The sequence below is a fragment of the Mustela putorius genome, unplaced genomic scaffold (assembly GCF_011764305.1).
Source record: "Mustela putorius furo isolate JIRA1106 unplaced genomic scaffold, ASM1176430v1.1 tig00003834_pilon_pilon_pilon, whole genome shotgun sequence".
Classification (NCBI taxonomy): domain Eukaryota; kingdom Metazoa; phylum Chordata; class Mammalia; order Carnivora; family Mustelidae; genus Mustela; species Mustela putorius.
The window spans coordinates 85221438-85500970 of record NW_025421987.1 but is presented as its reverse complement, the minus strand read 5'-3'; the positions used below and the strand labels follow the sequence as shown (position 1 = coordinate 85500970).

Genomic DNA, 279533 nt, shown 5'->3' with positions numbered 1-279533 from the left:
CAAGCAGTTAGCATCCAGTGATAAATGTCTTGTCAATAATGAGGTCATTTGTATGCAGTGCATAATTCAGAGAGGAAGCAGACTCTTGTAGGCTTAATTTAGCAAACTTTTAAAAATAAAAAAGAATTAACCCGAAGGAACCCATCCATAATGCAGGGGGATTAAAAACTTGAAGGTGTTCAGCCGTGCATTATTTAGAGACCCAATCAATAGAGAATCTCAATCTTTCACAATATGAAAACGGCTCAGTAAAGGAGGCTCATCCAAACATTTGAAATACGATGCAACCTTCGAATGGGTGCCGTACAAACTTGTGGTGCTGGCCACCTGCGCTGGTATTAGGCTGCCTGAGTTCGAATCCAGTCTCTACCACCTATGAGCTGTATGACTTGGACAACTTCATTTCTTCGTCCTTGTCTTTCTTCACTGGTAAAATGGGGATTAAACTAGTATGTTTCTCAGAGAGTCATTGAAGATTAAATGTAAAGCTCTTAGAACAGTTGCTGATGAAGAGTAAATATTTAACAAGTGTGAGTTAATATGTGATGTTAATAACGCAGGGTGTCAGAGACTGCTAACTTAGTATCCAAGCCTTTTCCTCCTCTTCTGGGGCTCCTGGCTAGACGACAGCTACCGGCCTCCCTTTCAGGTAAGTGTAGCCATGTGGCTAAATCCCAGCCAGCGGAATGAGGGCCCATGTGATGTGGGCCCCTGCCAGGCCTGGCCCGTAGAAAGCTCCCACGCAAGATCTCTTAGCTTTAACTCTGCTGCTGGCTTGGTGGAGACCAATGCAATAGCTTTGGAAACCATATTATGGGAATGGTGGAGGCCAAGATTCTGAAATCACCACTTGGAGGAGAACAGCCTACAGATCATGAGAATTCATTTTGGACTTCCCATGAATGAGAAACCTTTCTATATTAAGACAGTGGGATTTGGAGGTTCATCAGGTAAGGCAACAAACCTGTAACTACTTCACAAAGGAGGGTTTCTTGCATTAAGTGAAAAAATACAAGAGATGGATGATATGCCAGACCCTGAGATATCCCCCAATATTTGTTCTTGGTTTCTTTTTCTTTCTTTCTTTTTTTTAAGTTGAGGAACACTTAAATACAGTGAAATGCAAAGATCTCAAATTGTAACACAACAGGTTTTGATGATTTTTACTCCCATGTAACCAGTACACTAATCAAAATTGTAGACTCTGTCCACCACCCTAGAGAATATGCTTGTCTGCAACCCCGCAAGAAACCACTATTCTCATTTCTACCACCATAAATTAGTTTCACCCGTCCTTGAAGACCATATGAATGGAATCATAAATTAGGTACTCATCTCTGTCTGGTTTCTTTCACTCAACAAATATGTTTTTGAGATTTATGCATGTTGCTCAATATATCAGTAGTTCATTGTTTTTAAATTGTTAAACCATGTTCTGTTGTATGAACATGCCATACCTTGTTTATTCATTTTCCTGTTGATGGACACTTGGATGATTTCTAGGTTTTTACTATTGTGAAAAAAGCTGTTCCAAACATCCACATATAAGTATTCTGGTAGAATTCTAATCCTTTCTCTTGGGTAAATATCTAGAAGAGGGATTGCTGGGTGTGTTTTTCTATTGCCGCTGTAACAAATTATCACAAACGTTGTGGCTTAACGCAACACAGATTCATTATTTTATAATTCTAGCGGTCAGAAGTTGGACACGAGTCTCACTGGGCTAAATCAAGGCATCCCTTTCCAAGGGCTCTAGGATTGCCTCAGTTAGATCTGGCAGCCAACACAAAATACCAGAGTTGGGGTAGTCTCAAGGACAGAAATTTATTTCCTCAGTTTGGGAGACTGGAAGTCTGAGATCAGAGTGTCAGCACAGTCCAGTTCTGATGAAGATTTTTTTTCCCCTGGCTTGCAGAGGGCTTGTGTGCTCTCACTGGCTGGGAGGAGACAGACAGACAGATAGATAGAGACAAAGAGTCCTCTGGTGCCTCTTCTTTCAGAGGCTCTTTAAAGAGCACTAGCCCCACGGGTGCCTCACTCTTGTGACTTCATGTGATCCTAATCGCCAACCAAAAACTCCATTTCCAAATACTATCACCTCAGAAGTTAGGGCTCCAACATCTGAATTATAGGAGGACACAGTTCAACCCGTAGCAAAGGTATTCTGGTTTTGTACCTTTTTCAGCTTCTAGAAGCTATCTGCATTCCTCTGCAGGCAGAGGAACACCCCCCACCCACTGTCCCCAAAGCCTACAAAATCCAGTTGTTCCACATCCCTGTCAGCATTTAGAATTTTCAGTCTTCTTGGGGTGCCTGGGTGGCTCAGCTGGTTAAGCACCCGTCTTCGGCTCAGGTCTTGATCACAGGTTCGTGGATCGAGTCCCGTGGCGGGCTCCCAGGCAGCAAGGAGTCGGCTTCTCCCTCTTCCTCTGCCACTCCCCCCAGCTCATGCTCTCTCTCTCTCTCTCTCTCTGTCAAATAAATAAAATCTTAAATAAATAAATAAATCATTCTCTGCATTTAAAAAAAAGGATTTTCAGTCTTCTAATTTTCCTCTCCTAATGGGTATGAAGCAATATTTTGTTGTGGTTTTAACTTGCATTTCTCTGATGACTGAAAATGTTGAATATCTTCGTCTGTGCTTATTGGCCAGAGAATCTTGTTTTGTAGTTTCTCTTCAAGTCTTTTATCTATTTTTAATTGGGTTGTTTGCCTTATTATTATTAACTTACAAAAGTTCTTTATATATTCTGGATATAAGTTCTTTCTCATATACATGGAATATAAATATTTTCTCCTAGTCTAAGTAGGATTTTTTTTCTTTTTCTTTTTTCCTTTTTCTCCCCCCACCACTGTCCCCACTCCTCTTTCCTCCCAGAAGAGTCTAGATGAGTTTATCATAATTGGAATACTTGAACAAACAGCAGGTTCCTACCGGCCGCTCTGTTGCATCAGGAGCTCGCCGCTCCCCATAAGACCCCGGCGCCCCCTTGCGGACGCAGCTGTGGGAGCACTTGGTGCTGCGCCGGGGAGGGGGGGGGCAACAGGAGTCGCAGCTCTGGCAGGAGGCGAATTTGCGCTCGGCACTTGTAGAAGCTGGTGCAGAGGCGGCTAAGTCCACGCAGCACAGAAGAGCCTCTCCGGATGGCTGGAAGCGTGGTGGTCTTGACTTCATTTTCTTTTTAAAGTTTATTTATGTGTTTGAGAGAGAGAGAGAGACCGCGTGTGCACATGCAAGCAAGCGAACTAGCTGGGGGGGAGGGGCAGAGAGAGAGAATTTTAAGCAGACTTCCTGCTGAGTACCAGTGGCGGGTAGGGGAGACCAGGCTCCATCCGAGGACCCTGAGATCATGACCTGAGCCGAAACCAAGAGTCGGCCACTTATCCAGCTGAGCCACCCAGGTGCCCCGATTTCATTTTCTTTTCTTTTTTTTTTTTTTTTTTCCCGATTTCATTTTCTTAATAATGCTTTCTGAGGAGTAGATTTTTAAATTTTTGTTAAGTCCAAATTATTATTTTTCCTTTTGGTTTGTACTTTTTGTGTCCTAAGAAATCTTTGCTTATCAGTATCACTGTGGCAGATTATAATTTCCAAATATAACTGCAAAAATAATTCCTCTCCATGTGCTCCTTCATATCATCTTGCCATTATTTCCACTTTCCTTAATTATTTTTTAAGATTTTATTTATTTATTTGAGAGAGAGAGAGTGAGACAGAAGACAAGAGGGGGTAGGGTCAGAAGGAGAAGCAGACTTCCCATTAAACAGGGAGCCCAATGCGGGATTCGATCCCTAGACTCCAGGATCATGACCTGAGTCTAAGCCAGTTGTTTAACTAACTGAGCCCCCAGGAGCCCAATTTTCCTTAAATGTTTGATAGAATTCTCTCTACCTGGGCCTGGAGTTTCCTTTCTGGGAAATTAAAAAAAAAATTATTATTAGAATTCACTGTATTTAAAAAAAAAAGAATTCACTGTATTTAATGGGTACAGGAATATTCAAATTTTCCTTTTCTTCTTGAGTCAGTTTAGGTAAGCTTACAAAGATTCTGTTCACTTCGTTTAAGTTGTTAAATTGGTTGGCATAAGATAGTTCATAATTGTCCTTTTTAAGTTTTCTTTCAAGGTCTGAGAATTCCAATTGACTTCTATCTTTTTGGCCTGGTACTGGTAATTTCTCTGTTCTCTCTCTTTTTCTTGACCAATTTTATAAAAAGTTTATCACTTTTATCAATCTTTTCACAGAACGAATTTTGGCTTTGTTAATTTTCTTCTGGTTTGACTATTGTCTGTTTTACTGATCTTTGCCCTTTATTATTTCCTTCCTTCTACTCCGAATTTAATGTACTCATACATTTCTTATTTTTAAGCTGGATCCTTTTTTTTTTTTTTTTAAGATTTTATTTATTTGACAGAGAGAATGGCAGCGAGAGAGGGAACACAAGCAGGGCGAGTGGGAGAGGGAGAAGCAGGCTTCCCGATGAGCTGGGAGCTGGATGCAGCGCTTGATCCCAGGGTTCCATCCCAGGGTTCTGGGATTGTGACCTGAGCCAAAGGCAGAGCCACCCAAGCACCTGTTAAGAGGGATCCTTAAATCATTACTTTGAAACCCGCGTTGCTTTTCTGATATAAGCATTTAAACCCATACACTTCCCTCTAAGGGCTGCTTTGGTGTACCTCAAGAATTTTGCTGCTTTATATTTTCATTATCCTCTAACTTTAAATATTTTCTAATTTCTCTTGTGATTTCTTCTTTTGTTGATAATCTATTTAGAATCACCTTGTTTGAAAACACATGAATAACAAACACAAGCAAAATCAGACTATAAATAAAGAGAATAAACTGATGGTTACAAGAGCGGGGGGGGGGGGTAAGGGGACAGGCATAATGAGTGACAGGGAGTGGGAGATAACAGGCTTCAGTTATGGCATGAATAAGTCGCAGGAATGAAGGGCACAGCACAAGGAATGGAGTCGGTGATACTGTAATACTCTTGTATGGTGACAGACGGGAGCTACCCTCGTGGTGAGCATAGCATAGCACATAGAGATGGTGAATCACTATGATTTACACCTGAAACTAATGTAATATTGCATGTCCACTACACTCTGAAAAAAAATGTTTAAGAATATGTAGCTGTTATTAAATAATGTGAATGTCAAAAATAAAAATAAATTTAATTTAAAAGAATTACCTTGTTTAATTTCCAACAATTTGGGGATTTTCTAGCTATCTTATGGTTACTGATTTCTAACTTAATATTCTTGTGTCAGAACATACTCTGTTGATTTCTAACTTAATATTCTTGTGTCAGAACATACTCTGTAAGCTCTCAGTCGTCTCATATGTATGAAGAGCGATATTATGCCCCAGCATAGGGTCTGTCCTATTGAACATTCTGTGTGCACTTTAAAGAATGTGCAGTTGTTGTCTGTAGCAACCTATAATTGGGTTTCTATCTAGTTTACCTTTTCTCATACCTCACTTTCATTGGCAATTAATTCTCTCAGCTATCATTTATTTTTAATAAATATTTTATTAAATATTTTAATACATATTTTTATTTTAAATAGTTATTCTTTTATTAATTATTATATAACTCTTAATAAGAACTGATATAATAAAATTATCTTAATAATATAAATATTGTTTATTTTAATATTTAATATTTAAAAAGATATTAAAATTAGGGATTGTCAGGGTTTTTATTCAGCCATTTAAAGAGGATATTCCACTGTCTTCTGGCCTCCCTCATTTTTCATGAGAAGTCAGCCAACAGGGGTGCCTGGGTGGCTCAGTGGGTTAAAGCCTCTGCCTTTGGCTCAGGTCATGGTCTCAGGGTCCTGGGTTGGAGCCCTGCATCAGGATCTCTGCACCCTTATCCCCCATGCTCAGCAGGGAGCGTGCTTCTCACCCGACCTGCTTCTTTGCCTACTTGTGATCTCTGTCTGTCAAATAAATAAACAAAATCTTTGAAAAATAAAAAATAAATTAAAAAATTAAAAGAAGTCAGCCAACATTCACACATTGCTCTCCTATATATAATGTATGTTTTATCTGGCTATTTTTAAGATTTTCCCTTTATATTTGGTTTTTAGCAGTTTGACCATGATGGGCCTGGGTATGGTTTTCTTTTTATTCATCCTGCTTGGAGTTCACTGAATGATAGGTGATGTTTTCACTAAATCTTGGGGAAAATTTGGCTGTTATTTCTTCACATACTTTTCCCCTGCCCCCTTCTTCTCTTTTCTTTCTGATGTCTCTGCTTTGAGTATGTTAATTATGAAGAGCAGATTTTGCTGGACAGCTAGTAATCACAGCCATAACATTCCAGCCAACAGGAAAAGAAAACAAAGAGAAGTTGGGCTCCTGGGTGGCTCAGTTGGCTGAACGTCTGCCTTTGGCTCGGGTCCTTATCTCAGGGTCCTGGGATCAAGCCCTGCATCAGGCTCCCTGCTCAGTGGGGAGTCTGCTTCTTCCTCCACCGGCTCTCCCCATTCGTGCGCTCTCTCTCTGTCTCAAATAAACAAAACCTTTAAAAAAAAAAAGAAAAGAAAGAGTAGAGGCACACTCCTTTGCTTCTGCTCATATATCATTGGCTAGCTCCCTGGACAGCTGTATATCCAAATAAAATTGTCTATCTAGGGAAGGAAAGAATTTTGATTATATCTCCAATGGAGTAACTAATATCATGTTCCCACCACCACCACCGCCATAAACAATCGTGAAGTTAGACAAAATAGATGAAGCAACTGGCAGTTAGACAGTGTATTGGACAACAGGCAGGACCAGACTGTGATCCTTTAGAGAAAAGACACACATGAAGTGAATCCCACATTGGCCCTGGCTTTCTTCCTGGGGATCTTCTGTGGCTCACAGGGCATGGGGACAGCACCCCCAGGGCAGAGCATAGCGCACAGCACTCTTGTTGAGCTGAAGAAGCAGGAATTCAGGGAGGCTATGTTGGCTAGAATTTTCAGGGCAGGGTAACAAAGATCGTGGGAGCTGCATGGGGGATAAGGGTGCTAGAAACAACACTGGGGTTCACCATTAGCCCTTGGCTAAGAGCGTGGCTGAGCGGGTGCAGGTAGGACACCGTAAGGCCTAGAAGAAAGTGGTTGCTATAGGGCTGAGAGCCAAATGAGAGCACCAAAGGTTGCCAGGTATTGGGATATGGGAGAGTAAGGACCATGCTTTCAATAGGAACCACTCCTTTGGACCAAAACCGACCAAGCCTGAGAGTCAATAAAATCCACTAGTAGTTTAACTGCCTTCTAGAACAAAAAAGGACAGAGTCTGAAGTGACTAAATTGAAGAACAGAATTTTGCTGTGTAAAAATTATGCCTATAATAAAAATTATCCCTTTTTTGACTATAGATACCTCCACACGCACCAACAGAGAATAAATGGACGAGATGCCTACTAACTACTGGAGGGCGTTTTCTTGCAAACAAAACCAAACCTGGTAAGTGTGACCTGAAAAATCCTGTGATTGCATTGACTCCTACAGTAACTCCCGGGCCCTCCCAAAAGACACCAGAAGAAAAAGGCTGTGAGATCCACAAGTCCCCCTAAAGGGCACATTCTCCAGTGCCCACTTGGGACGAGACCATGCAGGAAGACACACAGGAATTATCTTGTCAAAAACCAGCCTATCCTCTCTGAGGTCAATGGACAAGGGACTACCAGATCCACAAGCCAAGGCCCACTTCCCACTTTCGGGGAAGGCAGTGTTTGTGACTGCTGTGTGGTAGGAGGGGACCCTTGCTATGAACTGGTCACTACTGGGTGTTCTCTATTCTTCCATTTTCTGAATGGACGTTCTGATTACTCATCCTATTTCTTTTCCATGGGTGCTATTCGGTATGTGAGTAAGTGAAAGTAGGGGAGACAACTTTTCTCTTGTTTATAGGTCGCCAGACAGATAGTTGCATCTAGGCCTGGAGGAAAGGACCCTGCAGCCCCCAGAGACCCTGAACTTCAGGCTGGACAAGGGTGAGTGTGTTCTGTGGGTAAGATATGGCCATCTGGCTGCCCGGCTGAAAAGGTTCACAGCCTTCCTTGCATGTAGGGGTAGTAACACGACCTAGTTCTGGACAACAGCATGTGTGCATGCGTGATGTGTGTGACTTCCAGGTCATGCCCTTGAAGGAAATGGGGGTAGGGCGTGCCTTCCATATATCGTTGTCCCTCTTCCCACTACCTGGAATGCATCGGCACTTGCAGGAACTAGAATGAAAGACCAGGAGACAGAAGTCACATGTTGAGAACAGCAGAGCAACGAGACAGAAGGGCGGCAGGGTTGATCGCCGCCCCACCCCCAACTCTGGGCAGCCAGAGCACACATGCATGGCCCACCTGGATTCCCATCTGAAAGAGAATCCAGCTTTTACTGTGTAAGCCACTGTATTTAGTAACCTTTAGTTACAGTTACCCTACCCACTGCTTTAACCCTTATATTCCCCCTCCTGTTAATTCTCTGGAATGGCATTTGGGTACAGGGGAGACGGGGCTTCTAATGTGGTAAAGGTGAAGGAGGGGGGCCTGAGTTCCCGAGCACAGGTCCTTGGACCACTCAGCAGCTCCTCTGAGTTCTGTAACAATGCTTCTTGTTGACCTGGTCACAGGGCAAGCGTCTTGCTGACATGCTGACATTTGTTGCCTACATCTGTACCTAAGAAAGTCAAGATTTCTCCTGACTCCCTTGGAGTCCAGTGGTCCTTTCAATGGACTCTTCTCCACTTGGGATCTACAGGTGCTCTGAACTACCTTGAGGCCTATCTGCAACTCCCATGGGCTCCCAGCCTGGGTGACAACCTGGTCCTCACATATAGGGTTCAATTTTCCTTCTCAAGGGTATTCAGGAAATTCTGGACATCTTGCATACCGATGAATGCCAAGAAAGACTCTGGCCAGCCTAATGCTGCCCTTCTCTCTGCCTAAAGAGGCAGAAGCTTTGCTCCGGGGCAGGTACCTGGTGAGGTTCCCCTTTCCAGAATCTCAAACTGAAACAGGGTCAGAAGCCTCTCTTCTGCTTTCGATGCTTTGGATATTTCCCTCAATTGACCTGTTTGCAACTTTGGGACAGGTGGGACACACATCTCTCACCAACTGCTTCTCTTATTCTCACCTTTCTCTTCCTTCTACAGTCCTTAGCCAAGGAAGTGGGGGGAGGGGGGCTCAGCTATTTTTCCCCACTTCCTCCTGGTAGTAGTTCTCCCTGTGTAGATGTTTATGATCAAGTTCACCAGGTGGGCCCTTGATTTATTAAAGGCAGTATTCAGGATAAAACTATTTCTTTTATTTCCTCCACAAAGACTAGCATCGGAGACTGGTCTTGCTAAGGGGATGAGAGAAATCAGGGTGGAGACTCACAGTTTTTCAGTTTTTTGGGCCTCTCTGTCCCAAATGTTTCCTGCTCCTCTTTCTCTGGGAGACAAGCTTCATGGCTCAGCCCTGGAGGAGAGAAGCTGAAATAGTGTGATATATGGGAAAATAAAGATACATGGCTTTAATATTGTTGCTGTTGCATATTTTATCTCAGTTTGCCACTTGTATTTTCACTTTGTTTATGGTTTCTTTCAAGGGCAAGCCTTTTTTAATATTGATGGTGTCAAATCTGTCAGCTTTTTCTTAATGGTTTCTGGGTTTGGTGCCCTGCAGAGGAAATTTTTCTATGCTCTAAGACTGAACAGAACTTTTAATAGTTGCAAAATATGCCATTGTGCAAACATGCAAATGTGCCCTAATTTATTTACAGATGAATATTTAGTGCATTTCTACGGTTTGAACTACCATAGCTAATGCAATGAACATCCTTGGGAAATACATTTTCCCTTCTGCAATTTAAACCATTTCTTTGGGATAGATTCTTACAGGGTTCATGGGTCTTTCTATTTTAAAAGCCTTAACAACAATTAAACATTTACCTGTTATAAAGCCACACATGCCAACTAAAATGCCAAAATTACTTTCTTTTGCTAGAACCGCAGCAGCTTAGGGAGATTATATTTATATTTCATATTTGTTAGAATCTGTGATAGTTCCAAATGATTTTAATTAACAAAAATTAAGAAAATCAATTATTAGTTGACAAATGCAATTTGTCTGATAGACTAAATCTTTTCAAAAACTGGAAAACATAACAAAATTTTATTTTATTTTTTTTTTTTTAAAGATTCTATTTATTTATTTGAGAGAGGGAAAGTGTTTGTACACAAGTGGGGGAGGGGAGGGAGGGGCAGAGGGAGAGGGACAAGCAGACTCCCCAATAAGCAGGGAAAGGAGCCCATCCTGGGGGCTCCATTCCAGGACCCCCCGGAATCATGACCTGAGCCAAAGTCAGACACTTGACTGACTGAGCCACCCAGGTGCCCCTGTTTCTTATTTGATAGGGAAGTTCAGAGAAGAAAAAAGATCCTCTCAAGGATATCCAGTTCATTCCCAGCGATCAGTTTCTAGATTTCATGTATCCAGATTCTTGTGAACAATAAACTCATCATGGCCACCTCCCTCCCTATCATATCGCCCCTTGTGCTCTTCCAGCTTCTGTGGAAGCCCAGACCACTCTCAGCACTGCCATCTGAGCTGTGCTCAAGAGGTGTCGCTAGCCCAAGCTCACACAAGAGAATGCAGAGTTCCAGACGTGCTTGCACATGAACGGGAAGGCGAGGTTTCTGAGCCTGGGTCTGCTATCCCATGAGATACAGTCCACTTCAGTAATCAAGAAACCAGGTTCTACAATCAGGCATTCTGGATTAAAAAGCCCAGGGCTCTACCTCTTCCTAGATGTTGACCCTGAGTAAGTTGATTTAACTCTCTGAGGTGTACTTTCTTCCGCTATAAAAGGGAAATAATGAGAGCATTTACCTCAGAGGATCAAATAAGGTGATGGCAAGAAAGTACAAATAATAAGATGACATGTAAATGGAAAGAGCTATCTATCCATAGCACCAACGTCTCTACTCTCGAGCAATATAAGTAATGGCCAATAAGAAAATTTCCCTTTAACACTGCCATTTAAATGTACTCCTAGACTTTGCCATAACCAAATGTCCCTCAGTGGGACCTTGTCCCCTAAGCTCACTCAAGTGAGCAAACATTTACTGACAGGATAGGGTGAACCCCCCTCCTGCCAAGCCCCAGGGGCTACCAGCCCCCTCTCTGGGCAGCATGTAAATAGATACTCTGAGCTGAAGAGGAGGAGAAACGAAGCCAGCCTCCCAGAGAGGGAGATCTGTGAACTTCTGCCTGAGTCCTCTTTTTAAAATAAATAACTTCCGTGATTTGGAGAGACTCTTTTTCCTTACGACAGGAGAATGTGTTTATCGAAAAAATTTAGAAAATAGATACAAGCAAAAAGTAGGAAATTCATACCACTTGTTATCCCATCTCCCAGAAAAAGATGTAGGTGATATGTTTTTGCACCTCTGTGTGTGTGTGTAGGTGTACACATTAGGGTGTTTGTGTAAGACACACTTTAAAAAGAAAATGGGCTTCATCTCACATAGACTATCTTTTCACTTTATCATATAACCTAGATATTTCTCCATGTTGATACAGAACTCCTTTTTAAAAATGATTTTATTTATTTCTTTAAGTAGGCTGCCTGCCCAACGTGGGGCTTGAACTCACAGCCCTGAGATTAAGAGTCCCAAGCCCAACTGAGCAAGCCTGCCAGGTGCCCCGAACAGACAATTCCTTATGCTCTTGCTGCTCAGTTCAGTGGTCCTGAAGCAGCAGGACAGGAATTGCCTGGGAGCTTGTGAGTCATACAGAGTCTCAGGTGCCGCCTCAGATCTGCCAACTTGGAATCTGCATTTTTAAAAATTTTTATTTATTTATTTGAGAGAGATCACAAGTAGGCAGAGAGACAGGCAGAGAGAGAGGAAAGGAAGCAGGCTCCCTGCTGAGCAGAGAGCCCGATGTGGGGCTCAATCCGAGGACCCTGAGACCATGACCTGAGCCGAAGGCAGAGGCTTAACCCACTGAGCCACCCAGGCGCCCCAGAATCTGCATTTTAATACACTCGCCCAGAGGATTTACCTATTGGCCCCCTTTGAGGAGCATGGCCTTATAGCGCCATTTTTATAGTTTCCCACAATATGGTGAAACCATGATCTCTTTGATCTCTCACTGGTGGGCATTTTTTCCTGTGACAAGAAGCTGGTCCCAGGAGGATCTTGGGCTTCCCAAAGCAGTCCTGCTGCTTCTTCAGCTCCTCCCTCCACCAGGGTGCGCTTCCTTCACTGGGGGTCCCCCCTCCCTTCTCCCCACTTCCCAGGTGACCCCTTGGCCACTTTAGAGTCAGTCCCCAGGAAACTCCTGACAGCTGGGGAGGCATTGTCCTTGCTGCTTGTCCACTGCTAGGTGCACCCTCCCCACCCCTGTCATGGCCTTCTTCCACCTGGCTTGGAGCTGTAGACTTCTGCTGCCCCATGGAGACTCCAAGCTGAGCCCTTTGGCAAATGCCTGCCCAGGTCCAGCAGGGGGTAGCCACGCCGCCCCTCACCCCCCACCCCCCTCAGCTCCTCACCCCCCCCCACCTCCCACCTCCCCCCACCCCCGTCTCCGCAGGCTAATGCCTCCTCCCTCCTGAAATTCCTTTCATCCCGCTATTCCACATTCCCTTCCCACTCCTGTAACCCCCAGGTCGATCTGAATGAATGTGCCCCCCAATCTCTGGGTCCCCTCTCTGAGTCCTGCCCCACCTCCCTATCCCTCCCCTATCTCTCCCTTCCTCCGGTTTCTGCATAGGTTCCTACCTCTTTAGTCCGGAAACCTGCCCCCAGCCCCTCCCCCTCACCCCCCCCCCCCCCCCCCTCTCCCACTCCCCACCCCCGTCCCTAGAAACAGCCTCCCACTTCGCACCCAGCCCTTCACTCCTCCCTTTCCAACTTCCGCAATTCCCACCTCCCCCCCAAATTCCAGCCCTGCCCATGGGAAAGGACAAGCTCCTCTGGTCCCACCCTGCCTGTGTGTGGCCCGAGGTGGGGCGCCCACCCCGCTCACCGGCCGGGGAAGGGTGAATGGAGCCCTGTGTGCCCGCGCTCCGTGGGCGGGACGGCATTGGCCAGCACATCACTGAGCCCAAGAGGCCCGAGGATGGTTGTGAGACGGCCCAGTAAAGGAGCCCCGCCCTAGCCGCCCAGGCGCGAACCCAAGGCTACTCGTAGGCGGGAAAGAAGACTAACGAAAAGTAAACTATGCCCCTGACGACCTCGCTGCGCTTTCGTGGGGGCCGGGCTCCCGAGATCCGAGCCACCGACCCCACCGCGCAGAGCGTGGGAGGAAAGGCTGCGTGGGCGAGGAGGGAGCCTCGGAGCTGCACCTGCCCCGGCACCCCGCGGGGGAAACACTGTGGGTCCCCGGGCGCCCTCGACAGTAAAGCTCTTCTCCCTTTATAAACCAATGCTAAGCAGTTGGGGTCAGTGTTTCTCAGAGTAATACAAATAAGCTTCTTTTTTCACGGACGGAAATAGTAAGGGTTTGGGGGCAGGTTTTTTTGTTTGTTTGCGAGAAGATTTAGTGCGGAGAAAGCTGCAGAGAAAACGCGGCACCAATGCCCTGCTGGGGGGTGCAGAGTGAACTGGTCCAGCTCTTGGCAAAAGGTACTCATGAGGAGTATGAAGAGGGTTTGAGTGCTCATACGTAAAATTTGATACTTTAACTCCACCTGTGACAATATTTCAGAAGGAGTAAGTCTAAATATTCCCCCAAGTGCAGCTCTTCTTGGTACCGATAAATGAAAAAGCACTTAAGTGACAGAATATATGTGAGATAATCACAAGTGTATATATTTAAAAAAAAAAAAAAAAAGGAAGGAAGGAAGGAAGAAAAGAAAAAAGAAACGAACATAGAAGAGGGCGCCTGGATGGCTCAGTTAGTTAAGCGACTTCCCTTGGCTCAGGTCATGATACCGGAGTCAGAGTTGCAGGATGGAGTCCCCGCATTTGGGCTCCCCGCTCCATGGGGAGTCTGCTTCTCCCTCTGACCTTCTCCCCTCTCATGCTCTCTCTCTCTCTCTCTCACTTTCTCAAATAAATAAATAAAATCTTTAAAAAAAAAATAGAATGAGACTGGAAGAAAATCAATCAAGTGGAAGTGGGTATAGTGGATGACTTTTCACTTTAATTTTACTGTTTAATGAACTATCTCAGAGATACACTGAGCTATGAGAACGGCTATCACTGATCATTAGAAACGCAGCATATTTCCTGAAGAAGCCCTTCAGAGACCCTCCTTATTCCCCACCCTCACCCTTACCCCTGCAGTAACCTCTCTATACACTTTTATTATATATGAACAAATTCTCAAACATCACATAATGTTTTAAATGTTTCAAACTTTATATACATGACAAAATACTCTACAAATACTTCTGTAACTTGCTTTTCTCAGTCAACATGGTGCTTTTGGGATTTATACATATTGACTCATGTTAGTAAATCTAGTTCAGGTTCATTCAGTAAATGAGTTAATATTTATAAAGAATTTAGAATAGAGCCTGGCCTGTGGTGCTACCTAAGTTTTCAGGTCTCTTTGATAAATAAAAATTCATTTTCATGGAAGTATAGTCTACTATTGGATTAATGTTATATTGAATTTATTTATCCATTCTCCTACTGATAAAAATTTGACAGTTTGCATTTTTGTCCTGATTCCAAACAGTCCTGTTATGGACAGTCTAGTTTGTGTCTCCTGCACCTGTGTGTGAGAGTTTCTATGGGGTACACACCTAGGACTGGAGCAGAAGGGTTGCAAAGGGTCCCCAACTTCTACATTACTAGTTACTGCCCACTTGCTCTCCAAAGCGATTTTAACAGCAATGGATGAATTACTGTGTTCCTAATCTTCATCAACACTTGCTATTATCGAATTTTCTCCCAAATTTAATGGGTTTGTGGTATTATTTCCTTACGGTTTTAATTTGCATTTCCCAGATTACTATGAGGTTAGAGGCTAGGTATCTATTCATATGCTTACTGGTCATTTGTATATTTTATTCTGTAAACTTAGGTCCATCACCTTTTCCCTTTTTTCTATTGTTTGTTGTCATTTTCTTGTTCATTTTAAAGAATTCTTTATATATTTTGAATATTGTTCTCTTTTCAGGTGGATGTATTGCAAATATTATCACTCACCCCATGCCCTGACAACTTTTTTTTTTGGTGTCTTTTAAGGTACAGAAAATGTAAATGCTAATGTAGCCTTATTTAGCTATTTCTTTATAGTTTGTGCTTTGGGGGACTTGGTTGAAAGGTCGTAAGCTTCCCTGTATTTTCTTCTATAAGTTTTAAAATTTTGTTGGTTTGTATTTGGTCTTACATCCCCTAGATTTGATTCTTTGTGAAAGGAGTTCCAGAGAGATCTTCTTTCTCACATGGATAATGATTGTGCTACACTCATTTATCATTTCAGTCATCTGAAATGCCAGCTTTGTCATAAATCAAATTTCCCAAAATGTGTCGGTGTGTTTCTGGGCTTTCTATTTTATTCTTTTGGTCTATTTGTCTATCCTTGAGAAATACCACACTCTTTTAATTACTGTAACTTAATAATAAGTCTTGATTTCGGGATAAGCGTGTATTCTCACATTTTTTCAAGACCACCTTGACTATTTGGGGTCCTTCAGTTTTCCTGTAAGTTTTAGAGTTAGCTTCTGTTACAAATCTTTGTTGGGGTTTTGATTTAAACAATGACTTCACAGATTAATTTGGGGATGTTGACATCTTTATGATATTGGGTCTTTCTAAAAATATATGTAAGCATGGCAAATATCTCTATCTATTTAGGTCTTCTTTAAAATCCTACCATCAAGTTTTACATATTTTCCATATACATCTAACACACTTTATTAAGTTGATTACTATATACTTTGGGGTTCATTTTCATAACTGACAAAACCTCAATTATTGTTTAAACTGTTTTAATTATTGTTTTGCCTTATTATTTTTTTAGTATTGAAGAATTTAAATCAACTTGCATATTGGGCTGATGGTAAGATAATCTATAACTGGTTTTCTCGGGTTTCATAAAAAGTGTTAGAACATTTGGAGAAAGGAAAAAGGAAAATAATTTTTTTAATGGTCTTGAGAATTGAAAAAAAAAAACTGTGTGATGGTAGAGGGAGGGAGATGTAGAGAGAGAGATTTATAAAAAATTCAAAAGTACAAAGTGTAAAATTGTGCGGTGAAATTCAATGGTCCAGGATCTTGGGTCCCCAAAAAAAAAAGCACTAGCTTTTTCCAAAACATCTGCTGCTTACAGGTCCTTGTAATATGTTAGTGTCTTACAGTTACGTATATGGGTGATACTTTCTCCAAAGCTATGCCATTCATTTTTGACACAAATGGAAGTATAAAATACACAACAGTTCAGCAACTTGCTTTTTTCCTTGAACAACTTATATGTAATTTCTCTAGCTCATTATGAAAACAGCTACACAGTAGTTCATTTTCAATTCCCTATTGATGAACATTAAGTTATTTCCAGGCTTCCTCAATAACAACACTGTAATCAATAGCCTTAAAAGTACCTATGACTGTGCACATATAGGAATATAACAGACAGTAATGCATATGTAATTTTGATAGACTTCACCAAATGCTTTGTAAAAAGACTGCAAAAATTTACAGTTCCAACAAATGCAAGAGAATGTTTGTTTTCATTGTTGTCATTCACGCTCATACTTTATATTATCAAATTTTTAAATGACAGGTGACTGGTGGCTCAGTGGGTTAAGTCTCTGCCTTTGGCTCAGGTCATGATCTCAAGGTCTTGGGATCGAGCCCCACATCGGGCTCTCTGCTCAACAAGGAGCCTGCTTACCTCCCTCTCTCTGCCTGCCTCTCTGCCTACTTGTGATCTCTGTCAAATGAATAAATAAAATCTTAAAAAAAATTTTTTTTAATGAGGGGTGCCTGGGTGGCTCAATGGGTTAAGCTTTTGCCTTCAGCTCAGGTCATGATCTCAGGGTCCTGGGATCAAGCCCCACATCGGGGTCTCTGCTCAGTGGGGAGCCTGCTTCCCTCCCTCTCTCTCTGTCTGCCTCTCTGCCTACTTGTGATCTTGCTCTCTGTCAAATAAATAAATAAAATCTTTAAAAAAAATTTTTTTAATGAAAAACATCTTATTTTTATTTTCAGTTTGCATTTCCTTGTTTATTGGTGAAATGGAGTGTCTTTTTTCTTTCAACCATTTGTATCTTTTTCTACCCTGTGTCTATTTTTCTATTTTTTTCCCTTTACTGATTTGTAAGCATTCACAATATATTAGGGAAATTAGCCATTTATCTGATATGTGAGTTGCAATTATTTTATTATTTTTGTAATCTTCTATTTATTTTTTATTTGGTATTTGTGTTTATTTGTCCATGCAGAATTTTGTTTTATTTTATTTATTTGTTTATTTATTTTTATCTTAATTGATTAATTTTGGGGAGTTGACATCTTTGGTATTGTATTTTCCTCCAATAAACATGGTATATATCTCCACACAGAAAACTGAGATTTTATAATCCACATACACACAGCAACCTGAAATATGTATATTATATTGCATAAAAATATATATATGCAATACTGTCAATGCCCTAACACCCTGGAAGCCTTCACCCTGTCCTACTGTACTCTATACAAATTATAGCTTTCTCCCTCCCCAGTAGAGGGAGGAATTTCTAATTCCTATAATACCTGATTTCTGAAATAAATTGTATGTATCACTAAACAATATAGTTAATTTTGCCTTTTGTAAACACTATTTAAATGGAATGATATGATACTGTGTGGGATTTTTTTACTGTGTTTCTTTCACTCTTCATTATGTTTGTTAGATTATTTCCTGTTGTTGCCTATAGCAATGAAATGAGCAAAGAGAGAACTTATTTTGTGTATTGACCTTGCTTCCAGCATCCTTGTTAAATCTACTTATCAAATAAATACATTGTCCGTAGATTATTTTAGATTTTCTACATACACAATCACATTGTCTAATTGTATAGCGCACTAAAAGACAATAAAGATTTTAACATTTTCTTTGTATGCTTTTTTTACACTAATTTTATTGTTATACATAGTGTGCAATTCTAAAGTCTTTCACATTTTCTACTCTTCTTTTTTATAATGAAGTATTTCATACCTACAAAAATACACAAGCATGTATATGGAAGGTATAAAGAATAATTAATATCTGTATATCCATCAGCCTACTTAAGAAATAGAACATTAAGTCATTTTTAGAAGTCTCCTATGTGCCTTCTTTTTCTCAAGGAATTATTATTCTGAATGTTGGGTTTGTGATTCTCCTGCTTGCTGCTATAGTTTTACAACATGTGTAGGTAACCTTAAATGAAATGTTACATTTTGTACATTTTCCAGTTTTATATAAATGATATAAAAATATATAAATATATAGAATATAAATTAATGATAATTTTATTTCCTTTTTAATTGTATAATCTTTTTCTTTGTTTTGCCTTATTATACTGGCTAGGAATCCAATAGTATCTTAAACAGAAATGGTGAAATTGTATTTTCCTCCAATTTCCCTATCTCAAGGTAGAGAATGAGGTAAAGACTTCTAATATTTTATCATTAATTATGATGTTTGTTCTAAGTGATATTAAGGAAGTTCCCTTCTATTACTAGTGAGTTAAGATATGTTATTTTTAAATCACAAGCCTAGAAGCTAAGGGGCAGAATAACAACTATAGACATTGAGAGAAAGGAGAATCACCTAAGAATCATATACCCAGGCAAGAAAGCACTCACCTGTCCTGTAAAAGAAAGATGCCAAGAACATACTCAAATCAAATAAGAAAACAATCCAAATAGACTTCAGCATAGAGTAAGATGAGACAAGAAAGAAGACAGTTTTTTTTTTTAAAGATTTTATTTATTTATTTGAAAGAGAGAGATCACAAGTAGATGCAGAGGCAGGCAGAGAGGGAGGGGGGATCAGGCTCCCTGCTGAGCAGAGAGCCCGATGCGGGACTCGATCCCAGGACCCTGAGATCATGACCTGAGCTGAAGGCAGCGGCTTAACCCACTGAGCCACCCAGGCGCCCCAGGAAGACAGTTATTAAGTAATGAACTTTGCATTTTATATAGTTAATATCAAATGAATGGTAACAGTGTGATTGATAATTTGTAGTATAAGTGCTAAATAAGATCTCTCTCTCTCTCTTTTTTTTTTTTTTTAGATTGATTTATTGACTTTAGAGAGAGAGAGTGTGGGTGGGCGGGGCGGGAAGAGGGAGAGAGAGAATCTCAAGGGATTCTCTGCTGAGTTCAGAGTCTCTGACCCTGAGATCATGACCTGAGCCAAAATCAAGAGCTGCTCGACGACTGAGCCACCCAGGCACTTCGTAAGAATTCTTTTATCAAACAGGAAAAACTTAATGTTAGCTGTAAACCAAGAAAACCAAATTGTCTTAGGAAAACCAGAGTTTGGAAAGGTGGGAGGAGTGATGAGGCAAAAATGTTTTAAAGGTTTTATCTTGTGGGAAGGAGACACACCAAAAGTGAGCACCAAGGTGGTATGAGAGGAGTGTTGTTAGCGTGTTTTGATATAATTATAAAGAAATATACTTTTGAGGGACGCCTGGGTGGCTCGGTTGGGCGACTGCCTTCGGCTCAGGTCATGATCCCAGCGTCCTGGGATCGAGTCCTACATCGGGCCCCTTGCTCGGCAGGGAGCCTGCTTCTCCCTCTGCCTCTGCCTGCCATTCTGTCTGCCTGTGCTCGCTCTCTCTCCCTCTCTCTCTCTGACAAATAAATAAAATCTTTAAAAAAAAAAAAGAAGAAATATACTTTTGATTAAAAAGCCCAGTAGTATTTCCAAATTAACAAAGAGGAAGGAAAAAATTACTGATAATGAGAATAAGCCAAGAAAAAGAAAAAGATTAAAATTAAAATAAAATAAGATGGAAAGAATAAAATCAAGTATCAACTATTACACTAAATGTGAATGAGTTGAAGTTTCACGGAAAATATAGAAACTGTCAGATCTAACTGAAAAACCAAATCCAAATGTATGTTTATGGGAGGCTCACCTAAAATAAAGTGATACAGAAAAGCTAATGAGTTGGGGAACCTGGGTGGTTCAGTTGGCTAATCATGTGACTCTTGATCTCAGCTCAGGTCTTGATTTCATCTCAAGGTCGTGAGTTCAAGCCTCTCATTGGGCTCCATTTTGGGCATGGATCCAACTTTTTTAAAAAAGCTAATGAATAAAGAAATATCAGATGAATACAAATGAGGGAAAGCAGAAATGACAACATAGATTATGTGAAATTTCAAATAAAAAGTATTAAAGAAGACGGATATTATGGGGCGCCTGGGTGGCTCAGTGGGTTAAGCCTCTGCCTTCAGCTCAGGTCATGATCTCAGGGTCCTGGGATAGAGCCCCATGTCAGGCTCTCTGTTCAGTGGGGAGCCTGCTTCCCCCCTTCTCTCTGTCTGCCTCTCTGCCTACTTGTGATCTCTCTGTCTCTGTCAAATAAATAAAATCTTTAAAAAAAGGAAGACAGATATTATGTAATAATAAAAAGTACATTTTAAGAGGAAAGTATTAGTCATAAACTTCTAAACACTAAACATCATAGCAGCTAAATATATAAGGCAAATCTACTGGAAACACAAGGAGAACTTAATCTTAAAACATGCATGCACAATTATAGTGGAAGATTCTAATATACATCTTTCAAAATCTAATAGATTTAGAAGGTAAAAGTTTTAGCCAGGACATAAAAGATCTGTGTATTACTGTCAACCAGCTCATTTTAATAACCTATATAGACCTTTGCAACCTACAAACACAGAGAACGTTTTTTTGTTTGCCAATAAAACATGTTCGTATTTCTGTAATATATATGGTATTTATATATAAATGTATCATGTACTTGGCCACAAATAAAACTTGACAAATTAAAAAAAAGTGAAAATTTTATAGTGTATATTTTCTAATCAATATTTTACAATACAAATGAATAATAAATAAAGACTCACCCAAACTATTAACTATTAGAATAAAAGTAATCTCTAGATCAATATGTAAATCAAAATTCAAATTAAGGGACGCCTGGGTTGCTCAGTGGGTTAAGCAGCTGCCTTCGGCTCAGGTCATGATCCCAGCGTCCTGGGATCGAGTCCCACATCGGGCTCCTTGCTCCGCAGGGAGCCTGCTTCTCCCTCTGACTCTGCCTTCCACTCTGTCTGCCTGTGCTCACTCTCACTCGCTCTCTCTCTGACAAATAAATAAATAAAATCTTTAAAAAACAAAAAACAAAATTCAAATTAAAAATAATCTAGGGGGGCACCTGGTGGCTCAGTGGGTTAAGCCTCTGCCTTCAGCCCAGGTCATGATCTCAGGGTCCTGGGATCGAGTCCCGCATCGGGCTCTCTGCTCAGCAGGGAGCCTGCTTCTCCCTCTCTCTCTCTGCCTGCCTCTCTGCCTGCTTAGGAGCTTAGGATCTCTCTCTCTCTCTCTGTGTCAAATAAATAAATAAAATCTTAAAACAAAAAACAATCTAGGAAGTAATGAAACCTATGTTTTAGTATGTTAAATCCATATTGAAAGATAAGCACAGTCTTAAGTGCCTTCATTATTTTTTTTTAAAGATTTTATTTATTTACTTGACAGACAAAGAGCACAAGTAGAGGGAGCAGCAGGGAGAGGGAGAGGAAGAAGCAGGCTCCTCACTGAGGAGGGAAACCCAATGTAGGGCTGGATCCCAGGACCCTGGGACCATGACTTGAGCCAAAGACAGATTCTTAACCGACTGAGCCACCCAGGTGCCCCAAGTGCCTTCATTATAAAAGAAGATTGAAAGTAAAGAAATTAAGAATGCATTTTAAGAAATTAAAAATGAACCATAAATAATCCAGCCAAAGTAATTAATAAAAATAAAAGCCAAACTCAACACCAAAAACCTAAATAATTTGATTAGAAAAAGGGCAGAAGACCTGAGTAGACATTTTTTCCAAAGAAGACATACAGATGCCCAACAGACACACAAAAAGATGCTTAACATCACTCATCATCAGGGAAATGCAAATCAAAACCGCAATGAGATATCATATTACACCTGTCAGAATGGCTAAAATAAAAAAGACAAGAAATAACAAGTGTTGGCAAGGATATGGAGAATAGGGAAACTATGCACTGTTGATAGGAATGCAAGTTTGTGCAGCCACTGTGAAAATCAGTGTGAAGATTCCTCAAAAAGTTAAAAATAGAAATACCATATGATTCAGTATTTCCACTACTGGGTATTTATCCAAAGAAAATGAAAACACCAATTCAAAAAGATTTTTGCACCCCTATGTTTATTGCAGCATTATTTACAATAACCAAAATATGGTAGCAAACTAAGTGTCCACTGATAGATGAATGGATAAAGATGATGTGTACACACACACACAGGGGAATATTACTCAGCCATAAAAGAGTGAGATCTTGCCATTTGCAACAAGATAGTGGACTTATTATGCTAAGTGAAATAAGTCAGACTAAGAAAGATGAATACCATATGATTTCACTTTTATGTGGAATCTAAAAAAAAAAAAAAACACAAGACAAATGAATAAACACACAAAAGGCAGAAATAGACCATAAATACACAGAACAAACTGATGGTTGCCAGGGTAGAGGTGGGCAGGAGGATGGACAGAATGGGTAAAGGGGAGTGGAAGATACAGGCTTCCAATTATGGAATGAGTAAGTCACAGGGATGAAAGATACAGCATAGGGAATACAGTCAATGGTATTACAATAGTGGTGCTGTATGGTGACAGACGGTATACATCACCACGACACTTGTGGTGATGTATAGACCAGTGTCATGTATAGACTTGTTGAATCACTATGTTGTACACCTGAAACTAGTGTAACATTGTGTGCCAACCACAATTTTTTAGAACAAATTTTTTTAAAGATTCATGTATTTATTTGAGAGAAAGGAAAAGCAGGAGAGGGGGCAGAGGGAGAGAGAGAAAACCAGATTCCCTGCAGAGTGCAGAGCTCGATCTCACAATCTCATGACCCTGACTGAGATCATGACCTGCGCTGAAACCAAGAGTCAGATGTTTAGCCAATTGAGCCACCCGGGTACCACTAGAAAAAAAAAAAATTAAGTAGAAGCAAATATTGGTGACATAGGCAAAGATATAATGGAAAGAATAAATCCTAAACCTAATTTTTGTATTGTGACAACATATACATAATATAGTTGTCATTTTAACCATTTATAAGTGCACAGTTCAGTGGCATTAAATACATTCACAATGTCGCATAACCATCACGACTAAATATACCCCAAACTTTTTCATTGTCCCTAGCAAAAATTCTGTATCCATTAAACAACAGCAATCCCTTACCCTCTCCCCGAGCTCCTGGTAAACTTTATTCCACTTTCTGTCTCTGTGAATTTGCCTAATCTAGGTACCTCATATAAGTGGAATCATACAATATTTGTCCTTTTGTGTCTGGCTTATTTCACTAGACATAATGTTTTTAAGGTACATCCATATTGTAGCAAATATCAAAATTTCATTTCCTTTTATGGACAAATAATATCACATTGCATGTCTATTCTACATGTTGCTTATTCACATTTTGCTTCTCTGTTGCTGGACACTTGGGTTGCTTCTCCTTTTGGCTATTATGAATAATTCTGCTAGAAGCAAGTGTACAAGTAACTGTTTGGGTCCCTGCTTTCATTTTTTGAATGTATATATAGGCATGCAATTGCTGGACCATTAAAGAACAAGGGGAAAAATCAAATATGAACCATATTACAAATGGGAAAGATCATACAACACCAGGTATAAAAGAAAGAAAAATAATTATAAAACAATTTACATACAACTCTATGACAACCAACTTGAAAATCTGGAGAAAATTCTTGAATTCCCCGAAAAACATAAATTGACACCAAAAGAAATAGAAAATTTAAATCAGTTACCACAGAAAAGATTGGAAAAGTAAAATTAATATAGGAATAGGAGAATGCTTCTTAAATATGATACAGAGTATTTACCAAAAATTAATAGCAGATATCTTCCTAAAAAATAAACAGGAAAACCCTCAAGCTATTTTCATTAGAATTAAGCACAAGGAAGAAATGCTCACTACAATCATATTATTCAAAATTATTTGAAAGACCCTATTGCATTATTAAAACAAAATGAAATTATAAAAACAAATTCTAGGGGCACTTGGGTGGCTCAGTGGGTTAAAGCTTCTGCCTTCGGCTCAGGTCATGATCCCAGGGTCCTGGGATGGAGCCCCGCATCGGGCTCTCTGCTCAGCTTGGAGCCTGCTTCCCTTCCTCTCTGTCTGCCTGCCTCTCTGCCTACTTGTGATCTCTGTCAAATAAATACATAAAATCTTCCCAAAAACCCCCACAAATTCTAACAGAAAAATAATCTACACCTACAAATGATATGATTGTATACTGAATGACCCAAAACACTAGTTAAAAAAAAAAAAAAGCTCTATTGGAGAAGAAATAAGATATTTATAGATTGTAACAAGTACTCTGCAGGAAATAAACAGAGTAATGATAAAGGGTAGCAGGCAAAGAAAGGGCTCTATTCTAGACAGGCTGGCCAGAGGAAACTTTTTTCTGTGGGTGAGCTCCTGAAGCTAGACCCAAGCAATGAGAGTGAAGAGCTAAGGGAGGGCATCCAACCAGAGGGAACAGTGGGTGTACAGTGAGTCTGAGGAACATCAAGAAGGCAGCAGGCAGGAGGGAGAGGAGGCATGAGATAGGTTCATGTGGTGGTTGGGGGGCTTGTGGGCCAGAGTGAGGGAGTTGAATTTTACTCTAAATACTGTAAGAAAACATTGAAGGGCTTTGGGCAGAGGAAAATTGTAGTTTTTAAAATACTAAATACTACGGCTGATATTTCTTTCTTTTTTTTTTTTTAAGATTTTATTTATTTATTTGACAGACAGAGATCACAAGTAGGCAGAGAGGCAGGTAGAGAGAGAAGGGAAGAATCAGGCTCCCTGCCAAGCAGAGAGCCCTATGCAGGGCTCGATCCCAGAACCCTGAGATCATGACCTGAGCTGAAGGCAGAGGCTTTAACACACTGAGCCACCCAGGTGCCCCTACGGCTGATATTTCTAAAAGAACATTTTGTCTGTTGTGTAGGGAGGAAGTTAAGAAGAGCACCGGGACAGACTGGAAAACTATTGATGTGGTCCAGGTGGGAAAATCACCAGGGTTTGACTTAAAGAGTGGCCATGGGGTGAAGGGAAACCGGTAGGTGTGAGAAGTGTTTTGGAGCTAGAACACAGAAATGGAATAGCTGTGGGGGTTTTTAACTTTTTCCCTGGTACATCTTAACTCACCTCTTTGTTTTCAAACTCTGTCATTTTGTTTTAACATATTATAAACAGAAAGTAGGTAGGTTATCGTAGGCTTTTTACTAGGGGAATCTTCTTTAGAGGAATTTAGTCCATCTGCAATAATTATTGCAGTGATTACTGCAATGATATATGTTTTCTACTTTTCCTTTTGTATTTTTTAGTCTATGATTTCCCTTCCCCTTAGTCTATTGTTCCTGATTCTTGAAGGGCTGCTGAAGTCTTGTTGATTTCTTCCCTTTTAAAGCTCTCATGATCCGGAAGTTTAACACTCCGTTTCTAGTCTTCTGGTCTAGTCCCTGTTCAGGGTCTCAAGAGTCATTTTAAGCATTAACCTCATCCCTCTGTGAATCTCTACCCTCCCCCACCCCCATCCTTTTCCCTTTAACTTCCTCAGAAATCTTTGTCATCACTTCAAATCTTTTTAAGAAATAGTGAATTTCCACATGACTAAGTGAAGCTGCCCAATACATATATATTCATTTCTCCCTTTTCCCTCGAGGACAAGACCTGAAAGGAGCCGGGGAAGGGACAGGGGACAGCAGGAGGAGGCTTCTGGCCTTCCTGGGTCAGGGCTGACTCAGACCTGGCTCGTTCGAGGACTGTAGCATCCCTTCTCTCCCAGCTCAGCGCCGGTCCGCACACCCCCAAGGCGACACCGCTCCCAGCTCTCTGCAAGCCTTGTCCGGAACACAGGGGTTCTAGCACCAGAGATTTCCTTTGTACCTTCGCCCCAGAGCCGCGGGACCCTCAGGAGGTTCCGAGATCAGCCACTAGGGGGCAGCGGCGCGCTTCCCAGAGGGGAGAGTCCCGGGAGCGTCAGGTTGTCACTCAGCGCGGCACAGTCGCACGACCGCTTCGACGGGTTCTGAGCCAGATGCAGGAGAACCTCACTCCGCACGAGGATGAGAGTGGAGTGCAGGCACGCCCCCCGATATCCACACCCCCAGCTGCAGTCCCGAGGGTCTGGGGGAGGCGGGCAGGCGCCGGGCGGGGCCCGAGCCCCGGAAGCTGTGCTGTTAGAGACGCGAGCCAGAGCGTGCTGCGTGATGGGCCCCGGGGATTTCCGGTTCGGTTCGAGACCCAGAACACCCCCACCCCAGCCTGGAGCAGTTATCTCAACGCTGCCCCCGTGCCTGAATCTCTAGCGTTAGAATCACTCCGTTTATTAAGGAAGACATGTCAAGGGCACATGTGTTAACCACATGTTACCCAGGGACAGCTCATTAACCCTTCGGGACGCAGTGACGCGTAAGCACGGAGTAATTTTGCACCAAGGTAGGATTGGGCTGGAGAGACCTTTGGTCGTAGGTCTTGGGGGTGTTGCTATTAATTACCTCAAGGACTAAAATAATAATCATTGTTTATTTGTCCCATCATCTCTTTTGATAAAGAAGCATTTTGAGATCACTTGGTTAAGGTGAGGTCTGCTGCTTTTGTTCAGTGTGAGGTTACTATTTTTCTCCTTTGTAATTAATAAATATCCGGTGAAGATCCTTTGAGACCGTGACATATTGTTTCCCTTCATGTGTGCCCCCTGCTTCTCAGTGTTCTAGGTCGGCCTCTGGAATCACTCCTTGCTGTCGTTGACGTGTTGGGCACTTGGTTCATAGCTGCCCTGTCACCCCAAATCCTGCCATCTGCCAGAGTAAGTCAAGGTTTTAGCTTCCCCTTGCCCCTCAACTCCTCTTCTCTGGTTACTGCTTCTCACTCTGTACCTGGCTTGACACTCCCCTGACTCAGCCCCCTCCGTTTGCATTTGATTCCTGTCCTTTCCCTACCTACCCCCCAGAGGGCTCTTCTTGGCAGTTACTTCGCTGCTGACTTCCCACACCCTTCAAACTCTGCAAATAATATCCCTTATCCCTTCCCTGGGAACAACCAAGCCTTAAAGTGAACTGCTTCAACTCCCTGATCCTTTCTCCATATTCTCCAAACATCTCCACCTCTACAGTCATCCTCCTTCTAGCCAATCTCAGACCAAGGAAAGGCCTTTTTTGAGGCCAGCTGGAGCTCTTCAAGCAGCCTGGTGGAGTAGAAAGGACAAGGACTTTTGGGTAAGTCAAGATCTGGTGTGGATCTTGGTGCCCCAATTTACTAGCCGCACTTTACAACCAAGTTGTTTTGTTTTTCCTTTGAATTTCCTGAGCATCAATTAACATGTCAGTGATGTCTGAATAGAAATACTAATTATTAAGGATTTTAAGAATTAATATTAATGTGTGACAACTCCCTGAATCAGATTCTGTCATGTAATGCTCAATAAATGGTAGGTATTGTAGATAATATAATTATTCACAGAATGGGTCTGTTCCTCTGAAAACTGCAGGCATTACCTCTCCTCTCCTCTCCTGTGTTTTCAGCCTGTCACTCTCAACTAGTTTCTTCTCTCAGCTTATAAACAAGGTCAAATCTCTACCATCTTCAAAAACAAACAACAAGAACACCTCTGTAAAGAAATTCAGGTCACTCAAGTACTCTCACACTTTGTCGTGGAAGGAGAACCTCCCAAGCGGGAATTCTTGGCTTAACCAATGCCTTTGAGATTTCTGTTTCCTGGGCGAATCTCTCCTTTGGCTTTTTGAATCAGAGATTAGCTTATTTCATCAATTCCAGAAAATTCTCAACTTTTATCTTCTCAAATATTGCCTCTCCAATCTCTCTCCCCTCCTTCCAGAACTCCAGAGAAACATGTATCAGGTTCTGTACCTTCTCTTATTTATTATCTCTTCTGTGTTTTTGATCTTTATGGCTCAATGCGCTTCATTCTGGATGATTTCTTCTGACTTCTCTTTCTCTCCGTTGACTATCTATTATTAAACCTCTTATTGGGCTTTAATTGGATTATTGCACTTTTTAGTTCCACAGCGTCTAATTGCTTTTTAAAGGATTTTATCTATTATTTATTTATTTGTGTGAGAGAGAGAATGAAAGCAGGAGCAGGGAGCAGAGGGAGAAGGACAAGCATACTCTTCACTGAGAGTGCAGCCACACATGGGGCTCGATCCCATCACCCTGAGATCGTGATCTGAGCTGAAATCAAGAGTCAGTTGCTTAACGAACAGAGCCACCCAGGTGTCCCTGCAATTTTTTTTTAAACCTTTTTTTTTTTTTTTAAGATTTTATTTATTTATTTGTCATAGAGAGAGAAGCGAGAGCAAGCACAGGCAGACAGAGTGGCAGGCAGAGAGTCAGAGGGAGAAGCAGGCTCCCTGCCAAGCAAGGAGCCCGATGTGGGACTCGATCCCAGGACATTGGGATCATGACCTGAGCCGAAGGCAGCCACTTCACCATCTGAGCCACCCAGGCGTCCCCAATTTTTTTTTTAATCTACATTGTTGCTTTCAAAATTTCCATGTCTTTATATGGAACTTTAAATTCTGTTTTTATCTCCTTGACACAGTATGCATTGCTTTATTAAAGGTTGTACTCAGGAACTCTAACATCAGAGATCCTGGCGGGTCTGTTTCTGTGGTTTATGGCTTCTGTTGATTCTGCGATATGTTGTTTTGTCTCATGTATCTTGTGTGCCTGTGTTCCTTCTGGACATGTTTATGAAATGACTATTTTGAAAATTAAGTTAAGACCGAGGATCCTCTTCCAGAGAGGATCCACCCTGATCTGTCAGCACCTGATGGCACTCAGTCCAGGAACAGAGCTTGAGAGTATTCTAGAGGATGGGCTTATACTAAGTTTCCGCCTTTGTAGACATTGACCAGAGACCGTTGACCACCAACTGTGTCCCTCCAGCTCTACATTCTAGATTCTGAGGAATCTGCATGTCTTTAGGACACTGTGGAATGAATATCGCCACTCCCAGAATCTTGGCCTATTAGCTGCCTCCTCCCAGACAAGACAAGGAGCAAAGTCTCACCCATTTAGGCTCTTACCCCTTCAAGTTCCCATCTATTAATTCCCTTTTTTTTTTTAAGATTTTATTTATTTATTTGACAGAGATCACAGTAGGCAGAGAGGCAGCAGAGAGAGGAGGGGAGGCAGGCTCCCTGCTGAGCAGAGAGCCCGATGTGGGGCTCGATCCCAGGATCCTGGGATCATGAACTGAGCCGAAGGCAGAGGCTTTGGCCCACTGATCCACCCAGGTGCCCCCCCCCCTTTTTTTTGGTTAGGCCTTCAGTGTTACAAAGAAGATGGTTTGAGGTCTCCTCTAACTTCTGTCGTTTCTTTAGAGGGAGAATGGCTTGTCAGGGAAGCCGACCTTAGTCAGGGAAAGCAGTCACCAGGAAATTGCTAATACCCTTCATACCACTTTCTTGGCTGAAATTAGGTCCTTCCTTTTATTCATCCACAGTTGAACTTTATATGGGAAGGCATTATAATATGGACAGCAATTTATTACTAGCCACTGGAGATGGCCTAGCACATGCCCTTAGGTCCTCTAGAGGGCTCTGTGTCCTGCCAGGAGGCCATCTTCCTATCTCCCTGACTAGCCATCACGATATATGAGCATCACTGGACTGAGTACTGGGCTTCTGGTGTGCTAGTCTGATATAGATTTGATCCCAAGTTCCATATAAATTAGTGGACAGGCTCCTCTATGTGAGCAGACCTCTTTGAAAGGAGCCACCTGGGAAAGAGGCCTGTTCTTAAGTAGGTAACATATACTCAGACATGATGCCTTCTCCATGAAGACTGCTCTGACTCCCCTAACATGGACAGAGTCTCTCCCTGTCTTGTCTCAAATGGCCCATTCTCAGTGCCTGCTATGGAGCCCACATCATCCTCTACCTTGTGTAATCAAGATTTTATGTATACATCTTGCTTTCTCTTACGTGGTGGTGGTTGTTTTTGTCTGTTTCATTTTGTCTGCCTCATTTGAAGAGGTTTGAATTACTCCTATTGTTCAGTCCATGCCATATACCCAAATTGATTTTGGGTATTTTATTTTATTGATTAATGTGTCTTCTTTTGCTCCTCTTCCCTACTCTCGATTTCCCTCTCTCTACAGGTCATCTTTTTTTTTTTTCTTTTAGAAGGAAAGATTTATTTTTTTTAAAGATTTTTATTTATTTATTTGACACACAGAGATCACAAGTAGGCAGAGAGGCAGGCAGAGAGAGAGGGGGAAGCAGGCTCCCCGCTGAGCAGAGAGCCTGATATGGGGCTCGATCCCAGGACCCTGGGATTATGACCTGAGCCCAAGGCAGAGGATTAACCCACTGAGCCACCCAGGCGCCCCTCTACAGGTCATTCTTTTACTGTATTTTTAAAAACATTTTATGTATGTATGTATGTGTGTATTTATATGAGAGACAGAGAGAGAGAGAATGAGCAGGGAGGGGGAAGAGGGAGAGGGACAAGCAGACTCCCTACTGAGGAGGGAGCCCTATGCAGGGTTTGATCCCAGGACTCCAGGATCATGACCTGAACTGAAGACAGATGACCAACCGACTGAGCCACCCAGGTGCCCCTCTTCTTTTACTAAATTAATGTTCATCTTTGTTTTTCTGGACTTTTTTTTTTCTTTTGAGAGAGAGAAAGAGAAATAGAAAAAGTGAGCAGGGAAGAGCAGAGGGAGAAAGGGAATCCTAAGCAGGCTCCAAACCTAGCATAGAGCCCGACATGGGGCTTGTCTCATGAGCCTGAGATCATGATCTGAACTGAAATCAAGAGTCAGACGCTTAACCAGTTGAGCCACCGAAGTGCCCCAATAGTCATCTTTATTTGAATGTGTTCTTGTAAAACATGCTATTATACAGTATATCTTCTTATGTCTCCTCCTGTCAATGCTTGTACCATTCAGCCCTATTCCCATGTGACACCTAACTCAAGGCATCTAACCTCTCTGTAACTCCCCATTGTGTGCCCTGTCTCCACTCTCCCAGCAGTGGACACTCAGTTTACCTCTAACCACTCTAGGTAACCTCTAGCTACTATAGAAACATGCTATAAGGAATTTCTTTATAAGTGTTCCCTTATGTGTTTGTATGATGATTTCCCTGGGTTGTATATCCAGAAGCAGGATTGCTAGGGCATAGGGTGTGCCAATGTAGGACTTAACTTAACCAAGCAGAACCAGACTCCTTGGTCTGGTTGGCCATACCCATACTTCCATCAGTGATACATGATTGATTTCTTTGTCACCAAATCTCCACCTCAGCATTACCCAGCTTTTGAATTGTTACCAGCCAAACAGATGCCAAACGATAACTCACAAACCTTTGAATTTGTGTTTCTCTGATTATCAGGGATTTTGAGCATCTGGTTGTATCCTTAGTCGCTTCTTGTGTTTCTCTTTTGTTTGCCTGTCCATATCCTTTGTCCATCTTTCTATTGAAGTTGCTGGGATTTTTTTCCTTACTGATGGGCAGATAAGGAGGGGAAAGGAAAGGAGGAAGAGAGACAACCAAACACATCTTTATCTGACCGCAGTGGAGCTGGGGTCAGGTAAAGAAGAACCCTTCACCTTAGACAGAGTTCTTAGCCTGAAATCATAGAAATGATCTCTGGTGGATTTCAGCAAAAAGGAGGGTTATTAAAGCAATGATTTAGAGGACTAAGGACCAGGGCAAAATCTAGGGCAGGTGGTTAGGGTCTGTGCCTTCTTCAAGTGAGGCCACTAAGGACCAACCTGGCATTTCCAGCTCCTTATGGGGGGAATCTGATACCCTAGGGGTCCCTGACATGAGCCATTGTAGGAAGGAATAATATGACACCACAGATAATGCTTGCCACAAAGGAGGATGTCATCTCTTATGCAAAACCCACTCATCTCCAAACTTTGGGAGCCCAAGGGATTTAGTGGTTTTGGAATAACAGGGAGGCTGGTCCTCAACCTTACCTGAACCCAGACTACTAAAGCCACAGGTATGTACTTTGAGAAGAGAGGGTGGTGGAGGACCTAAGGGAGGGGCCTCACAGAATGTTAGAGACCTGCAGAGCTCAAAGAATCTTCGTGTGAGGCCCCTCTCGCTGGTAGAAAAATAGCTGTTCCTGTCTCACTTCACCGTGGAGAACTGGCAGAGATCTAGACCAGGCAAGACCAGAGCCCTCCCAGCTGTCAAGGCCCTTCTCTGTGGAGCCCCAGCCTCAGAGATCCAGCACGGCTGGTAGCAAGAGTGGACCCCCACAGTGCTGGCGACTCCACAGGCCAGCACAGGCCACAGCAACAGCACAGGCCAGAGGGCAGGAAGGCGGTGGCCCAGGGGCTGCAGCTTTTCAGGGGGCTACCTAAGACAGCAGCTGGAGAGTCAGGGCCCAGCAAGCAGCGTGGACAGTTGGTCTGCATGTGGCCAGCAACATGCCGGCAGACTAAGCGGAATTGACTCCTGGGGCAGGGAGACTCCATAACCATCCTTAATGCAGAAGCTGAAGGGAAATTCTGCAAGATTCTAAGACCCTCTGAGAAAAAGTGGAGACTAAAAGCCATTAAAACGCAGATGCTCATGTTAATCGGACTGGACTTAGAGCCCCAGGCTGGTGAGACCTGGTGTATTGGTACCTCAGCCATAATAGCGAACGTAATGGTCATGCCGTGTACCTTTCTCATGTATTATTAGCTCAATGCCTGGGCAGAACAGTGAAAGCAAACGGAGCAAAGGGGCTCGACACGCCTTCTTCTGTCTCCTGTGAGCACATGCCTGAGAGGTGAGCCCACCTGATCAGCCATTGTTGGGCCGTCCCCGAGCTCCTGGCAGCCTGGGAGGTGCAGGCATTCTCTGTGAATGTCTGGTCACTGCTGGGACCATGTCCTACCAAGAGACATGAAGACAGAGGTGGTGGCAGCAGGTACCTGTGGAGGAGGTGGAGGAAGCTGCTGCCTTCTTAATAACCTCCTTACTAAATTCTTCTGTCCTCCAAGGATAAGCTGATGGTGACGGTGGGAAGAGCCTGAGGAACTTGTCCCCCTCCACATGCTGGGGCAAGCAGATCACTGGGTTTAGCCTTCTTCCTGCTGTAATGAAACAAGCATGGCTAGCACAGCAGCACAGTAAAGCCGGGCTGGGCAGCCAAGACCATAGCCTTTAACATAGCCTGTTGATCCACACCTTGGTCACTGCAGCCATGTGTAATGAAGTGTCTTCCAGCCACTGGAGCCCCTGGGCATCTCCCCACCTTCTCCTGACCCCTGACCTTAAAGGAAAGGCGTCCATGCTGGCACTGTCTACAGCCTCTTGCACCATGGTTCTCCTCCTAGCAAAGGACAAGTACTGAGTACCACCATGTCCCCTGGGTCCCAGTGGAGAGGTCGAGAAGCTCAAGGCAGAGGTCATGCTGCATGGTTGCGTGCCCGGGTGCAAAGCTGTCCTTTGAGGATGCTCACTGGTGGGCAGACTGACGTGTCTCGAGGGCCAGTTTCACTTCCTATCTGTGCCATGAGCCATGTTCTCATTTACCTGGGGCTTTTAGCTTCTGGATGGCTTCAGGATCTTTCAGTCTATCTGTCTCATTGCACAAAGGGGGTTTCTGGGCCTCTCTGGAAGGGTGGAAGCAAACACAATGTGTCTCTCCTGACAGGTAGAGGGTTCTAGAGAATGGGCTGATATGGAAGGGAGGACGAAATAAGGGAAAGCCCATGGAGAGTGAGCACCTGGACAAGTCTTTCCAGTTCTCGCTGGCGTGATTTCTCTGAGGAGGGTTAGGAAGACGAGGGTGAGAGCCGCCATATTCGCCCAAGCTCATCACTGACAATAGGCCCCTGTGTCTATGTGCTTTTTGGTCCTCTTTGAAAACAATGTTAACAGATCAAAAATCCAGAATTGCCCTCTGGGGTGGAGAGAATAGATAGGTGAGAGAAGTCTCTATACGGGTCTGAAGATAGTCTAGGTGGAGAGAGTCAAGCAACATGCTTGGGCATGAAGTTGTTGGTGGGTTTCTTCACTCTTCTTTATTTTTTTTTTAAAGATTTTATTTATTTATTTGACAGACAGAGATCACAAGTAGGCAGAGAGGCAGGCAGAGAGAGACAGAGGAGGAAGCAGGCTCCCTGCTGAGCAGAGAGCCCTATGTGGGGCTCAATCCCAGGACCCTGGGATCATGACCTGAGCTGAAGGCAGAGGCTTTAACCCACTGAGCCACCCAGGCGCCCCACTCTTCTTTATTTTTAATGTGAAATTTTTTTATTGAAACATAATATAAATATAGGACGGTACCCAAATCACAAGTATACAGCTCTGTAGCTTTTCCCCAAGTCACCTTTGTAAACTGCACCTAATCTATAAAGAATTTCCCTAGAATTCCCGAAGCGCCCTCAGGAGTCCTCCTGGTTCCTTCCCGTCATGCTCACCACCATCATGACTTCTAACACCGTGGGTTAGTTTTACCAGTTTGGGAAATTTATATGAATAGAATCATATATCAGTGAAGGACTTTTAAGAACAAAAATATCTAATAGCCAATATCAAGGATTTTTGCTCTGGGTTGCTGTAATACCCAGTCACCATCCTCACACAGACAATAAAGCCTGCTGTGCAAATAAATGCGTTGTGTAAGCATTTTTGTTTTGTTTTGTTTTGTTTTGTTTTCCAAAGGGTAGAGGTGGAAATCAATGAAAAGGGGCTGAGTCTCCCCTCTGGGTCAGAGCAAAGGGCACTGCTGCAGAGCATGTCTACAAGTGTGAACGCAGCCAGAGCCGAAGGCAGACTCCCAGAGTCTGACAGGAGCAAAACCCCAGCCCTGGAGCATTGGAGAACCTTGGACAGATCATTGGACTTCCCTCCTGCCCAGAGTGCTGGACGGGGCTTGAGTAAATTCACCTACATTTCAAAAGACGGAGTGGCTTGGCTAACATCTGGCTAACAAAGTAGATACGCATTTCATCAGATAATATACGAAGAATTCACTTGTCATCCCCATGGACACATGGTCATCCCTATTTGATGTTTACTGGCTGGTTAGTCCTATGTGACATATACCTGCATGAGTCAGATGACGGCGCTGAGTCAAACCTAGCATGCCTAAGTCTGGAAGACAGGACAGGGAAACTCAGGCACAGACATGAGAAGGGACCAAAGAATAACCCCCTGCTGATAGAGGTTGCCATTCAGCAACCTACACAGAAATGTTGCTGCTCGGTACAGAAGGCAGGGAGAGGGTTTCCAGGACCCGTCTTGGGCAGGAGACAGACCAAATCTTAAAGGAAAAGTAAAAAGGGAAACTTCACTGCCCCTAGTAGCAGCAACAGTTGAACCATGATCAGCTGGGTTGGGGAGGCAGGGAGCCCACTCAGCTGAGAGGGCAGGACCCACCTGCCAACAGTAACCCCAGACAGCACAAGGTGGTCCTCAACCTGACTGCAAATTGCAATCACAGGAAAGGAGTTTGTTTTTCACCTTTTTTTTTTACTGTACATAATATAACATAAAATTTATCATTTTAACCATTTCTAGGGTGGCGTTAAGTACATTCACATTGTTGGGCGGTCATCACCACCATCCATCCCCCTCTAGAACTTTTTATCTTCCCAGAAAGAGGCTCTATATCAGTTAAACAGTAACCCCCCTCCCCCCTCCCCACCCCTAGCTCCTGGCAACCAAGTTTCTATTTTCTGTCTCTACGAATTTGACCGTTCTAGATACCTCATATGAGTGGAGTCATACAGTATTTGTCCTTTTGTGTCTGCAGGGGAGATTTTAAATCCTGAACCCCAGACTAATTAAATCAGGACTTCCAGGGTAGGGCCCAAACATATAAAAAGCTCCCTGGTGATTCCAATGGGCAGCCTTGAAAACCACTGCGTTAGAAGGTCTAAATCAAATTTACTTTCAGGAACCGCTTCGAATAACAAACACCTGCTGGTTGATGCCAAAAATTCCTTTAGTCGTGAGCAAAGTTAAGGATTTTTTTCTTCAGGTGGAGATGAGGGGCTTGAAATGACTGACTGAGATATCACATCCACTAAAGATGAATGTATCTTTAGTGTAAGTATTATCAGACACCGCCTCCTTTTGAAAGCCAGGATGACTCTGAGGGTAGCAGATGATAAATAACTGTCCACTTGGAAGATGGGGAGAGACAGACACACCAGGGACTCATGGTCACTTTGTGTGTGTGTTGGAAGGGGGTGATAAAAGTTAGTCCTGCTTGGGCATCTGGGGTTAGTGAGATCGGGATCGGGTCCCGCGTCAGCGCGGAGGCTGCTTCTCCCTCTTACACTCTCCCCTCTCGTGCTCTCTCTCACTCTCTCTCAAATAAATAAATTAAGTCTTACAAAAGAAAAAAGTTGGGGCACCTGGGTGGTTCAGTGGGTTAAGCTTCTGCCTTTGGCTCAGGTCATGATCTCAGGGTCCTGGGATGGAGCCCGACATCAGGGTCTCTGCTCAGCAGGGAGCCTGCTCCCCCCACCCCCGCCCTTGACTGCCTCTCTGCCTAGTTGTGATCTCTCTCTCTTTCAAATAAATCAATAAATTTAAAAAAAAAGGTTAGCTTTGCTTACCTTCAGTTACCTTAGCATCAACACTTCAATACTTGCCCAGTTTACTGGAACGGCGCCACTGTGACATATGGTTCCCATCAGCTGTATTTTTGCACGATTTTTGAGTCCCTCCTCCCTTTTTAATTTAACCACACTGACTTCATTACAAAGGAACTCTACTTCCATGGATTCTAACTGAGGCGTGAGCAGTGTCTTGTTCAGGGAAGACCTCCTTCTATTGCTTGTTTTCTCAGAATTAGAAATACATAGAAAATGATCAGGTAGATCAAAGAGACAAAGAGACAAGACACAGAAAGATGCAAACATATATAAAATGCCAGAATGACAGGGAAGATCCACACCAAAAAGATATGGTTTTTCCATTCTGAAGGGAGGGAGGCATGGGATTGAGACAGGAAAGATCTGAATATTTATTTCTCTAAACCCTGGAAGCAAACATGACAAAATGTTAACACTTGTTCATTCTGCATTGGCATTTATTATATTACTTTTTAAACCTGTCTGTGCATTTTTCTGTCTTTAAAATATGTTAGTATACATATTATATCTTTATAAATAATTGTACATGCGAATATACATGTATAAAGAAATGGTTTTAGTGACAGGAGAGCTTTTACAAAATTTTTCAAGTTGGAAATTTTGTCATGAAATTAAATTACTAAAGCCTCATAGAACAATCGAAAGATACAAAAAAAATAAAGACACAAATGAATATTCCCCATAAAACTACCATGTAGAAATTGCCACATTTCGATGTCTTCATATTGAAGATTTTTCTCCATGCATTAAACAATCGCATCATTGATTTCAAATTTTCGGTTAGTTTCTGATGACAAAAACACTCACTCATTGTAATATGCAGCAAAAGATAGTTCAGGAAAGACAAATTACTTAAGTTCTTACTACCTGGCATGCCCCTAACCAGGCTCTCAATGGCAAAAACCAAGATGTGATGATGCCAGTTAGGAAGAGAAAGACACAGTTGGAAAGATTGGAAACAGCATACAGTGTCAATAAGGAGTGTTATTACCAGGGTCTTCACCTTCCTTCATCTCCTCCTCTAGGTCTTCATATGATAAAGCTATCCAATCATTCACTCAGATATTGCAGGGCTGGACCCTAATGCTAATTTGATCTTGGCTTAAATGTTATTTCTTTTATGATTTGATCTGAAGGATTCACTCACTATTGCAATTGCCTCAATTTTTTTTTTTTTTTGAGGGAAGAAGGCTTACTATTTAACACCCTCTACCATTTTTTCGTTGTTGTTTACTTGTATATTTATTTGTTTCTTGTCTCTCTTCATTATTGGCTCCTCAGGGCCTAGAAGTATCTGACATTAGTAGTACTATTCTTGAATGGAAAAAGTGAATCAAAGAGCCTTTGGCGGTCCTGCCTACATAGGATCGTGAAAGTATCTTCCTTTAATGACCATTAGATACGTAGCCTAAGAAGGCAACTTGGTGAGGCACCTGTCCTGCATCCACACCTCTTCCTCCCAACCTCCTTATATGGCTGCAATTCTATGTCCCTGTTTTAATCAGAACCACTTGCCTCAGTCAATACCAATATCCTTCTTTTTTGCCTGTTTGCCTCATGACTGAGGAGCCTGAAATATACATGTGATTGCCTCGGCTTCTGGTTCAATGAAATCATCAATGTGTCCTTTGGTGGGCATATCTTCCCTTGGATATTAAAATTTTGAATTCTCAAGATTCAGTGTTCTTAGAATAAGAAAAAAATATTTTAAGGGATGCCTGGGTGGCTCAGTTGGTTAAAGGTCTGCTTTCAGCTTGGGTCAGGATCTCAGGGTCCTTGGATCAGGCCCCATGTGGGACTCTCTGCTCAGAGAGAGTTTCCTTCTCCCTCTGCCTGCCATTCTGCCTGCCATTCTTTCTCTCTCTCTTAAATAAATAAATACATGAATAAAATCTTTTTTAAAAAAAGCAAGACAATTTTTTTAAAAATTTGGATAACCATTTACTATTATAGTAGCCTTAACATTTTTAGCTTATCACTTATCACTTTTTAAAAAGATGTTACTCATTTATTTGAGAGTGACAGAGTGAGTGAGTAGTGGGGGAGGGAGAGGGATAAGTAGACTCCACACTGAGGGCGGAGCCCAATATGGGGTTCGGGGCTTGATCTCACAACCCGGAGGTCATGACCTGAGCTGAAACCAAGTGTCGGAAGCTTAACCAATGAGCCACCCGGATGCCCTCATTTCTCATTCTTCACCACTTTTCCCACTTGGCATGGAGGAGTGAAAGAACTACCTTATCTTCCATGAAGAGAAGTCTGTGTTGTTAAGGCTACAGATAGGCTCCCACTTTTGTAGATTTATTGGCTCCTTACAGTTTTCTTTGAATGACTAGCCACTTTATGCCCTCTGCTCATTTTTCTACTGAGGCATTCATTTTTAACTTTTTTGATTTGTATTGTTAGGAGACCTATACTTTGTCAAATATGGAGTAAAATTTTATAATTTATGTTTCCCTTGAAATTAATTTTTTTAAAGATTCATGAACACGTATTTTTATTTTTTAAGATTTTATTTATTTATTTGAGAGGGAGAAAGCACATGAGCAGGGGCAGAGGGAGAGGAAGAGGGAGAAGCAGATTCCCATCTGAGCAGGGAGCCCAACATGGGGCTTGATCCCAGGACCCCAGGATCACAACCTGAGCTGAAGGCAGGCGCTTAATTGACTGAGCCACCCACGTGCCCCTATTTTATTTTTATTTTTATTTTTTATTTTTTTAAAGATTTTATTTATTTATTTGACAGAGAGAGATCACAAGCAGGCAGAGAGGCAGGCAGAGAGAGAGAGAGGAGGAAGCCGGCTCCCTGCTGAGTAGAGAGCCCGATGCGGGGCTCGATCCCAGGACCCTGAGATCATGACCTGAGCCGAAGGCAGCGGCTTAACCCACTGAGCCACCCAGGCGCCCCGCCCCTATTTTATTTTTAAAGATTATATTTATTTATTGGGAGGGGAAGAGAGATAGCACATGTAGAGGGGGGCCAGGGGTAGAGAGAAAGCAGACTTCCTGCTGAACAGGGAGCCTGACATGGGGCTCAATCCCAGGACTCTGAGATCATGACCTGAGCCAAAAGCAACTGTTTAACCAACTGAGCCACCCAGATGCTCCTTGAAATTAATTTTAATTATAATTTTAATATATGATAAATTATTCATTGTAATGCTTAATTTCTGTTAGTAAAAAAGTTTTACATTTTTAAATATAATTAGGTTCCTCCCTTTTTTTAAAAATGGTTTCTGCTTTGGTAATATTCATAGGAATACTTGAACAACTTTAACATCATAGGAATTCTGCAAGGAACATTAGTAATAACATAGAAAAATTACTAATAATCACTACATCATTTTTAATGTATCAGACACTCACATACCTTATTCTATTTAGTACAGGAAACCTCTGAAGTAATTATTATCCCCATTCTACTGGTCAGGAGACTGAGGCTCAAGAAGACACAGTAACTTGCCCGTCGTCATGTGACTTACAAGTGTTGGAACTGAAAGTCATTTAGTCACGTACAAACTCTGGACTTTATCAGCAAATGAGTAGATCTGGGTCGCCATCCTGGCTCTGCTGTGCTCCCGGCTAGATGTGACACCTGTTCGTGTGGTTTCACCGCTCAGAGCCTTAATGTCACCTATACCTTTTGTTCCACTCTCTCATAGAGTTGTTGAGGGATTAACTGAGGGGAAAAAAGATGTAATACGACTGGCACAAAGAGACAGTCAACAGTAAGAAAGTCAGCCACCACCCCTTAATCACCTCTTTCCGTCCCCTCTCTTTGTGGGGGGTGGGGCAAAGGGGATGGAGGAGAAACGGTCAACTACGTGAGGTGCAGAGGTTGGCATCCCAAGTTTGGCTGACCTAAGGAAGGAACGGAGTGAGGCAAAGTGCCACATGGCTGAAAGATCCCACCCAGGGAGTGGCTCGGATGCTTCCAGCACAGACGTGTGTCCTTTCATGTGTGGGAGGTAGGGGTGGAGCTGGAGCAGGAAGATATCACCACAGCTTAGAAGCCGCCACTCTTGCTTGTGAGGAGAGCCCTGTGAGGTTGCCGCTCACCTGCCGGCTCTCGCTCTGCTGGCTCCAGCACACACAGCGAGACCATGGGTACCTTCCAAGGACACCTGCTGGCAGGAGTATTCTTCCTCGTCTTCTCTCTGTACTATGCAGTGATGACGTCCTTGGCCCTGCTGCGGGGACAGAGGTTACTCAGACCCCCTTTGCCCCCAAGGGAGAAGCGAGGACACAGGTGGTGGCAGCGGGTACCTGTGCAAGGGGTGATGAAGGTGGTCATTGCCCTGGGCGGCATCATTCCTGAGTTCTTCTACCCCCCAGGAGTAAACCGGATGAAGATAATAGACTGGGAGAACCCTCAGCGACCGTTCATATTTTACAACAACTGGGGTCATGTCACCATGTATGGGTTCTTCATGCTCAGTGGCGTGGTGGACATCGTGAGCCAGGCATGTCAGGCATGGCAGAACGTCAAGCTGGAGCGAGCAGCTGAGGCCCTGGCCTTCTGTGTGCTGGTGCTGCTGATGGCCGCCCACCTGGAGAACAAGGGCACCCTGGAGATCCGCGTGCATGTGCTGTTTGTGGTGCCCACCTTCCTGGTGAGCCTGGTGCTCATCATCGAGGTCTGGGTCCCTGACCAGCCCACGCTGTGGGTGCTCAAGAGCTGGCTGGGACTGGTGCTGAGCTGCTGGATGTTACAGCTCTCTGTGCTGATGTACGTTCCCCTCTCGGGGCAGCCCTGGAAGGCAGAGAACCCGGGAGACCTCACCTTCCTCACCATCTTCTTTTGTTGGTACCTGGCCTTGGGTGCCGCCCTACTGGCTGCCATCTACGGTCTCTGCAGCCTCTGGCACCATCGCTTCTCCTCCTGGAGGGAGACCCCAGGGGCCAAGTACCAGCCGTGTCCCAGAGGCTACAGCAATGAGGAGCTGGAGAAGCTGGGGACAGAGGCCATGCTACAGGATGGGGGCGTCTAGGTACAGAATCTGTCTCTGCGCGGTGCCTGTTGTCCCTAGAGTCTGAAGGGTGCCCACGGTGCGCGCAGCCCGGAAAGGTCCTGGGATCTACCATGTGGCTCCCTGTCCCAGGAGTCATCTTCCTTGTTCCTAAATAAACCTTTCAGCTCCTCGGGTTACTTCAATCTGTCCCTCTGTTTTCTCCAGGTCAGCCTCTTTCCTGCCTCACTACCTCACTGCCCCATAGGGCTCCCGACCGTGGACTTCCGTGACGTGAGAACAAGGAGTAGGGCTTTTCTCTGACAGCTTTTGGGATCCAAGAGGAGACAATGAAATGAGGAAATAGAGGAAACCAGAGAGTCACTGGGACTCTGTGGGAGAGTTCTATCAGCTTGAGGCAGAACTGGCTGAGTATGTGCGGCTCCAATGTTTAAAGGTGTGAAAGAGAGGGTGTCCGTTTTTGCGTCGTGGTGAGGACTTCTGTTTTCTTCACTTCTCTCTCTGTCTTATTTACGCTGAGTGTAGCAGGATGAAGAACCGGTTCTAGAACTGTTGCTACAGTTGCTTTTAGTCTAAACTGAATGAGACTACTTCTGCCCTCTGCAGGAGCCAGGGATGAGGGGAAGAGGGTAACAGTCAATGGAGCAGGGGCTCAAGTCTGAGAGAACGGGAGCAAAAGGGAAGGGCGTCCTGGAGGCGGATGTAGGAAACACGGATGCTGAAATGTTATTTTCAGTTGCTCGGGTTTTGCCGCCATACAAAACTCCGTTGTCCCAACTCTTTCAGTAAAGTCTATGTTATAAGTCTGTGTGTGTCTAGGTGTGAGTGATTCTGGGCCCAGATTTCAGTTGGTGGAGGCAGACAGGGAAGAACTGCTCTGAAACTTGGGGTGAACATGAGCCCAGGAGTTCTGAAGAGGCAGGAACTCGGAGCTGAGAGAAAACAGAAAACGCCAGCCGTTGGGATTTGCAGAACTGTTCAGCCAGTCATTGAGCTTCTCCCAGAATGAGGACAGAAGGTGCCAGTAAATTCCTATACTCCATGAAATACTGAAAGCCAATTCTATAAAAATACTTATCCCTGGGTAGAGCCAGAAAGCCACTGCTTCTGATAGCATGAGTCTGCATATGTGAGACAGATAAATCCAGCCCTTGGAGATGGGAAGAAGCAGGAAGAAGGGTCATCAGGGGGCTGGCCACGGATGTAGAGAAAGGACCACAGAGCAAGGCTCCTTCTCGCGAGGCAACCAAAGTGCTGCTGCTTCTCATGCAGTTAGAAATGCTGTCCTCAGAGACCAAAGAGCTGTAGGAAGCACAGAGAGGTGTTTGCATTTGCAAGGTAGGAGACAGGCTGCATGCTGTCATCTGAAATGTCATCAAAACCAGCCCCCACCCCCATACACAAACACAGGGTACAGGTGCATGGCCAATGGGCTCTGGAAACTCCAGGATGAGAGCTGAAGGCAGAGAAGGGAGCAGGGAAAGGGATGGAGTGGGGCAGGGGTCTGGCAGCTCACACCAGCAGGGCTTGGAGGCGGGGAACAGTGTGGATCTAGAGGAAGAGAAATGTATCTTCCTGCAGCAGCTGGTAACGAGGCCAGCCCAGCTTCCTTCCCAGCAGAACAGGAACCAACCTAAGGAGAGGCCAACACCTTTCTTTCTTGTCCCCATCCTAAAAAGCCCAGAAACAGAGCCAGATTTACCCTGAAGCTAATAAAGCTTAAGCTTCAGGGCTCCTCACTTTCCCTCTCCAAATGTAAAGCCCCAGGAGGGCTCATATGATCATATGATTCATACGATCACTTACACTGATAAACTGCCAAAGTAAGATATTTGTGTATTCTTTTTTCTAAAGAGGGACCTCCTACTTTAGGTATAACTTTAGGCTCCACAAAACCTGGCTTTGCCTCCACCCTGAAGGAGTAACACCGGTTTACTTTCAGGATGCCTTGTGATCAATGCATCTCTTAGAACATTCCTTATTTGAGGATAATGATAAGACACTTTCTCCTTCAACTTGGAAATAAGCAGCTTAAAATTCTAATGACAGCACCAACCTGACTGAAAAACACCTGCTAGAGTATAATCCATCAGTTAACAATTCCCTCAGTGACCTGTTGTTTTCAGATACTGGGCCTGATTCAATAAAGAGGAATCTGACAGGTTGAGGACTGGTGGCTAGGGGGAAAGGTGGGGAGTGATTTATGGAGGTGGGTCCTGTTTATCTTCCTCTATGCTATGTCGGGGAGTTTCTGTCCTGTATATCTGGCCTTTGCCCAGTGTATTAGTCAGGGCTCTCCAGAGAAACAGAACCAATAGGATAGAAATTTTTTAAAGGAATTGGTTTATAAGACTGAGACAGCTAACAAGTCCAAAATAGGCAGGGCAGGCCAGCAGCCCAGAGACCCAGGAAAGAGTTAATGTTGCCATCTTGAGTCTTGAAGGTAGCCTAAAGGCAGAATTCCTTCCCGTTTAGAACACCTCAGTCTGGCCTTTTAGTGCCTTCAACTGATTAGATGAGGCCCACCGATATTGTGGAGGGTAATTTGTTTACTCAAAATCTAGGGATTAAATGTTAATCACATCTAAAAAAGACTGGCACGGGGTGCCTGGGTGGCTCAGTGGGTTAAAGCCTCTGCCTTCGGCTCAGGTCATGATCCCAGGGTCCTGGGATTGAGCCCCAGCTCTGCAGGGAGCCTGCTTCCTCCTCTCTCTCTCTCTCTCTACCTCCCTCTCTGCCTACTTGTGATCTCTGTCTGTCAAATAAATAAATAAAATCTTAAAAATAAATAAATAAATAAAAATAAAAAACACTGGCACGAGGCAACATCTAAACCAGTGTTTGGCCAAACAGCTGAGTTCCATGGTCTAGCCAAACTGACACATGAAATTAACCATTATACTCAGCATATGGGATCATGGTCACTCAAACATAATTTGTCCACTGTGTTTGTCGTGACTTTTGAGACTTTCCCAAATAAACTTCATTTTAAAAGAACTTCTTCAGGGGGGCACCTGGGTGGCTCAGTCGTTGAGTGCCTGCCTTCAGCTTAGATCATGATCCTGGGGGTCCTGGGATTGAGCCCCGCATTGGGCTCCTGCTCAGTGGGAAGACTGCTTCTCCCTCTCCCATTCCCCCTGCTTGTGCTCCCTCTCTTGCTGTCTCTTTCTCTGTCAAATAAATAAGTAAAATATTTTTTTAAATAAATTTTTAAAAAATAAAAGAACTTCTTCGGGGTGCCTGGGTAGCTCAGTCAGCTGAGCATCTGACTCTTGATTTCAGCTCAGGTCATGATCTCAGGGTTGTAAGATCAGAGCCTCATGTCAGGCTCCACACTGGGCATGGAGCCTGCTTAAGATTCTCTATCTCACCCTCTACCTCTCCCCACTTGCTGTTTCTAAATAAATAAATAAATAAATAAATAGGGGATGGGAGGTGGGATAACTGGGTGATGGGTGTTAAGGAGAGCATGGGATGTAATGAGCACTGGGTGTTATATGCAACTGATGAATCACTGAACTCTGCCTCCGAAACTAATAATACACTATATATTAATTGAATTTAAATAAAATAGATAAATAAAAAACAAGTAAATAAATAAGAGAACTTAATCGTTATAAGTTCTGATTGCAGTGTGATCATGACCATATAGGGCTATCTGGCCTTCCTCCCTTCCCTGTTCCCTCAAAGAAAGAAAGTGGTGGGTATACAAGTCAGTGAGTGACATTTATTTTTAAAGATTAAAATCATGTTTAGAGAGTTTTTTTTAATTATTCATAGTATATATTTTAGACGTATTACAATATAGCAAAAAATATTTTTAAGTGTTTTGAAATCTACCATTCTTCCCCCACCCAGAATTAATGACTGTCTGGGAGGGCTAAAAGAGGAGGAAGTTATTTCGATCAGAGTGGGTGATAGGGTTTCTATATCAGAGATGAGCCCTTTCTTGGTGATGACGAGGGATGTGCCTGATGACTAACGTGTGGATGAGTAAAGAGGCTTGGAGGTCAAGGTCACTAGAAGATGAAGAAATCCACAGCTGGGAATCTAGAATTGTGGGAAGGAATGGAGGAAGGATCATGACAGGGCTGGGAAGATAGCAGCATTGGGATGGAGGGCCCCAGAGCCTAGTCTCCAGTGAATCTGGGGTGTGTGCATGGGGGGAGACCTAAGGCATCAAAGAGGGCAGAAGACAGAAAGTGTGGCTACCATGAGCTTCAAGAAGGAAGTGATTGGGGTTAAGCAAAAATGGTAACACCTACCCCACAAAGGTATTGCGAGAAATAAATGAGGTTGCATGTGTAACACTTAAATCAGAGCTTGAGGTATGGTAGATGTTCAATCGATATTAGTTCGAGAGACTCAGTATACAAATGGGCAATTGCCAGACTATATATATGAAAATAAAAATCTGACCTACAATCTGCAGCATCCAGTCCAGGTAACCAACCCCCTATCCACAGTAATCTGGCCAGGAAGCCAGCCTGCTACCTGTAAGTCAGACCATAGAAAGTCAACTAGCTATCACTAGTAGTAGGTCAGGAAGCCCAACAATAATCCCTATAACAACTAACCCCAATGGGCAGGACCAGATGAATAACCAACAGTTTCCCTCATTTTTGCCCTATTTCCAACTTAGGACCAACCAGAGAAAGCCAAAGATGCACACCTAACCAATCATGTGGGTTTCCCACTTCTAGTTAGCCTGCCTGCGGCTACCCCCTACCAACAGCCTCCAATCGGGACACAGCTGAAGCCTCCCTTTTCTCCCACTGTAAAGCTTTCCAACTCTCTGCCTGGCAGAAAGCAACTGACAGAGGCTGATTCCCTTGCTATAGCAAACGGAATAGATAGCCTCTGTTTGGTCTTCATTTCTTTCCACATGTTCAATTCTTTCATTTATTCATGCAAGCAGTTACTCAATATTTAATGAGCATCTACTATTTACCGACCTCCGTGCTAGGTCCTGAGAATAATGAAAAGACCCAGATGCCAGGGTCCCTGATTCTAAGCTGATTATGGCTCAGTGGGAAGAAAGGGGGGGAAAAAAAAAGACAAAGCAAGTGCAGTCTGAAAGAGGCTGTCCCTGAAAGGCAGGTAAGGCAGACTTGGCAAACAGGGAATGCTTCCAAGAAAAGTGACGTCTCCACAGAAACCTGAAGGATGAGTATGGTCAGGGGAAGGGGTTTGAAGCATAAACACTGAAGGAAGTGAGCGCAAGTGGGATGCTTGGACCTCAGTGTCTGAGCCTGCAGTGGCAAGCCATGAAGGTGGAAATGTAGACAGGGGTCAGATTCCTTCTGGACCCCATGAAGGAATTAGGTGTGTATCCTGAAGCCAGTGGTCGTGATCAAATTTCCATTTTGAAAAACGGTCGCTCAGGCTTGACGCAGAGTGAGGCGTGGTGGGGAGCTACGGTTGGGGAGCAGACCCGGAAGCAGGGAGACCAGCCAGGAGACTGACAGGCCCTGATGCTGGAGGAGAAAAGAGCTCATTTAGATGGTTCCTGACCTGCAGGGCCTGCAGATTGGGAAGGTGAGGGAGAGGGAAACCCGAAGCTTGGACCACTGAGGAGGAAGGTAAACTCAATCACTGAGAAAATGAATATCAGGACCTGGAAATATTCAGAGAGGAATTCTGATCGAAGATATGCAGTTTGAAGTGTTGTTCTAGAAGTAGATGTATGAGTCTGGATCTCAAGAAAGGGGACAGGTGGAGAGATTTGGGAGTCATAAATGGTCGTTAAAGCCATTTCTGATCACCCAGGGATGGAGCTGCTCTTCGGGGAGAAGGTAAAGGGAAGAGGGCTTGGAACACAGCTCTGGGAGGCCCCGTGTGTCACTGGGAAAAAGAAGAGAGATACTTGTAAAGCAGATGGAGAAAGAGCAGAAGGAAAGAGCAGGGAGGCAGGAGGCAAACAATGGGCTTGTTGGAACACAGAAACTAAATACTGATATTGTTCCAAAAAAGGGAGTAGCCAACAAAACCTTGTTTCTTACTCCCAGTTCCTCCTTCCTTTCCTCCCCCTCCCAGAGAAGGATGGCCCGCAGGACACTGGGAGGGAACTCACTCTTCTAAGACTAGTGGAACTGGTCCTGCGTTGCCCCACAGTGTTGCCCAAGCCGCATCCACAAAATGCAGGTGTCGGTAGCCGTCATATAGGAAACCGATGATGAAAGAATAAGCAGTGAACGTGCTCAGGACAGAGATTTGCCCCTAAGTTATGCCAGCGAAGGACTGTGCCAGGCTCTTGGTAAGGCAGGCCTGGAAGTTCATTCTAGGACCACGGTGAGCACTGTTCTCTTCTGCTGAGCGTGCATTACCTAGTCAACTCTTTGGTTCATTAGCCCTGGTTATTGAGTGCCTACCATACAGCAGGTGGGAACAGAAATCGAATTTCCTCTCTTCTCAGAAGTGTATGCTTGCAAATGGGATCACCAAAAGGATAATCCAGATTTCAAGGCCCTCCAACCCTTGAAGTCTCACCCACATATCCCTACAGACCTCTTTCTATCCTTTCCTCTGTGTCCCTCTCAATATCTCTTTTCCTCTCCCTTTCTGACCCTGACCCTCTCCCTTTCTCCCCACTACCCACCTTGTCTCTCTCCCTCTCTCACCCTCCCCACTACCTACACCTCCCAGCAGTCTTCTGACTGCTGGGCTGAACCAGAGATTACCCCTCCGCCTGTCTCACTGCCCAAGGTGTCCTTGATGACCAGGAGACTTACTCCTCTACTTCACAATTCTTTGAACACACAGTACAGAGCCCACACTGAACCTGGAGAACATCTTCTCTCTGCTCTGTGCACCCACTCCCATGGCCCTCCGAAAACAGTTCCTTAATGTCTCTTGGCAGCCTCCCTCTCCCAGCATGCAATTCCCAAGAAATTGTCTCCAAGAGACACAGAGACACAGAGTGCGATCTCCATGTGACAGCATCATCCTGGTCTTGCAAATCAGCTAGACCTGGTGTCCTAGGACAGAATCTAGGATTTTTTCTTTCTTTCTTTCTTTTTTTTTTTGTAGTTCTGATTGTGTTACCATGTGCAAAAGAAAAAATATGAGTGATGCGCTTGATTTTTTTTATCCTTTTACTATTTTTAAAAAGATTTTATTTATTCATTTCAGAGAGAGAGAGAGAGAGAGAAAGACCATGAGCTGGGGCAGTCGCAGAGGGAGCGGAAAAGCAGACCCCGCAGAGCAGGGAACCCACGCAGGGCTCAGCCCCAGGACCCCGGGATCATGAGCTTAGAAAAACGCAAACGCTTAAGCGAAGAAGCCACTCCCGCGCCCCAACGCTTGATTTTTTAAATGATATAGAAATTTTTAAAGTTTGCCAAGGGCACAGTACTAGCTGGTAAACTGCAAAGAGCCAGTTTGGCCAGGTGGTCCACCCCCACCCCCCCGACACGCTGCATCGCCACCCTCTCGTTAAACTGCTTCTGGCCTGAGATTAGCCGGGGCGCCTGGGCCACCGAGCCCAGCGCGCGTTGCCCGCCCCCGCCCCCCGCCGCTCCTTAGGGGGCTGAGCCCGACCCCCAGCTCCGCCCAGGCCAAGGGCTGCGGGAGTCCGAACCTGGGGAGCGGATTTCCCAACACGCCCTCCCCAGGGAGGAGCGCGCCGCCCCCGCTCTGTGGCCGCGGCCGCACCTTCTGTTCCGGCCCCAGGCCTGGGAGAGGGCGGGGAGGATGTGATGGAGCCGCCCCTCCCAGGTCATCCGCGGCACCAGACTGGGGACGACGCATAGGCTGTGCCGGGAAGGTGTCCCGCGGTCCGCGTAGGTACGCAGGGTGAGGCCCCAGCGCTCCGCAGTCTCCTTCTCCCACGACCCCCGAAGGCGAGGGCCGACTGGCCCCTGGTCCTCACAGCATCCCCCACCCCCGGAAATGAGGGAGATGGATGAATCATCGATTGACTGATTGATTGATTGATTGATTGATTCACCCAGCCTCCCGCGCACGCCAAAAGGGTTTCTCTAGCGCCTTCTATGCACTTGGAAGGAATCAGTGAACAGAACAAAGATTTCTGGGCTGCAAACCCTGGACGAGAAGTGGTTGTTTAGAAAATAAGCAATGACCTTGTAAGAGCGTGTACTGAGATTTAGTCCTAAGTCACCGAAACCACGTCCTCCTACACACTATCAAAAGGAAAATCCCCATGACAAATTTCTGGTGGAAGGTAACAGCCAGTTCCTTGCAGAGTGGCTGAGATGCCGGATGTGGTGACAGTCAGTCAGAAGGAAAAGCTCAGCTCTAAATGGCAAATAATAGGGATCCACGAAGGTCCCAAATGGGAACAATAAGGCTTGCTGCCCCCAACAATACCACCCAGTATGTCCAATTAACAGGGAAGCCTCAGACAATGACAGTAGTTTGCCCTGTATTTAGTGAGAGAACAAAAAAAATTTTTTTTTTTTTTTTTTTAGTAATTTGACACTGGGAACACATTTAAGCAGCATTCCACACAAGCCTACATTTACACATGGGATCTATATGCAGGCAAAACTGCACACCATTTCCTGCAGGCAGTCAAGTTCAGAAATTTCTATCAGTGGTCTTACCAAACTCAGTGCTCTCTTTGTATAATGTACTTTGTAAAGCCCCTTTACGATCTTGAAATCCATAGACAATACAATCTACCTACAGACATAACTGCAAAAGCTATGTATAAATATATAGATATAGATCACTGATGTCTGGTGGTGTTTCCCAGCCAAAGACCCTCAGTAACACAGCTGTAGTTGAACATTGCAAGGAGGGAGAATTTGCACCACCTTTCACGTGGTGGAAAGGACCGGTAGGGTTAGGGTTTGTGTCCCATGTATTCACTTAGGTTTGTGTTCACTTGTATTAGCCAATACCAGGAGATGTTTAGTCACTTCTATGGCTTGGACCCTGTTCACATTCTGTCTGTGTTCAGACACCATTACAGAGTGCTCTTGTTTTTATCTAGGTCCATGAAGGTCACAGAGTGGCCTTGTCAAATACTGGTTTCTGTGAAATTGCTTATATGCCACTGGAGAATATAGTGAGGGTTCTTCATGAGTGCTAGGCTAGACTGCTTTTCTCCTTCCCATATCCTAACTGAAATAAAAAGGAGGGAGAAAAGTGATCCATAATAAAACAATATACATCTCCATATAGAAACACTGTAGCATAACTATACTAGATACATAATTTTAATTTTCTTAAAGTAAGAATATTAGAAGGTTTCCTTACAGTAAGTACAGGAGAATGAAAGAGATGTTCCAATTAAAATCAGAATTAAAGTTAGAATTAAGATAAATAAGGGGCACCTGGGTGGCTCAGTCAGTTAGTAACCGACTCCTGAGGTCATGATCTCAGGATCGTGAGATTGAGCCCCATGTGGGTCTCTTTGTTGACCGTGAAGCCTGCTTAAAATTCTCTCTCCCTCTCCCTCTGCCCCCAAACCCCACTTGTGTGCACACAGTCTCTCAAAATGAATAAAATCTTTTTTTAAAAAAAGAAGATAAAGAATAACATGCCACATTCATGTATATGTGATAACAGAAAGAAGGGATTAAACTTAATGGAAACAGGAATAACGTGTTAAGTAAATTATAGGCTTACAAAAATGATAATAGAAGCAAGAACAGTAGTGTCATAATAGTGTTGACTTTATTTATATGAGCAGCAATGAAAAAATTCTTTGTACGTGATGTGGAACAAAGTAGTGATGAACTATCTCAGAGATCATATCTCCTGTCTTTAAATTTTAATATTCATTCAAGGCATGCCTTCTAGTCCTTAAAGAGACCTTGATGAGCATATTCAATTAGCCCTAAGATGATGCCTATTTTAATATAATGGGATTCTTGCTCCAGGCCCCTGACCAGTACTGGTTCCCAAACCTCCATGGCAAACTGAGGCAAACTAAAAAGATAATGACACTTCCCCTACAGGCTGGGTGTTAAGATTAGAGATAATGTTTGAGACGTGCATGGGTCGCAGTGCTCTAAAAGATAGCATCATCATCTTTTCAGTCTATGCATGTAAGTGTGCGGGCACACACATACACACTGAGAAACCAGATGGAGAGAGAGGATGTGTACTGGTTTGGGTCTCTGTGACTGCAAGGACTGCCCTTCTGTGTGGTCATGTTTGCAGTGCGAGCCAGTACTGGGGGGGATGGGGAGCTGGAGAGGACAGGTTGAACACAACTGAACTGGGTCTCACTACGGAGGGATATAGAGAGAGCTGTGCACAACACACTTTCATATATTTACCTCTGTGCCTTTTTTGGAGATAGTACAGACCTCCTGGAAAATAGTTTCTTTGTTAACATCGCAAAGATGCAACCCTACATTTTACATGAGTGAGTTTTGTACCCCATTTATTTCTTGTGTCCTGGAGTTATTTTGTGTATCAAGTGGTGGGGAATAGAAGCTGGGTTGGAAAAGAATACAAAACGCCCTCAAACGTGGACCACTTGGGACCATACCAGAGGAACAGTGAAGATTCTGCAAAACAGCGAGGAATCCCAAGTCAATAAAAAAATACACAATTTTCACAAAATATTTTCCTTTGCATTGCGCTACGCATCTGGTGCTAATTTTTATTTTTAAAAGCCTACAAACCACTGCCAACAAATTGTAGCCAAGGCTCGGTCTGTGGCACATACAATGACAGTGGGAAAGGGAATTGTTTTTCTACAGAATTATTTTTAAGGGTTTCGAACATTGTCAACGCCTTTGTAAGCCATTGTCAGTAACTTCGAAAATAAGCTTCCACTGTGGTCGTTTTCATTCCTTAAGCTTCTCCATGTGAGCAGAGAGCTTCCCTATTCTACTGGGGCTCTCATCCACCAATAACAAAAATGAACTTGCCTGATTTTGTTCCCAGATGATAGTCAACAGCTTTCACCATCCCATTGGTTTTTCTTAGAACAGGATCATCGGAATTAGTGGAATAAAAAAATCATGTCAACTGGGGTTTTTCCTGTTATTATTCTAAGAACCTATCATTTGCTGATAGCTTGAGTTTTTTCTACTATGGGCTGCCTGTTCCACTTCGCAAACATTTTTATTATTTTGCAAGAAAACGGCAACAACTTTACCTTCTACTCAAAGATGTTTTTTAACATTCGGTGAAAATTCTAGTTTTCAAAATTTTTCTTTAAATCTCAGGTGAATGATATCCCACCAGCATAATAAATGTATTTCTTTGTAACACCTTCACTGTATCTTGAAAAGTCACTATTGACTTCAAAAGACCTGCAGAGCTGGCACATTGGCGACCGCTTGCATGCAGGTGGATATAAAACCCAGATTTTCAGTATTCGATGGAATATTGTTGACTGCTTTCCCTTAGAGTTGACATTTTGTCACACAGGCTAAGTCAACATATTACTATGTAAGTGCGGAATCACCATGAAGAGGACAGCTAACACACAGGTTTGGGGGTTCCAGTAATAAAGGAAGATTGTTGTCAACAACTTTTCAAAATGGTGAGCTCAGTATAGTTTTAAATACAACATAGTACAACAGTCTTTCCTGGACATATTCAGTTCTTGCTTCCTATAGGAAACTTGGTACTTACTAAACCTTGCTTTAAAAAAAAAAAAAAGCAAAAACAAAAACAAAAGACAACAACAAACACTTTGTATTCATTTGTAAAAATGGAATTCATTCTGGGCTCAAATAATTATAAGCAAATGTTTCATTTACATAATTCCAGGTTCTATTAGATTCTAGGATTGGATCATTGCAAACCGGTTTTTCACTTACATTTGCAAGTCCTGAGAGAGGCAGGAGAAATCTTTGTCAGGCTAATCTGGCCCCACTAAATGCCAGCGGTAACCCCTATTCATTAAGACCAAAAACAAATAAAATTTTTTCAAAGTACACCTGGGAGCAGTATTGTCCTGTGGAGAACCCTAATTTTTATTAAGATAAAATCACACGTCTGTGGTTTACAATTTAAGTTACACATGATTTATATAAACATATAATCACATAAACATGATCAGGGCTGTTTTAAGAGCTTTAAGAGGCTCAGGCCCTTAGTTTGGAGGGCCCTAGTTTCCTTATATTAAGCCTTCTAAAATGCACACTCATCCAACGATTAATACCAATAGCCAGACCTGCTATGTGCCAGGCATCATTCTAAATATTTACCAACAACCCGCTAAAGTCGGTGTTATTTCCGTTTTACAGATGAGTAACAGAGAGGTTCAGTGACTTGCCCAAAACCGCACAACATATTGTGGCCTATATAGCTCTTAGGGCTTACATTTAAGAATTCTCACACTGGGGGTGCCTGGGGGGCTCAAGTCACTTAGGCGGTTAGAGTTAGGTGGCTGCCTACGGGCTTAGGTCCCAATCCTGAGTCCCGGGATGGAGGACTACCCCCACCCCTACCTCCGCTCAGTGGGGAGTGGGCTGCTCCCTCTGCACCTCCTCCTGCCCATGCTCTCTCTCAAATAAATAAAAATCTAAAAAAGAATTAGAAGAACAACAACAACAGAAGGAGGAAGAGGAAAACGAGTTATCACTTAGGAAGTTAGTTTAGTGCAGATGATTTCACCTTTGTCAGTTTCAATTGTGGAGTGTTTGTTCTGGATCTTGAGCCAGTCGGTGAATATGAAATCTCAAACACTATCATAAGGCCCTTGAAAGGCCCAGAGGCCCAGTACCAAGTCTGCACTGTCTAAGCATGAAACCTGGAAACCCTCATGGGCACTCACCTTCTCTCCCTTGTTTTTAGTGTGTGTGTGTGTGTGTGTGTGTACACGTGCACGCACACACACTAAAAACAATGACAATGGCTAGCTTGTACAGCATCGTGACTAAGTCTAGCACCCATCCTGTAGGGTAAGGGTTATCTCGATTTATAGATGAGAAAGTGGGCGTCCAAATGACTGACTCGCTGAATGTTCCATGGAGCCCGAGAAATGACAGAGCTGAGAGCTGGATCCTGCTTCTATGGCTCCAAAGCCCCTCCCCTGTCCCTGGCCAACTGTTTGGGTCCCTTGACGCTTTCCTGTCTCTTGGCCTGACACCCCGTCCCCAATAGTGGAGCCTCAGGAGGTCCGGGTTGTCCTGCCACCCCGTTGCCATCTATAAGAGATCGCGGCCACCAGTTCTCTCCCCACAGCCACTGTCATCCTGTTCCAGTGCCCCATTAAGTCCTCAGACTCCTGTTGGGGTGCAGCCACCTGCAGAGATTTTTCTGGATGGAGGACCCCAGAGAATGATATTCTGAGCACCAGATCTTACCTGCTCTTTTTTTCCTGGACACTAAAATCACCTATCCCTTCTCCTGACCATGCTCTCTTCTCAGAGACCCCAAACCCCACTACCCCAAAGTCCATGACTGTTCCAAGTGACCCCCAATCCTGGCTGCCTGGACACTCAAAGATCCAAAGCTTGGAGTAGGGAGGGGCAGATGTTACTGAGTGGTTCCCTTCTCTTGAGAAGGACAGTCTCCATGGGCCCATTACCTGGAGGTCTCAGAGAATGAGGCCAAAAGAGCCACATCTTTCTGGGCCTGTGGTAGAGAAAGCTCAAAGAAGGGAGTGCAAAAGCCAGCACAGATAAACCAACAGGAGAGAACTTGCAGAGCCAGAGAGAGGGAGCAGGTGGCGAGAGAAATTTGGTCCCCACCATTCCAGTCCCCAAACCTTCCTGAGCTTTCCTACCTATCTTCAGACTTCATGAGAGCTGCCCATATCCTTCCAGCAAATGCCTTTCATGCAACCAAAGTTGCCGGCATCACTTACCTGAGTCCCACAGCAGCCCTATGGTGCTAACCCCCCAGGAGGAGCACAGAGGACCCGCTCCTTGGTCCAGGTGCCACCCCCACCCCGCCTCCTTCTGGTAGGTTGTGCCCCTAAAGTCACTTTTCTGAGAGTCTACCACCTATTGACCTCTGAGTCACAAGCATTTACCCCCAGGGCCTTACCTAGAGTGCTAGGCTCTGCCTCATAGCCCCCACCCCCACCCCCACCTTGGGATGCCCCAAGTTTAGCCCACTGTGGACCCACTTCACTTTCCTCTAAGGAAGTTCTGGCCATTAAATGGTTAGACGTGCTCCCTGAGCCCCTTCTTCGCATGCTGACTTCGCCAGTTCCGGACTCTGAAGACTCAGGGGCGACACCAATGACTCAAGGCCTGCCTGGCCCACCCACTGGCTGGTCCATCTCAGTAAGTTCTTTACCGGAGCTTGCTGGGCCCACACGATGGAGCATCACACAGCTGGTTAGTGATGGTTGCCTGATGATCTGGAAATAATTCACAGATCTACATCACAGAGAGAAGTTATGTAGATAACTGCTGTAGATATGCTTATAGCCACGTATGTCTTCACAGGAAACAGCCTAGTAAGTATCATGACTGATTGGTCGGTCTTTCTTTCCTTCTTTCTTTCTTTCTTTTTTTCCTTTCTTTCTTTTTTAAAGAGGAGAGTTTCTAGAAGCAGAAGGAGAGGAAGAGAGAATCTTAAGCAGGCCCCACGGTCAGCACAGAGGCCCATGAGGCGCTCAGTCTCACGACCCTAAGATCCTGACCTGAGCCAGAATCAAGAGTCAGACACAACTGACTAGGCCACCCAAGTGTCCCTGATTTTTGTTTGTTTGTTTCTTTCTTTCTTTTCTTTTTTTTTTGTTTTAACATTGTTTTGCTTTCACTATTCACCACAACATGGGCGGATCTCCTAGACAATGGTAAAAGGAAGCAGACACCACCAGAGAGCAGATACTATATATAACTCTATGCATATGAAGTTCAAAATCGCAGAACCAATCTATAAGGACAGGAGTCAGAATAGTGGAAATTTCTGTGTTGATCTGTTGGGGGCGGGGAGGGGATCCTCTGGGGTACCAGTCACGTTCTCTTGATCCGCGGCATGGCCACATGGGTCTACTATACAGATGTAAAAAATCTGTCAAGCAGTACCCTTGTAGTACACTCAGTTGCATGTAAATCATACCTCAATTAAAATACAAAAACATTTATCACGGGTTCCTCTCTTCCCCAAGAGTATTCCCTGGTTGGGTATCCTCCTCATCCTGCTGATCTGTATTCCTGGATTCTCAGGTTCCTTTTCTTTCTTTCAGTGCCTGGCAATTTCCCTTTCCAGAAGTGTGGTTTGGAGCTGAGAGCTACCAAATGGAATTAAGATACTCTGAATTGAGGGACCCCAGGTTCTATGTTCCATGCACCAGTTATCAAGTTATTCCTTCTCAGCTTCAAGTCGATTGCTCTGTGATAATGGAGCTGGACCCTAAAATATTCTCTGCCAGCTGCCAGGTGCTAAGCTCTCACAGTAGTAGGCACTGGAAGGAGGCTGGAGGTGGAAGGGGCCAGCCTTCCAGGTTCCAGCGTTCTCCCCTGGGCAGCCTCTCGCACACCTGCACGCATGGCCACGGCAGCAGCCAGCAGCCAGCACCTCTGCATGGTGAGCTCCACGCCTCCCTAGCCCCACACCCCAGGGAACCATTTCCCAGTGAGTCCTGCTAGCCCAGCACCTCAGCGGACCTGACCTCCAGCGAATCCTGGCTGCGCCCATCCTTCTGAGGTCTGGGTCTCAGTCCTGCAGAGGAAGGTCCTCTTGCTGATCTGCTCTGCCCCAGCTCGGGGATTGAGGCTGCTCAAGAGAAAACTGGTAGTTTTCTCCACCAGTTAAGAGCCAGTCTTCCTTTATCCCAATCCCATTATAGCCAATCATTCTTCATAGTGAGCTTCCCCCATTCAAGTCACGGTGCAGTTACCATCTTCTGCTTGGACCCTGACTGAGTCATTTCCCTTGTGGGGCTTGGAGTTGGCAAACAGAAGTTGCAATTGTCTGAGTAGCAACGCATGGAGGTAAAGTGTTCTGCTGTCAAGTTGCTGTGTGATTTCGGTGTCTCAATCTATTTGGCTGCTGCAACAAAATACCTTAGACCAGGTAGCTTGAGCAGCAAACAACTATTTCTCGCAGTCCCCGGGGGGGGGGGGCTGCAAGTTTGTGATTGGGGTACCAGCAGGGTCAGGTTCTTGGTGAACACCTTCTTCCTGGTTTGCAGATGGCCTCCCGCATTGTGTCCTCACATGGCAGAGAAAGAGATTGTCTACAAGGACACTAATCCCATTCATGAGGTCCATCCTCTTCACTCATCACCTCCCAAAGGCTCTATCTCCAAATACCTTCATCCTGGGAGTTAGAATTTCCACACATGAATCTTAGAGGGGGACATATTTAGTCCATAACACCGAGAAGTCATTTTTTCCTCTCTGACCTCAGTTTCTCCTTGGGTAAAATGGGGAATGCGTCCACTAACCTCTCCTAACTTTGCAGAGATCTTATGAGAAAAAAAGTGAAAGTGCTGGGATGTCCTCAGTGGAAAGGTGCTGCTCAAAGTCCTGGAGCTGTTTGTGGTCACCATAAGCATAAAAACAGCTTTATTTTAAACACCCACCAGCCTGGTATCACTACCTACTGAAGTGGCTTTTAAAACCAACTGTCCCATCAACCAAGGTCTCTGCATTCATGCCACCTGTCCCACTAGGGAGGGAGGAAATGGGTGGAGGAATGCAAGAGGCCTAGAGGCTTGGGGAGGCAGCAGGACCTCTGGGAGATTCAAGGCAAGGACAGATTTTAAGACCCACTCTCCAGGGGTGCCTGGGTGGCTCAGGTGGTTAAGCATCTGCCTTCGGCTCAGGTCATGATCTCTGGGTCCTGGGATCGAGCCCCATGTTGGGCTCCCAGTTCAGTGGGGAGTCTATTGCTCCCCCTGCTTGTGCTCTCTCTCTCTCTCTCTCTCTCTCTCTCTCAAATGAATAAATAAAATCTTAAAAAAAAAAAAAAAGACCCACACTCTATCAACATCCTCAGACTCAGCTGATCGTAGGGGTTCACTTGGCATCAGATTTGTGACCCTGTTCCCCAGTGCTGAAATATGGTGCTTGTAGGAGGTGTGCTCTGTACAACTGCAGGTGGCATCATGCAGCTCATAGTCCCTGGTGTTGTGCAGTGTGCAGCCTGTGCAGCCAGATACAGTAGCCCTGTTCAGCTGAGTGAACCTGAGGCCCAAGACGTAAGTCCCTGGTGAGCCATCTTCTCCAAAGTGCTGAAGGGAAGGCCTTTCACACTAATTTATGACAACTTGTGAGAATTCAGGCCCAGACTCTAGGGGCCACTTAACAGTCATACTGACTTCTACTTGACTCTCCACGGCCACCTAAAGAGCAGCATACCTTCCCTGTTTCTTTTTCCTACATGTAATTCTTCCACTAGGCCCACCATCTTCATGCTCACAAAATTCCTTATCTGTTAGTGCAATATATCACACACCCTGACTGCAGAACAGGAACCCAACTTATGCCAAAGGAAGCATGAAATGGACATACGGTCAGAGGGTCTACTGATCAAGCAGCCCCAGAGGACATGGGAATGGCCTGTGAAACCTTGCTTCTGGCACCAGCTTAAAGACAACACCCTGTAGGGTTGAGGTGAAGCCTCCGAGGTGATGGAGAGGCCCTGTCCAATCGGTGTTAGCTAGTGTTGTTCCATTAGCTGTTCGACATGGGTCCGGGAACCGGGAGGTAGAAGGAAGATTGGCCCTTCCACTGCCTGTCCCAGACTTTGTGTTTCCTGCACCTACAGCCTTATGTCTGTTGTGTTAGAAGCCTGGCTCCTATGTGGGGAAGGGGGAGAAAACTCCTGATGGGTCTCCCGAACTTGAAGCCACACCTACTTCCTGGACCATCTGAAATCCTATGCCCGTGGACCAGTAAGCAGGGGTGGCACGGGTGACCATTGACTCTGACTGCCACAAAGAGATAGCATTGCTATCTGATGGGAGCAGGAAGGACTGCGACTGAAACTCAGAGCTTCTATGTCCCGTGATGGTAAGCAGGCAAGGATTGCAAGGGCAGCCCAACAAGGGCAAGGTTGCTAAGGCTCAGATCCCCTGGGGTGAAGGACTAAGTCTCCCCCACCAGGCAGTCAACCCACACCTACCAAAGTGCTAGCTAATGAACAGGGGATTCTGTGATGGTGACGGGAGAAGGAAACAATAAATGAATGGTACATTGGTGGGGACCATAGCTTGTTCTACTGACATTCTTGTGGTACGTTCTTGGCAGAGTGCAGCTGACCTTCTTCTTCCTGGGGACACTGCACTGGACTGGACTTCATGGAAGGCGAAAGCAGATCTGAGTGATACAAGGAGCTCTCCTGTGCACCACTTCAAATCCTCTTGGTCATGCTCTCACTCCAGCCACAGCTGTGCAACCAGTTTTGCACAGACTTCAACCAGTTCTTTGTGCAAACTGACAGTGCCTTGCCTTGGGCCCAGTGCCACATACAAGTTCTGTGCTCAATGCTATTGGCACTATATATGTGCAGCCCAAAATGCAGAAGAATTTAAGGCTTATGGGTCTATTCTTAGAGCCTAGGACTTAGATCAATGGAGGATGGAAGACAAGGATAAATTTTTCCCCTTTCAACCCCCAAGCAGACAGCCCTGCGTTGCATTTATGAGGCTTATCAGAAAGTGTTCTAGTTTGAGCACCAGTCACGCATAGCAACCGGCAACTCACAAACACATCCTTCCTTCCTGCTTCACTTCCTTACTCTTCCCTCTTGCTCCCTGAGATCTCTGAGATCGCACTCCAGGTAAACTGCCCACGTGAAAGCCTTTATCTCAATCTTGGCTGTGCGGGGGAAACCAAGATAAGATGCATGGCCACACCCGATAACTGCAAAGGAGGTTGCACCAATGGCGCAGCCTCACGGGGCAGCCGTGTGTTCATCTCTGTCACCCTGGAAGGAGGGAGCAGGGTTTGGTGACCAGCTAGCAGACTCGGCAGGGAAGCATGGACACATCTGACAGGTACTCCCTCCGAAGAAATAAAAATAGTAAGAGTACTGACACTTAAAGGAATAGGTAGTCAAACCTCCCTCATCCTAAGACAAGAGGACATTCCCTTGGCCAGCACAGTGAAGAGAGAAGAGGGGAATTCCAAGAGTCAGATGGCTGGAATGTGACCACACCTTGTGGACAGGAAGGAAAGGAGGAGCCATTAAAGAGGGAAAACAGGAGAAGCTTGGATAAGGGTGAGGGAGGGTGAGCAAACCCGGGGTGGGGGAGGGGCTAAGGCCGCTACTCACAAAGCATTCGTGGCCACAGGTAAACTATACATTTGGTCATAAACACCATCAATATGAGAGTCCTAACTTGTTTCACCATCTTTGCTTTCTTTTTTGTCTCTGAAGGAGCTGATTCTTCTTGCTTACGTTCCCCGCCCCCCACCCCCAGCCCACACTCCGTAGCCTCCCCTTCTCCCCAGGGGTCTCAGACTCTCACTTTTTCGGAACCTGCTTCAAATATCCCTGCCCTTCTTCCTCTCTTCATTTTCAGACGTCCTTCCTCCTTGTCAGGATTTCCCTCATTCCCCTTCTTTTTCCCTTTCCCCCAAACTGCCAGACAACAGTCCGTTAGCCTTGTCTCCACATTCCCAGCATTCATCTTTGGCTCCTTCCAGCCCAGCTCCAGTCCCTGTCCCTCAATGGAGACTGTTCCAAGGTCAGCAATGACTCCCAGTCTGTCTTAATTCTACTGGGCTGTCTGCACTACGTGTCAATCTTGACCATTCCTGTACTCTGAAAACTTCTCTCTTCCTGACCCTTCTCCTACTTTTCTGCCTTCTCCTTCTCATTAACCCTCTGGTTCCTCCTGCCTTGTAAATATGGGTTCTCTCAAAGTCCAACCTTCTTGCTGTATATACTCTCTCAAGACAATCTTGTCTACTCACATTACTTCAACTTTTCTTTTTTATTAAGATATTCCCCCAGGGGCGTCTTGGTGGCTCAATTGGTTAAGCATCTGCCTTTGGCATGGTCACAATCACAGGGTCCTAGGATCAAGCCCCATATCAGGCTCCTTGCTCCATGAGGAGCCTTCTTCTCCCTCTCCCTTTGCTCACCACTCCCCTGCTTGTGCTAACTCATTCTCTCTCTCTCTCTCTTTCTTTGTCAAATAAATAAATAAAATCTTTTAAAATGGAAAAAAGAAGCATTGAAAAAGATTCACCAGATATCCCTCTCTACTACCGTATTTCAGACCCACATTCTCAACAGCTGTTGGGGCACTTGCACCCAGAAAACCAACCAATATTTCAAACTCAAGGAGTTCTTGCAAAAGAATGACTTTTTTTTTAATGCTATATGAGATTTGTAAATTATACATATTTATTTTATATTTTTACTATAGTGATAAGAAAAGGAAGGTTCAACACACACATGCAAGCGCACACACATTGGCATCCTGAACAAGAGTTTTCAAGCAACACTCTGGATTCCCAGGACCTGGCTTTGTTCCCCACCCTTCTTCCACCACATATTTCTTGACCTTTCTATAGATTTGCACTCACCAATAACTCAAGCCACAAGGCCAGTCATGCATCCCACTTTCTGCCTTCATCTTCTATCTTTCTAGCTCACTCCCTCATTACCCAAACTGCCGCAGTGCCTTGCCCCACAAAGACCTCAGATCCATTGATCCTATCCCATTTTCCAGTCCCTTGACTCCCAGATGTCCCCCTTCCCTCCTTGCCAAATTTCAATTCCTCATCCAATTATTCATTGTTCCACTTATCATTATCTTAGTTCCTTTGCCCCTCGTTCACTTCACTTTCTTGGAAAAACTACAAACCAGGTTAAATCTAGCCCTCAACCTATGCCACATGTGCCCTCATACATCTCTGAATATGGCTGGAGAAAAAGACACAAAACTTCCTTCTGTTTTCACTCTAAACCCCAATCACATGTCTACCGTAACCAGGCAATCATTCTGTATATCCTAACTCTTTCTTTCACCCTCCTGTAGTCCTAAATGCTGATTTGCCACCTATTTTCCCCTCAGATCCTCAACACCTTGCCTTCACGCTCACCTGTGGTCTTGCTTCCTACTTCCCTGAGGGAATTAAATCTGTCAGGAGAGACACGCCATCCCATTACTCCATCTGTGCCAGCATATCCTGTATTACCACTTTTGATAATGAATAAACCATCTGTGGACCTATCGAAAGCCAACCTCTTCCCAAATCAAGGACCTCTCTCCAGTCATCTGCCCTCTCTCTCTCACATGATCAGATTTTCTCTCTCTGCTGAGTCCTTCCCCTAAGCATGTAACCATATATTATTTCTCCCATCTTCAAAGGAAAACTCTTTCTTGACCCTCCAACTACCATCTCACTGCTCTGCTCCCCTTCACAGAAAAGCTATTTGAAGCATCACTTGTGCTTATGGTCTCCAACCTTCTCCAGTCCTCTGTTGAATCCACGGCCATCAGGCACACTGCCAGCACACGACTAAAATGTCTCTGAACAAGGTCACCAGAGACTTCCATGTTACAAAATCCAATGATCAGTCCTCAGTCCTCATTTTACTTGACGTATCAATAGCATCTGGCACAGGTGATCACCCTTCCTCCCAAAAATACTCTCTACTGAGACACCACACTCAGGAGTTTCCCCTTCCTCATTACTGTCCCTTCTCAGCCTCCTTTCTAGTTCTTCAACTTCCTCTTCATGTTGTGGCATTCCAGGGGACTTCTCTATTTCTTTGTCTATACTAACTCCTTTAGCAGTTTCATCCAGTGTCAAGATCGTGTTATGATTTTAAATATGCTAAAATTTCCCAAAATCACTTCTAGTCTTAAACTCTTCCTTGAATTCCAAATATGTATATTCAACTGTCCAAAAGAGGATTCCTGATTTTACCCCTCCCCCAAATCTGTGCAACCTGCAGTCTTCACGTTACAGTAATTCTATTTTTCCATTGCTTATGCCCAAAACCTTGGCCCTTGAAGCTTCTTTTTCTTTTACATCCAAATCCAATCCATGCTTTTGCTCTACAGTCAGAATATGTTTAGAATCTTATCACCAAAACTAGTACCACCCTGATACAAACCACTATCATTTCTCACCTAGATTAATACATCAACCTCCTAACTGGTCTTTCTGCTTTCAGGAAGCAGTCCCTTGTCCCTCCACCCCCATCAACCAAAACACAAGTCAAATAAAATTACTCCTCTGCTCCAAATCTTCTAGTGGTTCCTCAAATCACTCAGAGTAAAAACCAAAGTCAGGTGTTGAGGAGAATAGCAACCGTGGCTCCCATGGTGAAACCTCATATGTGGGGTCTTTTAGCCAGGTGTCTGTGACTTTGTATCATTGGAGCATTTGTTTTATCCCAAGTTTGCTTCAAGTTTGCTGTCACTGAACCAAGAAAGAAGGCAGACATACATTTCTACAGAAATTATAATTCATTGAAAGGTTTTGAGGAGATGAGAAAGGCTGATATCTTTCAGAGCATGAAGGGATTAGAAATATAAAGACTTTCTTTGGATTGAGTTCTATGGATATTTGTCACTGACCTATGTTCCTGAATTGCATCACATGAATATGGAGGCTAAGGAATAGTTGATCTTGACAAACACACAATAAACAACAATAATAACAACAACAAAAACCAAAGTTCTGTTGGTGGCTTACCAGGCTTTCCATCCTCCAGCCTATCTCCTGCTACTCCTCACTCCTGCTCACTTTGTTTTAGCCACTTGACCTCTTTCCTGTTTCTCAAACACTCCAGACTTGCTCATGACCTCATGGCTTTTGCATAGCAGTATCTTCTCCAGATGACCTCATGGATCACCCTCTCGGGCCCTTCTAGCCTTGGGTCTAAAGCCACCATCCCAGTGAGGCCTCTCCTGCTCACTGGGATGACCACCCTCATTAAAGTGGCAAACCCTCTCCTAACGATCCCAGTCTTCATACTTATCAGCTTCTAAAGTACTGTGTGATTTACTTATTATGTTCATAGTCTGTCACTCTCACTAGACTATAATCTCCCTGAGAGTATGGATTTTGTTTTCTTTGTTGATGCATTATTCATCCCTAAAACAAGGGCCTGAAACACAGTAGACCCAAGTTAATATTTACCCAATGGAGGAATAAAGTGGATGGGTCTTGAAGATTTATCTGTCTCAGATGTTTCAGTCATTTGGGTGTGACCATTGGGTGTTACCTCAGAAAACAGAACCACCCAGAAACCCACCAGCGAGTACGTATTTTTTGGTAACAACCAATGCCGATGAAGGACCACTCATAAAATATCACCTATGTTGATTTTATCCTCCTAACCTTGTGAAGCATGTATTATGCTTATCATAATATTTTATAGATGGGAAACTAAGGTGCAGAAATGTCAAGTAACTTCTGAAAGGTGACATAGCTAATAAATGGAAGAATTGGGATTCAAACCTGGGTTTTGTTGTTTTTTTTAATTGCATATCATTTCCTTACACTGACCAAATTTTAGCAATGGGGGAAATGATTTTCCATTATTTGGATGAAGGGGAAGGAAGGCTGAAGTCAACAAAAATGGAGAAGGCCCAGGAATATGCTATATGCCCAGGAACCCACATGGACCCTTGGGAGATGAGAACCAGGTACTCTATGGTAAGACAAGCAGGCAAGAATTTTGGCTTCGTATAAAGAAGATGCGTCCTTGCAGTCAGCTAAAGAGCATGCTTCAGATGTGCCCCCCAAAAGCCAAACAGAGATAGGCCAGGGGCAAGTAGGCCAGAGCCAAGGAGACCACTAGCATGACTGAACACAAGTCCATCTGCCCCGCGTACAGCAAGCCAGTCCCTGAAACATCAAGTTTGCTGCCAGGAAAGGGTTTATTCGAGAGGCAGCCAAATGAGGAGACAGGAAGATGAGTCTCAAATCCACCTCCCCAAAGGGGGAGAGAACAAGTTTTTTATAATCATAGGGGTTGATATTACATACATATTGATGAAAAAGGCAGGGAAACTTATGACTATTCATCAGGAAAAATGGAGCACGTGTACTGAGCAGACATATATGTAACATACACTCTGTATTCACTTTGGGGCAGAGACTTAACACCAGAACAAGGCAAGATTCAGCCCCTGATGACAGGAGGTCATTTTAGGTCAAGGGAAAGGGACTATGAGCATGCTCTGAGAGCCAGGATAAACTGAATGGGGTTCTGGGCTTACCTTGGGTGGGAAATGTAGGGCCTTGCTTGTTCCTGGGCTCGAAACACATCAGTTAACCTTGAGTCCAGGCATCTGCAGAAACAGCCAGTGTGTTTGTTAGTGAGGGTCTAAAAAGACACAATAGTGGATTAGGGGGAAACAGTTCTTTGAAGACCAAGCTTTAAACATTCTGCTAGTTTCAACCTCATTAGCCCTATGGAGCACAGTCTCACTAGCTCAGTGGGGAAAGGGATGTTCAAGTCTTATGATGTACCAAGAACCTCGTGTTTATTATTGCATTGAAGTCCCACAGCCAGTGAGGCACAGTAGGACTCTGTTACCCCATCTGGGTTCAGAGAGAGAGAAGATGACCTGCCAAGGTCACACAGTGGGCTCCGCCAGTCGTGTACCATCTGTGAGATTAGTGCACATTGGCCTAGCACCCAAAGGAAGGATTTGTGGGACCATGTCAAGTATGTTTTCCTCAGTCAAAAGTCCAGATTCCAGGGTGACTCCAGACCAGCGTGTATCATCTGTGCCGAGCAGGGTCACCGGAGAGCTTTGACCTTGGTTTTTGAGGAAGGCCCACGACACAGATTCTTTCAGCTCAAAAGAGGGATCCAGGAGGTCTCACTTCCCTGGCCTAACATCCAAGCCAAACCCTGTGAAGAAAGGGATCGATCGGCTCAGCCAAGACTATAACTGCGGGTAGAGGGAGCTCTGTTCTGGGATCCCAGCCATGCCTCTGCCTCGGTGTTTTCTCAGTTTGCTTGGGCCTCCTTTTCTCAATAATTCTGCAAGCTCATGAGCAAAGCATGCTGGAACTTAAGCAGGTAGTCCCCAAGGAAAGGGAAGAAGCTAGAACCACCCACATGGGGCGGGGGTGGGGGGGCGGGTACGTGCTTCTGAGGAAGATAAGGGTGCAGAGAGCTCAGGCTTGGTTTGCTATCAGAGCAAGTCCAGTCTCGAGGGCAGCTCCAATGGAAGGGACTGGTTAAGTGAAGTAGTTTTCAGGATGGGGTAGACGTAACTTTAAACACCAGATAGCACACAATTATCTAATGACAGGGGAAAGATACTTGATATAACACATAAGTACATTTTTTGTTAAGTTAAAGCCATTTTTCAGCCAATCCAAGGGCAAGGGCAAGGGCTTTGGCACCAGCCACCACCATGGGTTCTGCTGTGAGCCATGGACTCTTTCTGTTCTCAGGCACAACCACACGGAGTGCCTTCTGTCCTGGGAGCAGTGGTCAGGACCACATCCGGCTTCTGGAGGCTCACAGAACCACAGAACCACCATCTTCTTCACCTTTCTAATGGGCCCACTTTTCTTTTAAACTCTCAAAACTCTAATGGAAGGTGGCAGATTAAATATCTCTGTTTATTTCCTTTCCCTCCCACATCCTCAATAAAACTAAACGTGAAGGTTTAAAAAGCTAATAAACCCAGAGCCAGCCACAAGAGAATGAGACAGCCCGTCAACAGATGGGAGATTTTGACAAAATTCTGGAAGATGGGAAGCAGAAGTAGTTGACAATTCAAGCAGCTGGGTGAAGGAAGCTACAGTCTAGAATGCTGGCACAGCGGAAAAATACCGAAAAGAGCTAGTTAGCCCTGTAGAATGTCAGAGAAGCACGGCTGCCTCAGAAATCAGGTACGGGGCACCGGGGAGGACATGGATGATATGGGGCTAAGTGAACGTCTGTGTAGAATATAAACGATCCCCCACTCCATTCTCCCCTTCCTCCAGTTCCCTTGTGATCAAAATCAGACACCCGCCCTTCAGGGAAGAGAAGAGGAGAAGAGAAGTTCCTTCCCGAGAGGTGAGTAGGTTCTCAGGAAATGACCGCACATTGTACATTAGAGGACCCCATCCCCAGCAGCCTGGCCGGCTCCCACACAATCACAATACACACAGGGCCCTCAGAAGCTTTACTGGACCACCCTCTGAAGCACGAGCAGTTAATCAAGCATCACTAGAAATCTGAGGAACTCTTCCAAAATGAATAAAACAAGTATTTTTTTTAAGTGACTGTGAGTTCCCATGGGATAATGACAGTTTCCTACATCCAAATCTCTTCACACCCTCCAAAATCCCTACAAATTAACAGGAGAGCAACACAAATCACATAGAAGACATACCTATGCCATAACTACAAGGCAGAGATATCACAGACTTTTAATTTACATGGAAGAGAAAACAAAACCCCTGAGGGCCACAAAGCTGGCTCCAGAGCCCACTCCAGAGTGGCAAGCCAGGAGAAGGTTGTATGGCAGGAGGAATTGGGCAGGGGGGCCCTGGACATGGACAGACATGAAGAAAAGCCACTGCTTCCAAAAGGAGAGGGTCTCATCTTGAGTGGAGAAATACTGAGGACAGGTCTGCATGGTGGCTGCTCAGAGCACAGGCTACTGAGGAATCTTACAGAGGCTCAGAGATGCACAGGACTGGAAGTAGGAGTCTTGGAAAAGCCCTACTTCCACGGAGAGGAAGGCAGCTTGGGAGGGGGCTTTGGGGCACCTGGATGGCTCTGTTGGTGAAGCATCCAGCTCTTGGTTTTTGTGTGTTTTTTAATTTTTTTAATTTTTTTATAAACATATAATGAATTATTAGCCCCAGGGGTACAGGTCTGTGAATCGCCAGGTTTACACACTTCACAGCACTCACCATAGCACAGACCCTCCCCAATATCCATAACCCAACCACCCTCTCCCTACCCCCCCCCCTGGTAACCCTCGGTTTGTCTTGTGAGATTAAGAGTCTCTTATGGTTTGTCTCCCTCCCGATCCCATCTTGTCTCATTTACTCTTTTCCTACCCCTCAAACCCCCCACGTCACATCTCCACTTCCTCATATCAGGGAGATCATATGATAATTGTCTTTCTCCGATTGACTTATTTCGCTAAGCATAATACCCTCTAGTTCCATCCATGTCATCGCAAATGGCAAGATTTCATTTCTTTTGATGGCTGCATAGTATTCCATTGTGTATATATACCACATCTTCTTGATCCATTCATCTGTTGATGGACATCTAGGTTCTTTCCATAGTTTGGCTATTGTGGACATTGCTGCTATAAACATTCGGGTGTACATGCCCCTTCGGATCACTACGTTTGTATCTTTAGGGTAAATACCCAGTAGTGCAATTGCTGGGTCGTAGGGTCCAGCTCTTGGTTTTGGTTCAGGTGGTAATCTCAGGGTCCTGAGATCCAGCCTGTATCCATTGGGCTCGCACTTGTCAGGGAGTCTGTTTCTTGTTTCTTTCTCCCTCTGCCCCTTCCCCTCACCCCACCAACCCCCCTCATGCATTCTCTCTCTCTCATAAATAAATAAATCTCATTTTAAAAAAATGAAGGGGAGGGACGCCTGGGTGGCTCAATTGGTTGGACGACTGCCTTCGGCTCAGGTCATGATCCCGGAGTCCCGGGATCGAGTCCCGCATCGGGCTCCCAGCTCCATGGGGAGTCTGCTTCGCTCTCTGACCTCCTCGCTCATGCTCTCTCTCACTGTCTCTCTCTCAAATAAATAAATAAAATCTTAAAAAAAAAAAAAAAAAAAAAAAAAAAAAAAAAATTAAAAAAAATGAAGGGGAAACATTACTTGGACAGTGGGAGGTGAAGAAAGGAAAGGAGGAACATGGTGGAAAGTAAGAGTCCTGCAGAATTGGAATCAGGAGACACACCAGCCCCTCCCTCACAAATCACCATCTGTTAAGGAAATCGCACTTCACTTATCAATACAAGAGGGGACTCTGGAACTAAGAATCTCAGGAAGCCACCCTTCACCTGTTTTTGACAGGCCAAACAAACTGACACACTTTAAAATAGACAAATGAGGGGTTCCTGGGTGGCTCAGTGGGTTAAGCCTCTGCCTTCAACTCAGATCATGATCTCAGGGTCCTGGGATCAAGCCCTGCATCTGGCTCTCTGCTCAGCAGGGAGCCTGCTTCCCCCTCTCTCTCTGTCTGCCTCTCTTCTTGTGATCTCTGTCAAATAAATAAATAAAATCTTTTAAAAGAAAGTGTTAGTGGGGCACCTGGGTGGCTCAGTGGGTTAAAAAAAAAGTGTTAGTTTCATTGCATGGTTTTGTTTTGCTTTTCTCAGCAATTCCAATTATATGTTATATGGATCTTTTTTTGCCTATTTTCTACAGCTATCACCCCCTGTACAGTCATTTTTACCACTTTGTTTTTGTTCTCTTGGCTGTATCCCTTATCATATGTCCCACTGACATTGAACTCATTCTCTGTTGGGCATTCTGCGATTTAATCTTTACTTCTGAAATGATTCTTTTTTAAAGATTTAAAAAAAATTGGGGTGCCTGCGTGACTCAGTGGGTTAAAGCCTCTGCCTTCGGCTCAGGTTATAATCCCAGGGTCCTGGGATCGAGCCCCACATGAGGCTCACTGCTCGTCGGGGAGCCTGCTTCCTCCTCTCTCTCTGCCTACTTGTGATCTCTGTCTGTCAAATAAATAAATAAAATCTTTAAAAAAAAAGATTAAAATAAATTATCTTAGAGAGACAGCATGAGCAGGGCAAGGGGCAGAGGGAGAGGGAGAGGGAGAAAGAATCTCAAGCAGACTCCAGGCTGAGCGCAGAGCTGGAGGCCAGGCTGGATCCCACAACCATGAGATCATGATCTGAGCCCAAATCGAGAGTTGGATGCTTAACCTACTGTGCCACCCAGGCACTCTTGTTTCTGAAATGATTTAATTAAAAATTTTTAAAAATTTGTTGAGGCACTGCCTTCAGCTCGAGCCCCACATTGGACTCTCTGCTCCGCGGGGAGCCTGCTTCCTCCTCTCTCTATGACTGCTTCTCTGCCTACTTGTGATCTCTGTGTGTCAAATAAATAAATAAAATCTTTAAAAAATATTAAAAAAATTTGTTGAGGCATAATTGACATATTAGTTCCAGGTGTAGAATAACTTAAGATATAATAGTTAATAAATTATAGTAACTTAAGAATAATAGTTATAGAAAAACTATAATCTAATAATGTTTGTAGAAATTATTATTATAGGGTGCCTGGGTAGCTCAGAGGGTTAAAGCCTCTGTCTTCGGCTCAGGTCATGATCCTAGGGTTCTGGGATCAAGCCCTGCATCAGGCTCTCTGCCCAGTGGGGAGCCTGCTTCCTCCTCTCTGTCTCTCTGCCTGCCTCTCTGCCTACTTGTGATCTCTGTCTGTCAAATAAATAAATAAAAACTTTAAAAAAAAAGATTGGTGAGCTTTATTCTATGACCACCATAAAGTCGATTTAAAAATCAAACAAATATAAAGTGTTTAATCCAAAAATTATGATCTCAGCAAATTTTCTGAAAATAAATATGGTCTAAATGTATATGCTGAATGCACCTATATACCCTGGAAAATTGACCAGAATGGTCAACTCAGACATGTGAGAGTGAAACCATTGTAAAGGTAAAGAAGAAAAAATCCTCTAAGCAAAATTTTCAAATCACATACGTTATAAAGAAAATCAAGCTGTCATCATATAGAATAATCAATCTCTAAGGCAAAACTTAAAAAAAAATAAAAGAACATATAACTATGAATTTAATAAAAGGAAAAGGAATTATAGAAAATATTTTATTAGGGGTACCTGGGTGGCTCAGTGGGTTAAAGCCTCTGCCTTCAGCTCAGGTCATGATCCCAGGGTACTGGGATCAAGCCCCGCATCGGGCTCTCTGCTCGGGGTGGGGGTGGGGGGTTCCTCCTCTCTCTCTGCCTGCCTCTCCACCTATGTGATCTCTCTCTCTCAAATAAATAAATAAAATATTTTTTTAAAAAATCTTTAACAAAAAAAAGAAAATATTTTATTAATCTAAAAGAACTAAGAAAGGAAGAAAAAAGCGTAGATAAACAGGTGGGTCAAATAAAATAAAAATAGAAGGTAGTTATAAACCCAGTTCATTTGTAATAGCATTAAATTTAAATGGATTAAATAGTAAAAGATTGTCAAACTGTTTAAAAAAATGCTGCTTATATTGGGGTGCCTGGGTGGCTCAGCAGGTTAAAGCCTCTGCCTTTGGCTCAGGTCATGGTCCCAGGGTTCTAGGATCAAGCCCTGCATCGGGCTCTCTGCTCGGCAGGGAGCCTGCTTCCCCTTCTCTCTCTGCCTGCCTGTCTGCCTACTTGTGATCTCTGTCTGTCAAATAAATAAGTAAGATCTTTTTAAAAATACTTCTTATAAGAGGGACACCTAGGTGGCTCAGTCGGTTAAGCATCTGCCTTGTTATCAGGTCATGATCTCAGGGTCCTGGGATCCAGGACCCAGCATCCAGCTTCTTGTTCAGCAGGGAAGCCTGCTTCTCCCTCTGCCTGCTGTGCCTCCTGCTTGTGCTCTCTCTTTATCTCTCTCTCTGACAAATAAATAAAATATTTTTCTTAAAGATTTTATTTATTTATTTATTTATTTGACAGACAGAGATCACAAGTAGGCAAAGAGGCAGGCAGAGAGAGAGGGGGAAGCAGGCTCCCTGCTGAGCAGAGAGCCCAATGCGCGGGGCTTGATCCCAGGACCCTGAGATCATAACCTGAGCCAAAGGCAGAGGCTTTAACCCACTGAGCCACCCAGGCACCCCTAAATAAAATCTTTTTTTTTTTTTTAATGCACAGGTACTTATTTTTTTAAAAGACATAGAAAAAAAATTTTAAGACATTTATTTAAAAAAAAGAAAAGACACTTCCATCCATCATCATGGAACTACAAGATGCTGGGGATGCAGAGATTGCTAAAAGATTCCAGAGTAATAAACAAACTAACATGTCACCTACGAGAGACCAAGGGTCAAGTCAGGTTGTGCACCTTTTTCCCCAGGCAGCTTGCTGTTGGGCACCCCTGGGGAACACACCTCCCAGCTGGGAGGCCTCCGCAGACAGAGGCTGGGCTTCCCCAGGAAAAGCCTTTCTACTTGGCCCCATACCATAGTTACTGGCCACGTCTCTCTTTTTCACAAGAAAGTGAGTTAGAGAGCAGGAATACCAACTTATCTACCTTTATAGCCCATCTCGGCTTTATTTCTCAAGCCCAGCAGAGAGCAAAGTTCTGTTGAATAAGCCGCAGTCTCCAGCTCGTGATTTCCATCCCCCCCATTTTCTGTCCCCTTCTTTCTCTGCTCGCTTGTGCATGCCGGGAAGGGTGTGTGAGGTCAGGGCTTATCAGATGAACAAAACCCAGTCCTGGGCTCCAGGAGCTCACAGCTGTGAGGAGAGAGACTACCAGCAGGGCCAAGACGCTCCTGGGAGCCTGACCGTTTTCCTCTCCAAATCATAGCACAGAATCCAGATGTACCTACACAATTATTTGATGCTCTCTATTCTTAAAATTGAGTTAAACGTGAATTTAATTTTCTAGTTTAAACATTTAGCTCGTTTTTACTACTGGAATGTTCTAAAGAATCAGTGGCTCCTGAAGGAAGACAAATGTCCTCAGTATAATCCAGGTGAAATCTACAGGTTCCCTCCAACTGCTGTATCCCCACCCCTGTGGGTGATTCCTTGAAAGCCAGGATGCAGGCAAGGCCTCATCCGCGGAACTGAGCGGGAGGATAACAGAAGGGAGTGGTCCAGGGACAGTGGGTGCCACGGAGGGAGCCTGGGAGCACGGGGCTCGTCACAGTTGCCGGAGGAGCAGCTCCCCCTTGTGGCCATAAGTGGAAACCGCAGGGCTCGCTGCCAAGGAAATGCCGACAAGGGAGTGTAAGGTTTTCCACATAAGCACACCCTCCGCCCCCGCACACCCTGGACACTCCTCAGAGCCTGGCCTCTGGAAGAGGCACAGGCCACCTGGAGCCTGTGTGTTTACAATCTCCCTGGGTCTCGGGTGGAACTTGCCAGCGTGCTGGACTCTGGTTTGCTGTGCCAGGTCGGAGCACCCTGCTGAGCCTGCTCTGTGAAGGCAGCTGCTTCCTGCCCAGCCCCTGGGGCATCAGAACCCGGATAATGAAGCTTAAGCTTCAGCACCCGTCCCTTGCACAAGTCCCTTCTGAGGCCAGGGCAGAGGCCTTAGCAAATGCTCGTATGGACTAAGCTGTTTTTACAAAATCTGTAAAAGGGTTCCCACCCTAAAAAGGGCCATAAGCTGTATCAACTTTAGACCATACAAACTCTATATCTGACCTTGATGATCACATAGGGGCCACTCGGTCCAGAGCTCTCTGAAGTCCTTTAACTCAAATGTCCAGTCCCCTGGACTGGTGTGGGGGTGGGGGCAAGACATTAGTGTAGAAGTCAGTTAGGGGTGCCTGGGTGGCTCAGTCAGCTAATCGCCTGCCTTTGGCTCAGGTCATGATCTCAGGGTCCTAGAATCGAGCCCCACATCAGGCTCTCTGCTCAGTGGGGCGTCTGCTTTCCCTCTACTCTCCCTCTGTGCCCTCTCTTTCTCAAATAAATAAAATATTTAAAATTTTAAAAAAGAACATGGGTTTGTAGGTCAGACTGACTTAAGTCTGTCCCTAGACATGATACTTGACTTTGGCTCTCTTTCTTCATCTGAAAAAGAGAGAGAATAATTTTACTTACCCTTTGGGACACCGTAAGAATAGAATCAGAGAAAGCATGGTAGGACTTCTGTTCGAGGATTGGTCTGTAGGGGGCGCTCGGGGAATACTGGCTGTGGGAAGGTCCCTAAATAGCTACCCTTGCCTGGGAATACATATACCCCTAACCTAAACTCAGCTCTCTATATTAAGTCGATCTAAATAAAATTACCAGTATTTCACTGTTTCCTGACCTACAAAAATGGCAGTTTCACATGATTCCCTCTAACAGAACAAATGACAATAATTATAAAGAGCAGCTGGGGACAGTTATCCACAGGGCCCCTCATGGGGCCCCCTCTCCCATTGCATATGTGCCTTGCCTAGAGAGGCAGAGGGAGGTCGTTTAATTCCTTGATCTCTCCTCCCTCTGGAGTCCTGCTGTGTGACCCTAAAGACCTCTGATACAAAATAAATAAGTCCGGAGATGTAATCCAAAGCAGGGCGCCTATAGTTAATAATAGTGAATTTGCACACTTGGAAGTGGCTAAGAGAGTAGATCCTAAAGATTCCCCACACAAGCTAAAAAACCTGTAACTATGTGTGGTGACAGAGGTTAACTAGACTTACTGTGGTGATCGTTTCACACTATATATAAATACTGAATCACTGTTGTGCACCTGAAACTAATACCTTGTATGTCAATTTTTTTTTTTAAGTCCTCTGATAAAATGACCCCTCCCTGCCCTGATGCTTTTAGATTTAATGGCCGAGTCAGTGCACAGAGATGGTTTCAGCAACTGGCTGTTCTTAACAGCCAGACCACAGAGGGTCCCTCTGCCCCGACACTCTGAAATGCTGTCCCCTGCTTCCTGTCTCTCAACGGCACCAGCTGCTCTCTGGAAGGCAGCTGCTGTCCGGGAGGTGCTGGGGATCTTGTGGCCTCGTCCCACGCCAGTCCTTGGCACCTAATCCGAAAGTCTCTCCTTCATCCAGCCCTCAGGGAGGCAAGGGAGGGTCTGCCAGGAAAGGAGCCAGGCCTGGATGGAGTCCACATGACAGAGGCCCCACCTGGCAGCCCAAGTCCTCCATCCTGAAGCTGTCCTTGAGAACCGCAAATTCATCAACATAACCCCGGCTGCTGCTGCCTGAGCTTCTCCTGTTGAACTCCTCCCATCTCCTCCCTCCCAGCTGAGCATCTCGCGGATGCTGATCTGTCAGTGAGATTGCAATCGAGTACAAAGCCCCTGCTGGAAAAAACCGTGCTCTTAGAGATCAGAGGGGACATACCCAGCCGACTGCACCAGTGGAGGTCTCTGAGAGTTGGGAGAGCACAAGGTTCATCTGCAAATAATGTCATGAAAGAAAGGAGATGAAAATGGTTTGGGGGTCCACAGCCAGCACAATGCTGACATGACAACATTTCTGCCACCCTAGGGGACCACTGGAAAAAAAAATGTTCACAGTTTCCTATTAGAAGAGTCCCTCACTGGGTGGAAACAACCAGGTTCTATCCTATCATTAAGTTCAGTCATTGGCCGAGCCCCTGCCCCCTCCCCTGCAAGAGCATGACCTCAGTTCAAAAGCCGAAGCTGACCTTGACAGGGAGCCCAGTGCTGAGGCTGTCTGCTCACTTGGCTGCTCTCGGTTTGTTGAAGGAGAAGCAAGCAGTGTGGCTCCGAGTCTGTCTCAGAGCCCAGCTCCTGCACAGACCCACCTCTCCACACGCAAGAGGGGAGCAGCTCCCCTGGGGCCCTGCAGGCCCTCTTCTTTAGGAAAACCTACAAGAGGGAAGTCAGGCGGATGCCACAGAGACCCCATTCACCACAGTGGATCTTGGGGCCACAGCGGGTACCCATTGTCTCCCTCCCCTGCTATTCGTTCTAAAGCCCCTCACCCTCAGCCGCCGTCTGTGCTGTCCCAGTGGTTCCCCTTGGTGAGACCCACGTCCTGGGTGTTGAGGAGTCTGAGCCCCCTGGTCACCAGGAAGATGCACTGTTCAGATCCTCCTTCAAGAAAAAACGTGCTGCTAAGTGCAAGGAGGCAGGTGATCTGACAGCCCCCAGCTGTCTGCAGCATGGGGGCTCTGTAGCACCCCAAGCGCTATTTTCTGCTGCAGACGGCCTGGCCTTGCTCCAGAATCCTAGAGCCCCAACTTGCTATATTCTCCCACTGGGGCTGGCAAAAACTTCCTTTGGCAGCTCTTCCCACCACCCATACCTCCGACACCATTGGATCTGCCCGGTCATGTGGCCTAAGCGGCAGGGCACACGCACCGCAGCCCGCACCTACTGCAGACTTGTTGACCACTCTGGGGTCCATTCGAAACGGGCATCCTTTCGTGTTGCCCGGTATATGGGCTAGAATAGTATATGCCAGGAATGGAGTCTGTTGCCTCCAGAACCCAAAGAAACCCACCCACTAGGTGCTGTGCTTTTTTCTCCATGGTATGCGGGACAAGATATAATCATTTGTCTTTACTTCGGAGGAACTCTCTCGGCGCACCACTGATCACTGGCCCTCTAGCATTTTTAGTGATGAGGCAGGTTCTTAAATCTCTGGGGAGTTTATTCTCCCCCACCCAGTGGGTTACATGAATCTCACCAAGAGCCCTAGTCATCTCCTGCTCATCTGGCTTGATCAGTATAATATCATGCACACCGGGGATCAATGTGATGTTTTGTTAAATATCTAGACAGTCCAGATCTCTTCAGACTACGTGAAGACAAAAGGTGAAGGGATGAACAGACGGACCAACTGTAAATGAACATTATTGCCCATTCTGTACGCATGCACATTACTGCTGACCTTTTCCGACAGCGATAGCTAAAAATCTATTTGCTAAATTGGTGGCTGCATCCGTTGTACCCGAGACCTTGGGAATCTGCTCCAGCAAATACACCACCTCTGACAGGAGAGCTGTGACTGGGGTTACCATTTGCCCGAGTTTGCAGTAGGCTGTATACCTTCTCCAGAATCCATCTCATTTCCATAGAGACCAGACTGCTGATTTAAGGAGAACTAAGACAAGGACCACCTTATCTGCCTCCTTCCGATTTTAAAGCATGGCACTAATTTCTGCCTTTTCCTTCAGGATGTGATAGACATTGCTTTCGACTTACTATTCTGGCTGAAGGATAGGGGGCAGTTTCAGAGACTTGCATTTGACCTTCACCATTCTGGTAGCTCTTATGCCACAGGGCAGGGCTCCAGTGCCAAGCTTACTCCAGCTGCCAAGAATGCCAATCTCAATTACATAGATCACCAGATGGGTCTGTGGACACAATAAAGCCACTGTAAGTTGGGTCTTTGGCAAGGATTCCATGTGCCCTTATGCTAACATGGGACCATGATAACATTTCAGGTCTCTGAATCAGCATTAATTCAGACCCTATATCCAACAGTCCTTGAATTGTCTGAATATTATCCTTTCCCCAGGGGGTAATTACCATAATAAATGTAGATTCCTTTGGGGAAGGACCAGGAATGGTTAAAGTTCACACTTGCCATGATACTGTGGGACTCTCCCAGGTGTTCCAGCCACCTCTTTGGTCAAGAGGTTCTTGGTCTGAAAACTGGCTTAGGTCCAGTAACCCAGCAAGACATCATGACTTTTTATTGGGGTAACCACTGTTAGTCTCCCACTCATTCATTTTTAGTTTCCTTTGATGACACATGCACATATATGTACAAAACACTTGTGGGGGCCCATCTATTTTCTACTAAGGACACAGTGTTCTTTTGACCCTCGTATAACTCTCCAAAGATCAGACCTCCATGACTGTCACACTGAACTTTCCATCGTTACAGCCATAACTTCAGTGATCCAGGTTCTCTGCCTGCCTCTTTTGGCATCAGTCCTGGCCTGCAGGGGAGGGACCGAGTGAGTAACTTAGTCATGGCCTTGGTGAATGGTGTGCTCTTCAGTCTCCCTTGAGAATACAATCCTCTCGCCTAACATACTACATCCATTCCTGAGTGCCTGCTCATTTCCCTGAGCCTTCCGGCCCCTTCCTCTACTATCTTTCCTGGCAATTCAAACATTTCAACCTCCCTCAGCCTGAGCTACGGCCTTTACCTAACTTCGAGAAGTCATCCTAGCAATGAACTTACACCTCTCCTGGTGTAAGTGCCAGGGAGTGCAGTCCTGTGTCTTGTAGCTCCCTCACCCAGTCCAGCAACTCTCCACAAATTCAGGCCCACAAGCACTCCCAGCCCCGCCGGTATATGTGAACCACATCTCCCGACTCCTTTGGGCTCTAGTCCCCTTCCTCCTCCATCAGGCCAGCATGTCCCCAAATTATGCCATGACTTAATGCCAGCTGGCAGTCAGGAAAGGAGTTAGAGGTGGAAAAAAATTGGGGATCCCTGTTGCCTTATGTGAGGGGGAAGACCTTGGTATTGTCTACCCACATAGGGCTGGGGACTCACAGTTCTGATGTAACCGGTGAGCCACCTCTCTAGGCTCTGAGGGCTAGAGAATTTCAGGGATTCAGAATCTTCCAGAATATCCACCTGGAAGTCCCCATCCCATATGTCAGGGTCCTACAGATCTTCATTGGCTGAGCATTCAAGCATCTCTGGTGCTCAGCCACTCTGCCTTTTAACTCCTGGGCTTCGTTTTCAGCTTTTTCCTTTACCAACCATGTGAGATGAAGGATTCTTTGTAAGATGTCAAAGACACCTTCTGGCTCTTCCACTTGGTTTTCAATTGTTAACTGTTCTCAGATTTTCATTATGTACCTGTAGGTCACCAATGCAACTATCTCTTTCCACTTATCCACATGTGTGTATATACTTATAAATATTTTACCTATAACATCTATCTATCAGTTACATATATATGATTTTCCTCTGCATACCCTCCAAGTGCCTGAATCATCCCAATAAGGGGATCATTCTTCCCCATCCACGCATCTCACCTGTGAAATGTTAAACACGGACCACCAGCTCATGCTGGCCTGTCCATACTTACCTAACACCTGGGATGTGGCCCTCATTGCCAGCTGGGTGTTGGGGTGATTGGTCCCCAAACTCTATCTTATTTACTCATCTCTCAGACCCTCCCTGGAAACAGATGCTGAGTTGGAACTAGGAGTGCCAGCGTCTCACTGGGGCAGAGGACTTATGAGAAGAAGGCAGCAGATGCCAGAGAGGGTGGGGAGAACTCCCAGCTACAGCGCAGACCTGCTCGGGTCTCAGCCTGCCTGGCAGGAAGCTCTGGAGCCCAGGCTTGCCCATTCGAGAAGGCTAGCCTTAGCGCCAAAAACGGCCGACCTTATAACACCACCTGAAAAGAATGTGGTCTCAGCTGAAGCCCGAGCTTGATTCTGAAGGAGGCTACAGCTGAAGCTGTCAGCACACCACCAGCTCATCACCAGCTCTTGGCAGCGGGGCAGTGAGTGTTTTCTCGAAGAGCTGACAGGAACATCTCCAGGCAGCCACACAGACGGTGGTGAGACCATCTGAGAGCTGTTTCTGTGCAAGCCTGTGCAGGGTGCCATCAAAGCATGGAGCCATCTCTCCTGTTCATAAAGTGGTGTTGGGTAGGAGTTTACCAAGATGGTAAGGTGGGAGAGGATTTTGCGGATGGAGGGAACCAAGTGTTCACAGACCGGTACAATGCAAAGCGTGGGAATGTTCTCAAAAACTAGAGAGAATTCAGTGGAGCTGAAGCTGCACTACCTTGTTGGCAAGAGGTAGAAATGACTGGAAGAATGACTGACAGATTGGGGGATGAAAGAAGGGAGTAGCTTAGGACGATGCCCTGCTTTCCAGGATGGTCATCTCTTTTAGCTGCTCACCTTCTCCCAAAAGATACTGGCCCATGTGCTTTGTCTTGCTCCACCAATTCCCTCTTCCCCACAACCTAAGGTCTCTTCTCCCGCTCCGGCCCAGGTCCCTCACACCATTAGACATCCCTCATCCTCCTCTGACCACCTAATGCATAAATTCAAGAGACAACACGGGAAATAGGCCCTCGCAGAGACTGCTGGGCATTGCCTGGGGTGGGGTGAGGGGGCCAGCTCAGTTGTTTAGCCTCTGTCCAGACCTTCACTTAGCCCTGGGCTGTGGGGCTCTTGGCCCTATAGAAATGGGTAGTCCAACAGGTAAGGCCTCCTCAGGCTGCCCAGACATGCCTGTCTAGCCTCTCCCTCTGCCTACTGTTCTCCTTTCTTCAGCCTTACTGAGCCCACACTCCTGTGATTTCCCACCCCAGGGCCCTCCCTCTGTTTGCCACGTCTAAACTTCAAGACCCAATTCAAATGGTGCCTCTCCATTGATTTTCCCCACTTCGAGTATTTCTGTCCCCAATCTGTACTGGCTTCCCACATTGTCCTCTCCACTCCCAGCTCTAGGGTTGTGGGTATGCCCTTACTGGTATCCTTTGCCAGATGTCCAGAACCCAAAGACAGTGTCCATTCCAGTTAGGGCCTTGCTCAGAGTTGGGGAAAGGGAGGGTACAGCCAGGGGCCCATGCAGAAGGACAGGTCCTGGCCTTTCAGGGCAAAAGAAACCAAGCATCAGTGGCTCCACCACCACTAGTGCTGACCCAGAGACATGCCCAGCCTCTCACCAGCCCCATGGTTCTTAATATCTACAGGGATCCGGGCTCTCCTTTCATGATTAATCACTGCAACCAAGAGCCCAACATGCAAACAGGTCACACCCTTCCCATTTGGGAATCCTCCTGGCTGCCTTCCCAGTGGCCCCCAACTGTGCCCTCTTCCAGACGGAGGGTCCCCAAGGATGTGCCTCTGTGTCATCCCAAGGAGCTCACTCACCAAGGTTTGGTTCCCAGCCTCGGGGAGTGACAAGGCCTCAGGACATCCTTGCACCAGAGGACACCAAGTGACAAAGTGTTATATGGGGTCACTCCTAAAGTGGGCTCAGGAGTTTCTCAGAAGGAAAACTTGACAGAGAAAGACAGATTGTGACTGAAAAACAAGTACCAGTTTATGTAGCATATTTGCAGCTATGTTCTTTCTTTTTCTGTTCTTGCAGAGGGGAAAAGATGCAGAAGTAAACAGATGCTAGGTATGGGAAGCCCTCCCTTAGAATTAGCAGACAGTAGCCAAGGTGAAGTCCATATTAACCAGTAACCTGGGGTGAGTTACTACTCTGGGCTTTGCTTCCTCACCCATGAAATGGGCATCAGATGGGTTGTTGTAAAGATTAAGTGAGTTGATATATATGCCAAGTGCTTAGAACAGTGCCTTGGCATGTAATAATTGCCATTATTATTTGTATTACTTTTCCTAGGATGATTAGAATTGAGGCAACATGTGTGTGTGTTGACATATTTAATTAAAGGCCCAGAAAGGTATTGAGAGCATTTGCTTTCTGATGGAAGGGATGATTTAATCCACTCTAGCTTTGTGCAAACCATGAACAATTAAGCAGTAATTGAGAAGGTTAGCAAGAAAGATAATTGAACACTGGATGTCTGTGTTCCTTATAGTCCTGTGTGTAATGACAGGTTTTTATATTTAGAGTGGAAAGTTATATGCTTTCTAATTTTGATGAAAAGTAATTTGTAATTTAAATGAAAATCATATTTGGTGAGGTCATGAGTTGTGAGAAATAAATTAAATGAGTTCAGAAAGAAAAAAAAGATGAAAAAAATTGAATGGATAGCATGATCCCAACTCCCTAATGTTAAAGCCCCTACATTTACGTCTGGAAAGTACAGCACAGTTGCTGACTGGTCCAGAGCTAGAACGCATACATAGATCAAGAGTCATCTGACATTTCTCCTACAAAAAGATCTATTTAACATGAAGGATGAGAGGCTTGTAATGGTTAATTTTTATGTGTCCACCTGACTGGGCTACCAGCACTCAGAAATGTGGTTAAACATTAGTCTGGGTATGTCCAGGAGGGTGAGATTAGCATTTCAGCCAGCAGGCTGCGTAAAGCTGATTGCCCTCCCCAATGTGGCTGGGCCTCATCCCATCCGCGAAGGGCCTAAATAGAACAAAAGGAAGGAAGAATTCACACTCAGTCTGTTGAGCTGGGGCATCTGCCTTCTCCTGTCCGAGACTGGGACTTACACCATTGATGCTCCTGGTTCTCAAGCCTTCAGACATGGACTGAAACTACACCACCTGCTGTCTCTCCAATTTGCATGGGATTTCTCAGCATCCATAATCAAAGGAGCCAATTTTTTATAATAAATCTCTCTCTATATATATATACACACACACACACACACACACATATACACATATATAGTATGTATAGTATACATATGCCATAATACAGTATAGAATAGTATATAGTGTACATGTATGGTACACAGTATGCTGTATATGGGGAGGGTGTGTATGTACCGTACGTGTATATGTAACACCACTGGTTCTATTTTTCTGGAGAATCCTGACTCACACATCTGTGTATCTGTGTGTGCATGTGTGTATGTGTATATGTACAGACATATATGTAAAAGCACATACAAAAATATGTGTTTTTATATTATCATTGTTTACTAAGGTGGAGGCTTAAACATCTGCGGACAATTTCAGACAGGGCACATCCGCTGACAAACGCTAAAATGTGCCGAGGAAATAGGCCGCCTCAGAGAGAATTTCCCATGATGGTGAAAAAGACTGGAAGAGCAAACCAGGCTGGAAATGACCCCCAAAGGTTGGTAGTGGCTCAGGGTGCAATATTCATGACCCCAGATACTTGAATACACCCCAGCTCAGTCCTCCTGGCCTCAGGAAGCTACATCAAGACAAAAAAAAAAAAAAAAAGTCGTCTTTTTGGACAGTGGACTGCTTGGACAGTGGACAATGCACAATCTACAAAACTTCGTTTGGAGCCCCAGCAAGCACTCACCCACAGCAAGACAGCATACGCGGGAAAGGCTCTTCCCATCAGCGGTCAGAGTAATGCACGGCGCGGGGCAGACGCGGGTGCCCAGCGGGCTGCCCTGGGGGGCAGGGGCAGCTGTGGCCTGAAGCCGGCCCTTGGACTGCAGCAGAGGCGTGTGCTGCGGGCATGGGCGTGGGCAGCCTGGCCAGAGGCGTAAGGGCCCACCCAGCCACAGAATGAAGGCTAAGAAGGAAGCAGCACCCCTGCGGAGCACACCGTGGCCAGACACTTAGCCACACCCCTGCCCTTGGGGACACCGAAGGACCTGAGGAAAGGCAGCTGCCCAAGGGCTCCGGCAGAGTCGGGACCTTGGCTGTGAAAGGTGGTGAGTCTGGGTTTGGGTCTGTGCAACCTGGCGCTCCAGTTGGAGCAGTGAGAAGTGATAGTTGAGTCCCGTCCATGGAGTCCTGCCAAGTCCACCCCCGGCATCCTTCCGCTGCCGAGGCTGGAGGAAAGCTCGGGGCTGAGGAAGGGGCAATGTCGGGGTGTGAAAGTATCGCCCTATCCTGGGGCCCCGCCTGCCGAGTCAGAGAAGTGACGGGCGGGTCCTCAAGCCCCTGGGAGCAGGCCTGGTGCTCCAGAGAGGACCTGCACCCTCCTGCTGCTGCGTGGGCTGCAGAGCTGGGGTCAGGGGCCCATGCTGACAGCTGACGGGGGCACGTGCCTCAGAGGCAGAATACTCACGTTGCCAGCCTCCCCCCAAGCCAACGGGTGGCTGAGGCATGGACAGTCTCATGGGACACCTGACTCCCAGACTGATCATCCATTACCCTGGGCTCTACTGTGCTGGGAAAGTGTCCCAGGACCCGGAAGCTCCTCCTCCTCCTCCCAATACCACTAAAGGAGCAGGGCCAGAGGTGGTAGCAGCAGGTGTGCCTGGAGGGAACCGCTTAGGTGCAAGCTGGCTCTCTGGGAGGAAGAAGGCACACTGTGCTCTACAGCTCACCCCTCAGACCTGCTGGGGTGATTTCAGCTGCTGGTGCCAAGGCTCAACCCATACTGCCTCAAACAGGAGACAGGATTTAGTGACTTGAATTGCCGAAAGCTCTAGGGCAGACAGAAGGTCCATAGGACTTTGATCCCCAGACCCCTACTCTGTTTTCCAGCATTTCTTTCCACCACCAGTGGCAATCCTTGCCACTCACATTTTGAATAGGATAACTGAAAGGGAAAACCCCTCCCTGTCTTCCAGCATTGCACGTATCCATCCAACAGCATTAGCTAGAGCTGGATCCAGGCATCTCTCCTTACTTTCTCATCTCCTGACTTTCTCTCTGGTGCACAAAAGAAGCCAAAACCCTTGGGCGCCTGGGTGGCTCAGTGGGTTAAAACCTTTGGCTCAGGTCATGATCTCAGGATCCTGGGATCCAGGCCAGCATGGGGCTCTCTCTGCTCAGCAGGGAGCCTGCTTCCTCCTCTCTCTCTGCCTGCCTCTCTGCCTACCTGTGATCTCTGTCTGTCAAATAAATAAATAAAATCTTTAATAAAAAACAAAAAAGAAAGAAAGAAAAAGAAGAAGCCAAGACCCAAATGAGGTTATGAGCTATTGCCTAAAGTAAAAAAAAAAAAAAAAAAGTTAGTTTGTGATAATTGTCCTTAATCCTAAACATTGAGCAAAATGCTCAAATTCTATTTGTAATGATAAAAACCTGGGTGTGGCAGAAGTTTCCTTCTGACTCCTTCGGAGGCTGGAGAAATTCTCAGAGCACAGAAAAGCAGAGCAGAGCTCCTGGAGCAGAGGGAAGACAGAGTTTCACGTGACCAAGTAGATTTATTCCTCTTAGGCCTCAGCTAGCTTCCTACGGGAGCCAGTGCTTAAAGAGGAAAGATTCAGAATAGTTATTAGAGCTCATTCATTATTTATGCTTCTTAAGCATTTCTGTTTATTCTTAGAGCAACTGGGCAGAATAATTCTCAACTTAGCTTTCTTGTTATGTTTGTGAAACCCTAAATTGAAAGAACTCCACCTGAAACGCAAATTAAAATGACAATGTGATACCCCAATAGAAAGATAGATAGATCTATCTGAATATCTAAAATTAGAAGGCCGCCTTCTACCAAACGCTGTACCAAGTGTCTGAATTCTCCCCAACCCTGCTCAGGACTGCCTTGGATCCCCGCCTGCCCATGCTCCTTGTCCCACGTCCCCTGCCTCCTCCGGGCTGCCCTCCCTCCCTTCTCCACCAAGTGTCCCAGTGCAAGAGGCTGGCCTGATCTGTGACCCACCGTGATGCAGTAGTAAAACTAGATGATGGGCATTTAAACAACTCCTTGGGCTCTCCAGTAAGAGATTGCGGTATTTCCCACGACTGTTAGTTCCATTTTGTGGGCACATTAAAGGGGCATGAGACCAGCCAAGAGGGTGTTGGTGGTGGGCATTGTAGACCTCAAGCCAGAGAGCTTTGCCATCAGACTGACCTCTGGTGACTCGGAAGACCCTCCTGCCAATGTGGCAATTGGACGCAAAGCTGTGTTCAAAATACAAAAATTCTTGTGTATCTGAGGAACTGTCAGCCATCCCTTACTTTCCATTCATCCCGGACCAGTCATTCAGGGTGGAAATTCTTTGTGAGCACTTATATTTCAGAGTGTCTGTAAATGGACACCAACTTTTTTATTTTTACCACAGCCTTTAAGAGTCATCAGCAGTTGATACCATGAAGATAAGCAGGGACCTCCAGATCACTAAGCTTGGCTGATATCATTTTAACCATGTCTGTTTCAAATTGGATCAGCTGCTACGGCTCCCCGTTAGTCTGGAGAAAGTGGCTTTGCAAGATCTGGAGACTCGAAAATAAAAACAAAAAGCAAGTTTCACTGTCTCTTCTTTCAGGGCAGTTTAAACCCAAAATGACAATATCAGACTGTGGTTTGCCTTTAGGAAGCTGTCAGAACAAAAACACTGAGCCATTATTAACAGAACAAAGTAATAAATTTATGCTGGATTTTATTCAGACTAAACTAAAAAGAAAAAAAAACCTTATCAAATTGTACACTTTAAATATGAAGTTTATTGATTATCTGTTACACCTCAATAAAGCTGTTTGTTTAAAAAAAGAACCCCAAGGGCGCCTGGGTGGCTCAGTGGGTTAAGCCACTGCCTTCGGCTCAGGTCATGATCTCAGGGTCCTGGGATCGAGTCCCGCATCGGGCTCTCTGCTCAGCAGGGAGCTTGCTTCCTCCTCTCTCTCTCTGCCTGCCTCTCTGCCTACTTGTAATCTCTCTCTGTCAAATAAATAAATAAATCTTAATTTAAAAAAAAGAACCCCAAGAGTGGGAAAAAGAGGTGAGGAGTTAAAAAGTACAAACTTCCAACTATAAAATAAATGAATCATGGGGATGACATGTACAGCGTGGTGACAATAGGGAATAACATTGTCTTGAATACTTTTAAGTTGCTAAGAGTAGTTCTTGAAAGTTCCCATCACATACACGAACACACACAATTGTGTGTGTAGTTATGGATGTTAACTAGACTGGTTGTGGTGATCATTTCACAGTATATACAAATATTGAATCATGTTGTACATTTGAAACTAATATAATGTTACATGTCAACTATATCTGAATTTTTCAAAAGTTAAAAAAGAACCCCTAATGTCCACTCACTATACCTGCCCCACTTTCCCTCTTGGAACCTTGTGTTTAGGATCTTGTTTTATTCTCTTTTTAAAGATTTTATTTATTTATTTGACAGACAGAGATCACAAGTAGGCAGAGAGGCAGGTAGAGAGAGGGAGAAGCAGGCTTCCTGCTGAGCAGAGAGCCCATTGTGGGGCTGGATCTCAGGACCCTGGGATCATGATCTGAGCCGAAGCCAGAAGCTTTAAACCACGAGTCACCCAGGTGCCCCTAGGATCTTGTTTTAAATTTCCCCTTTTCTGCCCCATTGTTCCTTCAGTTTCAATAATCTGCCCAAATCAGACAGGACTCTCCTCTCTGGGCTGGGCAGTAATGTCCTTCCGTAGCAATGAGGAGACAGTTTCAAGACTCAGTGTCCAGTCACAGGATTCATACACCCTATATGTCCTCTCACGGTACCAGGCAGTACCCAGATACTAACCCCACCAATCTGGCCCTGTGCCAAATCAGTTGTACATCTCAGAGTTTGGATGGTTCTTCTGGTGACAGTAAACAGAAAGGAGTCTTTTCTGGAGAGCATGATCAAGCTCTGAACAGCAGCCATATACCTGCTCCAAGAAAAAGTATTACTACACCTGATACTACTTTCCCCAGGGCAAAAATTGTGACACCTGATGGTGTATTTCTTGCATCATTCAAAGTCAAATGGAAACATGTCCCCTATTCATGAAAACTAAAAAAGTAAAGACTCCTCCTAAACAAAGATGGATTTATAATGGGGAAGTACAATATTTCCAGTATACTTCTTCCTATACACATTACAAATAGAAACAATTATCCACTCTGCTAATTCCATCCGCTTCCTATAAAAAGGACAGATTCCGAACATGTGGGTATCAGGAGCCCTCAGGTCAATGGAGGACGTTTCCCAAGGTCCACCAGAGCCCCCTCCGGGCTGGTTTTCACCTTGGCAAGTCCCCCTCCACTCAACCCATCGCCCTCCACCGCGGGGACCTGAGCTTAGCCCTCACCCAGCCCCGCCCCGCCCCGCCCCGGCTCCTGCTAGCTTTGGCCCCGCGCCTCTGGGAAGGCAGTTTACGGAGGCCGCCGGCAACCCCAGGGCTGCTCTCGGACCTTTTCTCAGTGCGGATCCTGCGACCCTCCTGCAGTCTTCATCCTTCACCCACCTCTGCCCTTCTCCCAGTCTCCTTCCCCTCGATTCCTTATTTTATCCTAACTTGGTAAGTAGGGATAAATAACTTCCTAAATTCTCTCCCTGGCTGGCTTTTCCTCTCTGGGTGCACAGGTTCTGAGTACCTTTTTCCCTCCTCTGCTTCAAGCTTTCTGTTATTCAAATGACTCCCAAATCTACAAAGCTAACCCTAAGCTCTCTTTCTCAGCTTGAGAGTCACAGATGGTGGACCATAAATAAGATACATTCCTAAGAAATTAAAGACAATATATTCTTTTTAATCTGCAACTCACAGCCATGAAAGGGTCCCTTGAGGGATCAGAAGCTGGAGAATGCCTGATGGGGTCATTTGGAAGAAGGAAAACACAGAACAAAACGTGGAAAGGAGAGCACCATGCCAGAGAAAGGGAACCAGGTCAACTCAAAAGGGGAACTTCGGAGAAGAGCAGTGTTTGGTCTCTATAAACCAACCCCTGCCCACATAAATACAATCACAGCCAGTCAGACACTCACGCATCTCCCTCCAGGCAACTTGATGTATCCGGGCTTGGGTCAGAGAGACTAGGCATTGTGCCACACCTGCCAGAAACCAGAGTGCCCACACCCACCAGACCAGCCTCTGCCACACCCTGTTCCCAGGTCCCACCCTCCCCTTCGCCTTCCTGCCCCTCCAGCACTCCCGCCCCAGGCAGGGAGCCCCACACAGAGCCCAATATGGCCTCTCAACCCCAAAGGCCACCAGCTACCTAGGGCAACAGTCAGCAAACATTTGAGTAAGGCCAGCACGGTGAAAGAAGAAAAGACGATAAAAAAGAACTTACAGGAGCAAAGTGTCATCTTAGCAAGACTTACATATAATTCAGATCCTCGGAAGAATAAGTGAGGGTCTGGCATCCAAGAAATAAGAGTAGACAAGCTGTGACGGAAAGGAACCAATGAGAATTCTTAATAAGAAAAAAAGGCAGCAAAAGAAATAAAAAATTAAGCCAGTGAGCTGATAACAAAATAATTACCGTTTACAAGAACTACTGTACTGGAAAATTTGGGCTGAGGGATTCTTCTGGAAGAAGAGAAGAAGAAAAATGCAAATTAATCTATTTCAGAGATGGGGACAATAGAATTTGAAACTCTAGTATCCCTCTCATAGATGTTCCAAAGGAAGAAAACAGAAGAGAGGGGAGTTTATTTATTTTTATTTTTTATTTTTTTAAATTGTATCTATTTATTTGACAGAGAGGACATGGAGAGAAAGCGAACACAAGCAGGGGGAGTGGGAGTGGGAGAAGCAGGCTCCCCGCCGAGCAGGGCTCCATCTCAGGACCTGAGCGGAAGGTAGACACTTAAGGACTGAGCCACCCAGGCACCCCAAGAGGGAAATTTTTAAAGAAATGTTAAAACTGCAAAATGGAGCAGAAAATACTGTGATACTGTGTTCCCATCAGTCAATATTGACAACTCCCACTTTTTTTTTTTTACCAAATGTGCTTCAAGTAATTCCTTCAAATAAATAAAACCAAAGGTAAAGCTGATGGTCCTTCTGACACCAATTCCCCGCCCCCTCTTTGCTCCAGAGGGCAGCCATCACCATCATGAATTTGTCTGTTTCTTTCCAGCCCATTATATATATACAAAATATATGAGGTTCTTGTCCATGGCTTTAATTTTACTTAAATGATAGTATATGTACCCGAGTTTCTGCAGTACGCTGTTTTTCACTCAACAGTATGTTTTAGCCCTCTCCAGTTAATTCTCTTGGATGGCTATAGAATATTTCCTTGTATTACTGACTATACCACATTTTTAAAAAGAGTACTTTATTTATAAATGGACTTATGGGGTAGCTCAAATTTTTACTATCATGCAACAATGAAACAATGCAATGATACGTGCTTTACACATGGGTGAGAATTTTCCAAGCCTACATCTAGAAGTAGAATTGTAGGGTCATAGGATATACACAAGCCCAATTCTACTAGATTCTGTCAAATAGCTCCTCAATTTATACTCCAACAAGCAGCATATGGCCGTCCCCATTTTCTGTCAATCTCACCAAGACTTAATATTTTCAGGCTTTAATTTTACTGGTCTGATGGATGAGAAATCACACCTCATCAAAGTTTGTATTTGCATGGCCCTGATTTCTAGTAAGTTTGACCATCCTTTCATAGCCTATTGGCCATTCGGGATTCCTCTTCCATTATTTGTCTCTTTGAATCTTTTCTTTTTTTTTTTTTTTTTGAGCCATTACTGTCATATAACATTATATTAGATTCAGGGATACAATTAGTGATTTGATATTTATATATTATAAACTGATCACCACCCTAGGTCTAGTTAATATCTGTCATCTTGTGTTGGGAACTTCCAAGATCTACTCTCTTAGCAGCTTTCAAATAGGCAGTTCAGTATTAATTATAGTGGCTCTGCAGTACATGACATCCCAGTGACTTATTTATAGCTGGAAGTCAGTACGTTTTGACCACCTTCACCCATCCTCTCCACCCTGAATCATTTTTCTATTCTATTTATAGTGGGGGGATTTTGATACAAAAGTTTCTAATTTTAATCTAGTCAGATTTTTTCAATCTGATGCGAGATACTTTAAAAAAAAATGGAGGAGTATTCGTCAGACCTGAAAAGCTCAAGTCCTCCGACCTGAGAGGCTACCCAGAGCCCTAAGCAGGGTGATAACAATAAATGTCCATGTAGTTGGACACAAGGCAGTGAATCTTCTAAATATGATCATAGGAGGGTGTTGTGTTTGGGGTGGGAAGGGCAATGTGGTCTGTACCAGTGTTTGTGCTGAGACCAAGGAGCAAGAGGGAGCTCTCTGGGTACCAGGAGATCTTGCGCAGTGGCTAGTTTCTAGCTGTCTGTGGGCCGGCTGGCCTTTGAGCCAGTCCTGCAAACAGAATTCTAGAGATTCATTAGGGAACATGCATGGAAGGCTTCTGTTTTGTTTAATACAATAACTAACAATTTAGAGTTCACAAAATATTGTTTACATATTAGGGCGAACCATCTGAAATTGCCATTTTTGGACAGTAAGAAATGATCAAATGTTAGGTATTTCCTAGGATTCCATCAAATGCACGATTTCCTTTCATACTCTCAACTCTGTGAGATGCACACTATTATTAACTTGTTTTACACATGAGCAACCAGTGGGGCAGGGACCTTAAGTCTGCCTGTGAGGACCTTGTAAGACCTAATGGCCCAGGTTAGTTAGTCGGCGTGGCTGCATGCCAGTCCTGCATGCAGGACTCTGAGCAGCACTGCCCCCATCTGGGCAATAGGAAAAACACTTCATGTGCTCACCCCCAGGAAGATGGCCATCTTTCTTCTAGGGAGGTAGGCTCAAGATAATGGGTGGCAAGAACTGGCTTTCGCCAGGAGAAGTTGGCCCTGACATTCTGACAGCCTGCTTCAGGCATAACATACGAGCTGGAGAGGTGTGTCCAGGCCAGAGAGCCCGGTGCACCAGAGACCATCCCATGAGTGAGTGGGGAAGAGGGGGGATGGCTGTGTGTGTCCCACGGCCAACCACTGTGCTCAGAGCCCTAAGTGACTGGTGTACTGTTTCCTTGCACCAAGAGCCTTCCGGGAGGCACCCTTCCGCCTGGATGACAACTCCAGCAGGCCCGATGTTTTCCTTCTTAGGAGAGGGTCCGTGGTCACTTTGGGTTGCAAACACAGACTCATTTCAGAAACGAGAATGCTAATGCCAGGTATTCATCAAAACCCTGGACTTATTTTTACCTTCTGTGCTCTCCTCCCCCAGCCGGGGCCTGCCCAGCTGGGAGCCTAACGTGGGGACAACATAGAGAACTTGGCTTCTTCTCTCTTTTTCCAGCGGCCTCCCTAGCCAGTTGCCATGGCTACGACTGCTGGCGGGCTCTGGGAGCAGTCAGGGAAGGGGCAGCAACAGCTGTATATTGACTTCAGGCTTTTTTGCCAGACAGATGTTAAGCTCTGCCTCTCTCTCACCGCGTGCTTGAATGCCCTCCCCTGAGCCTCCCCACTTGACTCTTTCTCCAGGAGCTCTCTCAAACCTGGGGATGTGTCTGAAGTTCAGTCTCATTTCCGGGGGTCATCTGAGACCCTTTCCTCAGCCCCCAGGCATGCAGCTCCAGCCTTTAGCTAGTTCCTGTACCCCATGCTTGTTGCATCCCCCAGAACTCTGGGTAGTAGGCTGGTCCCCACGTGATAACAGCCGCCCTACCAAAGCAGCTAGTGAGAGCACCTTCCAGATCTCCCATATGGGACCAGAGCCGGGGCAACCCCACCTCAGCTGCAGGGGTCACACATTCGGCTCTTGGAATAGCACCGCTGTCGACACTCACCCTCCCTAGATCTGAGGTGTGGGACCAGGAACTCGCGGTGTCCAAGATGGCAGCCCGACCAGCTTTCTTCAAGGAAATGCTCCTGCCTCCTCTATCTCTACCTTCTCAGAGTCTCAATGTGAACAGGGGGTTTCAAAAGTCTTGGGACAGAGTCTTGCTATTTCCTTAGAAAAATCTCTCCATGGGGTGACTTGGCATCCCACTTTGGATTTTCACCACCATAATACATATTAGTGCCTTATGAAAATTTTAGTTTTAAGGCCCTGTTACATTTCTATACATTGATTCTTTATGTTCATAAGTACAGATAGCATTTTCCATTTTAAAGATGAGGAAAACTCATCTCTCGGGCTTAAAGATGGAATGCCAAGGTCACCCCAGTGGTCAGTGATGGACAACCAGGTCTGACCGGTGTCATCTGGGAGGTGTGTGCTCACTGGCCCCAAGCCCAAGCCCAGATGAAGGATTTGGAGACACGGAGGGGAGTGTTTCCTTCATTTAGGCCCCAGGACCCAAGTCACCACAAGAGGCTCCTATCTACTATAGAGCTGGTGGAGGTCAGCTCCTGTGGCCTGGCCGTGCGCCCATCCCCACAGGACACATTCTGGGACCTAGTTTCAGAGAGAGGGCTGGGAGGACTTGGGTTGTGGGAGAGACCGGTAATTGTACTGATCTGGCAACTACCCCATCTCAATGTGACTTTGACTCGAAGTAGGGAGCCGGGAGAGCTGACTCACCTAGTCTAGCATCCAAGCCAAACACTGTGAGGAAAGGGCCCAGCTCAGCCAAGACTGTAACTGCGGGAGGACGGGGCTCTGTGCTGGGATCCCAGCCATGCCTCTGCCTCAGTGTTTTCTCAGTTTGCTTGGGCCTCCTTTTCTCAGTGATTCTCTGAGACTCAGAGCCAGGCATGCTGGGACTTCAACAGGTGGTCCGGAACCACACAGAAGGTGTTGAGAGGTGAGCGTTGGCGGGACTGACTTAGCTGGTCCTTATAGGAGCAGGAGGAGGCAGCCCGGGCCACCTCCCAGGATGGGCTTCATTTGGTCTCCAAGGAGGTTCAGTCTGTTGGGAGTTTCCAGGGCAGGGGGTTATTTCCTAAGCCACTGTCCACCCGCAATGAAGTGGTGACTGAACACCATGACATAGAGCACTGAATAATATGGAAAGATATTTACAGTATATTATTCAGTGAGGACTATGTAGAGCAGGATACTACCTATATCAAAGCAGACTTCTTGGGCACCTGGGAGGCTCAGCCAGTTAAGGGTCCACCTTTGGCTCAGGTCATGATCCCAGGGTCCTGGGCTCGAGCCCCGCATCAGGCTCCCTGCTCAGCGGAGAGCCTGCTTCTCTCTCTGCCCCTCCTCCCATTCATTCTTTCATTGTCTCTCTCTCAAATAAATAAATAAAATCTTATCAGAAAGAAAGAGAGAGAGAAAAGAAAGAAAGATGGATGGATGGATGGATGGATGGACATAAAAGTGGCCTTCTTGCTTGAACAAGGACTTCTGAAGGACCAGCGGGAAATGTGCAGTTTGGGTGCTGGGCTCCATTGATCACTCTCCTTACTTATCCTCAGGCTGACCCAAAGTGTAGGGTTGAGACATGGTCCAGCCCCTTCCACTTCCTAGATTCAGAGCCACTCACCTTCATTGCCCCTCGGTCCTCTGCCAGGGGGCAGAGGTCTTCTACACCCTCCAGATACAAAGGGGATTGTCATATCCGGCGCCACTGCCCCAGACAACTGGGCCACTCACTGGACATCCATCAGTTGGATGCTCCCTTTGGTGATTCCAGGAAGCCCCATTCAATCTCACCCTCACATCTGCTGGGGACTACATCCCTGAAGCCAGAATCTGTTTTGATACTTCCTCAATGAAGTAAAGTCACACACACACACACACACTCACACACACATGCGCGCGCGCTTGCGCTTAAACTAGGGCAATCCACCTTGAAACAAAACAAAACAAAACCACGCGTATAAATATTGTTTTGTCTTTGTTTCTACATGCAATTGGCTCGTAATAGGTATGTTACTCTGCCACTAAGATTAAGCTTAATTCATACTTAGGTCTGAAACATTTCTCCAAGGAAACGATCCACAGATCTGCATTTCTGCTGCCTTCCTGCAGAAGTGACCTTCCAATACTCAGTGCAAGTCAGCCTGGCTTCTTCTAGCCACAACCTGGGCATGCCAGAAGAGGGGCGAGGTGGGGCTCACATCACTAAAAACCTGTAGGGAGATTTCCCAGGCGAGGGGAGAGAGGTCAAACCGCTATCTACTCTTTACAGAACTGTTCTGATTGTAACTCCAAAATTACAGGGTTTAGATTCTGTTGGGTGTGTTTATTTTGACTCTTATTCTCCTCATCAGAAGGAAGGACTGACTTCCCCCAGATATGTATTTAAGCCTGTATACGTATGCTTAGAAAACATTTTGGAAGGAAACACAACGAAATGCCTAAAGTAGTTACAGCAAGGCCTTAGGATTCTTATTTTATTGTTACCTGTGTTTTCCACAACGAATGTGTTCCTCCTCTACTTTGCCAAAGAAATCGAGCCCATTGGCCTGAACTGCCTTGAACTCCTGTTGACTTCTCTCCTCGATATCCACAACCATCCCTGTGTCCACATCCCCCTCCCCCCACTTCTCCCCAAAATCAGAGACCAAGGGGAACTCTCCTGCTGTGTCCTTACTGTCTCTGTGTTCTTACTAAACCTACTATGTAGAACTGACCTATTAATATATTACAGAACTGTGGTCAACAGCAATACTCCTGATAAATAAAAATAGCTCAAGAAATGGTAATGAAATGGTTTGGCCTTCTAGTGCCTCAGTTCCCTCATCTGTGAAATGGGGTCATGATCGTACCTCCCTCACAGAATTGCGGTAAGCATTAAATGAGTTAGAGTTATGTTAAGCACTTAGAAGAGCATCTTGCATGTATTAGGTACTCTATAAATGTTTACTAGTATCAGTATTCCTAGTACCAATTAGTATTATTGGTTTTAGTATTAGTACATTCCTACATTTCTTTTTTTTTTTTTAAGATTTTATTTATTTATTTGACAGAGATCACAAGTAGGCAGAGAGGCGGGCAGAGAGAGAGGGGGAAGCAGGCTCCCCGCTGAGCAGAGAGCCGATATGGGGCTTGATCCCAGGACCCTGAGATCATGACCTGAGCCGAAGGCAGAGGCCTTAACCCACTAAGCTACCCAGGCACCCCTCATTCCTACATTTCTACAGAATCCTTGATTCATTAATTATGACCCCCTCTCTCCTACACGTTAAACCTCTCTCTCTTCAGATTCCCTCCCTGAGTTTATTCAGAGACAACTCTGTCCAAACCCCAACCCAGCCTGTGATTTCGGTGACCTGTCTCTCCCCACCCTTCAAGTCCAGGCACCTGGGAAAAGCGGGCTTTGAGATTGTCTCCGTATTTGCTCACTACCAGCTCACCGTGGCTAGGATACAGTGCAATCTGTGTCCCCCTCCCCCACCTCCCCAATGACCACAATTATCCTTCTTTGACCAAATTCAAAGGACCCTATTCAGTTTATATCTTCCCAGACCCTTCTTCCTTATCTGACCCACTCTCTTTCCTAAACTTACTGCCTCACCTCTCCTGTTCACTCCCTTCTCTGGACTCGTCTCAGCCTCCCTGCCTGGATTCTTTCTCTCTACTCAGTCCTTCCATGTTTGGTCTTCCCAAAGGTCTGTCTGCAGCCACCAGACCTCCCCATTCTTCAGGTCTTCCCCAGGGAAGCCTATACACTGTCACACTATGCACTGTCTTTCTCCTACACAACTAAATCCACTCTGTGGCCCTCTTGGCCTCACTTCTAAGCCATAGACCCAGATATCCTAGTACAAACTGGATAATTATGCCTGGAGGTCTCACAACACTGTCTAACATTAAACGCAACACCTTCTCAAGTCGATGTGTCCTTCAGGGAGCCCTTTCTAGACACATCAAATGTCAGGTGGTGACTCACCAGCCCCATCCCCCAGGGGGAGCGACTTGGGAAACATCCTTGGCTTTTCCCTCCAGGCATGCCTCAAGTCCGGCTGGGTTCCTTCCTATTCCTGGCTTTTCTGAAGTCAGCTACTTCTCTCCACAGGAGACCACATCAGATGCAAGCAGTCAAAGCATTTGTCTTGGTCTCTCCATCCATCCTCCTCCCAACCTTCCTCCTTTCGCACTCCCCTCTTTCTCCTTTTACACATTCAGTCCATCAGTCAGTCAGTCAGTCAACAAACAGTTGAACATCGACTCTATGCTAGGCCTGAGGAATATAAAAAAGGAAAAAGACAATACCCCTGAGGGAGCTCAGGATTTAGGGGGGAGCCCCAGCATCATGTAATATGCACACACAAGGAACTCTGAGTCATCCTATCTGAACCGACAGTCACGTAGATCTGTATTATTGTGATTTTTTACTGTAACAGTTCCAACAAAGAAGTAAAGACACTAACATATCTTACTTTCAAGATCCCAACCCCCAGTTCTATGGAATTCTGATATTTATCTTTCCCTTGTATGTTTATACTCTATAACATATATGTGTAACTATATATAATATCCATGTTTTCAATCTCATGTAAAATTTATCACACTCTGTATGTCATTTGACAAAGTGGGATTTTTTTCCTCAGCGTTACATTTTTGAGATTTTTCCATGTTGATACATGTAGCATTTTCGCTACTCTGTAGTATCCCCTTTAATTTATTCGTTCTCCCGTTGATGGATACACAGACGATTTCCATTTTTTCCCTAATATGAGCAATGTTGTAATGAATTCTCACCCATGTATTATACATTCCTCCCTGTGCGCACATGAGGATTTCTCTAGAAATTGAACAGCTGAGGGACAAGCCCATCTGAAGTTTCTTAGACATTGCCAAATTGTTCTTCAAAGTGATCACACCCGTTTACTCTCCCTCCAGCAGCCTGTGAGAATTTCTGTTTATGTCCTCTACATCCTTGTAAATGCATGTAGTATCCCTTTTTTATTGTTGTCAATCTACTGGGTGTGTAATGGCATCTCAGGTAGTTTAAATTTGTATTTCCTCACTTATTAGTGAAGCTGTCCATTCAGACCTCCTCTTCTCTTCATTGCCTCTTCATATTCTAGGCATATTTTTCTGTTGTATTGTTGATCTCTTTCCTATATGATTTATAGGCTGTCTTTAGAAATTCTAGATACTAATTTTTTGTCAGTTCTTTGTGTGGCAAATACCTTCCCCGCCCACCCCACCCACCTCCCACATCCCCCACCTCAGGCTTATCTTTGAGTTTATTTAAGATGTCTTTTTTGAAAAGACAATGTTTGTTTGTTTGTTTGTTTGTTTTAGCGAGAGGGAGAAAGGGGGAGGGGCAGAGGGAGAGGGAGAAATAGAATCTCAAGCAGGCTCCACTCCCAGCACGGAGCCTGAGATGGGGCTGGATCCCACAATCCTGAGCTCTTGAACTGAGCCGAAATCAGTCGGACACTTAAGTCTCCGAGCCACCCAGGGGCCCCCAAAAGACGTTTATTTAAAACAGGTAAAATGTGATTCATTCCTTTTATGATTTATGTTTGTCTCCTATTTAAGAAATCATTACCTGCCCAACAGTCGTAAAGAACTCTCCATATTTCTTCTAAAAGTTTTAAAGATGCGCTTTCTGGTTATTTATTTTGACTAGGAATCTAGTTTGATGTTTTTCTGTATGGATAATCAATTTTCCAAGCATTACTTATTTTTAAAAGTAATTTCTTTCTCCTGTGGATTTGAAATGCCAGCTAGTATTTCCATATGTGCGTGGGTCTCTTCCTGGGCTCTCTGTTCTGATCACCACCCCACTCTCTAATTACTATTCCCTTGTAACTCCAAGTCTAGGTTAAGCCTTCCTTCCACCCCACCTCCTTGTGTTCTTTTCCAAAATTATCTACTTCTTGTTCTTCATATGAATTTTAAGATGGGTTTGTCAAGTAGTACATAAAAAAAAAAAAAAACTTCATTGGGATTTTAATGGAAATTTGGTTGAATTTATAGATTATTTGGGAGGCATTGGAATATTTAGGCCACTGAGTCTTCAGATCCATGAACATAAGTCTCTTTGTTTATTTTCAGGTCTTCTTTTGTATTCTTCCCACAATGCTTTATAATTTCCTCCATAAAATTCTCCTGTCTTCCGTTGGATTAATCACTGGGTACTTCATACTTTATCTCCATTATGAATGAGATCTTTTTCCCATTACATTTTCTAACTGGTCATGATTGATGAACAGGAAGACCACTGATTTTTCTCTGTTGACCCCGTGTTCAACAATATTGCTGAATTCATTTAATACTTCTAATAGTTTACCTGTAAATTATTTTTGAATTATCTATGTAGACAACTGCAGTCTGTAAAAGAGAATACTTGGCATTTCTTCTTACACCTCTTCTTTTTTTTCTTTGACTGCTGCATAAGCTAGGTTCTCCCATGTGGAGAAGGAGTGAGGAGAGCAAGCACCTTTGTTTTATTCCTGAGTTGACAAGAAATGCTTCTGAAATTTTGCCATGTGAGTATACTTGCTGTGGATTATTGGTGGATAACTTTTATCATGTTCAAATAGCATCCTTCTATTCCCAATTTGGTAAGTTTGATCATGAATGGGTATAAAATTTTATCAAATTTATCAAATTTTCTCTGCCTCTGTTAAGACAGTTGTATATTATCTCCTTTAAATGTTTAATACAGCAAATCACATTAATAAACTCTCCTAGGTTAAACATTCTTACGTTCTGGGATAAACTCTAACTATACTTAATTCATCTTCCTAGTATTTTATTTATGACTTTTGCATCCAGGTTCTTAAGTGATGATATCAGTTCTGTGTCATTGCATAGCCGTTATTTCAAATTAACTTATTAAACTATAAGCACTTATTATCTCTCAGTTTCTGTGGCTCAGGAATATGGGAACAACTTAGCCAGTGGTTCTGTCTTGGGGGTCTCTCATGAGGTTGCAGTTAAGATGGTTGGCCAGTGCTGCCGTCATCTGAAGCTTTGACTATGGCTGGAGGATCCACTTCTAAGATGACCCACGCACATGAACAGGAAATTGGTGCTGGCTGTTGGCAAAAGTCCCAGTTCCTCACTGTGTGGCTCTCTCTATAGGGATATTTGAATATGTTCATGACACGAACTTTCGCAAGGCAGAGAGACTGGAATGTTTTTGTTTTTGTTTTTGTTTTCATGAATTAGCCTCCAAAGTTACACACTATCACTTCCATCATGTCCTGTGGACACACAGACAAGCCATGATTCAGGGTAGTGGAGTACTACAGAAGGATATGATGACCGGGAGTGAAGGTCATTGGGAACCATCTTGGAGGTTGGCTACCAGTGAGATTGGTTTATCATTTTCTTTTCTTGACCGGACCTTGTTCGGTTAGTATCAAGAATATAATCAACTCAAAAATTAAAATCCCTGGTTTAATTCTCTGAAGCAGTTCTTTGCAGCTTCAGGGAAGGAAACCTTCCTGTATAATTCATGTCTTTTGAAAGGGGAGATGTTTGATTAATATATAATTATTATTGGTTATTTCAAACTTTCTATTTCTTCTTGGGTAAAGTTTGATATTCACCTTTTTTTATTATGTTCAGTTAACCAGCATGTAATACATCATATGTTTTTGATGTGGTGTTGAAGATTATTCACATTTTTTTCAAAAAGTATCCATTTCCTCCATGTTTTCACTTCCATTGACATAAAGTTGTTCCACCCTTCTCCCACTACTTTTTAAAATTTCTATTTTTGATTAGGCCAATTTTTGTTTCTCATATTGTCTATTTGTGACTGTTTCCTCTTCTTCCTTGACAAGTCTTGCTGAAAGTTTATCTTTTTGTTATTTTTTTTCTTTTCTAATGACCCACAATTTGGGTTTTGTTTCTTTGTTTTCTATTTCATTAACTTCCGTTATTTTTTACTATTCTCCCCACTCTCCGTAGGTTAACTCTGTTATACTCTTCTAGCTCATTATACCAATTGCTTAATTAATTCTAAATCTGTCATTTGTATAAATGCCTTAAAATTTAGAAATACTTCTGTTTTATCCTACAAGGTTTGACATGTAGTACTTTTGTTATCATTTACTTCTGAATATTTGGTTATTTCCATTGTGGTATCTTAACTCATTTATTTAGGAGTGACTTTTTACAGTTCTAAACATGTGGGAGATCTCATACTATTTTTTATCATTAATCTCTGATTTACTTTAATTTACAAGGAACACAATTTGCATGATGTTGACTGACATCCTCTCTCGTGTGGGTATGCAGTTATTAGTTCATAATTTTTCCATGAGTACCTTAAGAAAGAGGAAAAAATAACAAAAAATTATATTATATTTAGAAAAAGACGGGGCGCCTGGGTGGCTCAGTGGGTTAAGCCTCTGCCTTCAGCTCAGGTCATGATGCCAGGGTCCTGGGATCAAGCCCTGCATCGGGCTCTCTGATCAGCAGGGAGCCTGCTTCTTCCTCTGTCTTGCCTGTCTCTCTGCCTACTTGTGATCTCTGTGTGTCAAATAAATAAATAAAATCTTTTTTAAAAAAATTTAGAAAAAGAAAAGCAAAAACAAAACCAAAATAAAATAAAATAAGATACCTGTTATGAAATGTGTTCATTTCTCTTCATAATTCCATCAATCTTTGCTGTACTGTTAAGAGCATAAGGGTTCATGATTGTCATTTCTGCCTGGTTAATTGTTTCTTTCCTTATTGTATAATAGGGAAAAAATAATGTCCTTTTATTCCTTCACTATTTGTGCTCTTTGCCTTTATTTTGTCTGATATTAGCATGGCTACACCATGCTAATAATATTTAGAATAATATTTGCACAGTACATGTTTGTTCATCATATTATTTTTAACCTTTCTATTTGGTTCTGTTTTGACAGGTGTCTTATAGAATATTCTTTTTTTTTTTTAAGATTTATTTATTTATTTATTTGACAGAGAGAGAGAGAGAGATCACAAGTAGGCAGAGAGAGAGAGAGAGAGGGAAGCAGGCTCCCTGCTGAGCAGAGAGCCCGATGCGGGACTCGATCCCAGGACCCTGAGATCATGACCTGAGCCGAAGGCAACGGCTTAACCCACTGAGCCACCCAGGTGCCCTTGACATGAGTCTTATAAACAGCATATGTTTGTTTCATCAGCTTTTACCCATTCTGATCATCTCTGAATTTAATTGGTCAAATTAATCTGTTTATATAAAAAGTGGTTACTTAAGTATTTTAATGTATTAATATATTTTATTTTGTTTCTGTTTAATAACTTTTTCTCTTTTTCCACTTCAAAAATTTTTGTTGTTTTCTGCTAGACTGATGAAGTTTTTTATATTCTCTTATTTTTCTTCTTTTGTTTGGAAGATATATATTGTATTTTAATTCTTTCAAGTCATCTTTAATTCTTAATTTTTATATCTAATCATAATTTATTCTAACAAATATAAAGTTGTTCCATTTTCTTCTTCCTGTACATCAAGAACATTTTCACACTTTACCTGATTATTACACATATCCTTAATATTTTGTCATCTAGAACAGAGTTTTCGTATAGAAATAAAAAACAATCCATATATGTAATTTTATATTTTATAGAAGCCACATTTTATTTTATTTTAAAGATTTTATTTATTTATTTGACAGAAAGCAAGAGAGCACAAGCAGAGGAAGCAGCAGAGGGAAGAGGGAGAAGCAGGCTCCCCACTGAGCAGGGAGCCCAATGTGGGCTCAATCCCAGGACCCTGGAATCGTGACTTCAGCCAAAGACAGATGCTTAACCAACTGAGCCACTCTGGTGCCCATAGAAGCCACATTTTAAATAGTTTAAAAAAAAAAAAAGTTACTGGGGCGCCTGGGTGGCTCAGTGGGTTAAGCCACTGCCTTCGGCTCAGGTCATGATCCCAGGGTCCTGGGATCAAGTCCCACGTTGGGCTCTCTGCTCAGCAGGGAGCCTGCTTCCTCCTCTCTCTCTGCCTGCCTCTCTGCCTACTTGTGATCTCTCTCTGTCAAATAAATAAATAAATTCTTTAAAAAAAAGTTACTAATATATTTTATTTAACTCAATATATCTGAAATACTTTAATTTCAATATGCAATCGATATTATAACATACTGATGATATATTTTATAATCTTTTATTCATACTAAGTCTCAGAAATCCAATGCTTATTGCACTGTAAGTGTAATACATCTCATTTTTGACTAGCTACATTTCAGTTGCCCAGTAACCATATGTGGCTAGTAGCTACCATACTGAATAGTGAAGGCTTAGGTTTTAGTTTACCTATTATTTATAGAAAAAAGTTGCAGATTTCCAGTTACCCCAGCTCCTTTCCAAATCTCTATTTTAAAACCTTCTAAAATTATTTTTTTAAGGGCATAGAATCACAAAAGTATGGAGACAAAAGGACATCAATATTTTGGAATCTGTTGGGGTGCCTGGGTGGCTCAGTGGGTTAAGCCTCTGCCTTCAGCTCAGGTCATGATCTCAGGGCCCTGGGATGGAGCCCCTCATGGGGCTCTCTGCTCAGCAGGGAGCCTACTTCCTCCTGTCTCTCTGCCTGCCTCTCTGCCTACTTGTGATCTCGCTCTCTGTGTCAAATAAATAAATAAAATCTTTAAAAAAAAAAATTGGAATCTGAAAATCTGAGTAGCAAACCCAATACCCTAGAAGAAGCTGACACCAAAGCCAACCATATAGGAAATGCGGGAGCAAACTGAAACAGTGTGCATGATCCTGAAAAGTCCTAGGAACTGTGGACAGTAGGTGTCCCTGAGAGTAGGGATGTGGGTGCAACTAAATATAGGATGACTAGTTTAAAAATTTGTATGAGAGGGATTATCCCAGTGGGCTCCCAGAACACGGCAAGCAGGCTGACATCTAGAAGACTTCCTCTCTGGGGAATCTGCCCAACCACAGAGAAAAGATTTGCATATTGACATTTGGGGGCCCATAGGAAAATGGCCCATGCAGACATTCTAGAATGAGACCCGCCCAGATAAGCCCCATCCATGTATACATTGCCTCCATTCAGCTGTTCAGTGCTTTATCCTAGATATTGACAAGCAAGGATTACCAGACATTTGAGCTTCCTCTGTGAAGACATATACATACATACATACATAAATGGAATTTGGGGAAATAAGGGCAATTGGGAACGGGGGGGGGGACTGGTTTAAAAATCCATAATTCGGGGCGCTAGGGTGGCTCAGTGGGTTAAAGCCTCTGCCTTCAGCTCAGGTCATGATCCCAGAGTCCTGGGATCAAGCCCCGCATAGGGCTCTCTGCTCAGTGGAAAGCCTTAACAGTAACACCAGAAGCTAAAAGATAAAGGAGCAGTGTCTTCAAATTCTGAGAAAATTATTTCTGACCCAGAATTACATTTACAGCTGAACTGTCACTCAAGTGTGACCATGGACTAGACATTTTAGAGATGAAAGCTCTCAAAAAAACGTGCTTAGGTCTTATGCACCCTTGGTCAGAAGGCCACCGGAGAATATGCTCCATCAAAATGAGGGACTAAACCCAACAAACAGGAAGACACAAGACACAGGATGTAGGCTAAGGGATTCCCCAAGGTGATAGGGAACGGATGTTCCAGTAAGACAGCTGTACAGCAGACCTAGAGTGTAGCCAACCCGGACAGAAGCAGAACATACTGTTCTAGGAGATGTCCCCAAGAAAAAGAGGAAGTTCATACATTACCTGACATGTTCAGGCATATTGAGAGGAAATGAGTCACTCGTGAAATCTAAACAAATGAAAAGATAGACCATTATTATCACCAGAGAAAACAAAAAGTTATACAAGAAAAGAATTGCTACCGTAACAGAATACAAGGTTTACAGATAGTATTGATATGGTTATACCAGTATGAGCACTGAAAAACTAAAAAGTATGAAGGAATTACCTTGCAAAGCAAAGTGTAGGGGACTTGGGAGGGAGAAAAATAACGTCATCTTCCATAATAGGAAATCAATATATAGTATCTAAAATGGAAAAATAGGATGCCTGGGTGGCTCAGTCAGTTAAGCATCTGCCTTCAGCTCAGGTTCAGAGTCCTAGGATCAAGCGCTGCTTTGGGCTTCCCGCTCAGCAAGGAGTCTGCTTCTCCCTCTCCCTCAGCTTCTGCCCACCTCCATTCTGCTCATGCTCTTTCTCTCCTATCTCAAATAAATAATATCTTTTAAAAATACAATACAGTAGAATACAATACAATGAAAAATGGCTCAGTCCATTGAGTTTTGGCTCTTGGTTTCAGCTTGAGTGGTGAACTTGGGGCCCTGGGATCGAACCCCATGTCAGGCTCTATGCTCAGCACTGAGCCTGCTTGAGATTCTCTCTCCCTCTCCCTCAGACCCTCCCCAACTCTCTCTCTCTCAATAAATACATAAATAAATTCTTCTTAAAATTTCATTAAAAACCAAAATGAAAAATAAGAAAAATATAAATAAGATACATAGAAATAAATAGAGGCAAATAACAACAAAATAATAGTTAAAGAGTTAAAACTGTTTGCCTTTAGGGTTTGGGAACTGGGGTAGGGTAAGATGGGATGGGGGCTGCAGTTTTTCACTCTAAGCTGTTTTAATCATCTATTGTTGTACAACAAAACCCCCAAAGCTAATCAGCTTAAAATAACAACAAACATTTGTTATCTCACTCAGTTTTTGTGAGTCAGAAATTCAAGAGCTCAGCTAGGTGGTTCTGGCTCAGAATGTCTCCTAGGATGGCCAAGGCTGTAATCATCTGAAAGCCTGACAGAGGCTGAAGAGCCCCTTTCGGAAATGATCCACTAACATACCTGGCAATTAGTGCTGATTGTTAGCATAAGGCCTCAGGCCCTTGCCATACAGACCTCTCCTTGGAGTTTCCTGGAGGCCCTTACCACATGGCAGCTGCCTTCCATCAGAGAAACTGAGACTAGAGGAAACCAGGTGGACGCAGCAATGCCTTTCATCATTTAACCTCAGATGTCACACACCTGTGATATCCAATAAGCAATATGTTCTGGGATAGCCTATGGATCACACAGGTCAGCCTCACTCCGTGTGAGAGGTACAACACAAGGGCATGACTACCAGGAGAAAAGGATCACTGGGGGCCATTCTTAGAGAGTGAAGCAACTTTTTAAAATGTGTTTATCTTTAATAAAAATGAGAATGTTTTTTGTTTACAATCTATGCTCATTTAGATTTATCAACATATTTTTATCAAGTTCTGTACTTAACATTGTTCTTGTATTCTTTCTTTTCTCTCTGGGTTTATTTTTCTTCTTGAAGAACATCCTATAATAATTCCTTCAATGAAGGTCTGTACTTTTATGAATGGAATGTCTCTTTCTGCTTTTCATTTTAGCTATAAATTAGCTGGGTATAAAAGTCTGGTTGGCACTTCGAAGTTAACGACTCCAACAGCTCTGGCCTTGGATTTGGCTGAGGCCAGGAGTTCCTCTGTAAGTTATCTCTCTTTTCTCTCAGTCTATCACAAGGTCTTTTTCTCTTTGCCTTTGATTTTCTGGAATTTTCCAAAGAAAATTTCTCTTCTACTTCTTCCTCATATACTGCTTCACTGAGATTCCTTTCATTTTCTTCTTCTGAAACTCCTGTTGGACATACGCTGTCTTGCCTACAAGCTATTCTTCATGTTTCATAACTGCTCTTAAATATTTTTAAGCCTTATTTCTGTGTACAGCATTAGTGTAAGCTCTTAAAGTCTTCTAAGCCACTATATCTCTCTTTGTGTTTAGTCTGCAGTTTATTCTGTCTGTGTTGTTTATTTTATTAATTAATTTTTTTTTGGTGATCAAAGTTTTGATTTCCAAGATTCTAATCAATTCTTTTATATCTGCTTATTCTCATTTCATTTCTATCTGCTTCCTTCATATCCTGGTAATTTCCAAAAGATGCTGAGCCTTAATTTGCTTTTTTAAGCATCCTAAACATTATTTTCAATTCTTTATAAGACTTCCACAAAAATCATTTAATGTAGAATGTTGATTCTGTTGACTGTTTTTCTCACCAAAAGTATTTTTTCATGCATTTTGGTTTACAACCTCAGTGAACTGGAGAATTTTGTTAATTTTGTTTTTACTTCAAATTTTTGCTCTGTTTCTGTCCTGAGCTGAGACCCCAGGCCCATTTGAAAACCAGGTCCTATAATAGCATTTCAGGATCCCACTCTGTTGTGGTATGAGATCACAGATCCAGGCATATAGCCAAAGGGTGGCTTGGCTCAGCTCCTAGTCAAAAGTCTGTCTTAGTCTTCCCACATTTCAAGCCCCAGGCTATACATGGACAGCTGGCTTTTTTTTTTTTTTTTTAACTTGCTTCTTTTCACAAGCAGAGGGAGCTTTACCCCACCCCTGGCTTCAAGGAACCTGGCTGTTCTCCTTCTAGCATGGAGCATTTGAGCTCATTACCGGGAGCTACGCCTCTGGCAGCTATGGCTGCTTCTAGACCCCAGGTCCACCAGGCCCTCAAACCCCACTCACCACTTTGCATTTCTGATCTACTTCTGATATACAGAGATATCCAACTTAGTTTAGACTCAAGTATATCCTTTTGTTTATCTTTTTTTTTCTATTTTGTTTATTATTGCTATGTATTTAGAACAGAGGGAGTAGTCCAGAACATGAACTCACCATGCCATCATGGCTAGAAACTGAGAACTGAGCTACGTTGTCGCCCTACCTACAGAGAAGTCCCATGTCTCCCTCTTTTAAATGAAAGAAAAGAGATCATCTCATAAAAATGCAGTAGGCTTTTACACATGAACTTTGCTAGGGATACTGAAAACTAGTGGTCCTGAAGGAACACATTTCTTCCTCAGGATGAAGGAGGTTCCATCCTCAGAGCAGACCGGGCCTGGAGATAACAATAGGGAGTGGCCCTAGGACCAGTGGGCCACTGAAGGGGAACCTTTTCCTGGTGGCCACATGAGGAAGCTGCAGTGTCTGCAGCTAGGGAAATACCCACAGGAGTTAAGGTTTTCCACCCACATCCCATCCAAGCTGGCCTGGGACCTGTGGAGACTGCAGAGACAGCCCGAGTATCTCAGGTAGGCCCCAGAGTGGAATTCTCTCTGCTGTCTCCCGTGCTGTGCCAGAACAGAGCCCATCCTATTCAGGGCTGTTCTGTGAAGGTGGATACTTCCTGCCTGACCTTTTGGAGTATCAGAACTTTGACTCTAGGGGATACTGGGTCTAGAGAGCTCTTTGAATGGGTTCCTTCACTCAAATGTCCAGAACTCCCACATCAAGGCCACACAGAGGACTCTGGGAATACAGTCTGTGCAGTGGTCCAAAACATGAGTTTGGGAATTGGATGGACCTGACTCTGAATACCCCCTCTGTCACTTACTAGCTGTGTGTCTCCAGGCAACTTATTTAACCTCTCTGTGTCTCTATGTCTACATCTATAAAATAAGGGTAAGGGGTGCCTGTGTGGCTCAGTGGGTTAAAGCCTCTGCCTTCGGCTCAGGTCATGATCCCTGTACATGGATCCCTGGCTTTTTTTTTTTTTTTTTTTTAAACTGGGTCCTGGGATCTAGCCCTGCATCAGGCTCTCTGCTCAGCGGGGAGCCTGCTTCCTTTCCTCTCTCTCTGCCTGCCTGCCTCTGTGTCTACTTGTGATCTCTGTCTGTCAAATAAATAAATAAAATCTTTTTTTAACCAAAGGGGGGGTAATACTGTATGCACTTTAACGGGTTGCCGTGAGAATAGAACCAGATAATCGGACAACTCTCTGTCTCCCCTTTTGAGGCCCCTGTTTTGGAGGTGCCAGGCTCTTATGGCTCTTTCCTATCCCATTCCCGAGACCTGCTGGCTTGGATCAGGTTCCTCTGGGTCTTGGGTAGCAGGAAAGGGGGGGATTTTTGAGCAGGAGCCAGGCCCAGATGGAGTCCACGCTGCAGAGGCCTCACACAAGGGCCAAAGTCCTCCAGCCTAAAGCTGTCCCTGAGAACCGCAAACTCACAAACATATGCCTGGCTGCTGGTGCCTAGGTGGCTCCTGGTTAACTATTTCCCACTCAGGGGACGGCAGACATACTCTCAGAGAACACACATGGAATGCTGGAGCCTCGGCCAGATGCGCAACTCCGGCACAGCCAAGATGGACGAACAGCAGGTCAATCTGTAAATTATTAGGCACCTGCCCTGTGCTGGGCACCAAGGCTCTAACGGGAAGGAGATGACTCCTGCCTTCAGAACATTCACAGCTGGGTGGGAACAAGGACCTGCCCACTCTCCCTGTACGACTCTTTGAGAACCGCTTTAAAGAGACTCACGGAGTACAGCAAGAGCAGAGATCGGGGCCAGCCTGGGACAGTCAGGGATGGCTTCCCCGAAGAGGGACTTCCCACTAGGCACTTGACTAGGGAATAAGAACTTGCCAAAAACAAACTTCAGCCATTCACGCAACGTGTTTTTATTCCACACCTGCCGTCCTCTCCTCCGGTTTCCGTTCCATGTGCTGGAATTCGGGGATGATGAAGAGAAAAGCAGCTCCTGGATCTTGGCCTGGCTCTCACAGCCAGGCTGTGGTGTTCTCCTGTTGAATATAAACAATTTCACAGAACATCAACATCAGACAAGGCCACTCTGTGACCGTGATGAATCTAGACAAAATCAAGCCCAAGCCCTATGGGCCCTTTCTGACATCCCAATCCTAAGCAACCCACATGCCCCGTGGTCTGTGTTCTCCTTCACTGCCACCAGCCATAAATCCAGTGTGCTCCACTGCAGATGGGTTCCTGGTGGTCTTTGGGTGGAGGACATAGACAGTGATGACCCAGAGGTAGGATCTGAGGGAAGACAATGGAAGGAGGGGAAGGCCAGGTGGAGACATGGGGGAGGAACATTCCAGGCAGATAGAAAAGCGAATGCAAAGGCTCTGAGGTGAGAATATGACCAGCGTGTTTGGAAAAGAGCAAGAAGGCCAAGCCAACCAGAGTAGAAAAGTCAGGGTAAGCATTCCAGACACAGGTAATAAACTGGGCCAAACTTCATGTTCAGGAGGCCATTTCCTGGCAAGTATAGGCCCTTCCATGTGGTTGAACTAGAAAGCCAATGTATTTGGCTTTGGGAAAGAGGGACAAGTCCAAAGGAAACACAGAATGAAGAGCTTTCATTGTCTTTTTGGAGAGTCTTAGTAAGATAACCATGGGTCCTAATGCTCTGCTGGACCCAGTCATGATGGCACTTTTTCTTAAGTATGGTAATAAGACAACAGAGCCATACATTGTCTTTCTGAACACAGGCTACCAAAGGGAATGTCCCTTGTTCATCGTGACCTACTCCTGTCATCACTAAGGGAGAGAAGAAAACAGATGCCAGTTTCCGGGCCTTTTGTAGGATACCGCCAGGTCATCCCCATGTATGTCCCCGATCCACCTGTCCCTCTGGCATAGGTCTACCAGGATTACCCAGGCCAAGCATTTGTGTGGTCCAATGTGATTTAGTAGTGAGACATTGAACAAATTTTATCACCAGCTGCAATTTATGCTCCAGAAAGAATACAGAAAAAAAGAGTCTGCCTTCTTGTTGCTGGCAACGTAAACTGGAAATTCTCTACATCAGCTCAGGGCTGCAGTCTGCAGATGTGAACACACACACACACACACACACACACACCATCCCTGAGCCCCAACCCTAGTCAGCCCAGGGCTCAGGACCACTCAACAATGAGAGTTTCCCAGAGAAAGGGGGCTGAATGTGATGAGGTTGTAGCCAGTAATGTTCTAGTATTGACATTGAACGGAGAACAAGACTATTGACCACATGCCTTCCTCACCAATCTCATCCTCCTGACTTGTGACCTTTACATCCTTCACTCCAGGTCTCTTATGCCATCATGCATCTCTTCCCCCCAGTCCACCCGGTGCATGGGGCCAGGCAGGCACACAGACACGGCACAGGCCTTGGATCCCGGGGGCGGGCAATGACCGTTCAAGGCCAAGATGAATGCAGTGGCCCACGGGGGTGAGAGGTAGGGCCTGCGGTCTCTCAGGTACTCCCCAAGGCAGGACCACCCCTACAGTATGCAGATCCTAGGCAGATAATTTTTAAGGATCCCCTGTTGATGTAAGCAGTTTGATTGTATAATGAATTACCAAAGTTCATGGGCCCACGTGAGCTATACTGATTATTGTCGGGTCAGAGTACATGAAGATTCCCCATAATATCCATGCACCAGTTCCTCCCGTCCAGCCCAGGAACCTTCTCTTGATGTTGTTCATGGTCGAAGTTGTCATTCATGGCTAACTTCACGAATCTTACAGGGAGGAAAAGATAGCAAAGCTGGTATTGCCCTCAACGCCTTGGCTCTTCAGAAGCCATTTATATAAACAGTATAAACAGTATAAACCTTCCTGCCTCTGCCATTCCCTAATCCCACGTATTTAATCCCCCCCTCCGTCACCACTCGTGACGCTGCATCACCCACAGCATGGCCCCGAGAGCTGGCTTCCAGTGACTCTCTCAAAGGCTGGAATGGTGCTTCCTGGAACGTGGTCACAAATACGAGTGTCACCCAGGGCACCCAGGGTATGCAAAGAAAAAATAGGAGCAACTATGAATTTTTAGATTATGTTACATTTACCAGTGGGGACTTTATAGCATAACCAAGAAAAGCACATCTTGCGACCATAACTTCTCTAGAATTCTTTAGGCCATATTCACTGAATTCCCAGAATCCTGTCTCTTCTCCGATTGCCCACACCCCTGCCTTCTGCAGACCATGGGAAGGCAAGGTGAGGGGCCGCATGGCCAGAGTGAAAAGAAGAGTCTCATTCACACTCACGGTAACTGTCACAGCAGGTGAAGACTTGCATGGGAAAGACCCCTTGTGGTGACCTGGTACCGGAAGTCCCTGGAGGAGAGGAGTAACACCCAGAAGACTGCGTGACATGGGATGTAGAGGCCACGGAGGGAGGGCTGGGGTGATGCCCTGATGCCATTGGAAGAGAGCCCAGGGGACATTTGCTGTGACACCCACCACATGTGGGTGCTGCAGTCCTGAGGAGGGCCTGTGACTGGGGAGCCGCTGGACAGGTGAGCCCGAGGGCAGGCAGTTCACCATCGGTCGCCCAGAGCCTTGAATTTGTCCCGTTTCCCAATGACTCAAACTCATGTAATCTCACAAAAAGATACTGTGCCGGCTAGCAGGGGCCATCCGCGCAGCAGGCTGCCCTCCTAGAAGAGGGGCCGTAGGACAACACCATTGGTATGAGTTCTGGAGCTCTTCAGGGCCTCTGGTTCCCCCACACCTGGAGCAGAGGGTCAGAAACACCACAAAGGAGAGCAATAGGGTCCAGGGATCCTTTGCGTCCTGGTCCTGGCATGGAGTCTACCAGGATGGAAGCTCTGGCTACTCATGGTCTTCAGAGGGCAACAGGCTTCTGGACACCATGACCTACACAAGTCTAGTCCCAGCTCGGGCACCACTTCCATCCCAGATACCCAAGGAGGGGTTAAACATTCTGAGGAAGGTATTCAAAATCACTGGGCCCTCTGAGGCCCCACTAGGGGCAGGGACCCGCTTCCCCACACCTAAGGGCAGTACTGGCCAAGAAGACAGTTTACCTCCAAGCCAGGCAGCTGTGGCCTGTCTGTCCAACCTCATATGCCCAACTCATAGCCCTTCTCCAACCCCACTCTCCCCCCTTGTAGCTTTCCATGCCAGGGTGCTGGGTTCCTCCCTTCACTTGCAGTGTCTACAACTTAGAGATTCCCCCAGGCTCTGCTCAAATGCTACCTCCTCCCAGGTGTTCCCTGTTGCCCCAGCTGGGAGCCTTTCTCCAGACCTCCACTGACTTCACATGCTGTCCTCATGGCTCCCTGCTCCGGGTAATAGGGACTTTAGGCACACCTCTAGTCTCTCCTGCTAGATGATAAGAACCCAGAAGGCAGGGTCTCTACTGGGCAGAACGGTGGGTGGGGAAGAGCCCAGGAAAGGGACAGAAGGGCCCAGAGGAGGGGGACAGGAGGAAGGGGCCACAGTGAAAGACAGGCCCAGGCATCTGCAGGACAAGAGAAACCAAGGCATCAGCGATACTGCTGCCCACACAAAAATGTGCCCATCACATAAGGACACTTTGTCCCCCACCAAATACCTCTAGTGTTCCTGCCTGGCTCACAATGACCCTCTTTGCCTGCAAATTCCTCTGCCCACCTACTTCTCCACACCCCACAGAGGTGGCTCCCCAACAGCACAGCTTCCCTGTGTGACTGCATTCTCAAGCCGAACTCCCCCGGAGTGAGTTGGGGCTCCCACACAGCCAGGGAGTCTCTGAGCATGGCTGGGACTGAGTATTTATAACCGCCCCCTACCCTCCCCACCCCTCCCACAATGGTACACCACCCCGTGCTTGGAAAGGCAGCAAAGACCACTATCCAAAAGAGGGAACTGAAGCAGATGCACCCAGATTAGGGACCTTGGTCAAGTCTCATGCAGAAACAAGTGACAGAAACCCAGTTCAAACCAACTGGAGGAAAAGGGACACTCTGGCTTATCTGCTGGGAAGCCAAAGAAGGCTTTGCTTCAGGTGAGGCTGTGTCCATGTGACAGGGCTTTGTCTCTCTCTTCACCTTCTGACTCTGTTTGGCTCTAGTTCTTCCCCATCGGAGGTGCAAAGGCCCTGGGAAGGGCCAGGGAAAGGAGAATTCCTCCCCTCATGGCCCCAGACCCACCCACAGGAGACCGGCTGACGTAGCTGGGACTTCACACCTGCTGGGCAAAGAGGTGTGGGCCAAAGAAGGCTGGTGGACGCCCTACCCCACATGTCAAGCAACTGGGGAATGAGCAGGCTGACAGAGGTGCCCCCATGGTCACGAGAAGGGGTCAGGTCTGGGCAAGCAAGGTGAGCTGAGCCTAGCCCTGTCCAGAGCTATATGTGTGGCCCCTCACAGCCTCAGGAGGCCCAGCAATCCCCTTCCCCCAAGCACATCTATTCCTTTGGGTCCTTCTTACTGAGAATGGTCTCTGCTCCTTGTGACCAGAAAAGCAAGACCACCCCACTTATATAGGCCTACAGCACGTAAGAAAGAGTCCAGACGGTTATACCAAAATCTCAACGGTAGTTATGGATGGATTCTGAGATTACAAGTAAATATTTTAGCTTCCTTCTTTATATGCCTTTAAATTTTTTCCCAGATCACATTTATTTATTTGGTATAGCAAAAAGTGTAAAGAAAAACAACAGATGTTTCTCAGCAAGAATCCCAACACTCAGAGATCACGATTATTTTGGCTTCTTACCTTACACACACACTCACACACACACATACATGCATGCTGTGGCCTGTGGAGTTAAGGGACAGCACCCAGTAGGTACCCTCGTGCCAACTAAATTGCCACAAAATTGCTAGGAGATATTGAAAGAGGTGTTTGACACCCCATGGGAAATAACTTGATCTCTAATCGCATTTAGGGTGTACATGGGGGGGTAACACACAGGTGGGTGGGTGGTAAAGAGATCCCATAGCAACAGAGGCACGTAAGTGGAACCCCAGGAAAGAAGTCACCAGGAGGGTGGAAGTGGGCCAGACCCCCCAGCATAGTGAGAAGGTCAGGGGCAATAGTGAGATCAAGGTGCCTGGGAGACTGCTCCTGAACATTCTGTTTTCCCCTCCTCCTGCTGGCTGGCAAGGATCTGAGAAAACCACAGAGGGCAGGTATATCAGGAGGAACTACTCAGCTGTGTTACTTCAGAAAGTCACTTCTATGTACCCGGTTTTCCTCATCTGCCCAAAGGGGATGGGATGATTAATACTAACGACCTCATGGGGTTGTTTAGAGGACCTCATGTGCCTTAAGCTCTTAAAGTGCCCCTCCGTCCATGGTAAACATTCAGGAAATGGTCATGATGGTGAGTTTGAAAGAGGAGAAGGCATGCCTCATCCCAGCGACTGCAAAGTAAAACCAGGGCCAGGGGTCAGGGAGAAGAAGCCGCCAGTAGGAATTCAACCATGGGACACATACATATACTTCCCCTTCCAGATGCTAAGCTGAAGTAGGAGGATTGGGAACCCCAGAGACCTGGGGATAGGTGACAAGGCGCTCTTAGGTCTGGATGGGAGAGCAAGCATTGCCCTGTGACCCAAAGACAGAGGGTGAGGGTGTCTCTTCTGCACATGGGCACCCAGCACCAAAGGCCAGGTGCAGCGAGCCAGAGACCAGAGGTCAGAGGTGACTGGCAGCCAGCAGGGAAAGGAGCCATGGCGGGGAGGTGGGAAGAGCAGAGAGGCTGGGGAAGCAGCAACCGAGGAGCAGGAGCCTGAGGGGCAGGGGGCTGCTTGAGCCTAACTGGGACAGACGCACTGCCCTCCTGGACTCTAGGACACCTAGAGAAACATGATAAGGAGAAGGCTCTGGCCCTACCTTCGGCAGGGGATAGCAACTGACCCAGCACACAGAGCGAACGACCCAGCAGCCTTGCCCAGAAGCCCCAGGGTGTGTAGGAGACTTCTGTGGGAGCTCCCTGAGTCCTCCAGTACCACGCTAGGACGGTCTTCTCAAGGGCAAGGCAACAGACTGGGACTGTTGCTTATGACCACAGCATACCCGGGTTACTGCACACATCCCCAATGGGCTGCTGGAGGACGGCTCTGCACTGAGGAAGAGCCAGCACAGCTCCTGGCCAAGCCGCCAAGTCCTGCTGTTCTCCCGGTCCTTGGCCTGCAGCACGGGCCCCTGGGGAGCTTTTGAAAACCGTTGCTGCCGGGACCCTCTCCCCCTACCCAGAGACTCTGATCTTGGGGCCAGGCATAGGTGTTTCAGAAAAGCTCCCAGGTCCGAACTCCTCCTCCACATGATCCGTACCTTGCAGACATCTTGAAGACCTACAGTGAAACAGATACAACGTGCTAGAGAATGCCAGGAACCGGATGAGACCCCGTGAAGCCCTCCTCGGGGGAGGCCTGGACCCTGGGCACTGAAATCCCTTAAAACTGAACTGATCCTTGAACCCACGTTCCACAGAATTTTCGCTCAACCACTCAAGAACAGTGTATCTTTGTATGCCTTATCTAATCTCTCTACGCCTCAGTTTTCTCTTCTGTAAGGTGGGAATGACAGTACCCACCCCAGGGCATTGTGGGTGGAATGCAGAAAGCATGGCACCAGGCAGGCACCTAATAAATGACAGCCGTTGTTATCTTTACAGCATGCCAGGAAGGACAGAATGAGCATGTAACAAAGCTCCAAGCCTACCAGCAGCTCAAGAAACACAATGGCTGGGGAGTCCAATACCACTGCCTGCAATGTAGCAGTATCTGGGCCACACTGCCCCTTGGGGGCTCCCCTTTGCAGTGGTGAGCAGGGAGGCCATGCCCTGGGCCAGGAGCCGCAGCAGCTCAGACTCCAGATCCTTCACCACGCCCTGGGCCTGCGAGAGACAGGAGAGGGGGCGGGAACAAGGCGCTCTGGAGCTATGCCTCCCCTTCTCAGTTCACAGATGAGAAACTGAGACAAGGGGAGGTGAAATAAGGTCTTCCGGGAAGTGCAGCCCATTAGCGGTGGTGTGGAGCTCAGAAGCCAGGTCTCTGACTAGGTCCCCCTCAATGGGGGTGGGCTGCAGGGTCTCTGACTCCAAGTCCCCGCAGCCCACTCCCATTCGGGGAGGACCCGCTCCCCTGGAGGTTCAGGAGATCCTGCCCAGAGAGGGACGTAGGAAGGAGAATGGATACTAAAAGCCTGAGTCAAACTCATAGCCAGGGCTTTCTGACTTCCCAGCCCAGGTCAGCACTGACGGGCTTGCCCTGGGTTCCTTACTCGACTCTGCCACCTCCACTAACCTTTCTCTTCTTGTTTCTCTCTCCCATCCTTACCTCTACTTTCTTCCTTCTCCTCATTTCTACCTGCTCTTGCCCGCTTTGTATCATCAAGTTTCTTGAGTTGTGTATAAACACAACAAACTAACTCTTGTCATTGTAAGCAAAACAGGAATTTCTAGGATAAGGAGGAAGAAGAAGGGACGCTCTGGAGAGCAGTAAGAAGAGTGTCAAGGTCTTGGCACCAACATCCGTCCACATGCCACTGCTGTTGACGCAATGAAATTCACCTGCCACTAGCCTCAAACCTTTGGTCACATATTCTCATGAGTCAAAACCCCAGGAGAGGGGATCCAGCTGATTGAGCCCAACTCTCCTGCCCAGTCACAGCTGTTCCAAAGAGAGGGACAAGTGGTCCCTTCAGATGGCACAGCGGAGGACTGAGCAGAGAACTCAGAGATAGTGGGTGATCTCTGAGCTGAATGATCACCCAGGCGATCTTCCCAGGAGTGAAGAGTGCTGGGGGATTTGATTGTTAAATCAATCTCTACACCACCAATTTTTTCCTCCCATTCGTATTAGAGAATGATTTACCTAAACTATAGGTAAATAAAGTTCATCCTTCCTAGTCTTCAACTCTGAGAGGTTTTGACAAATGTATACATTCAAGTCGACATTCCCACAATCAAGATATAGAATTGTTCTATCACCCCCCAAAGAATTCTGCTGCATTTCTGTGTGGTCAACCTCTCCCCTAGCCCTAGGCCCTGAGAACCACTGATCTCTTTTCTGTCTGTATAATTTGTCTCTTCTAGAATGTCATACATGTAGAAGCATATAGTATGTAGCCTTTTGAGTCTGGTTCCTTTCACAAAGCATAATGAATTTGCCGTGTACAAAGCCCAGAGGTGAGTGTGCCCACCCCCTCCCCACTCTCCCCTTCTCTGGGGTGCAGAGCCCTGGGCCAGGCCAGGTCCTGAGGATGCTTGGGTGGAAGAGGATACACTCTCCCCAGGGACCCTGAAGGAGGACCACTGCAGCCACTGACAGTGACTTGCTGGCCATACTCCTTTCCCATGAAGTGCAGCTTCAAAAACTCAAAATCCTAACAAGCCCAGATACCTGGTAGGTTCATGCTCAGAGATTTATGTTTAAAAAAATACAACTTACGCCTCTGGATATGACCCAAAAGGGAAATAAAGAGCTCCCCTATGAAATAGTCCTGTGGAAAACCTGAACCATAATCCAGTCAAGGCTCTGTACTTAGCTTTTAGTTTACGAGAAATATAGGGGATGGAGGAACAAACTAAAAGGCACTACGAGGAGGCAATAAAGAAATCTACATTGCGGATCATTCTGTAGAGACAAATAACCTGGTGTCTCAGACAAATCAGTGGCATGAGATAAAGAAAGGGAGGGACTGAATAAAATGAAAGGATTTGAGAAACAGAATAAAGACAAAAGATACTCAACCAGAGGCCCTTAAAGAGGAATTCCAAAGTTAAACAGAAATTATCATATGACCCAGCAATTCCACTGCTAGCTAGCTATCCAAAGAATCGAAAGCAGGGACTCAGACTGATACCTGTATGTCAAAAGCTCACAGCAGCATTATTCATAATAGCCAAAAGGTGGAAACAACCCAAATATCCATCAACAGGGGAACAGATAAACAAAATGTGGAATACACCTGCAGTGGAAATCTTTCAAATTTTACGCTAAGTGAGATAAGCCCCACCCAGAAGGCAGATATTGTACAATTCCGCTTCTACGAGGTGCCCAGAATAGGCAAAGCCAGAGACAGAAGTATAATTAAGGTCATCAGGGACTAGGGGGTTAAATGGGGAGTTATTTTTTAACAGGTACAAAACTTCTATTTGGGATGATGAAAAAGTTCTGGAAGTGAATAGTGGTGACGGTTGTACAACACTGTGAGTGTACTTAATACCACTGAATTGTACACTTAAAAGTGGCTAAAATGATCAATTTTATGTTAAATATTTTCTACCACAAAAGAGGAATTCCGTTTCTTATTCACACCTTGAAAACTATGAAAGGCCACCCGTAAGCACAGCTGACGGTGACGTGTCAGAGTCTCTGCTCTGCTGTACTCACACACTTCTCAACCCTTCCCACCTCCAGCCCTGCAGCCTTCACCCCGGCACCCCGCTTCTCCACCATGTGATCAGGCAGATGGGCTTAGCCTCACTCCCAGCGAGAAGGAATGCCGCCTCTCTGGGCTGGGAGGGGGAATGAGGAATAGGCCGGCTGTGAAGGACTCTCTTTGACAGAGGAAAGGCTGTGATCACACCCACAGTAGTAAGTTTTGTCCCTTCACTTAATGGACACCTGAGCACTCAGTTTCCTCCACCCCAGAATAAGCTCACCCTTTCTCGGGCACACGGAACCCTTGACACCTCCCTGATGATTCTCATACCCATCAGATCCAGCCACAGTGTTGTCACTCAGCGTCAATTCTGTGCCAAACCCATTACATACCTTTCCACAGTCCTTTTAACGATCAGGGAGCTAGCCATTATTATCACCATTTTGCAGGACTGAGGCTCAGTCCAATGTCAAATGACTTGCCCAAGGTTCACACAGCCAGAAAATGGCAGGCCCCAGATTCAAGCCACTATACCTAGCTGCTGCTAGTTCAAGACTCACCGTGTATTCCTGATAAGTTTTCACAAACAAGTACGCTGAGGTGAATGAGATCAAGTGACCAAAAGGGTCATCAACAGAGCGGACTTTCCTTACACTGCAGGTCCCTCCTCCCTGTGCCATCTCCCCACAAGTGCCTCCCTTCTCCTCACGAAATGTCATCTACTGAGCCCAAATCCACTCAGCTGAGTCTTCTTGGCAACCAAAATGAATACACATGTTGCAAACTATTAAGGTAACCACAGCTATGTGGAGAGAGCTGGTCTGGCTTTGGAGCAGCTTCTGACTGACCTCAGGGGGAGCGGCCCCTCCTCCCCCGGCTTCACATCCTGACTCCCTCTCACTGCCGCTCTCCAGCTCCTCACAGCTCCCAGCCTCCTGTCCCCCACTGCGGTTCATTGTAGGTGTCCCAACTCATTCCTTCTTCAAGTAGCTGCCCATCCTTACCCTGAAAGGCAAAAGAGAGCCAACTTGGTCCCACCAAGATGTCACTCAGGCCTCAGCCACCAGCTCCGGCTTCACACAGATGGGGAAAAACCAGCATTGTCTCAAAAGCCTGACAATCCGAGTCAAAGCTCATGAGATGTGTGATAACAGGGCCAAGCGAAGAAAAGAGGGATATAAAAATATAAACACAGGGCAAACTCAACAAAACAGATACAAGGAAGAAAAGACCAAAAAACTCTGTAGGCTCTACAAAGGATTTTTCCCAGGCTTTTCTTTAACCGAATTTTCTACTTCAAGCAACCTTATTTTTATAATTAAAAAAGATGGTTCACTAGAAATACCATCTGCGGCACTCAAATAAATCATGGTTTACTAAGTTCAGAAAAAAAAAATTAAGGAAAAAAAATCAAAGGTAAATGAGGATTATTTCTGAGTTGGCATTTTAATTTTATTAAGCAACTGACATTAAATTTCCTTCATTTTATGCTGTTCAGTTTGCCAAAACCTTTCCAGGGAAGAATCATTACATTTATAACCAGACAAAAATAAAACACTACTTTTGTTTGTTTGTTTGTTTTATCCTGTCAAGAATTCCCCTCATTCATCTATCTCTGGAGGAAGGAGGGAAAATAAAAAAAACCACTTCTGAAGGTCTCCGATGGTGCCACTTTCATTGGTACCTCAGTTGGAATCTATGAGAAAAAAGTTCCTTCGTAATGACCTCAGCCTTGCTTAAAAAAAAAAAAAAAAAAAAAAAGCCTCTAAAACTCATGAAAAACATAGTTGATGTGAATCATATGTCTGAGTGGCGAAGTTCCCGCTAAGCGGGGAGAGTGCACAGATGTGCAAGACAGAAATCCCCCCCCCCCCGCCCCGCGCGTCAGCAACAGTTCCTCTGCAGAGCACCTAAAGGTAAATAGCCCTCACCCTTGTCACTGTCCCCACCCCACCCAGGGCTGCCTATCAAGTCCCTGTTGCCCTCCCTCCCCACCCTCCAGTCATCCATCCTCTACCTTTTTTCTAACCCTCTCCTTGCTAAAAAGGAACAGGATCTGACCACAATCATTTGTATTTGTTGACTGGTAGATTAGACTCTAGCGGATGACCTAATACCTTAACCAGTCGTTTGCATTTTAAAATTCCCATCTTCCAGTCGTGGAAAGAAAAACATCGACTAAAGGATTTCAAGCATCAGCCGGCAGGTGCAGTAATGTTTGTGTCAAGGGGAGAGGAGGACGATAAGTCCTGAGAGTAGCTCTGGGTTAGACCTCCCGGGACCTGGTGGGGGTGGTCGGAAGGAAAGGTGCTAGCCCTCTCCCCAGGTGGGCTCCTCATTCCCCTAGGAGGACAAGCTGGCTCTGGTCTCATTCCAGCTGCGGGAGCTGCTGGGGGAGAAGGAGGCATTTTTTTGTCCTCCAGCATCTGGAGTCTGCCCTGCTAAGAGGAATCTACCTGGTACCTCCCTCACCCTCCCCCAACCCCACCATCTTTCTTTTGCTCTCTTCTTTCACATTAGCCCCTTTCCTCGGGGTTTCCGGGAGCCCATTTCTTTTTTCTGGCATGGAACTTCTTTAGGTGGCATTCAGTGAGACTTTCGAACTCCAGCCTGCCTTGTCTGCCAACCTGGAAACCTCTCTATGTTTCATGTGACATGTTGGCCTCTAACATTTCCAACCACAAAATATGTGCTTAAATCACAACCTCTGGCTTGGTAGAGATTTTACTGTGAGGTTCCTTTCTTGAGTAGAACCTCCTCCCTTCTTCCTTCTTTTCCAGATTCACCACTGCCTGGGTGGGTGGTATCTTGTCAGCAAACTCATGCAGGCATAATTGACCCACGAATGTATGTGACCTAATGGTACCTGTTGATAGCTATTTCTTTAACTCTTACTCAACTCATATCTCGCCTTTACATAGTATATAATTCAAGCCTTAGAAGAGATTGGATACAATTGTATAAAGAACCTATCTTCTATTCTTGTAGCAGTCCAGTTCTCTCCGTAATATTCCAAGGGACTTTTTTTTTCCCCAGCATCCCCCTTCGCTTGGAGTTTAAAGATCAACAGACACATAGATTTCACATGTATTGCACAATTATGGCTGGTCTCTTCCCTTCTCTCCTGATAAGGAACTTAGCTCCATTCATAATTTTATAAAAATCTTTACATAGCCTCATGGTTCATTCCTTCCCTTCTTTCAAGTCTTTATTCAAATGTCAACCTCACCAGAGCATTCTGCCACCGTCCTTATCCAAATAACCCTCAGAGCTTCCTCCCACACTTCCCCTTCACCTACTCTATTTTTTTCCCATAGCACAAATTTCCCATCTCCTTCTGGAGCACTGTATATTTGACCCATTTATTGCACTTATTGACTGCCTTCCCCAACTGGATTATAAACTCCACCCGGGCAGGGCTTTTTGTCAGTGTAATTCCCTGCTGAGTCCCCAGTGCCTAGAACAGTGACCGGCACAAGAAAGATGCTGAGTGAATAAAGTGCTCTGAGACAGTGGCAGCAGGGCAGACTGCTGAAAATGCGGCATGATGGACCCGTTTACATCCAAGTCTACATCCTTGCGACTTACAGAGTGCTCTGGACCAACAGCAGAAACAGAAGTGCGGCCTGGGAGCTTGTCAGCAATGCTGAATCCCAGGCCCCACTGCAGACCTCCAGAATCAGAACCTGCATTTAAACAAGGTCCCCAGGCGATCCATATGCACATTAAAGTTTGAAAAGTACTGGTCGGTATCACAACAATGCAAACAACTGAAACTTGGATCTTACGCAGCTGTGTTCTTAGAAGACTTTCTCATATGCAAGAAATAGGCAACAGTAGGGCTCTGGGGAGGGGACCAGTTGGTTGCCTGGGGAATGAGGATGGTAGGAAGAAACTATCCCCTAGGAATCAGTTTGTGCCTTTTGCATGCAATTAGTAGCTACTTAAGAGTGAGTAAATTGATTATTTGTAAGATAGAATACATAATTAACGACCTTCTGCTACTTCTCCATGGGATGCTTCTCCCTGGCCTCCTTTCTCTGTGGACTCTTGTGTTGCTTCTCACCGTCCCCCGACTCCCTGTCCAGATCGTTACAAAGAAGAGACCTCTACTGCTACCAGTTAGCAGGCAGAAGGGACTAAGAAGGTCTGGGTTTTAAAGAATGAGCTCCTCGCTTTTTTAGATCCATGGAAGGCAGAATGGAAGAGAAACAAAAGGCAACTGAAGATTCAGTGTTCAAACAAACACAGACAGAAATGACAAATGCAGCATGGATGCTTCACTCTCCCTCATAACACGCTTCAGTCATGTGTGTGTGTGTGTGTGTGTGTGCGTGCATGTGTGTGTGCACCCACACACGTACATACACATCCCTCCACTTCCCAAAAGTACCCAAAAAGATCCAGCTCGCCCCTGCTTCCCTCATCACCCCTTATCATAGAGGCTGGTCAGGAGGTCCTGAAAACGGACCAGGACCTTCATGGTCAGCACCCAGGCCACCAAGAGCTACCAGGAAGAACAACAGCGGCAGCAGGCAGTGAACATGGCTCCCCAGGGTGCCCTCGCCATGAGTATAGAAAGTCACAGCCATGGCCACCGGTGCCGGTCTCTAGTGCTGCTTCACCGGCCATGCCAGGCTCAGCTGGTCCACTAGCTACAGAGCTGGAAGAACCTGACTGTGGCAGAGCCATCTTCCTAGCACCCAAGCTGAACACAGATGCAGATCCGCCCCCATCCTCCCCCTCCGTGGAGAGTGACTCAGTGGGGTGCTCATTGGCAGCTCCCCTTCCACTATTACCTGTTACCTTCCCCCTTCCCCTACCGCCCCAGTCGCACCACACAAATGAAGAGTGAGGAGTCTCTGTCCCTGCAGGAGGACCAAGGAGTCAGCCAGGCACAGGGCACTCCAAAAGAGGAGGAGGCTATGTCTCAGCCAAGAAGCCAGCCCAGCCACGGCAAGAGAACAAGAAAACATGGGGAATGACTCCTCCCCAGGGACAGCTCGGGCCCTGGCCAGCCAGGAGACAGGTCCACTGGCCAAACTCTGTTGCCCACATGAGGGTGGGATAGCCTTCAGACCCACTCAATACCCATCTGCTGACGAGCTGGGACCCCACTGGTGGGCTCTAATCAATTTGCTGAAGATCAAATCACCCAATGCCAATTTGCCAAGTTCTCTGAGTTGGTGAGGATTTCTTTCAGAATTTCTGGGGTTTTTTTGCCTCCCCTGGCATTTTAAATGCAAAGGGTCATATTTCCCTTGAATACAATTTCCTGCTTTCCCTATTTGTGCAAATTTAGTTGTGCTCCAGCTCCAGAGGTCATCATACAAATACCCTCCACTGGGTTAAGGACAGTCATCAGTCACTTCACAAATGGGGACAGACGTGCTGCAGGGATGGGACCCAGGGAGGGCACAGGGCAAACTAAAACTTAAAAAACACCCGGGAGGATTTTTAAAAAGAAGTTACCCAGGGGTTGAAATTCTAACAGGCGACTTTTTCTTTCTTCCTTGCATATATGTGTTACCATGATTGTTCCCCATGATTTACTTCTGTGATGAATAAGAGTAATTCTGGCAGCTCCTTTTGTTCATGGAAACACATATCAAAGACCAACAGGGTCATAAGGGCGCGGTTCCAACCTCAGAGCATAATCATTACACAGTCCCTTCAGAATTCCTGCCCCGTGTGCTGTTTTCTTTTTAATTGAATTATAACTGGTACATGACGTTCTATCCGCTTCAGGTGTACGATCCTTTCGACATCTTTAACAATCCATTTCTGATAGTCCATGTGTACTCCTGTGCTTTTTTCCTGCGCACACTGCCTCTGACTACCTAGAATATGATGAGCTAAACTGGGTCCCTTGTGACCCACCCGCTGAGCTCCCTCCTCATCCCAAGACTTTATGACTTATGAACCCTCCCCCTCTGCCACTTTCAGTGTGTCAGAAGAGTCACATTTTTCCTGTTTCCCATTATCTTTATAAAAAGAGGTGGAACGCATTAAAACGGTTGTTCTGAAACTTTTTTGAAGGCAACCAGTTCTTCTCTGGAATGAGGGCTTTCACAGAAATGGTGCCCAAATGGAAGGAGAGTAGGTCCCAGACGCCCCATGCCCAGGAGGCGCTGCTCCGCCTCCGGGGAACCAAGACACCTTCAAGCGTCCACTGGCAGGGCTTGGAAACTGGGTTCCTAAGTCATCACCATTAATTATTCAAATACCTGCATAGACACTCCTCAGAGACTTGGCCCCAAAGAGGAGCGGCAGCTGCCGGCAGTGCCACCATGCGCTAGTTCCAAGGGACTTTCCTCACCTGACCCCAAAATCTGGATGTGACACAAAAAGATGCCAGATGGTGTCACCACAGCTGGCACAAGCCACCATTCAAGTCCAGTTGAAAGTGGAAGTCAGAAGTGGAAAAGTGGAGGGCTGTCCATTTTCTCCTCACAAAACAGATGTATCCAAACCACGTCCATCCCTCCCCTGGCCACGCAGAGCACCCCCCACCCCACAACCATGTACGACCTTCATCTCTTGTTAGCCCCGGGGCCCTATCAAACCCTCCGCAAAGCAGAAGGCCTGACTGACCCATGGTGAGAGATCAAACTGTAAATCCTACCAGCAGCTGTTCTGAAACACAGACACAGGCTAACCAGAAAAATGGGCCTCTCCCCAGGTGTTATAGTTTGAAAGACAAAGGGCTCTGAGTTTGTGCGGTTGCCTAAAGGGGAATGGCTGGGGTGCCCTCTTGAGGTCTCTGCAGGTCAGGGCTTCCCGTCTGCCTGCGGCGTTCCTCAGACACAGGGCTGGCCTTCCGTGGTCACCACACCACCTTCCTGGGTCAGGAAGGCCTGGGAACTAGCCAGGCTTGGGGAGAACACAGGCTATGATAGAAGGGGTGCCTCAGAAACTGCTCCCTGAGGAGAACACTGCTCGGCCTGGGCCCCCGGCTGCCAACCCGTGACACGGCTCTGAAGCCCTGATGGGTCCTGCGGATCAGGGTCCCTGGGGCAAGCCCATGGAGCCACCCTATGGATGTTCACTGCCTCTGCCCTCCCTCGGGTCTTGTGAGCATCCGTAGCAAACTCATGTCAAACCAAAGGATCAAAATTTCCTTTCAACCTTTCTTTCCTCAAGACTCCCTTTCCACGGAGAACAATACCGTCAGCACACCTGTTTCCGGGCCAAATGCCTCCGTCCCACCACACCTGGCCCCGTGCTTTGCTCCCTGTGTTCAGCCCCATGCCAACCCTGCTGCTTTGTCTTCCCGATCTGACCCTCACAATCCCCCTGTGAGGGGGATCTGGGACAGCCTGGGACAGCCAGGGCTCTTGCCTGAGACCAGTTTTCCCCCATCCTTATCGTCCCTTCGTCTCCCACCAGCCTCCCCCACCCCCTGGGCATTCAGCAGAATATCTCATAATTGAAACCCTTAACCACACTCTTCCCCAGATTTCTCCCTGCCTTCCAGGCCAGCTCCAGGAACCCTACCTCAGACACAGTGCCTTTCCTGCTAATGTTCGCCGGGCACAGAGCTGCGGGAGTCACAGGCTCTGATCGAATCCTGCGAGGGAGAGAGCACTTTTACAGAAAGGAAACAAGGACTCCTGAAGGTTCGGTAACTCAGCTGGTTAACAGAACTGGAGCTTCCCTGGGTGAAGACAATAATTGCTTAAGCACATAGGGTATGCCTCACCCTGGACAAGAAGGCTATGATCGCCCTTTCCCAATACCCAACTAGGTCATAAAATGCCATACTCACTTTATCCCGCATCGTTTATAAAGAAGAGAGATCTGCAGATACCTGCATTGCTTGCTCTCTATCCTGACACCCTTCGTTCCCTCCCCCCAGCTCTGCAGGCACGTCTGGTTGGCAACGGCAGGAAGGGGAGGTGGCGAGGAGGGGTCCTATCCTACTCTACAGCACTTGGTCCCAAGATAAGCTCAGCCAAGAACAAGGCCAGGCTAACTCCAGTCCATTCTGATGAAGATTTGCCCCCGAACTGGTCTAGAACACCATTCATTTCCAGAAAAGAATAACAGGGTCTTGGCTGCCTCCCTTGAGACAAAGAAGATAGAGGCTGGTGGTACTTTTGTTTCTCTCTTTGGAGCCACTTTAAACACGGGGTCAGCAAAATGCCATCTACGGGTAGGCCGGGGAAACCACATTTGTGTCTGCCTGAGTTCCTGAGGCTCTGGTCCGTCTCAGCAACAGTCCCAAGCCCCACTGGGGCATCTGGGCCAGCCAGCGACTGCGCCCCCCCCCGATCTCTTCATGCTCCCCAAGACTCAGAGGGAAGCCCCTGGAGCCAGGGCTCCCACTCTCAGACCTTCTCCACTCAGGTCCCTGGTCACAAAGAAACGACTTTTACCCTGAGACTGAAAAAAAAAAAAATAATAATAAGTTTTAATAAATACAAAAATCTCCAATAATGACTCTGCTCAGCTCAGGGGCAGCAGGAGTGAAGTGGGGGGACCCTTGGTGCTGAGTGAGGATAAATTAAAAAATCCCAACAAGCCAGTGACATTCTGTACAGAAAGAAAGGAGTTGGGTTTCCAAGGCAGAGGCTGGAGGGTGACAGGGCGGGAGTCCGAGTGGCTGTGGCCTTGGTCTGCCCTGGCTGCCCCTTCCCCTTGTGGAGGTGTGGTTACCAGAGGTAGTGGGGGGGAGGGAGAAGAGGCAGAAAAGAGGGGCCAAAGGCACTGGGTTTCCCATGGGAGAATGCAGGGTCCTTGGCGCCAGTCCTTCCCCTAGCCCAGGCCCCGTCCTCTTGGTCAGGCGGCCTTCCGGCTGCTCCCTAGGAGCCTTCGGCTTCTTTCGCCAGCTCTGGAACTGTCCTGGTCTCTGGGGCTGCCGGAGACAGAAGGGAGTAAATTTTGGAGCTCTGTGACCTTAGTCTACCTGTCTAATTCCTCTGGGCTTCAGAAATCTCGTTTGTAAAGAAAGAGTAGTCAAGACCAAGTCCACAAGGCTGCCGTGTGGCGGGATGGAAGGGCACTGGTGAAGCAGATGGCATGGCTCCTGGCAGGGGGCAGGTGCCACCTTCCCTCCCTGGCAGGGGGCGGGTGCTGCCTTCCCTCCCCAGGCCCACCAACAGCCCCCTCACTCACGCCGCCGGGGTGCACAGTGGGAGCAGCAGCGACTCTCCTTCCCTGGACCGCAGGACAGTGGCAATGAACAGTCATCCCGCTCACAGTGGGGCACCCCTGCCTGGTGCACAACAGAGCAGATTTTGAGGGTACCCAGGGGCACAGGGACACAGCAGCCTTCAGGCTCTTCAGGGAAGCCCACTCCCAGGAGCCTGCCCTCCCCGGAAAGGTCTCCCCACTCTAGGCCAGGCCCTCCCTGCCCACCTCACACAAGGCACGCTCTCCACTCACCCCACATCTGCAGGTGATACAGCTCATCTCCCCAAAGGGGGGCACTGAGGGGTGCCAGCTCTGGCTCTCTGGGAACCACTGCCCTGCAAAACGGCAGCCCCGGGGCCCATCGGCCTGCATGGGGTCCCCCAATTGGGGGTGGACCCCTGACCCCACTGTTGAAAGGGAGAGAGAGAGAGAGGGAGGGAAGGAGGAAGAGCTCAGCAGATGTGAGTTCTGCAAGGACCACCCAGGTTTTATTTGTCTTTGAATCTCCAACACCTAGCAGTTTCTGGTACTTAGTAGGTGACAAATGTAGATGAGAAGATGGATGTATGGGGGGAAGGATGAATAGATGACTGGATAGTTGGATTGAAGCGGGGAAGGGAGGGAGGGAGGATGGATGGATGGGGCAGTAACCAGAACCCATCACACCCCACTAATAAACCCATGCACATTCTTTCCAAACGCATTTAGAGCCCTGGCCCCAGGCTAGGCACAACGCAGGGTTCAGTAACTGCTGAATTAACTGAGGAGTCCCTTCCATCCACCTTCACCACACACGCCCTCACCCAGGACAAGGCAGTGAAGCACCTCACCTGCCCAGGAAAGCCCCAGTGCCCACCCCCCTCACCTGGACACTGTTTGCAACAGTCAGTGGGGTTGGCCCGGACCGGCTGGGCACAGGCCAGCCGAGGACACTGCACCTTCTCACAGTGGACGTCTCCAGTGCCCCCCTGCAGGGATCCATTGAGGGAGGGTGTCAGAAAGGAAGGGGAGCCTCCTGCTTCCTCCCTCTCCTTCTCCATCCCTCCGATGTCGTATTTCCATGGCCCTTCGCTCAGAAGCCTGGACTGGTGCTTTCTACACCTGAACGCAAATGCTCATGGCAGCCCCTCAAGGCAGCCACTCCCCTATCTGCTTATAGGAATGGAAAGGGGAGTTCAGGGAGTTACAGAAAAGGCCAGGGCTCTATGGAGCGAGTCAGCTGGAAGGGCCAGAATTCACCCCCACATCAGCCCTTCCCTTTTCCTGCAGGAAGTTGACTCTCCAAGCTCAAAGGACTTTTCTTAGTGTTTTCATCCTTGAGCCTTCCTCACCAAGGCTCGGCCTTCCTCTTTCAGCAGCCCCCTCCCCATCTCCGCAGCCCCTACTGGGTTATGGCACCAGATAGGATTGGGCGGCCATACCTTACAGGTGCAGACAGCACACTTAATTAAGCCAAATGGGGGCACGACGGGGTGCCACCGGGTACCCGCTGCCCGCCAGCTCCGGTCGCCATCAAAATAGCAGCCTGGGGGATGTGTGGGGGGGAACAGTGCCCAGCTGCCATGAGTACTGAGCTCATTGGCTGGGCCCACAATCAAGGCTGGAGTCTCAGGCCAACCCCACACTAATCTGACCCCAGGGCCCACTTGCAAACCAACTATTCTAATGAAGCCTTCCAGATGTCCTTTGGAATCTGCGCCCCTCAGCCTCCCTCTACTCACTCCCATTCATGTTCTCACTCTTTAGCACCCCTCCTGGTCCCACCCATCAGCTCCACTGGATTTCCCCATCCCTGCACCAGACTCCCAGCTCACCCTCTCCGGGGTCTCTGGTCCGGGAGAGCCCAGGAAGGTCTCTGACATCTTGTTTCTCTGTGGGGCCAAAGAAATAGTGAAGGCCAAGAATGGCCAACTCCTTCCCTCCCCAGAGGCCTCATCCCTCACGGTGAACCTTCCGCTACCCCTTCCACTCAGGTGGGACACTCACCCGGGCACACAGGGCAGCACTGGTCCAGTGCCTGCACCGGGCTGGGACAGCTGGGCGGCGGGCACACCACGGGGTCACAGATCACTGTGCGTCTCTGCAAAGAGAGGGTTGGGTGGGGGGACTGACCGGGACTTGGCTTGCCCCAGAACCCAGACCTCTCAGTGTGCCCTTGGCTGCATCCTACCTGGCAGGTGCATAGCGAGCAGAGCGGGTCATAGTTAGGCGCCCAGCGAGCCCCATGGGGGCGCTGCTGCCCCTCAAAGTAGCAGGTGTTGGGGTCTCGCGGGCGCCCGGGGCCTCCTGGTTTGGCTGGCACGGGAGTGTCGGGGCCAAGCACAGCGGGCAGTGGGGGCAGTGCCGGGGCTGCTGCATCGGGAGCCCCGGCTGCCCACGCTCCTTCAGTCCCCTCAGCTGCCAGGCGCAGGCCGCCTACCTCGCACTGGTTGGCGATGTGCACCTGGGAAGAGAGGTGAGTTGAGGAAGCGCCTGGGCTCCCCCTCGCATCTCCACCGGCGGCCAGCCCACCTGCCCAAGCCACCTCGACCTCTGAGTACTCCTGGGAAGATGCTGTTAGCACCAGAAATCTCCCCCCAGCGACCAGGGACAGGGTAAGCTGCTGCCAGCCTTGTCGTTGACACTTGTCAGGCTTCATCCTCCCAACCAGCCAGGGAATGTGACACCACCACCCCCCAGGACTCAGAGAGAGTGAGTGACTCAGGCAAGAATACACAGTGCCCGCCCAACTCTGACCCACCCCAGCGGCCCCCACGCTGCCTGCCCACCTGCCCCCGGAGCTCCCCTTGGGGACTCCCCTTGGTGGTGATCAGCAGGGAGGCCTTGCCCTGGGCCAGGAGCCGCAGCAGCTCAGGCTCCAGATCCTTCACCACGCCCTGGGCCTGCGAGAGACAGGAGAGGGGGCGGGAACAAGGCGCTCTGGAGCTATGCCTCCCCTTCTCAGTTCACAGATGAGAAACTGAGACAAGGGGAGGTGAAATAAGGTCTTCCGGGAAGTGCAGCCCATTAGCGGTGGTGTGGAGCTCAGAAGTCAGGTCTCTGACTAGGTCCCCCTCAATGGGGGTGGGCTGCAGGGTCTCTGACTCCAAGTCCCCGCAGCCCACTCCCATTCGGGGAGGACCCGCTCCCCTGGAGGTTCAAGAGATCCTGCCAGAGAGGGACGTAGGAAGGAGAATGGATACTAAAAGGCTGAGTCAAACTCATAGCCAGGGCTTTCTGACTTCCCAGCCCAGGTCGGCTCTGCCATACCAGGCTACACGCTCTCCACCCCCCACACCAGCCACAGGCCTGCACAACCCTCCATGCTTAAAAAAAAAACAAAAACAAAAAACAAAAAAAAAACGCAGATCTTTTCGATCCCCCACCAGGTCCTCACCTCTGGGCCATAGAATCCCTTCAGCAGCCGCCGGGGCCCTGGCATCCCAGGAGGCCCGAGAAGGTGGGCAGTGACAGTGCCCTGTTCAGAGCCACCAAGCCCAGCCAGCAGCACTTCATAGTGCAGGTGACAATGGGTGTCCAGGGAGAGCCAGGCATGTCCTGCTGCCTGGCTCTGCACAGGAGGTAACACCAGGGCTCCTGCCAGGGGCACGGGCAGTGCTGGATCCAGACAGAGGAGAGGTGAGTGATGAGGAAGTAGCCTAGAGCAGCCACTCCCTTTGTCCCCATCTTCCCCTGAAGCTCATTCCACACGTTGGCAGACACTGTCCATAGGCTCAGGGCTGGGGGGCAGCAAGTTTTAGACCCCTGCGCCCTGGCCATGGAGAGGGTCTCCCTGCAGGGACACCATCTATACCCCCACCTTCTCCAGATGCCAGCCAGGGGCTCAGGCACAGACAAAGACACACCAGGCTCTGGCCCCCTAGCACCCAAGTCCCAGATTTGAGCATACCAGAGGGCAGGCGAAGCCCTGGGGCACTCACTCTCATGGCGGGCGCTGTGTCCACTATAAGGCAGGGCAGACACATGACCCCGCAGTTCTCCATCTGGGAAGTCCTTGGTGCCCACGTTCAGGAACAGCTCATTCTGCAGCAGCATATGAGCCCCTCGGGCACCGAGTCCAGGGCAGACACCCACAGCCTGCGAGGGGCAGGGGTAGGGAAGGATGAGAGCCCTAGCTACAGCCTGCCAGGTTCCAAATGAAGCCCTCCTCAGCTTTCACACAAGCCCGAGATTCTGAATGCCTTTCCATGTTTTGTGTCCCATGTTACACCCAACATACATGCGTAACTGGATAAGCACCTCGTGAGCCCGGGTTCGAGTCCCTCCTCTGCCACTTCCTACCTATGTAAAAGTCTTAAAGAGTTATTTAACCTCTCTGATCCTTCACTTCATCATCTGTAAAATGGGAACTGTGAGAATCAAAAATCATACAAGGAAGGCAATCAGTGCTGTATATGGCACAGAGAAAGCCTCGGTAAGTGGCACTCATTATCACATCTCTAATGATATGATCTCCCTAGCCAACTCTGCCTCCCATCTGATGTGACATGGCTGAGGACAGGGGCACATCTGATTTTCTTTGTATCCCAGTCCCTAGCCTGAGGCTCCCTAAAAATGCACCCAGGGAATGAATACTTCCATGAAAGAAACGTGTTAGTGAGTGACTGACTCTCAACCTCCCTGCTCATCCAACCTGGCTTTGCATACCCCTGCGCTGTTAGCTCCTGGGCACGGCCCGCGGCCTGGCTCTGCAGACAGCACTCACTGTGTGTCCTCCCAGCTGGAGTCCGGCCATGTGGCACAGGACAGTGCGCTGGTTTCTCCGCTGAGGCTTGGTCTCCAAGGTCAAGGCCACCACCTCACTGCCTGTACCTACCACCTGCACCTGGGGGGGCACAGTAGGGGAGGGCACACTGGAGTGGCAGAGAAGGCTGGAGGTCTGAACCGTGCAGGCCGAAGCCCCACCCTGCCCTGCTGCCCTCCATCTTGAGCAGCTGCTGACTCTTACCTGGTAGATCAGGGAGCCATTTCCCAGCAGTGTAAGCCTGGCTGAGCCGGCTGCCCCTGTCTGAACTGGGATCAGGGCGTCAGCCCCACAAAGGACGCTTTGCAGGACTGCAGGGGGGACCAGAAAGGTGGAGGCTGGCTTGCCCCACGGCCGTTCATCCCTCCCCAGCCCCCAGGATTCCTCCCATACCCACCCTGGCCATGTGTCTGTGCCTGTCAGTGGCGTGTGCCCGGGGTGCCATGGCCCACCCCGCCTCACCATCGCAGCTCTGCCTGGCAGCGATGTGTCCACTGATGCGCAGCCCTGGCACGCCCACCCTCTCCAGGGCCATCTGGAGCTCCCCCAGCACCAGCCAGTCCATTTCCTGGGCAGTCAGGTTGGGCAGTACCTCAGCAAAGCCTGGCTCCTGAGGACAGAGCAAGGTGTGGCTGGCTGGTGCGGCAAGAGGCCAGAGCAGGTGGCAGCAAGAGCCAGACCCTCACTCACCTGGACTGAGGCATTGGCCTGGAGCTCTCGCAGTAGCTGCCCCTGGTGTAGAATCTGGAGCCGCAAGGGCACCTGAGCCGGTCCTGCAAGGGCCACACATGTGAGGAGGCCTCTGAGAGATTGGTGCTCTCCCTCCACTCCTCACATGGCCTGCCCCATCCCACTCACCCCCGCTCCTGGATTCCAGCAGTCCACGGAAAAGCAGCAAGAAATGCAAGGAGTCCTCCGTGTCGCTGAGAGTGAGGAGGGCGATGCCCCCTATGCCAGGCTGTGGGGGGCCTTCTAGGGTCAGGATGGCACTGAAGGTCTCTGGGAGAGAAGGAAGGACCATGAGAGACCATCAGGAAGTCCCCTCCTCAGCCCACTCTATTCCTGGGGATACAGAAGACACAGAACTTCATGTCCAGGGGCTCTGTGCTCCCCTCACCTGCAGCCAGGGCCCGGTGCCGGATGAGAGGCCCCCAGACCTCCCCCGAGGGGTGAGTGGGTGTCACAAGCGCCACATGCAGCTGTTCTGCCCTAAGGAGCCGCAGAGACAACCGAGGCACTGCCCGCCACACCCCACAGACCTGGAGCAGAGAGACAAAAGGCCCCACTCAGACCTTATGCAACACAGGCCAGCTGAGAGACCCAGCTCTGGTGAAGAAGGAATATGCGAAGGAGCCCGGTGCCCTCCTAGGAAGCTTAAGAAGGGGCCTTGGAACCAGATGCTGGGGTCCAAATCCTGGCTCAGCGACTTACTAGCTTGTGACCTTGAGCAAAGCATATTCTGCTACTGAGCCTCAGTTTCCCTCATCTGTAAAATGGGCATCATAATGTCAGTGCCTTCCTCTTACGGGGCTGCAGTGAGAACCCAAAGAGACAATGCAGAGCATGTTCTCAGTACAGCGCCCAGACTGGATAAGCACTAGTAAATGGCATCATCTCACCAGGCCATCTTGAGTGGGGGCAGCAGGGTGTTCAAACAGGACGCTGCCGGCAGAGTCTGAGAAGCGGATTCGAGTAGGGCGGTCCAGCCTGGGAATGAGGGTCCGGTGAGCATGGGCTCTGAGCCTGGGCCAGGAACTGCTCCACCGGCCTTTCCCAACTCTCCTTCCCCAGTCTCCAGCTCACCCCTCCTCCCACCTTCCCCTTTCTCACTGTCTGTAGGAGATGGAGAAACGCAAACCGGAGCGCAGCAGAGACACCCGGGCCCTTGCCACAGCCTGCGACCTAGGTCCTGTCAGCAGCGCCACGAAGTCTGCGAGGAAAAGATGTCCGGAGTTTTGTCACCCGCTGCGGCCACGGGGCGGGGGCAACTATAGTTCCAGTTCCTGCCTGGCCCACACCTACCCGTGTGTCCATCTCCTCTCCCCCGATCCTCAGAGCCCGGCTCCCCGCGGTCACTGTAGCTGCGGTGCTCTGGGTCCCGGGGATACTCAAAGGCCAGACCCGTTGGCGGCTTCTCAGGACTGCTGCGCTCTAAGCCCGGAGTGGGAAACCAGGGCTTCAGCTGGGCACGAGGAGGCCAGTTGGCCGTTCATCTGCTCTGTCCGCCCCAGCCACTGGCTCAGGACCAAGTATCACTGCCCGGCCACCCTCCCCTCACCAGGGAGCGGGCCTTACCCTGGGGGCAGGTCTGGCAGCAGTGTCCTGGCAGCAGCCGAGGCTGCACGCAGGCCAAGGCTGGGCACTCGGGTTTGATGTTCTTGCAGCTGACTCTGCCCGGGCCCCTTGCTCGGCGACCCCACTGAGGCTGCTTGTGGGGAAGACGGGGAAAACCGAGTGAGTGCCAGAATGGGGAGGGTCACACGATGAGAGCAAGGTCATCCCATGGAGTCAGACCGCTCTGCTTCCGCATGACCCTAGACAAACTGCCAACCGCTCTGGGCCTTAGGATCCCTATCTGGAAAATGGGGGAAGTCATAGTGTGTTTCTAGCGGGATTATTCTAGGAGTTCAGTGAGAGAGAAACCGTTGGCAAAAGAGCCTGACATATAGTGGGCGGTCAATAGCAGTCAGCACCTGAGAATTGAAGGGGGGCTTCCTCCCAACTTTCTCTGCCAGGAAAAAAAATACATATGGATATATAGATATATATCTCCATAGAGCTACATATCCCTAATACCTGCAGGCTCGCTGTTGTCTCACAGCAGCTCGGACTCCTGTGATCAGGGCGACATCCCGGGACCCCAGGGCTCCCCCACCCGCAAAGGCCCCGGCCAGGGCACTCGGGCTCACTCACCGCCTCGCAGGCGCACAGCACGCAGCGCATCACCCCGAAGGGCTCCCCTAGGTCCGGGTGCCACGTCTCGTCCAAGGCATAGACCTTCCCGCCGAAGGAGCAGCCTGCGGGGACGGGCTTGGCTGGCGGCCGCTGTCCCGCTCCTGCGGTGTGCCAGCCCTGGGCGCTGCCGGCCGGGCCTTGGGTCCCCCCCACCAAACCCCCCCACGACGCGCCTCGCGACCCCCGCCCAACCCTCCTGGCCGCCCGCCGTGCTGAGCCACCTGCTCCCGGCGCCCCCTCCGGGCGGGCGCAGACTTGCCCGGAGCCGGACTCTGTGCCCGCGCGTCCCCCGGGGCGCCCACCTACCTGCCGCTCCCCGAATGGGCAGCGGCTCCTTCTCGGGCCGGATGGGCAGCGCGGGGGACTCGGGGCCGGTGCCGTGGGCCGGTCGGCAGCCGAGCAGCAGCAGCCCCAGGAGCAGCAGCGGGGCCGGCGGGGCCGGGAGGCTCGGCATGACGCGAACGGGACAGCTGGGGAGGCGGGAGGGAGGAGGGAGCAGGAGAGGGAGGAGGGAGGTGGGAGGAGGCCGGGCCGGGGGCGGTACGGCGGGAGGGGGCCGGGGCCAGGGCCCGGGCAGTGCGGCGAGGGGCTCGTCGGGTGGCGGGAGTCGGCGCCGGGCCGGGCGGGGGGCGGGAGGAGCGGCCGGGAGGAGCGCGGGCGGGCGGGCGCTGACCCGGGCCGTACGCGGCTCTAGTGCCCTGGGCGCCAGCTCTGGCCCGTTTTATGCCCCGCGCCCGGCGCCCCGGCCGGGGGCCTCCTCCTCAGCAAACGGGGCGGCGGCGGCAGCTCGGCGAGGGGCCGGGCTGAGCCCGGGGGGTCCGGCCCAGCAGCAGCGGCCCGGATCGCGAGTGGGGGAGGGGAGGGAGGGGCTGGGACGGGGCAGGGGAGGAGGGAGGGGCTGGAGGGGAAGGGGGAGTGGAGGGGGGAGGGGGAGGGGAGGGACCAGGGGGCGCGAAGAGGGGAGAAGAGGCGGGTCTGGAGCCCCCCGCTGCTGGCGGCCACAGGGCGGCTGCACCAGGAGGTGCGTGTCCCGTCCAAGACGGGAGCCCCAGGCCAGGGAGGGGCCGAGGCCGGGCCTGAGGCCTGGGCCGGCCACTGGGCTAGTACTCCGTTCCTGCCGGAAAGATGAAGACTTGTCTTTTAAGGATGACAACGTGGAGAAAACGCCCATCAACTGATCTCCCCTACCGTGGGCCCACAGCACCTCTCAAACCCCACATTACCCACACTCACTGCCTGGCCTGTGGCCCTACCTCTTCTCTGAGGTCTTCCCTCACTCTGCTGTTCCCCAGGACAGGGACTTAGCCAGAAACAGAGTCCCCTTGCTGTCTGTGACAGTGTTTCCCTCCCGACGGTAACCTGTGGGTAACCTATCTGCAGGCCCATCCAACCATCATTGTCCCCACCCTGACATTCTTCCTCACCCTCTTCCCTTCACCCTGGGGACCCTCTGCCTCTCCATCCCACCCCCAACCTCCTTTGTCTTGGTTTCCTGGTCATGACTGCCTCCCTGTCCCCTCCCACACCCATTAGCCCACCATCCTCCCAACCACCCCAGCACCCTCCTTCCTAATCTTGGGAGGCATCTCGTCTGGCTGAACTGGAGAATTCCGGGATCTAGGCCATACTCCTTAGCTGACAGCCCCATCCTTGGTAGGAGGAGCAGGAGGGGAAGAACTAGGGTGGGGGGTGATGGGAACAAGGTCAGGCCAGGAGGCCCCTGAGGACAGAGACTGTAAGGAGACTGGGATTGAGGGGAAAGCAAAGGAACTAGAGCCAGGGCCAAAGGAAGAGGGGGGCCAGCAGGAGGTATTTGCGGGGGAGGTTCAGCAGCTGTCTTTCCTAAGACAGGGACACATGGGCCTGGTTATTCCTCTTGTCACATATGGAATGGTAGGAGATGGAAGAGGGAGAAAGGGCAAGCTCAGGAGAGCTCAGGCACAGAGGTAAATGGTGTTAGCTGTCTGAGCCACTGCTCCCCCCCACACACAGAGGGGCACCTGAGCCCAGCCTAACCACCCCCTACAGGCCCCCCTCACCTTGCAATCCTCTCAAATGGTCCAAACCCTTTTCCTATAACCCTGACCAATGACAGGGTCATTCCCCAACATAGGCAATACCCACATTCCCACTGGGAAAGGGGGACGAAGACTCAACCCCCACAGGGTTATAGGAGAGAAAGGCAGGAAAGCAAGAGCCCTAGGGGGTCTCAGGAGCAGGTGTGTTGTCCAGGGAAAAGAAATTTGGCCGGTCAGGAACTGTAAAACACACCAATCTAAAACCAGAACCAGATCTCCGTGCCTCTTCCACGGGAACAAAAACCGTCCTGCCAGATTTTTCCTGGGAAAAAAAGACCTCCCAGCCAGGTCCCAGGTTTCCCATCTCCTAGGAAAAGATGGATCTCCCTGTTGAAATCCTTCCTGTGGTGTGTGTGGGTGGAGGAGCTGGGCTCTGCTAGTGGACCATGGTCCAGGCAGGGGTTCCACGTTCAGTGCAGGTGGGAGGAGAAGGCGTCACTTCCGGGGGCCTTCGGCCTTCGCCGGTATCTGGTGGCTCCCTGCTCTCTGATTGGACAGAAGTGTCCGGGGCAGGCTTGTGACCCTACTGCTGTGGAGGGGCTGTGCCCCAACACTACGTGTCTTCCTACCCATCGGCTCCCCAGAGTGCTGCCTGCTGTGCACCTGGGTCCTGGAGCCCTTCTCCACCCGGTGAGTGGCAAGCAGAGTTTGGAATTAATAGAGAGTAGGAAGGACAGGAAAGAGGAATTGGGCTCTCAGCTGGGGGAGGGGCAGGCAAACTGGAACCTACAGGCACTGACCTTTGTCGAGAAGAGTGTAGCCTTCCCAGAATGGGAGGAGCAGGACTGAGCAGGACTGAGCAGGGGTAGGGGGTGGGGTGCTGGGTTCTGAGGGACTGATCACAGACTTGGAGGAATATAGCACTGTTCTGGCTGGCCCTAAGGAAAGGGGACATGTGCCCAGGGAGAAGATAAGAAAGGTGGTGCGTTTAGGGCTTACGGCCTGTAGCATCAAACTGGACACGGGCCCAATCTCCATTCTTACCCAGTCGTTCCTGGTTAGTTTAAGGCTCTGAATCTTGGGGCTGGGGAAGCTGGGCCTAAGGAGAGGGTAGTGGGAGGAGGGCTCATGCATGTTGACAGACCTACAGGAAATCCCAATATTGAATCAGGTGCAGGCCTCTTTGCACAACTTGTCAAAGAAGGAGGAGCCCATGTGGGGGGTCCTGTGAAGGAACTAGAAGGGGTCTGCAAAGGGGGCAGGGAGGAAGATGTGGGCTAGGGGATGGTTATGGTAACACCCGTGTCCAAGGCGAGGTCAGCCATGAGAGGTGGGTGTCTCACTCAGCAGGTACCCATTGCTGGGCAACTTTACCTCGGGTGGGAAGTGCCAGGACTGTTAGCCCCTTTCTCTGCCTCAGATAACCCAGTATTTTAGAACTGGGAGTGCAAAGAAAAACTTCAAGAGGCTTATGGGGGGAAGTAAATGGAGAGAGAACGAGCAGTTAATTGCTCCCATACCACCTTCTCATAATCTTGCAATCACCAACCCCTAGTAGTCCTTTTTGTTTTCCCCCAAGTCCCCTCCTCAGCCCCACTCCCCCAGCTACCCCTCAATGCTGTGCATGTCTGCTAGCTCCTCATCCTGACCCTATTTCCACTTTCCAACCTCTCCTCCCAGGCTTATGCCACAATACTCCTGGCTCCCTCTCCCCATCCCAGATTTTCTCCAACCAAACAACTACGGTTGCTCAGAATTTGAGGCCAGTTACAACGTGTGTGTGTCTGTGTGTGTGTGTGTGTGTGTGTCCATATTCTGTCCTGCTCCTCTCAGCAGGGGCAGCAGCCCTACCTCAGGTCCACTGAGGAACCCTGACAAAGAGGAGACACCATACCCTGTAGTCGCAAGGACCTGGGAGCAGGCAGAGCGTTAACAGTTTGAGGCTGGTCCGCATCTCATGCCCTCCCAGCAGCTGTTCCCCCAGCCAGGCAGTCTTTTCCTTGACACCTGATTAAATGTTCATTATTCCTGGCACTTGCAGGATAGATTCCAGACCCTCTTCCTCAGCCCACCTGTGCCCCCACCGTGCAAGAAGTGCCAGAGCCCAAGCCGCCTCCATGGCCCCAGGAAGGATTCAGGGGAGAGGCCCCATCCAGGGAGCCGCTCCTACCAGACAGCCTGGCCAGAATGGAGCTGACTGGTAAGAAAACTCCTGCGGGATCTCAGGCCAAATCAAAGCAGGGTTTTCGAGAGAAGAGAAGGGAGATGTGTTGCCAGGGTGGAGGGCTGCGGGAACCCAATCCACCAGGATTAAGGCTTCTGAAAGGTAAATTCCCTGGATTTCAGGTCTGGGTCCTAATTAGGAATTTCTGGACTACCACCTAACAGTGATTTCTTCCTTATCCACCCTTTCAACCTCACTTCTCCTCATCTCAGAACTGCTCCTCGTGGTCATGCTTCTCCTAAATGCAAGACTGGATCTGTGCCTCCCGGCTCCTCCTGCCTGTGACCCCCGTCTCCTAAATAAACTGCTTCGTGACTCCCATGCCCTTCACAGCAGACTGGTGAGAATCTCCCAGCACTCTCCCCTCTATCCATTACCTGGGTAGACACCCTCACTCCCATCACTCCCTCCCACTCCCTGATCTGATCACTGTTCTTCCCATATTGTCCTTGGTAAGACCACCACCTCCCCATCACCACTCCTTGACAAGGATGACGATTTGCAATCTAGTCTACTTTTAAAAGCTCTGGTCTGGATATCTATTACTCATGGAAGTCTATCCTAGTCACTGGGTCACCATACGCCCCCTCCTTTATTTGAACTTTTCCACCCTACCCCACCACCAATCTTTTTCAATAGAGCCAGTGTCCAGACGTTAACCCTTTGTCCACACCTGTCCTGCTGCCTGCTGTGGACTTTAGCTTGGGAGAATGGAAAACCCAGAAGGTAAGAAAGCCATCCTTCCTTTGGTTTCCCTAACTCCTGTTTTCATCGGTTTTCTACTGCTTCCCACGATTTCTTCAAAATCCCTGAGCTCCCTAAAAATCTCCTACCTTTGGCTTGGCCACCCTAAACTAATCTACATTCGACTGTGATGATATCCTCTGGATGACAGCTTGTGGTCCCAGTATGTGAAAATAGATTCAAAGCTGAGCACCCAGAAAAGCTGGATAGAAGTCTCTCATGGTGGGGCACCCGGGCGGCTCAGTGGGTTAAGACTCTGCCTTCAGCTCAGGTCACAATCTCAGGGTCCTGAGATCGAGCCCCGCATTGGGCTCTCTGCTCAGCTGGGAACCTGCTTCCCCCTTTCTCTCTGCCTGCCTCTCTGCCTACCTGTGATCTCTTTCTCTCTGTCAAATGATAAGTAAATCTTAAAAAAAAAAAAAAAAATCTTTAAAGATTTTTTTAAAATCTTAAGATCTTTTAAAAAGACCTTTTAAAAAAAAGAAGAAGAGGAAGTCTCTCATGGCCATGCTTTTGACCTGTTCCTTTGCAAACTTAAGCTGCCATGAAGAAGTAAGACTGGTCTGTCATACTCAGATGACACAAAACTGGGAAGCAGAGGTAAAATAACAAGAGACAGAATCAAGTTTCACATTGCTGAAAGGCTAGATCAAAAACAAGGTAAAACTTAGCAGAGATATACAAAAAATTCCACATTTACTCAAAGTAATCAAGGAAGGTCCTATTCCAGCTTCCAGGCCACAATGCCCCCACTTCCCCTTATATAAACTTCTGGCCCTAGAACTTACTATGAACAAGATCTGGGAGGACTGAGCTAAGCTCAGACTTAGCAGGTAACACTATTAAAGCAGCTGTTTGAAAAGCTAGTGATTCTTGGTGGCTTTAGGTGTTTAGCACCACCCTGTGGAAATATTCCTAAAAACCTTTAAGTGGCCTGGACTTAACAGTAAGGAGTTGAGTACTGGATATCCTCCTCTAAACACATGCTAATTTATTCAGGGGGACCATATGAAACTAGCATGTGTCCAGAAGGAAGAAGCAACCTGAACAGAGAGGTTAGAAAACATGTTATGTGAGGAATGGCTAAAAAAAAAAAAGCCTATCTGATGAGTTTGGAGAAAAGTGGTAAGTCTTGTGCTATAACTGGACCTGCTTTAGTCTAGGGCTCAGGAAACCTCCTGGGAGGGAGCACTCCTTGCAAGGTGAGCTCTTCTACCCTCAAGATCCCTAGAATCCCCTTTCTTCCTTCTCAGGTCTTCTGGGGGTGGGGGCGGTCCTGGGCCAGGGACAAAGGGCAGTTCTTAGGGATCCCTGGCAGTTCCAGCTCTGCCATTGATCAGTAAACCCCTTTCCTTCGTCTTTATGATCTTTGGGATGGTCTCATCTCTATGTTCAGTTTTTACAAAATCATATGATGCTAGGATTTTGTAGCAGAAAGAGTAGATTGGCAACACTAGAACCGAGAGGCTAAAAACTGTAATAGCACAAATTCCAACATAGTGTACGGGGCGGGGGGGGGTGCTTTTCTGACTGAAATTAAATGTAGGGCCAGGCTGGGTTACCGGACACTGGAGTTATTCAAGCAGGGGCTGATGACCAATTGTCGGGAGACTGTGAAGGAATTCCTGTGCTGGGTGGGACCTTGGTCCTGTCCAATTCTCAGCTCCTATGATTCATTCCGCTGGCTACTCCTACGGGCTCCCCACCCGCTATTAGCATGCCCTTTGAAGCAGGCCGCGTCTCCCTTCCGTCTCTTTTGCAGGAGCAGACCAAGGCACAGGACGTTCTGGGAGCCGCAGCCCTTCTGCTGGAGGGAGTAATGGCAGCACGGACCCAACTGGGACCCACCTGCCTCTCATCCCTCCTGGGACAGCTTTCTGGACAGGTCCGCCTCCTCCTTGGGGCACTGCAGGGCCTCCTTGGAACCCAGGTAAGTAAGTCCTGAGTCAAGGGGACTATAGAAACTTGTCCTTTGCTGACTCCGTCCCTTTAGGAGACCTGAGGGCAGAAAGGTGAATTCTGGGAATCATGAGGGTAGCACAGCTGGCCAACTAAGGAGTGCTTGCTTCCAGCCATAAAGTCTGGGTGCTGGCACCTTATCTTTCCCTGGAGACAAGGGAGGCATGATACCTGGCCCAGGTCTCTGGCCTCAGGCCCATCCTCTGCCCTCAGTTTCCTCCACAGGGCAGGACCACAATTCACAAGGATCCCAGTGCCATATTCCTGACCTTCCAACAACTGCTCCGAGGAAAGGTGCGCTTCCTGTTGCTTGTAGTAGGGCCCACCCTCTGTGCCAAGCAGGCCCTACCCACGACAGCTGTCCCAAGCAATACCTCTCTATTCCTCACACTGCACAAGCTCCCAAACAGGACTTCTGGACTGTTGGAGACAAACTCCAGTGTCTCCGCCAGAACTACTGGCTCTGGACTTCTGAAGAGGCTGCAGAGATTCAGAGCCAAGATTCCTGGTCTGCTGAACCAGACCTCCAGGTCCCTAGACCAAATGCCTGGACACCTAAACAGGACACATGGACCCTTGATTGGAACTCATGGACTCTTTCCTGGACCCTTACCTGCAGCCCTAGGAGCCCCAGATATCCCTCCAACAACTTCAGGCATGGACTCCCTGCCCCCTGACCTCTGGCCTGGATATTCTCCTTCCCCAGCCCATCCTCTTACTGGGCAAAACACACTCTTTTCTCCTTCACCCACCTCACCCACCCCTCCGGGGCCGGCTCCAACCTCCACCTCCTAACCCTTCTGCCAGACCCAACTGGACCAGTCCTCTTCTAATTGCAGCCCACCCTCCCTTCCAGAATCTGTCTCAGGAGGAGAAAGGTGCTCTGGCCCTGCCAGCATCAGCACTGTCTCCATGTAAAGTTCCCTTTCTGGGAGCCAGGCCCTGCGAGTCATGTTATATCAGATTACCTGCTTTCACCTGAAACCCAAAGTCCTGCTAAAGGGGGCTACACGGGACAGAAAAGGGGATCATTTTTCACTGGATATTGTAAAACTTCAGAAGCTATTTTTTTAAACTATCAATAATATTCACCAGAGTAGCTAGTTATCTTTGGTCTATTTTCTGCACTAATTTACAGCTTACTAATTCTCTATGAGCTCTTTTTCATACAATTCTGCAAAGGATTCTGCATACAATTCTGAATGGAGATAGACACTAAGCTAATGTCAAAAAACAGGGGAAAAAGAACTTCAGTTTTCTACTCAGAACTAAGGTCAGTCTCTTTATCCCCTTTATTGTCATTCTCAGTGAGACTCTGATCTCCTTTTCTTAGGAGATCCTGACTCTTGAAAAATGAATGTGAGGTTGTCTCTCAGAAAGGCTGTCTCTACGCAATCAACAAAATTGAGCCTAAGTAAATAAAGAAGAAATAAGAACACCCAAAAGCTAACTGAAAAGCAAGGGAAAGAGGTTCTTCAGGGAGCAATAGATCTCCCCCTTCCCTCCCCTCCAAAAATGTTAACAGGAAGCCTCCGAGAGCCTCACACCCCAGGTAAGGCTGTGCAGACAGTTCAGTCAAGACAAAAAACCTGGATGTGACAGCTGAGCAAACAGGGAGAGCTTCAGCAGCTCAGCGGGAAGCTTCAGCAGGCACGGGTTCCTGCCTCCCTCCTGTGGAGGTCAGGGGGAAGTGCAGGAAGTGGCAAGAGTCACTCTCCCAGGGCTCACACAGCGGGAGGGACAAGTACAAGTTGAAGGCTCATTTCCCAATTCCCAGAAGTCCACAGTATCCAAAAAGCAGCCCTATGTGACCACTATGAACTCTGCTAAGGATTCTCTAGAGAAGAAGCCAGGCTTATGGGGCCTTGCAAATAAATGCCACCCTGATGCTTACGAAAAGGTTTATATGGCCCCAAGCAAAAACTCCACGGCAAAGTTCAACCCTACCTCCAGAGGCTCCTGCAGGAAAACTCACAGAATCCTTTTCCTCTTCCTTTTCCCCAACCCCCCAGAGAGGAAAAACTACCCGGTAGGTAAAAGAGCCAAGATCCCAGAGTTCCAGACACTGCCACAAATATCCCAGGACCACTAAAGGTATTCCAAAATAGAAGAATGAAAGCCAGTGTACCAGGAGCCTTATGTAGGTTACCTTTTATAGTGCTCACACACCTCTGTCAGGTTGGGATGCTATCAGGCTCAGAGAAGCCAGGCATGTTCAATGCTCACACAGCCTGTGAGCAAGAAAAGAAAAAACAGCCTGGGCTGACTAGAGCCCATACAGTCCCAAGTGTGGTGCACTGTCCAACAGATCATTCAGTGATTCTGTTTATTAGAAAAGATATCCAAGTTCTGAGGGAGGAAATACACCAACAATTAAAAAGTTCTGAGGAGAAAACCAAAGCTCCTGGATGGGGTGACCAATTTAGACGTCTCCTCTCCCATCACTGACAGAACAGTCGCCATGGAGAAGGAATCGACAAATGTACAAAGCTCAAAAGTGTTCACATCTCAGAGGGTGTCAGTTTTTGCATGGGAGAGAATAGCTCTTCCACACTACCAACTCTAGCATGCCATCAAGGGGGAATGTAAGTGGAAATTGCAATTTACTGAAATACCAACCTAGGCTAAATGTAATGATCAAATGAAGAACTTTGTGGCCCATGAAAGAGTCAGCAACCGGGACAAAACGAGCCAAAGGGACCAAAGGCAAAGGCTTCAGGGTTCTCACCACAGTCAGATGAGAGACAAGGACAGCAAAACTGCAGGATGTATACAGCCAGCTAAGTACCTCCAGGATTGGCATTTGACCTACTTTAGGGCAAATGCAAATAACTCATGGACTTCTTCAGTGTGAACTAAGCTGTTCCCAACCCTTCCCAAAATGTCTTCAGGCTGATTCTATCCCTTCTTCCCTGTCCACAAAATGCAAAAAACCTGTTAGAACCAGAACACCCTTCTCTCTATTCGACTGCACGCTAGTTCTCTCTTCTGCCCCTAGGGCAGCCGGGATAGTGCTCTATGCTACCCCCACAAACTATTACTATAATTAGGTTCAGACTCTGAGCAAAATCCATCCTTCTCCGACACCCCCGAAAATCTAACTCCAGGTAAAAGTTCTAGGATTCCACAAAAATTCATCCCAACCCCCAGTGTATCTTCCACCCCCCCCATAGTAAACTGAAGAAATACCTTTTCCTCCTCCCCTGCAGAGATCATTCATTTTCAACCCATTTCCCTAAATACAATTTCTAACACCTCATGTAAAGACCTGAAAATGATGGGGAAGGAAATAACCCTGGGCATCCCAGCAGGGGGACCAGCTCCAGGCAAAGGCAGGAGATCAAAAGAGAGAACTGCTTAATACACACTTGCCATCTTTCTGGATTGTTATCCTGAATTTCTCAGGGGAAATGAGAGTCCAGTATACTTTCTCAGAGACCACAAAGGCCAGGCTGAAGAGCCAGCCTCATATGCTAGAGTCCTAGTAAGCATCACCACTTCCTCAGTTTTGTTCTTGCCCTTAAGTTAGTGACTGTAGTCAGGCTGCTCCATTGTCCTGGGTACTGGCGCCGGACTGCCAACTTCATTGGTATTGCTGCCCTGTCCACTTCACTGGTCTGTGCAGCAGCTGCCTGTTCAGTGTCACTGGTGAGAAACGCCCTCCCCCCCACAGCCCCGCTCCACTTACCCTCCCCTCCAGGTCGCCAATGGAATGTAGAGCAGACACCTAGCTACTCCACTGTTCCTACAACCACCAAATCTGCTCTTCCTACTCTCTTCATAGTTGGGTCCCAATCCAGTATCTAAAAGCCTCCACCCAAAGCTTCCGCAAAAATGAACATTTCCAGGCTATGCAAGTGACTCATTCAAATCAACGTGATCTGACTTCCTAAGAGACTGAAAGTGTTGGAAGGACACAAGCAGGGCTCCTTGCCAATTCAAAATTCTATGCCAAATGGGTGGTATCTTCCGGGCCTGGGGTGCCCTCAAGAGCCAAAAGCACAATACTCTCTCTCCCAGATAGAAAATCACATTAGAGAATAAATGAGGATAGGCAACCAGGAGGCTGAGATAACCCTAAACCCAGATACCAAAAGGCCAGAATAGATCCTACATTGACATGTGATCATCTGGCTGTGGGCCAGAAATATACCACAGACAAATTGGGAAAAAAAAAAAGATTTTAGGGTAATAGAAAAGATTTTTTTTTAAAGAGTCTGAAAAAGTAAAGTTTAATTAAAAAATCATATACACAAAACAACTTCTGATTTGTTTTAAGCTCTCCCATTGGGTCTTTCACAGGCAAGTTGAGTCCACTGAGTCCAGACCACCTAAAGATGCACCCCCAGTGGCCATGCACTCAGCCAGCCCTTTCCTGAACAGGTGGTCAGTAGTAACTGCTCCTCAGGCTTGAATGGATGTCCAACTCCTGAGTGACTAAGCAGCAAGGTTGGCTTCCTGTGTGCTTCAGAAGGCCAGTTTCTTCATCAGCAGATAAACTCTGGAATCCACTTCAAATCCATGCAGGTTGTTGGCATCACCCTGCAGCCTCATGAGCAGGCCGCCATAGGACACATAGGCAGAGCTGAAATGGAAGGCCCCAGTCTCATGAGTTTAAGCTCTGGAGCGGCAGTGACCCAGTGGCTCTCCATCCCTTTTTTAAGAAAAGGAGGCACTCTTCTAGTGTTTGTCATTAGGAACCAAAATTCAGAGAAGGATGAAGGCAAAGATTTGTGCAAAGAGGTGTTCTTTTCTATCAACAAAAAGTGGAAATTGCTACACACCCAGGATGACAGAAATGGTTAAATGAATTAAGATATATCCATTTACTGGAATGTTATGCAGCTATTAAAATGTTTAGGAAAAGCTTTAAACAGACAAGGGGAAATGTTTTACATAACTTAAAGCTAAAAGAGCAGAATAAAACATTGTAATAAACAAGGTAATCTTAAAGAAAAAAGTACACAGGAAAAAACTAGAATATTCAAAAATGTTTATGTAAAAGATTCCCTCTGGGTATGGAATTATAGATGACTTTTTTTGCTTCTTCACATTACTTCTCTGCTTTTCAAATTTCTTACAAAGGGTACATATTGTTTTAATAAGATTTTACAGAAAAGGAAAAACAGTTGGGCAGGGAAACCAAAGAAGTAGGGACTGGATTGTAGAATAGCAAAACACACACAAATAAACAAAAACAAGAAAGCCTAGCAGTTTAATCCCTTACTGCTGCATCTAGTTCTTAGGGAAGCAACCTTCCTTTGCCCTTCACATAGCAAGATCACCAGTTTCTCATTTGGACCCTTGGGCCCTGAGGTCCTGACAAAGGGTCAAGTGAGCAGCCTACATTTCTGACTGGAAACTATTCCCACAACAGTTTCTTTCTGGGTCCCACCTAGATCTGAGGTGCCTTGGGGACAGAGACCAAACCCAGGAAACATGAAGCATGGTGCAAATTTCCATAGCAGAGCTCAGATTATCAGAAGAGGGCTGGGGTGCAAGGGTTCTCACAAGACCATGGCACTTACAGACGAGTTGCTGCTTCAGTAGAAGTTTCGTCGCCCTCAATCCTGTATACTTTCCCATACATTACATACTCAAACTGGTCAGCCCTGTGGAACAGCAGTGGCAAGGTTATTCTTCAAAGTAGTTAACAATAATAAGAAGTCCTTTAAAAACGGTAACTAAGTGTCAACATTCTAACAGATGTTTTCCAAACACAATGCCATTTAGTCCTCCCAGCCACCCTATGAGCAAGGTGTGACCATCTGTACTTTACTGACAGGGAAACTGAGGCTACAAGAGGTTAAGGCTATTCAACAAGTAAGTGGTAAGCCTGAGATGTGAACTCAGTGGAACTCCAAAGCCTTTCCATTACACCAAACTCTCTCCCAAGATGCAAGGTTCACACAGCCTGGATCACTGAGTGGTCATCTCTTCAGCCATCAGTAAGTTAAAACCTACAGCATGTAATCACTGCCCTGGATAAACACCTGGCTGTCTGAAATCTTGAGTGCTGCAATTTCCTTATGGTTGCTCAGATTCTACTGATAATCACTTATTCCACAAATTAAATAAGGGTCCTTCTATACCACTCATCTACTTAGTCCTCAGGCATATTTCAAGTACTCCCTTCTTCATTTCCTCACCTGGAAGGTCTATCATCTGTGGGGTTGTATTCACCGTCATCCAGGGTACCATCTTCATATAAGGTACTGGCTATGACCAACCGGAACTTGTCACCTGAAAATCATGGCACTTTCTGAGGCTGAAGAACAGCTGAAATGAAAAAAAGCTTCCTGCTATTGTCTGTGTTCAATACTTACCCAAGTCTACAGGATAAATCTGAATGTTTACATCTAAGATCAGGTCCATCTTGAAAGATTCACTCTCACAATGTAGTCGAGACACTGGAGGGAAGCAGAGAAAGAGCCACATAGGTAATTGCCAAGCCCAGGGCAGACCTGGCAGACCCCACTTTGAAGGATTATATGTAACTGAACACTCATTCTAACCCAGTCTGCATCCACTAGCCTCTCATCTGCTCCCAAAGAATTGCAGACATATGCCAGGAGGACAGGGGAGAAAAGTATGGCAAGTGGACAGAATCCCAGAAAAGAATCAAAGGTCCTCTAGCAATCAATAATATCCTGGTTCTGGGCCTGCCTAGATGATTAAGAAATAAACTGACTTTGGGCAAGTTATTCATTCATCCAAAGGTTTTGTCTTTCTGTGCCAGATGCTGTGCTGAGTGGATTACCAGGACTCTAAGAACTGGTGTTTGTGTTGAAGAACATCTCAGTCTCCAGGCAAAGGAAGAGACACCAAAGAGGAATGATTAGTGATCGAGGACAGAATAGAAAGCTGTATAGCAAGCAGTCAATTCTAAGCTAAGGTTCTTAGGACAGGGGAGCCTGGGTGGCTCAGTGGGTTAAAGCCTCTGCCTTCAGCTCGGGTCATGGTCCCAGGGTCCTGGGATGGAGCCCCACATCGGGCTCTCTGCTCCGCAGGGAGCCTGCTTCCTCCTCTCTCTCTGCCTCCCTCTCTGCCTACTGGTGATCTTAGTCTGTCAAATAAATAAATAAAATCTTTAAAAAAAAAAAAAGGTTCTTAGGACAATACAAGAATATAGCCTCTGAAGTCGGACTATTTCACTGTGCAGCCTTGGGTAGGTTACTTAACTTCTCGGAACAAAATGGGTAAGACACCAACTACCTCATGTTGCCTCCTGAAAGAAATAGTTAGGACAAAGTGTGTGTAAGGTGCACGGTACAGCGACTACCACAGAGTGGGAAGCGATTAGAAAGATGCACGGTCTACCAGCACCCGAGAAAAGGCCATCCAGGCACACGGCACAGCCTGTGTGAAGCCAGGCCGCGTTCGGGGTCTCCGTGTTCTCATCTATACATGGTCTCCTGAGGGAGATTCCTGGATCAGGAACTGCCGGTAGGGGGAGGCCACGTGGGTGGGTGGGTGGACAAGGGGCCCAGGGGCGTGTCCCCGAGGAGGTTACCCCCTTCCTCTAAACCGCCCCTATGTCTCCGTACACCTTACCTCGGTCAAACTTCTTGCCCTCCGGGTCAATGTCTTTCACATCAAAAATATCCTCAAACAGGATGCCCGCCATGCTAGGGTGACCACGAGAGCAGCAGAGGGATTGGGAGCACAACCACGCCTAGGGGTACACCCTCCCCCTCACTCGCAGTAAAAGACTGGAGACGCGAAAGACAGCACCTAAAGAGCGGCAGCGAGGGACTAGGTCAACGCATGCGCACGGAAATTCAGCAACGCCACTACTTCCGCCGCCTGCCTTTCGGGGCTTCCTAACTTCCGCCCCGAATGAGTCCTTCCTAGAGATCTCAGGGTTTAGGGCGGGTCTCAGGGCCGGATAACTCCGCCCCTGGGGCGGGGACACGATTAGTTCCACCTCCGGCCGAGGTGGCGCCGTTTCTAGCTGTACGCCGAAGCTCTACTGCGCCCTCTTGAGAGTCCGGGTCGGGAAGACTGGAATGCACGGGGGCCTTGATCCTTGGCCCAGAGAAGCCCGGCCCAAGCCTTAACCTGCTGGTCTGCGTGCCCGGCGAGGGCACAGTCCGCGCCGGGGGCGGGCAGAAGAGAACTCCGCCCCCAGCGCGCTGACCCTGCAGGGCGCAGAGCCCAGTACCCCCCAGCTGGCACTGAGGCCTCGCCCGGCCAGGACCTGACCGGCTTGGCCCTGCTGGATGTCACCCGAGCCGGGTCCGTCCAGTTTGGGAATTTGCCATGATGTCACTATGGGGAAGAGGAAAGCCTACACTTGTCCCCTCCCCTGGTACTGTACCCTCCCTACCTGCCCTCTTCCCCTGGGCCCTACTGTCTTCCACTCCGCCCCTTCAGCCCGGCATTAACCCCATCGCTCTGCTCTCCTCCTGAGCACTGCCCCTTCAGCTTGGTACTACCTGTTCCCGCACCACTGCCTTCTCCCTCTGGACGCTGGTCAATGGGCTCCTTCATGCAGGCACTGTCCTCTCCCACAGACACTGGCTCTTCCTTTCTACTGCCCCTTCCTCTTGGGTGCTGGCTCCTCTCACACTGTCCCCTTTCTGGCACTGCCTCTGCCTCCCACATGCCCCTTCATGCTGGTCCTGCGTCGTCCAGCACACTCCCTGTTTCCTGTGCACTGATCTCTCCCCCAGCACTAGCTCCTACATTGCCCATCCACCCTGTGCTCACCCCACCCTCTGCTCTATCCTCCTCCGGACCCTGAGAGAGAACGCAGAGCCCCAGCAGGCTGTTCGCCTCTGTTCCCCCACGGTGGCGAGACGTCAGGAGCTACTCGAGTTTCTCCTTGGGCCCTGCCAGGAAAAAGCGACCTCTGTACCCCCACGCCCGCCTTCCAGGAGGCCTCGCCAGCACCTAGACATCTCTTCCCTCGGGCCTCACCCCTTCACTTTCCCTCCCCACCTCCACCCGGGTACACCCCGCGGGCCGGGCTGTTCCAGGTGCGACTTCCTAGGGAGCCGCGGAAAAGAGGAGGAGGAGGGAGGAGAATGAGAGAGACCGAGCGTCTCCGTTCCGAGCATCACCTCCTCGGCCCCGGCTTCTAGGCCTAGCGAACCCGTCTTGGGTCCCCCCCACCTTTGCTTCTCACCCTCGACAGAGCAGAGGGGCCTTGCCAGGCCCGTCTGAGCCGCTGGCCCCTCCGGAGAAGCCAGAGTGGGCTCCAGTCTGAGAGACAGAGCCCAGAGCCTGATTTAGACGGCCCTGCAGCACCGGCCCCAGGCCCTACCGCCCCGGCGTCTCCAGCCCCATCAGCCCCTCCAGCCGGGACTCCCGGCACCGCGGGCCGGGCTCGGCCCCTCCACGTGCCAGCGGCCCCGCCCCCACTCTAGCCCCCCGCGCCCCTCTCAGTCCCAGGCCTCGGCGCAGAGGGGGAACCAGGTAGAACGTTCCAAGCTCCCCCTTCCGCCTCCCGGCAGTTCGGGAGGCGGCCCCAACGCAGACCCCCGCCCGGCTGGGCCAGCCCCCGTGGATGGGCGGGCGGGCGGAGTGGCGCGGAGGGCACCGCCCTCGGCCCGCCCGCCGAGGAGGGGACGCGAGCGGGAGGCTGAGCCAGCAGCGCCCGCCCGGGGCCCGCCGCACTCTGCACTCGGCCGCCGGGGCGGCAGGGACGGGACGGCTGCCGGCGGGGGCTCTGCGGGCTGGGATCGGAGTCGGGGCCCGAGCCCGAGCCACAGCGGGAGGCCAGAGGGCTGTAGGCAGAGATGGCGGCCGCGGGGGCCGCGGCGGCGGCGGAAGGGATGGAGCCGCGGGCGCTGCAGTACGAGCAGACCCTGGTAAGCGGAGACGAGCCCTGGGGAGCACACTCGGGGACCGCTGCTCCGGGTTACCCTTGGAAGCGCGAGGCTCGGGGGCCTACCCTAACCCCGCCCTAGCCTTCTGAGCTGGGGAAACTGAGGCTCGAGGGCCTGAGAGGCTGGAAGGCTAAAGGGTGGAAAGCTGCATGCAACCGAGGTGGGGGGCGGGGGGCGGGGGCCACTGCAGAGGACAAGGACATCAGGTGCTTATCCCAGGTATCCTTCCATTTACCACCCCAACATACGCGTTTTCTTTGCTCCTCCCTCTCACCACCTGGGCTGAGGTCTCAGCACCCCACTACCCTCTTCCCAGCACCACTCACCCTTGAACTTTTTCTCTTTTCCCTCCCGTTTCCACCATCCGAGACACTCCCTCTGTCCCCACTAAGTGCTTGGCACTATGCTGAAAGTAGAAACAAGAGTGTGTAGAAAGATGTTCAGACCCAAACCCAGCCCCAGCCCTTACCCCTGTGGGGGCTGGCAACCCAGCATTGGCAGGAACCCCTCCGGATTCTCCGGGGGAAGAGGTGACCTGCATCCCGGGGTACAGGAACTTTAGGGAGGATGTGTCAAGCAGGAATGGGTGTGGGAATGGGGACCTTTGTCCATGCTGACTCAGAAGCAGGGGTCCTGGGGCTGTGAGCTGATTATGGTCACCCTTGTAACTTAGTGTTTCCAAAGCCTTTTGCCCCTTCTTGTGTCACAGGGCAGAGGACCCAGTCTCGAGGGAAGAGAATGGGCCCTGTGGCTCCTTTTTACCAGCTTGGGTTGGAATTTGCCCAGGAAGGAGGCAGGGAGGGAATGTCTCCAGGAGGAGAGGTCCTGGGCTGTAGCTGGGGCTGGGAGGTGCCCGTTATGAGAAAGACTGGATGAAACAGGATGACAGGGAGAGGTGGCAAGGGCAGGGGTGGAGCAAGGGGAGAGGGGCCAGCCTTGGCTAGTGGGGGAGGTGTCTTTCAGTCTGCACTGGCTGAGAATGGGGCTTTGGGCAAGGAAGCCAGGCCCCTGACCTCTGAAATGGTGTCTGTCTGTTGCACCAGCCCCATCTCTACCTCCTCCGCCTGGTCTCTATCTCTGGAACGAAACCTCAGGGTCAGGCTCTCTCCCAACACTCTGCTCCAGCCTCTCCCCCTTCTCCTTCTAATCCCTTTGTCTTTCTCTCATACCCTATCACCTCCCCATCATGCACTGTGTCCTGCCTCTTTGTACTCTTTCTCTCTTTTCCTCCTTCCTTCTTCCCCTCTCCTCTCCTCTTTTCTCTTTTCTGCCTCTTCCTCTGGGCTCTCTTTTCCCTTTCTCCTCTCTCTGCTTCCCTCTCCTCCCTCTCTATCACTCTCTCTCTCTGTGTCTCTATCTTTCCCTCCCTCGCCCCCCCCCCACCAACCCCAGCCCCAACAGGAGCCCTTTGTGTCCCGAAGCTCTGCGGGTGGCAGCCGGAATCTACTCCTCCCCGCCCCCCAACACACGCCCAGCTTGGCAGGTCTAGCTGAGGCTCAGCGACTCTCCCTCCCAGCATCCCAGCATCCCCAGTCACAGCCCAGCCATCTGCTTCTGCCACCCCCCAGCCCACCAGTGGAGCTCCAGAGTGGGGGCTAAGACCACCCAACACTCTCCACCCACCCAGAGACTTTCCACTCCCAGCTGGGCTGGGAGGCCGGTGGGGGTAGGGGTGGAGAATGGGGACAAGAGGATTAGGGTGGGTGGGAAGGGTGCAGCGGTGTTGGTCACAGGCTAGAAGCCCAGCAGGAACGTGATAAGGATTGAGGCCCCGCCTGCTCCTAGGCCCAACTCAGCTGCCCCCAGCTCCCTGAGGCCCTCATTGTTGTTACCCTTCCGTCCTTGACCATCCCTTATTCTCTGACCTTCCCTCCTCCCACTTTTGGACTGCCTTAGGTTTTTCCATCTTTTCCTCCTCTGGGGACTTCCCTCCCACTCCTCCTCCGTGCTCCCAGGCAGGCCTGGGAGAAGAGGACCAATTATTCTGCCACCCCCAGCACTGTGCCCTGTACCTTGGCTGTCCCCATCAGTCTGGCCAGCACAGCCCCCACAGTCCACAGTGTGCATTGTTTCCACACCTCAAGTCAAGGGGGCATATAGTGTGGTGGCTGGGAGAAGGGGAATTGATGCAGTGGTCCCCATTCAGCCCACATCTGCTGATGCCCCCATCTTCCCCATTGCTCAGATGTATGGCCGGTATACTCAGGACCTTGGGGCCTTTGCCAAAGAGGAAGCTGCTCGGATTCGCCTGGGAGGGCCCGAGACCTGGAGGGGTCCACCTTCCTCTCGGGCTCCTCCAGAGCTTCTGGAATATGGACAGAGCCGTTGCGCCCGATGCCGCAGTGAGACCTGGGTTGGGGCAGGAGACCTCGCTGCTGTGCCTAGGGGGGTGGGTTCCATAGAGCTACCCACTAGGAGGTGGCAGGTTGGGAGTGGGGCAGAGGTAGGAGCACTTTGGTGCTAGCCTGCCCACTCTTCTCTGCCCTGCTCGCAGTCTGTTCCGTACGCTGCCATAAGTTCCTGGTGTCCAGGGTTGGTGAAGACTGGATCTTCCTGGTCCTGCTGGGGCTCCTCATGGCTCTGGTCAGCTGGGCCATGGACTATGCCATCGCTGCCTGTCTACAGGGTAAGGACAAGGGCTGGCAGGCAGCAGATGGGAAGAAGCAACCTGCTTCCTCCATGCCACACTTGTCCAAGTAGTTTGGCTCCTTGGTGCCTGACCACTTTCCCCAGCCAGCCTGATTGCCCCTTGTTCAGGCACCATCCCTGCCCCTCCCATAGGCCATAATTTCCCTCCCCTCCCCAGCTGACCAGCTTACCTATTGTGATCTTTGTCTCCATGAATGCCCTCTAGGGCCCCCTCTCTACCCCTTGTGCCTAGGCTCTCTGTGATCGGCGTTCCCTGGGATAGCTTGCCATATCAGTATGTCGCAGCAGCTAGGTGGGGACTGGGTGTGTACCCCTGAGGTCCAGTAGCTCATCTTCCCCCCGCAGCTCAACAGTGGATGTCCCGGGGTTTGAACACCAGCCTCTTTCTCCAGTACCTGGCCTGGGTCACCTACCCCATCGTCCTCATCACTTTCTCAGCTGGATTCACACAGATCCTGGCTCCTCAGGCTGTTGGTACAGTGGGAGAGAAGGGGAGGGCAGGGAGGAGAAGTCCTGGAACGGCCACATCAAATGACTCTCCCGGGACATCACCTGTGCAGGCTCCGGCATCCCTGAGATGAAGACCATCTTGCGGGGTGTGGTGCTGAAGGAATACCTCACCCTGAAGACTTTTGTTGCCAAGGTCATTGGGCTAACCTGTGCCCTGGGCAGTGGAATGCCCCTTGGCAAAGAGGTAACCCCAGGTTGGGCCTGAAGGAGTCCCTCCCAGGGGGAGAAGGAAACAGGCCAGGGTCAGGGTGTGTCCCTTACCAACTCAGCACTTGTTCCTACCCCCCAGGGCCCTTTTGTGCATATCGCCAGCATGTGTGCTGCCCTGCTCAGCAAGTTCCTCTCCCTCTTCGGGGGCATCTATGAGGTGAGGGAGACCCTGGGAGAAGGTAGAGGGGCAGCGTGGGCTGTGGGGGTCATGCTGACACCCATCCCCACCACCGCGGCTCTTGGCAGAACGAATCCCGGAACACAGAGATGCTGGCCGCTGCCTGTGCCGTGGGCGTAGGCTGCTGCTTTGCGGCACCTATTGGAGGTAGGCAGTGAGGCGAACCCCCCCAGCCTTGCCCTTGGCCTTCCCTCCTTGGGCCCAGGCCTCAGGCGGCACTGTGCCTTGTCCCCCCACCCATGCAGGCGTCCTGTTCAGCATCGAGGTCACGTCCACCTTCTTCGCAGTGCGGAACTACTGGCGAGGCTTCTTCGCTGCCACCTTCAGTGCCTTCATCTTCCGGGTCTTGGCAGTCTGGAACCGTGATGAAGGTGGGGGGGGGTCACTGGGGGTTGAGGGGAGCCCCTGAGGTGGCTCCAGAGGGGCCCACACACTAAACCTGCCTCCCTCCGCGTCTCTGCTTTCCTTTCAGAGACCATTACAGCTCTCTTCAAAACCCGGTTCCGGCTTGACTTCCCCTTCGACCTCCAGGAGCTGCCAGCCTTTGCGGTCATTGGGTGAGGAGCTCAGGGAACCAGGGTGCATCGGGGACGAGGAGCTGAAAGAAGGAAGACCTCCCCCCCTTTACTCTGGTGCTTCTCCCCTCTCCAGTATTGCCAGTGGCTTTGGGGGAGCGCTCTTCGTCTACCTGAACAGGAAGATTGTGCAGGTGATGCGGAAGCAGAAAACCATCAACCGCTTCCTCATGAAGAAGTAAGTTGGATCTGGGCTTTAGGCCTCTCTGGGTTGGGGGTGGGGGGTTGGCCAGAGATCCGTGAGATGGCAGATAGCAGTTAAAGGTGCCGGTGAGATAGCACTTGGTTGAGAACAGCAGCCAATAGTATTTTCCAGGATGATTGAACATTCTGGCTTTTTATAGGTTACTTCAAAATTGGCACTTCTGGATTTTTCGTCGAGGCATTTTAGATTAAAGAGTAGGACTTCCATGGGGTGCTGGGCTGGCTCAATCAGTAGAACATACCACTCTTGATCTCAGGGTTTAAGTTTGAGCCTTACATTGGGTGTAGAGAGTACTTAAAAATAAAAATTTTTAAAAGTATATATTAAGAAAAAAAAAAAAAAAAAGACTAAGCCTTCCTTAGGCCCTTGGCTTTGGCCTGGCCAGATGGCAGTGCTCCTGGAGAGAGTTTGAGTCTTAATTCCTGCTGTGGAAGCATGGAGGTAGGTGAGTTTTTTTTTCAGAGTGCAGTTCTCTCATTTGTGACCTTGAGGATCAGGAGTGGGGAGGCCTGAGACGTGACTTCTCTTGGGTCTGATGTCCTTCAGAGAAAGGGCAGCCCACTGAACTTGCTCCCTCTGGTACCTTTGGTCAACTTCATGAGTGACCCCAGCTCTCTCCAACACTCACCTTCACTCTAAGTCACCACAGAAAGAGAGACAGAGGCAGAAACTTCTCCACACTCACACGATGCACCCTGCACCCTTCAGCTGGGGCTCCCGAGAACAGGGGAGGAGTCACAGCTCAGAGGTGTCCCAGAGAGGGCTGGGGCGGGGATTGGCCTTTCTGCTGCCTACCTGAGGAGTTACAAGCTGACAGAGAGACATTTGGGTTGATAAGAACCCAGACGGCCCTCTCCCTTGGGGCCATCACACCAGGAACAGTAAAGGGGACCGTCTCTCACAACTGTGTGCTTGCTTCAGTGTGAGGGCCAACACTCCACTGTGACGTGATCCCTGAGGTGTGTGAGGGCACCACTGTCACTAGTCTGTAGTAGGTACACCGCCCGAGTTTGATGCTATGAAACCCACGTCTCTAGACGCCTGCTCTTCCCGGCTCTGGTGACCCTGCTCATCTCCACTCTGACCTTCCCCCCTGGCTTTGGACAGTTCATGGCTGGACAGGTAAATCCAGGCAGAACAGAGACTTGGGCTTTGCCTTGGGGTATATCCCTTCTAAACCCAACAGCCTTTGCTCTCCTGTGGGTCAGAGACCATTCATGCTGTCTATCCGCCGGCCTGAGGCACGCCTATTCCCCTGTAGCTCTCTCAGAAAGAAACTCTGGTCACCCTGTTTGACAACCGGACATGGGTCCGCCGGGGCTTGGTGGAGGACCTCGAGCCACCAGGAACCTCACAGGCCTGGAGCCCGCCACGTGCCAATGTCTTCCTCACCTTGGTCGTCTTCATTCTCATGAAGGTAGGACTCCTTACGTATGTCGCTAATGCTGACCTGGGCTTGCCAGGTGACAGACACTGTTCTAAGTATTTCCCGTATGGTAATCCCTTTTAAACCTCACAACAGTACTGTGAGAAAGGAACTGTCAGTAGCCCTGTCCTAAAGATGGGAAGTCCAGGCACAAAGAGGTTATGTAATTGGCCCAGAGCGAGATGGCAGAGTGAGATTTGAACCTAAGCCATCTGGTTCTGGAGTCCTCCTCCTTCTTTCGCCTCTGGGGGATTCTGGGAGAGCTGGAAATTTGTGTCTGATGGATAATAAGCAAGGTAGGCTCCTCAGGGTGGAGCTGGGGGCTGTCAGGGGCCTGGCGGGGACTCCTGCCTGTTTGAACAGCCAACTGCCCACAGTTCTGGATGTCTGCGCTGGCCACTACCATCCCAGTGCCCTGCGGGGCCTTCATGCCAGTCTTTGTCATTGGTGAGTCCTCAGCTGCCTGTTGTCCTTGCCCGCACCCTTCCCACCCGCCAACCGTCCCCTCTCTGCCTGGGAGTGGGTTTTGGTCCAGCCCCAGCCCCCACCCCCCTGACTGTCCCCTGTACTGAGTGACCCACTGGCCCCTTCCCCACCTTCTGACCCTCTTTCTTCCTAGTGCCCCCCACCCTCCCCCTCCACTACCTGTTTCTCTTCCCACCCCCCTCCCTGAAGGAGCAGCATTCGGACGTCTGGTGGGCGAAAGCATGGCTGCCTGGTTCCCAGACGGGATTCACACTGATGGCAGCACCTACCGGATCGTTCCTGGGGGCTATGCAGTGGTGGGTGAGTGCTCTGGAGCCCCACCTGTCTTGAAGACCCCTGGCCTGGCCACTGTGTCTGAGGTTCTGGTGCCCCCTGCTGGCAGAAACCAGGTTTCCCTCAGATGCAGAAGCCAGTTTCCAGGTCTGTAACTGGGTGGCTCTGAAGGCTCCCAGAGGACCATCTCTGGGCAGGGAGGGTCCTCTGGGAGCCTGGGCACCCTGAGGAGACTCTGGGTGCCTCTCTCCAGGGGCAGCCGCTCTGGCAGGAGCAGTGACACACACAGTGTCCACGGCTGTGATCGTGTTCGAGCTCACAGGCCAGATCGCCCACATCCTACCCGTCATGATCGCCGTCATCCTGGCCAACGCTGTTGCCCAGAGCCTACAGCCCTCACTCTATGACAGCATCATCCGGATCAAGAAACTGCCCTATCTGCCTGAGCTGGGCTGGGGCCGCCACCAGTATGGAGGGCTGAGCGACAAGGGGGGTGCGGGTGAGGGTTGGGAGGACCCCTCAGACCCATCTCCAGCCAGGTCCTCAGCCAGCGAAGCTGGAAGACCAGCTGCCCTGCTCCCTCCTGGCCAGAGCTGCCCCGTCCACAATGTGGGGGAGGCCATGGCTGGCCCCACTTGATCATACTCCTTGCCTTTTAGCTCTTGTCCCTGCAGGCTTTAGGGTCTTCTTTAAGGCCCTTGGATGTAGTGCTCTGGGCCACCCTACCCATCATGAGCACATACCCAGTGCCTCCCGTCTGCCCTCAGACAATACCGGATGCGAGTGGAGGACATCATGGTACGGGACGTTCCCTATGTGGCCCTCAGCTGCACCTTCCGAGACCTTCGGCTGGCTCTGCACAGGACCAAGGGCCGCATGTTGGCCCTCGTAGAGTCCCCTGGTGAGAGCAGGAGGGGACCCCAGTGCTAGTGGCATCTCCCAGGGTTGCCACTCAGGAAGAGGGAGAGCTCAGGAAGCTCAGAACCAGTGTCCTTGGTTCCAAAGGGATCAGGCCAGCATTGGCCATCCAGAAGTTCCCTCTGGTATGTGGCCTGTGTCCAGGGCCACACTCGGGGTGTGAAAGAAGGCCAGGGGGTTGGGTAGGAGGACCTCCCGCCCAGCTACTGAGTCCTCGCTCGTCCTCGCTCCTGCTCTGTCCAGAGTCCATGATCCTCCTGGGCTCCATTGAGCGCTCACAGGTGGTGGCTTTGCTGGCGGCCCAGCTGAGCCCAGCTCGCCGGCGGCAGTATGCGCAAGAGCGTCGGGCTGCCCAGACCTCTCCACCTCCTGATCAGGAAAGTCCCCCCAGCCCTGAGGCCTCTGTCCGCTTCCAGGTGAGGAGGAAAAGAGCCACAGGCGCACAAACTTCCTAAATGCCATGTAGACTGATTGGGAGGGCGACATAGAGGCAATCTAGGGCCATAGCCTTCACCAGCCCCTTCCTTGCCCTTGTAGGTGAACACAGAGGATTCAGGTTTCCCTGCAGCCCGGGGAGACACTCACAAGCCCCTGAAACCTGCTCTCAAGAGGGGGCCCAGCAACACCGTGAACCTTGGGGAGAGTCCCACAGGTGAGCCTGCCTCCCACCAGCAGAGCCAGAACCCACCCCTGAGATTTTACTTGATCACAGCCCAGGTGAGAGGCTGTCCAGACAGGCCTGGGGTAGAACCTGGACACCCTCCTCTTGCCCTCCTCACCTCCTGCTGGTCCTCTCCCTCAGAGATGACATTGCCACCCCCACCCCCAACCCCCACCCCCCCACCTTGTGTTTGGGAACACAGGGAACATGGAGCAGGCAGGCATCACTCTCAGGAGCCTCTTCTGTGGCAGTCCACCCCCCGAGGCTGCTTCAGAGGTGAGTGGTTGGAGTCTCTCTGTCTCTTTCTTTCCAGCTCTCTCTGACACTGAGACTACCTCTCCATTTACCCTGCAAAGCCTGCCTCCATTCTCCCTGCCCTTCTGCCCTCCCAGACGTCAGCTCTGTCCCTGCTGCGTGCCCTTCCTCTCAGCTCTGCCGCTTACCCTCACCTCCCTCCCTGTAACATCAACTCCTCTTCTCTCTGGCTCTAACAAAGTTGGAGAAGTCGGAATCAGGTGACAAGCGCAAGCTGAAGCGGGTCCGAATCTCCCTGGCGGTAAGCACTCTCTTCCTTCCTGCAGCTCAGGAGCACTAGCCAGGGAGGGCTGGGGTCTAGGGCATCAGCCTCTCCAAGCTGGGGTGGGGGGTTACACCTTCCTCCACCTCCCCCCAGCTACTAGCTGCCAACCTCCCTCCCTCTCTCCTAGAGTGACTCAGACCTGGAAGGAGAGATGAGCCCTGAGGAGGTAAGGTGTGACTGGACTCTGGACCCTCATTCTGCCTGGGAGTATGTAGTCATCATCATTGCCGCTGTCCCCATGGGAGGGACCATGGGATGGGAAAAGGGGCAGGCCTGCTTTCAGGGAGCTGAGAGCAGATATTGGCACCTTTGCCCTAATCCTCTTGGTCTCATACTCTCAGATTCTGGAATGGGAGGAACAGCAGCTGGATGAACCTGTCAACTTCAGTGACTGCAAAATTGACCCTGCCCCATTCCAGCTGGTAGAACGGACCTCTTTGCACAAGGTAGGGGCCAGGGCCCGGGGGCTGGCCTGGGCTCTCAGGAGCATGGGTTGGAGGGGATCTAGTTCCTCCCGCAGCTTTGGACACAGGCCAGTGGGGGAAAACAGGACAGCAGAGGGTAGGCTCTTTGCTGAGATGTTTTTCAGACACACTGCCTCAAAAGATGGGAGGCTGGGAGCCAGGGCCCCTTAGCCTCTTCCTGCCTACTGGGGAGCCAGGCATCATTTTTCCTCTGGTCAGCCTTGCCCCCAGGGAACTCTGGACCAAACCGGCAACAAAGACAGGGTTTGAGCTGGGTGGAAGCCAGAAGGCCAGGCTAGGGTCAGAGCCAGGCGGGAGACTGCCAGCACCCAATAAGGCTGATACACCCACGCTGAAAAAAATGGGTGAGAAACAAGCAGGACAAGAAAATCCAATAAACAAGCTAACAAACATCCAAGTAGGGGTGGAGACACTGCAGAGAAGAGATAAACAAAGATGAGAAACGCCTAGTGGGGGGCTTGGAATGTCAGACCCCAGAAAGTCTGACTTAATGTAGGCCAAAGGAAAACTGGTAGAGAACCAGGAAGCTAGCTCAGGAGAAGGGCAAGACAGCCTGCAGAAGTGGGGAGAAAACTTGAGTGCAGACAGGTTGGTGGAGGGAGAGGCGGATACTGGAGGGTAGGGGCTCCCCAGCACGGAGCCACTGCATCAGCAGGCACCTGCAGGCTTCTAAGGGAATGCGGGCAAACCCAGGAGGGTGCTGGGGTAAAAACCCAAGTATTTTAGCTCCATTGTTGACAGATTTAAACAGTGCACGCCTCCAAGACATGGGGGTTGCCGACAGGCAGCGGAGGAAGGCTCCCAAGATCTGCAGCCCCGGCAGCTAGCCGAGGTGCAAACTGTGCCTAAGAGCCAGCCTATCTCAGACAAGCAGGGGCTGGACCAGAAAGCACAGGGCACAAAGAAACAGAAAAGCAAAAGGTATTTAAAAAAAAAAAAAAGCAAAAGGCAATAAAGGAATGTATAAGCTTTTGGGTAAAGATCTCAGAGTAACTGGGAAACTACAGTACAACTGCAAGAAAATCCATAGGCCTGAGAATACACTGAGTTTTTATTTAAAGCCTTTCTTCCTAAAACCTCTAAAGTTTTTCTGTCATCCTGCTGAGTCCTCAAATATCCCATGATGATGATGGTGATAATAATGTTGCCATTTTTTTTGTGTCTGCTATGTGTCAGGCACTTGCTAAGTTTTTCATGTTTAATTTAATCCTCATAACAAGACTGAGAAATAGATATTGTGATATTCCAGTTTTTATAGATGAGGACATTGAGATGCAGAGAAGTTGAGCAAGTTGCCCAATGTCACACAGCTAGTAAGCAGCACAATCGGACTGGAACCCAAGGTGGCCTGACCCAAAAGCCTGGGGACTTAACCACTTTAATTAATACCCGGGGAGACTAAGGCAGTGAGGAGGTCCCTTGCCTGAGTCAGTACAGCAGAATGAGTCCCAGAGCCCAGATTTCCTGGCCTCAGTCCCAGGATTCTTTCAGAAGGCTACGTTGTTGTCCCTCCCCCTGTCAGTTCACTGTTCCCAAGCGCGAGATGTGCAGGCCCTCCAATGGGCTTCCTGGTGTCTAATTAAATTTAAGTGAAAAAGAACAAAGTAGGTGTTTGTTACAAACTTAAAAATCAGAGGAAGAGAAGAAGCCTTTGAGGAACCGACTAACAAAAGTACAAAGAACTGGACGCGATAAGAACATAAAAGATTAGAATTCAAAATGTCCTTGCAGGCCTGAGGAATCAATCAGTAGTAGCCTAATCAAGTTCAGGAGAAGAACATTCAGGAGGAGAGAGAATTCATTGGAAACTAGGAAGCAGGGAGACTAGAGTAGACCAACCCTACCGGCACGATGCCACTTTCATTCTGAGGCCACCTGCAGGCAGGCAAGCAGTGGGGGAGGCAAGGTTGCCAAAGCTACTGCCAGGCTTTTACCCAAATCCTCAGTTGACCATGTGTAAGCTGGCTGTGTAGCCTCGGTGAATTTCTTAGCCTCTCTGGGCTTCACTTTCCTTGTCAGTCAAAGGTTTTTCTTTGGAGGAAGGACTTGATACAGGATATTTAGAACAGTGCTGGCCATAGTAGGAGCTAATTCAAGTTTGAGAAAGCTCAGAGGATGGCAGAGCCAAGTTAGAGGGAAGGGAGACCAAAAACAGAACTCACGAGGATGTTGTGGTAAGGATGGTGAGGGCATCAGAGAGAATGGCCAAGATGTTCTGAAAGCAAATCAGCAGTGCTTGGTGACTGCCCGGGACCAGTGGTTTGCAAACCTAAAAGACAGACAGCCTCCCAGAAGCTCATTCTCACTAGGACCGTGGAAAAAAAGAAAAATCCAGGGGAATGATCTAATAGGACACTTGAGAGAAGATAGAGGGATAATTAAACCATAAGAAGACAAAGTTAGGGATTATTAAGACAAGAAATCTCATAATGGTATATTTCCCTTTGAAGTCAGAGGAGGAAATTAAAGGAAACATGCAGCACGTAGAATTCAAGTTAGATATGAGGAAGAATTTGCTAATAACCACAGGACAGTTATGATAAAGGTATTAAAAGAGCACAGAGAAGCTGTTCTAACACTGAACTTCTAACTTCTGTTGTAGGTACTGTCATGCCTTAGCTGGAGAGTTAAGTTCTGGAAGTCCGTTACTAAAAAAAAAATTTAGTAACTGTTTTAAGAAAATATTTTTAAAGCTTTCAGACAGTTATAATGAGTTCTGAGTAACTGGTACTCGAAAGCTGGGTTATTAATGCCCATTTGGATTCAGACACTAAGCCAAGAAGCTTACAAGTACACTCAAAACACAGTAATAAGTGATAGGCCCCAAATTCCAGGAAGTGCTGTATCAGGAGAGTGGTGTTCAAGACATCTGGCCCAAGAAAATCTACTTAGGACACAAGGGGAACTGGTTGATAATTTCTGAGCCGTTGGGGATTACATGTGAAAGTTGGGAGGAGAGCCCAAACCAAGAAAAACATGGGAGGCTGTGGATGGCTGTCGCTTCCCCGGACTTCAGGCTCCGTCTGAACAGTACCTGGGATGCTACTCAGCCCTGGGAGAGCCAAACTATAGGTGAGACATGGAGTGCTTCCGCCCACGACAGTCGGTCAGAGCCAGGGAGAGGGGCCACTTCCAACAGCCAGCCAGCTGGAGGCAAATAGGAAGCATGCATCAGCCACTAAAGTCGGGGTGAGAGGCACAGAGCTTAGGGCTGATGGCCTTAAAGGGCAGGGACACTCTGTGACTGGACACCTGCGCAGAACTGATGTCACACTTCCTCCTTTGGCAGCATGAGGGAAAGCTCCTTCTGGAGCTGTGAAGTCACTTCAGCACTGAGCTCGTGCTGCCTCTCCCACAGGATGGGTAGCATCCTTACATCTCAGAACAGGACTGAAATTAGTTGCTGATTTCAGAAAGACCTAGCGCAGTGCCTGGCCAATCATTAGGTGTCATATTTGAACAGTTCTCTCCTCCATCATCCTCCTTTATTCTAACCTGGGACGAAGAATCCTTCCTCTGTTTCTTCATCAACATAAGGAACGTAAAGATAACCATTATCATGTTTCTGAGGCTTGGCTGTGGAAACATTCTCATTCTTTTCCCTCTGGTGGTTCTCCCTTCCCCCGACCATCTAGGGTGCCCCTCCTTCCCCCAGCCCCATCTTGTCCTGGGCTGCTCTGGCCAGTGATTTAAAACCGTACCCTTGCGTGTGATGTCCAGTGTGTTTTCTCCCGACCCCACAGACTCACACCATCTTCTCACTACTGGGAGTGGACCACGCTTATGTCACCAGTATCGGCAGACTCATTGGGATTGTCACTTTAAAGGAGGTGAGATGATCAGTGGCCACTAAACCATTTCTGCTTCGGAAAAGGCATGCACGCTTGCGTCCAGCCCACCAAGGGGTGGAGTCTGAGCACAGAGCTTGGAGTTTGCACATCTGACCCTCTCCCCCTTCCAGCTCCGGAAGGCAATTGAGGGCTCCGTCACAGCACAGGGCGTCAAAGTGCGGCCGCCCCTTGCCAGCTTCCGTGACAGCGCCACCAGCAGCAGTGACACAGAGACCACAGAGGTGCATGCACTCTGGGGGCCCCACTCCCATCATGGCCTCCCCCGGGAGGGGAGCCCTTCTGACAGTGATGATAAGTGCCAGTGAACCCTTAGATGGGCAGCCTGAGATGGCAGTGGCCGTGCTGATCCTGAAGCTCTCCTGTTCCTTCTGCCGTGGGAAAGGAGGTGGTTACACTAAGGGCTGGAGCCCTAGCCCCCCTTCCAGGCCTGGGGGGTCCCAAGCTCCTCCCAGTTGGTCCTCCCCGGACTCTGAGTGCCCACCTGCAGCAAATGTTCCATGGGCAGGAAGACCAGCATCCACCCGACAGGGTAGGGGTGGAGGCACTGGACCCCTGCTCCCCCTTGGAGGGGGAAAAGGGTAGAACTAAGATGGGTTTATACTGGAACCTCCTCCAATGACCAGATGTATATAGAGATTTACAAAGATTTTTATATTAATTTAATAAAACAAATTCTTAAATAGAACAAAATAAACACCTAATGAGCCACTTATGTATAGAATGCCTGTGCCCATCAGCTCTTGTTCTTACCTTGGGCCGTCTCACCTGCCAAAGCCTACAAGGCTCCGAATTCTTCAGCCACCCACAGCCCCCACAGCCACCCAGCTCCAGAGCTCAGTGTCTATGGAATACTGACCCACAGAGCTGCCACTGCTCGGTTATCAAACCCTAGCTGGGGCAGAGGCCCTTGGTACTGTAGTTTGGCCTTGGATTCAGCCAAGAAAGGCACTACCCTCCTCCTTCCCCAAGGAGAGACACTCCCATATGACTGTCACTTGTTGGCACAGTTCCTGCCAGGCTCAGGCGTCAGCAGACAGCTGCCCAGCCACCCGCATGGCCCCCTTGTGGTCCTCTCTGGAAGAACATGGCCGTCACTCACGGCTCCCCAGCAACCAGGGCCACCCACTCCTCCTCCCAGCTTGGCTCTAAGGAGAACCTGGGGTATGGGGCAGCCAGACAGGCTGGGAGCCACTGGGACCCTGCCCACACATCCTACAAGGGGCCAGGAAAAGGGTGGAGATTAGATGCTTTCATCAATCCAGTGCCTCCCAGAGAACACCCCGACTGAAAGAACAGACCAAAACCCCTCTTTTTTTAGGAAAAAGAAGAAGATTTAGAGATGATGGAGAGGCGAAGCACAGCACGAGCCCAGCTGGGCAAGGGGCCCTTGGGGGGCGGCTCAAGCCTAGGCTCCAGGAGGGTAAGAGCCAGCCCACCCTGGGGTAGGGGGATTCTATCGAGCACTGCACATGGACTTAAGAGGTGGAGAGAAGCAGAGAAGAGAGAGGCGTGGGGAAGGGGGCGGGGGCGCCGGGCTCCCTCCTGTTCCACCCCACAAGGCCCAGTCACAGCCACCCCCTTAGGGGTTCACATCATCCAAGGAGGAAATGTGTATGTGGCGTTTTTGATTTAAGAACATGAACATCACTGTCTGCCACAGCTGTAGCCATGCCCCAGGGGCCCCGGGCAACCCCCGGCAAACCCCAGGAGTGGGGGCAGGACATGCGCCCCCAACCTGCCCCTGCCTCCTCTCCAAACACTTTCATGCAAAACACACAACGGAGGAGTGAGCGCTCCCAGGAGCCCTCTAGGCTTTGGAGCTCTGCCGGAAGCCTCTCGCCCGCACTTGGGCACAGAGGCTCTGCCCCCAGCGGTGGCCGGGAGCCACATGCCACCACCAGGCATGATCTGGGTCACTGTTCCTCCGGCTCGGCCTCATCCTCGTCTAAGGACACCACCCCAGAAGAAGCTACATCAGAGGCTTGCCGCTGCCGTTCCCAGCTGCCCACCGGTGGCGGGCAGAGAGGCTGGCAGTCCTTGCAGGGGGCTGGCTCCTCCTCGGCGGGGGAAAGGCAGGACTCCATGAGGGGCGAGTTGTAGAGTGAGTCCTGGGCCTCCAATGGGCCCAGGCTACGGAAGGCACTTTCCCGGCTGGGGGGCAGTTTGGCGAGGAGCAGCTCGTCGCCCAGCAGCTGGGAGGCCAGGCGGGCTGGGGAGCCCAGCAACCCATCCTCCAGGCTGCACAGACTGGAGCACAGGGTCTCTGGGGACACGGTCTGCGAGCAGTCGCTCTCAGGCTCCACAGAGCCCTGGCGCACAGGCCTGGAGAATCGGTGGCCAGTGAAGAGGTCCTGGAGATGGGGCCCCAGAGGCAGCTGTCCGGCCATCTCTGCAGGGGGGAGAGAAAAGATTAGCCCTACTTGCCCTGTTTCAGTCGGCCCACCTGGAAGTCACATTCTCCCTGCTCCAGCCTCGGCACCACTAGTTTTGGGGGCAAAGGGTAGGAGCTGGGTAGATTTGGGCAAGTCACAGCCTCTCAGTGCCTATGTTTCCTTAATAATAAATTTGGGAATCCAATATAAAAGAACATAGTATACAGTAAGAGGGCGATAAATGCACAGATACCACACAAGGTGGTGCTGCTGGTTTCCCCGCACAAGGGAAACCTGTCCGAGGCAGTGAGTGGCGGACTGGAGTTCAGCCCACACTCTGCTCACCCAGCAACGAGGCCTAACATGGGGCTGTGCCTGCCAGAGAAACAGGTGCTTTTTTCGAATCTGCACAAAGGTTCTATGTGGGGTAGCAGTGGCCTTGGATAAATGTTAAGTTATTATCATTATACCAGGGGTCAAAGCAAGCCTGGAACTCAATCAAACAAGAACATTTGTGGTTCAAGGCTCCGTCTTGGCCTCAGGCACCCAAATCAGTCACCTCTGGACCACAGCAGAGGTCTGATGTATTGCCAATCTGCTCTCCTGGATTGGCCCTGGAGAATCTGTTAATTAGCTGGATGGGTGGGGGCTGGTGGAGGCAGTCTTCAAAGGCAAAGACATACAGGGATGGGGGCGGTGTCGTGAGGCATGAGCCCAGAAGCTACAGAAGAAGTCAGCCATGTGGTCCAGGAACTGGAAGATGAAAGGAGGGCCGTGCACAGCTGCACAGCCCTGCAGGGTCCCCTTTGCAAGCACAGGCCCAGAGAACAGCCCAGAGACAGGTCTCAGATGGAATTCAAGGAGGCTGAGCCTGAGCCAGCAGAGCCCTGTGGGCAGTCCGGGCCCAGCATGCCTTCCTGTTTGCCTGGGGCCGAGGCCCTGGGAGGTGCTACATTGCCGGTCCATCTGTGCTGCCACAGCTGCCAGAGGGCTCCCCCGAAACGAAAAGGGAAGGCACAGCAGAACCCCCCCCGCCCCGCCCCAAGAGATGTAGTCGCCCAGAAGGTGTCAGGGAGGTCTCTGGACCATGAGGCCCAACAGCACAGATGGGCAGAGAAGGTTCAGCATGTGTGCAAAAGGAACTACTTGGTTTGCAGTTGCTGACTGCCCACCCATGAGCATGACTAGCTCTCTTGCCCCTGGAAGGTCAACGACTGCCTGGACAGGGTCTGCCCCACCCTCCCCTTCGGAAGACTGAGCTCTGAATCACAAGGCCTCTCAGGCAGTGCCCCCGTCCCACCAGCTGGGAGTACTGGCCTTGCTTGCCTATCCCTCACCTGAGTCAGTTCCTCCAGCAAAGTCTTCATCATAGGATTCATCGGTGGAGTCCTCGCCGTCCACTGAAGACCATGCCCGGAGCTTGGCTTCTGCAATGGCAAACTGCTCAGCCACGCCTGTCAGGGAGGCCAAAGAATTTATCAGCAGAGAAGGTTCATTAGCAGGATTAATTAGCTGAAGAACTAAGACCAGGGCTCAGGTTGGAGACAGGAGAGAGAAGAGATGGGGCTGTGGGAAGAGCATCCCAATGACAAACATGTGGCTGACCCCTGTCCCCACCTGCCGCAAAGCGAGCCTCTTGTTCGCCCTCGCTGAGGTCTGAATAGGAGGAAAAGGCTGATTCCAGGGCAGCAGGGGAGTCGCTTGGCTTGCTCCAGCCCTTCCACTCAATGAGGTGAGCCACTCGGCCCTGCGCCATGGCGGTGGGCTTGGTCACGTGGTCCTTCACCACCTGAGAAATACCTGCGGGTGGGGCAGGAGGAGGAAGCCTGCTGAGGGCACAGGCCATGGAGGGATATGGAAGGGTGGTGGCAGTTAGGGTCCACATGTGCCTTTGGATCGGCAGAGGGAGCTGAGCGGCATCTGAGAAGGGGAGGAAGAGGGAGATCCCAGCTAGAGCTCACAGGATACAGTGAGCTGTATCCTGAAGGGTATGTGCAAAAGGAAGCAGGAAGGACAGGGGCGCTTGGGTGGCTCAGTCAAAGGTCTGTCTGCCTTTGGCCCAGGTCATGATCCCAGGGTCCTGGGATCAAGCCCCGCTTTGGGCTTCCTGCTCGGCAGGAATCCTGCTTCTCCCTCTCCCATTCCCCCTGCTTGTGTTCCCTCTCTCGCTGTGTCTCTGTCAAATAAATAATAAAAATCTTTTTAAAAAGGGGGGTGGAGGGAAGCAGGAAGGACAAACTGGCCAGAGGTATGGGAGAAGGGTGCGTACCATGCAGGGAGGATCTGGCCAGCGCAGCAATCTCCTGGATGGTTAGGGCTCTCCGGGACTTGGGCAGCATCGCGACTGTGTCTCCAACATTCACCTTGGGTTGACAGCAGCAGAGGGTCAGTGCTCCAGCAACCACAGCATCCCCCTCCATGCCCACAGCCCACCCAAGATGTCATGGGGATACAGGAGCTGGGAAGAGATGCCAGGGCAGCACATATGTGCCAGTGGCTTCTGGGATATGTAAGAGGGACAATAAGAAGCCAGGGCCAGCAAGCCATGTTCTCTCAAGGAGCAGCAGAGATTTGGGCTGACCTGAAGGAGCAGAACTGCAGCTGCCACCCCCAGCCCCATCTTCCCAGCTCCCAGAGGAAGGAGGCAGGTTGGAAAGTCAAGAACCATGGAGTGGGGCCTTTGATAAGAAAAAAAAGGGGGAAGGGAGAAAGCTACACCATCAAGGACTTCCTCGGGTTCTCTCCTTTTTGCCCCTCTCCTCCTCTCAGTCTTCAGACATCTCAGTCTTCTGTTTCTACAGCCGCAGACTCAGCATGACCAAAACCAAACCCAGTACCTTTTCCCACATCTGGTCCTGCTTCCTGACGTTGTATCACCCAACCATTGGCCCCTTCAGCCTGACTCCAAACGTCAGATGTACCAACAACTCTCCCCTAAGCTTGCTCATCCTTTCTACTCTCACTGCCCTCCCTCCCTCCCTCAAGCCCTCAATACCCCATGTCCAGATTAGCACAGCTGTGGCCCCCCAAGCTCCCTCAATTCATGCGATTTTCTCAGCCTAGAATGTTGTGTAAGTGTTCCCCTCCCTCCCCCTGGGGCTGGCTGGCTCTTTCTCATCTTTTGGGTCTCGGCTGAAACATCATAGCCTCAGCAGGGTCTTCCTGGCTACTGTATCAGTTGTCCATCCTCCCTCTGTAACAAGTCACCATCCTCTATGAACATACCCTGTGTGTGTAATCTTGGTCTACTTCGTGTGTTTCCTTATTGGTCACTGGTGCCCCTCACTGGTCTCTAGCTCTTGGAGGAATCTGGTCTCTTTTGGTGACCCCGGTGTTTAGCACAGGGCCTGGTACAGAGTAACCTTCCTAAATACGTAGGCTGAGTGAATGAGGCAAAGTATAAATGTAAACAAATAATCTTCCCCGGAGTGCAACTGGTCACATGTCCTTATTTAAAATCTTTTCTGGGCTCCTCCACTGCCCAGTGAAGTGCTAGCTTCACAGTCAGGCACTGAAGGAGCCCACTCTGAACCTCCTGCCCCCTTCCAGGCCTTGGAATCTGCCACCTAGCTGCTCTGCCCAGGACAAGCCCACTTCCACCTTCCCTGTTAGCAAACAGCCCTCTTGCCTCCCAGGCAAAGGAACCCAATTCTCCCCTGGGCTAAGAACGCCATCCCTGTCTGACAAAATGCTCCCTACCATCTAAGGCCTGACTCAAGTGTCACCTCTTGTTAGGTTTTCAGTCCAGCTTTCTCTGTCTCTTCTTCAGTAGCCCCCACCCCCACCCCAGCACTGCCCTTGCATCTCTCCTGAGGGATCTTGGGATGGCAGGGCCTGACTCTGATTCACCTGGCTTCCTACCTCCACCCCAACCTGGTTCAGTGTTCTTTGGCAAGCCCCGCAAATGTTTCCCTCAAAGAATGAATGAAGTCAGAGGCACATGTGCCCTCCCCGGAATTGCCTAGCTCTCCTGATCAGCTTCCCACCCCTCACAAGAGGGGCTCCACCTGCTCCCTTGACCTCAGCCCCACCCTCTGCTCTCCCCCCAACCCCCACCTCAGTACCTGGCTTACAGGGGCCCCAGGGTGGCGCCGTTAGCTTCCGGCCAGGCCCGGGGGGAGGAGCACCTGCTGGGTGTTTCCTGGCTTGTTCTCCCTCCCTCCCCTCACTGCCCCCAGCCACTGCCATCCGTGCCGCGCAGCTGCGGCCCAGGCCCAGAGAAAAGGTGTGTGTCTCCCTGGCAACCCATCACCATGCAACAGGGTCTCCCAGGATACGGCCTGGGATGCGCTGACGTCAGCGCCCAAGGCGGGAGCAAAGCCCGCCCGCTGGCACCGCGCCGAGCAGAGCAGACCGGCGCGGGGGCGGCCTTGGGGCCCCGCCGGCCGGATAGCGCCTCCGCTCGCAGGAAAAGGGAGCCAGAAGCAGGCTGGCGAGGCGGGGGTGGGGGATACTGATCCCCTTCATGTGAATGCGGCCCCCCTTCCCCCTACCAATACCAGGGGCCCAGCACCTCTGGCAAGTCCTGGCTGTCCACGGAGGAAGGGCGGGAGGACCGGCTCCAGCCTCGGAGGGTCCGAGCAGATCCCAAGGAAGATAGAGAGAGGCCCCGAGGAAGTTCGATCCACTCCACAGCCCAAGCGGGGTCCGAGGCCACTGAGGGGTGGGGGAAAGGCTGTTCACCTGGGCTCCCACTTCTGCCAAAATCCCCATTTTCATCCGGTGCTGCCATATCATTTCTCCTCACCCACCCCCACCTCCCGGAATATCAGCAACCACCTGGTGCTCTCCACAATTCTGAAAACCCCTTCCTGACCTTCAGGCCCTTGGGGCCACTTTGTGGCAGCCAGTGGGCCCCCTTCCTCCTCTGGAGATATTTTGCCATCAGAACCCTAGGGATGAAACCTAAACTTCATAAATTCTCAGTCTTGGGTTTCTCGGCCTATCCATTCCTCTTGGAAAGCACACTGCGTTCTTCCACCACCATCGCCATCCTCCTCCCCACCACCGCCTTGGACCCTTTACAGGCTTGGTGCCTGCCTTCTCTTGGTTCTTTCCTCTCGCCAGCATCAGCTGGTACGCAGTTCTTTTCTCTTCTGAAAAACCCATGATTTTTTCTTTCACCCCAGTCCCCTAAAGCTTTTTTCCTGATGCCCTATCTGGCCCCAGCCTGGTTGTTCCTGTTTCATCCTGGTTCCCAATATCTAAGCCAGAGTAATTTTCCTTTTGCCACCTGAGGACCCTATCCCTCAGCTTCCCCTCACCTCCCAGATCACATCTACAGTCGCTGGTCTCACCTCTGCGACTTGTCTGACAAGTCCATCGTCCTCCAGGCCCTTCACGCTGCCACAGAAACATTTTGCCCAGCACAGAAATCATAGGCATGCTGGCTGTGTTGATGCAGAGAACCAAAAGCCCAGAACCGCTCCAGGCTCAGCTCCCAGTTCTATTCTTATTTTGGCTCCGGATGCTGAGCCAGTCCCCTCCCCACTTGGAACCTGTGCCTAGTCACATAAGGAGAACACTCCTTCCTCTTGGCTTTGAGGAGGTGGGAGTACAAAGGGCCCAGCAGAGCTCTCTGGAGCTCAGGAAGCTGAGGCCCATCCCCTAGACGGTGCCAACAGGCAATGTACATCACAACTGACCTTTAGCTGGAGCAGCCGTCTCTGTCCCTGAGCCTCAGCCAGCTGGTGGTCCCCAGAAACGCTACCAACCAGAAGGAAGATACAAGGTTACAGGCCATCCCTGGCCCCCAGCTGGTACCTAATCAGGGCTCTCAAAGCCATTTCTGAGGTCAGCAAAACTCTCTCCTGACTACAGGAGGGAATGACTTCCTGAACTTCAAGCCTTAGGAGGGCCAGAAGGATCAGAGCAGCCTGCAGCTTCTCAACTTCGAAAGTCATGAGGTTAATTTAGGACTACAAATCCCATAATTCCTCATGGGAACCCAAGGAAAGCACAAATCTCAGCCAGAGACTTAGCTCCAAAGAATCTCAAGTACCAACCACACTAAGGCCTGTATGACCGACCACCTGCCCTGGAAGCCCAGGACCCATTATAAACCCAGCCCTCAACCTCACTACTCCCCACCTGGCCTCAGGCTTGGAGAAATACATGACACTTAAGAAAAGTAGGCTGGTAGACCTCAGCTGCAAAGGACTGAGGCCAGGCCCCAGAGTGCACCACCATCAATGGGAACCAAGACCCAAGCAGCAGGGATCAGCAGTTGTAAGCAGCCCTAATGGCCTCTCTCTCAGCTCCTCTTTCTCACCACAAAGTATGAGGATTTGTTTTTGTTGGGGAGTGGGGGAAGGGAACTAAAACAGTTAAGGTGATCAGGCGCTCACAGGTGCCCCAAATGGGGCCTCAGTCTCCTCCATCAGCCATCTGACTCTAAAGGGAGGAGATAAGTTTTTAGCCAAAACCTCCATAGTGGGGTGCTTGACGGGCTTTGCAGACTGCCCCCTTTAAGGGGGTTGGGACACAACTAGGAGAGGCAGGTTCCCACCAGAGCCACTCCCAGGGCAGAGTAAAGGAGAGGTGTGGGCCTTGGGGGCGACGAGTGTGTGGGTGTGGAAGGCCAGTCGCCATGGACACCTTGCCCCTCCCAAGGCTGTGCGCCTCCTACCCCCCTCAGCGGTGGAAATCCAGGTGGAAAGCCCACGAGTCTAGCCTGCAAAGCCCAGAAGCAGACAGGCCGTGGCAGCGAAGCCGAGTGGATTTGGCCCCCTCTCCGCTCCTGCCCTCTCCTTCCTCTTGTCTGGCCCGCCTCCCGGGTGCAGGCTCCTCCCTCTCCCGACACCGGCCCCCTCCTCAAGGCCCCCACCCATCCGCGGCCCGCGCACCCGGCAGCCGCAGCCCAATTCCCCAACCCGTGCCCGGCCTCCACCTCTTACCCTGACCCGCCGGACTCCGAGAGCCGATACAGCCCATGGCCGGGCACCCAGGCACGCTAGCCCGCGCTCGGGGCCCGGGCCATCGCCTACCACAGGGTCGGGCCGCGGCCGCCACCGGGGAGGGGAGAACCCGTGAGAGGGGAGGGGGTGGGAGCCGCGCGTCCGCCGTCGCTCCCCGGAGAGGGAACCGGGCCGATGACGTCAGCGCGGGGGCGTGGCCATCCGCGTCACCACCCAAGGCAGGCGGGGCGAAATACGTCACAGCCACGCAGGGGCGGCCTAGGGCCGAGTCCGGAAGCACCTCGTCCTCACATCCCAGGCCCGAATGCGGAGCAACCCTGAGGGAAAAGGGTGGGCGGGAACTCACTGGGCCCCGGATGCCAGGCTCGCCGCGTGGGGATGGTCAGACTCCTTGCATCCAGCCCACTCTTTTTTACAGATGAGACCTTGAAGCCATAAAGGACTTCTCTGGCTATAAACAGCTTGAAACACAGGGCTGCCTCTATACACAGGGGCCTGTATCACAGCCTTCTAGGACAGTAAGTCTAGCAATTGCATTCTGGAAGCACCCCACAGCTCTTTCTCTCTCCTCCACTAACCAACAGGGCGCCCCAACCATGTCCGTTTCAAGGGTCCAACCATCCGGGCAGTGACCCTCCGACAGCCCCCCACAATCATGGACAGGGGAAAAGAAAAGAGGGGTGCCAGGTTGCCGGGAACCGTGCTATAGCGCCAGCTCTGGAAAGGAGGCTGCCCACCTATCCATACCCCTTCTCCAGAGGGAGCAGGCCATAAAGCAGGGAGGCAGTGAGCTTAATTGAATTCATGTTTAATAATTACAGGCACCGTGCCCCCCCTTCCCCCTGCCCAGGCAGCAGCAGGGGTGGTGCAGGGGCTGGGGCATATGCCCCCAGCAGCGAGGACGGCAGTCCCATGAGTGATTTTCAGAAAATAAAAAAGGACCCCAGGGGCAGGCGGTGGTGCCCCCCCACCAAGACACACCAAATTTCAAGACTTTATATATAATATATCTCTGTGCCCCAGGGGGAGGAGAGGGACACCTGGCAGCATCCTGGAGGGGGGGCCCCAGGCAGCCCCACGCCATCCTGCCTCTTCAGCCATTTTATTAGCTCAGACACATCGCACTACAGGCACCCATTGCCACCGCCGCTGCTGCTGCCCCCCCTGCAGTCCGGGCGGCTGGCCAGGCCATCCGAGTGTCCATGGGGCTCCAAGTCCCCGGCCCCACCCGCCCTCAGTTGTGGTCAGACTCCTCCTCCTCTGCCTCACGAAGCCACTTGAAGAAGGCTGTGACAGATTTAAGGGCCACGCCCTTGCCCTGTTGCTCAGCAGGGTCCTTGCTACTCTCCCAGCTGTAGAAGGCATCCTCTTTCACCACATCCTCATCATACAGCGTGTCAAAGAACATCCGAAGCAGGTCTGCAAACAGGCAGGACGAGAGCAATTAAAAGGAGTGCTGCCCACAGCCACCCCACTCCACTCCAAAGTTCCGCGGTTAAAACAACGGGCCTGCCCTGCCATCCTGATAATTGTGTCTGACCATCCCAGAGTGACTAGGTGGGTCTGTAACAAGATGTTATTCTCACGTTCTAAGAGAAGGTGCACGGTAATGAGTCACAGCAAAACCTTACAAACCTACCCAAGCTTCACCTCAGCAGCTTCACTCATGATATATTTAATGAGGAAAAACTATACACAGAATTGGTACTCCTCAATTTAGGAATGACATTAAGTCCCAGATATATCACTCACCAAAGTCAAGGCTTTATAACCTGGAATGTTCACTGGCCCCCATTATAGATGCTGGTAAACTCAGATCCCAATTCCCTCTTATATTCCACTCATATCCTGAACATACAAATCCTCTCTGGCCTTGAGATTTTTACATGTGTTGCATCCTTTGCCAGGAACGTCCTCTCTTGTTCCCTTCCTACCGAATTTCTTTAGGCTCAACTCCAGCACCCCTTGCTCTCTGACTCTCTTTCTCCACACATCCTGGCTACTAGTTAAGCCTTCCCAAGCACTTGTTCTAGAAGCACTGAACACAACAATTCCGTAACCCCACACTGCACTGCCAAACTTTCCGAAAGCAGAGGGAGCCCAAGAAGCAAACATGTTTTCTTCTGAATACAAAAAGCCTTGGATCTGGAATCCAGGCCTAGATGAAATGCTTACAGCCATCTATGAGAAGCTACAAGCCAGGATGTTCCTCAGGGTACACACAGCCTCAAATCCACAACACTGCTCCCCAGACCCATCCTACAGCAGCAGAGCACTTATCCCAAACTTGTGTTCTAAATTCCATGCACACCCACCCTGAGGACCTACCCACTTATCCACCCTGTCCTTTATTTCTGAGCCCAAGTTTCTCCCATCTAAACACAAAAGTCCTCCTTTACAACCACTATCTCTTACAATCAAACAAGAGATTTCTGTCTTTAGACGAGATTAACTAATCTCAAAGATTCTGTCTACACTTGCTATTTTCCTTTCTTCTTGTCTCAGTCAGGTATTACTCAGTCGTTTTCAATCCAAACTGCCCCCTCTTCTACCAAATACTGTTTATGCCAGAAGGGCCTCCATGTTTTAACACTCCAAACGCCCTAAATGTTCAGGTCTGTGCCTATGGAACTCTCAAGTAGCACCTAATATTACAGACCACTTCCCTCTCCTAAAATTACTTTGTTCATAGGGCCCTGTCCTCCTCTAATCCCTACCTGGGGGTCCTCCACTTCCTCAACATTCTATCCCAAGCTCTCACCACTCTCCCTCAGGCAATCCCATATCCTCTGGTGACTGGCCACCAACCCTGACCTCTTCCTTTCCAAATGAATTCCCATACCCAGCTGTCTACCTGACATCTCTGATCATCTCCACCCATGGACTGCAAACTCATTATCCAAAGTTCCTAATTCCCCAGGTGAATGGTACCACACCATCCCCTCACCTGCTAAAAAGAGCATCCTGGAAGTCCTGTAACTTCCTCGCTCTTATGACCTCTCCTGCCACGTCAGTGTTATGTTTTAACTGTAACCACACAACTCCCAGTTCCCCTGCTACCAATAAGTTCCAGCCACCAAAACACAACCTGCTCCTAATTCACTGCTCTTGCCATGTTCACATTCACCCTATACCAAACCACTCTTCCTACTTACTAATGGCCAGGATGATCTAAAAACTTAAAATCCCACAAACCTTTTTCCCAGCCTTAGGCTAAAGGCAAAATTTGTCCCATGGCTTAGACAGCCCTGCAGGACCTGGCCCATGTCCATCTCTCCAGCCCCATCTCGCCTCACACACAACTACTGCTATGTCAAGTCCTTTCTGCCTCATGGCCTTCCTTTACACACAATTCCTTCATTTCAAGTCTCCCCCTCCCATTTGTCATTGGGCTGGTTTGTCAGTTCCTACTCATTATCCCTTACACTAGGTGTCCCCGGAGAGCACCCCGCAGGACCCATCTTCTGACACTCCTCACCACTGCTAAGACTCCATGCCTACACAAGAACTGAGCTTGACTTAATTACTGCCTAAGTCCCAGTACCTTGGCACATACCTATTTGCCGAATGCACACTCTCAGGCATGTTAACCTAAATCTCAGTCTCCCAATATGGAAAAGGGGATGATGGTTGTGCGAATTAAATGAGGCAAGGAAAGAAAAGCCTCTCTGCCCCCCACCAGGCCTCAAGAGTACTTGGTCCTTAGAAATCGTAATCATTTCTCACCTACATGCTCCTAGCATCTAAAAGCTGGCTAAGCAAAAAATGGCAGTCCATTAGCCTTCAAAGCGGAGTCTTAACACCTTCCATTTGTAGGCAAGGAAACAAACCCGTGCAGGGGGAAGAAATCAACTACCGGGGCATTTTGCTCTCCAGGGACCACCCCCCTTTCTTGGGTTGAGGCCCTTTCCATGACTCCCCCCACTCTGGCAGCACCCCCATCCCCACGCCCTGCAGCCTGGCTCTTACTGGCAGGCTGTTCTAGGGTCACTACAAGGGCCTGGAGGGCGTAGAGTGCCTGCAGCTCCTTTTGCTCATCACACAGGTATTTCTGGAGCAGTTTCGCTCGCGCTTTCAGCACCGCGACATCCACTCGGAGCGGCGTCTCAACTACAGGGAAGAAGACAAGATTTTAAGTGGACTAATGCACCCTCAGCCTGGTCCACAACTAGGAGGTAAACACAAAAACCTCCCTCCCACCATTTGTCTGCTAGGCCCACCCTTGCCCCACCATCTCCCTGGTTCTTCTTACAGATAATTGCAGAATAGCAGACAGTTGTCATGAGGGCTCGAACTAGTGTGTTGGATGCTACCTGCTGCTCACTCAGGTTGGCCTGTGAAGAGAAACAAATGGTCCATAAATTCTCTACCCACACACCAAGAACTCCTCTCCTTTATTCCTCCCTCCAATTTCTCCCAGGAGAAACCTACCTCTATCCAGTCAAACACCCGCTGGTTACTGCTGCCCTCCTTTAGCAGCTTCTCCAGCTGCCTGCTCAGCTCCTCGGAAGAGAGCATCCTTTGGCCAGGAGCTTCTGACTCCTCCCCCAAGGTATACTCCACCTTCTACAAAAAGACCCACAGTCAGGAGGTAAGTACACCATGTGAGTGTGCTGAGGGAAAAGGAAGAAGAATGGCCAGTCCCAAATGCTAGAATTAGCCGAACTCCAGGCACAAACCTGTTCAGCGACAAATGCACTGACATCCTGGCCTTCAGGTAGAAATTCCTTCCAACTGAGTCCAGCCTCTCGCCACAGCGTCCCCACCTTTTTGGGACCCTGGAAAAATGAAAGACCAATTCAACAACCTTCTCTCCCTCAAACACCTAGCTCCACAAATGTCACCCAACAAATATTTACTGAAAGACCAACAGGTGCCCACTAGGTGCTCAGGATGTTACAGAGGTACCAAACAGGCACAGTCTCGCCATGCCTACAGGTGAGTACTGGACAGAGACATCAGCCAAATAATATGTCCACCCAAAGACATAAATCATCTACCCCAGTGCTAAGAACCCGGTGGGTGGAAGGGGTAGCCTAAGAACCTCTACAGAAGAGGTCAGTCAGCTTTCATAGAATTACCTTTACTGACAAAGGTATAAACAACCAAATCCAAAAACCTCATTTGAGCCTTCCGCACTCCTCTATGCTTCTTTTTCTAAAACAGCTTAGTTTTTCATTATTCCAAGCAAATCAAATGCTCACAGGAGAGGACAACTTCTAACAAATATGCCTTTTTGGTTACCAGGTCCAGAAAATTTGAGAAGCAAATATAACCCCCACAATCCCCACATAAAAAGTCTGAGCCCATTTTGAGAGGGGACAAAAGATTCTTTTTTTTTTTTAAAGATTTTATTTATTTATTTGACAGAGAGAGATCACAAGCAGGCAGAGAGGCAGGCAGAGAGAGAGAGAGAGGAGGAAGCAGGCTCCCCACTGAGCAGAGAGCCCAGTGTGGGACTCGATCCCAGGACCCTGAGATCATGACCTGAGCCGAAGGCAGCGGCTTAACCCACTGAGCCACCCAGGCGCCCCGGGACAAAAGATTCTGAAAGTTATTACTGTTTGTAACAAAACATATTCAGAATGAGGACATCAACCCTTAGTAAGACAATCGTAGTTTGAATTTTAAAGATGCTAAACCTAATGCCACTGAATGGTCTCACAGTTGATACATTACATCTAAACGAACCACCTTAAGTGTTTTAACAGTGTAGCAATAACATGTCCTACAACATGCTGTACCAAGATTCAATGAAATACACATAGTTCAATATGCCTCTCTTTTTTGAAAACACAAACTACCCGAATACAGGTTTCTACCTAAAAGGATAAATAAGATGCTGAAAGAACAATTCCTTTCCATTCAAGTCTCATCTGTCCAGGCCCCAGGGGCAGCTAAACTCTTCAAAGTGCTCTTCCCAGCTCTGGCAACCACGAAGTGCCCTACCCACTTGCCTTTCCTGTCTCTCCATCTCTCCATGACATTTGCTTGTCACCACCAACTTTCACAAAGCAGTTTCCAGGACCCTTCTAGGAAAGCTTTCCGTCATGAACATCACCAAAGAGACATTCCTTTGCAACCTCACAATACTCAAGACACTCCATTCTATTGTCTAGTATGTGGTTGGTAAATGTTTAAAAAAAAAAAAAATGCTAGGGCGCCTGGGTGGCTCAGTGGGTTAAGCCTCTGCCTTCGGCTCAGGTCATGATCTCAGGGTCCTGGGATGGAGTTCCGTATCCGGCTCTCTGCTCAGCAGGGAGCCTGCTTCCCCTCTCTCTCTGCCTGCTTCTCTGCCTACTTGTGATCTGTCAAATAAATAAAAACTTTTTTAAAAAATAAAATAAAAGGGACGCCTGGGTGGCTCAGTTGGTTAAGCAGCTGCCTTCGGCTCAGGTCATGATCCCAGCGTCCTGGGATCGAGTCCCACATCGGGCTCCTTGCTCCGCAGGGAGCCTGCTTCTCCCTCTGACTCTGCCTTCCACTCTGTCTGCCTGTGCTCGCTCTCGCTCTCTCTCTCTGACAAATAAATAAATAAATAAATAATCTTAAAAAAAAAAATAAAATAAAATAAAAAAATTTTTTAAAAATGCTAGTTGAATGAATGACTCAATCAATCAGGTACTTAGGGTCTTAGATTGCCAGTCTCCTCTAGTCTTGCCCAGAACTCATGACAGGAACTGGTCTGAGAGTGCCAGCCTCAACATTTCCTCTTCCCAGTACCCAATACAGCACTACCATCACCATTAATCCTGTCCCACCAAAGGACCATAAGGCATCAGGGTCACAGCAACTGGCCAAAACCACGCAGCAGGAAGAGAAGTTTCAACAGGTCCCCCAAAGGCTCTCACTTACCATGCTTTTACACAGAAGCCCCAGAATCTCCAGCAATAGGGAAGCAGCTTTGCCCAGGGGTCTCAGAGGTTTTGTAATCTCCCTAAAGAGAAAGAAAAATACAGTGAGTGTGGATAGCCTCCAAAGCTCTCTCAGTACACTACCCCATCCCTCCCTAAACCCAGGCATTGAACCTGCCATATATGCCTCCTTCCCCAACTTTCTTGTCTTTACCTCCCCTGAATCCCACTAAAGAGTGCTTACCTGAAGAGCTCCCCCATAGGTATCCCACCTTCCTGCAGAATGGGCGTTACGAGTTCTGCTAGGTAGAGCCATACATGGGGGATGTCAATTTCCATGTCTTCAGCCAATTCTAAGATTTCATACAGCCTGCAAATGGAATTCAAAGTCAGGGCATTCTAGGGGTACCCATTCTAGGGGTCAATTGAGTGTCCAATTCCCTGATTTTAGCTCAGGTCATATCTTGGGGTTCTGGAGCGGAGCACTGTGGCAGGCTCTACACTCAGAGGGGACTCTGCCTGAGGATTCTCTCCCTCTCGCTCTGCCCCTCCTCCCACCTTCCCCCTCTCTTTCTCCTCTCACTCTCAAATAAAAATGGATCTTTAAAAAAAAAAAAAGGCCAGGGCCTTCTAGCAAAGGCAAGCCGGGGCCCAACTCAACTTCTGGGGCAACATGGCATTGTTAAAGGATCAACTGTGGGGCCCCTTGAGAACACTTCCTAAACATAGGGCAATTATCTCAAGCTATAGCACACTCTGTCCTTGCACAGTACACCCTACCCCTGCCGGAAGTAACGCTGACCAGGCTGGCTGAGGAACCACTCTTATCCAAGGCTGCATGGGTCCTACAGAGGCGGGAAGTCTGTGGGTATGTCAAAGTAGAAGGCCCTCAGAAGGCATACCCTTGGTAGTACTGAGCAGTGGAGAGGTGCCCGGCAAAGAGCAGCTGGTGCAGCAGCCGCCCCATATGCTCCCGAGCGATGGTGCTGCGCTCCAGTGTTGACTCAATGCCATGCCGCACAAAGATGAAGAGCAGGGAGGGGGAGGCCAGCTCCTGTACGCACTGCACTGCCTCCTGCGGGGGTGCAGGAAGGAGGGAGAGGGCAGTCACAGTCTGCTCCCGGCCCCATGCTCCATGCCTGCCAGCACATGTCCCACCCGCTCTGCTGTCACTCAGACCCCACCTACTGCCCACCTTCATGTCATTGAGATGGAGGTATTCCTCAATGATGGCCTTGGATTTCTTCTCCAGCTCTTCCTCGGAAAGTGCAGCCTTCGGGGGGCTCACTGGGGGCAGGGTGGCTTCTCGCTTCACTGCAGGGGGAAGAACAGATTGGAGAACCCTTAGTTCTTCTTTTTAAGACTTTATTTATTCGAGAGAGAAAAAGTGAGAAAAAGAGCACAGAACAGAGGGGCAGAACGAGAAAGAGAAGCAGACTCCCTACTGAGCAGGGAGCCTGTCATGGGCTGGATCCCTGGAGCCTGGGATCATGACCTAAGCCCAAGGCAAGACACTTAACCGAATGAGTCACCCAGGTGCCCCATGGAGACTCTTTAGTTCTAATTTTCCTAGCAAAAAAGGCCTGGAGCTCTGAAGATTGGAGACTGGCTAGTCCAAAACCCACACCTTTCCCTTCCTCTCCCAGCCCCTTACCGGCATCGCGCCCGCGGTCCCGATCCTCTGTCAGGCTAGCTGCCTTGCGCAGTCCCTCAGGCTGGGAGGGCCGCTCTCTACTCCGCTCCTCCATTTCCTTGCTAAAGCTCCGCTTGGTGGCAGGTGTCCGAGAGCGATCGAGCCGGTCCCCACGGTCACCTCCCCGTTCACTCCGCTCTAGGCGGTCTCCCCGGTCCCCAGCTTTCTCACCTCTTTCCCGACTCAAGCTACTCCTGGAGAAAAAAACAGGCATGTCACCTCTCACTTGTACTGCCTAGGCTAAGCCCCCTCTCATATAGCTACCATCGGGCCTAGTTCCTAGCAGCAGGAATGTGCCCGAATTTAGCTAGGGGTGCTGAGCATTACAGGTGTGAGAATTCCTATGGCAACCACCGAAGACCAATGACGCTACGCCCCGCATGAAAAAAAAGACACCCAGGAAACCTCACCTCTGTACCACACGTCTGCTATCTGTGCTTTCTGTAGGTACTGCTTGTTGAAGGGCTGAGAAGCGGTTCAAGGTACTAGTAGCTGGACGAGCAGCTTCTGATGCTGGGGAGGCAGAAAGCCCAGATCAAACTCTCTTCCTACTTTCTTCCACTCTATCTCCTACTCGCACTTTAGGACATCTGGTCCTACTCCCCCCACGAACAGTTCTTTCAGTCCCTAGTCCCAAGCACAGACCTCCTGTTATTACCTAACCACACTATACCAAAAGCCTCCCCTACAACCAGGGTTCTGCCCTCAAGAAAGAGGATTTAACAGTCACCCAACTCCCTACAGTGGCCATACCTGCATCGGAGGGCTTGGCTCCTGAGCCCCCACTGCTGCCCTTGCCCCAGCTCAATCGTCCTCCAGGTGCAAAGAGCTGGTTGTTAGAATCAATGGAGCCAGGCTGAGGAAGGAAATGGAATGGAGAAGTCATGAATCTGATCTGGCCAAAGCCCACTGCTACACAGTAGCAAACAGCCTAGACCAAGAGCCTGGCAAACTTTTCCTGTAAAAGGCCAAATAGTAAATACCTTAGGCTCTACAGGCCATATAGTTCCTATTTCAACTATTCCACTCAGCCACTATAGCACAAAGGTGGTCACAGATAATACTTAAGGAGAATGATTATGGTTGTGTTCTAATAAAACAAAGGACACTGAAATTGACATTCTGTGTAACATAATATCATCTACTTTATTCTTTTCAACCGTTAAAAACCCATAAAGGCCACCTATTAGCTGTGGAATATAGAGAAGCAAGAAATGGGCCGGATTTGCACTCTGAGTTTGCTGACCACTGGCTCAAACGTGAATACACCCCCTTGAGCTGGCAGTCCTGTCTCTAGCAAGCTAACAGTCCAAGAGGAAAAATTCAGTGGCCACCTTTCCAACTTCAAAGATTGAGGGCACCAAGATCCAAACCTAGGCTCAGTGCCTGTCTGATCCCTCTTTACCGTCCCACGGCCACCATCACCCTCTCCAATACACCCCCCTACCTTCGTGATCTTGGTGAGTCGTGAGGTGTCTATAGGGCGGCTGCCCTTGCTGATGGGGACTGTGTTCCAGCCACCATCATCCACAAGTGGGAGGCCACGGCCTGGGACAAAGAGAAGAGCATTTGCAATAATGAGTACCTCCTAGCACCCTATCACCTGGGGCCGCCCCCAGCCCCCCTTCCTCAGATCCTCAGTTCCATCATGTGGTCTCAGTGGCCCAGACACGTGGCACTAACAAGAAGTCATCAGTGGAAAGCATAACCCCTCACTCTGCCCCCTCCTTAATCTGAGCCTCAAACTCACTAATGGGTGGGCCTGGAGGGCCACCCCGACGCTTGTCGCTGCCCTTGGCCATCAGCTGTTGCACTTTTACATGTTCCCAGTGCTCCTCCATCTCAGCTTCCTTGTGAATCTGGTCAATAGTCTTGGGACCCTGGTCCCCACGGCGTGGCACCCAATTGCTCTGCAGGAACAGAAGACCAGTCACAAGGTCACCGTATCAGAGGGCCAGCTGAAGCAATGTCGGGAACCGGGGCACCGTGTACAGAAAGCAGACCGGCAGTGGGAAGGAAAGGACACACACCCGTCGCAGATCCAGCACGTCTTGCAGCATAAAGCGGATTCGGGATGAAGTCTTCTTTTCCTTAATGATTTTTTCCATCTGGTTGAAATACTGATCCATTCGGGGCTAGAAGAGACCAAGGGATCAGGTCAGGAACCAGTAATATCTCCCCCTGGCCACAGGCCCGGCCCCTCCTCAGACCCTCAGCTCCATCACTGGGGTTTGGCAGGCTACACAGCAGCCCAGCAAGGAGCTGGTGAGCCAGAAGCAGACCCCAGGCACTTCGGCCATCCCACTCCACATCCCAGGACCCCTACCTTGGCTTTTTCAAAGTCCAAATCTTTGCCAATGGTAGTGAGCAAACGACAAAGGCATTCAAGGGACTCTTCGTCATGGTTCTTAAGTAACTTGACCACACAGTCATGCATTATCGCCTCTGTTAACATCTTCAGCTTAAACAACTCGCCGATAAATTTAATATTCCCTAGCGAGCGCCGCCGGGCTATGTCTCGAGCCTCTTCCAACTCTTCCTTCAGGCGTCCCCGTTCCTCTGCCTGCCAGTTATAGGACAGAAATCCATGAGAGAGGTACCCAGACATTGGATTAAAACCCTTCTCTCCTCCACTATCTGGATTCCCAACCCTAGCAGCAAGCATTCCTGCCTTAAGGCAGAAAAGCCCCCAAAATACCATCGCCCCCAGCCCCCTTTTACCCTCCACCCCAGCACGTAGCAGAGCAGCAAGAGGCGGGCAGAGCACTTGGTGCATTCCTCACCGTGGCAGCTTCATCCATCTCTTTTTGCTTCTTCTCAAAAACTTCATCATCATCTTTGTCTTTTTCAAACTCTTTCTGACATCGATTCAGTAACAGTTTTCGGAAGTTCACAGTCACTGTTGGCTTTTCTGTAGTGGGCACTTTCAGCTGTACGTCAGAGAACATCACATGTAGATGGGTCCCAAGCATGCAGACCCTCCCAGAGTCTTTAGCTACCTAACCCAGGAAGACCCTTGGCCCCCACTCTGCCACCTCCTGCCTGCCATCAACAGCACAGGCTGGAAGAGAACCAAGAAGCTGAACTCAAGAAGTCTTAGGAAAAGGAGGAGGAGACTAGACCACAAGGGTTAGTAACAGTGGAAACTAACCGCCATGAGGCAGCGGCACATGTTGGCATAGGCCACGGAGAAGTTGGGCTCTGAAATGGCCTTCTCGAAGATAAGGTCAATGACCCCTTTGAGGCGTTCCTCAGTGTCAATGGCCAGCTGCGTCACCTGCTTCATCAGCTGCTGGAACATCTGGGGTGTCAGCTTATTCAGGATGGAGCGCACCCTGCGGAACAGGTCCTGGGAGAGGGAACAGAAAAGAGACAGAATCCAGTGAGGTTCTCAGAAGAGGTCGGTGGGAGAGTGGGAGAGATGAGAGAGGGTGGTATGGGACTCAAGTAGCCACCAGTGGTAAGAATGACAGAAACAAAGAGGGCAGAGCTGGCTCAGAGAGCAGAGCTTAAGAGAAGAAACAGCAAAAGCAGCACTGGCCAGTACCTGGGTTTTGCTGCCATCAGCATCCTCTTCCCCTCGATCCTTATCAGCGGCTGTCCGCTTGCTGCTGGGTTTCCAGGCTTTCTCTGCTTTGTTCAACTTTATATCTTCAGTCATTAACACTGTGGCAATGATCTTGCGGGGTTCCTTTCGGGGGCCCTGCTGAGAGCGCCGGGGTCCCAGACCAGCCTGCTAAGCAAGGGGTAAGGACGAGTGAAGACACAGAGCAAGTCAGCAGAACCCGTTACAGTGCTATCACACAGTACCAGGGCAGATGCCCCCTCCCCTCAGCAGGACAAGGGAGCCATCCCCTCACCCCCCTTGACCATCTGTCCCTCTAGCCAATCCCACTCACCGGCCCTCGGGGCAGCTCCCCACCTGGACCACCCCTCGGGGGTCCACGGTTGCTGAGGGCTGGTCGGCCAAGGTTGGCAAAGGAAGGAGTGAAGTCTGGACCACAATTTATGCCTTGAAGTCTAGTAGGGTCCAGTGACCGCAGTGGTGTTTTATTGGCCTGCAAAGGGGACAGGGAAGGCGTGAGAAAGAGGCTATGGCTCCTGACTACTCTTTGAGACCGCAGGCCCCTCCCCCAGCCAGCCAGCCAGCCAGCCAGCCAGCCAGCCAGCCCAAACAGACCCTCCCCCTCAAGCCTACCAACCTTATCCAACACCACATCGCTGATATGGGGCAATCCCTCTGGCTTCTGCATGCTGGCAAAGATGAACTGAAAGCCAAGGAGGAACTCACGGTCGTAGCGCTTTTTCTCCTCAAGATTTAGAGGCTTCCACTGATCTACGAAGAAGACGAGATGAACCAATCATACCTTTGTCTCTCAGGGCCCTGGCAACAGCACCCAACCCTTCTGAACCTTTCTTTCAGGATACCAGACTTTTTTTTTTTTTTAAGGTTTATTTACTTATTTGAGAGTGTGCGCACGTGCACACGTGCAAGTGAGCAGAGAGAGAGAGAGAGAGAGAAAAAGCATGAGTGGGGGGGAGGGGCAGTGGGAGAGGAAGAAGCAGGCTCCCCACTGAGCAGGGAGCCCATATAGGGCTCAATCTCAAACCCTGGGATCATGACCTGAGCCCAAGATAGATGCTTAACCCACTGAGCCACCCAGGCGCCCCAGCATACCTGACTTATACTCATACTTCTGTTCCCCAGGCTGGATGTTCTCTGCATTGTGAATTTTGTCTTCCTTTGAGTCCCAGGTCTCGTCTGCTTCCTCGGGCCTCGGGGGTGCACTACTGCCCTCAGGCTCCGGACCAGAACTGGTGCCCACAGGAGGCTGATTCTCCACTTCTGGTACTCCTGGGCTCACCTGTAAACATAGGATATTCCATTTTGGTTGCAGTATGACTAGTGTTCATACCCAAACTCCGTCCTCTCTCCTCCCTTACTTTCTGGCTCCCTTACCTCCTTGAAGGCATCCAAAATGTCGCCTACAGCCTCCTTCTTATTGAGCTCCTTAATTTTCCGTCTCCTCTTTGGCACAGACACTGCCACTGTTTGGGGGGGGTGGGTAACAAAATACGAATAACTTACGGAATACCCCTAATCCCTGAGGAAATTAAAAAAGAAAAAAGCAACTACTCTACAGTATTTCCTCTTTCCATCACACCCACTTCAGACTTAAAATTCCTTAATCTTGGAATTTTATCTCTTAGGTTCCATCAAGGGCTTCTATGACCCAGACACAGTGGGCACAAATGAGAGGTCATCAATAAAGAAAAAAAAAACCCACGCTTTCCAGCCCGCCCCATCTCCACCATCCAGCCACACCTTACCTTGGGTGGTGGCTGCTGCCTCCAAATTCTGCGACAGGTGGGCTGCAACAGGGGTGCTCTCCGGGGGAAGAAGTTCCTCTCCTCCCTTCTGACCCTCAGCGTCTCCTGCTTCTCCTTCTTCCTCCTCTTCCTCCTCTTCCTCTATTTCCTCCTCCTGAGCTGGAGGAGCCATAGCCGGAATGGCAGAGAGGACGGTGGGGGAAGCCACTGATGCGGGAACCTCCTTGACCTGCTCCTCTGGCTCACTGACTGGGCTTAAGTCCACAGCTGGTGGCGAGGGGGCTCCGTTGAGCAGTTCCTCAGGTTGGGCAGTTGGAGCAATGGGCACGGGGGATTCAGAGGGACAAGCTTGGGGAGGAAGAGGAGCAAGCTCTGGGCTCGACTCCACCTCTGGTTCCAGATCCTCAGATGGGACCATGCCATTTGGTTCAGGAAGAATTTCCTCTTTGTGAGATGCAGAGGGGGTGGAAACCTGGAGAGGACTGGAAGAGAACTCAGACTCTGGAATCGGTTTGCTAAGTGTCACTTCTACTTCCAGTATGGGTTCAGCGAGGGGAGTAGGTTCTGGAGAGAGGCAATATGGCTCCCCAGGTTCACGGGGCAGAGGGGTGGATTCTTCTACAGACATCTGGATCATCCCTGTTGTCACAGTGTCCCCAGGAACAGAGAGGACTGTGATATTAGGCTCAGACCCCGGTTCCAAGATTGGGGGTGGTGATGGGGTCGGACAAGGTGACGAAGGCTGGGATTCTGAAGGGCTGTGTTCTGGGCCAGGCAGGCCCGGCCGGCTCCCAATGATTGCTCCCTGGGACCGATCATCTACACCACAGGAAAGAAGACGAGTCATTAAAGGCAGGCCTTCACTGATGTTGTCCCCCCTCCTCCCAGCCAAGACATTCCCAGCCTAACACCCACCCCTGCAATCTTATCCCACCTTAGCCTTTTCCCCTCTCACCCAACATCTAGGCCATTTGCAAAATCCCACTACCCATTCTTCTCTGGCACCCAGGTCAAGTTACTCCACCTCCTCAACATGTGAAATTGTCACCCTCCTTGTCCCCATAAAAGCTCTGCCCTACCTGCTCACTTACCTGGCCGGACAACAACAGCAACCTGGGGTGTCTCCCCATTAGCTTGAGGCTCCAGACCGCCTCCCGTCTGCAGGACACAAAGGGTTACCAAATTTGCCCTGAAGAGGCCCACAACCCTTCTCTACTAGAGCCATTGCTACTTTAACTCTGCCTAAAAATCCAGGAAAACAGGGAAAGAAATCCCTTAGTTGAAAGAAAAGATCAAAGGACTTGGCAACCCAAGTCAGAACAGCCATCCTAGCCAGGGCCTCACGCAAAGATCAGACAATACCTGGGGAGGGGTGGGTGTGGAGGCGGTGCGGGCCCCAGACATGATCTCCTCTGTGATATCCTTCCCTCCTTGGTTTGGATCTCGAATTCGGATCTGGGGAAAGAAAGCTCCGGGATGAGTGGGAAACAGGAGGAGCCCACCTCTCCACCCTGCCCCACTCCTAAGACTCCAGGCCAACCCCCCACCCCCCACTGGGAAGCAGGTGGGTGGGTGCCAGAAACCCCATGAGTTCTACTGTCAACCCATCCAGCTCATCTTGTACTCCCTACCCTGGCCCCCCACCCCTAAGAGACCCTTGACCTCACAGAGCAGCCCCGTACATCACAATGCCCCTCCCTCCATCAGCCCTGCCCCACCAGCAGTCCCCAAGTCACTGGCTGCACACCATGGGGCCCAGGACCCCCATCTAGCACCCATACAGCTCACTTGTGGCTAGTCTGCCTGATCTCTGGGGGCAGGGCCCAGATCCAGTGGGTGGAGCTAGGGTGACTCAGCGGCTTCCCCAGCCCTGGCACCCTATTCTGGGCACCACGCCCAGGGCTTGAGGATTGAACAGAGGCGGAGGCCTCAAGAGCTTCCAGGACTGGGAGGTGGGGGGTGGGGCCACAGAAAACAAACGATTTCCAGGACAAGCCACCAGAAACGTAAAACCAAACATAGATCTTATGGACCCCCAGAACCTGGGTCTCTCAGGAACCCCCGCAGGAGCCTCTTCAGTCCTCCCATGAGCCACTTCTACATTGAAGTCTTAGTCCTTACAAAGAAACTAAGCACTTCAGAGATCTCCATTCTCTAACCACTCCCAACTGAAGATCTCCTTCCTCAACTTTCTGCTCCCTGACCCACAATGTGCCTGACCTTGATTCTCCCTCTCCCAGATGTCCCAGAGCCCCTTGCTGCTACTCACGGTCTTCCGCTCCCTCTTGGGAGCAATCTGGGGTGGCTGGTTCATCAAAACTGGGGCGGGGGCGACACCAGTGGGAAACTGCTGCACACCCTGGGCTGGGTAGTAGGCGCCAGCTTGGGGGAGGGGGAGAGACACAGAAAGGAAGAATGGCAGCAGCGTCAGGGCCCAGCCATATACAAATGCCTGCTTGAACGCCTCCCATCCCCAGAACCTCTCATCACCCACAGCCGGCCCCTTGCCCTGCCCCACCCACCTCCCCAAGGGAATTAGGTGTCTATCAAAGCTGGGGAACCAGTCTGAACTGCGTTTATAAGAATTCCTGACACTGACATACACACACCTCGTAGACAGGCACTCCTTCCCCATCACATTCCAGCTACTACTACCAGGAGACTTTTATTTCACTTCTACCCTATAAGGTATTATGTATGCCCCCAACCCCCAGCAACACACACACATGTATTCTGAGGGAGCAGCAACAACTTAACCTGAAACAGAATCAGGTCTTTGGCTGGGATTGAGAAAGACAGATTTGCCAACCCTGTTCCACTCAACCTGAGTTCAGTTCCAGTCTCCAGCCCTTTACTAAGGGGCAAGGAAACAAAGAGTAACATTATGAACCAGGCCCAGGATGTGGAAAAATTAATTCCTTAAAGCAATGGTCTCCAAAATGGGATGTGTTCTTTAATCTCATCCATAATCTCCACTTGCTTTTAACAAGCAACATTAAGTGTGTTGTTTAAATGATGCATGTGTATAAACAAACAAAAACATACATGTATTAGAGGTACATACTCAAAATTTTTCCTGATAGATGATCAAAAAATTTTGGAAACCACTGCCATAAAGAACAGACTAATCCTTCCCTAGAACACAAATGAAAAACAGCTACAAAACCTCCCAAATCCACGTTACATGGGCTCCCACCAACCATGGAACAAGTGTCACAGGGAATGCTTACTAAGAGACCCTCAAACTTGTGCCTTGGACACAGGGAGGACTCCAACAGGATAAAATGCTCCCTGCCCCCCCACCCCTCCACCCAACAGCAGTTTCACATTAAGCACCGATCCCTACTACCTACTAACCCTATCGTTTTTAGACTGAGGAATGAGCCTAGGAAGAGTCTAGGAATTCGTGGGTGAGTTTAGATGCTCCCTGGGACTCACTCCCATCGGACTCCCTCCTCTGCTTACCGTAAGTCCCAAACTCTGTAGGGCTCGCACCCGGATAGAAGCTTGGGGCTCCTGGCTGTACAGAATACTGCTGTGTCGGGACAACATATGTGGAACGCCCCTGGTGGGGAAGAGGGAGGAGGAGGGGAGAGGAGTTGAGGGAGCTATGAGTACCGTATCAGACTACAAAGAGAATGCAAGGCATGACAGGATAAGACACTGTGGGCAATGATGAGAAGAAAGTCCCACCACTGCAGAAGAAATGGGACTGGAGGTCAGGGTAGGGGAGAGGAGGATTGGGGTTTAAGGTTCCGAGGCTTCCAGCCCCCAAGCCACCAACCTCACCTGTCCAGGGATGTAGTAGGCCCCTTGGGAGGCTGAGTAGGAGATCTGGGAAGGGATCATCATTACTTGGGATCCAGCAGGGTAGACATGGGCAGCTGGGCCAGGGCGGGCGGGGGCTGCACTCTGCACTCGGGTGGCTGCACTGCTTGGGGGCTGGGCCCGGCTGGGGTAGAAGTGCTGTCAAGAGGGAGGAAGGCAGTTGGTGTTGGGAAGGGAGGAAATGGGACAGCAAAATGGCCACTCCACAATGTCTCTCATCTGGGGAGAAGTACTGGGGGCTCTGGAGCACAAGGCCAATCCTAACTCACCTGACCAACTGATGGTTAAGTGGCCCCTGGTACTCACATGTAACATCCACATTCAGGTATGCGCTTCGCACTCCATGAATATTTACTCCCTCACTGCCGTGCATTCTCATGTCACCTCTACCAGGCTACCCCTCTGCAAAGGCTCCCTAATACCCAGATGCATCATGCCTAAGTAAAGCCCTTTTGGGCAACATACTCCCCAGCATGCATTACTCCACCCTAAGGAAGAGAGGAGCTAACCACTAACATGCAACAGTCTCCCAGTTCCCAGATATGCACTCTGCCAAGATCTAGCCTCTAACATGCATCACTCGGCATCAGACTGAGGACCTTAACAGCAGACGTGTCCCCACCCTGAAGACCCGGTCCCTGTGTCTAGCCCTGGACTAGGGTGGAGATTAAGAGTGAGACCACGAGAGGGTCCAGGATTAGCAAAGGGGTATTACCTGCAGAGACCTGAATCCTCCCTGAGAGCACATGGGGACAGGAAAGAAGAAAATTACCCCCAAGGTGATGAGGGAGAAAAAAATGAAGAAGCTGGACAAGAATGCTCCCACTTAGTGAGGAAGAATTTAGGGAACAGAGAAAGGCAAGAACCAGCTGGAGTGATTATCTAGCCATAGTGCAAAAAGAAAGAAGGGAAGGGTAATGGAGCATTCACAACCCCCTAGGAAAAGGAGGAAAGAGGAAAACAGGAGTTGGCAGCAGGGCCCAAAGCACTGCTCCCAATTCTCAAGGCACCAGGACCCCTAATAATGCCACCCCCACCGATTCCATACTCCCCAAGGGGCTGCCCACCGTAAGTAATCAACAGCACAAAGTGCAGAGCCGCATGAAAGAACACAAAGCAACTCTCAGGAAATTGGGGCAGGTACAGGGCCTCCAGAGTTTCCATCCTAGGCCCAAAACTGGCCTAAACTTTCCATGGCTCCCACCCAGGCCCCCTACTCCCCTCCCCACAGCCCCTCACCTGGCGGGGCTGAGAAGGCGTGTTCATTTGTGTCGCTTGTGGCGTACTGAACACCACCGGTGCTGTCTGCCCCGGGGGAAACGCTGGCTGAAGGGGGGAGACCAGAGTTCAGCAAGAGGGGAAACCCGGGTGGGGCAGAAACCTAAGCTGGTAAAGTAAGGGGAGCAGACCTGTGGCAGGAGCTTCAGCAGTCGACATGCCCCCTCTTCCCCATGACAGCCCCTGAGAACAGCCCAGGGGCCCTGTCTCAATTTGGCAGCAGGAAGCTGCACTTTGCCCTGACACAGATGGGGGTGGGAAAATCCAGAGGTTGGAACCTGTTCCTGACCAGCTGCCGGATCGCCCCCACCCCCATCCCAGTCTCTACTAATTCCTCCCTAATTACCTGTGGGAGTCCAGGGGATGGGGCAGGTGGGGGGCCTGTGGGCTGTGGAGCTTTGTTCATTTCATTTGGTGCCACATCAGGGTCCCCCCAGCACCTGTTAGGAAAGAGTGGAGCTCGGAAAGGGGAAGGGACCCAAGCTTAAAGCAAATGGGAGTGGGGGAGGGGATGAAGCAAGGGCTGGGTCCCACACAGAGTCCCAGAGGCGTGAAGGGGGTGAAGGAGCAGAAAAGATCCATCTTACGTCCCCACCAACACGTTGTCAAACCCGCGTCACCTCCAACCACCCCCCTGGTCTGCTGAAACAGCCCCCTCACTCACCCCCTCGGTTAAGAATAAGTCCACGGTGCGGCCTACAGGTTCTGGGCATCCGAGGGCCTGGGGTTGGGAGGTGAGGGGTATCAACCTGGCTCCGCGGGGCCCAAGACCAACCAGACCGGAAATTCCAGGTCTCGCTGGCACCAGGCTCCCGGATCACAAACGGAGCTAGCAGCTTCGGCCGTGGTGTCCCCACCCCCCACCTGGGGACACCCGGTTCGGGGGCCAGGCCCACGGGCACACAAGGCACGCCTGCTGCGGGTGGCCGCGGGGGCACCCTCACGGGGCCAGACGGAGGCCTGCCGCCGCCCAGAAGTGGAGGCCAGGAAGGGCGGGAGTCGGGCCGTAAAAGGCCAGGCGGGCGGCGGCCGAAGAGGAGCCGGTTCCTAGCAAGTGAGGGTCGGCCCGGAGGGCGGGCGGGGCCGGGGGCTCCTCCCTGCCCGCCGCTGCCGCCTCCCTCCCCTGCGCCCTCCCTGCGCAGCGCCGGCCAGTGCCAAAGAACAACGTGTCACTTCCCGGCGGCCGGGCCGCAAAGGGGGGAGGGGGCGGTGGGCCGGGAGCCGCGGTGCCTGCGCCCGCGGAGCCCCCTCGGGTCAGGCCGAGGTGGCACTTCGCGGCCGGAGAATCCGGCACCCTACCAGCCCACGGGGACCGCATATTCCGGCCCCGCGCTCCCCCACCCCCACCCAGCAGTCAGGCCGGGCCAGGCCGGGCACACGTGGGCCAGGGATCGGGCCCCGGCGGGTCGGGGCCCGAGCTTGGGCCGCGGGGCCAGGGCGCCGGGGCGGCTGCGCAGGGCGGCCGGTCCCGGCCCGGATGGCGGCGGATGCGGGGGGAGGGGGTGGGGGGGCCGGGTCGGGCCCGGACATGGCGGCTTTACCTTCAGTCTCCTTCAGTCCGCGCGGCCGAGCCCCACGCAGCCGCACAGACGTAGTCCACAACCATTTCCGGCTCCCCGCACAGATCCCGCTCGGCGGCCACCGCTTCTCCGCAGGCGCAGCCGGCGCCCCCACGTGACCGGCGCAGAGGGCGGAGCTGCGCTCGGCGCCGGGGAGTACAGACGATTTGCCCCGCCTCGTCATGTGACAGTCATTGCCCGCCCCCTTGTCCCCTCCCGAACTTTGGAACTTCCAGACCGACCCCCCTCTGCGTCTCTGTTCCGCTGTTCTTTTAGTTCATTCATTCTTTGAACAGGCATTTATTGAGTGCATACTAAGTACTAGGCCAGTGGTGGCGGCGGCAGGGCGGGACGGGACGGGGCGGGGCGGGGTGGGGAGCGTGTTGAGAATACCGAAATTAAAAGACTCGGTCCTGCCAAAATAAATCATGATACAAATACGTAAAGAAATAAAAATTATGCAGCCTTTGAAAATAAAGTGAAATACCTATTAAACTGAATGCTAGGGTAAAAGGACTGAAACATTCTAAGGAATTCGTACAAGAAAATTTGCCTTAAAAGATCAGCCACTAACCTGGGAGGGACAAAAGTCAATCATGGAAAGTTCAGAATAATGATGGAAGAAGTAATCCCAAAATTCCTGCCGTGCAGCCAAAAGACTTTTGGCACCAGGAGGAATTGTCCTAGAGCCACAGCCAAATTCACATACTCAAATAGCCTGGGTTTTAATCCAAACTCTGCTACTTCCCCGGCCATGTACTTGCTACCTACCTACTTAATAACTGTTGTAAAATGGGAAGATTTGAAACCAAGCAGTTTGGCACAGTCTGAGCTTTTAACCACCGTACTCTCACAATGATAAATTCCACGCTATTGGATTAAAGATTAAGATTAAAGGGGTTAATTCCTGTGAAAAGGGCTTGAAACAGTGCCTGCGTACCGGGCAAAGACACTCTTGTGCACTGTGGGTGTGGGTGTGTTCATGTGCACACATATAATCTCAAAAGAAAGAAAACATTTTCTCCATACCAACGAAAACGTGGTCACTTAATATATATGCCCGATGTGATCTCAATCTTCACAATTTCCTATAAAACAAACTGCATTCTTCCCATTGTGTATGTGAGGAACTGAAGCTCGAACGGAGAGCAAAATAGATTCATGGAGGAAACATAGCGAGAATGAAAATGCAGATCTAGTGTTCTCTGACTCTTCATTTTGGTTCTGTGACTTTGTCATGTATGACTCCTTTCTCTACTCTTCTCATTTCTTTCTCCTAAGCAAACTAATATATAAAAATCGACTACTAATATATATATATATATATATATATATATATATATATATATAACTTGCCTACATGCCAACTGAGTGAAACTTCTCTCTCAAACTCATTACAAGGTACCACCTAAAAGACATCTCCACCTGATCAACCCACAGGCATTTCAAATTGTGTATGCCCCCCCGCAAAAAAATGTGTATGCCCAGATAGAAACATCATCTCTCCCAGCTCAGGAGTCCTCCACCTCACCCCCATACATGTTGGTGCCCGTGTATTCTTTTCCAATGAATAGTGCCTAACCTGGAAATCTAGGATTCATCCTACATTCCTTCCCACCCATGTACTACCTCTAATCAGTCACCAGGTCCTCTTGGTATTTGGATCGAATTCAAGTCCTATTATACTTAAAAATCTTTCTTCCGCCCTTCCCTACTTCTAATACCCTAGTTAAGGCATTTATTCCCTTTCCCTGGTCTCCCAGCCTCCATGGTGAGCTTCCTAACCCAGATAACTTATGCCACTTTCCCACTCCCACTCAGTGGTCTCCATTGAGAAATAGTCAATTTCTGAGAACAAAGCTCTTCTAAACCTGATCTGAGCCTGTGTCTCTTTTACTATATCTCCTACTACTTTTTCCTGGCCCTGCACACTTAGCCAAAGCAAACTATCCGTGGTTTCTGAAAACAAATAGCTTTTCTACCTTCCTTTAGTACTCCCTTAGTGATATTCTTCCTTTTCCCTCTGGACAAACTCATCTTCCTCCAGGTCTCATCTCCCTCAAAATTTTCCCCTGATCTACCTAGGCACTTAAGCTCTATTTCAATGATTCCAGGGTACCTTCTTCACACTCCAGTACAGTATCAGTAACAATGTATCATAATTGTTTTCTTTTCCATTAGTAAGCTTTTTAAGGATAGGGTTTTGGCTTTTTTGCAAGATCTTCACATCCCCACAAATTAATGTTCAGTGCAGAGTAACGCTCCACTATTACTTATTGCTGAATGAATGACTGAATGTGAAAGGTTGTCATTATGAAAATTTTACTCTAAAGGAAAATCACTGATTTGCGAAAGAGTTATCATTTTAATTAGACTGTTTTACAGTTTATAAATCACTTTCCTTTTTTAAAATTTTTTAAATTTTTAAGTAGGCTCCACACCCAGCATGGGGCTCAAACTCACAACCTAGCAACTCAAGAGTTGCATGCTCCATCAACTGAGCCAGCCAGCAGGTATCCCTACAAATCACTTTCTTTTTTTTTTTTTTTTTTTTAAGATTTTATTTATTTGACAGAGAGAGATCACAGTACACAGAGAGGCAGGCAGAGAGAGAGAGAGGGAAGCAGGCTCCCAGAGAGCCTGATGCAGGACTCGATCGCAGGACCCCGAGATCATGACCTGAGCCGAAGGCAGCGGCTTAACCCACTGAGCCACCCAGGCGCCCCTACAAGTCACTTTCTAATTCGTCTTTTTTCTGTTTTAGGATTTTATTTTGGGGGCACCTCTTGGTTTCAGCTGAGTTGTGATCTCAGGGTCATGAAATCGAGCCCTGTGTTAGGTTTGATGTTCAGTGCTCACTTTGCTTAGGTTTCTCTCTCCCTCTTCCTCTGTCCCTCCCCCCCCATGCACTTTGTCTCTAAAGTAAATAATCTTTAAAAAAAAAAAAAAATTATTTTTAAGTGATCTCAACACCCAACATGAGGCTCAAACCCACAGCCCCAAGATCAAGAGTCACACATTCCACTGACTGAGCCACCCAGGCACCCCATCAAATTATCTTTATATCACCACCATTGGATATCAAGGAAGGCAATTACAATATCCCCATTTTACAGGGAACAGAGGCTCACCAGACACGCTGATTTGCTCAGGAACACAGAAAATCCCATTAAGGGGATTAGACAGGTCTCCTGACTCCCAAGTCTAGTACTTCAACTTTTTATACAGGTTTTATACAGACTGCCAAAGAAGAACAGAGATAAGACAACAGAGACACTAATCCAAAGTTGCCATTCTCCAGCTAGCCAAGACCTTGAACTACAAGGGGGTCTTGAAAGGCTCCATGGCTACAGACACGAATCAATTTTGTAAGGGCATAGGCTTTGGAGTCAAACAAACTTAGACTCTAATCCTGGCTCTACCACTACTATGTGACCTTGAGTAAGTAACTGAACCTCTCTCCAAACTTTATATTCCTTACCAAAATATAGGCATTATACCTACCTCTTAAAGCTATTATGAGATCATTGAATGTTTCAACATTTATAGAAGACCTATTAAGTGCCAGACACTGCTCAGAAGCTAAACCCTCAGAAAGTGTTGGTTAGTTATGATTATCTGGCAGGGCCATATGTTCTTCTGTACTGCATCCATAGGGGTCCAGGCCCCAACTGGCAGCATAGCTATACTCATACCAACCCCACCAGGAAGGAGCACTGAAGACTGAAAGTGATTACATTCCAGGAAGAAGACTACTCCTTTTCCCCATTGCTACACTAAGAGGAAGGTCAGGGTCAACCTTTGTTGCACCCAGCTTCTACAAAGATAGCATAGAATTTAACATGATCAAATCTCTCCAACAGCAGCCTTCCAAGAGAAAGAGGATCACAGGAGACAATGATGTCCCTTTCAGGGGCACTTCAGTGGCTCAGTCAGTTAAGCACCTGCCTTTGGCTCAGGTCATGATCTGGGGGTCCCAGAATCAAGCCCTGCATTGGGCTCGTGCTCTGTGGCGAATCTACTTCTTCCTTTGTCCCTCTCTCCACTCTTGTGCTCTCTCACTCTCTCTCAAATAAATAAATAAATAAAATCTAAAAAAAAAAAAAAAAAAAAAAAAAAAATCTTTCATTCAGTAGCACAGAAGTTAGAAAGTAAGACTGACTTGCTTCTTAAAACAGGGATCCTCAGCCCTGAGTCAGGGAATGATGAATTTGAGGTGGGTGTGCATTGGTGGACTGGGGTGGGAATAGTATCCACAGCTCCTCAGAAAGTTATCTGTAACAGTTTGTATTAAAATTTGTGTATCTGTATCTCCTAGAAAGAAGATCAGAAGATCCATTACACTGATCAGCTTCTCAAGGGTTCATGCCCCTAAAGACGAACCACTATTTTAAGATAATTAGGAAAGAGAGGAAAAGGGCAAGGAGTTTAATTTGTTCCATTCAGGGCAGCCTCCCTGCTAGCCTAGGCTCAGGGCTGCTATAAACAATGGCTTCTCGGGACGCCTGGGTGGCTCAGCGGGTTGAGCCTCTGCCTTCAGCTCAGGTCATGATCCCAGGGTCCTGGGATGGAGCCCCGCGTCAGGCTCTCCACTCAGTGGGGAGCCTGCTATTCCCCACCTCCCGCCTGCCTCTCTGCCTACTTGTGATTGCTCTCTCTCTCTGTCAAATAAATAAATAAAATATTAAAAAAAAAAAAAAAAAACAATGGCTTCTCACATCAACTCCCCACCCTGGTCTGGCCTCCAGCCACAATACCCCAGAAAACACACACGGAGGGACCTTGGGGATAAAGGTCTTTATTCAACACAGTTATCTCACTCGGTAACAAAATAACAGGAGGTTAACAACTCCCCTAAAGGTCTAGAGCAGTGTTCACGGCTGGCGGCAGGAACATGGTCCACTGACATAACAGAGGCAGCTCAGAGTCCCTGGCAGCCACTTAGAGGTCATAGTTAGGGTTCTTCCGAAGTATAACAAAACCTTCCAGAATGGGGGTGACAGGAAGAAACTCCTCAGTGGCCAATTCTGCCCGCTCCCCGTGGGCCAACAGTACTGGGGTTGTGTGTGTCTGGAACCCCGTGATAGTCTTAGGCTTGCCGGCCTGGCCTACCACATCCACTGCCTGTAGGGTGAGAAAATTGCAAGGGCAGGTGTAGCAGATGGGAGTGCAGCAATACCCCACTGCCCATACCAGTTTCAGAGAAGCAGGTATGTGTGCATTCTCCCAAGTTCGAGAGCCCTCCCATCCGTTCAACCCCTCACCTGGCCCACACGGACAGACACTGGTAGCGGCCGCAGCTCCTCATCAAATGTAACCAGCATGCGGGGCTGCATGGCAGCCACCAATCCGTACAATACATAGTGAGATTTGCCCAGGATTACTAAGGGAAGAACAGAGAACAAACATTCATCCAGGCAGGCCTGACCTGAAATCTCGGTCCCCACTCCAGCCCTGACTCTTAATCCTCAGTGGTTCAGCTGAACCCACACCCCTCCCCTCATACATGGTACCACAAACCGAGATACTCCCATCTTATTCTGCCCACAGACTTCAAACTTAATAATTATTTTCCCTCAGTCACTTAGGAACAGACACTGGATTCAGCTCTTCATCCTCAAAAAATAAAAATTTCTGTGGGCCAGAACAAAAATGTGGGAGATGAATTTCATAAGGCCCTTCATAGGCCCAAAGAACATCAGGAACCCAGAGTGGTAGGGACCTAACAATTACAAGCTGGCCCTGGTAAGTAAGGGTGGAGATGGGGCCACATGCCACTATAGGAGTCTTGACAGGAACTCACTGTTACGGACATCCAGGAAAGAGACAAGCACAGTGAGCAGTCCAGCCACAGCCACTTGACTCATAAGCTGCCGATCACTGTGGTAGGGGCAGAGGGTGAGTGTGCCCTTCCCTAAATGTGTCAAGCCCTGGGGGAAGGGGGTGGGGAGAGAAAGAGAAGTAAGGGTCACGTCTGAAGAGGTGTCACCTAACCTGGCCAAATAGAAATCTACAACTCACTCACATCCTCCCTCCCAGCCAAAGTCAAGGTTCCCCTCATGTTACATGTCCCCCACCTTCCATCACCATAGACACGTCCCCCTTGTACTCTCAAAGGAAAAGAGTTCTATTCTTTACCTGTGCCAAGCGCACCATGAAGAGGTTGTTGGGGTCCTTGGCATGATACTGGGCTAACTGGCGCAGCATGGCAGCCAAACGGGCATTATTGGTACCTGGAAATGTTAACCATTACTGAGTTGAAAAAAAAAGGTCTCAAACATTCCTTCAAGCTATTTCTGATCTTGTTCTGACCGATACTCACCACTGCCCACCATCCCCATGGCAAAGATGGAGTTGTAGGAAACTTCTGGGTCAGCATCATGAGAAAATTTGCTTAGGGTATCCAGGATGTTGAGTCGTGGATTTGAAACAGAGATTAGGGCCAGTGCTAAAGGTACAGCCCGTCGGAGTGTAGGCTCCCCGTATCTCAGCTGGTAATAGAAGACAATGCCAAAAGCATCACAGAAAGCAGTACAACAAACTCAGTTATAAGAACAGACTGATGGGTAAAAGGGGGACTTAGATCAAATTCTGGAGAACAGGCATAGCAAAAAGACTATTTCTCCCCAGAGAAAACCCATCAGGAAAGTCTCCTCTGGGGGATCTCCAGGCACCAAAACCAGTATATTCCAATCTTCTCCATGCGATACTCACCAAGTGGCCAAAGGTTCGTAGTGCCATCTCTGCACCGATCTCTTCCCCCATAGCAATAAGGGCAATCCCCAGCACAGCCACTCCCTGCGATTGAAGAACCCAATAAGCTCGGGGAACAAAAAATTCACTCTTGACTCAAGTCCCGTGTGAAGAAGAAAAAGCTGTGCTGTAGGGGCTCATCCTTACGCCTCACATACAAACCCCAGCCTCAATACACAGCACCACCCAGAGGGGCGCTAAAACAAACCCAAACCCAGCTCTCCTGCTCCCCTACACACTTATCTTTGCTCAGAGCCTGACTCAGAGAGCGCCCAGCTGCCCACAGAACCTGATGTGCTCCCATGTCAGCAGGGGCTTCCTTCTTGTCCTTATCCTTCTTTTCCTTCTTGTCCTTGTCTTCCTCTTTCTCCTTGGAGTCAAAGTGTTCACTACAAATATGGAGCAGCTGCTGTACCTTCAGTACATTCCCAGAGCCTGCGCCATGGTGGTAAGGGTGACAAAGGAGAAAAACAAGGCACCAAAAGAAAGCTTATTCCAGGAATTGAACAAGCTAAAGAATCTAAAGCAGATCAGAACAACTGAGAAAGGAGAATTAATCTGAAGGAAGGTCCAAGAGAGAAATAAGCAGTCCCTGGGGAAGCACAGAGACACAGACCTGCATAGGCACACACATCCACTAGCGTGTTGGCAAAACTGCGGAATGGCTCAGACACAACCTCCAGCGCCGCCAGGATTGCCTCAATGGCCTCGCCCTTGCCTGTAGGACAAATTAAGAGTGCTCCCATCTAGTACAGTTTTTGACACATAGGCCCCCCTGCTGTATCCAGTTACTGTCAGCCTTTGCCCAGAGAGACATCCCCTCACCCAGATGGTTGAGGCCCAGTCCAAGAGGAAGCCAACGGGCATAGGTGTCCTTGAGCTCAGTCTCTGACTTCTCCATGATGGTCTGAAGGATAGTGGAAGTGACGTCTCCATTGCAGGATCCCACTGCTATCATTCCACAGGCTAGAGCTGTCACACCTGCCACCTAGAAATAGGAAAATCAGTATCATACATGTTAAGTTATTAAGTAGCTGTTTATCTATCTTGATTCAAGGCAGTCAATTCCTACAGGCTACTGTAGCCACACTAGGTAATAATCCTTTTCTGATGGTAACTCAAAGTAACAAAAGCAACCAATCACTGAATATTTCCTATGTATCAACCGCTATACCAACTGTTTTGCGTACTATTAACATTTAACCCTCTCAACAACCCCATGAAACAGGTCCTGCTGTTTTTAGTTTATTGATGAGAAAAATGAAACCTAAAGAAATTGAGTTACATGTCCAAGATCACACTGCTTGTAAACAGAGGTGGCATGATTTGAACTGAGGTCTTTCTGACTGAAGCTGTACTTTTAGCCACCATACCATATGTATCTATCACTAGAATGACTGCATAATTAAGAAAATTTAAGGTTGGGGTGACTGGGTGGCTCAGTTAGTTAAGCGTCTGAGACTTGGTTTGGCCTCAGGTCATGATCTCATGAGTCATGAGATCAAGCCCTGCGATGGGCTCCATGCTCAGCAGGGAGTCTGCCTGAACTTGAAGAGTCTCTCCCTCTGCCCCTCCCCCACACACGAACCCTCTCTAGAATAAATGTTTCTTTAAAAAAAAAGAAAAGAAAGAAAGCTTTAGGTTAGCCAATAAAAAAACAATGAGTGAGACAGAATCAGCCATCCCAAGCTGGATTAAGTTACTCCCCACTCTAGTCTGACTACTTCCTCACAGACCTCAAGGGCTGGAACTCAATACCAAAATGTTACCTCTAGCCTCAATACCACATGAGCTTTAAAATTCTAGCTCCAAAAGATTTCACTGAAGTGATACACACCCCCCAATAAACACACAGTACACACACACACTTTTTTCACTACTTACCACAGAGAGTGCTAAGTCTCAGAGCACCTTCCATACCTCCCCTAAATGTCCAACATTCTCTCCTCACCTCCATACTAGACTTGGAATCTCCCATCACAGGCAGTAGCAGTGTTAGAACGTCTTCACGATTGGAGCCAGCATAAGCCAAGCCTAGCCTGCAAAAGCCAGGGAGAGGCAGTCCCAGACACACAACAAAGGACAGGACAAGGAAAGAACAAAAAGAGGACTGGTCATTTATTCAATATTTCAATAATCACCAAGAGCCAAATATTCAATAGACAGGGTTGTAGCCCTCGGCAATACAAAGGTGAAAAGGACCCAGTCCCTGTTTTCACAAAGCTTACAAGTCAAGTACTACCACAAGAAGAAGCAAGAAGCTTTACCCAAAGATGGAACCAAGTCTCATGGTGTTGCTGTTGTGAAGAACATAGTCTGAGAGCAGTGCCAGAGCGGGGTCACACTCATTCCGGACCCCAGAGTTCACGATGCCACAGGCTAGAAGGGCTCCTGACTGCAAAATGTAAACAGATTCTTCACTCAGGCTACTCGACCTTCCCCACCACAATGGATACAATGTGGACTTCGTTGCAATTTCCACCTTAACTGGACTTAAAAACCAGGTAGACCTTACCAATGAAAGGGAGGCCCAGAGGGCCCTAGAACATGGTAGGAGAATGTCCCCATTAATGGAGTATGCCCAGACCAACCTTGATATAGTCCTCAGAGGAGTACAAGTACTTGTCAATCTGGGTGAGGCCACCATCAACATCCCACAACAGAATCATGCCAAGGGATGCAGCTGCACTCAACATTCCTATACCAAGAAAAAAAACTATCAGTCTTAAAATGGCCCCACCCTGAGAAAATTATTACAAAGAGCTCTGTAAAAATACAGCCCTGGGGATCCCTGTCACAGTAACACATGAACCTAGAAGGATAACAGAAATGATCAAAGCAGGGCACCTGGTGGCTCAGTGGGTTAAAGCCTCTGCCTTCGTTCGGCTCAGGTCATAATCTCAGGGTCCTGGGATTGAGCCCCACATCAGGCTCCTTGGTCAGCGGGAAGCCTGCTTCCCCCCTCTCTCTGCCTGCCTCTCTGCCTACTTGTGATCTCTGTTAAATAAATAAATAAATAAAAATCTTTTGAAAAAAATAAAAAGAGAAAAAGACATGATCAAAGCAACACAAAGACTGGGATGCCTGGGTGGTTCAGTTGGTTAAGCCACTGCCTTAGGCTCGGGTCATGATCCCAGGGTCCTGGGATTGAGTCCCACATCCGGCTCCTTGGTCAGCGGGGAGCCTGCTTCTCTCTCTGCCTCTGCCTGCTTGTGCTCCCTCTCTCTCTCTCTCTCTGACAAATACATAAATAAATAAAATCTTTAAAAAAAAAAAAAAGCAACACAAAGATAAAGTAGACATAAAGTTATACCATGGTCTTTGTTCTTGTAAAGCCATTTGTTGCCATCATCAGTTAGCAGCTTGTCTTGGCCAAAAGCAGCATTCACAAAGCCATTCACGAAAGAAGAGGCCAGGTTCATGCGGGCAGAGTCCACTTGAGAGCCACTGCCCCCAAACCCTGAATAGGAGGGAGAGGAAAGGAAATGAAAAAGGGTTTAGAGTAGGGCAAGAAAGACAAAGCATGGTGGCTGATCTCTGGCTTTAAACTGGCCACTTGGGATGCTCTATCTTTGCCCCCAACAGTGACCTGGAGAAAAGGTACATGTGAATTCTTAGCTCTATGGGACATATAAATATGTTAGGCCAAGCTATCACTCCAAATACAAGGGGCATAATTAAGAATCCTCCAGTCCTCACACACATGGAGATGGCTACTCACTGTTGTTCTCTAGATGGGTTTTATAGATGTCATCAGGCACTTTGGGCTCCATGATGTCCAGCTGAAGGGAAGTCAGAGAGTCACAACTGCTCCCCCACTATTCCCCCACTACCATCTCTTCTGCTATCCCACTGAATGGCAATTCTAACCAAGGGGAGTCTGGTCAAAGTTATAGTCAGGGACATGAAATGCCAAGTAGAACCACAAACAAACAAACAAAAAGGCCCTGATGTAAAAGGGCAGAGTCTCACCTCCCGAGCTAATGCCAAGAAGTTGCTGTTGAGCTGTACATTGGACATGATCTCTGTCAGGTCCTCATACTCCTCCACATCTTCACTAAGCTCCAGAAACACCCCATGCCGGCCAAGCATGAATGCCATCTGCTTCTGTACTACCCTATGGGAGATAGTCATCACATCTATTCAGTCCCCATCCATTAAGAAAAGCCCCTCATGCCTTAACCAGAAACTACAGGTCCCAGTTCTTCATGCAAATGCCTCATCCATGAGCTCCTCTCTTCCTTTGCCAGATTCCTTCCTACATACACATCCTTGCAGGAGGTGAAGATGTCTTCTACCAGTTCCATGTCATTGAGCATCAACGCCAATCTCAGAGCTTCAGGAAAGCGACTGAACTTTCGGAACACACCCAATGCACAGCGCAGCAGGGCAGAATTCTCAGGCTCAGGCACGTAATTCACACAACTACAGAGAGAGATATAACAAGGCAGTCAGGAAGTTCCAGGCATTCATTTACCACGTTTAATTCACTTATCCAAAATAAATACTGAATGCCTGGGGCGCCTGGGTGGCTCAGTGGGTTAAGCCGCTGCCTTGGGCTCAGGTCATGATCTCAGGGTCCTGGGATCGAGTCCCGCATTGGGCTCTCTGCTCGGCAGGGAGCCTGCTTCCCTCTCTCTCTCTCTCTGCCTGCCTCTCCATCTACTTGTGATTTCTCTCTGTCAAATAAATAAATAAAATCTTTAAAAAAAAAAAAATACTGAATGCCTACTATATACGAGGAATTGTGCTAGATGCTTGACTACTAGGGAGACACAAAGTCTCCTTCCTCAACAAGCTCACACACCTCAACAAATCAACTGCAGTTAATGGCGCTGAGAGAACAAAGGAGGAACAACTGAGAGGGAAATGCTGAGGAGGCTAGGCCTTCCACCCAGCCCCACCATGCTCGCTCACCTGGTAAGATAGAGGCAGACCTTTGCATACGCATTCTCATCTATGTCCTTCTCCAGCATATCCACCTGCTCGATTTCCATGAGCAGGTCACAGGCCTCGTGCTCTGCATTATGGGCCATATTGTAGGGGACAATCTCCTTCACCAGGGTCAGCAGTGGTTCCCGTTGTGTCTTTTCCGCATCATCCAGCTCCTGCCACTCCTTAGCCACTTCCCCTGCGAGATGCCTATGGATAGAACCAAGATCATTTGGGGGAGGAGGGGGCACAGGCACAGCTTCACAGGAAGCACTTCTGTGACCCAAGGAATTCAGTATTTGGGAAATGCAATATTCTGGTACTCCAAGAAAGAACTCAGAATTATGTCTCAGAACCCCTTTGGATTCTCAAGAAGGAAAGGTCTTACCTGACATACTCGTGACCCCATGACGCCAATTCCTCCTGAGAACCCACCAGCCGATACTTGAGGCACTCACGTTCCCCACTCATGGTCATGGCCAAAACAGAGATGATGTCAGCAGCAAAACGCTGTAAAGAAACCGGTGCTTTAGGGGCACCTGGGTGGCTCAATCACCTGCCTTCAGCTCAAGTCATGATCTCAGGGTCCTGGGATCGAGCCCCTACATCAGGCTCTCTGCTCAGCAAGGAGCCCGCTTCCCCCTCTATCTGCCTACTTGTGATTTCTCTCTCCATCAAAAAAATAAATAAAATCTTAAATAAAAAAATAAAAAAAAAGAAACCAGTGTTTTAAAGTCAAATCCAGGTTAAGGGGAGTGGGACATTATGGAGTTAAGATTATGGTCACTATCCCCCAAATTAAGTTGTAATTATCCCCCCAACTTTGTATTAGAAATTTACATATTTTATCTAAGCTAAGCCTCAAGATAACCCTAAGGTTGATGTTGCTATCTCCCTTTTAAACCAATATGGCTGAAGAATGGTAACAAGGAGAGAATGAAGAAAAATGAAGACTCTGAATTTTATTCTAGGTGCAAATATGAACTATTAAAAAGTTTTAAGCAGACAACATTTTCACAGTCTAAAAAGGTCACTGTGACTGCTATATGAAAAACAACCTAAATCAAGAACAAAAAGGCGGCAGCCAATTAGGAGACTTTTGCAGTTGTCTAGGTTGACTGAAGATTTCCTGGATTACTGTTGTACTAATAGAGAAATGACTGAACTAGAAAACAAGTTTTCTAGTTCAAAGTTTTCTAAACTGAAACAGAAAACAAATGAACGTACACAGAATATAAAAGAAACAGAAAAATCAAGGTTAAACATAAATTTAAAATAGATCATGAGTGGTGTCTGGCTGGCTCAGTCAATACAGCACGGGACTCTTGATCTTGGAGTCGTTGAGTTCAAGCCCCACCCTTGGCACAGAGATTACTTTAAAAAAAAAAAAAAAAAAAAACCCCAAGATCCACCATAAATGGCAGAAAACAGTGTATTCTAAGAAGGCAATCCTTCTGTCAGCGCTTATGTCAGTACTTTGACTATGACAGCTCAGTTCAACCAGCATGGATTTCAGGTCTATTAGGCTTCCTCTGACTCTCCATGAGCCCCACAGTCTAGATGAAAAGGAACTCCTAAGCTAGGCCTCCACCAGCTTCTGAAACAGTTTACCTTATTCTCCCCAGGGGCCATGTTCTCATAGATTTCCTTCAGTTTGCCATAGTGTGGACGCAGAAATTTGAGAGGCTTGGGTACAGAAGTCATGGAAGTTGTAGAAGATCGAATTTGCCTCCGCAGCTCCTCCAGGGCTGGTCGGTACAGGGATGTGTCCTTCTCCTGATCAGGAGATGTCAGAGCTGAGAGTCACATCTCTCAAGTCATAACACAGAAGTGTTTAACAAACAACTCCCCTAAGAGAGTAACTGTGTCTTATTCATCTGTGATTCCCCAACTCCCTTCTCATTGCCTGGTACGAAAACAAATGATCCCAGTTAAGAGTAGAATTAGAAAGCTACTTCTGTAGCTTGAAATATCCTTTGAAATATCCTTTGTAATTCTCTTATCCCACAACAGCATCACAATGCAACCCTAACAGTCCATCTTTCCTCATACCTCATATAGGAATTGTTGCCCCAAAATGGAATAAAACAAATAGGCAGGAAAGATCCGAATAGGTACCCATTCCTGTCAACATCATGACTCACCCCCAGTCGTTCCACGAGCATCTCCAGTTCATCCTGAAGTTGTTTGTCCTCCTCAGACTGAGGGTTGGGGGAAGAAGTTCATCAAGAGAAGAAATCCCAAACACATCCTCCTCCCATTCACCCTGGGGCAGGTAGAGAGTGAGCCTGCCTCCTTAGGAGGGACCAGGTGGACATAGAAAGAGAGCAGGAATGGCACCTTGGCTGCTGGACCACACCACTTGAGTGCCATACTAAAAAAGGGCGGTGACAATGACCAGCCCGGGCTCACTTCACGAGTCGGTGGTGAGGGCTGATGGGGTCGGCGGAGGCAACAGCGCGAAATGGAGGATGAGGGACAGAGAGTGCCAGGAGCCCCGAGGATCGCCCCCATCCGCCCTCTCCCGGACGCTGCGAGGCCGTTTAGAGTCGGGCCCAAGGCCTGCGGGGCCGCCGGTGACTCAGCCCCGCGGCCTCCTCCGCCGGATCCCAGGGCCGCGCCTTACCAGCTCCTGTTCTTTGTCCTTGTCGCCAGCATCTCGCCGCTCCTTGCCGCTCGGCTTCTCGTCCGCGACGCCCTGTGCCGTCGCTGGGGGTTGCTGAGGCTGCACCGGAGCCTTGTCCCGGCCACCCTCCTCCATCTCCGACACCACTGCCGGCCAGCTGCGCGCGCACCTCTCGCACCGCCCCGTTTCCCATATGGCTTTGCGCACGTGGCCTACGGCGCCCCGCCTCCTGAACGCGCCTGCGACCGGAAACGCCGCTGGGACCCACCCACTCCCGCTACCTGGGAGACCCCGCCCTTGGGCCCCGCCCACGGAAGCGGTCCCAAAACTACAGTGTCCATCTCCCGGCGAACGCTGGGTGCCGCCCGGGCTTGGACCCCGGACTTTCCTGAACGCTACCCGACGGTGCAGTCTGCAATCTGAGTACGCTAGCTGCGCTGCGGTAGATGTACAAGCTTCGAGCCAAGAGACCGCCCGTAGTGTTTCCCCACAGCGGTGTGAATAGTACCCACAGTGAGAGGCCAGTTGGCTGCGTGGTGGGACAGACGTACGAAATTCTTCAAATCTGGAATCGATTGCCTGCCGTCTGTGTGAAATCTGTAATCTGTATCTACTGCCTCCCACACACCACGGTGGAATATTTAACCTCATCACGTGCCTCCGCAACCCCCTTCCTCCCCCGGCGCTGAAGGACAGTGCCCTGCATATTTGGAGGCTATAGCTGCAATCTTAAATCCAGGCTTGAAATCTATGAATAAAATATAGTCCTATGCTCCAGTGCTAAATTCTGGAACTAAAAACAGATCAAGACAAAGTCTTTGCCTTCAGTCTCCTGTCTTTTGGTCTCCCTCACCCTGTTTTGACTTAGAAGGGGTGTGACGGATACTGTTTCTGTCAGGACTAGTTTTGAATGATACATACATAATGTTCTCACAGTCTTTTTAATTTGGTTAGGCTGTGTCCGTTTCACAGAAGAAATCATGTAGTAAGTAGTAGAATCAGGATTTGAACCTTGATCATTCAGTCTTCTAAGCTCTTGATTGCTTCAAGCAAACCTCCATGTTTCTTCTTCGTTTGGGTTATGTGTAGGCATCCAGAGCGTGGGAAAAGAGGAAATAACTCCTCCCCCTCTCATCTGGTGGGAATACCCACCATTTGGCCTGGAGTCTTTATTGTGGGTTCGCAGGCATTAAAGAATGCAGGAATTGTTTTTCAAAAAACAGCTAGCACAGCATGGTTAGCACTGAATGAATGTTGCCTAAATATATGTATGCACATAAATGTATGGCTCATTTTTAAAACCTGTGCTTTTTTCATTCAGTGCTTGGATTCTGGGAACCACCTTCCATTTCCATCACCAATGACTTCCCTAACCCTGGTCTGCTGACAGAAACTGAGCAGTCTATGACTGTTCTGCCTATTCTATCTCTGGCTTCAAGATGTCAATACAGGGGTGCCTGGGTGGCTCAGTGCGTTAAAGCGTCTGCCTTCGGCTCAGGTCATGATCTCAGGTCCTGGAATGGAGCCCTGCATCGGGCTCTCTGCTCAGCAGGGAGCCTGCTTCTCCCTCTCTGCCTGTCTTCCTCTCTGCCTACTTGTGATCTCTGTCAGATAAATAAACAAACAAAATCTTAAAAAAAAAAAAAAAAGATGTCAATACATTGTCATGCTTTCTTCAGTCATCAGTAGAGTTATTCCTCCTAAATCTCTCCTTTTTCCATGACTTCCTTCTATCAGATCTCAGATTTTGTCTTTTATACCAGTTGTATCTCAATCAGTACCTTAGAGGAGATGGGGTGATGATGTGACACAAAGCACAGTCTGTCAATAGCAGATGCCTCCTGATGAAAATTTTATGTTTGTTGTACTATTTTTCAACTTACTTGTGTGTTTGAAATGTTTCAAAGTAGGGGTGCCACGGTGGCTGTCAGTTAAGTGCCTGCTTGGGTCAAGATCTCAGAGTCCTGGAAACAAGCCCCACATTGGGCTACCCACTCAGTGGGAAGTCTGCTTGTCTCTCTACATCTGCCCTTCCCCCTGCTTGTACTCACTGTTTCTCTCTCTCTCTCTCTCTCTCTCTCCCTAAAATAAATAAATATATAAAATCTTTTTTTTAAGTTTCAAAATTTAAAAAGGGGGGGAGAACATAAGCTTTAGAGAGCAACAAACCTAGTGTGTAAAACCATGGGGAGCCTCTCACTAGCTGTGATACTTGGGCAAGCTTCCTAACCTCTCCCAACCTGGTTTCTGCCTTTATGAAATGTGAGTAATAAAGTATCTTGCTTGTAAGCTATGTGTTGAAAATGAAATAAGACATTGTATATAAAGTGCCTAGCTGGGTTTCTGACAACTGAAAAGGAGCCTGTTGTCATTTTCAATCACCTCAAATCTGCAGGGCTGAGATATTGTTTGGGTGAGGGGCTGAGATATTCTTGTTCTCTGCTCCCTACTTCCACGTACTCAAGCCCCCAGTCCTCTCTAGCCAAACTCACATATCTGACAGGTATTTCCAAGGCCACATGATAACATTGATGTCCTACTTCAAGCTTCATTTCAGTCAAATTGCCCTCCCAGAAGTACTACTTCCTACCGTTTAACCAAACTCCCAGCCTTGTGGCCAAATTGCTCTCTAAACCAGGGACATCCCATCACCTGTCCCTTTCCTAGCACCTTCCTTCAAATTGCATCTAGAAGCCATGCATGCTGTCCCCAAACTCATGGCTTGAGCCATAGAGCTACATGTCTTAGGGATGGTTCCACCAATATGAAAACTTTGCAACCCAAAACATCATTTACATAACATGGGAAGTGCTCCTGGCAGGACACAGCATTGCAGAGTTTCCACTAGGTTCCTACTTTCATTGTGTGATATTTCTCAAATAGATTGCACTGTGACCTTTCTGACTTCTAATCCTCAGTACTGACTCACATGTACTGTTACAGCTTCCCTTCTCCAGACTCTCACCTTACATCATGCCCCTTTCACATGATCATCCTATCATCATTTCTGAACATGCCTTGCCCCTTTAAGATGATTGGCCTTTTCGGGGTGCGTGGGTGGCTCAGTGGGTTGGGCCTCTGCCTTCAGCTCTGTCAGATAAATAAACAAACAGTGGGGATGAGCCCCACATCAGGCTCTCTGCTCAGCGGGGAGCCTTCTTCTTCCTCTCCCTCTGGCTGTCTTTCTGCTTACTTGTGATCTCTCTGTCAAATTTTTTTTAAAAATCTTTAAAAATAAAAAAGATGATTGACCTTTTCACAATGCTAGTCCTTCTGTGTAGAATGCCCTTCACTGTTTTCTGGCTAGCAATTCTCCCATCCTCTGTACTAAAGTTCAGTGTCACCTACCTAGAAAGTTTTTCCTGTTCTACTCTTTAATTTATTCATTTCTTCCCTGTGCTCCCACCATGTGTAATATATCTCTCTTTCTCCCTAGAATCTGAGCTATTAGGGACAGGAACTGTTTTTTATTCACCTTTTGTCCCTAGCACCAACATAATGCCTGGCTTGTGGTGAGCCTTGATAAATATTTATTGAATGAATGAATTCATTTTGCATTCATCTTCAGGTCATCTTTACATATAATAATGGCCCGTTGGGGGCTCTTTAGAGGTCAGGTCTGGATGTCAAGAAACTGTTGGGATTTTCTATTTGTGAGTCATGATAGGCACACTGAAAGTGTGCTTATTTTATGAGACTGTCTTCCAACCTAAAATTTCCAGAGGGCTTCCAAGTATGAAATCATAGTGTCTGACATATGTTGCCTTATTGTGCGTGGGAACTGGTCAGACCTCTCAATGGGACAGTGCAAGGTATGGCCCAACACGTTACCAACAGCTGCTCTCATGTGTCCACCAGGAGCACCACCCTTTATTACCTCTTCTGCCTTAACACACCAGAGCATATCACAGATGCATATTCATCGGTTTGGCAGGGCCATTAGGGTGAAGGTTACACCTGTCAGCCGATGTTCACCGTGCCTTGGCTCTGGAAACAAGCACCTGCGAGTGTTCAACAAACAGGTGCTACTTGGCTTAATTTCAGCTCAACATGTGATTAGGTTTCCTGCAGTTAACTGGATGTCACTTACGCCTGGTCCAGGGATGCTGGGTGGCGTGGAAACCCACCTGCTGATGAGGGTCTGGCTTAGAAGTGCAATGACACTGACCAGAAGACAGATTTCTATGCATAAGTCTAAACTCAGTCATTACCCAGAAGACTAAATGGTGGTGATTAAAAACATCTGAGCTCCACATCTGATTTTAATGCAATCTATCTTATCTGCCACTGGAAGTTATATCATTTTTTTCTCTTAGTTTCTCCACTTGTAAAATAGACAAAATTACAGGACCTATTTATAAGTTGTTGTGGGAACCTAGTGAGATTTTTTCAAGTGCTTAGCACGGGCTTAACAAAATAAGGCCTCAGTAAATGAAAGCTGACCTTTGACCTTTCTGGAAATATGGAGTTTCAGTGCCATAGTGACCCACTGGTCAGCTTCCTAAACTGGCCTCTAAATTCAGATATGAGGGGAAGGCCCGCCAAGACTCTCTCCTCCCTCATTAAGACCTCTGACATACAAATCTCATTCTCTGTGCAACACCCAAAATTCACATGTCATTTCTTAATATTTCTTAATAGTTGCTAAGCCCATGAATTCACTTCTTAAAACACTAAGTGCTGAACTGGTCCTCAGAGATCATCTCATCCAACCTACTGGTCTTACAGAATGCTAAGGACACTGAGATCTGGAGAGGGGATGAGCCTAACATCACCCAGCTAAGAAGTCGCAGAGCTGTAGCCAGAAGCAGGTTTCCAGATGTGATGGCCCTCCTCTTTTCCATACACTTTGCTGTCCCTCCCAGAGTCATGGTCTCAGAGGCTCAGACATCTTTTCCCTCGGTCTTAGGGTTCCTGAGGCCACGGTCTTTCTTTCTGAACAGTCAGCACCTCCAAGGATGACAGGGGCTCACATATAACTCTTGATGGGGGCAGGACACAGGGGCAGGAAACAGACTGTGGGACACATGTACCATCACCCAGGGTCCCAGTAGTAATCACTGCCAAAGCTTCACTTACCCTCCACAGATCCACCCTTACTTGGACTTTGGAAATACTGACTTTTAAAGACAATTGAGATGACTCTTTCCACTGTCACTGTTTTGCTCTGGTTCTCATTTTACAGATAAAGGAACTGAGGCTCATGGAAGTAAGGGAACCAGGTCAGGCTCATAGAGCTATCCAATCTTTGAGTTCAAGACAGGTCTCTTTGACTGCAGTAAAGTGCTCAGGGTTAGATCTGTAAAATGGAAACTAGAGCACTTACAGAATGAGGTAGCTGTGAGGATCGGACAAGCTCATGAAGGTAAACCTGACAATACAAGAACCACCTATGGGAAGGAACCATCTTATTCATCTTTGCATCACCAGTGCCTTGCACACTGTTGGTAACCAATACACTTAAAAAAATTCCATGAGTACATAAGTTAATAAATGAATGAATGAATAAAAAAATGACCCGCCCAACAGAGGCACCTGGAACACAAGAGTTATTGAACAAATTCTCCTGTGCCTCCCTTGTTCTGCAGGGTGGCAGCCAGACCCGTAGGCTCCATGCCTGGCACCTGGCAGGCCTCAATGTGTGGTGGGGCAAGTGACTCTCAGGAGTACTGGGCCTTCAAGGCCATGGGGAAATGCATGTCTTCTTGGCCATAAGCGGAGGGCGTACTCTGAGACGCAGGTAAGGGCTGCCCATCTTCCAAGCTGACCTTGGCCCAGTCGTTAGCCAGACTCCGTGTTAGGCCTGGCTACATGCAGCAGTGGAGGGCAGAGGCAAACCCTTCCAGCTATAGATGAGCCAGTGATGGGGATATGACCACCCAAGGAGGTCACCTGCCCAGCCCAACTCAACTTCCTTCTATTCTTCCATCCTGTCTCTCCTCTGTCTTCCTGGGGCTGCATATGTCAGTCCTCTTTGCTGGTGACTGAGTAAATGGGCATCTAGAAGAGTGCCTCACAGAGTAGGTGCTCAATAAATATCCGCGGGATGAGCGAATGAATGAACAAAAACAGGACTGAAGGAAGAGACAGGCTGACTGATGTGTGTCTATTTATTGGCACAGGTTCCTACAGGGCCAAGACTACCCCCTTCCCTGTAAAAATCAGCTCTGTTCTTCTCTCTCCCTGCTCTATCTGCTTCTCTGCTCAGGCCAGGGAAGGCCAATGCAGTCCCTGTGACTCATTCCCCAACACACAGGAACCAGCTTTCCCCTTACATACACACCACACGTACTTCCTCTCTGAGCCCAGGGAAACTGGGAGGCAGCAGGTGGGCTTGTCTAGGCCTTCAGGCTTCCACTAAGAGCTGAGCACAGCTAGTCTGCCAGTGAGGGTTGGCAGCAGTATTGGGAGAAGCGGCATAAGGAACATGGGTTGGGGGGTAGCCCCTGAGAGTGGAGTTGAAAGGGGCTGGGTCCACTCCCAAGCGGACACTGAGTGGGCCTCAGGGAGAAGTATGGGAGGCACACCACCCAGGCCCTGTGTGGTCCGAGTGCAGCAGGCACAGCAGGCCCCAAGGCCACCAAGTCAATTGATCTTAGGACTGCAAGAGGCAGACTCCTTTCCGTGGGAGCTGATGCCCCCTTCTCCCCCAGTCCTCTTCCAGGCAGGGTGACATGGAAGGATGTCACAGTGAATGGTGGGGGCTCTGCTGGAGGCAGGGGAACCCCTGAAGCAGAGGCACAATGTGGTGTTTGAGGGAGGAGCGGAACTCTTGTCACCTGCGGTGTGGAGGGGCTGGACTCAGTGCAGCTGGCATTCGCCTTCTCTAAACCTGGAGCAAACAGCCTTGCTAGGCAAGCTGCCCCAGGTCCTGGCAACAGCGAGCTATATCTCCCCAGCCCCAGGTCTACCACACCTCACACAGCTGCCCTGGGTTCATGGGGGAGCCAACAGGGCAGCCGAAGTGCCGCAGGAAGTCACGGGAGTTGGAGAGAGTGCCCAGCACACGGAAGCGGGCAGGGCTGTGGGGGTCGGTCACCAGCCCCTCGTGAGAGCTCTCGGGTGTGCGGACTGAGCACCACACCTGCAGGCCAGGACAGACACGGGGACATATGGTGTCTAGTGCAGACTGGGGGGGGGAGGGCACAGACTGGGCTGCAGCAGAGCCATCCTGGGGATGCAGACCACCACTGACCCAGCCCCTCCGCTCAGGAGGCCTCCAGGACACAGCCGGCATCTCCGCCACATGCCCTTGCTATCAGCCTCGAGGGAGGGACCCTGCCTCCCCAATTCCTTGAGGGCCTTCCAAAGCTGCCCTGGACACTGGGTTGCCAAGGATGTACACATCTGAGGGGAAGAATCACGCTCCCCAGAGGCTGAGTGTGGTAGTGCAAAGTGTCTTGAAGAGCTCCCCTTGAGTCCTTGCTCTGACCCTTACTTTGTTCCAGGGTAGCTGTGGATGAACCATACTCTGTCCCCAAGCTTTAGTTGCCTCCTCCAAAGCTATCTTACAGGACTGTGGTGGGGATCAATCCCGTACCCTAACCCCTGCCCCTCAAACAGGGAAGTCCTGGCCTTTGGGATCTGTAAAAGCCTCCCGCAGAGTTCTCCTTCTTCAGGACTCCAGGCACGCTTTCAAGCTCTGGGCACCAGACCTTCCCAGGCCACCTTCCACACCCCACCTACAGCCCCATTTCCCAGTCCCTTTCCTGCATGACCCAGACTTCTAATGACATGCCCAGAGGGAGTGGGAGAGGGGCAGGCCCCAGATCTTCCAGGACAGCAATACCTGGGCAAATCCCACAAAGAAGAGCTGGTGATTGGTGAGCCCCACAGCTGGCAAGCGCTGCTCCTCCCCGTGCTTCCTCAGCCACGCTTTGTAAGCCTGCAGTCAGGCACCAGGGTGGCAAGTCCATCAGGGCTCACCCACCACTGCCACCCACTACCCACCCCCCCACACAGGTGGGCCTCAGCCACTGGAGGCCCACCAGCCACTCACATTATAGGCAGCCTTAAGTCCCCCATTGTCAGCAATGTTCTCCCCTAGCGTCTGGCGGCCGTTGAGCCTCTCCCCGTGGACTTGGTACTGGCTGTACTGCTCCTCCATGCAGGCTGTGTGGTTCCGGAAGGCCGCCAGGGACTCATTCTGCCACCAGGGCCGCAGGTTCCCTTCCTTGTCATATTCGCGCCCTGAGAAGAACTAAATCTTGGCACCTCACCATGACTAGGGCAGGCTTCCACCAGCAGCCAGGCTCCCTGTGGCCAGCTCCCAATATTCCAAGGCCTTGCAAGAACCCCTAGGAATTCTAGGCTGGGGGGTGTGGTTGTGGGCAACTCCAGGGGCCTCTACCTTGGTCATCAAAGGCATGTGTCAGCTCATGGCCCATCACCACACCGATGCCACCAAAGTTCAGGGCCCTGGTGGGTGAGGAATGTTGCATGAGGACATGGTGGGGGAACTTCTAGACCCCACCTCCAGCCCTGGGTCCAGGTTCCCCATGGGCCCAGGCCCCAGCGCCCAGCCCCTCCTGCCACAGACACACTTGGGGTGGTTACGGGTATAGAAGGGGGCCTGCAGGATGCCAGCAGGGAAGACGATTTCGTTCTTGGTTGGAAGGTAGTAGGCATTCACTGTCTGGGGGGTCATGCTCCACCTGGGAGAGCAAGAGGGAGAGGCTGAGGCTCCTGACTCTCCTGACACCCCTCCCAGCCCAGCAGCCCTGACCTACCTCCTGCAAAGACCTTGTGCTTCTGGTTTGAGATGTCTTGCCACCCCCTTCCCCAGCCCCAGAAAGCTCCCCTATCTCTCCTGCTGCCCCAAGTATCTATAGCCCCCCGTTCTCACTGGTCCCGGCTGGGAGGCTTGCGGAGCTGGTCAGCCATCACCTTAGCAGAGAAATTGTACAAATTCAACATGTTCTGGAAGAAGGAATCTTCAGAGACTTCATACTGTGGGAGTGGCGGGAAGCAGAAAGCAAGCAAGACAACATGTGGGAGAATAGTCCCAGTTTGGCTACTAATTAGCAGCTCTCTGAGCCTCAGTTTTCCTCAATGGCAAAATAGGAATGAAATGTTTAGGAAATACAAAGCGCCAATACTTAAAGAGTATTTACGTTGCTGGTGCTTTAGTAGTTTACATCCTGCCTCCTAGTCTCACAACAAACCCCATCCCTGTTTTACAAACGGAGACACTCAGACCCAGAGAGGTTATATAACTTGTCCAAGGTTACACAGGTAGGTAGGATTTGGGAACACTGCATTCTGCTGTTGGCTAGCCTGCAGCCTGGCACAGAGCCAGCATGTGAACAGCTTGCACTTGCCTCTGGAAGGACCCAACAGGGACTTCCTTCCCTCCGAGGGCTTGAGCCCCAATTACTGAGCCAAGAATAGAGCCCCCCCTCACCTCGGAGATGAAGTTAAACACTGGTGAGCCCAGGTACTCACCCCATCATAAATATCATCCAGCTCTTTGGGCTCCAGGATGAAGTCCGGGAAACCAATCATATCATATATAGCGTCGGCCTGAAGAGACCAGGTTAAGGGTTTCCCTTCCCCGGCTCCGCCCCCCAAAACTGCATCCTCCATCCCCACCTGAAGATGGCGCCCCAACCCTGGCCACGGCTCACTTTCTCCTTGGCTGCCTGGCGGGTCTTCTCGTCCATCCAAACCAGCTGCCCCAGGGCCTCCTCGAAGGCTGTCCTGATCTCGCTGATCATCCCTTCAGCCTGGACGGAAGGGGGTGTAAGGTGGCTTCTCACTGCACTGATGCATTCTTCCCCCCTCTCCCCCAATCCACCCCAGTGCCCCATCCCTGTCCTTCCAGGAGAGCGTCCGGGGGTGGGGGGCGGGACTGCAAGTAAGGCTGAGCATCTTGGGAAGATGAGGAGGAAACACCGTTTTGGTGAAGGTACTGAGATGGTGGATGGCTTTTTTCTAACTAATAAAAAATATTAACTGACAATAAGTTAATTGAATTAATAGAATTTAATATAATGTGTTGACTTTTATCTGATTATGGAAGGAAGGCTTAATAGCAGAAAATATGGGAAGCTGAGAAGAGGCGACAGAGGAAACAGACCATTTATAATCCCATCACTCAGAGATGACTCCTTTTAAGATCTTGATTATCTCCTCTGAGAGTCTTTCCCTGCCTGGATATACATATATAACAAGGAATTGTGTTGTGCAACATACACATATCTTGTCAACTAATTTGTTTTTTGACTTGACATTATATCATGAGTTTTAGGTGGCCTCATAATCCACCCTAACCACAACCTTTCTTCCAGTTTCTATGATTAGAGTTCCAGCTGTTTTCATTTCTGCCTATTATAAACCACACTGCAAGAACCATTCTTGCAGATAATACTTGAAGCACACTCATTATCATCTCCTAATAAATAAATATTATTTTCCTAGCCCTATAGGCAACATAAACTCATTGTAGAACATTTGGGAAATACAGAGAACTTTAAAGGACAAAAAGAACCCCTCCTGATCTTCCCACCCAAAACAGTTACTATTCATTTATTGATGAATTTCCGCTCAGTACCCCACCCCCTCATGTACACACATGAATGAACTAAAACAAGGACTAGTGCTGGAAGAACCTCGAAGACTCACGATTTCCTTGCTTTGCCGGTCAAACGTGGCCTTCACAAAGAGGGAGCCCAAAGCGAAGCCAAGTGCGTCGTCCGTGTTGGAGATGCAGGTCTGCCACCTTGGCGTGCAGGACTGTAAGGGACAAAGAGCCAGGCCTCCCAGAGATGGTTCTGCTCTCCAGTCTGAGGGCCCTTCTCTTCTCTGTCTCTGGGGCCAGACCTCTCACCCCTGAGCAATGGTAACCTGGGCTTGGGGGGTTGCTGCCCTCTCTCCCTCAGACTCCAGGGGAAACAAAGGGCCGAACTGAAAAGTGTGCCAACTCCAGCAGCAAAACCACAGGAAGAGCATGTGTACTGCCCACTCTGTGCTTAGTACTCTCCCCCTCTTTAGTTTCTAAGAGCCCCACTAGGGGCCGGAAGTTTCTTTGCTCAGCTCCATATCCCAGGCTTATATCCAGTCAGTCCCCCATGCCAGAAACACACAGGTCGCCAGCTTTCTCCATCTCCCTATCCCCACATACAATCTATCACCAGTGTCTACTACCCCAACTTCTTGGCACTCTTCCCAGTCCATCACTTTGCCACTTCCCTGCCCAAAGATTGCAGTCACCTCCTAACTAGATACTCTGGCTCCAGTCTCGATCCCCTGCCCTGTCCCTGTCCCTGCATCTTCCATTTAGCTGCAAGAAACATCATCCAATACCTAGATCTAACTGGGTGATTCTGCTTAAAATCATCCCATGGTTCCCCATTGCTGATAGAATGCCTGACTTTTTTTTTTTTTACTTGCAATATATGTCACTTTATTTTCATTATCTTCAAAGATAAGAGATGGAACACAACGAAACTGTCCCCAAGCCTCAACCAATTAAGTTCTCTCTCTCTCTCTTAATTTTTAGTTTCAGTTCAATGCCTGACTTTTTAACAGAGCACTCGGGTCCCTTCGTGCACTGCCCCAGGCTCACCTCACCACCCTCAGCCTCTCAGTCAGCCTATTCCCATAACAGAGCATAAGCAAGTCCATGACTTTCTGGCCTCTGGGAATTTGCACATGCTGTTCTTTTACCTAGAATGCCCTTCTCCCTTGCTCTCTTGCTGAACTAATTCTTCGAATGTTGCCTCTTCATAAAGAACTCTCCTGATGCCTCCCCCTCCCCCCGATAGAATGTGCTATCCCTTCCTCTGTTCTATAGCACAAAGGTCTTCCACACGATGCGAGCCTTTATCACCCGAAAATACAAGGTTTGTTTACATGTCCGTGTCCCCCACTTCACGGGGCACCTCGAAACTGAGAAGCATGTTTATTCTTCTCTTTAACCGTCATCATCAAAGCTGAGTGCCTCTGCGTACAAAGCACAGGAGCTTCACTTACACCAGCTCAGTCCTCAGACAACCCTGCCGCCATTCCTATTTCACACACCAGGAAACAGAGAGACCGGGTAACCTGCCCGACCGAGGTCCCGTGGGCCAAAACACAGAGGAGTTGGGATGGCAACCCAAGTCATCTTGGTTCCTACACCTGTGTTCCACACTCTACCATGAGGCAGTGGTGCCTGAAACACAGGCACCCTAGGCTGGATTGGAAGGTGGGGACAGAGTCAGAAATCCCACCTTCTTGGTGCCATAGAGGGTCTCCAGCAGTTTCTCCTGTGCAGACTCAAAGCGATGGTCCAGGCTTGAGGTTGTCTTCTGTACCAGGTTCCAAATCAGGTAATTGTTCAGGATGCTGGCATCCAGACCAGAAGGTAAGGAAAGGGCAGCTGTGGTACCATTTCCACCCCAAATCTGCTCCACGAATGTGCAGGCAACTGAAGTCCTGAGAGGCATATGGAGGAGCTGTCCCAGAATCCCTCTGTCTCACCCTGGGACCACACACCTGCCTGCAGAGGTTAGCTTGGAGCCAGGTGTGGGAATCAAGAGTGTAAATGGACCCCCTGAAGCCCCAGCCTAGGGGAACGGCCTGCAGACATTCTCTTTTGTTGTTTGGAAGGTCCAGGACCTTGTCAAAGGTTGCTCTGTGTCTGGCTGTGCCAGTCCCCATGCCCAGCCCCTGCCTGGACCTGTGTGGAGCTCTGAGCCCCACCTCCCACACTTTGGGCTCTTCCCAACCTTGGTTCTGTGTGGTTGATGAGCTCTGACACCTGCTGCAAATAATCCGTTCCATACACCACCACGGGCTCATAGTCACCCAGCTCCAGTGGTGACAGCAGGAAGGACAGAAACTCCAGCCAGTTCACGGAGGGTGCCAGGCCCTACAGCCAAAAAAAAAAAATCTCAAGCCTCCTTGCCTGCCTGGCTGCCAGCAGACCCCTCCCCCATTGATATGCTGGAGGCTGGGAACCTTTCCCATTGCCATGGCAACATCTAGTAGCTGCTTGGTAGCCCCTTCCCGCAATAAACCTTTTTCCAGGCCTGAATGCTCCTTGATCTGGGAGCCCAGTCATTTACTATACGAGAAAAACCAGCCTATATAATGTTCAGTTGGGGCACAGATATTCAAGTATTTTCACAACAGTTGATAAAACCCAACTTCCCTGACACCATCCAGGGTCCCTACATGGGGGACCTTCAGAACCCCTCCACCCCCTTATCTAACCTCTCCATCATCCAACTAAAGGGTTGGTTCCTGGCCCAGTAAGGGCCCTCCAGGAGATACTTCTAAATTTCTTTTGATTGTTTTGTGGACATCTTGTACAAATCGTTACAGATTTTTAACATAATCCCTCTATGCATCCCCAGACAACATGAAAGGGGACCAAGGGATGGCCTAGTGAGAGGTGACCTAAAATGGATAGTAACAGTGTAGCTGGGAAGCTCAGAAAATCAAGCAAATGAGGAAAGGACCGGCTGCCTCAGGAGGACCACAGGAAGGAGAGCTGGGAGGCCTGCTCTAGGGGCTGCCCCACCCCCAGCGGTCCGCGTTCCCCCGCCTGCCGCACCTGCAGTTCCGCGATGCTCATCTTGTGGTAGATCTTCTCCTCATCCCGCCTCTGGTCCTGGGGCACGGTGATGTTGGCCAGCTGGACCTCCAGCTCCAGCACCTGCCGCATCTGCTCCCGCGTGGAGCCTGGGCGCCCACCCAGCAGCATCCCCAGTTCCTCCATGTAGTCCAGGTAGGCAGTGAGGACCTGTCAAGGCCCTGAGTCACCCTTGGAGCCCAGCAACAGGTCCTGCCCAAGGCTGAGGGGGTCTGTTCTGGCCCCCACCTCTCCTTACCATCTCTTCTGCTGACATTCCTCACAGAAGCTTTCTTGGACAATCCCCTTTTGTTTCTGTCATACTGCTTACCACCATCTGCTAGGATCATGCTGATTTATTTGTGTACTTACTTATCACCTATTTCCCCAAGGACAAGGCAAGTTCAGGAGAGCACCGTTGCAAGTCACAGCAGCTTATTCACCCCGCCACCCCAGGGCCTAGAACGGGGCCCAGCACGGAACACGTGCCCTGCAAATATTTGTCGGGTGGGTGGACCTGCTTCCCACACCGCTCTGCCTTTTTGTTTCCTAAAGCCCTTCTATCCTTTCAGCACCTCAGTGACCACATGCCTTCACCTAACAGCTGAGTGGACCCCACTGGGAATTTGGTCCACAGTAGCTTTGAGGGTCTTCCATCTCCCATCCAGCCAGGCCTCAACCTTGCTGCTTTCTCAGCTCCCTTCTAGAATACAGCAGGGAGAAAGGTGCAGAAAAATACATAGTGACCACAGGGATACACATGTATCAGACTCTGCTGGGGCCCTCCAGGCAATGTATCTTTCTTCCCTCTCCCAGCAACTCCATAGAGTGGATATTAGTCCAATTTTGCAGATGAGGAAACGAGCTTGAAGAGGTTGCATGACTTAACCCCTTGACAAACTAGCAGATGGCAGTGTCCTAATGTGGCTCAGGCCTGGTAGTTCCAGCCACAGCCAAAGGGCTCCGTGGGCGCAGGGCAAACTCATGCTGCTTTAGTTCCTGCTGGTACTCAAGCTCCAGTGAGGCGGGCTGTTTTCTCTGTCCTCCACAGTGGCCGCAAGCTCTAGTACAGCATTTGGCACATAGTAGGTGCTCAGTAAATATTTGTTGAATGAAGAGATGAGCACCCGGCCAACAGACCCTTAGCACTTCTCAGCACCTGCTCCTTGGGGCCCTCCTCTCAGTGCCACTACTCATTCTGCTTTTTAAGCCCCATCTGGTCTCCCTCACTCACTGAAGGCCATTTCCTCTTCTACTCATCGAAAACGACCAGGTCCCTTAACATCCATTCCCTCTACTTCAAAGTCTGTCTCCCGCCTCTCTTCTCCTTGCTGCTGGTGTCAGAGAAAGAGATTTGAGGACCAGTCCCAGTCATCCCAGCTCCTGAGGAGTTGGCCAGCCCGGCCAATCATCCTGACGCTGCCCTGCCGCCACCACCCTCACTTGTCCCCTTCTTTCCCTGCCCTTAGCTGAAGACTTACACTGAGACTTCCCTGAACCCGTTTTATTCCTCAGTTTTTATCCTATGTGAATCTTTTATGCTGCAGCTTCCCTCAGATGCTGTCACAGACTTCCTGCCTGAGACAACCAGCAACAGTGAAGGGCTGAACTGAAGCTTTTTCCCACCAATAGCCAGTTGGCCGAACCATGTGGTTCTCTCCAGGAGTCTCCAAATTCTCTCCTCTCCTGACCCAGGTGATGCTGAACCACACACCTGTTCCTGCTCCTCCTTTTCCATTTCTTTTGGGATAAATGCTAAATCTGATCCACAGTGTCCATGCATAATATGAATCTACATATCTGTCCAGAAGGACCACCCCCACCCCGGCAACATACACACACCCTGTATTCCCCTCTCTGGTCCATCAGCGGGCTATATCACCTCCCACCTTGGAACCTTTGCATAAGCTCTTCCCTTTGCCTAAACCCTCTCCTTTCACAGCAGCCTGCCCTTATCCCTGGACAAGGCTGGTTGCCTGTGACACTCAGTCTGGAAATGCCAGGCTGGCCCTCTGTGACAGTCCCAGCAACTGCACATGGGATACACCGAGCCACTTCATGGCTTCTCCCCCACTGAGAGGGCGAAGGCCCTGTCTTGTTTACCACTAGCCCGGAGGAGGGTTTGGCTGAGGACAAAGGACTCTCCTGGTATAGTACTCCACAGTGGCCTACCTCACCAGATCTCTTTCTCCCACTGCCTTGAAAATGCAGGAATATGCTTCTTTCCCTTCTGTACTCTTGTCCAGCCTCTCATTTCTCCTAAGCCTTTGTTTACATTTTTAAGCAGATGCCCCACAAGCCCTCAGATCCCTCCAGCCTCGTCCTCTTTCTGGAACTTCACCCAGCTTCCACAGCCATCTGAGGACCTCACCGGGTAGACGGTACCCAGGTTGCTCACAATCACGTGTCTAAAATGAGGGATTCCCTCTCCCTGAGTGCCTATATGAGCTTGCAACCCTCCTTTCCCCAAACAGGCACCATAGGAGGTAAATGCTACGATCCCCATTATACAGATAAGGAAACAGCTTCACCTTGCACCACGCCACAGGGCTAGGATAAAAATCAAGGTCTGACCCCAGAGTTTGCCCTTTTCCTGTGATGTCACACTGTCTCCTCTCCCCCAGTGTGCTCTGAGCCAGTTCTTCCTCCAGGCACCCCTAGTTCTTCCACGACTCCTCCATTCTGCCATCACTCAGGCTTACAGCCTCATCTGTCTTTATCTCTTCCTCCTACTCCTCTCTTTGAACACCCAGTCACCTGCAATTCAGGATTTGCCCTTGGTTACGTATTTTGCATCCTCCTCTTATAATATTCCCTCTGCCCCTTCCTACATCTAGGCACTTAGAGACTCAGAGATTAAAGTACTTCTGACTTAGCTCACCTCCAGGCTCCCTCTCTTGCTTCTACTTGTCACACCAAGCACTGCTTACTGGGTTCTCCCTTCCTGCTCTGGGAAGCCTATAAAATAAAACTCAGTGTTTCATGGTACATGATTCCACAACTAGTTCCTACCCACGTGTTCAGCCTGTCATCTGCTTTGAGCACCACATTTTGCCACAGTGGACCCCTTCTCATGGTCCAAACATGCCTTAGCTTTATCCTTCTTCAAGACTTTGTTTACGCTCTTCTCGTTACCCAGCATGCCCTCAGCCACTCTTAGCTACTCTACACAGCCTGGTTCAGATGCAATCTCATCAGGAAACCCCCGGCCACCTGGGTCTCTCCTGAGGCCTAGAGACCCCCTTTGAGGCTGTTCTCAGCTATCTGGGTCCATGAGCCCATCTCCACTGAAAGGTTTGTGTGGCAGTGGCTCTGCAGGGACATCTCAGAGCTGCCCCGTGACACCTGGCACATGGTAGGTGCCTAGAAGAAGGGGAAGGAAGGAAAGAAGGGGAGAGGGAACCGAAAGAAAGGGGGGAGGGAAAGCGAGGAGGGTAAGCAGGAAGGCTGGGAGGGAAGGAGGAAGGAAATGAAGGAAGAGTGACGGGGGAAAGAAGGATGGAAGGGTAGCCGGCTGACTAGGCGACAGGACAGGCTCACCTTCCCCGCTATGACCCTGGACAAAGGGAAAAGTAAACAAGCATCAGCCCAGCTCAACAGAAGGGTGGGTGTTCTGAGGATGCTCCTTACTTTCTCATTGGCGGTCCTGTTTAGGTAGTAATCTCGAGAGGGGAGAAAGAGCCCAGATTGGTCCACCTGCAACAGCAAGTCAAGAGAGTGAGCCTCCCCCCAACACACACCTGGACTTTTGTCCAGGGGATGGAGCCACCCCAGCCTGCCTGTGTCACAAGGGAGGAGAGTCTGGGCTCAGCAAATGGTCTGTGAGTCCCTCCCAACCCATCTCCAGACTGGTACCTGGATCACATTGCTGTTGGAACTCTTAGAGTCAGCACTGACATACACCGTGAAGAAAGGGGTGGCCCTGTAGGTCCCTGCTACTGCCTTCAGCACTTCCATGAAGTTGTCCTGGTCCCAGGGCCCGGTAATGTTCCAACCACCAATCTGAGTAGAGACCACAGTGGAAACTATGGCACAGGGGCCCCCAAAGCTTTCTGGGGCCACATCCTCTCCCAAACCCTATCCTGGCCTCCCTCAGGGGTCCTACCTTGTCAATGAGGTCTTGAAGTGGCTGGGCTCCCAGGTCTTCAATGCGCTCCACCTGCAGGCAGGAGAGGTAGAAACGCTGTGTCTTCCGCTCAGCTTCGCTGCTGGAGTTGAACGTGGTGTTTTCTGCAGGGGAGAACACAGGTCCAGTCAGCAACTATGCCAACCGCTGACAGGAGTCCTGGGCCCTTGCTTGGTCCCTCTCCTCGCCTTGTGACGGGGCAGTCCTCCTAATGTAGAGCCAGGAAAACTGTCTGAAACAGCAAAGCGTGACTTCCTCTCCCCTGCCCATGGAAACCCTCAGAGATCTCCAGGCAATCCCTGGTGCCACCCCACCTCAACTGTGGTCCAAACAGAATTCAGAGGACCTACTCAGAGGTCTGTCCCCACAAATACATTCCCACCTCTCAGGGTCCCCCCGCTGTCCGCATTCCCCACCCCAGCAGAGTTTGCAGTTGTCCACTTACTCGTTCAGTCCCAGACATGTACTGAGTACCTAAATGCAAAGCCCTGTTCCAGGTAGGAGCTTTACTTGGCACAGTGCCTCCCCGACAGCCCCACTCACCCAGCAGGTGCTTCAGGATGGCCTGGTTCTGGTCCCAGAGGCTGTTGAAGGTGTTCCAGCGAGAACGCCCATCAGGCAGAGGATTTCTCTGAATCCAGCCTCCACAGGAAAACTGGTAAAAGTCCTCACACGGACTTACCCCACGGTCCAGGGACTCCAGGATTTTTCCAGCCACTCGAATGCAGGCCTCTGTGAGGCAAGTGCTGTGGGATGGGTCTGTGGCAGGGGACATGGTGGGTGGGGGTGCAGGAGTAGGTAACTGTCAGTGAGCCTAGGAAAGGCAAATGCTTTGGGAAGGGTCATGACAACAAGAGGGTTGAGAGGAGAGAGAAAAGCTGGGGGAAGACTGGCCTGACCACAATAAACCTTAGCGGCCCTTGAATCCCCAGAGCTCCCATAGCTAGGAGGGCTGGTGACAGGTGTGGGCCCACCTACCTCTGTGGTACTGGACCCCCAGGGCCACTAAGCAGCCCAGCAGCAGTGCAGCAAGCAGTAGGGAGACAGATGCTAAGACCAACTCCAACTGGGTGTGGGAACCCAAGAAGTCTCTTGTCCTCTTCCGGAATCCCACCTGGGGAACACAGAGTGACAGTGAAGCTAGCAAGCTGCCAGTGGGGATCCAAGATCACAGAAGGCCTCCCAAAGGGCGAAGACACAGGCAGTTTCCAGAGCCATGGAGCAAAGACGTTACAGGGCTTGACTTTGGGCACAGGGGCAATGAGGCAGTCTGAGCTGAGTCGGGAGCCCGCTTTGTGCAAAGTCATGGCATCCAATCGCCTCACCATAGTTCTAGCGCAGAGGCCAGAGATGAAGCTGAGCGGGGGCAGGTGACCCTCCAGGGCAGCCCAAAGTTCTGGGTCTGCCAGGCGTCACATCAGGGCTGGGGCCTGGTGAGAAAGGGGGAACCCCCTTGCCCACCTCCACAGCGTCCGGGGAGGCCCCGCCCTCTACGGGGGTCTCAGGTGCGTCTTCCTCCCGCAGCGTGGTCCGTTTGTACTCCATAATCTGCCAGACAGTCGGGGGCGCCAACCGAGGTCAGGCAGAGAGGGCCCTTTGCCCACGGCCCTGCCCCCGTGTCCCTGGCCTGGCCTGGCCCACTCCTGTCCGCAGGGAGGATCCCCTCTCTCCTGCTGGACTCTCCGGCCTGGGGCCCCTCAGACCCGTGCCCCCTCCGGCGCGCAGCCCCTTCTCCGCCAGCCCGAGCCCCTGCCGACTCCTCCTGCACCCTCGGCCTCAACTCCCCCTACACCCCGCCCCAGTGCTGTCCCCGGAGCCTGAGGCCCGCACTTACGTTGCCGCCGCCGCCTAGCTCGCGCAGCGCGACATTCATGGTGGAGTAGGGGCCGGCGGCACCTTAGGGCTCCCGGCAGCTGGCCCTCGCCCAGGCCGCGGCCTCGGCCCCCGGCCCGGTCCCCCCACCGCGCGCCATCACGGCCGCTGTCGCAGCCCCTCGCTCCGCAGCCGCCGCCGCCGCCGCCGCCCCCGCCTGCCGAGACCCCTCCCGCCGCGGCGCCGCGCCCGGGGATGGGGGGTAACGTGGGGGGAGGAGCGCGCCCGCCGCTGCCAGCCACCCGCCACCCGCCCTGCGCCCGGGCGTCACACTCCGGTGCCCGAGGCCGCCCTCCGGCGACGCCGGGACCCCGCTCCTCTTCAGAATCAGCCTGACCTCTCCCAGCAACACCCTCTTGCAAGCCACCCATAATTTCCATGCCTTTGCCCCCAGGCCCGCACGCTGGTGATATTTCTTGGCCCCCAGTCCCCACATTGCAGGCCTCCCCATCACCCTTGAACACCTTTAGGAAATGATGCTTTCCAAAGGAGCATCTGCCCCCGGCAGTCCACACAGCCCCTCTTCAGCCGGCACTCACACAGAGCAGGAGTCGGGGGTTGACCCACATACGGGGTCTCCACACGGCATCTACCCAGAGAGCACACGGACCCAAAGGACGCAGGCAGGCACTCAGCCCAACACAGGGTCCACACGCACAGAGTACACGCTGCACACTCACCCTCTATACCTCTACAAGGCCCCCAGAGCCAACACACAGACTACACACACAGCACACACACCTCACCTCACCCACACTCTTGACTCCACTCTTCCCTGTTGCTTTGAGACTGCACTTTCACTCCCCACGATAATCGTTGTCATCAGATTATCTCACAAAGGGAGGGTTACAGATGGTGACAAATTGGCAGGGAAAAAAGCAGCTATGCTCAGATATTTAAAGAAAAGACGTGCTAACACTTCTAACTTGAGGAAAGCAAACCATTTTATTTGGGAGGTTTACAAGAAAAAAAAAAACGAGCAATATTTAACTGAGAGGCAATAGTGTGGTATCTATGCATGTGCCATCTGCCTTCCATATTGTAACTCCTTAATCAGTCCTGGTGCTATTGCCGTCTGCTGCACTGAAGAGTGCCTAGTGGGGTGTGTTTTTTGGTTTTTGGTTTTTTGTGGGGGTTTTTGGCCAGTTTTTTTTTTTTTTAAGTGCCTCCTTCCTCCTTTCCTCCCTCCCTCTTCCCCCAACAGAGTACATGAATTTGACCTGAGAAGGCTCAGGATGTTGGCAAATCCATAATCCATTTCTCAACACTCACCTCCATCCTCAGCTTGCTGCATGAGGTTCTGACATGGGCTGTTCTTGTGGCTGAGAAAGGATGGATGATGAATTGATCAGGCTGAGAATGTTGGATTGCTTTCTTTGGCACTTACACACACAGAGACACACAGACACACACACATACACACACCGCCAACTTGCATGTTCTCAAAAGGAGACAGTACAGTATTATAGGTCGGCTGAAAGATTTTGGATTCCGACTCAATGTCTTCACTTGAAAAATTGAAATAAAAGTAGTCCCCATGTCAAAGCATGGTGTCTGGCACACAGAGGGCACTCACTCAATGTGTAAGCTGCTATTTTTGTGTTATTGTTAAAATCCTATGGAAAGAAAGGACAATCATAAGGCTGTTATATTTCCTCCAGGTAGTAGGTTCATTAGGTGTTCTCTGAGCAAGAGGCTTTCACATTCAGCCATACTGGGGTCTGTAGCAGCAAGGCCTTGGGATCGCCACTTGGGACAGGTTTTTGGAGTTGTTCATGTTCACTCTGATGGCAGTGTGGCATCGCAGCTCTCACCTCTTTCCTTTATCACCCCCAAGGCTAGATGAAGGGGACCACGGCAGTGGGGACAGTCTTGGTGGGTCGGAAATCCCACCATGGCATGGCCAGGGTAGTGTAACCAAAGCTACTACATAAGAACTTCCTAGCAACAGGCTCATTAGAAATAGTCCCATGGCTTCCCTGCCATGATGGAAATGACACATAGCCCTTAAGCACATGCGAGCGACTGTTCATCTACCGTCATGGCAATTATGAAGCCATTTTATGGATGAGGAAACTGAGGCATGGAGAGGCTAAGAGTCACATGGCTAGTAAGTAGCAGAGCTGGGATTCCAACCCAGGCAGTCTGGCTGCTTTCTGGAGAGCACTTTGGCAGCAGGACTCAAAAGGAGGATACACTTCCTCCCAACATTAGTTGCTGGTCTTCCATCACATTTTCTCTGCAAGGGTCAAGGGGAACACATCAGTTTTCAAAGCTAGACAGATCTGGACGCAAATCTGGGCTCAATTCTTGACCAGCTGTATGATACTTATCAAGTTACTTGAAAGCTCAGACCCTTAATTTTCTTCATCTGTAAAATGGGAATAGTCATCAGTGTCTCAGAGAGTTGCTGTGACAATTACATGCAGCCACTTAGGAGAGAGCCTGGTACCTAGCTTTACAGTGTTCTCAGTTTACCGGACTTAAGCTAAATGCACATTTCCTTTCCATGTCTCTTTCCTGATTCAAATCATGTATTAGACTCATAACTATTTCTGATTACATGTTAAATATCCTAGCATGAGAGGATTAGAGGTTGCTCTATTCTATAATTTTATTTTCTTTCCTCTGTGTTTATCATCTTTGTCTCTTTTCCTCTCTCTCATTCTATTTTTTTTCTATCTTTTCTGCTCTTCTTTTCCTCTTCCTAAAATGATCTTTCTTTTGCCCCTCCCCCCCGCCTAAACTGATTGTGAATTGAGAGAACATGGACAATGGTTTATATGCTGAACTTACAAGGACAAAGTAGACATGAAGATAACAAAACACATTAATGTCCAGTGTTGACAAAGATGGGAAATATGAGCACTCTCTACACTGCTGGTGGCTTAAAAATTGATATAACTTTTTTGGCAATATGAATCAAAAGGTATTAAGTGTGGGCGCCTGAGTGGCTCAGTTAGTTAAGTATTTGCCTTTGGCTCAGGTCATGATCCCAGAGTCCAGTATCAAGTCCCACGTCAGGCTTCCTGTTCTGCAAGGAGTCTGCTTCTCCCTCTGCCCCTCCCCCAATTTGTTCTCTTAATCTATCCCTCTCTCCCTCAAATAAATAAATAAAATCTTTTTTTAAAGGTTGTAAGTATATATACTCTGAATCAGAAAGTCTGATTCTGGGAAATGATTCCAGGAACTAAGCAATATCTATAGGATGTTTGTATTAGTTAGTTTTTGCTGCAGAACAAAACTCCCCAAACTTTGTGGCTTAAAATAGCAAACGTGTATCATTTCTTATGTACTGCAGGTTGATTGGATGGTTCTTCAGTTCCATGTCAGCTCAGCAAGAATTGGATGGTGTAGCTGAATGGCCTCACTGCCATGTTTGGGCTTCAATCAGGATGAGGGGGCCCTGGCTCTATGTGGTGTCTCCTTCTTCAGTAGCCTAGCCCGGGTTCCTTCATATCATGGTCTCAGGATGCCCAGAAACAAAAAAGCAGGCCAACCCCAGTACACAAACAGTTTTCAAGCCTCGGCCTGCCCCACATATGCTAATGTCCCTATTGGGCAAAATAAGTCATATGGTCAAGCCCAGATTCAGGGAGGAAGAAATAGAATTTACTCCTTGATTGGAGGAACTACAAAATACTGGTACCATTTTTTCCCCTACAACATTTATTCATCACAGCACGGTCTGTAATAACAACAAAAACAAACAGGGGTGCCTAGGTGCCTCAATCGATTTAGAGACTGACTCTTGATTTCAGCTCAGGTCATGATCTCAGTGTTCTGGGATGGAGTTCCACTTCAGGCCCCCACTTCAGGCTCCGCACTAAAGCGGGGAGTTTGCTTGAGGATTCTCTCCCTTTGCTCCTCTGCCAGCTCTCTCTCTCAAATAAATAAATAAGTCTTTGAACAAACAAACAAACAAACAAACAGAGTAGAGGACTGAAAAAATAAAAGAATAGAGGTCTTGTTTAATAAATCAAACATGCATACAATGGCATAACAATGTAACACTTACAAAGAATGAAAGGAAGGATTAATACTCTGGGGAAATGTTCTCCATCTAGAATTAAATGGGGGGGGGCTGGGTGGCTCAGTGGGTTGAAGCCTCTGCCTTTGCCTCTGGTCGTGATCCCATGGTCCTGGGATCAAGCCCCGCATCAGGCTTTCTGCTTGGCGGGAAGCCTGCTTCCTCCCACCTCCCTGCCTGCCTCTCTGCCTACTTGTGATCTCTCTCTCTCTCTCTCTTTCTCTCTGTCAAATAAATAAATAAATAATCTTTTTTTTTTTAAAAGAATTAAATGGGGGAGTAAAAGGGTTACAAAATCTCACTTTTGTTAAGCAAAAAAAGTATAAAAGCACAGATTTTTAAAAAGAGATTGGAAGGACAGCAAGAAAATGTTAGCATATCTAATGATGAGACTACTCTTCATTTCTTCCTTGGGCTCTCCTTAGGCTCTCCTACACAGCTGACAATTCTATTGTCTTGCACTTACCTAAGCACTTTACATATGTTAATTTACTTAATCCTCACACTGACCCAATAAGATATAGTATAGCAGTATCATTGTCCCTGTTTTACAGATGAGGAACCTAAGAGATAGGGGAACTTACCAACACACCCGACGTCACACATCAGGCAGAAGGCAGATCCTTGATTTGATTCCAAACTCCATGCTCTTAATGAGTACTATTTCTTCTGAGTCAAGTGGTTTGTCTGGGTGGGACCAGAGTGCGATGTTTGGTAAATGGACTATATCCTTGGTTTTGAAACTTTAAAAAATCATCAAAAACTTTTCATTGCAAAAGCAATATGTTCAGGGCACCTGGGTGGCTCAGTGGGTGATCTCAGGATCCTGAGATGGAGCCCCGCATCAGGCTCTCTGCTCAGTGGGGAGACTGCTTCCCACTCCCGCCCCACCACACCTGCCTCTCTGCCTACTTGTGATCTCTCTCTCTCTGTCAAATAAATAAATAAAATCTTTTTTAAAAAAGCAATATACTCCATAAATATATAGAATAAAAAGATGAAATTTCACCTGCCAGGATCCCAGGACCACCCTTAGAGAAAACCATTATTAGCAGTTTAGTATGTATCCTTCCAGATCTTTCTTTTATATGCATTTACATACCTAAACACACAGTGTGTAGGTGTGTATGCCTAAGTGTGTGTATATATTTTTTTCTCTATATATGAAATCCACTCCACAGTCATTATTTGGTGATACTTTGGCAGGCTTTGGAGATCTTACCCTGTCAATCCACACAGATCTGCCTTATTCCTTTTTTGTGATTTATCAGTCTCTGCTAAATAGAATGAGTCCCAGAAATACCTCCTGGTATGGACTTCCTTCAACAGGGTGAGAGCAAAGAGCTCCTAGAAAGAGTTTAAGGAAAGAGAAATATAGTCACCACAGGTGTCAAAAGATGACCCTAACATATTTGTAACAGGTTACATTTATTTCCTAAGTTTGCTGTAACAAAATACCACAAATGGAATGTCTTAAAACAACAGAAACTTATTTTCTCACAGTTCTAGAGGTGAAAAGTACAAAATCAAATTATCGGTAGGACCATTCTCCCTGGGAAGGCTCTAAGGAAGAATCCTTCCTTGCCTCTTCCAGCTTCTCATGGTTCTGAGCAATCCTTGGTGTTCCTTGGCTTGTAGGAACTCCTATCTCTCCTTCCTCATATAGCCTTCTTCCCTGTGTGTATGTGTGCATCAGTCCTCCTATAAAAACATCAGTGACTGGATTTAGGACCCACTCCAATACAGTATGACTTCATTTTAATTTAACTAATTATACCTGCGAAGACCCTATTTCCAAATAAGTTTACATTCTGAGGTTTCAGGTGGATGTAAATTGGGGGGGGTGGTATTCAACCTGATACACAGGCTTAAAGTTTCCAACTGAATAAAAGTGCCACTATTACTCAGGTGTCAAAAAGCTTAGTATTCTGTTTAGAACATATAGATCAAGTCCACTAGGTTTTGAGAGACTTTCAGTTGAGAAATTCAATGTACTGTCACAAAAGTTCAAACTTAATTTGATTTCAGTTTTGAAAATGAATTTTCACCTCATGGACAGGGATGTAGAACTTCAGAATATTAAGTAGAGGATCAAAGTTTAACACACACACAAACACACCCTGCATTTTTACAACATAGCTATAACTTATGTCATTCTGTATCTTCACAAATTTGTACCTAGGTCTTTTGCTTTAATCATGATCTATCACACACATCAGGGACAGGAATAAGATTATTTAAGAAGGAGCTAACCAAATGAATTCCAAGTTCAACAGTTATTTTTCCAAACTTTTCATGCTGGGAGTAGACAAGAGAATAATTTCAATTCCCCAGTGCTCTCATCTCATCCTTGGCAAGAACTCTCATGGTCCCTTTAGCACTTCCTGGTGAGGCACAGTTCATTACCTCCTGAGACAATCCACTTCATGTCAGGATGATAATTTCATCTACAAAACTGTCCTTAATGTAGGTTCTGTCATCTCCAGTGCTTCAGACCAGAACACAGAGACTCAGAGAGGTATGCATATTATGCAAACAGATGAGGAAAACTTGGAGGGATATCTATGAAAGGTTTCATGTAATTTTCTGTATTTTCCTAAAATATTACAAGTATAATGGAATGAATTTTTTAAAGATTTTATTTTTAAGTAATCTCTACACTCAAAGTATGGCTTGAACCTATAACCCCGAGATCATGAGTGGCACACTCCACTGACTGAGCCAGCCAGTTACCCCAAAATGAATGTAGTTTTAAAAACTATAATTATGGGACCTTCAGTTCAAGGTCCCACAGAAAGTGGCAGAGCCAGGATTAGAACCCATTTCTAGACAACCTCCAGTGGGGGTAGAATTTTCTGGACTCTCTCCTAATGACCCTGAGCTCCAGCATCTCTTGTCCTTCCCGATCTCAGGGCTCCTTTCATTCCAGCTGGGCCTCCAGCTTTGGCCCTTATCCCGGAGAGCAGGATGCAGCGGAGGAGGACCTGATAGGCCTAGGCCTCTAGGTCTAGGGCCTTGAGTTAATCCTGCACAGATGTGTATTCTCTGGCACTACTCCCGTTGCCAATCCTGATTCCTGAGGGCAGCCACCATGGCATTAGCCTCTGTATCCCTGGGACTAACATTTGATGAAGATTTGGAAGAAGGAAACCCAACACCAGGCAGCTTTACTAACTGTGTGATTTGAAGGAAAGGAGGTAAAGCGCTTCAGCGACAGTGGAGAACCCCTCAGCCTCGGGTATGTACTGGATGTACGGGAGACTTATTACCCTAATTATCGCTGTCTTCAGCTACGCCAAGTGTGGGACCTCCCCCCACCTTCCAAGGCCAGTGATTGCGCCAGAGCCCCTGCGTGCTAGCAAGCAGGTGACGCTGTTGCTGACGGCCGGCTGGGGGTACGGCAGAGGAGAGAATGCTTTCCCTTCTGTACAGCGGGAACTGTCACGTGATCCCCCGCAACGCTGGCTGGCGTACCCTCTGTCCCTCTTCTTCTGCCTCCGGATACCCACGGGCGCGCGCCGCGTCCTCAGGCGCTCCGGGCTTCCCCGCGTCACCTGCAGCCAGGGCGCCCCCCGCGACGCCGCCATTCATGCCTTCTACAGAGCGCGCGCAACCCGAACCTCCAGGGCCAGGAGAACTGCGGGGCACGCGAGGCGCTTTGAGCTAGAGTTTCGAAGCCAGCAGCAGGGGTGGGGGTCTAACCTGGTGCGCGAGCGTCGGTCCAGTTACCGAGATTCTTCCTAGGAGAGACCGAAATACACAGACTCAGGAGATGGTAAAGGTGGCACGTAGGTACGGGAGCCAAGCACGGAGACATACAGAAAGGCAGAGACACTTCTAAGAAACAGAAGTAGACAGAGACTTTGACACAAAGAGATCCGGGGCGCAGAAACAGATACAGACACAGAGAGATAGACTGATACATAGATAGGCAGACGCAGACACAGACGGGGAGTCAAAGAAAAGCTCTAGAGAAACAGTTTAGTACCCAAAGACCAATCCGACACAAACGCGCCAACCGCGGTGACACCACCCACCCGCGCGAGCTATTCCCGCGTCCGCGGGTTTCGCACAGTCCAGCTCACCTAACCGGTGTGGGACCTCCCCCCACCCAGCGTGTTTCCGGAGTCCCCCCTTTCGAATGTGTCCAGACTCCTCGCTTCTGGCCCCGCCTCCCAATTCCCAGTCCCCTTTCCTCGCCTCTAGGAGCCTCCTTGCCAGACCCTCCTCCCGCCCCTTGGGTGCCGGTCTCCCTCCCGCCCCCCACTACCCAGTCCCGCCTCTCCCGGCCAGATTCTGCACTTGTTGGCCGGTACAAATCGTCCAGCCGCCACTCCCACCTCGTGCAGGACCCTCCCACTAACACTCGCAGCCCTCGGTTGAGTGCTGGGCGCTCTCCGGTCCGCCTCCCCGCCCGCCCCGCCTCTCTCCCTCGGCCGGTGCCCGCCCCACCTCCACCGCGCCCCGCCTGCCGCGCTCTGCGGCAGTCGGGTGCTCATCGTCATTCCGCTCTTGCCGCCGCCGCCACCCCCGCCCCCCGCGCACCGCCCCGCCCGGTCCCCGTCACCACCTCCGCCGCCGCCGCCGCCGCCTGCCCAGCGGCCCGGGAGGCGGAGGCGCGGGGGAGGAGGCCCCGCTTGGCTCCGCAGCCCCGGATGCTGCATGACTTCATCCTTCCGCCGGCTCCCCTGCTGAGCTAGGGCCGGTCCGGCAGCTAGCCCGCCGCCCGCGCCCCGCCGCAGTCCCGCGCCCACCCCGCGCCCGCCATGTCCGAGATCCTGCCCTACAGTGAGGACAAGATGGGCCGCTTCGCCGCCGACCCCGAGGGCTCCGACCTCTCCTTCAGCTGCCGCCTGCAGGACACCAACTCCTTCTTCGCGGGCAACCAAGCCAAGCGACCCCCCAAGCTGGGCCAGATCGGCCGAGCCAAGAGAGGTATGCGGCCGGGGCCCGGAGTCGCCGCTTGACCCAGAAACCCTTCGCCGGGCGCCCCCCGGCTGCGGTTCCCCGCCAAGCGCCCGCAGCTCTTGCCGCAGACCAGCGCAGCCAGCCGCTCGCCGGCCGGGGTTTCGGGGGGGGGGTGTCCCCGCTGCAGTCTTGTGTCCCTCTCTTCCCCTCTCCCGGGAACGCAGTGCCCCGGATTCGATGCTCGCCACCTCTGGAAGTAGAGCCCTGACACCCGGGCAAGGGGGAGGGGCCGGCCGGGGCATTTGGGGCTTCCTGAAGTGGGAACGTGGGGCGACCGGCTGCTTCTTCAGGACCAAAGGCTAAGTCGGTGGATGCTTCGGAAGAACCTTCGGGTGGGAAGGGACGTCCGACTGGAGAGAGGACGGGGGGCGGGGGAGGTCCGGGGATTCAGTTGTCCTCGTTGTTTGCATGGGGAGGGGGCTCTGTTGGTGCCAGCATCGGAAGAGGGGTTCAAGAGGCGAGAGGGTTCGGAAGAGGGTTGGACTAGGTGAAGATTCTGTTTGAGAAGGGGGTCTGTCGAAGAGGGGACTCCCACGAGCAAAAGGGTGATCAGCTCGGATGGAGGAGAGCTCTGGCGGCGGGAGGGTTTGGACTGGGAGATTGAACTGCCGGTTGGAACAGGGGGCGTTCCTCCATTGGGAGGGGAGGAGGGCCTGTGGGAACTGGGCTCCGCGGAGGGTCCAGTCGGCAAGAGAATTCGGATGGGGAAGGCACTGTGGCACCGGCATACGAGGGGCGTCACTGGGCCACGGGAAATAGCTGTTCGGGGCGCGAGGACGCGGGGCCCATTCTCGCCGCCGCCGCCCCCTGAGGCCGCGCGGCTGACGCGCTTTCTCCCTGCGCAGTGGTGATCGAGGATGACCGGATAGACGACGTGCTGAAGGGGATGGGGGAGAAGCCGCCGTCCGGAGTGTAGACGCGCCGGCTCGGGCGGCGGGCTCCGGGCCCAGCCCCGCAGCGGCCAGGAGCGCGGGCCGGCTATGCGGCTGCCGGCGCCCCCCGCCCCGGCCCAGGCGCCCGCCGGCGGGGGCTGCAGGGCCGCGCCGCCTTCGGGTTGGAGTCGCTGCCGCCGCCGCCTGGCACTCCGGAGCTGTCCGCTTCAGCACCACGGCGGCGGCGGCGGCGGCGGGGCGGACCGGCCCGGAGCCCGCCGCCGCGCTCATGCACTTTAGAACCTCGGGCCGCAGCCCCACCCCGCACACCGGAACGGACACAGAGACCCGCGGCCCTCAGCCCCCGACCCGCCCCCTCCCGCACGGCTCCCCTGCCCCGCCCCTCTCCCGCCGGTCTGGTCCGCAGAGCCGGCTGCCGGCCGGAGTCGAACCGCGCGCGCAGCCAGGGATGTTTGGCTGCGTATTTGCATGAGCTTCCCACCTACCTGAGCCCAGCCCTCCAGGCCGCTCCCTGACTCCCACCCTGTCTGGCGTGACCCCAGCCTCAGCCTCTTTCTAAGGGACTTCCTCAGCACATTTGTATTTTTATATCCGACTCTTTGTTTACTGGCTCCCCTCATGGTTCGTGCCCCCCCCACCCCGCCCCCAGTCTCCGCCACGCTCTTCTGCGCCTGGCAGATAGGATGGGTGTTGAGTCTGAGATGGAACAAGCCCCCAACATGGTAACCAACCACATGGCCAGTCTGCTCACTCTCTGGCAGACCCCTCCTCTCAAGGTATCACCTTCCAAGGGCCCAGGTCTAATTTTACCTTGGACCCCTGCATCCTTCCCCTGGGAACCAAAGTGAGGACTGCTGTGCACCTTTGGATGACACCTGTGGCCCTGGAGATGTTTTCAACCCAGGGGTGTCCTTTGTAAATGTTCTCCATCCTCACTGTACCAGGAGTGTGTGAATAAACACAGACCTCCCTGTGTGTGTGTGACCACTGTTTTGGTCTGCTCAGGACCCAGGCCAAGATGGCTCCAATCCCGTTTGGGGAGGGGGGCAGGTACTTGGGAGTCTCAGGTGCGGGTTGCTGGCAGGGAAGGGTTGCCAAGGAAACAAGCAGGCCAGTCTGGCCTGAGAAGTTCATTACCATGTAGCTTCCTGGGGTAAATAAACAATGTAAACAGGATAGGAGACTAGAGTTGGAGCTGAAACTGGGATCAGAAGCATAAAACAATCTTGATTCAAAGTCTGCACCCTCTGTTGGATAAATCCAGGCTGAATGGGGGTCGATAATAGGCCCCAGGGATGCAGGTCTCAGAGTCTGGCTGGCATATGGAGGGGATGTGCTGAGCTTTGCCCTAGGGGATGAATCACTGGTGGTTCACTATGGTAATGGAGGAAGTTGGGGAATCCAGGAAAAATGTGAGGAACCTAAGAAGGAAACCAGAAACCTGGGATCTGGGATCTAGTTTGACCTGGGCTGTATTGTTTCATGTGGGGTTGCTCCCATCAGCTCTATCTTAGGCATGAGGCCTCTGGGATTGAGAGCACCTTGAATCAAACCCTAAGCCCTGAGTCAGGAATTCCAAGTACTTGAAGAGCCCAAAGCAGAAAGGCAGGGAAGAACAGAGGACCATGCCTCTGGCCTCACAGCTGAATGGCATGGAGGAAGTCCTCATGATCTGAGTCCTGGAGGAAGCAGGGTGTGATGGAAGGTCTAGAGGGTGAGAGGATCTGGGTCCCAATGGCCAGCTGGGCCACAGTGAGCTCTCTGCCCTTTTGCATGATGTAAAGATGGAAGTGGAAGCCGCTGCCATAGGTTGCATGCCTCAGAGACCAGTTATATCGTGCTTGGGCATAGTGTCTTATCCGAAAGTGGGGAGCAGCTGAAGTCAATGAGATGAACCGACCTCCATGGACCAGCACCCGGCTCACCTGCAAGTCAGACAGAGAAGTCACTGGTGAGGAGTCCATCTCCAGGTTCTCAAAGGTCAGTATGGCCCCAGATACCCTTGCAGGTACCACCCTGCATCCCGTAGCTCAGGGCTCTCCATGGAAAGAGTGAGTCTCCTCTCTAGCCCTAGTCATTCCATGGAGGTAGGGCTATATTCAACCCAGGCAGGACATGGGAATGATGTCAGGAGCAGGGGCACTGCTTTCCTGTCAACTACTCACTCTTCTGGTCTGTATTACCTACCTGGAACCTGGCTGCTACCTCATCCCTATGGCAACCGAGTAGCCAATCATCAGCACTTGTGACCCTGGCCACTCCAGCCCCCTATAATCTTTTTTTTTTTTTAAAGATTTTATTTATTTATTTGACAGACAGAGATCACAAGGAGGCAGAGAGGCAGGCAGAGAGAGAGAGAGAGGGACGATCCCAGGACCCTGAGATCATGACCCGAGCTGAAGGCAGCGGCTTAACCCACTGAGCCACCCAGGTGCCCCCAGCCCCCTATAATCTTGACTCAGCTTAACCACCCCCCCTTTCAGGTAACTGCAGTGTTGAAGGTGACCCACCACCTGCTCCAAACTATGCCTCCTTCCAACCTCTGAGTTCTTTCAATCTCCTGAAACCCCAGTCTCCCGAAACCCACCTCTCAGTCTGCCCTCCTTTCTTGTTGCTCCCTCACCTCACTTAGCACCTGGTCCACGGTGTGGACACCCTCAGAAGACACATTCCAGGGATCTTGTTCTCCAGCTAACAGGGCATCCAGCGTGCCCTTCTCGAGCACCACGTCGAAGGAGCCACTGGGGAAGTCCAGGGCCCGCACATCCATGGTCTCCCAGCGCAGCGAGGGCACATGGGCATAGCGAGTCTGCATTGCAGCCACCACTACTGATGAATAGTCCACACTGGTCACATCAGGGAAGCCTCCAAGAAACAGCTCGTAGCTCAGGGCACTGTTCCCACAGCCTGGGGTGGGAAGGGTCAGAATGGGTGGCAAAAGGGCTAGGTTAGCTTTGGTTCTCACTTGCCCCAATTATCCATCCACTCTTGGCCGATTTGCTCTCAGCCTAAACCCTCCTGTATGGAAGGAAAAGAACCACGTACAAAAAAGCACAAGCCTTGGAGTCATACAGACCTGGGCCCATATCCTGCTCTAACATTCTGTGCAGACTAGGGGCAAGTTGTTTTCATACCAGGAACTTGGAATTTCCTATTCAGAAAAATGGAGATAGCAATACCTAGCCTACATGCAGAATGTGATACGCTAAATTTAAAAACTAAAGGAGCTGGAGAGTAGCTGAAGGTGCTGTGAACTTTCGAATGCAAAGATCTAGATTCTGACAGCCATGGTGAGTCACTCAACTCCGAGCCTGTTCCTCCCTACTCAGAGCTGGGATACTATTGGCATCATTAGGACCATATCATATTATTATTAGGATACTAGTAGTACTGTCCTAATTCCTAACCTCTCAGAGAAGCTTTGATCATATCAGCCCTGGGAAGACGTCATGTTAGGGGTTACTATCCTACTTCAGTTTCCCGGGGCAGAATTAACAAGTGTAGGGGAACTCGATGGGGACACACAGTAGGGCTAATTTGTTGTAATTCCTTAATGTATTGAGCACTACATTTGGGTCCTGCAGATGAATAGGGAGCTCATGCTCTGGTGGGAAGAAAAGATGTACATTCATGCAATTGCCACATATGCGATCAGTTTCAATAGGGATGGGCTGTGAAAACACATAGGATGGCTCCTGTCCCCACCTCTGGTGGGACAGCCAAGGCTTTCACAGAAGTTGACAACCAATCAGAGTCTTGAAGGACCCTAACACTCTGGTGGGAAGTTCTAGAAAGCAGTTCCAGAGGGCAGAGTATGGGGAGAGGAGTGGAGGTTAGAGGACAGGATCCACAACACGGTAGGTGTGACTTCCTAAGATGGCATGCTGGATCTCTTGTGGTCAGTCTCAGCCTGGGAATGGAGCTGGAGGACAGTTCTGGTGGCCCCACAGGGGATCCCCAGTTCTTGGGAGTAGATTGCTTTTAATCCCCATTTGCCTCCTAAGAGGATCATGGGATCAGCTGTTAGGATAGCCCTAATCTAGCAGGGCTTGGCACTTGAACAGGGCACTAGCCAGCAGGTCATCGGCTGCCCCTTCCTGTGTTCCTCCTCAGACCCTACAGCTGAGACATAGTACTATCTTGCCTGGGGAAACCCAGTTTGTATTTTTCCACACTGGAACCATAACAAGCCTGGGGAGATATACCACATCGGTGAGAAATGAGGGTGGCTTTACAATAGACCCTAAGTGAGTTCAAGATGAAATCCCAGTGGGTTCTCTGACCCACAATCCCCTCACCATCCCACACCCGACCTCACAGGCCCTCAGAGCACTGCGCAATGGTGGACAAACCCAAATTTCCTTCCTTTTTTCCCCTTGGTACAGGAATGGCAGCTTCCAAGAGAACTTTACTAAGGATGAAGGGAGAACAAAGACTGCCCACAGAGCCAATCATGCTTACAAAGCAGTGATTTCTCAGTAATTGAAGGCTGGCAACGAAGAAGGGGCCTGGGAAGGCCTCTGCCTTCCTGCGTTAAGCTTTAGAGAAGCAGAGCCCTGGAGAAATGAGCCACATCCAAGAACTCACGAGAGCCCAGAGCTATGTGGATGCTATCCCAATACCAAGAGACAGAGGTGTAAGCCAAATACCAATTCATTAACTTATTATAGGAAAAATAACCATCTTAAGGACTGAGCAGTTTGTCAATCCTCTCTGGTCAGTCCCTTCTCTCTCTATAGGGAATACAACTGAAACCAAATTAGGATCAGAAGCACAGAATCTAACAAAGAGAGAGAATCAGAGTTGGGTGATATTGGCAAAGCTGGGACAGCCATACGTAAGCACCTGCCATGAATATCTTCCAGCCATAGGTACCAGACACATAAGCCCTCAGGCAGCATACTCTGTTCTCTGGACAATCCTGGAGAGACTGTTCCCTGACTCCCATTTTCAATAACAATGATAGCTAACAGTCACTTAACACTGGGTTCTGTGCTAAGCACTTTATAAGAATTATCTCAATTTATCTTCAAGGTAGCTCCATATAGAAGATACTGTTATTACCATTACCATGTTCTCAATGGGGGATAATGAGGCTGCCCAAAGTGGATAAGGAACTTTCCCAAGGTCACACAATCAGTGATAGAGCCAGAATTTGGATATAGGTCTATCTCACACCAGAACCAGAGCTCTTAAACCACTATCTCCCAGTTTTCAAGAGGTCTACTCACCTTCATTAGTAACATTCTGTATTTAGCTACATCAGCATGACCATTAGGCTTTCATTCACATCATTCACAATGTGGCCATTTTATCAGTCTCAACAGAGTTCAGATGCCTCTCTGTGCCCATCTGTGTTGTGCAACAAGAGAAACAGAAGCTCTGGAGTAGGATAGCACCCTTCACCAATTACTTGCTCATGACAATAGTGGACCCTGTCAGTGCTCAGACTCAATCCCCTTGGAGTGCTCCTAGGTTTTGGCATGTGTTTGCTTTTGACATTTTACATCTCTGACACTTCAGGCTGAAACCACCCTCAGGGAGGCTTTGCCTATGATCACAATCCTGCTTGGCCTTTTCCCTTTCCCTGTTCCCTCAAACTATTAACAATTTCTCCTGCAACCACTTTCCTAATAAATGACTGGGACATGAATTTTCACCTTCGGGTTTGCTTCTGGGGAATCCAACCTGAGACAATGACCTAGAGCAAGGTTACCAAATCCAGCCTGCCACCTGTTTTTATAAAGTTTTACTGCTACATGGCTACTATGTATCATTCACTTCTGAATTGTCTGTAGCAGCTTTTCCAGTAGAGCAGCAGTCCTGAGTAATGGTGACGGAAACTAAATAGGCTGCAAAGCCCAAGATATTTACCACCTGGCCATTTTCAGAAAAAGTTTACCAACTCCTAACTGAGAGTAAGTCTTCTAATAATTATCACTCACCTCTATGGGTTGTTATGAGGACTACATATGTTAGAAGGGGCCCAGCACACTCTCTAGAACCTGCCAAGTGCTCAACTTAATGTCTGCTTTAGATGGAGTGTAACATAAGGTATTCCCAAGTTGTAGGTCCTGTTCTTAGATTTGGAAAATCTTACCAGGAAAGTGTTCCTCTCATTTTTAAACTTTTAAACTTTAAACTTCTCTCCCCTCTATCCAGAAAAGGGTACCTCCTGGTCTGGCAGATTTTAAGTCAGTGTTATTCTGCCAATCACTAAGCATGAGAATCAGTTGTGGGCCTGTTGAAACTATAGAATCCCAAGGTCTATTTTATTTTTTTTAAAGATTTTATATTTATTTGACAGAGAGAGATCACAAGTAGGCAGAGAGGCAGGCAGAGAGAGAGAGAGAGAGGGAAGCAGGCTCCCCGCTGAGCAGAGAGCCCAATATGGGACTCGATCCCAGGACCCTGAGATCATGACCTGAGCCGAAGGCAGAGGCTTAACCCACTGAGCCACCCAGGCGCCCCCAAGGCCTATTTTAGACCATCCCTAGACTCTCAGGGTAGGAACCGCCTTTCCAGGTGATTTTGATGGATACCAAAGCTTGAAAAACACAGGAGATTTATGGTAAATTTATAAATAAATACAATGGTTTTAAAGCAAACAATTCAAGAGAGTTTTTACCTCTGGGGAGAAGGGGTTTGGGGGACCATGCAGAAAACCTTGAATAAACATGAGGCCTTTTATGTTGCTAGGCATTGTCCTAGAGAGCTTTCATAGTTAATCATTTAAAAAAGACAATAAATAAGTACTTTTATTTTTTAAAGGCCGAGAAAATAAAGGTGCAGAAATTTAGGTGTTTTTTTTCCTTGATTCCACAGCTAAGATTCTATGCTTTTGCCCATGATTCCACAGCTAAGGTTACATAAGCGAAGATTCCAACATAATTAACTACCTCCAGGGTCCAAGTTCTTAAGCACCGGGTTATACGTCCTTTCTAGTCCCAGGAACGTTCTATTTCTCAAATTGAATAGGGCATACAAATCTACAAATTAGATTTATTATTCATACTTTCCACATATGCTGTATTATAGATGTCTCATATATATACGAAATATTTCATTTAAACATACACACGCTTTTACAAATACCAAACTAAAAACTAAATTGGAAGGAAACCTATTCCTCAAACCTCACTAGAGCCCCCAAGGCTGGCATTGGGAGAGAAAGAACCCCAGGGCGCTGCTGGACCTCTCAGAGCCCCACCTTGCATCCCTGCATTTGTACTTGCCCCCCCCGCCCCCCGCCTCCGCGCTGTGGAGAATCCCCCCAATCTTGGCTGCAATCTCCCATCCGACCTCAGAGGGCGCTGTCCTCGTCCTCACTCCACCTGGGACACAGGACCAAGTGTCAGGTAGGACTGGGAGCGTGGAGCGAGGTAACAGATAAACGCTTGGCACCGTGCTCGAGGTGCCTGAACGTTCCTTATCCGACTTGAGCTCGTAGTTCCATTTCTAGAAGTGAATCTGAAGCCAGAACGGGTTCAGAACTTGTCCTAAGTCATACAGCCAACTAGCAATGGGACTTGAAGTGGACCGTCTGAGCTTTCCAGTACTCGAGGCTGTCTCCCCGAGAGTCCGGAACAGAGTCCTAGAATACCTACAAACTCATAAACTTTCTCTGGCGGGGGGCGGAGCTTGGGCTAAGGCTCCCGCGACCCGGGCGAAATACTGCCGAGATGCTGAGGGTAGGGGATCTTGGCTCGTGAGAGGGACAAACAGACTCTGGAAAGCGGAAAGGGCCGGGGCGACTCCAGCCCGCTCCATTTGGGGTGGGGAGCTCCGGACTACCCACCTAGCACGAGGATACGGTCTTCGGGCCGCAGCTCAGGCTCCAGGAGGGCACGGAAGGCGGAGAAGTCCCCAAACCACTCGTAAGGGGCAGAGTCAGCCGCATTCCTGTAGCGCTGGTCCCAGTACTGAACCTCGCAGTACCTGCAGTTCTGCTCTGGTATCTCCGTCGGGGGCGTTGAGGCGGGTGGAGAGGCCATGCTTGCAGCTTCAGGGCCGCCAGGGCACACCGCCAGCACCTTTGGACCGGGCTTGGCGCCCGTGTAGCCAATAGGCACGGTACCATTCGGGAGGCGTGGCCCTTGTGTCTCCGCCCACCACCTGCAGTTGCTCAACACAAACACGTGGAACTTCCGTCCTCTGGTGAGCGCTCTTTGAAGAATACTCCGGGTGGGAAAATCCTATCGTTCCTAACTTGAATCGGCCATCTGTACTGTTCCCCCACTTCTGAGAGCCAAACTCGCAGTGTCGGACTCACTCGGCTAATCACTGCTTATTTTCAGTTTGGTCGGTTCTTGCCATTAAGAAGTCTGAAAGTTAATGGAAGATTCATTTCTACCCAGTTTTGAGCACGCGGAAGGCTCTGAGAGGAGGCAGGAGGACCGCGGCCACAGATCTTGCCCTTCAGAAGCGCCTGTCATGAAACACAGACGAAGTGTGGTGCCAGGCAAGGGAAAACATGAACAGGAATGTTGCTTTTCTGGGCAAATGCTCGACCTACTTTAGCGCCTGTGTGCCCAGAACCAAGTATGTACTGAGGAGTAAGACTATTCCTGGACGTCTGGGGTGTGTAGTGCATCAGAAAAGATATGGAAGAAGTGAATTTTAGTGGAGTCGATAGGACACGAAACCGGACAGCGATCAGTCTGTTGGAACAGCCGGCGCCGAGAGCGGAACTTAAGTGCCGAGGGGTCGGGCTTCCGGGGAGGCGGGCCAATACGAGCGGCGCACCGTCAAGATGGCGGCAGGCCTACGGAAACGCGGCCGGGCGGGTCCCGCAGCTCGGGCTGCCGGACTTTGCGGACAATGGCTACGGCGCGCCTGGCAAGAGCGGCGCCTACTGCTGCTGGAGCCGCGCTACACGCTGCTGGTGGCCGCCTGCCTCTGCTTGGCGGAGGTGGGCATCACCTTCTGGGTCATTCACAGGGTGGCATGTGAGTGCGCCGAGGAGGAGGGGAGGGTAGGGAGGGGGACCCGAACCCCCTACCCAAACCGGGACCCAGATTCGGAGCGGAAGTCCAGACCCCAGAGCCAATGAGTCATCAATTGCAGACCATAATTTTTACCCAGGTCCCAAGCCTGCTCCATAAAACCAAACCCTGTCTTAATCCCTCCCCGATGATGGAAGGGGCAACTCTAGAGATTGGCCCTCTGCCCTGACCATACAGCCTGCCAGGCTAAGAAAATAAACCAGCCTGGAGATCAAAAGACCTGGGTCTGAGTTAATGTACTGCTGCTGCTCCTTCTTTTGTCTATTGCTTTGAGATGGCCCTTCCTCACCTGGCTCCAATTTTTCTCATCTGTTCAATTCTGAGATCTCAAAGTCTCTTGTCAACAGTGGCATTTTGTGACCACTTGAGCCCTTTGGGTATTATTAGGGGCTCCTTTATGGTCTGAATCTAGACACTGGGCTTAAGGCTTTCTTGCTAAAGATGATTAATTCAACATATACTTATTGAATGTTTATTATATGCTTAAGAACACTATGCTAGATACCAGGGGTACAATGGTGAAAAAATAGACACATTTCCTAATTGGGTGTATGGGCCTGGACAAAAAGAAGTTAGTAGAAAATGATGGTGGATCATATTCATCATGACAGTGGGAGACAGGAGAAACAATAAAGGACACAGGAGGGCACTTAAGCCAGACTTGAGTCCCCTTGAAGGGTAAGAGGAAGCTAGGTGAGGAGAGAGAGAAAAGGGGAGGAGAAAGAGCACTCTAGGCAGAGAATCCTGTAACTAAAACCTCTAGTCTGAAGAGAGTCTGCTTTCTTTGAGGAACTGAATTTGTTTTAGAGCTGGAACATAATTTGAGTGAGGGTAGCAGGGAGAGATGAGGTTGCAGACATTGAGACCAAATCATGAAGCAGTCTGTCAGTTGTGTTGAGATAATTAGCACGGTGGTTAAGAATTTAGGACCTCCTGGAGTTCCAGTCTCAACTCTACCCTTCTTAGCTCACTGATCTTGAAGTAGTTGCTTAACCTCATTAATTCACAGGTTCCTTTTTTAAAATTGGGAATAATAGGGTTTGGTTTTTATCTTAGGAAACTTGAGGAATCATTGAAGGGTTTTAAGTAGAGATCTGATATGATTTCTATTATAGGAAGAGCTCTCTAGTTGCAGGGTGGGAAATATATTGTAGTAGGTAGAAGCTGGGAAACTAATTAATAATTTGAAAGCTGCTGCATCATTGAGGTTAGAGATTATGTTAGGTCCAAATATTAGTATGTAAGAGCAGAAAAGGATGAGAGATAGTAGAGTTATTTAGGATGAAGAATAGGCAGGATTTGGTGACTGGGTGTTGCAAGTGAGAAAGAAGTAAGTGTCAAAGATGTTACCCAGGTTTGTGACTTGGGCAGCTGGGAGGTTGATGGTGCTGTTCATGGAACCCAGGAGGTAGAGCATATTTAGAGTGGATGGTTTGAGGTCAATTACAGGCATGCTGAATTTGAGATCCTTGGGTTCACCCAGAGAATGGCAGATAGGCAGTGAGATAAGGGGTTGTGATAAAAGTCCTGGGAAAGAGCTGGAACTCTGTGTTTTGAGGGGTGGGAGGTGTGTGTGTGGGGGGCAGACACATTCTAAGCTTGGAAGTAACCACACCATCCTGCCCTTTTCCAGATACAGAAATTGACTGGAAGGCCTATATGGCCCAGGTGGAGGGCGTCATCAATGGCACCTATGACTACACCCAACTGCAGGGTGACACTGGACCTCTTGTGTAAGTGGTGATAAAGGGTTCAGTGAGGACCCGAGGGGCTGCCCAGATACCAGGCTGGGCAGCCTGACCCAGACTCCTCTTCCAGGTACCCAGCCGGCTTTGTGTACATCTTTATGGGGCTATATTATGCCACTGGCCAGGGCACTGACATCCGCATGGCCCAGCACATCTTTGCCGTGCTCTACCTGGCCACCTTGCTTCTTGTCTTCTTGATCTACCACCAGACCTGCAAGGTGAGTTCATGCTCCTGGAACAGGGGGCTCCAACGGGCAGTACTGGGGAGTAGGGATGGCTCAGGTTTGGTGAGCTGACCTTGTTCCCCACTGTGCCCACCTCTCAGGTACCTCCCTTCGTCTTTTTCTTCATGTGCTGTGCCTCGTACCGTGTGCACTCCATCTTCGTGCTTCGGCTCTTCAATGACCCGGTGGCCATGGCTCTGCTCTTCCTCAGTATCAACCTCCTGCTGGCCCAGCGCTGGGGCTGGGGCTGCTGCTGTTTCAGGTCAACACCCCTCCCTTCTCCCCCATCTCTCATTCTGTATTTTCACCATTTCCTCCCCCAGTTTTCTTCAGCAGAGGAAGTAAGGGAGTAACCAGGTCAGTCAGGGCCCCACTAAACAAGACTAGGATCTGTAGAAAGTCTCTGCCCCCACCGCCCCAAAGAAACACACACCCTCTACCCATCCTCTCTTCCTTCTAGACAGCATCTGTTGTTGGAATTGGTTCTTGCACATTATAAATACTCTAAATATGTATTGCTGGCTCAGTCTGAACATAGAGACTTGGGATCCGCCCCTTACCCTCAGCCTCCTCCCAGACTGCTTTCTCCTCCTTCCGGCAATTCTGAGTGTGGGCCCCATCCTGGAGCTTGCTGGCAGGGGAGGGGAGAAATGCTGTGTGTGCATCAGGGGAGAGATACATCTTTGGGTGGGTAAATGGCCCTGGAGCTGATCTCCCCCTTTGCTCCCTTACCTACTCCAGCCTGGCAGTCTCCGTGAAGATGAATGTGCTACTCTTCGCCCCTGGGTTGCTATTTCTTCTTCTCATGCAATTTGGTTTCCGTGGAGCCCTCCCCAAGTTGGGCATCTGTGCTGTCCTTCAGGTACCTCACCACCACCCCTTCCCCTTCCCAATGAAGGGGAGGCTACTCTCTGGCGTCCTTCCATCGATGAGACTTCCTCAAAGCTAACAGACAGGATTTTGGAGCTGATTCTGAACTTTGCTTTTATTAACTGTAAAATGAGGGTGTTGAACTAGATGGTTTCTGAGGGTCTCTGATCCTGCCCATTTATGATGTGGTGAATCCAAACTTAAAGGACTGTTATTACCTGCCTTCTCAGCTTCTTTGGCCCCAGGCTCTGGCCTGGATGTGGAAGCTGGCTTACCTGCTATTCCTAGGGGAATCTGAGAACCTCTGAGACCTGCACCCTCTGTCCACTCCCCTCCATGATTAGTTTGAAGGCTTAGTTTGAGCCTGGGCACCTGTGCTGACATGACACCTATCCTCAGGTGGTGCTGGGGCTGCCCTTCCTGCTGGAGAACCCCATTGGCTACCTCTCCCGCTCCTTTGACCTTGGCCGCCAGTTTCTCTTCCGCTGGACAGTGAACTGGCGCTTCCTGCCTGAGGCCCTCTTCTTGCATCGTGCCTTCCACCTGGCACTGTTGGCCGCCCACCTCACCCTGCTCTTTCTCTTTGCCTTCTGCAGGTGGCACAGGTGAGAAAGGGGATCAGTGTCATGGGCAGAGTTGGAGGGAGGATGAAGGGCCTGTTTGCCTGCTTGGGGAGATGTTGAGTTCACGTGAGTGAATCTAAAGCTTGCCCTAAGATTGGGGCTTGATAAATGTGTGAATGGCTTCTCCCCAGGACGGGGGAAAGTATCCTGTCGCTGCTAAAGGCTCCCTCCAAAAGGAAGGTTCCACCGCAGCCCCTCACACCCAATCATATCCTTTAAATCATAGGAAGGTAAGTCTTGCCCTCTCCAGGTACACTTGGGGTCCTGGTTGGTAACCCTGGATGGCTGGTGTCCTGGGGGAGGGAAAAAGAGGTACCAGTAATAGCTATAGGCCCTGTTCATGGGAGTAGAGCTGTTACCTCCACCACTCTGCACCACTGTGCTAAGCACTTCACATATTTAAGCGTATTTTATGCTTAATCCTAAATATTATTTGACTTACCATTATAAGTACTCACTCTCTACCTGGTGTTGTCCTAAGAGATTTACATATATTCTAACGTTTAAAGCTTGCAAGAGACTCTTAAATAGGGAGGTGTCTGATGATAACAGTGCTCATTTTATAGATGATAAAATCAGGACGTTAAGGAGTTTACGTAACTTACTTAGGTCACTTAGCCTGTAAGTGATGAATTTAAACTCACTAGGCCTTATGGCCCTAGTATCATTGTCTCACATTAGATTGAGGAACAGTCTGGAGAAGTTAAGAAATTCGTCCAAAAGGATGCATCTCGGAATGGCAGAGCCAGGGAGGCTGTCTGACCCCAAAACTGTCTGTCCCTTTACTTTGGAACCTCCCTGCCCAACCCCCATCCCAACTCCTGGCCCTTCTGTTCCTGCCCTTGGCCTTGACCACTGCCTACAGATTATCTCTACCCTGTTTACTTCCAACTTCATTGGCATCTGCTTCAGCCGCTCCCTCCACTACCAGTTCTACGTCTGGTATTTCCACACACTGCCCTACCTCCTGTGGGCCACGCCTGCACGCTGGCTTACACATCTGCTCAGGTACTGGCTGTGACAACCTGGGCATGTGGGACGGGTGAGGGAGCTCCCCATCCCCAGGCTGACCGTGGAGGGTTGGGCGAGCTGAAGGGCTGCAGGCCTAGAAACTGGGCAAAACCTGAGCTGCTCTCTTCTCTCCAGGTTGCTGGTGCTAGGGCTCATCGAGCTCTCCTGGAACACATACCCGTCCACGTCCTGCAGCTCTGCAGCCCTGCACATATGCCATGCTGTCATCCTCCTGCAGCTCTGGCTGGGCCCCCAGCCTTTCCCCAAGAGCATCCAGCACAGCAAGAAAGCCCACTGAGATCCACCTCCCTTCCCCTCCAGCCCACTCGTAGGACCCTGGATGGCAATAGACTCTCTGCCCTTCCCAATAAACTTTACCCAGTCCACCTCTTTGCAGCCTACATGGAAGGGCCTGCACCAAGCTGTGAGGGGCATGCTCACTGCAGATAAAGAACTCATTTGGGCAGTCCTAAGAGGCACTTTATTGCATAGGATTTGGGGGCTGTGGCTCTCTCCCCTCCCACACTGCACTACATGGAGCTCAGAAGGGAAAAGACCTGGGCTGCGAGGAGTGGGAGAGAGAGAGCACAGGCAGGCACTTTCTGTGAGGGCAGGGGCATTCTGGGAAGGGGATGAGAAACAGTGGGTGTCAGGAGGACACCAGCCTGCCCCTCCCAGCACCAGCACGGAGAAGCCGGGCCTGGGTGGCAGTGACTTGAGTGTCAGGCAGCGCCAGCCGAGCAGTGGGCAGCCCTCACACATTTGCTGGGCTGTAGCACAGCAGGTGTAGCTGCAGGTTCTGGTCCCAGTGGCGGAGCAGCAGGAAGAGACCCCGAGCCGCAGCTTTGAGGGCAGCCAGGTCAAGGCCATCAGGCAGGTGCTGCGCCCGCAGCCAACAGTCGGCTTTAGCTGCCGCAAGTTCCCACTCGCCAAAGGCGGCGGCGCAGCGGTGCTCCAGCCACGCCAGGGCCACGGCTGTGGCCCAGGTCCGGCCCCGCAGGTCAGCACCGCCTAGCCCTTCGGCACCCTCCGAGACCTCAGTGTCGGAGCCCCTCCCGCTGTCCACCTGGCCTGGGCCCTCGGAGCCTGAGCTGGGGGACGGGCTGCAGGAGGCTGTGGCACTGTCGCCCTGGCCCACACCCGGTCCCAAAAGTGCCCAGGGAGAGGAGGCCGAGGTGGGGCTGAGGCTGGCGCGGTGAGCAGCGAAGGGCGAGGCGCGGCACAGGCGTTCCTGCGGGATGCGCACCGCTGCACAGAAGGATGCGTCCAGGCGGAAGGAGCCGGGAGCCTCCTGCAGCCGCACCTGAGGAGAGAGGAGGTGGGGGGAGAAGCGAGCTGAGACAGTGCCCTGGCCGTGGCAGCGCCACCCTCCACCTCCCGAGTCCTCACCAAGGGCAAGTAGTCGTGGTCGCTGCCTTCACTGTTGCTGTCACTAGCCTGGCCCCGGTGGGGGCTGCAGAGTCGGTGGCTGTCAGAGCCTCTGGCCCTCCCCCCACCCAGGCTGAGCCTAGAAGGAGGCTGGCGGGGGAGGCGAGGAGGACTTCCGGTGGCCAACTTGGGGTTGCCATTTGGGTTCAGGTTCCAGCCGGCCACCAGAGAGCCTCCCTGAGGTCCTGCAAGGGAGCCAGTCAGTGCCAGTCGTGGTCCCTAAACCTGCCTGCTCCTTACCCTCCCCCAACTTCAAGCATTACCTCTAGACTGCACAGCTGTGGACAGAGGAGTTGCATCTAGATGGCCCTGAGGCGCAGGAGAAGTGCTTAGGGGCTCAGCCAGCTCTGTAGGGGCACAGGAGACAGGGTGAGCTGGGAGGGCAGCTGGTGAAGTGAGGGTGGCACCAGAGAGGTCACCCAGGAGGGACTCTACCTGAGCTCCGCACCTGCAGGACTGAGGGTAGGAACTCCCTGGTGGTGGCATCCACAGCTACTGGGCAAGTGAAGCAGGAAGGGGCAGAGCTGACCTTGCTTGTCTGAAGGGCTCGGAGCCAGGACCTCCGGGCATGGCCTATGAGACCAGGGATCAGCAAGCTGAATGGAAGCAGGGACATCCCCCAGGCCCCAACCAGCACACAGGGCTTTATAGAAACAAATCTCAAGTGTTCTGCGTAGCTTTTCCCTCTGTCCACTTTTGAACAGAGTAGAGTTCCTTCTAGGAGCCAGCTCAGACTCCCTAACTTCAACAAGCAGTTAGACTGAACCCTCAGCTCATAACCGGGCTAGACCCTCAGGCTACCCAGAAATCGAACGTTTTGTTCACCACCCAAAGGAAGCACTGATGTGGTGCCTTTTCTGTCCACTCATTTCAGCACTGTCCAGCAGAACTTCCTGCAGTGAATAAGATGTTCTAGATTTCCATGATAACCACTAGCCATGTGTTAGTGTTAAGCACTTGATGTGTGGCTAGTACCGCTATACTGAAATGTTCACTCTTTGACTTAACAGTCCTCCTGAATGACAGATTTGTTTCTATGTTACAGGCCCTGTAAGTCATTAAGGAGATCACATTTCCCTCTCTTGGCTGCTAGGAATCCTGACAATTTGGGGTACCCTGCTTGCTAGGGCATATAAGCTCATGGTGTGCATATCTTTAATATAACCTGATTCTCCACTTTAATTATCCCATTGCCCTGCCTTTTTTTTTTTTTCCTTGTCAATATGGGTGAGCCACCTCAAACTGTTTGTGAGCAATGAGATACAGAGTGATCAAATACGTAGACCTCCACTTCTGCCACTCTCTGCCCCATATGGGCTCCTGGGACCCTTGCCAGGCCCACTAGTAGCTCACCTCGGTCAGCCGTGGCCTCAGCCCCTCCACGGAGGGCCAGCTGCTCATTGTCCCGGACCACGGAGGCTGCTGTCAGCCGATGGAGTGCTTGGTCCCAAGCACCTTCTCTTTCAGGGGATGACAGAGGCAGTGAGCCATCATCACCAGGTCCCCACAGTGTCTCTAGGCCAACACCCACCTCCCAGCACATAGGCTGCTCCCCACACAGGGCCCGGATCACCACACGGCAGCGTGGAGCCTGGGGAGGCAGTGCCTCTGCTGGAGGAGCCAACTCCCCATTGGGGGGCAGAGCCGTGAATAAGAAGGGGGGTTCCATCAACATGTCCCAGTCCATAGGGGCTGGGGAGAGCAGGTTTCCTGGAGGGAGACAACCATAAAGGCAGGGGCAGTGTCAGGCCCCACCTCTCCGAGACCCTCCGCGGTCTCAGAACCCAGCTCCCCATCCAACCCTTACCTGAGTCATCCAGGCCCTGTCCCAGCTGCTGCACTGACTCAGGGCCTGGCCTGTCGGGTGCTGTACCCAGAGAGGGGTGCTGGGGATGGCCAGGGACTGGGTTCACCTGGCCTGGGGGCGAGGAGAGGCTCCGGCCAGCCAGAGCCACTCTGCGTCGACGACCCAGCACCTCCGCGCTCAAGGCCCCAGACTGCACATAAGAAGTGGGGTCCACTGGTCAAGAAATGCAGAGCTGCCAGCTACTGCGCATGTAGACACAACTGACCCCAGAGCCCCTCGTCTGAAACTGTGGGTGGCTGCTCCCCACACTTAGGAGCAAGGCCATTCTTTATGGCCCCTGGCCCCTTCGCAGTGCTGTCTCACTCCGTGCCCCACTTCTCACTTGATGTTGTTGCTCGTCTCTGATTTTACTCATGGCTTCTCCCTCTTTGCCTGGCTAGCTTCTACTTGTTCTTTCAGATGTGGCTCTTGCTTTCCTGACTCCCTCACACAGGGCCAGCCATCTTGACTCTGACACTCCCCATAATGCTGTGTCCTTGTGCTTACCACGGTGTGTCACATGGTATCATAGATTTACCCACCTGTCTCTCCAGCTGGACTGAAGAGTAACCACTGCAAAATTTATGGCTTATAGCTGATGGCCAGTAAACTTTTGCTGGATACCTATTAGAAGGGATGTGGGCTGACCCTCACCTTGACTGGAGCCAGCGGGGGCGGAGGCAGGGGGCAGGAGCGGGAGCCCGCAGGTTCTCCCCAGGCCAGGCTGCGGCAGCCCTGCTGAGAAGGGAGATGCAGGGGAGCCATGCTCTCGGGGGAGCCAGGGCCCTGGGAGCCAGGGGACTCGCTGCTGCCTGTGGAACCTGGACCTGGCTCGGGGCTAGCAGAGCAGTGGGTGAGCACATACTGCTCCCGGATGTAGGACGACTGGAAGATGCGGCGCCATATGGCCGTATCCGAGGAGGGGTTGGGTCCAGGGTCTGTGACAGGCTCTGTCAGAGCATCAGTACCTGCTGGGAGGCAAGAGAACGGATCCCAGCCCCGGCCTCTCCCATGGCCCATCCTCCAGCACAGCTGCACCCCATGTCCAGGTGCTCACTCTGCTCTGAGTCCCCAGCAGCCCACGGGCTGGACAGCTCCGCTGACACAGTGCCTGTTCCCAGCAGCTCTGAGGTGCCAGTGGGCTCAGTGCCAGGACTGGTAGCAGATGGTGCTTCCTCTGGGGACGGGAACACGGAGCCTCCCAAGCTCTGCCAGCCAGGTTCTGGGCCCTGGAGAGGGACAGGCATTGGAGAAAAAATGGGTGCTAGTTATATGCTGCCTCTTTTCAAACAGGATTGTAGATATCTCACCACAAGAGGCAATGAAGTTAATAAACCAGAAATGAAAGCCCTGTCCTGAGGAAGGAGGAAGCTTATGTGCTGATCAGAAGGTTAGCAGAGCTGCTGTGGCTGAAGTTCAGGTTCGGCCCTGAGCTTCCTGGCAGGCAGGCAAAAAGGCAAAGCCTCCATTATACAGCATTCTGGATCAAGACAAGGAAGTGTGCTTATTTCTTCTAGAGAGAGAAAGCTTTTTGTAAATCAAAATAACTACCATTTCTTACACTCTCATGCATGTCAAGTGTCCTACCAAGTGTGCACTGCGACTAATCACAGCATCCCTGCAGTAAGACTCAGTATGAGGAAATGGGCTAAAGGTGAGGGGGCTGGCCCCAAATCGAATGCTAGATTGCATCTAGACCCTGCTCCATCTGTTTCTGAGCATTCCAGGAAACAATCCAGATGGTGCTTTCTGTAGGGCAGTGTGAAGAAGTGAGTGAGTTTCCACAAATCCCTCAGAGCGAACGCTAGAGCTCTGTGGCCGCCTCCAGTCAAAGCCAAGGACAACACATTATGGGACAATTTATTGGAAGACCTCATGAAGAGGACAGGCTGCAGTCACCTTGGGGTGTCCAGTGGGGGCCCTAGGGAGGCCAAGGGTGCAGTAGGAGAGCCTGGCAGGGAGAGGCACAGGGAGTGGAAGAGTTTTGAAGACATGCAGGGAGTTCCAACAGCTCAGGCTTACCCTGGGGGCGCGGGGCCGGAAGCCATCCACCCTGAAGAGTGAGCAGTACCCGAGCAGCCGGTCCCCAGGGTAGAGTGCCGGGATCTCCCGGGGTGTCAGCAGTGCCTCCACCGCGTCGGGCACAAACCAGTCCACAGAGATGTCGCTCAGAGCGGGCTCCAGTGCCTTCCGCAGAGCCTGCACCAGCTGGGAGGAGTGGCCAGAGGAAGGACATGGGAGAGAGGGCCACACAGCCCAGAGCTGGAAGGCCACCCTTCCACTGATGCCATCTGCCTAGTCCCTGGGCTGAGGGAAGCAGGGTCAGGCTGGGGTCCAAGGGAGGAGTGGGGGTAGGAATAAGCAAGGGGACTGAGTATTCAGTCCTCAGGGTTTGGTCTGTCTCCTGGCCTGAGCCAAGCCTGGGGATGAGGTAAGATTTGTTGAGGATATGGCACTTGGTCCCAAGAGAAAACCGAATAAAAATAAGATTTGGGGGCCAGTCAGAGAGCCATGTCCCCCACACCTTTGGCCTCCTGCAGCACCCCACAACAACCCCTGCAGCTCCTCTCCTGATTGGCATCTCAAAGGAGGAGATGAACTGGAATGGGGGAAGAGAAGTCCTGGTCAAGGGTGCCAGGAGACCCCACAGCTTAACTGGGTTCTATTGCAGGCTTAGGGTAACTTGGGGGAAGGGCTTCTGAGAGTAGGGAACAGGGCCCAGGCTCAAGCTCACCATGGGCTGAAGCCTCTCCCCAGGCCTTGGGAAGTAGGCCTGGCCTCTGCTGAGGGCAGACAGACCCTGAAGCAGCTGATGGCAGGCAGGCCCCAGCCCAAAGGAGAAGCACCTGATGAGGAAAGGGAAGCATCTGTGATCTTCAGGAGCCTCTTGGGGGCGGGGGTCAATCTCAGGTACCTGGTTCAGCCCATACCTGGCTGCCCCCCTGTGCCACCTCATGAGGTCCAGGCTTTGATGGGTGGCAGCAGCCAAGGGCGAGGCAGCGGTCAGCAGGAATAGCTGCCTTGGGTGGGCCCTGTGCTGGGGCTGCCCCATGGCCCACGTCAGTGCAGCCAGCACATCTGGGGGACCACTTGCAGCCTGCAGGGTCTCAACACTCTCACAGATCAGCTGCACAGTGTCCTGGGAAGAGAAGGTATGCTTTGGCCACACCAGGCTTAGATAGCTTCTCCAGGCCCCCCAAATCCCTGACCATACTCACGTCACTGCAGGGTCGGCTCTCTGGGAAGAGGGGCTGCACTGCCATGCCAAACACAGCCAGGTTGATGAGTGTCTGTGGTGGTAGTGACTTCACAGCCAGAACAATGGCATCCTGGGGAGAGCCGGGGGGGGGGCACCATGAAGCAGGCACCAAGGGTGGGGTTGCCAGCCTGCCTTCTCCAGGCTGTGTGAAAATGAGGATCTGGCAGTGGGGATCTGGGAGAGGCCGTGCAGGAATGAGGCTGTGTGTGAGATGGGTTAGGAGGGAGGTGAAGTTTGTGGAAACCCCTGGAGGGGGTTGTGAATCCTTGGGTTTGGGATTGGGGTGACTGAATGTAACTTCACAGGTGAGAGAGGCTCTTGGAATCCAGGAGATACACATCTGTACGAGTGTGTGTGTGTGGGTGTGTGTGTATGCATGTGTGCATGTATCTTTGAGAGGCTGCCCTCAGCCACCCTCAGGCCAACTGCACCTCTCCCAGCCCCCAGGCCCACCCGTGCCTCGCCCCCACAGGCCTTGTGTGCTACACTGCTGCCGTCCAGCAGGAAAAGGAGCTCCCGGGTAGCTGTGCCCAGGTGTCCCGGCTTGGAGCTCAAGTCTGGGCAGAAGCTCAGCACCAGCACGGGATTCAGCAGGATGTCCTTGTGGAAGCGCCGTTGCAGGAACCACACCTGAGCATAGGAGCCCCAAGTCATCCTGTGCCGGACTTAGTGCAACCCCAGCCCTGGCTGGCAACAGGACCTAGCCCTCAGGCGGCTTCTATCTGATATACCCAGAAGGGCACCTTTTCATATGCCTTTGAAAACAGGCAAGAGCAAAGGCAGGTGGCTGTCCCCTGCCTGTCATTCCTAGTCCCTATCCTTGGAGACACACCCCAGGGAGACTTGCGTGGGCCCTCCTATGACAGCACTCATCTGCTCTCTGGGATGGTGGTGGCAGCTACTAGGAGGTCCTGCTAAGAGCAGAGCCGCCCACCCCCACCCCATTATAACATGAGCCTGCTTATCTGTTCCTTGTGCACAAATGCAGCCAGTGTTGGGGTCGGAGGCCAGGCCAGGACCCCGGGCAGCCATACCTGCCGGTCCCCATCACTGTCCCTTCGCTGTAGCCTCTGGAAGTCCCGGCGGGCCCTCACCTGGGCCTCATATTCTGCTGAGCTCAGGCTGCCAGCCTCTATCATCAAGTGTGGCTGGTGGGGCTCTAGGGAAGAGGAGACACAGCTGTTAGAAAGCCCCTGTCTCTGGACCCCAGTGGCTCAGTCCCACTCTCTTGGGAGGACCTTGCGAGTCCAGCTTCCCTATAGCATGGGGCCCACCCTCACAGATGACTTGATTCATCTGGCTTGGGACCCAGAAATCTATACTTGAAAAATGTTACCCAGGTAGTCCTAAAGCAGGTCAGAGCTGGCCCACTGTGTGCCCCAGTCTCTCACCACTGGGGTACAGCAGGATCTCCAATGCCCGGTCACAGCGGTGGCCCTCTGCTAGTGTGACACAGATGGTGGCTGCAGAGCTGGCATGAGGGGGGGCATCTGCCCGCAGAGCATGAGAGGGGCTCTCCAGGCCTGAGGGATAGTGAGGCAGGGAGAGGGGTTGATCACCCACCCCAAGCCAGTCCTAAAGCACTGATACAACCTTCTGGACAACAGCGGCGTGGGCAAGGATCATGCTGATTCAGCTCAGCTCTCAGATCCTGATCTCTAGGGTTGGATGGACAAGCAGAGGGATTTTGCCCACTTTCTTGGGCTGGGAGGTGGATTCCTGGTTCCATTCCTGGCTGATCAGTTACATATCAGCCAGCTGCTGATTTAGCATCCTCCCCCACTTCTTGCACAAGGAACTCCACTTCATTGCTTGGACTAGTCTCAATTTAATCATCTTTCTTCCCCTTGGTGAATGGATGTGAATAAATTACACAGACAAACCTAGGGGGTGGTGTGTGTTGTGTAGAAGCTTCCAGGGCATGCTCCCGCCAAAACTGGAGTTTCCTAAGGCTTAAGTCCTTGGTTTTTTTGTTTGTTTGTTTTTTTGAGGGGGGGGCGGTCCTGGGTTCCTCCTAGTACTAAGCCCTGAATTATTCCCTAGTCAGCTATGCCAGGAGGGGCACCCACCTGCCAGCAGGCATGGCCCAGTGACCAGCATCTCGAAGGAGAAGGTGTACAGGGCAGGGCAGCGGGCAGGGCCTGAGAACACATCCCGAGGGGCAGCAGGCTCCTCCCAGGCAAACCCTTCCTCCTGAGGGCTGCCCACCCCAAAGCATCTGGTGGGGCTGAAAGGGAGTACAAGGAGGGTCACCGGGCCACCACCAAGGCCCCTAGCCCCTCTGGCTGAATGGCCCAGCCCTTCCACACCCTACCCATCCCCCAGGACACCCTACCAAAGCCCCCTCACCCGCACTAGACCCAGAGAAGCCGAGGGAGGGACGAAGAGAATCACCATAGGCCCAACCTGTCGTCACAGAGCCCCGGAGGCCTGGGGGGCCCCGGTGGGCCTGATGAGGCCAGCGGGGTGAGCACAGAGGGGAGAGCCACGCACAGCACCCCATCAGGCCTGGAGGGCAGCTCCCGGCTGCTGCACAGAGTCACTGTCATGGTGCCGGCCGCGTTGATGAGGCCTGTGGGCAGCACCAGTGCAGACCGGGCCTGGGCCGGATCCAAGACAAGATGACCTATGGTGAGTGAGAAAAGGGGTCAGAGGGAGCTGAAGTAGAGGAGATGGGGGAAATAGGAAATGACAGCATGCACTGATGCAGGGGAGGCTGGGCAAGGGGTACTTTAAAAAGTTGGAGGAACACAGGGCTTATGTGTTGATGATGCAGAATGGAGGCATGAACTGAATGATGGCTGATGGAGAGGCAGGCTGGTGGTAGAAAGACCTGGCTATCATCAGGAAAAGTAGTGATGTCCTGTTAATGGAGAGCTGAGGAGAAGGGGACATGTCCACACTACCCCCAAGGTCCTAGGGGACCCATACCCTCTGCCCTTCTTCCCCTGCCTGCTCATTCAACCCTTGGGCATCATCTTCCTAAGGACCCTCCTTTGTGCGCTGACATCTCCCATAGCGTGGGATCCAGCCTGCTCATAAATCCCCAGCTCATGAACAGTCAGGGGCTCCCCATTGCCCACTCCAGAATTTTCTACCCAAGAGGGGTTTAGGAGCAGTGATCTGCTTAGAAACTGGCTAGAGGACACAAAGCTGTACTTGCATACTGAGCACACCATTCTACTCATATTGTAGGTTTATTTAGGGACAGGTGGAATCAAGGGGGTCACTGGTGCTAAAGGAAAATGGCCAGGTGTGTACAGTGGCAGTCAAGGCCTTACATGGTCTGGCTCCAGTCTGCCTTTATAGCCCTTCCCCACAATAATCACTCATCCATTCTTTTGAGAAATGCTTGCAGAATAAATGGGAAGAAGAAGATGGAAAGAAAAAAGGGAGAGAAAAAGGAAGAAAGGGACTTCTATCCTAATCAACTGCGGCTTGGGGACAGCCTGATAGGGGGAGAGAGCACAGGATCAGGTTTTGAGTCTCAGCTCTGTGACTTCTAATTCCGCCCTTTGGTTAACTCTCTTGTTTTGAGGAGCCTCAGTTTCTTCATTCATGAAATGGGAGTCATAATAACCATATCTAAATGACTGGTGAGGAATGAGATAATGTACGCATAACACCCAACACAGAAGGGCTGTTGTTATTATTTTCACATCTGTAAAAGGGGGATAGAGAACAGCACTTCCATTACATACCTCTCTGGATTCAAATGAGGTGATATCAGTGACTGGACTTTGTCAACTGTAAATTACTACAAATACGAGGTATTTTATTACCATCACTCAACACAACTTACTCCCAAACCTTTGTTTACACCATGGCCCCTGACAGAAGGGCCTTTTCCCTCCTCTCCACTTCACCAGTCATACCATTCTTTTTGGTCAAATTCTGGCTGTACTTCCTTCTGGAACATTCCTGGGGCCTCAGCCCAGAGTTTACTCTGGCCTCTAACTATCTGCTGGGTTGGTACCAACTCTGAACACCACTGGACACGGTCTCTCCTACGGGAAGGTAGATCCCACATGCAGGAGTCAAATGAATGTACAAATAAACGAAAGAATGACGTGCAAAGCACAAAATTTGGCTCAGGAACGGGCTTCCATTCCCCAAGCCAGCACTCATATGCCACATTCCATGCTGGGCCTTGGAGCTGGCCAAAGCCCTGTCTCAGGCTCGGGAGCTAACGCTCCAGTGGTGGGGAGACTGCTGTGTGGACTGCCAGCTGCATCTGTCTCCCAGGCCGCAAACCTCAAGTCAGGCCTGGGTCACATCGCCCGGGCTCCTGGCGCACGTCGGGTGCCTAGTCCATGACTGTTGCACAAAGCCATGAATTAATGAATGAAAAAATCAGTGGCTGGAAGGGGCGCGGGCAGGGGTGGGACGTGGAGCGGGTGCGGGAACCCGAGGGCGGCTGGCTTCCGGGGGCGGGGCGGGGGCGCCGGCACTCACCCTGCGCGCAGCGGCGGGGCGTGGAGGCCCCCCACCCGGGGCCCAGAGCGCGGCAGCAAGCGGCCTGCAAGCGTCGCCGGCTCTGCAGCTGGAACGAGACGCGCCGTCCGGCCGCCTCCGCCTCGAAGCCCGAGACCACTTCGGCCTCCGCTAGTGGGTACACGAACACGCCTGGGGCGGGGGGACACAGGCGGCGTCGGACCTCGCCGCCCCCACCCCCCGCGCCCCGCCGCCCCGCGCCTAGCGCACCGCCGGAGCCTCACCTTCCACCGGCTGCGGCTGCGGGTTGTGGTAGGTGAGCCGGGCCCGCAGGCTGAGGCAGGGGCCGTTGGCGCAGGCCCGAACCCAGGAGTCGGTGAGGGGCAGCGGCGTCCAGCTGGAGGGGCAGTACAGGCCGGGCATGGCGCCCCTGGGGGAAGGGAGCTCGGTGGAGAAGGGGGCCGCAGGGTGGGTCCCGGCCGTCCGACCCCGCCCTCCTGCAGGCCGCGGGGAAAACCGAACTCGGGCCCTGGGAGCGCCGGGCTGAGCCGGAGGCTGCCGCCGGACCGACAGGTGGCGAGGGGAGGGAAGAGGGGGATGGCGTGATGGGCATCCTAGCCGGTTACCTGGGAAGCCGGGGCGGAGCGCAGCTCGGAGCCGCGCGGGGAGCCGGGCAGCCGAGGGTTAATGATTAACTGGCGCTCTGGGCGCCCAGCGCTCCCGCCGCCTGCTCCTCCAGGAGCCGAGGGTGGGGATGGGGGGGGTCACAGCTGTTCCATCGCCCGCTCCCCGGCCTGGCCGCCGCCCCCGTACCTGCCGGCCCCCCGGGGCTCCCCGCGGCTGCCAGCTGTCGGAAGTGGCGCGGGTGGCGAGATGGAAGATGCTCTGGGTGAGGATCAGGGGGGTTAAAGGGCCATCCTTTAACCCTCCTCCTGGGTGTTCCCAGCCCAGCGAGGGACTCCCGGGAAGGGTTGGGAGGGGGAGCCGAAGGACCGTAGTCTTTCCTTCTCCTGCACCTCACCTGACTAGGGCGCACGCAGAGAGGGGCTGCAGGCAGAGTGGAGGCGGTTGGGTGGGAAGAACGAGACAGGGAAGTGACAGGACAGGGTCTTTCAGAGGCAAGACCAGGAGAGGCGTTGGGGCAGGGGGATTCCCTGGGATCCGTCCAGGGCACCCACCTCCCCCGACCCTGGCAGATCTGACCTGAGAGTAGGGGCCCCACAGCCGAGCTGTCGGGGGATGCGGCGGGCTGGGTCTAGGGATCGTCACCCACCCGGCGGGTAACCCCAGCCTCACCGTCGCGTCCTCTGCAGAGTTCTGGGCGCCACAGCTGGAACAAGACGGATAGGGCCTCGACTGCGTTTCGGGCCGCACTCAGTCCCGTCACCTTCGGGGACCGGCTCGGGACTCCCGCTGAGGCAGCTCTGAGTCCGCGCAGGGGCGTCGGCTCTGCGGGTGCTGGTCCCGCCCCCGCTCGGGAAGGCCGCCCCTTCAGCCCGCCCCGGCCCCGCCTGCCGCTGCGGCGGGCTGCTGCTCCTCGCGCGGCCCCCGCTTCGGGCGCGGTGCTGCCTCCGCGCCAGCCTTGGCCGCTCCAGCTAGACAGGGCACCGCAGTGCAGGGATCGCGTCCCCGCCGCTGCACAGTCCCCCACCGAGGAGGGACCCGGGCCTCCGAAGCCCCACCCTTTCCGTCCTTCAGGAAGTGAAGCGCTGTGCAAGTGCAGCAGTGGGCTCAATCTGCAGCCTCCCACCCCCACCTAGCACGGCAAGGACTCCAACTATCCCAGCATCACCCCACTTCTCGCCCTGGCTATGCTTTCCCTTAGTGCAGTGACCCTCTTTCATCACTGCAGTGATCCCAGCGCTTCATCGCCGCAGGACAGTCTCCCCATCCCTAAAAAGCCAGCCTTTTTCCTTTGCAAAGGTCTCCTTCATCGCTGCAGAAATCTTCCCGCATCCCTGCAGCTGTCTTCAGCTCTTGTGATCGCTTCAATGGCCACTCACTCCACGGAGGAATCCTCCATCACTGCAGCAAGTTCCCCCCACCACCAAGCAGCCAGCATTCCTATCGCTGCAGTGCCATCTCCCCACCTTTTCTGCGGGTGGAGAGAGTAGGCAGGATCAGCCCCTCAGGTTTAAATACTTCCTGAGCAGCCTTCTCTTGGCTTGAGGCTGCCGATGGATCGTGGCAGTGACCCCTACCCCATCCCACCCCTGCAGCACCGGCAGCAAAAAACAAAACAAAACAAAACAAAAACCTGCTTGTAAACATGTCTTCTGTTATTGGCAGAACGTTCATGCAGCTGGATGGTGTTAAGGTTGGGAAGGTCTGTAAAATCTCTCCCAGGATCCCTGAGGAAGTCTGGGATTCCTGGGGAATTGACCATGTTTGGGGGGTCACACATGCAAGCTTTCTTGCAGAGGCCGCACTAAGATTCTGCAAAAAAAAAAAAAAAAAAAAAAAAAAAAAAGCTTTGAGGAGAACTGGGGTGGGTGTGGGGCAGCCAGTGGGAGTGGGTTTTCAAGCTAGACTCAAGTTTCTTACCCCTCCCCCTTCACTCCATCCTTCTGATTCTGGTCACTATCATCATGCTGACTGCAGGGGCATACCCTGCCTCCTTGAGCCCCTGAGCTCTCAAACCCCAACCTTTTCTTTTGCTCAAACCACTTAGCATAGTGGAGATGGTTTGGCCTTTTCCCAAGGAACTTCATGGGTGGAAAATATATAAGGACAGTATAGAAAGCATAGACATGCTTGCAATGAGCCATCCAGCTCACAGCGAGCTCCTGCTGGGTCCCAGCCCTGTTCTTTCCACACTATCAGAACCATGGTTCCATTGACCCTTCCCATCCCTTCTCTGCTGAACCTGCCCCCAGCCTCATTCCAAGTTATGGTCCCTCTTCCAGGCTTAGGAGAGAAACAGTGGATGGTTTGTGGGCTGATTTGCCCTCTAGGGGGACCCAGGTCTCCAGCCAGGCCCATCCTGATGTCCCCATGGAAGTTCAGGCAATGGCCTCCTCCTCATTGGCATTTTTGCGCAAATGGCCCAAGAGCTACATGTGACCCACGCAGGCCAAACATGAAGCTGCAGGGAGAAATCATTAGGGAGACTTAAATATATGGAGATGGAAAAAGAGACCCTTGGTTTGGGTTCTGATAGGGTCTGAGATGTAAGACAGTCTCCCAGGAAGATGATGTCCCTGTCAAAGTCTAGACAATGCATTGATAGAAGCTGAGCTTTGCTGGGAAATCCTGCTAGCAAAGCTGTCTTAGAGGCAAGCTCATCGGGAGGGCAAGAGGGCTACCAAGCATCCTGCAGGGTAGAGGCTGGGCAGTGCAGGCTGCTGCAGGCATAGTAAGAGGGTCTCTGAGGCCCAGCAGGGAGGGGCTTTGGTGGCAGGGCTGCAGTATGACACACAGCTGAGGACAGGAAAGGACAGCACAGTCCCAGAAGGCCTCCAGAACCAGATTTCAGGAGATGGAGGAGGCCCTTGGCAGGGGTAAAGAATGGCCCGGAGCTTGAGTGGTTGGCTCTGTGCCAGGTGTAAGGGAGGGATTGAACGATAAAAGGCAGAGCCTCTGCCTTGAAAGGCTCCCATTTAGTGAAAAAGACAAATACCCAGTTACTATAGATTAAGATGAGTACTGCCTTAGAGAGATACAAGGGATATTATAAAGCTTTTAACAGGAGATATTAGGAGAGGCGCCTAACTTGGCAGTGATGGTGGGTGGGTTGCCATCTAAGCCAAGTCCTAAACAGAAGCTAGGCAGTGAAGGAGAAGATTTTCAAGCAGAGGAATCAGCTCATTCAAAGGTGAAGGAGCATGGAGCACTGGGTGTGGTGCAAAAACAATGAATACTGTTATGCTGAAAAGAAAAAAAAAAAAAGGTGAAGGAGCCAGAGGGACTAAGGAACGTAGAAGTAGGTGAGCGTTTTTCCTCGTAGTTAATATATATCAGCCATTTACTACAGCCCAAGTACTGCACTAGGCATGGATTACCTCCTTTAATGGTCAGAACAGCCCAAGACCTCGGTATTATCATTATCTTACAGATGAGAAAACCCAAGGAGGGACAGGAAAAGTAACTTGCTCATCAGAAGCTAGTGAAGAGGTGGGACCAGGAGGTTGATCTCGGATGGTCTGGCCTCAGAACCCCTGTTTTTAAACAACCATCATGGACAATATGTTTTCTTGATGTTTACTTCCTGGTTTATTTCTCTTTGATTTTCCTGGAATCAATCTCTCTCTCTCTCTCTCTTTTTCAGTTTTCTTATTGAGATATAAGTGGCATATAAACATTGCATTTGTTTTAGGTATATAACACACTGATTTGATGTATGTAGTGTATATTACAAAATGATTACCACAATGAGTTTAGTTAACATTCATCTAGACTCCCTATGTCTCTTTTTAAATTTAAATTCAATTAATTAACACATAATGTATTATTTGTTTCAGGGGTACAGGTCTGTGATTCATCAGTCATATACAACTCACAGTGCTCATTATAGCACACACCCTCCCCAGTGTCCATCACCCAGCTACCCCATCCCTCTGCCCCTCTCCCCTCCAGCAACCGTCAGTTTGTTTCCTATGATTAAGAGTCTCTTATGGTTTGTCTCCCTCTCTGGTTTTCGTCTTGTCTCATTTTTTCCTCTCTTCCGCTATGATCCTCTTCCTTGTTTCTTAAATTCCACATATGAGTGAGATCATATGGTAATTGTCTTTCCCTGATTGACTAATTTCGCTTATCATAGTACCCTCTAGTTCCATCCACATCATTGTAAATGGCAAGATTTCATTTTTTGATGGCTTTGTAATATTCCATTATACACACACACACATATATATATACATGTGTATGTGTGTGTGTGTGTATATATTATATATATATATATGCCATAACTCTTTTCTTTTTTTTTTTTAAAGATTTTATTTATTTATTTGACAGAGAGAGAGATTACAAGCAGGCAGAGAGAGAGAGGAGGAAGCAGGCCCCTGCCGAGCAGAGAGCCCGATGCGGGACTCGATCCCAGGACCCTGAGATCATGACCCGAGCCGAAGGCAGCGGCTCAACCCACTGAGCCACCCAGGCGCCCTCTTTTCTTTTTTTTTTAAGATTTTTTTTTTTAATTCATTTGACAGAGAGAGAGAGAGCACAAGCAGGGGTAAGGGCAGGCAGGGGAGAAGCAGGCTCCCCGCTGAGCAAAGAGGCCGGTGTGGGGTTCGATCGCAGGACCGTGGGATCATGACCTGGGCCAAGAGAAGGTGCCTAACCATCTGAACCACCCAGGTGCCCCATAAACCACATCTTCTTTATCCATTCATCTGTGGATGGCCATCTGGGCTCTCTCCATAGTTTGGCTATTGTGGACATTGCTGCAATAAACACTGGAGTGCAGGTGCCCCTTCGGATTACTACATTTGTTAGATTCCCTATGTCTCTTAATACACTTCATTTTGAAAATACTCATCAGTCTTGGTTGATCTAAAAAAAAAAAAAAAGGAATGAGAAGAGAAGGGGTTTGTTCCCCTCTCAGTGGACAGTGGGCAGACAGTGGAGCTGGTGGGACCCAGGCAGGGAATGAGACAGGAAGGGGTAGTTGAACCTGTAGGAGGCCCTAGGAGTGACTCCCTCATCCTACCATATAGCAGAGAATACAGCAGGTGCTCAATAAACATTGGTTGACTCAGGTGCATTGGTGATGGGAGGAAACCCACTGGCTGTTAGTCAACTTGATCCAATTTTCTAATCTCTGTGTGGGGTAGGCAGCTGGGCTGCTGAAGTCCCTGCCTAGGGACTTCATCTGCTCACCTTGGCCACCACCAACTCAGCCTGAAAGGTGCTGCTTTTCCTCCGATCTGGCCCAAGAGGGAGGATTCAGTCTCACTCCTCTACTCAAGCTAACACTGCCCAGGTGGGAGCTGGAACATGTCAACAACCCTTACCAAGGGATAGGAGGCAGGGAAAGGGTAAGCCCAAAGAGAAATGGTCTCAGAAAATGACACTCATCCAGGCCACCTGTTCCAAAGCACACTTCATTTGTCTTCTGTTTGTAGGCTGCCTCCCTGCCTTTGGGGACAGTGGTCTTGTTTCTCCAAACCTTGGAAGCATCTACCTTCTCAGATTTGAGCTCTGGAAGAATTAGGCTTAGAGAAAGAGAAGAATTTTGCCTCCTGTCTGTCACAAGCTTGATTCCCCAAACTCCAGCTCCAGTCTGAAGCCCAAAATAGAAGATGGCTTAGTTCATGAATTCATTTATTCTCTCAATAAATATTTATTGTTGTAGCCTCTTATGTGTTAGAACTGATGTTATAGCAGGAAACCAGACAGTGGGGGAGCCCTCCCTTTATGAAAAATATCAAACAAATTATACATTTAATTTTTAAACTTCTTACTTGGATGTAATTTCAAAACTTAAACAAAAGTTGCAAGAATAGGGGCACCTGGATGGCTCAGTTCTTAAGCATCTGCTTTTGGCTCTAGTCCTGATCCTGGGGTCCTGGGATTGAGCCCTGGGTTGGTCTCCTAGCTCAGAGGAGATCCTGTTTCTCAAAGATTTTATTTACACATTTGACAGAGAGAGAAAAAGAGCGAGCACAATCAGGGGAAGCAGCAGGCATAGGCAGAGGTAGACACAGGATGTCTGCTGAGCAGGGAGTCTGATGTGGGTCTCCAGCCCAGGACCCCGGGATAACGATTGGAGCCAAAGGCAGATGCCTAACCTATTAAGCCACCCAGGCACCCCTAAGTAAATAAAATCTTTTTTTTTAAAGATTTTATTTATTTATTTGACAGAGAGAGACACAGTGAGAGAGGTAACACAAGCAGGAGGAGTGGGAGATGGAAAAGCAGTCTTCCTGCTGAGCAGGGAGCCCAATGTGGGGCTCCATCCCAGAACCTGGGAATCACTTAACGACTAAGCCACAAAGGCACCCCAGTAAATAAAATCTTTTTTTTTTAATTTTTTAAAAAGATTTTATTTATTTGACAGACAGAGATTACAAGTAGGCAGAGAGAGGAGGAAGCAGGCTCCCTGCTGAGCAGAGAGCCCGATGCAGGGCTCCATCCCAGGACCCTGGGATCATGACCTGAGCTGAAGGCAGAGGCTTTAACCCACTGAGCCACCCAGGCGCCCCGTAAATAAAATCTTTTTAAAAAATTTGCAAGAATAGACTTTATTTCCTGAACCATTTGAAATAGGTGTACACACCATGCTCTTTACCCCTACATACTTCAATGTGTGTTTCTGAAGAACAAGGACACTCTTCCATCACCACCGAATAGTTGTCAATTTTAGGAAACTTAACTTTGAAATAATGCTCTTAAACTACAGTCAAGGGACGCCTAGGTGGCTCAGTTGGTTGGACGACTGCTTTCAGCTCAGGTCATGATCCCGGAATCCCAGGATCAAGTCCCGCATCGGGCTCCCACCTCCATGGGGAGTCTGCTTCTCCCTCTGACCTTCTCCTCGCTCATGTTCTCTCTCACTGCCTCTCTCTCAAATAAATAAATAAAACCTTAAAAAAAAAAAACTACAGTCAATATCTCCATTTCATTGACTGTTGGGAAAATGTTCTTCACAGATATTCCCCTGCCCCATCCAACCCAGGATCACGCATTGCATTTAGCTGATAGTTCTGTTGATAGTCTTCTTTTATCAAAAATAAATTTCTCGGGGTGCCTGGTTGGCTCAGTGGGTTAAAGCCTCTACCTTTGGCTCAGGTCATGATCTCAGGGTCCTGAAATTGAGCCCTGCAGAAGGCTCTCTGCTCAGTGGGGAGCCTGCTTCCTCCTCTCTCTCTCTTTGCCTGCCCCTCTGCCTACTTGTGATCTCTGTCTGTCAAATAATTAAATAAAATCTTAAAAAAATATAAGTTTCTTTTTCTTACTATCTTTTTACAATACTGACTTTTTAAAAAAGATTTCATTTATTCATTTATTTGATAGAGAGAGACACAGTGAGAGAGGGAGCACAAGCAGGGGGAGTGGGAGAGGGAGAAGCAGGCTTCCCACTGAGCACGGAGCCCAATGTGAGACTTGATCCCAGGACCCTGGGATCATGACCTGAGCCGAAAGCAGCCACTTAACAGGCTGACATTTTTAAGCAGGCACTTAACAGGCTGCCCCTATACTGACATTTTTTAAAAAGAATACTTGTCAGTTGTTTTGTAGACTGTCCCTCAGTTTGGGTTTGTCTGCTGCGTTCTCATGATTCAGAATATTTATTTTCTTTTCTTTTTTTTTTAAAAGATTTTATTTATTTATTTGACAGACAGAGATTACAAGTAGGCAGAGAGGCGGTCAGAGAGAGGAGGAAGCAGGCTCCTTGCTGAACAGAGAGCCCGATGTGGGGCTCGATCCCAGGACCCTGAGATCATGACCTGAGCCGAAAGCAGAGGCTTTAACTCACTGAGCCACCCAGGGCCCCCAGAATATTTATTTTCAACAAAATTAGCACATAAGTGATGTCATGCCCTTCTCACTATATCACATCAGGATGTGCATATTGTTAACCAGTATGGGTGGTAGTAACTGTCAGCATTTCTTAAGGGAGTGTATTAAGGTTCTCCAGAGAAACAAAAGTAGGATAGATAGATCTATACATAGATCTCTACCACCTATAATGTGCCCGTTTATGTTATATTTATTTACTTATTTATAAAGATTTTTTATTTATTCATGAGAGACAGAGAGAGAGAGAGGTAGAGGCAGAGGGAGAAGCAGGCTCTCTTTGGAGCAGGGAGCTCGATGGGGGACTTGATCCAGGATCCTGGGATCATGACCTGAGCTGAAGGCAGATGCTTAACCAACTGAGCCACCCAGGCTCCCTATGTTTATATTTCTATTACTTATTTATTGTAAGGAATTAGCTTACCTGATTGTGGAGGCTGGAAAGTTCAAATTTGCCCTGTGGGCTGGCAGCCTGGAGAACCGGAAGAGCCAACGGTGCAGATGTCATCTGAAGGCAGTCGGCTGGAGAATCCCCTATTGTTGGAGAGGCTGATCTTTTTGTTAAATTCAAGTTTTAGGGTGAGGCTCACCCACGTTATGGAAAGTAGTCTACTTACTTACAGTTCACCAATTTAAATGTTAATCACATCCAAATCACCCTCCAAATTGACACAGAAGGTGGTCACAGATTACCTGTGAGGTAATCTGTGTTTGCCAGGTTTTTCCACTCTAGTGTTGCTATTTTTCTTTGTGTAATTAGTAAGTATTTTTGAAGGGAGATAGTTTGATATCTTCATTAAAAGTTCAATTCCAAGTCCTTGCATTTATTAGTATTCCAATTAATATATTTTGTAAAGATTTTATTTATTTATTTGACAGACAGAGATCACAAGCAGGCAGACAGGCAGGCAGAGAGAGGAAGAGGAGGAAGCAGACTCCCTGCTGAGCAGAGAGCCTGATGTGGGACTCCATCCCAGGACCCTGAGATCATGACCTGAGCCAAAGGCAGCGGCTTAACCCACTGAGCCACCCAGGCGCCCCTTCCAATTAATATTTTATGTCAGTTTTATTGAAGTATAGTTTACATGCAATAAAATTCACCATTTTTATTGTGGTCAAGTACGCCTAAATAAAATTTACCATTAGTGGTATTTAGTACAAGCACAATACAGTTGTGATTACTGTGTACTGTGTACACAGTACAATTTAGTACAATCACAATGTTGTGCAACCATCATGACTCTTTGGTTCCAGAATGTTTTTTTTTAAAGATTTTATTTATTTATTTATTTGACAGAGCGAGAGAGATCACAAGTAGGCAGAGAGGCAGGCAGAGAGAGGAGGAAGCAGGCTCCCTGCTGAGCAGAAAGCCTGATGTGGGGCTCGATCCAGGACCCTGGGATCATGACCCGAACTGAAGGCAGAGGCTTAATCCACTGAGCTACCCAGGCACCCCAGTTCCAGAATGTTTTTACCACCCCAAAAGGAAACCCTAAAGCCGTTAGTCACTCTCCATTTTGTCTCCTCTCAGTCCTTGGAAATTACTAATGTGCTTTCTCTCTTTCTAGACTTCCCTATTCTGGATAATCCATATGAATAGAATCATATATTACTTTACCTTTTGTGTCTGGCTTCTTTCACTTAACACAGTATTTTCAATGGCTCATCTATGCTGTAGGGTGTATGAGTCCTTCGTTCCTTTTTGTGACTAAATGATATTCCACTACAATGATATTCAATTTTGTTTATCCATTCATCAGTTGATGTACTCTTGGGGTTTTTCCACCTTTTGGCTATTGTACGCAGAGCTGCTATGAGTCTTTGTGTACAAGTTTTTGTTTGAACACCTGTCTTCTATTTTCAGTTCTTTTGGGTACATACCCAGAAGTGGATTCGCTAAGTCATATGGTAATTCTATGTTTAATTTATTGAGGTTACTCAAACCAGCTGAATAATCGTACACTCCTACCAGCAGTGGACAAAGTTTCCAGTTTCTCCACAAATCATATCAAACAAATCAAAATTTCAATTTATTGTTTTTTTTTTCTTTTTATGGATCATGGCTTTGGTATTATGTTAAGAACTCTTCACCAAACCCTTGATCCCAGAGTTTCTCCTATGTTAGTTTGCAAACATTTTACAGTTTTACAGTCTTGCATTTTAATCTTTGATCCATTTGAAAATAATTTTTGTAAGCTGTGAGGTTTAGGTCAATATTTTAATTTTTTATTTCTGGTCCATGGATATCCAGTTGCTCCTGCTTTCTGTAAAGACCATCTTTCCTCCATTGAATTACTTTTGCAACCTTTGTCAAAAATCAACAGCTGTACTTGTGTGGAGCTCTTTCTGGGTTCTCTATTCTACTTCATTAGCTAGTATGTCCGTCCCTCTGCTGATACCAAACAGTCTTGATCCCTCTAGATATATAATAAATAATGAAATTATGTAGACTGATTCCTTTCACTTTATTCTTATTTTCAAAGTTATTTTAGTTATCCCAGTTCCTTTGCTTTTCCACCTAAGTTTAAGATTAATCTTGTCTATATCTATAAAAAAATCTTGCTAGGACATTGAGAGGAATTGCATTAAGCCTGTATATCTATGTGGGGGAGAATGAGCATCTTTATCGAATCTTCCAATCCCAAACACAGTATGTTTCTCTCTTTGTTTAGATCTTATTTGTTTATAGATTTTTCAACCGTAATTATGATAATAGCTACAAAAAAGTACACGTTTCTATGCAATTAATCATAAGGGAACTCGTCCTTGTCTTGGGGGAAGAGTCAAAGATAGCTACTCTGAACATTGAGATTTGAAGGAGTGAGAATTCGCTAGGTAAAGAGGATGGGGAGAAGGTTCCTGGCAGAAGGAACAGTGTGTGCAGAGGCCATGAGTAGGGAGAAAGCTTGGAGCCTTACAGGGAATAAAGGTAAAATTTGCGTAGTTGGTGACCTGAAAGCAAGCAGTGGGTGAACCAAGAGAGTCTGGAGGGGCACCTAGGTGGCGCTGTCGGTTGAGATTGAGCATTACTGGTGATTTTGGCTCAGGTTGTGATCTCAGAGATCTTCAGATCAAGCCAGTGTTGGGCATCGTGGTCAATGGGGAGTCTGCTTGAGATTTTCTCTCTCCCTCTGCACCTCCCCCTCCCTCCCTCCCTCCTTTAGCAAGAGAGAGAGAGCATGCACGCTCTCTCTCTCTTGCTAAAGTAAATAAAAAATTTTTTTTAAAGATTTTATTTATTCACTTGACAGAGATCACAAGTAGGCAAAGAGGCAGGCAGAGAGAGAGGGAGGAAGCAGGCTCCCTGCTGAGCAGAGAGCCCTGATGCGGTGCTCAATCCCAGGACCCTGAGATCATGATCTGAGCCGAAGGCAGAGGCTTTAACCCAGTGAGCCACCCAGGCACCCCAATAAATAAATTTTTAGAAAAGAAAGTCTAGAGAGGTCAGTAGTTACAGGGTTGGTTATTTGGGACTTCAGAACCTTGTTAAGCTTTAAAAATACTATAAATAACCAGTACACACCTTTTAGAATGGATAAACCCCTCAATTTCATGTTATATAGCCATAAGAAAGAATGAGGTCTTGGGCACCTGGATGGCTCGGTCTGTTAAGCAGCTGACTTTTTATTTCGGCTCAGGTCATGATCTCAGGGTCCTGGGGATTGAGTCCCGCATTGGGTTCCCTGCTTATCAGGGAGTCTGCTTCTCCCTCTGCACCTGTCCCCCTTTTCATGCTCTCTCTCTCTCTCTTTCTCAAAAATAAATAAACAAAATCTTAAAAAAAAAAAAAAAAAAGGATGAGGTCTTGCCATTTGTGACAACATGGATGGACCTAGAGGGTATCATGCTAAGTGAATTAAGTGAGACTGAGAAAGAAAAATACCATATGATTCCATTCATGAAAGGAATCTTTAAAAAAAAACACACACATGATAAACAAAAGGCAGAATCAGACATATAAATGCAGAGAACTAACTGATGATTGTCAGAGGCAAGTGGGGTGAGGGGCTAGGCAAAATAGGTGAAGAGGAGAGGGAGATACAGGCTTCCAGTTATGGAATGAGTAAGTCACAGGAGTAAAAGTCGCAGCATAAGGAATACAGTGGATGATATTGTAATAGTATAATGGACAGATAGTAGCTACACTTTCCATGAACATGGCACAATGTATAAACTTGTCAATCGCTAAGTTGTATACCCGAAACTAATGTAACATTATGTGTCAACTACACTAACAAAACAAAACAAAAAACCCCTGAACTCCAGTTGCCAACAAGAATGTGAAGCAGTACGACCTCTCACTGTTGGTAGGAATGTAAAATGGTACAGCCATTTTGGAAGGCAAGTTGTAGTTTTCTTATAAATCTAAACAGTTTTACCCCACAATTCACAAGTCAGACTCCTATTTACTCAGCTGATCTGAAAACTGATTTGTTGCCATTGCAACTAGTGAGAGAATTCAGTAAGGTGGTCAGATACAAGATCAATCTACAAAAATTAGTAGAATACCTCTACATCAGATATAACCAACTTTAAAAATGCAACAAAAAGATGTCTTTCACAATAATGACAAAAACTCTAAAGTATCTAGGAATTTACTCAACCAAGACTATATGAGACCTCAATGAAGAAAACTTTAAAATTCAAAGGACACAGAATGTCTGTGAAAATAACTGGAAAGATATTCCACTGTCTTGGATGGAATGGCTTAATAACTAACAATGTTAATTTCCCCCCAGTTAATCTCAACATTTGATGCAATCCCATTTGAAATACATGAAGATTTTCTGAACCATAATAAACTTACTCCACTATTTATTAATTAATTATATTTTATTATTATTTTTTTAAGTAGGTGCTACACCCAACATGGGGCTTGAAATAACAACCTTGAAATTTAAGAGTTGTGTGCTCCACTGATTGAACCCGCCAGGTGCCCCATTACTCCACTATTTATACAGAGAAATGAAGTTTCCAAATTAGTAAAGTCAGTGTATAGAAAGTAGATTAGGGGCACCTGGTGGCTCAATCAGTTAAGCAACTGCCTTCGGCTCAGGTGATGATCCTGGGGTCCTGGGATCGAGCTCCACGTTGGGCTCCCTGCTCAGCATTGAGTCTGCTTCTTCCTCTCCCTCTGCTTCTCCCCCACTGCTTGTGCCTTCTCCACCAAATAAATAAATAAAATCATTTAAAAAGTAGATGATTAGGGGCGCCTGGGTGGCTCAGTGGGTTAAGCCGCTGCCTTCGGCTCAGGTCATGATCTCAGGGTCCTGGGATGGAGTCCCGCATCGGGCTCTCTGCTCAGCAGGGAGCCTGCTTCCTCCTCTCTCTCTCTCTGCCTGCCTCGCTGCCTACTTGTGATCTATCTCTGTCAAATAAATAAGTAAAATCTTAAAAAAAAAAAAAAAGTAGATGATTAAAGAGTAGGGTTTACTCTACCATATTACAAGACCACAGCAATCAAAACAATGTGGTACTGTTTCAAAAATAAATAGGCCAATAAAGAACCTAGCCTGGGTGTATAACAGAAATGAGAACACAATATGCAACAAACATGGCACCAACATTACTGAAGAAAGGATAGATCATTTAACAGGTAATGTTAGAAAAACTGGTTCACTGTATGAAAAAAAAGGTGAAAACCATATTTCTATAGAGCAACACATACAAGGATTAAACCTAACTGGATGGATTAAATCTAACTAAAAAAAAAAAAAAAAAACCCTGATACAATTATTAGAAAAATAATGTTGTGGCACCTGGGTGGGCTTGGTCAGTTACGCCCCCGACTCTTGATTTTGGCTCAGGTCATGATCTTAGGGTCCTGAGATTGAGCCTCGTGTTGGGCTCTGTGCTGAGTATGGAGTCTGCTTAAGATTCACTCCCTCCCTCCACTCTCTCTCCCATCCCCTGCCCCTCCCCCACTTTCTCTCTCTCTAAAAAAAGCTAATGGGGCACCTGGATGGCTTAGATGGCTAAGTGGCTACCATCAGCTCAGGTCATGATCTCTAGATCCTGAGATCCAGCCCCACGTCAGGCTGCCAGCTCAGTGGGGAGTCTACTTCTCTCTCTCCCTCTGCCTCTCCTCCTGCTCGTGTTCTCTCTGTCTTTCTCTCTCTCTCAAATGAATAAATTAAATCTTTTAAGAAATTTATTTATTTATTGGGTGCCTGGGTGGCTTAGTCAATTGGGCGTTTGCCTTCAGCCCAGGTCATGATCCTGGGGTCCTGGGATCAAGTCCCATGTCAGGCTCCCTAGTCCACAAAGTCTGTTTCTCCCTCTGCCTTCTCCTCCCCCCCCCACCCCCGCTTGTGCGCTCTCTCTCTCTGATAAATAAATAAAATCTTTAAAAACATATTTTTAAAGATTTTATTAAAAATAAAATTAATTAATTAATTAATTAATTTTTAAAAAGAAAAATAATGTAGCAGAAAATCTGTTAAGCAAGGGTAGTGGGCAAGAACTCAGACCCCTTATTGATTGATTGATTGATTGATTAAAAGATTTACTTATTTATTTTAGAGAGAAAGAGTGGAAAAGAGAGAATCTCAAGCAGATTTCCTACTGAGCTCCCTGCTGGATGTGGGTTGGATCTCATGACCCTGAGATCATGACCTAAGCTGAAATCAAGAGTCTGTCCCTTAACTAACTGAGCCACCCAGGTGTCCCAAGAATCCAAACCCTTTAAAAGAACAAATAATTTTTGCAAGACATTGAAAACTTTGCTGTATTTATTTATGTTATTTTTTGTTTATTACGTTAACACGCAGAACCATATCATTGATGATTTTGGTTACATAAAAATTAAGTATTTCTTCTCTACAAAATACTAATTAATTACAAAAGGAAAAATGCAATTTACAACATAGCAACCTCCAGATACCACCTTAACCAAGTAATCAAAATCAACATCACCAGTAATGGGACAAATTGACATCACATGTCTCCTGATAAGATGTACTGAGAAGGGACAGCCTCACTCCTGTGATATTCCTGCCAAAAATAATAGCCTGAATTTAATCATAAGGAAACACCAAACTAACCCAAATTGAGGGACTTTCTACAATAATTGTCCTGTACTTTTCCAAAATGTTAAGGTCATGAAAGATGAAGAAATATTGAAGAGTTGTTCCAGATTAAGAAGGCTAAAGAGATAGGACAATTAAAGTCTTATTTTCTTTTTCTATAAAGGAAATTAATGGTACAACTGGTAAATTTTGGATAAATTTTATAGATAATGATACTATATCAATGTTTATTTCCTGATTTTGATAATCATACTGTGGTTATGTAAGGAGAGTCCTTGTTTTTAGAAAACAACATATCGGCATATTTAGAAATAAATGAACATCATGTTCACAACTTACTTTCATACAGTTTAGGAAAAACTTATACACACACATACACACAATGAGACACAGAATGATAAAGCAAATGTGGCAACATGGTAACATTTGGGGAATCTGGCTGAGGGGAAGAGCAGAATGCTTTGTAACATTTTGCAACGTTTCTCCAAGTCTGAAATTATTTCAAAATAAAATGTTACAAAAATTAAGATTTCTGTTTAGTGAAGGAGAAAGTTAATAGCTGGCACAAAGACAGAGTGTTTCCATACATGGAAATTTACAGTTTACATGTTCATACGATTATAGATGAAGTCTGGAAAGATGTCTAAGAAACTGGTAACAATGGTTTCTTTATGGAAGAGGGGACTAGAACTGGGGAGGGGGTACTAACTTTATTTGAGTATACGATTGCATTCCTCAACTTGTTCCAACACTCAAGTATTAATTTTATATTTTAAAAATGTTTTTAAAATTTGAAATAATTTCAAGTATATAGAAAATTTACAGTACAAAGACCCTCATCCCTTGATTTAATGTGTATTTTCTACAAAGATATTCTTCTACATAACTGTAGTACAACCATCAAAATCAGGAAATTAACTTGACACCTTTCTACCACCTGATCCTCAAACCCCAATCCAGTTGTCTAGTGTCCCAATAATATCCTCTGTAGTAGTAGTAGTAGTAGTAGTATCTATTTCAGATATTGTGCTGCATTTTGTCATTCTCTGTAGTCTATTCTCTCTGGAACACTTCCTCAGTTTTTCCTTGACTATTATGACCTTGACATTTTGAAAGAGTACAGGATAGTGTCAGTTGGGTGAGTCAGTCGGTTAAGCACCCAACTCTTGGTTTTGGCTCAGGTCACAATCTCATGAGGTCC

At 49.0% G+C, this 279533-nt stretch overlaps 12 protein-coding genes, 2 non-coding genes and 1 pseudogene across 48 annotated transcripts; 6 read left to right on the top strand and 9 right to left on the bottom strand.

The window, feature by feature from the left end:
* Positions 1–40191: 40191 nt before the first annotated feature.
* LOC101684492 (transmembrane epididymal protein 1A-like) lies at positions 40192–43560 on the top strand. The gene has a single exon (XM_004745166.3). The coding sequence runs from the start codon at positions 40910–40912 to the stop codon at positions 41795–41797; it is 888 nt and encodes a 295-aa protein (XP_004745223.1). The 5' UTR covers positions 40192–40909; the 3' UTR covers positions 41798–43560.
* Positions 43561–83875: 40315 nt separating this feature from the next.
* On the top strand, positions 83876–85852 carry LOC101694171 (annotated as a pseudogene).
* A 40724-nt stretch (positions 85853–126576) lies between these two features.
* On the bottom strand, positions 126577–135565 carry CHRD (chordin). 2 transcript variants are annotated; one of them, XM_045088702.1, is made up of 23 exons: positions 135331–135565; positions 134983–135086; positions 134365–134497; positions 134092–134220; positions 133900–133999; positions 133689–133776; positions 133187–133328; positions 132928–133068; positions 132760–132842; positions 132532–132679; positions 132274–132380; positions 132031–132150; positions 131246–131402; positions 130702–130922; positions 130094–130207; positions 129496–129768; positions 129312–129405; positions 129140–129196; positions 128747–128850; positions 128191–128293; positions 127578–127732; positions 127308–127407; positions 126577–127047 (listed from the first exon to the last, which is right to left on the bottom strand). In XM_045088702.1, exons 1-23 carry the CDS (start codon positions 135476–135478, stop codon positions 126995–126997), a joined length of 2874 nt encoding a protein of 957 aa, XP_044944637.1. In that variant the 5' UTR covers positions 135479–135565; the 3' UTR covers positions 126577–126994. The 2 variants fall into 2 exon arrangements, with proteins under 2 accessions (XP_044944637.1, XP_044944638.1); XM_045088703.1 differs by having other exon boundaries at positions 134365–134494.
* A 411-nt stretch (positions 135566–135976) lies between these two features.
* Positions 135977–142879, top strand: THPO (thrombopoietin). Of its 2 annotated transcripts, none has more exons than XM_013052585.2 (6): positions 135977–137732; positions 139084–139242; positions 139479–139606; positions 139906–139992; positions 141773–141940; positions 142195–142879. In XM_013052585.2, exons 2-6 carry the CDS (start codon positions 139230–139232, stop codon positions 142762–142764), a joined length of 966 nt encoding a protein of 321 aa, XP_012908039.1. In that variant the 5' UTR covers positions 135977–137732; positions 139084–139229; the 3' UTR covers positions 142765–142879. The 2 variants fall into 2 exon arrangements, with proteins under 2 accessions (XP_012908039.1, XP_012908038.1); XM_013052584.2 differs by having other exon boundaries at positions 142183–142879.
* Positions 142880–146170: 3291 nt separating this feature from the next.
* On the bottom strand, positions 146171–149759 carry POLR2H (RNA polymerase II, I and III subunit H). The gene is made up of 5 exons (XM_004745165.3): positions 149524–149759; positions 148296–148379; positions 148119–148212; positions 147498–147581; positions 146171–146554 (listed from the first exon to the last, which is right to left on the bottom strand). The coding sequence occupies exons 1-5, from the start codon at positions 149594–149596 to the stop codon at positions 146437–146439; spliced, it is 453 nt and encodes a 150-aa protein (XP_004745222.1). The 5' UTR covers positions 149597–149759; the 3' UTR covers positions 146171–146436.
* Positions 149760–151524: 1765 nt separating this feature from the next.
* CLCN2 (chloride voltage-gated channel 2) lies at positions 151525–165530 on the top strand. Of its 3 annotated transcripts, XM_004745153.2 has the most exons (24): positions 151528–151784; positions 153988–154144; positions 154297–154428; positions 154797–154925; positions 155012–155145; positions 155251–155328; positions 155418–155496; positions 155595–155720; positions 155822–155906; positions 156001–156102; positions 157167–157251; positions 157391–157546; positions 157933–158002; positions 158231–158341; positions 158568–158781; positions 159082–159215; positions 159476–159648; positions 159770–159884; positions 160096–160169; positions 160390–160449; positions 160601–160639; positions 160815–160919; positions 164702–164788; positions 164920–165530. In XM_004745153.2, exons 1-24 carry the CDS (start codon positions 151713–151715, stop codon positions 165112–165114), a joined length of 2712 nt encoding a protein of 903 aa, XP_004745210.2. In that variant the 5' UTR covers positions 151528–151712; the 3' UTR covers positions 165115–165530. The 3 variants fall into 3 exon arrangements, 2 of the variants coding, with proteins under 2 accessions (XP_004745210.2, XP_012908037.2); XM_013052583.2 differs by lacking the exon at positions 160390–160449; XR_198931.2 differs by lacking the exons at positions 160096–160169; positions 164702–164788; positions 164920–165530 and having other exon boundaries at positions 151525–151784; positions 160207–160449; positions 160815–160916.
* Positions 165452–174742, bottom strand: FAM131A (family with sequence similarity 131 member A). 6 transcript variants are annotated; one of them, XM_004745160.3, is made up of 6 exons: positions 174078–174742; positions 172827–172887; positions 169451–169544; positions 168799–168981; positions 168519–168635; positions 165452–167198 (listed from the first exon to the last, which is right to left on the bottom strand). In XM_004745160.3, exons 3-6 carry the CDS (start codon positions 169518–169520, stop codon positions 166723–166725), a joined length of 846 nt encoding a protein of 281 aa, XP_004745217.1. In that variant the 5' UTR covers positions 169521–169544; positions 172827–172887; positions 174078–174742; the 3' UTR covers positions 165452–166722. The 6 variants fall into 6 exon arrangements, with proteins under 6 accessions (XP_004745217.1, XP_004745216.1, XP_004745215.1 ...); XM_004745159.3 differs by lacking the exon at positions 172827–172887 and adding an exon at positions 171695–171837; XM_004745158.3 differs by lacking the exons at positions 172827–172887; positions 174078–174742 and adding exons at positions 171695–171837; positions 172479–172802.
* A 148-nt stretch (positions 174743–174890) lies between these two features.
* On the bottom strand, positions 174891–194708 carry EIF4G1 (eukaryotic translation initiation factor 4 gamma 1). Of its 10 annotated transcripts, XM_045088697.1 has the most exons (35): positions 194624–194708; positions 193747–193803; positions 193429–193522; positions 193044–193185; positions 192520–192540; positions 191766–191942; positions 191442–191541; positions 191041–191111; positions 190246–190358; positions 189339–189431; positions 189068–189134; positions 187977–188795; positions 187606–187694; positions 187324–187510; positions 186848–186981; positions 186545–186703; positions 186193–186381; positions 185797–185994; positions 185429–185575; positions 184972–185208; positions 184676–184780; positions 184396–184555; positions 184093–184193; positions 183399–183501; positions 183056–183158; positions 182607–182839; positions 182148–182266; positions 181855–182027; positions 181197–181322; positions 180954–181035; positions 178778–178876; positions 178530–178664; positions 178351–178432; positions 178068–178208; positions 174891–175517 (listed from the first exon to the last, which is right to left on the bottom strand). In XM_045088697.1, exons 3-35 carry the CDS (start codon positions 193486–193488, stop codon positions 175333–175335), a joined length of 4950 nt encoding a protein of 1649 aa, XP_044944632.1. In that variant the 5' UTR covers positions 193489–193522; positions 193747–193803; positions 194624–194708; the 3' UTR covers positions 174891–175332. The 10 variants fall into 10 exon arrangements, with proteins under 10 accessions (XP_044944632.1, XP_044944633.1, XP_004745203.1 ...); XM_045088698.1 differs by lacking the exons at positions 192520–192540; positions 194624–194708 and having other exon boundaries at positions 193747–193958; XM_004745146.3 differs by lacking the exons at positions 191041–191111; positions 194624–194708 and having other exon boundaries at positions 193044–193130; positions 193747–193957.
* Positions 184271–184346, bottom strand: LOC123394645. Its single transcript, XR_006609399.1, has one exon. It is a non-coding gene; the product is annotated as a small nucleolar RNA SNORD66 (small nucleolar RNA).
* On the bottom strand, positions 187850–187918 carry LOC123394646. Its single transcript, XR_006609400.1, has one exon. It is a non-coding gene; the product is annotated as a small nucleolar RNA SNORD66 (small nucleolar RNA).
* Positions 194709–199423: 4715 nt separating the features above from the next.
* PSMD2 (proteasome 26S subunit ubiquitin receptor, non-ATPase 2) lies at positions 199424–209139 on the bottom strand. The gene is made up of 21 exons (XM_004745144.3): positions 208953–209139; positions 208471–208527; positions 207938–208102; positions 206715–206836; positions 206312–206536; positions 205661–205819; positions 205367–205511; positions 205116–205176; positions 204708–204854; positions 203986–204092; positions 203662–203789; positions 203346–203433; positions 202220–202382; positions 202011–202112; positions 201684–201829; positions 201356–201439; positions 200964–201132; positions 200780–200874; positions 200445–200571; positions 199906–200024; positions 199424–199765 (listed from the first exon to the last, which is right to left on the bottom strand). The coding sequence occupies exons 1-21, from the start codon at positions 209085–209087 to the stop codon at positions 199583–199585; spliced, it is 2727 nt and encodes a 908-aa protein (XP_004745201.2). The 5' UTR covers positions 209088–209139; the 3' UTR covers positions 199424–199582.
* Positions 209140–215044: 5905 nt separating this feature from the next.
* Positions 215045–246509, bottom strand: LOC101676664 (endothelin-converting enzyme 2). 8 transcript variants are annotated; one of them, XM_004745131.3, is made up of 20 exons: positions 246198–246509; positions 241023–241306; positions 228098–228184; positions 227615–227750; positions 227180–227395; positions 226616–226740; positions 226366–226512; positions 226141–226206; positions 222493–222681; positions 221663–221805; positions 221165–221279; positions 219576–219686; positions 218579–218677; positions 218397–218474; positions 217798–217901; positions 217496–217606; positions 217303–217370; positions 216952–217142; positions 216742–216837; positions 215607–216036 (listed from the first exon to the last, which is right to left on the bottom strand). In XM_004745131.3, the coding sequence occupies exons 1-20, from the start codon at positions 246391–246393 to the stop codon at positions 215860–215862; spliced, it is 2739 nt and encodes a 912-aa protein (XP_004745188.1). In that variant the 5' UTR covers positions 246394–246509; the 3' UTR covers positions 215607–215859. The 8 variants fall into 8 exon arrangements, with proteins under 8 accessions (XP_044944629.1, XP_004745194.1, XP_044944630.1 ...); XM_045088694.1 differs by lacking the exons at positions 241023–241306; positions 246198–246509 and adding an exon at positions 228973–229222 and having other exon boundaries at positions 215045–215731; XM_004745137.3 differs by lacking the exons at positions 241023–241306; positions 246198–246509 and adding an exon at positions 228471–228671 and having other exon boundaries at positions 215045–215731.
* Positions 237015–239374, top strand: CAMK2N2 (calcium/calmodulin dependent protein kinase II inhibitor 2). Its single transcript, XM_004745143.2, has 2 exons — positions 237015–237473; positions 238352–239374. The coding sequence occupies exons 1-2, from the start codon at positions 237305–237307 to the stop codon at positions 238420–238422; spliced, it is 240 nt and encodes a 79-aa protein (XP_004745200.1). The 5' UTR covers positions 237015–237304; the 3' UTR covers positions 238423–239374.
* A 600-nt stretch (positions 246510–247109) lies between the features above and the next one.
* On the top strand, positions 247110–252349 carry ALG3 (ALG3 alpha-1,3- mannosyltransferase). Of its 4 annotated transcripts, none has more exons than XM_004745123.3 (9): positions 247110–247347; positions 249038–249137; positions 249223–249370; positions 249478–249638; positions 250118–250238; positions 250646–250851; positions 251001–251077; positions 251733–251877; positions 252016–252266. In XM_004745123.3, the coding sequence occupies exons 1-9, from the start codon at positions 247152–247154 to the stop codon at positions 252176–252178; spliced, it is 1317 nt and encodes a 438-aa protein (XP_004745180.1). In that variant the 5' UTR covers positions 247110–247151; the 3' UTR covers positions 252179–252266. The 4 variants fall into 4 exon arrangements, with proteins under 4 accessions (XP_004745180.1, XP_004745184.1, XP_004745183.1 ...); XM_013052578.2 differs by having other exon boundaries at positions 247111–247310; positions 251735–251877; positions 252016–252349; XM_004745127.3 differs by lacking the exon at positions 251001–251077 and having other exon boundaries at positions 251735–251877.
* Positions 252339–264563, bottom strand: VWA5B2 (von Willebrand factor A domain containing 5B2). 7 transcript variants are annotated; one of them, XM_045088691.1, is made up of 21 exons: positions 264144–264560; positions 263661–263732; positions 263132–263277; positions 262869–263039; positions 260820–261039; positions 260483–260640; positions 259805–259936; positions 259448–259572; positions 258888–259043; positions 258373–258483; positions 258085–258293; positions 257889–258000; positions 257177–257362; positions 256212–256383; positions 255809–256125; positions 255116–255305; positions 254662–255018; positions 253744–253881; positions 253572–253655; positions 253270–253493; positions 252339–253183 (listed from the first exon to the last, which is right to left on the bottom strand). In XM_045088691.1, the coding sequence occupies exons 3-21, from the start codon at positions 263268–263270 to the stop codon at positions 252635–252637; spliced, it is 3750 nt and encodes a 1249-aa protein (XP_044944626.1). In that variant the 5' UTR covers positions 263271–263277; positions 263661–263732; positions 264144–264560; the 3' UTR covers positions 252339–252634. The 7 variants fall into 7 exon arrangements, with proteins under 7 accessions (XP_044944626.1, XP_044944623.1, XP_044944625.1 ...); XM_045088688.1 differs by having other exon boundaries at positions 263474–264560; XM_045088690.1 differs by having other exon boundaries at positions 263661–264560.
* Between the last annotated feature and the right edge of the window lie 14970 nt (positions 264564–279533).

Bases quoted from the DNA above. Each gene is read 5' to 3' on its own strand.
- POLR2H (XM_004745165.3), bottom strand. From the start codon at position 149,596: ATGGCGGGCATCCTGTTTGAGGATATTTTTGATGTGAAAGACATTGAC. The intron at 148,213-148,295 runs GTAAGTATTGAA...CATGATTTTCAG, and splicing joins GATTTATCCTGTAGACTTGG to GTGACAAGTTCCGGTTGGTC. The intron at 147,582-148,118 runs GTGAGGAAATGA...GCTGTTCCACAG, and splicing joins ACAGATGATAGACCTTCCAG to GGCTGACCAGTTTGAGTATG.
- CHRD (XM_045088702.1), bottom strand. From the start codon at position 135,478: ATGCCGAGCCTCCCGGCCCCGCCGGCCCCGCTGCTGCTCCTGGGGCTG. The intron at 129,406-129,495 runs GTAGGATGCAGC...CTCTCTTTGCAG, and splicing joins GCTCGCTATGCACCTGCCAG to AGACGCACAGTGATCTGTGA. The intron at 128,294-128,746 runs GTATGGCCGCCC...GGATCCCTGCAG, and splicing joins GTGCTGTCTGCACCTGTAAG to GGGGGCACTGGAGACGTCCA.
- ALG3 (XM_013052578.2), top strand. From the start codon at position 247,220: ATGGCTACGGCGCGCCTGGCAAGAGCGGCGCCTACTGCTGCTGGAGCC. The intron at 247,311-249,037 runs GTGGGCATCACC...GCCCTTTTCCAG, and splicing joins CCTGCCTCTGCTTGGCGGAG to ATACAGAAATTGACTGGAAG. The intron at 251,078-251,734 runs ATATCCTTTAAA...CACTGCCTACAG, and splicing joins GCAGCCCCTCACACCCAATC to ATTATCTCTACCCTGTTTAC.
- PSMD2 (XM_004745144.3), bottom strand. From the start codon at position 209,087: ATGGAGGAGGGTGGCCGGGACAAGGCTCCGGTGCAGCCTCAGCAACCC. The intron at 206,537-206,714 runs GTAAGACCTTTC...TTCTATCCATAG, and splicing joins TGGGGTCACGAGTATGTCAG to GCATCTCGCAGGGGAAGTGG. The intron at 203,790-203,985 runs GTTGGTCTGGGC...TACATTTTGCAG, and splicing joins CCTCTGAGGACTATATCAAG to TCAGGAGCCCTTCTAGCCTG.
- FAM131A (XM_004745158.3), bottom strand. From the start codon at position 172,566: ATGCCTATGATTTCTGTGCTGGGCAAAATGTTTCTGTGGCAGCGTGAA. The intron at 171,838-172,478 runs GTGAGACCAGCG...CCCACCCCTCAG, and splicing joins TTGTCAGACAAGTCGCAGAG to TGGCCTCGGACCCCGCTTGG. The intron at 168,636-168,798 runs GTGGGGACAGGG...CCTCCCTGACAG, and splicing joins AGAGGCTCGCTTTGCGGCAG to GCGTGGCTGAGCAGTTTGCC.
- CAMK2N2 (XM_004745143.2), top strand. From the start codon at position 237,305: ATGTCCGAGATCCTGCCCTACAGTGAGGACAAGATGGGCCGCTTCGCC. The intron at 237,474-238,351 runs GTATGCGGCCGG...CTCCCTGCGCAG, and splicing joins GATCGGCCGAGCCAAGAGAG to TGGTGATCGAGGATGACCGG.
- VWA5B2 (XM_045088688.1), bottom strand. From the start codon at position 263,270: ATGCCCGGCCTGTACTGCCCCTCCAGCTGGACGCCGCTGCCCCTCACC. The intron at 256,126-256,211 runs GTGAGCACCTGG...CTTGCCTCCCAG, and splicing joins TGCTGGGGACTCAGAGCAGA to CAGGTACTGATGCTCTGACA. The intron at 255,019-255,115 runs GTAAGGGTTGGA...GTCTCCCTCCAG, and splicing joins ACAGGGCCTGGATGACTCAG to GAAACCTGCTCTCCCCAGCC.
- THPO (XM_013052584.2), top strand. The intron at 139,993-141,772 runs GTAAGAAAGCCA...TCTCTTTTGCAG, and splicing joins GAGAATGGAAAACCCAGAAG to GAGCAGACCAAGGCACAGGA. The intron at 141,941-142,182 runs GTAAGTAAGTCC...CTCTGCCCTCAG, and splicing joins AGGGCCTCCTTGGAACCCAG to TTTCCTCCACAGGGCAGGAC.
- CLCN2 (XM_004745153.2), top strand. From the start codon at position 151,713: ATGGCGGCCGCGGGGGCCGCGGCGGCGGCGGAAGGGATGGAGCCGCGG. The intron at 155,497-155,594 runs GTAGGCAGTGAG...CCACCCATGCAG, and splicing joins CTTTGCGGCACCTATTGGAG to GCGTCCTGTTCAGCATCGAG. The intron at 160,920-164,701 runs GTAGGGGCCAGG...CCGACCCCACAG, and splicing joins AACGGACCTCTTTGCACAAG to ACTCACACCATCTTCTCACT.
- EIF4G1 (XM_045088697.1), bottom strand. From the start codon at position 193,488: ATGAACAAAGCTCCACAGCCCACAGGCCCCCCACCTGCCCCATCCCCT. The intron at 186,982-187,323 runs GTATGCTGGGGC...TCTTCTTCGTAG, and splicing joins GAAGTATGAGTATAAGTCAG to ATCAGTGGAAGCCTCTAAAT. The intron at 183,502-184,092 runs GTAGGGGGGTGT...TTCCTTCCTCAG, and splicing joins GACTCACCAAGATCACGAAG to CCTGGCTCCATTGATTCTAA.
- LOC101676664 (XM_004745131.3), bottom strand. From the start codon at position 246,393: ATGGCCTCTCCACCCGCCTCAACGCCCCCGACGGAGATACCAGAGCAG. The intron at 217,607-217,797 runs GTGAGAACGGGG...TTGCTCTCCCAG, and splicing joins AAGCCTCCCAGCCGGGACCA to GTGGAGCATGACCCCCCAGA. The intron at 216,037-216,741 runs GTATTGCTGTCC...CCTGGCCTGCAG, and splicing joins TCTTTGTGGGATTTGCCCAG to GTGTGGTGCTCAGTCCGCAC.
- LOC101684492 (XM_004745166.3), top strand. From the start codon at position 40,910: ATGGGTACCTTCCAAGGACACCTGCTGGCAGGAGTATTCTTCCTCGTC.